This window comes from Lissotriton helveticus, chromosome 3_1 (assembly GCF_964261635.1).
Source record: "Lissotriton helveticus chromosome 3_1, aLisHel1.1, whole genome shotgun sequence".
In the NCBI taxonomy this organism is placed as follows: domain Eukaryota; kingdom Metazoa; phylum Chordata; class Amphibia; order Caudata; family Salamandridae; genus Lissotriton; species Lissotriton helveticus.
This window is the reverse complement of record NC_136061.1, coordinates 2,109,595,548-2,109,883,905: the sequence shown is the minus strand read 5'-3', so window position 1 is coordinate 2,109,883,905 and position 288,358 is coordinate 2,109,595,548. Positions and strand designations below refer to the sequence as shown.

The 288,358-nt window shown below is 45.2% G+C and overlaps 1 protein-coding gene across 1 annotated transcript; it reads left to right on the top strand.

Annotated features, from left to right (window-relative positions):
* The first annotated feature begins 88,976 nt into the window (after positions 1 to 88,976).
* CKMT1A (creatine kinase, mitochondrial 1A) lies at positions 88,977 to 207,293 on the top strand. Its single transcript, XM_078683287.1, has 10 exons — positions 88,977 to 89,194; positions 129,871 to 130,094; positions 179,040 to 179,238; positions 183,444 to 183,539; positions 191,524 to 191,745; positions 196,292 to 196,377; positions 202,538 to 202,661; positions 205,299 to 205,433; positions 205,768 to 205,893; positions 207,025 to 207,293. The coding sequence occupies exons 2-10, from the start codon at positions 129,943 to 129,945 to the stop codon at positions 207,139 to 207,141; spliced, it is 1,257 nt and encodes a 418-aa protein (XP_078539413.1). The 5' UTR covers positions 88,977 to 89,194; positions 129,871 to 129,942; the 3' UTR covers positions 207,142 to 207,293.
* The last annotated feature ends 81,065 nt before the right edge of the window (positions 207,294 to 288,358 follow it).

The following is a 288,358-nucleotide window of genomic DNA, read 5'->3' as shown; positions in this document are numbered from 1 at the left end:
TGTAACTGAGGATAAGAATTTGAGTTGTGTAATTGATTACTTGACTAAAGGTTGGCCCGATGACAAGTCCTTGTCTTCAGATTTAGTACCTTTCAGGAGAGTTTGTGATGAATTGTCTTTAATTGATGGTGTTTTACGTAGGGGTGGTTTATTAGTAGTTCCAGAAGCTCTTTGCAAAAAGGTTTTGGAATTGGCTCACGTTGGTCACTTGGGTATTCGTGCAATGAAAAGAAGAGTACGTGAAGATTTTTGGTGGCCTGGAGTGGACAGGGAAATCGAACACTGTGTTCGTGATTGTAGTGCTTGTGTTCTTAGTGATAAGTCTCAAGTTACTAGTCCCTCTCCTGTGACTCCTGTACAGGTTGAGGAATTGCCTTGGCATAAATTGGCGTTTGATGTGGCCGGTCCATTTTATAATCTTGGAGTGACTCCGAAGTATGCACTAGTTTTGATTGACTACATGTCAAAATGGCCGGAGGTTAAATTTGTTGAGGGCATCAATTCTGCTACTGTTATTGATTTCTTCAAGGATATTTTCTTGCGAGAAGGTTTGCCAGAAGAGTTAGTGTCTGATAATGGCACTCAGTTGGTGTCGGGTGAAATGCAGAGTTTTTTAAAGTCTCTTGGCATCAAGCACATTCTCACCTCTTTGTATCACCCTTCAAGTAATGGATTAGTTGAGCGGTTGAACCGCGTGATCAAGGATCAGTTGCAGTTAGCCAACATCAATGGTTTAAATTGGAGGAAGGTCATTTCCGACATGTTGTGGGCATTGAGAGTTACCCCTCATTCTAGCACGGGTGTGTCACCTTTTACTTTACTCAGGGGTAGAGTAGCAGGTTCGGAATTGAACAAGGATTGGATGTCGAGGAAAGATATTGATATAGTCAAGCTAGGCAGGGTGGCTGATGTTAGAGCTTGTACTAAAGCCAACTATGCTCAGGGTAGTTTTAGATCATCACCTGTGCGCTCGGGGGACTGGGTGAGGATCAGGAAACCTGTACTTTTGCGCAAAGGATTGGCTCGATTTTCCCCTCCTGTTCAGGTTAAGGAAGTTAAAGACCATGTAGTAGTTCTGGAGAATGGTAAAATTTGGAACAAATCTCGTGTTTCTATTGTTCCTAAGCACAAAGTAGAGTTTGTGAAGAGCAAATTTGATTTGAAGTCTTGCGCTTTACCCACCTCTGACTCGAGTTTACTTCCTGCTAGTACCATTCCTCGGGTTTTGCCTACTTCTAACCCAAATTCTGTTCCTAATGATCCTAGTGATAAAATTACTAAACGATGTTCCACCAGGTGCAAAGTTGTTCCTGGGAAGTTTCGAGATTTTGTCACTTATTGAACAAATGCATTTATCTTGTTTTGTTTTTAGGGAGGGGGTGGGTTAATTATTATTATAAAATTTTGTTCAATGTTGGTTAATTGAGGGAAGGGGGATGTGTTGGGATGTACTGCCTCTTTAATGGCCACGAGCTTCCCCACGAGCGTGATTGTGCTCGTGGTTTCCTAGTCTGTGAAGTATGGAATTCCTGGGACGGCAGTTGCTGCCGGGAGAGCTGATGTCTGGACGTAATTAAAGGAAGCTCTTTCATACAGCCTACAATGTCTCTTCCTTTCAGACCTGTTGGTGGAGAACACGTAATTTAGCAATCAAGTCATGTAAGTAATCCACCAACATAGGGTACTCAATATCACAAAAATTTTTAGGACGAGGCACACCCCAAACATTAGCCGGGCGACCAAAAACTATTTCGTATGGGCTAAGTCCCACACGAGAATGTACTGTCGTCCTTGTTGACAAAAGAGCCAACGGCAAGGCATCTGGCCATGTAAGACCAGTGCTCGCTTGTATCTTAGCTAGCTTCAACTTTAGGGTGCCATTATAGCACTCGACAAGTCCAGCAGACTGGGGTGATTCTCAGCATGGAATTTCTGATTTATCCCCAAACCCGCACACACTTTCTTCATGATCTTCACAAATTCACTCCCATTGTCACTCCATACAGTTCTCGGCAAACCATTCCTAGTGAAATACTCTTTGAGCAAAACCTTGCCTGTAGACAAGGCAGTATTATCCTTTAGGGGTAGGCCTCTATCCATCTGGAAAAGGCACAAACAACCGCAAGGACATACTTCAGATTATTGCACCTCTCCATGTGAATGTAATCTAGCTGTATCACCTTAAACGGATACGTCGGAGGAGCAAAGTGACCAGCTGGAGTTGGAGTTCCCTTTCCAGGATTATACTTCAGACAAACCATACAATGCTTCACCACATTCTCAGCACATTTCGGAATTCCAGCATTCTGCCATACTGGAGCCAACAACTTGCATATTCCCTTCTAACTAATGTGAGCCATTCCATGAGCCATAGTAACCACTGGGAGCACATACGCATCAGGCAACAACCATCAGTGGTGTTCCGACAACTCAACCCAACAACCTGTCGGATCCAACATACCCGTAGTTTCTCTCCACACACTCACTTCCTTCTCTGTAGCTTCAGCCTGAATCGACTTCACTCTTTCTATTGTGTCTTCACACATTCCACCAGCCATAACCCAATTAGCAGGGCCTGCAACATACATTCGGCTCATCATGTCTTTCGCCGTTTCCTTCGCAACTTCATCCGCAAACGCATTTCCTCGGCCCACATCATCCACAACTTTCTTATGCGCACTACACTTCACAATTGCAATCTGCTTTGGGAGAGTAAGTGATTCCAGAAGTTCATTCACTAACTGCCCATGCTGAATTTTCGTACCATGGGAAGTAAGAAATCCTCTCTCTCTCCACAAACGTCCAAAACTGTGGGCAACACCAAATGCATACTGGCTATCAGTGTAAACATTCACTCGCTTTCCCTCTGACAACACACACGCTCTAGTCAATGCAATCAACTCTGCTGCTTGCGCAGAATTCTGTGCTATGCGTGCTGTTTCAACTACTGTATGTAAAGTTGTGACGGCATATGCTGCAGTCGTCTCACCATTCGGAAGCTTGAAACACGAACGATCTACCCATAAGGTACCATCAGCATTCGTAAGAGGAGTATCTTTTAAATCAACTCTAGCTTTTGTTTCCTCCTCTGTCTGGAGAAAGCAATCATGCTGTTCTTGAGCATCTGTCTCTACAGAAATCGGCAACAACGTAGCTGGGTTTAAAACATTGCATCTTTTGATGTGAACATGACTAGCCAACAGTGTCAACTCGTAACCTGACAAACGTGCACTATTAAGGTGCTGTGTCTTGGTCCTGTTCAATAAGGTATCCACTGCATGTGGGACCATCACAATCAACGTGTTATCCAATACCAAACCAGCAGACTGTCGGATAGGAACAGCCGCTGCCGCTGTAGCTCTCAAACAACTCGGCAACGCTCTAGCTACCGGATCTAACGTAGCTGAAAAATACACACATGGACGCTGCTTGTCTCCAAATCGTTGCGTCAATACTGACAATGCACAACCTTCTCTCTCGTGTACATACAATGTAAAAGGCTTATAGTCCAGAGTACCCAACACCGGAGCCAAACACAATGCATCACGTAACTCAGAAAAACTTTTCTGACATTCGTCAGACCAAGGGAGAGGATACGGAGTATCTTTAAGAGTCAATGCTAACAGAGGTTTCGCTAATAGTGAAAAATTCGGAATCCACTGTCTACAATTCGAAGTGATACCTAAAAAGGCACGCACTTCTCTCTGTGTGGATGGCACACTCATTTGCGCAATCGCTTGAATTCGTTCTGGGGTCAATCTTCTTCCCTCCTTCGACAAGAGATGACCTAAGTAGGTTACTTCTTGGCGGCAATACTGCAACTTCGAAGGTGACACTTTATGATGAAGGTCAGAAAAATATCGCAACAAGGAAAAAGTAGCCTCTTTACAAATCTCTTCATCATCAGCAGCGATCAGTAGATCATCAACATACTGAATAAGAGTAGCACCAGAAGGCAATACCAAGCCATCAAGCTGAGTTTTCAATGCCTGACTATAGATGGAGGGACTTTCACAATAACCTTGAGGTGCGCGCTTAAACCGGAAGCTTCGGCCTCCTAAAGAGAATCCAAAAATATCTCTACTCTCCTCAGCAATCGGAATACTGAAGAAAGCATTCTTCAAGTCAATAACTGAAAACCAAGCAGCTGAAGCAGGAATCAGAGTCAACAAAGCAGTAATATCAGGAACAACAGGAAACTGTGGCACAACAATTTTGTTGACCTCTCGAAGGTCGATCACAAACCGATACACAGGTGGCTGAGAAGCAGCAGTACGCTTAAGGACAGGCAAAACAGGACTGTTACACACATTACCTCTCGTTTCTTCAACTACACCCTTCTCAACCAAATCATAAACAATCGCTAAAAGAGCTCTCTCGCCATCGCTCGATATCTTATATTGCGGAATACGAGGTAGCCTAGCATTTGACTTGAGGGTAACAACATACGGTGGAATCTGCAAAAGGCCAACATCATTTGGACCTGTAGCCCAAAGCGTATCAGGAAGCGAACGCAATCCCAGTGGAAGGCAATCTTTAGACAAATACATCAGAGAAATCACTCTCTCACCCAAGGTAAGATGTACTCCCGAAGGAGAGCAATGTAATGTTGCATACAATCTTTTCAGCTAGTCCAAACCCAACAGATTCTCACCACAACCAGTCGTTAGAATAAGTGGAGCTTCCAATTCACAAGGGCCAATAGAAAGGGACAAAGGACTAGAAACCGGATTACGAACTGGGGCGCCTGAAAATCCTATTGAAACATTGGTCAAGCCAGACAAAGGTGCGCCAGGAATATTAGAGTGCATGATAGAACTCTTCGTCGCACCAGTATCCAAAAAAAAAGGTTCTACCACACCTGATGTAATCACCTCAACATAAGGTCCACTCTGGTCTACTGGAACTGACACTACTCCCTTACTTTGTCCATGGCTATCCTAGTTATCATTATAGCCAGCACTCTCACCTTCGACACAGTAATCCTCAACATAGTACTGGGCAGACTGACCACTCGGAACATTCTGTCTGTCAAAATAATTCGCAGAATTCTGAGGGGAAAAGGAACGCTCATTTTGTGGAGACACACCACGTCCCCTACCCCTAGGAGCTTGCTGGAAACCACCACGGCCTCTCTGACCAGATACACCATTCGCACGCTGTAACAAAGCCGGGCAACTATTCTTGAAATGACCTTCCTCTCTGCAATAAGCACACTGATTAGGTCCAGGAAAGAATCGCTGAGCGTAAGGCTCAGGCTTCTGTAACAATCTCTGAAACTGTGGAGGTTGCTGAAACTGAGGCTGATTCTGACGAGGCGGATAAGCTTGCTGCAAAAGAACTTTCGTCTTTAAATCTTTAGTTTTCTTCTCCGCTTTATCCTTCTCATCTTTATCCCTATTCTCGTAATATTGTGCAGTAGCCAATATCTGGGCCGACGAAGAAACAGCCCATGAACTCTGAGTCCTTCAACTTATTAGAAACCTCGGGAAGTGAATTAAAGACAAATTTGTCCACAAACAACCTTTGACCACCTTCCGTACTCATATCCTGACCACTATGATCAATAAACGTCTCCTCAAACCTAGTGAAGAAATCAGACACACTCTAGTCTTTCTTTTGTTTGCATGCTGCTAATTTATCCCAATTCACTCGTAAAGGAGGCATCATAGTTTTCATCAAATTAATAATCCTACCAGGTAATTCTGCAACTAAGGGTTCAGGTTTGGCACCTCCTACCTGTCGACCATCCGCAGCAGTAATATTCGCCCACGAATCTCCTAACTCTGGCGCATGATCCTCATGACGGATCTTTGCCCACAAAGGTTGCGGAACTACATTACCCATCAACATATCAATGTCAGTTAAATTCATAATACACGCATCAACTGTCTGGGACAACTCCTTATAATAATCAGCAGGATTCTTACGAGGAACAGGTAAGGTCTGCTTAAGAGCCAAGACCTCTGCTCTCTTCCAAGGGACATGTACCCATACTCGCTGAAAATGTGCCTCTGCAGCTGGAATACCCAAATTGACATTAGCCTGAACTGCGTCTCTCCATACAGGAGGAACCTCTCTCATAGGATACTGCTTCACTTTCCTCCTAACAGAGGGATCAGGTTCGTGCAATGTCTGAGGCGGTAACCTATATCTGAAAGTAGGTATCATCTCTACGGCATTTGTAACATCGGACTCCACTATCGTCCCTTTAGCAAATTCTGACTGAACATCGAGCACGTCCTGCGGAATCGGACCCAACTCATTATCTTCCCATTCCTGAAGCAGAAAAGTACACATTACATCAAAAACATACCTTTGCTTAGGCAGATCCCACTGAAAGAAAACATCCATAACCGCTGGTAAATCATATCTAGAAGCATTCAAAATCCATCTACAAGCCAATAGATCCAATACTGTCCGCTCCTCGGAACTAGGAAGCTGACTACGACTCTGCTTACGTTCCGAAACAGGGGTCATATTCAGTGACCCAAACAATGGAGACAACAGATTAGTAACAGTCTCAGTCATTCGTTTCCGAGCAGAAGGAGAAGAAGCAGACATAAGAACAGGAGAATGAATATTTTGAGATGACAAAGGCGTAGAAACAGAAGTAGCAGGACTAGGAGATACAGGAATGTAAGGTACAAGAGCTTGAAGCAAAGCTGGTAGCAAAGCTGGCAGCACTAGAGAGGGTTGCGCAGTAGAAGGGAGAACCATCTGTGAAGCATCGGGTGGCTGAACAACAGCAGGAGGTTGAACAACAAAGGGTGGAACAACCGGGGGTAATGGAGGCGCAGTAGCACCCTGCACATAAGGCGGTGGTAATCTCAGTAAATGAGACATCAAAGGATCTTTTTCAGGATCTTCAATCACTTTCGGAGGAGAAGGCGTATCTATGGCCATGCAACGCTGTCTATCTAAGACTTCACTCGCACGCTCTTCTCCATCTTCCCTAAACTGCCTAGCAGCTTGTAGTACTGACATATTCTTATCTTTCCTATCTCTTTTTGCTTGCTTAATTTCTCGCTGTTTGGCTTCCTTTCGCCAGAGGCGGAAAGAGTCAAACATCGCCGGCCAGGCTTTCTTCCTAAATAGCGCAACTTCCAAATTATCTAAAATATTTAATTCGAAACTACCATGTAGGGGCCATCGTAAAACACCATCTTTCTTCGTATAGCGGACCCACACTTCGTTATAAGTAATAGGACCCACTCCGTGTTTTGAATAGAGCTCATAAGTCGGAGTTCCAACCAGAGGTAACGGACACAAATCCTCCAATTGGGAATCCCTGTTGCAACCACAACTAAACCATTTCCTAATTTTGCTAAGACCAGGCATCTTATAGCTCACTAATCTAGCTTCAAACTTCAAGGGGTTATCAATTATCGATACACTCGTAAATATACGAGCCCCTCGGCTTCGATTTTTGCAAAAATCAGACCAAAACCAAGAACCAAAACAAAGTCGTTGGAGCGACCCACTTATACTTAACCAAAGTATCTGTCACGCCACCAGAAGACCGTCTAACGTCTCGCTCTACAAAGAATCAATCAAGGGTCCAAGATAGGGCGACAGTCAGGGCAGCAATCCTTCGTAGCCGTCGGAAAGCGGGAAGCCTCGCAGAAAACACCTTCGGTCCATGTCGACATGCAGGGGTCGATGAAGTGGCGGCATTCCTCCAGAATTTCCTCACGTGGCTCCTCACGATCCTCGGGCTTGGACCGGTACAGCTGAAGTCGCCCCACGTGGGGCGCCAACTGAAGAACTGGGTTTTCAGAACCCAGCGGCGTCAGAGACACGCCCAAAGTCTTCGGATTCCCCTGTCCTGGCAAACAGAGACACGGAATACTTCTAGGTGGCGTCAGAGATCGAATTTATTAGCTGCAGCTAGTAACAGTAAACCAAGCAATACAACACGGTGTACAACTCAGAAGACTGCTCAATCTTCGTAGAGCAAGACATCTCTTTTTATCCCCAATTCGCTCTATTACAAATGCACTCCCACTGCGACAAATTCTGACAAATGAAATACATTTTCCCACACGTTATTACATTCCAAAAGCTCATTTTACATTGTACCAACCCACAAGTTAATTATTAGGACTGTCCCAAATTCGATTACCAAAAGCCGGACAAACCCATAATTGAAAGCACTACCCATGTAATAAAAAGTCGTAAGGAAAGAAACAATTCAGATGCTGAGTAGGATAAGATATGTGCAAGAAACTAAAAGTTAACGATATCCTGAACATTGATTGGCAATTTCAGACAACGATCGGTTAGAGAAATTGGCTTCGTGGAAGGGTCAGTTTTAGGTGATGGGGTCAGCATCTTGCAGTTCCCTCGTAAGTCGAAAAGGCCTAGTTAATGCTTACATGAACAACGAAGCCCATGCAACTTTGTTCGTTCGTTTACCTCCACGGCCTACGTGAGGGAAAGACAAAATGGCGTCACGAACAACGCAAACAAAATGGAGTCCGGTCCCGGAAACCACGGAACCTCAGTTCCATCACATAGTATGCGTTTCCCAGCCGCGAAAGGCGCACCCCATCATCCCTGAACAGGCATGCCTCGTCCTCATTCAGCCCCACATGACCAGTCACCTTAATATCCTTCGACTGGCAGAACACCCTCATTGCCCTGTTCAATTTCTGACGGGCCTTATCAATTGCTGCATGCTTAACTGCCCCACTCCATACTCTACGCGGTACCACCTCAGTCCACACTACACATGTGCCTGGCACATTCCTCCGTATGGCTGCCAAGTCCCTCGGCATATCCAGAAGCAATAAAAGTCCAGATAGGCGTACCAGGTAATTTTCCCCAAGATGTATTAACAGTATGTCCGGACAGCCTCGCTGAGGCACCAACTTTGTCAACCAATGCAGTGATCACATTCCCCCTTTTCCCCACCAAGTAACCTTGTGGTGGCAGGTCCTCAATCCCAGGTTACGTGTGTACACATGTTGGTCCGCGTATTTCGCTGTCCATTGCACAAATGAGTGTCCCACGATCCAGGTAACCATCTTGGTTCCCGGTCCTCTGATGCATCCTGTGATAGAAAAAACTATTAGATCAGGCTCAGCTTCCCCTGTATACCCCCTATCCCTCCAGTCACCAACCCTTATCCTTATTTTTGCACATATAGTGCTCACAGCATCTCGAGCCCCCATCTCCCAATCTGCAGGATTCTACCCCAGGACCACCCCAAACGCGGTTCCGCCATTGCTGCCGTTGCCACCGCTGCCGCCCCTATTCTAAAAGAATGCGTACCAAAGTTAGCTGATTCCGACCTAGTTTTCCAATGCCATTCTTAAGACCGCCAGCAACTGATAAGCTGTCACCCTGCTACCCATGGCATGACAGAAAACCCCGGCTGCATACCTACCCGACAGTGCGATTAAATGGTGTCAAGTATGGACCGGGCAACCCTCGCTACAACCATTCTCTACCAACCATACCCAGCGGCCCTTCCCTGACTGATCCATCTTGGATCACTTCAACCATATCCCCAGACGCCTGTGATCCACATGCACTTCCTCATATTGCACCCCATGCTGGTGCGCTGTCCCTACCAACTCTGAGACTCAGAATGCCCCAAACAACTTCCACACCATACACAGTCTAAAAAACAATGCGACCTCAAACTGGTTATAACAGCACAATGGTATCACCCCCAACAACTCTTGTAACAACTCAAATATAACTGCCTCTTGCGCCGCCACCCCCTCTCCCTACCCCAACCCTTCAACATTTTGCTCAATATCTCATCCTTGGCAGGGTCAAAACCCAAGTACAGTTTGATATAACAGCCAGTTTTCCTGCTATAGTCGCGTGCAACAAGCCTTTATCAATGTATCCAAGCACAAAACGCAAAACTTCCTGCTCCGTGACTCACTAGTCTAGAGGCAGTCCAAAGACATACCCATTAAATCCCCAAACTTGCTTCATGCCAGCCAGTAACCTTTTCTGGACGACTAGACCAGGGATTTTTCACCAAACTAATCACTCTCATTCCCCCCCATGCCCAGATGTCCTCCGGAAGCTCTGTCTTGCATTCTTCTGCTCCTGGCGCCAGGCTCCGAAACTGGTGCCACTGCGAACGAGATAATGAATCAGCGAAATCATTGCTGGCTCTTGGCACATGTCTGGCCCTAAGGACCACATTGAGATGCAGACACACAACCATAAATCATTGCAAAAGTCGCAGCACCCTCAGGTCCCTTGCTCTATGCCTGTTCACTACCTCCACCACTGTTATGTTGTCTACATGAAACAACACCAATGTGTTCTGCAGCTCTTCTTCCGATACTAATCCCCCCTTTTCAGCCAATGCTCCTGCCATGTTTCCGCACACCATCGCCCATCCCAGAACAGCCTGAACCACTTTGCCCCTGCTGCATCTGAGACAATTTTAGCTCGCCAAACTGTGTTTTCCACCAGAAATTCCAAAGGTACCACATTGAAATTGTCCAGAAATGTCTGCCAAACCCCCAAATCCGCCCTGACACCCATCAACATTCGCACCCTTTGGTGTGGCAGCACCGCTCCAGACATGGCCATGCCGAGCCTCCTACAAAAAGTCCTCCCTACTCTGCCACTCTGCATTTAAAGTAAAAAAATGCCAAGTGCTTCTGTACTGTCCTCAATTCAATCTGTTGTTCCCCCATCACCCATAGCAGGAAATTCCGAATTTCTTCCACTTTTGCCTTGGGTACACAAGCTATCTAGCGCACCGAGTCCAGTTCAATGCCCAAAAAAGTCAACACACAGCTGGGCCCAGCTGTTTTCTACAGTGCCTAGGGCACCCGGAATTATTATCAACTCCTGAAATTGTCTCAGTGCCCGCCCGCAATCTCCAAACCTTTTGGTTCCCACAAAAAAGAAGTCATCCAGGTAGTGTGATACTCCCCAGTGACCAGAACTATTGGTAAACACCCATTGCATAAAGGTACTGAACAACTCAAATAAGGCACATGAGATGGCGTACCCCATAGGCAAGACTTTGTCAACATGGATGGCACCCCTAAACTACATCCCAAGTAGTGGGAATTCCACCGGGTGAACAGGCAGCAGCCAAAAAGACGATTTGACATCACACTTTGCCATCTCCGCTTCCCGCCAGCAGCCCGCACCAGGCAGATGGCATTGTCCACCGAGGCATACAACACCCTGAGTCTTCTTCAGTAATTAAGTCATTTACTGAGCCACCTTCGGGCCAGGTTAGGTGGTGTATCATCCTGTATTCTCCTAGCTCCTTCTTTGGCACCACCTCCAGGGGAGAGATGATTAGATCAGCCAAAGGCTACTCAAAAGATGGTCCTGCCGTCCTCCCCTCTGCTACCTCTGTCGCTAGTTTGGCATCTACTACCTGTGTGAACTGTTTTGTGGACTTCAATTTATCTGCCCATCTGCACCCCCCTCAGACCTTGATAGCCAATCCGGAAACCCTGTGTAACCCCCCACTGTAACAGCAACACAGGTTCCTTCTTTGAGTAAATCGAGAGCCATGGTCCCATGGCCTCAACTCTAACTGGCGTAGGGGCCCTTTGGACCAGACTGACCCCTCTCCTTGGATGCCTTCCACTGCTCTGCTGGGGTTGCCAGTGTGGAGCACTGGGTGATGGGATGATGCCTCCTGCATTTGGAGCATTCATGTTTGAATTTGCATGAGTGTCTGGCGCAATATCCCTATTGAAATTCCAGCAGGCCCCCTTAGTGGGTCCCGACGGTTTCTGCTGGTATCCTTTTCCGGTCGCCCCTTGATGTCCTGTTCCGCCCACCCCCTATGGGGCATAGCTGGGCTGAAAGGGCCGATAAGTCACCAGCAGTCCACTGGCCATATGTGTGGCTGCCGAGGATTGAGTGGACGACATCCACTGCATCCAGAGCTCCGCATCCACTTCCCCCATGGTTTGTCTGGGTTAATGCTAACCCTAGCCCAAAACTCCTCATCGCAGCTTAACCAGGCAAACCCTTCTGAAAAGCAGCTGCCACTTGCGGATGATGTCTATGTATTTAAACAAGGCTATTGCCCTGTCTAAGTGCTTTTTGCAGTATATGCTTGCGTAAATCAGGAAGGCTGACGTCCAGTTTTCCATATTAATGGGCACTCTTGGTCATCTTGTTAGCTCCTACTCCTCATCTTTGGACCCCTCCTTCGCCTGGATATCCCTGTGCGGTAGCTGTCCCCAGCCGTACCTGCTTTAGCTCATCCACCACCCCAGGGCCTACTTCCACTGACCTGCTGGCTTTCTTCTTCATCCCCAAATGCCCCCTTCCCATGCCTCCCACCAGTCATTCTTACCTGTCAGAACTCCGTCCCTGACAAAACGATCATGATGGCCGTGAGGCAGCCAACTTGCTCCCTTCTGTAGACTCAGACACTGCAGATGTTTTGATTCTACAAAATGCGCTTAGGTTTGACACCTCACAAGAGTTGGAAATTGAGTGCTCTTCAAGGGCAGCACCCCTAGAGTTGGGATCATTTATAAAAGTACTGAGGTTCTTCAGTTACCCCATCTCACTATGGAGGCCAAGCAGAAAATACTGACTGAAATTTTGCAACCCCCTTCAGTGGCTTTTGAACTGCTTCTCCTATTCAATGAAGCTCCAATGGAGTTCGTGAAAGTTACGCTGGCTGACATCTACCTTGGTGGCCAATAGACATTGCCCATCAGTATATAGGCTGTCACCAGGAGATTATGATTTTGCCTATGCCCACCTTACACCAGACATTTGGTCAAGCAAGCTCTTTCCGGCTCCAAGCATAACTCAAGAGTATTTTACACAGCACCTCCAGACAGTCTAAGAAGTGAGAGGCCATGGGAAAAACAGTGCTCCTGGCCAGGAGCCTGGTGATGCAGTAAATGAACACCCCATGCCTTATCACCAGGTACACCCATGCCCTCAGGGAGATGGCAGGCAGGCATGGCAACGCCCAGTTTCCCAGACCACCTGAAGAACAATTTTGCTGAGGTGGTCAGAGATTGTTAGAATGTCTTTAGACATATCCTTAAAGCAAGCCTGGACATAGTGGATTTGGTGGCCAGGGCCATAGACTGCTCCATGCCTGGTTATGTTCCGTGGGCTTCTCAAGTGTCGTTGAAGCCTGCCTGATGGGAATGTAATTTGATGGCTTTCCCCTATTTGGCAATATAGAAGATTTATTCTTGGTAAGGTTAAAGACTGGGGAGTGACTGCCTAGTCTTATGGCTCAGCATCTCCAGCCTGTGATTTCCACAAGCATTACAGCAAGTTTCGATGCTACTTCAATTTCTTAGGCAGTATAGAGGTTGATCCCAAAGACAGACACACTTAGAAACCCTCTTTCTTCCCTGCACTACATGGAAAGCCATTTTAATTTCTCCTTAAGGGAACATATGAAGCTGGTTGGAGGAAGGATATTATAATTTTTTCAGACCTAAATTACTATCACGATGGACTAGTGGGTCCAACAGATTATAGAAAGGGATTATACCCACCCCTTCCATCAGACCCCTCCACATCTCTCCTCCCCGGGAAACAGCTTTTACAACGCAGACGGAAACACAAGTGCCATTACTATGCAAACGTTACCATGCTTGTTTTTACCACGCACATCCCTTTACCATGCATATTCCTTTACCCCACATGCCATTACAATGATTTTCATTCTAAAGGAGGTAACGGCGTATGCTTGTAAAGTAGTTATCTCTCCAGATTCAGAGTGAATGTGAAGGGGTGGGGGGTGTTGAAAACTTGGAGGAACCTCTGCCAATGAATTCCTGAGAATGGAAGGAACAGGTAGGATCGGGATACGGCTTGGTGAGTAGGGCTGGGATTTAGGGCTCAGGGCAGGGGGTGGGTTAGTTTTTAGGGCTGGGGCAGTTTTAGGGCTCAGGGCGGAGGCTGGGGTGTTTTCAGGGACGGGGCCATTTTTAGGGCTGGGGTCGGGTTTAAGGGCAGGGCATCCAGTATCCTCACAAAGGTAATAGCAGTGGTTGTAGTCCATCTGCGCAGTTCAGGGATCTGCTGCAACAGGTGTCAGAAAGCATCAGAAAGCAATAGCTTCTCTAGTATTCATATTCGGCTTATCCATCATGTTGGCCAAGTCGCACCTACAGCCCTATCAGTACCTATGGGCAGTACTGGACACAATATCTTCAAGGGTGTGCATTCCTCCCCAGAGGATCAGGACATTATGGACTGTGTCTGATGCTTGAGGATCGAGCTCAAGTTCCAACCCTCATGGTTCTTCACCTGGTAGATGTGCTGGCTTCCTGCATCCTACTGGTCAGCCACACGCACTCATGTATCCTTGATTCCATGAGTACTGAGTATACTGCACAAGGACGGAGAATGGATCATGCTAACAACCCAAGACAGGCCAAGCAGAATGTGGTGCATGGACCTCCTGCAACTTTGTCTGTGTCCCCCGCTCTTTCTCACCCTATACCTTTCTCACCCTATACCTCTCTCAATATATCGCCTACCCCAACCCTCTGTCTCATCTCAAACTTCTTTCTACTACTCCTTCCAATGCACTACCCTATTTATCACCCTATACTTCTAACAATATATCCTCTACATCCACTCGCTCATTCATCCCAAACCCCATACCACTACTATAATCCCCAAAATAACCCTTTCTAGACTCTCCCCTACTCTACCCCTCCTTTCATCATCTGACACCTCATTTACTATACCAATCTCCCAAACCAAGCCTTTCTAAACTGTTCCCTCTGACTCTTCCCCACCACATCCCTTTTTACTCATCCCAAGCCTCCTCCTACTGCTATGACCTCCGAAACAAAAACAAAATACTTCACTCTTCTATCCCTCCACTATCCTTTTCAATCAAAGTGAGAGACTAACCTGTCCACTTCTCAAATTTCCAAATTTCCCTATACTAATTCACCACTAACCCTTTATGGGTTCCAGAGTAGCGTGCTACTCGACGAAAAAGCGATTCAACACCTCATCAGGGGTAGCAAGCACTATATAAATGCAAACCTTTTTCCTTCTTCTATCTCTCCGCCACACTTCTCTCTCCAAATAACTGAATAACATATCCGCCACTCAAATTACTTTCATATTTCACTATACTAATTTTCAACACACATCCTTTATGGGTTCCCGAGTAGCGTGCTACTCGCCAAAAAAGCGCTTCAACGCCCCATCAGGGATAACAAGCGTATACAAATGCAAACCCTTTTCCCTCTTCCATCCCTCCCCTACCCTTCTCAATCCAAATAACTTACTAACATATCCACCACTCAAATTACTTTCATATTTCACTATACTAATTCAACACTAATCCTTTATGGGTTCAGGAGTAGCGTGCTACTCGCCAAAAAAGCGCTTCAACACCCCATCAGGGTAAATCAGCGTTATATAATGCAAACCTTTTTCCCTCTGTCATCCCTCTGCTATCCTTCTCACTCCAAATAACTGACTAATATCCACCACTCAAATTACTCTCATATTTCACTATACTAATTCACCACTAATCCTTTATAGGTTCCGGAGTAGCATGCTACTCGCCAAAAAAGCGATTCAACACCCCATCAGGGGTAACACGCGCTATATAAAGATAAACTTTTTTTCCCTCTTCAATCCTTCCGCTAACCTTCTGAATCCAAATAACTGACTAACCTATCCACCACTCTAATTACTTTCATATTTCACTATACTAATTTAACACTAAGGGCCACATGTAGGAAGCCAAATACCGGTCGGTAACGGCCGAAAATCGGTAAATTTGCCGTTACCGACCAGTATTTAGCTTTTTCAATGTAGGTGGGTATAAATAAGGATTCGGTAATTTACCGATTCGGTAATTTAAGGAATCGGTAAATTACCGAATCCATAAGATACCGAATCAGTAAATTACTGAATCCTCAATGTAGGGAGCACTTAAGTGAGTGCATTTGTGATCAGAGGATTCGTTATTTACCACCAACTACAAGTTGGTAGTAAATATCGAAAACCATTCAAAAAGCAAATTTGTGCTTTTTGAAAAGTGCAATGTGGCTGACATACATGCCCTTAGGGCATGTATGTGTGCCACATGTGCACACATGCACGATTCACGGGTGCAACAGGGTGTCAATGTGACACCCTACCACCCTTGAATATGTTCCCCCTATGACCGATTCGGTATTTACCGAATCGGTAATAGCGAATGGCTTCCCATTCATTCCTATGGGCCTCCAGGTCCATAGGACTGAATGGGAATTACCCATTCGGTATTTACTGAATTGGTAATACCGAATATTACTGATTCGGTAAAATTTACCGAAATTTTATCTACATACTATTTATCGATTCTGAAATACCGAATCGGTAAAATTCGGTATTTTAGAATCGGTAAATATGGATTACCTACATATAGCCCAAATTCTGCGTGCTACTCGCCGAAAAAGCGATTTGACGCCTCGTCAGGGGTAATAAGCGCTATATAAACCCAATTACAATGCAATACAATACATACTCATGTTTAATCTAAGCTGTCTTCATCCCTGCTTCTAAAGACTTGGAAAAATGGACGAGGAGCTATCGTATGGACGCTGGGATGGTGCAATGTCGCTCCAGCGGCATCACATCCTTGCTGAACCTGACATGAGGGCTATTGCAAAAGGTCAAGATATAGTCTGGCACCTGGTGGTATTCAAGAGGCGAGGAATAAGCAGGTAGAGTATCCACAAGAAAGGTTGTTACCAAAGGTTATTAATCGTTTATCTTGTAAAGTTGCAAATATCAGTTATCTGAATTATTTCATATGCAGTGCCCTACAAAAAATAACATAAATGAAGCTCAGACGAGAGGCCTGTGACCATCTATCAATGTAAGCATGCTCTTCTTTACTGATATTATCTCTGTCTTTCTCAGCTGATTTGACACCTCTTTAAGGCATGCCAGTGGTCTGAGGGTGAGCAGTTTTGAGCAGGTCTGGATCAAACACCACAACCGAGCTACACAACTGCGAAGGTGATGTGTATATGGGGAACGCATATGTCCTCTGCCTGAATTGATTTGCACAATCTATTTGTGTTGGTGCCATGCATTCATTTCAATCTGTAAATTATGGGTAGAAATAAAAACTATGACATTCTTCTTGACCAGTCTTGTAATAACTAGCTGGGGAAATGAGCTCCTTGAATTTTGAGGTTGAGGGGCTGGGGCCAGTTGACACGACCAATTCACTGCACACCCTAAGAAGAGGCGATGCATGCTCGAGTGTGTCAGGATGATTGTGTTGAGTAGCACTTGTGCTGAGTGCTCAGCCTTCATCCTACGGATGTAGGGCCAATTTAGGAATAACTTTATCTACTTTTCGGGGAAATATGCAAACGAATCTGTGATGAACAATTTGTCCATCGCAGATTTGCGACTGTAGCTTTGTGAATCCTGAAAGCTCCTTATGAAAGCTGCCTTATATCAGGCCATACCATTAGTGAACACCAAATATGTGATCTGAGTATAAAACATGCCTGAGTGCACAGTGTGCGATCCGTCGGTGGCATCCTGGGTTACAGACTCTCAGCCCTCGGCTGGGCTCTGGAAACCCATCTCCGTGGAAGCAGTCATCCTCCTCGCCAGCCCCAGCTGCCCTGTAAAGCCTTGGCATTGCTCTGCAGCCTTTGCTGACGGGTATAAACTGCACCTTCTGTCGCCCGAGTAACAAGGCCAGGTGGCGGTGTTAAGCTCGCGCCACGCAGCCTGTTCCAAAGGTCACGAGCTACGTGAAGAGAATCACCTACGCGCACCGACGTGACACACCCAGGGGGGAAAGCAGAGGGCGTTTTATCTATACCTGGAAGATTACCAGGAAGCCGAGAAAAGCGGTTTATAAAAGCTGCTTGGGAGGTTCAGCGCCAAAGAAAAGGCCCACAGGCGGCACTGCCATGCAGCACCTGCAGCCAGAGCAAATTGCTGAAACGGGGCCGAGTATGAGAAGAAAAAGCATGTTGATGATAGTTGAATTCTACTAATTTTATTGATTAATAATCAAGGTACTAAATCCACTGAGCGCCTAGAAGCCCTCAATGAGCCCTTGTAGCAATGGGACTGAACTCCCACAGATGGTCACATTACCTGCTCAATTGCCTCAATGTGACTTGCTCATTCGCCTTTTTTTCCCCTGGTGCCCTTCTCCTCCATATATATATATACCCTGTGTTTTTCTTTTGACTCTATAATCATTGAGTGCTGTCATATCTTGTGACTTTTACATTGAGTTCCTTTTGTACCTCTAATAAATGTATTTGTGTATTCGCATAACCTGTAAAACACTCTGATACCCTCGGGTCTAGCAAACGCTATATAAAACTCAAATAAATAATAAATACATCTCAATCAGCTCCTGTAGGCATCCCAGTAGAGTTCCAACAGGGACCAAATAGAAATCCTACAGGCAACCTATTGAGCTCTTAGTGGAATCTCACTCAGCTCACAAAAGTACCTGTTAAGTTACTACAGGCACTTTGATGACCTCCTAAAGGCTACCCAAGCAAGCGTGGTCACCACTGAGATACTCCAGGGGCCCCTTTGGTAGCACTTCTCTGAGCAAAGTGTAGTAAACACTAAGGGCCTCAATTATGAGGAATTGTCGTAGGGCAGTCTTCTTGCTGCAGTGCTCTACGCCAATGTGAAAGGGCAGGAATCAACCGTATATATGGAATATGGTGCATTCCTGACCTTTTCCCCTGTGCTGGTGTACAATGTGCTGCCTAGCGCCAACATACCCTTGCACCATAGAGCAAGAGTGCCTCTATTGTATTGTTTTTGTGCACCTTCCTACACAAAAACAATCTAGAGAGGCATTTTCCTCTTTCCATGCCTGCTGAACAATGCAGCACACATGGAAAGATGAAAACATGAGGAGAAATAGAAATATTTGTACTTGTTATCCCTGCTCTGGGGAGGCGTAAGGTTTTGGCGCTGCCCCAGGTTTATGTGATTAAGTGAATCTGTGACAGTGTCAAAATCCATGGGTGTTGTTTGGGAGAACGCAACACCCCTGGAACACCTCCTTGACACAGAGTAAGGCAAGGCAGTGCTTTGCACTGTTTTATCTTACTTCCTATCTATGAGGTCATGCAGAGTGGCTTTGCATCGCCTCGTAGATATAATTGAGAGGCTTGCACCATCGGAGCGTAATAAGAAGTGCTCCTCCGGCTGCGCACGACTCTCATAAATAAGCCCCCTATGGGGTTTATTTACAAGTCCCTTGCACCCCCGGTGTGTCCCTTTTTATGATGCTCCAGTGGCACAGAGCGCAAACCCATAACTACAAGGCCATGCAAAGCCACTTTGTGTGGCTTTTCATGGCCTTGTAGATAAAGTGTAAGGCAAAACAGGACAAATTGCTGTGTTGCCTTACACCGAATCAGGGGGCGTTCCATGGGAGTTGTGATGGGTGTTCCCACGCAAAACCATGGGTTTTCATGCATTCCCAGAGTTACAAGCATCTGTAAACCTGGAATGCGTCCATACCTTATGCCTCCACAGAGCAGGCATAACGAGGAGAACATTTTTATTTCCCCTCGTTTTTTCCTCTTTCCATGTGTGCTGCATTCTGCAGCACACATAGAAAGAAGAAAATGCCTCCATGAGTTGGTTTTGTGCAGGAAGGTGCCCTACCAACAACTCAGACACCCTTTCACCATGGCGCAAGGATGCCTGCGTTGGCGCTAGGCTCCATATTGTGCACCGGCTAAAAGGACAGGATTGCACAGTATCTCGTATATATGGTGCATTCCTACACTTTCGGTTTAGCATAGGACAGCACAGCACAGCAAAAACACTTGCGGTGCTGCTCTACCTCAAATCGTTGTAAATGAGACCCTAAGCACTAAAATTAAATACTATAGCCATCCAGCCAAAAGCCTGCCGTGCCTCAGCTGAATGACTGTGAGCACCCACCGAGACCCTGGAGGCACTCCCATGAGCACTTTCACATACCCTGATCAGGACCTGTAGACACCCCACTTGTTAAGCGCATAGCCCATTGAGCTGCAGGCACTAATTGAACATCGCAAGACATTTAATGGAGCCCTGTAGGCAGAGCAGCGTGCTCCTGCAGGCATCCACATAGTTTAGGTAGACATCCAACTAGTAGTTTCTATACCAACACATTAATATGCTGAAGGTACCCCACTGATTCCAGTGAGTTGCTGTAGGTGCTCCACTCAGCTCCTGAACGGACCAATCAGTACACATGCAGGGGACAATCTCAGCTTCTGCGCGGATCTTACTGAGCTCCTGTAGGCACAGGACTGAGCTCCTGCATCTGCAAGCACATTACAGAGATATCTACAAGCACATTACAGAGATTCCTACAAGCACCTTACTGAGTTCCTTACTGGTACATCTGAGCTGCTGCCTTTGCAAGTATCTAGCTGAACTTAGCTTGGGACACATACATCTTCTGCAGCTTCCTTTCTCTTCTCATTTTCCCTTCTCTCCTGTCACGCCATTGTCTGTGGTCGCACTCTAATCTGCCTTTCTGTTTCGCGCAGTTTTCCTTCTCTTTTGGTTCTTTCTTCTTTTCTTTTCTCCTCTCTATCTTTTCTTTTCGCTTTTTCCATCTATGTATTTTATCCATTCATGATTTCAATTTTGTTTACTCTTTATTCTTCTCCATCTTTCTTTATCTCCCTGGTGCATTTATTTTTCTGTTTTGACTTCAGCTGCCAAAGGTAAAGCCATTCACGGTCCTTAACAAAAAATAAAAAATATAAATCCATTAAGAAATGCTAAATCTTCCCACCAGCAATTTCCTGAACAAACAAATAAATTGTCTCTGTATCTTTCAAAGATTGTAAAACCAAGCGGGCCAAGAGAAAGTCATATACAGAATTTGGCTTAGAACTTGAGTACTGCATCTATCTCCCCCCAGCTGATCTGCAACATGCAGATAACCTGTGACCCAAAATAACGCCACAACGAGGGAAATTGAATAAAGGACAGTGAAGTATTAGTAGTATTAATGTTGATGAGGCAGTTACATGGATACATCTCAGACAGACAAGTCAATTATTGGTCCAATACGCCTCGACACGTAGTTGAAGCCAGAGCGACACCCTTCAGTGTAGGGCTAAGCTCTCCCACAGGATGGAAGCATGTTGTTGAACTAGAGTGGAAACAATAGCATAGTATTTCTCTGGTACAAATATGAACATCCCTGACCAATTTCTGCTGTACACTCAGTCGGCTTTTTCATAACTTTTTTGCAGTCTTTATTTTAACATTTGTGTAGCATGCTTGCAAGGGAATGAGTGCTAAATAAAATGAACACGTTTTTTAAAATTTCATGGCTACTTTCAACCATCGCTCATTTTCCTCTAATCTCCTTAATCATAGTTTATATCTTTCCGCTCATCTCATACTTCATAACACTTCCTTTTCCCCTTATTGGTCTTTTGGCATCAACCACTCTATCAGCCTGATTCATCAAGCCGAAATCGGCTCGCAAAGGGCCAGATTCTGAGAATCTGGCCCTTTGCGAGCGCTATTTTTGCATTTGGCATTCATCATCCCAAATGCAAAAATCGGTAATAGCGATTTCGCTATTTTGCGAGGAATTACATTTAAGGAATCTCTATTTGAGATTCCTTAAATGCAATTCATCATCCATTTGAAAATTGCGAATTCGCAATTTCGGCCCGCTATTTACCGCGAGGTCAAACCTCGTGGTAAATAGCGAAAACTTAGAAAAATGCTTTTAAAAGCATTTTTCTAAGTTGCATGTTGCACACACACATGTCCTTTGGGCATGTGTGTGCGCAACACCTGTTTCAATTTGCATTTAAGGGGTGCTACAGGGTGTCCTTTGGACACCCCTGGCACCCTTTAAATCGCTATCTTATTTGCGATTAGCAAATTGCTAATCGCAAATAATGAATACTCCCCATTCATTCCTATGGGCCTTTTGGCCCATAGGAATGAATGGGGAGTTATTCCTTATTTGCGATTAGCAATTTGCTAATCGCAAATAAGGAATGTGTAGGAATCGCATTTCTTTATGCAATTTCTACATGAATCCCGTTTTGCAAGTCCTTAATAGCGATTCGTTATGAATCGCTATTAGGGGCTCGCAAAACGGGAGAATGATGAATCAGGCTGTATGTTTCTTGGCACCCCTTTCTTTCTTTCTTCATTCTTTCTTCCTTATTCTTCTCTTTGTACGTTCCTTTTCTCTCTCCATTTCTTGTTTATTTCTTCCTTTATCTCCTCTAATACGCCATCAGAACTCTGTCCCTCATTCTCCCAATCAGTCCTACAACTCCTTTTACAAATCTTCATTCTCCCATTATTTCGATCCCTTCCCTCAGTTCGCCTTTCTCTCAGCCTCTACGTTAAACTTCAATCATACAAGCCCTTCATCCACCCCCTGTCATGCGTCAATCTTCCACTCTGTCGCCTTTCACTTTCTTTCTTTCTGTCCGTTTATGCGTTTTCCTGTGTTTCTTTCTCATGCTTTCCTTCGCTAGCCCATGTTTCTCTGTGATTCTCTCGGCTCCCCTCACATTTTCATGCTCTCTCCTTTTCTCTCTCTCTCTCTTGCTTTATCCCACTCTCTCTCTCTTTCTAGTATACCTCACCTATTTTTTTCTTGTCTCTGCAACTTGCTGTCTTTATGTCACATCCCCGCCCACAGGCTTGTCTTTCACTGTGCTTGTATTGGTCCTTCTGAGTCGCCCCTCTTTAGTTCCCCCTTAGTCTCTGCTGTGCTACCGATGATAAATCTAGAGACGGGACGCGCCTGGCCCAGGGCCTCGAGGAGGGGCTTCTGAAAGAGGAGAGCTGCTGTTGTCTGTCCTGGTGCTTGAGCGTCTGTGCATCAAGGACCCCTCCAGGCCTTTCTGCACCCGGTTGTGGTTGTAAGAAGACTTAACATCTGTTGTTGCTGCACTCATTACCCCATGCGTCAACGCGGTCCTCTAAAATAATTTTGAGGGACCCTAGTGAATGGATAATTTATCACATTAACTGTCAGGTACTTCAGGACAACATTATCCGCCATTAACGAGGAAATGCGGTATCAGAAATCTGAGCAAGAAAACGTCCTCTGTGGCTTAATTCTCCATATGCACCTATAAATGATGTGACCGCAGTACGAACATTAACAAAATGCCCTCCACATGCCTCAGACGTCTATGAGCGCCCTTCTGCAGAGCAGAAGCAGTGGGGTTTCCAAAGGCCTACAGAACCCGCAGTCTTAGGTTAATAGATAGAGGCCTGAGAGAAAGCGTCCATGGAGTGTCCCTCGGTTAAGGAGTGGAATGCCTCAAAGGGCGCAGAAACATTCAGAACAACTGGAAATCAGTTTAAAGCTGGAAATAGAAGAATGGTCGAGGTGCATGCTTTATTTGAATGACTCCATCCCAAGAGAAGTACATGTCTGTTGGGAATCTTGGTTATGACAAGAGCTTACGGTCTACTCCCAGACTGAAGGCTGTAGTTAGCTCTAGTCTTGTTTCTAAGGGTTGTGTTCTTCAATGCCTTCTCTTACCTTCTAGATCACAGGCACAAATATGGTGACAATCACATAGAGATGCTGCAACATGCACTTCCAGACAACAAATGGCATCAGATTTCACGTGAAACATACAGACCAGTTCCGTAGTTCACGCTAGGATTGAACGGGCTTCTCGGCTTCGTGGCAATGGTGTGGACCGTGTCAATTGCCTTGCACATTTTAGGTCTGGCCATGGTCGACTGCACTGTTTCGCTATGTCGTCTTCTTGGCATTGCTCCTAATTGCCAGCTGGTGGTCTCTGTGTGGAATGCTTAGCCAGGGTTCAATCAGAAATTTTCTTAGTATTGTATAGACCAGTGGCGGATCCTCTGTTAAGGCGGAGGAGCGTCGCCTCACTGCTCATTAAGCAGTGGAAAATAAAAATAAAATGATAATAACAAGACATTATTATCATTTTATTTTCCTTTGTGACTACAGGCGGGACGGGGCTGGCTCACAACAGAGAGAGCAGGAGTGGTTTGCACTCCCTTTCTACATGCGCATGTTGCTTTGACCGGCCATTCTAGGGCCGGCCAAACAGTCATTCATAGTTGGCATGTTCTCCAATGGGCTCTGTCCAAGCAGGCTGCCCAGACCAATCATGATGGTGCACCTGCAGCGTCATGATTGGCTGAGCGTCATGAATGGCTGGCCTGCACCGGAAGCCTGTGTGCTTCCGGTGCAGGCTGCAGGCAGCAGCCGGGAAGAGGACAAGAAGATGGAGGAGAGGCGTGCAGCGGAGGCGCTGGCAAATCTGGTAAGTTTATTTTGATTTTTTTAAAATCTTTTCATCCCTCCCTCCCTCCATACCACCACCCCCGTTCAGAGGCAGCAGTGACTGGTATGGACAAGGCTTTATGTAGTTCTCTATCTGCTGAGATTCCAGACACTTTCCATTTTGTTTATCTGTCTTCTAGGACGTATATTCCCTTGTGAAGTTTGCTTAGTTTATCGTCTATTTCTAATGTGACCTTCCCAATCCATTATGGCGGGATGTTACCTTCTGTTCTTTCTCTGTTTCCTTTTCCAGGTCATTTCTATCTGAAATTCTAAAAGTGAACCATGTAGTCAGTTTTGTCTGTGTGCCTCAACTGCGCTCTTGACTCATTGCTCACACCAAAAGGCTTCCAGTTTTCTTCCCTCTACTGCTACTTGGATTTCAGATGCTATTCTTGATCTGCCTGTATTATTGGTCGTCTCTTGATATTTATTTTTACCTTTAAGTGCCACCATTTTCACATCCAGTAATCATTCTGGGCTCAGAAGTGGAACTAGGAGGCAACAGGCGTTATCTTTGTACTACAAGACATTAAGAAGAATGTGTCAGGCCTGCTTTTGGAACATCATAGCTTTGCAGCTTTGGAAAGGTTCTTGGTAACAGGCACCCCAGGTTTTTGTAGCATGTGTTTAGTCAAAACATACTAATACTCGTTTAGGCTCTGGATAACACAAATGTACTTTTATATAATATATTATGGTTCTTCAGCCTTGGCCTTTTTGAAGGCTTCAAATCTTTGTTTACAAGTCTAGGGCCCTGATTATGAGTTAGGTGTAGTGGTAATTACTGCATGAGAGGGTAAATAATGCATGCATTTAACAAATTCACTGAACACGAGTCCCTGGTAAGGACTCTGAGATCCAGATATAAACACTGTTTAAAAATTAGATCTGAAGAGCTATTAAGAGATCATTGGGACTCGCTTGTCCGCACAGCCGCTTTATGAGATGCTGCAGGGTTTTGGAGGGGCGTTAAGAATCTTAGATGATTGGGCTCTAATATCTCCCCCATCAATTGTAACATAACAGGGGATGTGTGGATTGACCATTTTTCTAAGATCTATGATGCCCCCGCGTCTGGTAACCCAATTGAAATCACCCCAGCAATCAAGTCTTTAAACATTTTGTTGTCGGAGGTGGAGGATGCTATTGCTGAAAGCGCTGGGAACAAAGCCCCTGGTCCAGATGGCCTATCTATTGACCAAATTAAATCTGAACCAGATCTCTGGGCCCCCCTGCTATGCAACATTTTCAATAATTTATCCCTCACCACTATCCCGGAAACATGGTCTTGCAGCACCATTGTCCCAATATTTTAAAAAGGCGATAGACTCGACCCTCGTTGCTATCGCCCCATATCATTAATTGACAACACACTAAAAGTCCTAGGCAGGGTCCTTTTTAACATAATTAGTACTTGGGCAGAAGAAAACACCATCTTACATCCCTGCCAGCTAGGCTTTAGAAGTAAAGTTCGCACGGTGGAGCAGTGCTTGAACCTAAACCTACTCATGGCCAAATATACGATTGCCAAAAAATCACCCTTATATTTTGGTTTCATGGATTTAAGTTCTGCTTTTGATTTTGTTAACCGTTCCCGCTTATGGTCTGTCCTGCTGAATTATGGCCTAGATGAATCTTTAGTTTATTTTCTGGCACATCTCCATAGCGACTTGAAAGCACGTGTCCGTATTAACAATGATGGTGAAGTTTCTAACGATATTTTAATCGGCAGGGGGGTCAGACAGGGTTGTGTCTTGGCCCCCCCTGCTTTTTATTTTGTATATAAATGATTTGAGTGTTTCCTTGGCTAAAATAACTAATGATGTTCCCCAGGTTAATGGCAAACCTGTCCCTGCACTTCTCTATGCGGATGATGCGGTCCTTATGGGCCGCACACCCAATGCTCTGCGAATATTAATCCTGGGTTTTGTTAAATATATGGCAGATTTGGGCCTTTGCACCAATTTAAAAAAATCTTTTATAATGTCTTGTGGCCCTAAAAGTTACAAAATAAGCCTTATCCAATCAGGGGATAACATCTTAAAAAGCACCTGCACTTTCCCCTATCTTGGTTTGTTATTTTCAAACACTGGCTCCTGGCAACCACATGTTGCTCAGGGAAGGAACAAAATGAGAAAGGCTATAAACTCTCTAATCTCCCTTCGCCAACCCAATCAGGCAGACGTGATCATGTCATTGCTACAAATCTATAGAACACAATGTCTTCCTGTAGGTACCTATGGTGCTGAGGTGTGGGGTTACTCTAACTGTACCCAACTACAGACTGAAGAAAATAGATTTTGCCGGAAGATTTTGGGGGGGGGGTCATTAGTGCACCAACTCACATTTGTCACAGGGAATTAAACCTCCATTATATAGAGGACTTCATAAGATCTCGACCTCCATTGTTTTGGATAAAAATCTGGTGTAACCCTGCTGCCTCCCTGTCACGTGATATTATTACGGACTGTTTAAATTGTGAGAGGGCTAATTTTATACCTTGGTTTAAGGCAGTGGAAAATAGTTTATCGAGTGTGGGGCTAGGTCATCTTCTTACATCCCCGCAACTGATTAACCACACGCATAAGAACCTAACAAAAAAGGCCCTTTACGATTCCTACCGTAAGGTGAGGCTAAGGCGTGATTTGGCCAAGCCAACCACAGTTAGATATACTTCCCTCACGGAGTCCAGTGATAAACCATTTGTTCTGCCCCAGGGCTACCTCCGCTTAAAGCTTGGCAGGTGGAACAGGAGTTTGCTATTCCGGTTCAGGGATGGAAGTATCATAAATCTTCTCAGCTTCCCGTTAGGATTTAACAAAAATGTGGAAAATCTAAGCTGTCCCTGTAATATAGGCGGCAAACAAAGTTTGCTTCATTTTATTTTCTTTTGTGGTTTTTATAGAATGCACACTTTGCACTTTCTAATGCAGTACTGTAGAAAAAACGCTCTGATGGATTTTAAATTAGCTTTTAAAGATTTGTTATTGTTAAAAACAGACGAGGCCATTTTTAGAGTGAGCTGCTTTCTTAAAGCAGCTGTACGGTCCCGTGCTTCTCTGTTAATTGACTGAAATACTGGCACTATGCATATTTTGCACTTTGCTCATTGCACATTGTATATTTTGCACTAACGATTGCATTTTTGCACATGGAAAAAGTTGCATCGCTATGGATTTGTAATCAAATGGGACGTAATTTGTGCTTTTATCTCTGCTGGATTTTATGTGTACTTTTATGGATGTTTTACAATCCGAATAAAGATCATTTGACTTGACTTGACTTGAGTGAAAAAATGCATGTGATATTTAGCACATGTGGTAAATACTGCTTGATTGTGGTCCACGCGCTCTATTTAACGCAAATGCTGTTTACAGCATATGATATTTACCACATGCGATAAATATCACATGTGGTAAATAACACCAAATTACAAGTAGGAGAGATAATTATTAACTAGTGGAAAATACCACTTTAAATACCTTTTAGTGGTAACAATTCCTGAAAGTGTAGGGAATAAAGAAAAGTTATAAAACAATACAAAAATCTAAGGCCAGCACAATAATGCAAAAACTGCACAGAGCATGCACTTTTTGATCTGAGAAAAATAAAATATCACACACACTTGCACACAAGGCCAGACCTATATAAACAGCTAAGGACAAGTGAAGCTCTCACAGGTTGAATGCATGAGCTCACACCTCCATTCAGAAGCACACCACAGCCTAGCCACTATATTGTTCTTTATCAATCCATGTTCTGCTACAACAAACCGCCCAGCATGAGGTTCGAAACTAGGCCACCAGCCAATTACCTAAAATGGCGCAGTAATGCTGGATAATATCCAGGATGGACAAAAAAAGGATGGAACTCAGAAATATGAGCCATCTTGAGACACAGAGGATACACAAGCTCAATAGGGGCACCATGCAAAACATATTTTCTTCATTATTGATACCCTGGAGCCCAACATAGCAATCTGCTGTCATCCCAATTTCCTGAAAATGTAAGCATCACTGGAAATCTTTGCAATAGGCACCACACAGCATACCGTAGGTTTGGTGCATAGTAGTTCTCGCTCAACCTTTAGCAAAATATTCTGCTAAGTGATGAACGCTTTCCAGAGAGTGAGTCAGCTGCATAAACAGTTCCTCTTGGATATCAACATAGCTAATACCAGGAAAGCAAACAACTATGATACAGCAGGATTTCCTAAATAGGATCATTTGACTATACTCATGTACACCTGGTGGCTTTCATAGACAGGAACAAGTGTATTGTAACCGTAAAATGAAGAATACTATTAATATGCAAATGCTATGTGATGTGGACCTGTGTATACTAAATAGCTGTGTTAGGTACTCTGGACGAAACCGCAATCTCATGATCAATCAATCAGGGGTTTTTTAAAGCGCGACTACTCACCCGTAAGGGTCTCAAGGCGCTAGGGGTGGTGGGGGTGCAGGTTCCATTCCATCAAGGAGGGGGTCTATCGAAGAGCCAGGTTTTGAGGTTTCTTGCGTAGATGGGGAGCGATGTTGTCTGTCTGAGGTGGAGCGGAAGGGCGTTCTATGCTTTGGTAGCGAGGAAGGAGAAGAAGCGGCCTCCCGATCTGGTCTTTCTGGTGCGGGGGACCACGGCGTAGGAGAGCTGGGCTGATCGTAGGGTCCTTTGGGGTGCGTGGAATTTGAGTCGGCTGTTCAGGTATGCTGGTCCGGTGCTGTGGAGGGCCTTGTGTGCGTGGGTGAGCATCTTAAAGGTGATTCTCGCCTCGATGGGGAGCCAGTGGAGTGTGCGCTGGTGCTGGGAGATGTGGCAGTGTTTTGGCAGGTTGAGTACCAGTCTTGCGGCGGCGTTCTGGATGTTCTGTAGCTTGCAGATGAGGTTTTTGTTTATTCCGGCGTAGAGTGCGTTGCCGTAGTCGAGTCTGCTGGTGACCAGGGCGTGAGTGACTGTCTTTCGGTGTTCGAGGAGGATCCATTTGAAGGTCTTACGAAGGAGGCGGAGGGTGTGGAAGCAGGAAGATGAGACAGAGTTGATCTGGCGGTCCATTTTGAGCTCGGAGTCCAGGATGATTCCCAGGTTGCGTGCGTGGTCTGTGGGGGTTGGCGGGTTTCCGAGGGCGGTGGGCCACCAGGTGTCGCTCCAGGCGTCGGGGTTTGGGCCCATGATGAGTACTTCTGTTTTGTTGGTGTTTAGTTGGAGGCAGCTGTTTTTCATCCATTTGGCGACGGCTTCCATGCCTTCTCGAAAGTTGCGTCTGGCGGTGTTGGGCTCGTTGGATAGGGAGAGGATGAGCTGGGTGTCGTCTGCGTATGACACGATGTTGAGTCCGTAGGTTCTGACGATGGGGGCAAGTGGAGCCATGTAGACGTTGAAGAGCGTCGGGCTGAGGGAGGAGCCCTGGGGGACTCCGCAGGTGGTAGGTGTGGGGTCCGAGAGGAAAGGGGGAGTCTGACCCGCTGCGTCCTGCTGGAGAGGAAGGAGCAGATCCAGTCGAGGGCCTTGTCCTGGATTCCTGCGTCATAGAGTCTGCGTATTAGTGGTGCGGTGGGAGACTGTGTCGAACGCCGCTGATAGGTCGAGGAGGATGAGGGCTACTGTTTCTCCTTTGTCCAGTAGGGTGCGGATGTCGTCTGTTGCGGCGAGGAGGGCGGTTTCCGTACTGTGGTTTTTTCTGAAGCCGGATTGGGAGGAGTCGAGGATGTTGTGTTCTTCAATGAATGTGGCGAGTTGGCTGTTGATGGCTTTCTCGATGACTTTTGCTGGGAACGGGAGCAGGGAGATGGGTCTGTAGTTTTTGAGGTCAGTGGGGTCCGCTGAGGGTTTCTTTAGAAGGGGGTTCACCTCGGCGTGTTTCCAGTCGTCGGGGAACGAGGCAGTCGCCAGGGAGCGGTTGTTGGTGTGGCGGAGCATGGGTGCGATGGTGTTGGCGGCTCTGTTGAAGATGTGGTGGGGGCAGGGGTCCGTGGGGGCCCCTGAGTGGATTGACTTCATTGTCTTCAGTGTGTCTTCGGTGGTGAGGGCTGTCCAGTCATCAATCGCTGGTTTCCGGGTGTCGGGGGTGGTTGGTGAGGGTTCAGTGTGTTGGTTGTCTTCGTCGAAGTTGTCGTAGATGCTCTTGATTTTGTGGTGGAAAAAGGTGCTGAGTTTGTCGCAGAGGTCTTGTGAAGGAGGGATGTCGGTAGACTCGCTGGTGGGTTGGGCAAACTCCTTGATGATGCTGAAGAGTTCCTTACTGTTGTGTGCGTGGGTGGAGATTCTGTCTTCAATCGCTTTTTTCCTCGTTTCTCTGATGAGTTGATGGTGGGCGTTGGTGGCGGCTCTGAAGTTGTTGTGAGCTTCTGTGGATTTGGTGTTTCTCCAGGCCTTTTCGAGGCGGCGGCATGTGCGCCTGGATTCTCGAAGTTCGGTGGTAAACATCTGGCTTTCTTGGCACGGGTATTGTTGTTTTTCTTGAGGGGGGCTATGGTGTTGGTGCTGTCCGAGATCCATCTATGCAGGGTTCGGGCTGCGGTGTTGGGGTCGTCGTTTTCCGCGATGGTTGGGGTGGAGTTGTTGAGTGAGGAGGTGAGCTGGTCGTCGGTGATTTTGGTCCAGTTTCTTTGTGGAAGCAGGTGCTGTTGTCTGTGGATGGTGGGTGTTCTGAAGGTGAAGTGGACGCAACGATGGTCGGTCCATGGGAGTTCGGTGGCGTGGCTGAAGGTGATGGAGTTTCCTGTAGTGAAGAGGGGGTCGAGGGTGTGTCCTGCTGAGTGCGTGGGCTCGGTCACGATCTGGCGGAGTCCAATGTTGTGGAGGTTGTCCAGGAGGCATGTGGTGTTGGGGTCCAGTTGATTGTCGAGGTGGAAGTTGAGGTCTCCCAGCAGGGTGTAGTTGGTGGATGCAATGGCCTGCGGGGAGATAATGTCCGTGATGGAGTTGGCGAAGGGTCCGCAGGGTCCAGGGGGTCGGTAGATGAGGGTTCCTCGGAGGGCGGCGGTGGGGCTGGCCAGTATCTTGAAGTGAAGGTGTTCCATCAGTTCTGTGGACTCGTCAGGGAGTGTGCTCAGGCGGAGGCTGGATTTGTGGACGATGGCGATTCCTCCTCCTGGGTGGGTGGGGTGGTCCTTCTTGGAGATCTTGTATCCTTGGGGGATGGCGATGGCGATGTCCGGTCCCGAGGTGGTGTTGGTCCAGGTTTCGGTGAAGAATGCTACGTCCGGGGTGGTGCTGTCAAGTAGGTCTCAGATTTCTGTGGCGTGTTTGTGGAGGGATCGGACGTTGAGGAGGATGCATTGCAGGGTCTTCGGTTCGGTTGTGTTCTTGTGGGCGGGTTGTGCTGGATCCGTGTTCTCGGCGGTGCTGCAGGTGTGCCGGCAGCGGTGACAGCTGAAGGGTCCATGGGTGTCGGCTGGTGATGCTAGCTTGCAGTTGTTGTTGCAGCCTGGGTTGAGTGCATGGAGTGCTGCTGGGTCGTAGCGTTGGCGGGGCGGAGGTCCCGGGTTCCTGGTGCTGGTCGTGGACGGGTCACAGACGGGTGCAGACGTGCTTGCCTTTGACGCGCCTTCGGCGCACCAGCGGCGCGCACGCAGCCCGCGGCCGCGCACCGGCCGTGCAGTGGCCGCCATTAAGTAGGGGTCGGGGAGGGCTGGACAGCTGGGAGGCGGGGAGGGGAGCTGGATTGGGCCGGTCGCGATGGGGGGGAGGGGCCAAGGGTGCAGCAGCGGCGGGGAAAGGTAAAGGGAGGAAAGAAGGGATAAAGAAAAAGGGAAAATAAGCAGAAATAAGGCACAAAAGAGCAGAGATGCAGAAAAGAGCAGAAAGGTGAAAGATAGAAAGGGTGGAAAAACGAGTGAAGGAGCAGAGGGAGAGAAAGGGAAAATGGGCAGAAATAAGGCACAAAAGAGCAGAGGTGCAGAAAGGTGAAAGATAGAAAGGGTAGAAAAACGAGAGAAAACGAGTGAAGGAGCAGAGGGAGAGAAAGGGAAAATGGGCAGAAATAAGGCACAAAAGAGCAGAGATGCAGAAAGGTGAACGATAGAAAGAGTAGAAAACCGAGTGAAGGAGCAGAGTGAGAGAAAGGAAACAGAGGTCCACTGGACCACCAGGGATGAGGCGCAGGGAAACCTGCGGGTGGAGGAGGGCCTCGATCACCAACACTCAAGAGTGCAGGGGCAGGGGCACCTCACTTAATGGTGGAGCTGCGAGGGTGGGAGAGCAATTTCACTGACAATGAGTCAGTGGTCTTGCTCAAAGCAACATTAGTCATACTGTGGTAACACATCACCCTTAAAGTGTTGGGCGGACCCTTCATCATCAACATTACAGTGCATTATGATTGTTGTAGTCCAATCTCAATACATGTCAGCAGTATTATTAGAGTTTTATTAACCCATATAAAATCACAAACATGGATCAATATGAATATTTGCAAGATATTACATCAGTCTCTCTTCACAGTGATGATGATTCTCAGCCAAGTCCACTGTTTAACAACCACATGTACTTCCATTAAAACTCTCATGTCTCTTACCTTGAATTCCTCTGACCTTCAGACCTTTTTTTTGCCTTTCACTCCAGACATGTTTATGATGATCATAATTGTTTTCTCTCAGAGCTTGACATAAAGCTGAGGTGGAGAACTGCCACCAATTGCTTTACTTTAGTGCTTGTTCATGTTGATAAGTTGATTTATTATTGATTGTGTCCAATATTTCCTTCCACAGGCATGTTTTGTTTGTTTTTGGTGGCACTTTCAGCATGAGATGGCACATTGAATAGCATCTAACCACATCCATGGCCACTGCCTCCAGCTCAGGGTCCGTAAATGTGTGCTTGTTTTCCCTACCTGGGTCCATGATGGAAGAGCTTAGCAGGTTGCTGCTTCTGTTGACTCAGTGATATCTGAGGATAGCACTTGATACTGTTTGTTTTGTTTCAACGTGCTTTAGCCACACAAAATGAATGCCGGCACACTTCAACACTGGTAGGAGTTGTTAGTGTAATTTCAGGGCATCCCGATGTCTGCTTGTGTATTGCTCTGGCTGTTTATGTTCTCTAGGGATTCATTTTCTAACTCAAGAAACTTCCAATGACTGAAAATGAGCACTTCATGAGGTTTTGTGCATTTTATCGGGTGTGGTATTTGCTACATACACTAAATAACACACTTCAGTATTTAACCATTACGCTAAATAATGATTCTTCAGTACACAGTAAAAACTCCTCATCTCGAATAAGGAAGATAACCCCCAAATTGCCGAATGGCTAAAGGCCATTGACGCACTCAGTGGGAATCTCACCCTAGCGGACTCTGTCAAATCGCTAGGCATCACTCTAGACCCAAAACTGAACATGACAAGACACATTAAGAACTCGGCCAAAAGTGCGTTCCTTAACCTCAGACTACTGAACAAAATAAAACCCTACATTCCGCCTAACGATCTCAAACAGGCCACCCTATCTCCGGTATTGTCAAGACTGGATTATGGAAATGCAGTCCTCTCAGGAATCTCAAAATCACATCTGGCTCCCATCAAAACAACGCTACATGCGGTGGCCAGAATGATCACCGGTATCAAGAAATTCAATCATATTTCTCCTGCACTCAAGGAACTTAAGTGGCTTCCAGGGGAAATGCGGATTAGCTTCAGAACAGCCTGACTCACCCACAAAGCCCTTCACACCGGCAAACCTGAGTACTTGGTGAAAAAACTCATAAAAGCCGGCCAGTCCAGGAACCTGAGGAGCTCAAACTCCCTTCTACTCGTCCCACCTAAAACTAGAAGAAAAAAAACTGCAGATCGATTTTTCACAGGAGGCGCTCCCAAAATTTGGAACTCCATTCCCCCTCACATCAGAACCATTACCTCTTTTGTAGAATTGAAAAGCCAACTTAAAACCCTGTTCCTCAACCGCTCCCTAGGTAATGGATAACGTGGGGCTAATACCAAACATCGACATGTGCTCGAGCTCTAAGACTCCGAAGAACCTGGAAAGCAAAAATGTCCTAAACTACAATGTGCTGCTCTTTTACACGCCCGCCTCTGTTAATATGTTTCTACTCTATCTTGTATCTGATGATTATCGGTTCTGTACCTACTGTAAAGCGCTCCGATACCCCTGGCTCTGGCCAGCGTTATAGAAAACTTCTTAAATAAATAAATAAAATAAATACATTTAACACGTAGTATTTACCGAATTCCATGAAATTGGTATTTACCCCATATGGAATTTGGTGGCTTTCACCACCAAAGTCGTACTTAAGGCTTAAAGGGGTTAATTAGCATTTAGCGACAGGGTACAATGCCACAAGTGTGGTAGAGCAGTCTATATGTCAAGCTTACTGTCTTCCTACTCTTCTATAAGTCGGTCAAACTGTTGTCTTTCTGCCGCCAGAGCCCCTCGGACTTTATCAGTGGGAACCTTAAACCAGCGGCCCCTCTGACATTGGGTCATTGGTCTATTTACATCAGACCATCAGCGCTATTTAGAGCAGATGTTCCAATGTACTGTTTTACCTGATCATACCACCAGGAAAAGCATGGTGGTCCCGTACAAAAAAATAAAAATACCATCACAACCTGAGAGTAAACACCCAGGGTTTCATGGCCATTCATTTTTTGTTTTTCTAAAAAACCCTGGTGGCCACTCAGCAAACTTACAGTGCCTTCACAGGACCTGCTATGGATGTGGCTCCTCTTAAGACACAAAGTTGTCTGCCAGGCAGGGGAGATCTCTAAATACGATGGTGGTCATTTGCGAGAATGGTGAAGGCTATGACCTAGGCCACCCTGGTGGGACTGCAGGCCACCTGCTATACCCTAAATAACCCCCTAAGTATTCAGAAAATTAAAAACATAAACTTGATCTAAATGTTTTATGATCAAACGTGAAAATACATGAACAATCACAACAAGCAAGAGGAACAAGCAGGCAAGCTGTTTATTGTGATAAGGGGTGTAAAATGCTAAAAGAAATACAATAGCAAGACAGTATTATAAATTAAATCCAGGCATAATTTGAATGTGCACCTAAACGTATTGTTTAACATGATAGAAAATTACCGAAATTAGATTTCTGCTTGATTTTTAGGATTACAATTTCATTTGCAAACATTGGTTCTGTTACTTTTAGTTTGCAAGTTCAGATTATTGTGTCAGTGACAGGAATGACAGCCATCAAGGGCACTGCAAATGTATGGGGTCAGGCCACTGAGAACACCAGGTTAGGACATTTAGCTGAGTTCATAAAAGGTGAAGAATACAGCAAAGTAGTTTTTGCCAACATCTTTGTTATAACGGAGACAACAGATAAGTAAAATGCACTTTCTTAAGAATAAAGTAAGCATGCAACTATCAACAACATCAGGGAGGAAATCAACTGTCTTCCTAAAAGTCAGTTCACCCGTTCTACATCCAAAAGTACCTGGAGCCCACAAAGACTTCACATTCCATGACAAAGCAAAGGATACATTTACGGGACATGAAACAGGATATAACATGCCTCCCCTCTCAACAATAATACAATACATTGCACAGAAATATATTAACAAAATAAGGATATTAACAGCCATTAATATATCATGAACAAAAGACAATAATCCTGTTTAATAGAAATTTTTAATAAGCAAAACATAAGTTAATCTTCCCTCTACAAAATCTCTAAACTTCTTAAAGTAACTTACATTCGCCCTCTGCAACTGGTCTTTCCAGCACACATCTATCTGAGACAGCAAACAGCTGGAGAGGAGATGGCACGCCAGCAGGGACACTGTCGACAGGGCAGCCGTCAAGACCTCCCTCAACCTCTACCACCGCCTGCTAAGGGCAACAAAGAAGACAGCCCTAGCCACATGTATCAAAACTAGCACCAACAACACCAAGAAACTTTTCAACATCGTTAAAGAATTCTCCAACCCAGCCGCTAGTGAAAACAACATCACACCCTCATAGGAGCTGTGCGACAACCTCACCAACTTCTTCCACAACACGATCGCAACCATATACAGAAACTTCGAACCCCAACCCACACCTACGGACTTCCTTGACAGATATGCAACCACTGCAAACGTCACGAACCACAGACTGACCACCTGAAACCTCTCCAACCAAGACACAACCTCCACCATGAAATCCATCCACTCGGGAGCTTCAACAGAGTCATGCCTGCACCACATTTCACCCGTAGAAACCAAAGGATCTGCCAGGAACTCACTACCCTGCTTAATACCCTGTCACTATCGCAACATTTCCTGGTACCTGGAAACATGCCAAAGTCTGACCACTACTCAAAAATCCCTACGCCGACCCCAGCAAACTCAAAAACTACCAGCCAATCTCCCTACTCCCATTCCCAGTGAAGTCACTGGAAAAGATCATCAACAAACAACTCATGACACATCTGAAGCAGAACCAGCTACTAGGCACCTCCGAAACTGCCCTGATCGCAGCCACCGATGTCATCCGAATCATCCTCGACCGAGGAGAAACAGCAGCTCTGATCCTCCTCAACCTCTCGGCAGCCTTTGACACTGTATCCCACCGCACGCTGATCAAAAGATTCCACAACATTAGCCTCCAAGAGGACGTGATCAGATGGATCACCTCCTAACTCACTGGAAGAACCCAGAGGATCCACCTCCCACCTTTCACCTCTGAACCCTAGAAGATCTAGAAGATTATCTGCGGTGTCCCCCTGGGTTCATCCCTCAGCCCCACGCTCTTCAAGGCATATATGACTCTGCTGGCCAACACCATCAGAGCTCATGGTCTCAGCATAATTTCCCATGCAAATAACACCCAACTGATCCTCTCTCTCACCGATGACACCACCATCACCAGACCAACTTCCACAGATTCATGACAAGCGTTGCTGACTGAACAACTGTCTGTAGTGGAACATAGACAAGATGGAAGTACTGATCTTCGGCAAGAGCAGCAACACATTGAACAACTCCTGGTGGCCATCAGGCCTAGGACCTGCACCCACTCCCCCCAACCGCTCCAGAAACCTTGCAATCATCATTGACAACAAGCTCACCATGAAATCACAAATCAACGATGTCTCCTCCGCCTGCTTCCTCACTCTGCACATGCTATGTAAGATCTTCAGGTGGCTAACACTACACACGAGGTGCACTGTGACACAGGCCTTCATCACCAGCCGACTGGACTATGGCAAAGTCCTCTTGTAAGAATCACTGCACACCTCCTACAGAGACTTCAGACCATACAGAACGCCGCAGCCAGACTCATTTGTGGCCTTCCCAGATGAACCCACATAACACCCCACCTCAAGAAACACAACTGGCTCCCTGTACAGAAGAGATGCCATTTCAAGCTGCTGACCCATGCACACAAGGCTCTACACAACCAAGAACCCGCCTACATTAACCACTGTGTGAATTTCCACCAACCATCAAGAAAGAAGCCTACGCTCTGCCTCCCTCTCACTTGCCCATACTCCCAGCATATACCGAAGCAGAAGTGGAGGGTGCTTCTTCTCCAACATCGCAGCAATGACCTGGAACAGCCTCACCACGCAACTCTGGACCATATCCTCACTTCTGGATTTCCGAATGGTCCTCAAGACCGGGCTGTTTGAATAAGCATCTGGGACCTGCAAGTGCCTGGGTACCCTTTCTGGTGATTAGCCGCACTAATCCTGATTGATTGATTAATTGATTGACAACCTTATTATTTGGAAGTCTGACAAACACCTAATATCCTTTTTTCAAAAACAAAGATTTCATTACTATCTTCAAAACATATCTGATTTTGCTATTCATCTGACTTTGGGGGAGGTTCAAGCGCATTTTACTGATATTTTGATAAACATCAACAGGAATATTTGTTCTGACTAGTTTTCTCAGCAAAGCAGGTTTACAAAAATCCTGAGGAGATCGAGCTCTCAATGCTTGCGAAGGAAAACCTCCTGTCGCTCTCTGAGGAATATTTTACTCAGCGTTTATTCATAAATGATACTAGCCTAATTGTAATATTTAGCATAACGTATTTATGTCTATGCATCGTGCTTTCAGTGATGTTTCATCCTCTCCTGGGCTATAGAGGTCTCATCAGGATTGACAAGATAAGAGACACCTCTTACAAAAGCATAAGAGCCAATGATATGAATCACTATCAGAAAAGAAGGCTAGACTGAGCTATGGAATATACACCTTTATTGAGGCCGACCAATCACAGTCCTATGATGGTCACATAGACATGTAGTCTTCGGTTCCCAAAATAGAATGCGTCTTTCAGCTAAGGGAGGCTGGATGTATGCTCACCCAGACTGGATGATTTTTAAAGAAATAGTGCACTAAAATGGTATAAACAACATCAGTCTCCCCACTCAGTGGGCCAGAACAACCTGCTATAAAAAAAAACACATGAGATTCAAAATAAGTATTGCAAAGCAACAATCTATATTAATCAATCTCTTGTGCCGAGAAAGTTTACTCACACTCTGAATAGACAAAGCGGTCTTTCTTTGAGAGTTATTCACAGGAGAGCAGACTATAAAATTCAGACCAGGCCCCACAGAGAACAACGATGTACTCCTAATAAAGGGCCACTTACCTGGTAGGGTGCTGATGAGGGCAAGCATGGAAATGTCTCCTATAAGTGCATTCTGCAGTGAGCCTGGAACATGGATAAAGACAGCAAAAGGCATCATTGATATTTTTCCAAAGGAATGGAAATCTGAAGAGAGGATTTACTCGAACCCACACAATCAATTTGCAGGTAAGTTTATTCGTTAAGCAACAGAAAAGGACGACGCGTTTCGACCAAGTCCATCGTCTTGGTCACATGACCTCCGCCTCCATTACAAGTCAATTTAAAAGTAGCCACACATTTAAAATCATAGACTTAGAGAAAATAAATGTTTACGGCACATAAATCATAATGGTGATAATATTTTTTTTAAACCAAGGAAGAAGCAGACATAGCAATTATTGAAATACTTTGCAGTGCTTTGGTTTTGTCATGGTGAGAATTCGTGAATGTGGCAAGTCTATGAGGTCAGTGTATTGCTTGCGACAACATCATAGTGATGTTTGCTTGGAGTCGTAAATGTTGTGTAAATACATTGCGTTCTATGAATGGAGTATCAGGTCTAGTGCCCAAAGTCATCACAGTTGCTAGGTCTTAATGAACAATGTGTGTGTCAGATGGATTGGACCAGTGGAACCAGATTGACATCAAGTACGAAGGCTATTCGTGAGTTCTTTGTAAATAGTGAAATTGAGGGTATACTACCCATGGCATGCATAGAAAAGTGACTTGGAGTAGGAGGGGAAGATCCGCTAGTGACTCCAGTGTGCATATTTCTAACACAAACGTGATGTTCACAGTTGTCTCTCTGCTACACTCCCCTGGAAAAATCAAAGAAACATAATGAGATTAGCAACATACTCGTTGTATATTCATACAAGCTATTATACTTAATCAGAAGAGACTTCCCACTAACCAAAGACATGCGTCATAATTGCATTGCATCTGCTGGTTCGATACTGAGAAATGAGTGGTCAAAAACTATGGGAGAAAGGAAGAGGTGAGGTACAAATAAACTTTCTTCGGAAACTGACGCTATATATATCAAAGGGGTGACCAATAAAAATGGAATTTCGTAAACTATCACTTAAACGTGGCCACACCCTCCTTGTTTGTGCTATAGTTGTAAAAGTGTTGCCCCATAATCTTCATAATATAAGAAGGCATGTGTTACTTTTAGATAATGTAGAAGAGAAGTGCTACAAGAAACACTCCCGCACTACATCATCTGGGGTCAGAAGAACAAGTCAAAAACAGTTAAACACAAATGACTTCATATTACATAGAAATGTACACATTATCATTTTTTTAAATTTGTATTCTGTAGAATTCGGGAACTTTCTGTCCTAGTGCTTAGAGGTCGCACACTGTTCCGCTAACAAATCACGTACTCTTTAAAGAATATATAGGACAGAACTATTATAATATACAGTAGTGGTAATATATATTCTATAGGGAGAAGGTGTATAGGAACCGCAACTGAGAAAAATAGAAATTAGAAAATAACATTTAGAAATGTAGGGTTTATCAAATGTTTAAAGTAAGAAAGTATGTATGAAAGCTATATTTTTTTAGACTGCAATTTCGTAAAATATGCTCACTGAAAAGTATCTGATCAAGTAAGTTATAAAGGTTAGTAAGCTGTATTTCAAATGGCGCCGACAAATCTCCAATTCCTCTTCTGTAACAATATGACACTTTATTACAATATAAAAAGTGACACTGTTGTTACACGAAAAGGGAGTTATGAATACAACACAACGACAATAACTAAATACTTTCGAGCAGTGAGTATTTTAGAGCTTCTTTTCTCCAGGACTCCGAAATGTTTCATGTTCGTGGCGACGGGTCATAAACTCCTCTGAGATCATAATGACTGTGAAAATTATAATATACATATTCACATTATATGATCCCAAGGGGGAAGCAGACTAACAACCAGAAGCTGGTGACGTTGTGTACAAATCTTTACTCTTGGCGCCGACGGGTCATGAACTCCTCTGAGATCACAATGACTGACAATATTATAATATACATATTGACAGTACATGATCCCCAGAGAAAAACAGACTAACAACCGGAAGCTGGTGACGTTAATTATAAATCTTTAGGGTTTGCCTTGATTGGTCACCAACACCTCTGAAGTGAAGTACAGTGTAAATATTATCATATACAAAGTCACAATATATAGGCTCAAAGGAGCCAGAAAAGGAGTAAATGCATGCTGTAATCTGTCTGTCTGTCAAATAGCTGAATAAAATAAATAACTACTATGCCATAATCAAACAACCTACAACTCCAGAACATGATGTGTTTCCCGCAAAAGAAGAATCCGACGCAAGAAAAGGGAACCTGCATCACAGAATGGACACAGGTAAATAACTTGCGAAAACTAAACTAATCGAACAACGGGTGTGGTTTATATACGGTTTGGTTATTGAGTAGTCTATGGAAGAAAGAAGCGGCTCCGCCCATTTAGATGTCACGTTTTACAGTAGACACGTCCTCACGTTTTAACTGTTTAACTTGTGCATGTGTTGGGAAAAGTTGCAAAATGTGAAGCTGTAAAGGTTTCAATTTCGATTGTAACACGTATAAGGTCCTTAATATGTACAGTCATGGAGAGCTTAAAAACTGTTACCCGGCAAACCGTGTCATTTCCATTCTCTTGACTAAAAGCATCTAAATAAAAGACATTAAAAAAAATATCGTTCAAAATAGAAGAAAAAAAATATGTGCTAATTTTTGTATTCACTATGCTGTTAAATTAAAAAAATGCCAGCATTTGTAAAGTGTACAGCTACCCCCGGAAAGGTGTGCCGGTGCTTGGGGCGTCGGGAAGATTAAGCAAGGTGTTGCCCACAGTGACATAGTGGTGGGCTAACATGCCGCTGGAGCTGGGAATCGAACTGGGAATGCTGTTGTTCGAAGTCAGGTATCATAGTTGCTGCGTCACACTTTTTCTACACTTATATGTTAAATTACTGCTAATTAAGTTATAAACATTGTTAAATTATAAGTAGGGCTCCCTGTTTTCTATTTTTACTGATTTTTACAGATAAATAGAGACAGAAAACGATTTATTTTCCTGTCTGTATTTATTTTAAAATGTGGATAAAAATAGAAATTGGGTTATTTTATTCTAAATGTTGCCAATCATGACTACCAGGCCAATACCTCTGTTGTTCTAAAATTAAGAGAATTAAAACAATAAAAGAATTTTAGTAAAGAGCCTTACACAGCAATATATATGCTCGTATAAGAAAACATGCACATTTTAATATCAAGGTTGTGCATATTTTATCATCTGAGTGTGTTTATATGACAGAAAACAGTCAGTCCTTCAGGCATGAGTGCATCTTTATAAGACAAATAAATGTGGAAATATACTCATTTCAGATTCATTTTTTCACAAAACCCAAAATATATATGGGTTAACACAGATACAATTATTTAAAAAATATATGGATAAATACAGACAGAAATGCCCAAAAAATAAATGCAATAAAACAGGGAGCCATAATTATAAGTTATAAAAGACTACTGTTACAGTTCGTTTTTCACTACAAAAAGTATAAACGTCTTTTTAAAATTTACTTAAAAAACATTATAGGTTTTAGGGACATTGTAGTTATAAATTAGTATTTAATAAACCTTTGAAATTCACTGAAAAAACATAGGTTTTACAGAAGTTATAGTTAGAAATTTGCATTTAAAAAACCTTAGAAATTCACTGAAAAAAACATATGTTTTAGGGGCGTTATAGTTAGCTGGAAATTTCACTTATACAAAACCATAGAAATTCCACTGTTATAGTTAGTTCAGCTAACTATAACCCGCTCCCCCACAATGCACTGCTCATGACGTCACATATTACATCATTCATTGCATGGTCAGTGACATCACTGATGACATCACGGATGACATCATTCACATGAAAATCTGACACACCTCCTCACAGTCTAATATAACCTTTGATACACCCACTGTAAAACAAAACTACCATTTTCGAAACCATCAAGACACCAATACAGTTACTAGATATGCACTCACTGGTTCCTATGTCTACACACACATCCACTCATTCACTCATACAATCACTTATACATGCAGTCGCTCATCAATACAACACTATCATATGTACTCATACACCTATTCAGACACTCACACACCACCACTCATCCATGGAGTTACTCACACACCTAGTCAGTCATGTAAAGAATCAATCACACTCTCATTTACTCACCTACACAGTTATACACACACAACCTCACTAATTCATACAGATAGTAACGCATACTTACTCTCTTATATAATCACTGATACAAGTACACACTCAGCCATACAGCCACTCTCACAATCACTCACTCTCACATATAGTTATTTATATACACCATCACTCACATATACTGCCTTTTACATATGTTGTTACTCACAAGTACTACTGAGATATCCATTCACTCACCAACACACCCATACACACACTCACCCACTCATAGAGCTGTTTCCACATGCACTCTTGAACCCATACACTGAGTGAATCAACTACTCATACATCTATGCACAGAGTCACACACCTCCAACCCAACCACAAATACACTCAGGCGCCCAGACAAATACTCAGGCAAACAATCAATAACCTATATAATCTGACATGTAGCTACTGACCAACCCATATACCAGCTTACACAACAACAGACACACTGATACAGACTTTCAAACAGTTTAGTTATGAACGTATGCATTTAATAAGACACGTTTAATTAGTCACTTATACAATCAATCATTACACCTTGACATATATATAAAACATTTAAACTTTACAGAAACACACAGCCACTGGATGATGTCATCAGTGATGTCATTTGAGATGTCATCAGTGATTTGATCAGTGATGTCACTGACCATGCCATGAATGATGTAATATGTGACGTCATGAGCAGTGCATTGCGGGGGCGCAAGTTATAGTTAGCTGAACTAACTATAACGGTGGATTTCTATGGTTTTGTACGAGTGAAATGCCCAGGTTGCTATAACTTCCCTGAAACCTATGTTTTTTTCAGTGAATATAGATATACCTATATATCACCTACTGGCAGTCACCAGTAGCTAGTTATAGTTAGGACCTAGTTTCCATAGCGCCGGTTGACGAATCTTCGCTAAAGTTTCAAAACTAGTGGCCTGCTCCGGTCAGCTCCTGTCCTGAAAGTTTCGGGGTGATTCGACAAACGGGGGCTGAGAAAAAAGGGGGTCCCAAAACGTGTTTTCCCCATGTAATTTTCCATAGGAAACTTTAGACACAGCTACAGCTCGAACTGCTGAACGGAATTACACAAAAAGGTAGCCCTTGGTTCTGAAAGAGACCTTTTTTGTTAAATGGTGTAAATCCGTTCATCAGTTCCTGAGAAATTAGGAAAAGAAAAAGTTTTGATATCTAGGGCAGCAGTGGGTTCGCGAACCCTCCCGAGCACGAGCTTCACTGTGATTGGCTGCCAACACTCCAAACCAGGTAGTGTTGGAAGCCATCTTGTGACTCACAAGAAAACAGTGAAACACAGTGAAAAAACAAGAAAAGGGGGCAGGGTAGAACACCCTGACCCACTAGGCCTGCTCAGGGGGTCTCACAAGGACCACCAGGGCCACAAAAAGCATTTTTCTTAAAACAAATCGGCCGAATTTCCACTGAGGTCCAGAATCCGGCTAAGAAAATTTAAAAAACGAAGCGCGGACTCCAGCGCTTTGTTGTATTTAAGCCCCCGGGTGGGTCAGTTCCCAGGGGCACTGAAAAAAATGCGTGGGGAGGCCCCAATCCCCCACCCATGCAGCCCTGGGGACCGCCACCTCCCTATGGGAAGATTTATGAGTTGTGGAGGGGCACGCAGCCCTGGGGACCGCTACCTCCCCGGAGCTCAGTTTAATCAAAAATAAAAAAAATGTGCGGGGTGCCACAATCCCCCCCATGCTGCCCCGGGGACCGCCACCTCACCGGGGCCAGATTTATGAGTTGCGGGGGGCACGCAGCCCCGGGGACTGTCACCTCCCCGGGGCTCAGTTAAATAATTAAAAATAAAAAAATGTGTGGGAAGGGCACGAGCCCCCCCACATGCACCCGGGACCACCACCTCCCCGGGGCTTTCCAAATGAGGGGAAGGGGGCCGTGCGGCGCCCTCCTGAAGCCCTTGTTAGCCCTGGGTACCCCCACCCCTGAGGGTGGCTCCTGCAATGTCCCGGGGTGCCCACCCCGGGACACTGCTGTTTGCTATGCAGGGCGCGAGCCGTGCGGCTCCAGCCCTGTCATAGCAAACACAGGTTTGGATTTTGTAAGCGAGAACAGGTTTCCTGCTCTCGCTTACAAAATCCAAACCAGATTGCTTTTCCACAAGGGGAGCTGCATGTCAGCAGCTTCCCATGTGGAAAAGCAATGCCAGCTCCCGCTGGAGGCGGAGAGCCGGCGGGACCGTGGCAGAATTGGGGTCCCCCCACGGTCCCCAGCGGAAAGGCCAGACCTCGGGAAATAAGGTCCCTGGGGCCATGAGTGGCCTGGGAGGGGGGCCAGACAGACCCCCTCACTCAATAACCAAAAAAAAGAGGCACAGCCCTGGGGGATGGGGTCCCCGGGGCTAATAGAGGCCTCAGGAGGGGGGGCATGCTGCCTCCCACCTAAAAAATTTTTTATATAAAAAAAATTCATTTTATGGCCATGCACCGGGGGATGGTGCCCCCGGGGCTGAAACTGGCCTCGGGAGGGGGGCCACACGGCCCCCTTTCCATTTATTTATTTTTTAAATAGGGGCCTGGGTAGGGGTCCTCAGGGCCTCAAAAATGGGAAAAGAAGGGGGGCCACACAGCCCCCTTCTGAAAAAAAAACTGGCATTGCGCTGGAGGCCCCGCCCCCTCCCTGCATCACTCGGCAAACCTGCCCCGTGGTGCATTGTAAGTTGGGAAATTATTACTCTTAAATACTGGGGGTCCCTGGGGGCCAATTAGCCCACCAGGTACCTCCAGTATGCGTCACAGAGCTGCGTTGCAGAGAGGTGGTCCGAGGCCCCGCCCCTTCTTACACCACTTTGCAACGCAGCTCTGTGGAGCTTACTGGAGGTACTTGGTGGGCAAGTTGGACCCCAGGGACCCTCAGGAAAAAAGGGGACTTAATCCCCCAACTTAAAACACGCAATGGGGCGCGTTTGCACTGTTAGCAAATTTAGCGGCACAAATATGGAAATTTAGCGGCATTTTTGCGGCACTTTATTTTACTCATAATCATTCATTTTCAGGCTGAATTCAATGGAAACTGTTTTAGCAGAGAATTCCACTTTGCAATAGGCATGTTTAAAGTGTCTGCAGCTCTATGGAAGCACAGCTCCATGTCCTAACCTAGTGGGACAGTGCTGTATTTCTCCCTGGGATGTTCTAGTGCCCATTAATGCATCCCTGTCGGAGCACCTTCGCCTCCCGGATCCGTGAGGGAGGACACCTCTTCCTCAGGCACCCAAGGGCGCAGGATCGTAGTGGCTGATCAAAATAAGTGAGACAGACTGCATAGGGAGGTCACCTCCTGCCTACTCACTGTTAAGACATGAGTAATCAGATATGGTAGAAAAAGGTGAGGAGTGAAGCCATTACTATTTGATGAATTGTGTTCAGAGTTTCATGGACCGCCCGTTGGGTAAGATTAAATACATAGCCTTGAATTATAGGGCCGATCAGATCCTCTCTTATGTTTCGAAAGCTGGTTTCAGTTCCCCCTTGAAAGTGGAGACGTAATCATTAGCTCATAAAGATTAAATTTGGATGCAGGCAGGAGGAGTTTTGTGATGGGGAGTAAAAAATGTAAGGATTCTGCCATGCATGGGTTGTTTCCCAGGAATCAGACTCACCAATTATCTCCCTCGATAACATTTCACCCAATCTCTCCTTCAGTAACACCTTACCCAATACCCCCTCAGTAATATCTTATCCAATACCTAACTCAGTAACATGTTACCCAATACCTATTTCAGTAACATCTACCCAATACCCCCTCAGTAACATCTTGCCCTAAACCCCCCCCCCAGTAACATATCACCCAATACCTATTTCAGTAACACCACCCCCCTAGGTAACACCTTACCTTCCTCCAGCATCAAGATGTCAAAGGGAAACTATCATAAAAATGCACACTGATCCTAAAAAGGACACAACGCAATATAAATGATTATTCTAACAATAGACCACCTGGAAGACAGAAAAGCTCCTTTTGTGGTGGGAGCCTCTGCTTATATTACTGCTGTGAGCAACATAAATAAAATATTATATGTGCTGGTTTGTGCACTTCAGATACACAACCTGCAGGTGTTTGCAAAGAGAAAAGAGACAGATCACAAAAAAACGAGACCAGCTCTATTCCAACTCCTTGGTGGTAAAGCAGTGCTTGGTGCTAGCAACTTTTACCACCGCATTAGCAAAGAAGATTTGTGGAGGTGGCAATGTGTGGAAAGAATATTTTTACATTTTGTAGTGCATTTTCATGTGGTGGTTATGTGTTTGATGATTTTATGCGTTGTTGTGGTTTTATGCTGCAACAACTTGGACAACAGGGCAGAAGGCCAGGGAAATACAAAACAAGCCCCCCCCAAAAAAAGACCTAAATACAAGCAGTGCTTGACCTGTGACAATAATAATTAACTTATGTGTCTATAATCTGTGATCGATTCTGATAAAACAAATTCCCTTGCTGGCACCTTCTTCTTAAAATTAGTTATTAGCCCGAGCCCGCATGGGTATATTGGGTAATCCACTCTCTTTGACTGTATGTACACACGTCATCACGCGGCAGTACAGCCATAATAGCTGCTCCCTGTTATATTACAGCCAATAGCAACAAAAAAATACAAGGATGTTGTCACTCAAAAAGAAGAGCCCAAAGGGAAGCTGAGGCGAAAGAAGGGGAAGAGTGGGCACTTATTAGGAAGAAAAATTATACAGGACACGTCTTCACTGTTCCGGTATTTCACAGGCAATGTCTTGGGCGCTGAAGAGTTTGAGACCTTTAAATAACAGGGTCAGCACGCTCGCGTTCGTCAGCTATCCCAGTCTGTGAGAATGTGGATGGGAGGGGGGCAGGGAGGAGGCCTTGAATCATCACGGACGAGCACTTACTTTTTCATATCACGTCCTACTTTTTTCACCTTTTTTTTTCACTTTTTCATATCACACCCCTTTTTTCACCTCTCTACAGCGCAACTCTGTTGTGCTTACTGAAGGTACCTGGTGGGCTAGTTGGCCCCTAGGGACCCTCTGGATTCAAGGGGACTTAATCCCCCAACTTAAACCGTGCCAAGGGGTGTGTTAGCACACGTCACTTCAGGCCCCGTCTCCTCCCTTCACCACTGTGCAGACCCTCCAGCATTTCGCGATTCGCGAAATTACCGTGAAATCAGCTAAAGAGCGCAATGACCGCTATATTTTCAACATAAGTTAATTATTATTGTCTATCCAACCCAAATGGTATCTGTTAACTGTTATTTGAGTCTTACTCTTTAGACAAAGGAACAAATCAAACAGAAGAAAAGAATTTGCTACACGGGAAATTGATTTTATGAAAAAATTGATTATTATTTATATATTTTTTGAAGGGTACAGCTAAAAAATTAAAATTCAATATACATGAAATTTCAAATGAACAGGAATTAAATCAATCACTCCATTAATTCATCTGAACTAGAGTCCAGTACAACGAAAAATATCATCAACAACTCCTTTGTTACAACATAAGGGATGATGTTGCATGAATTCAATCAAGATGAAAAGGATCTGGACAGTTCAGTTTTGTTGTACTGGACTCTAGTTCAGATGAATTAATGAAGTGATTGATTTAATTCCTGTTCATTTGAAATTTCATGTATATTGAATTTTAATTATTTAGCTGTACCCTTCAAAAAATATATAAATAATAATCAATTTTTTCATAAAATCAATTTCCTGTGTAGCAAATTCTTTTCTTCTGTTTGATTTGTTCCTTTGTCTAAAGAGTAAGACTCAAATAACAGTTAACAGATACCATTTGGGTTGGATAGACAATAATAATTAACTTATGTGTCTATAATCTGTGATCGATTCTGATAAAACAAATTCCCTTGCTAGTGTGTACATACAGCCAATAGGAACTCCCCATGTTTTACTATCTGCTGAGAGAGCATTTTTCTCTGCTATTAAGGAAAATATTGCGGTCATTGCGCTCTTTAGCTGATTCCACGGTAATTTCGCGAATCACGAAATGCTGGAGGGTCTGCACAGTGGTGAAGGGAGGAGACGGGCCTGAAGTGACGTGTGCTAACACACCCCTTGGCACGGTTTAAGTTGGGGGATTAAGTCCCCTTGAATCCAGAGGGTGCCTAGGGGCCAACTAGCCCACCAGGTACCTTCAGTAAGCACAACAGAGTTGCGCTGTAGAGAGGTGAAAAAAGGGGTGTGGCCTCGGACCACCTCTCTGCAACGCAGCTCTGTGGTTCTTACTGTAGGTGCCTGGTGGCTAGTTGTGCCCCAGGGTCCCTCAGGATTCAAGGGGACTTCATCCCCCAACTTAAAACGCACCACAGGGCACGACAGGCAGATTCGTCTTGTTACACAACAACGACAGAGATCGGAGCACTCTCTGGGTTTTGCATACTGATTTGATCTGAAAATGCATTTCGGTATTTCACCTTCGTCAGTGCTAAGAAACTCAGTCCTTCAAATCGCACAGCCACGCACCCTTTTAAACATTAGTTTACCTCATTGGCGGGGCTCACACCTATCAGAAAATGGCAGTAGTCTGTTCTCGTCGGCATCTGTAATAGATTTGAGACGGGCCTCGATGTTCCACAATGCAACTCATTAGTTAAAATCTTTATGCCACGGCCACCACTTCACTTGTACTTTGCCGTTTTCTGATGTAGCCACTATTTCCTCTCATGGTTTGGTTGTGCTTCTCTCCCATGCTAACACTGACAAGAGTCCTGCTGCTATCCCTCATATGGTTGGGGCACCACAGACTTGGATAGTCTGCGTACCTCTAGGACGTCAGGTTCCGGCAGTGGCGGTTCTTGTCTGCCAACTTCATCCCAAACACAGTTCCCCCTAGACAGCCGAACTCCCAGCGGGTGCCTCCATCGACGACAGGCGGATTCGTCTTGTTACACAGCAAAGACAGAGATCGGAGCACTCTTGGGGTTTTGCAAACTGATTTGATCTGCAAATGCATTTCGGTATTTCACCTTCTAAGCATTAGTTCACCTTTGCCGTTTTCTGATGTAGCCACTATTTCCTCTCACGGTCTGGTTGACGAACAGAGCAGGAACATTAAAAGACATGAGGGTTTTTTTCCCTGCGGAAAGTGTAGGGCTTGTAACAATAGTAAAAGAGTCCTATCTTACAGTATAGCAGGTTTTAGTAAACCAATGGTGATAGATACATTTCTCACCTGCCATACAACTCACGTCGCATACTGCCTGGTCTGCCCAGATACATAGGAAGTACTATCCACAATGTAAAAATGTGCATTCTTGAACACCTACGCGCTATCGCGAATAAGGATGTGAACTACACAGTGGCAAGGCATTTTGCCTTAAAGCACCAGAGCAACAGGGAGCTGTTGCAGTACTTTGGTGTAGACCATGTACCTATCAATCCGAGGGGAGGGGATAGGGTACAAAGATTGCGGAGGTTAGAATCCCGCTTTATCATTGACTTACAGACCAAAGTACCACATGGGCTTAACAGTGAGGTCGAGCTAGTGGTACATCTGGGCAGATAAACTCTAATATGAATGGTATGGAATGTCATGATGAGAACATAAGAATAATATGACAACAATGTTGGATCCCACACTGTAATTAGTGGTTGTCACTCTTGTAGTATTTTTTAACAAAGATTTTGTTTCCCTCGTTTGCAGGTCAAATTTGTATGTAATTATACACAAGAGAGTTCTGAGCTTCATATTTCGAACCAGATTAATAATGAATCTTGTGCCAGCTGATCTATGGCTAAATAAGTTTTGTCATCATGTACTTTATTATGGTACAAATTGTAGGAGTGGTTGGTCTACCCTAAATTGTGATACAGAGCATGTACACTAGGCAGACTTTGCCGATACACGGCGGGATTGTAATGCACTCTTACTTTGTATTAATTTGTCAATTATTAACAAATTAAGTTGTAGAAGTCATGAATTGGTTTCTACACAAAACAAAACTAATGTGGCACGATGTATGAAGTAACATAAATACTGTTCCAATATGGCCGCCAGTGGGAGTGTATTGAACGCTTTACACATTCCGTTTTCTATGTTGATGTACGAGTGACGTAAATGAATTTAAATGGCTCCTCGCAATGATCAAACTAAACACTGACAAAGGATTTTCCGAAACATGTCTGTTTGCTCATTAAAAGATAATGACACAATATTCCCCGTGAGTCCTGTACTCTGTTTGCTGAATTGCGGAGGTTGGGAAGCGCTGTATATAGGTAGATGGATAGATAGATAAATAGAAAGATAGATAGATGTTTGTGTGCAGTTAGATGATAGATTAGTCAGTGGATTTATTTATTTTCATAATGTACCTTTGGGAAGCATTTACTCTTGTACAGGCGAGAGCATTGTCCAGTTGCAGGAGTGAAGGAGTTCACTGATGACATCCTACAGTGAGTGTTAGTGTTTCATAAACGTTTATGAAGCTTAAAGATCTATACTAAGCTACTGCATAAGTTATACTTCTATTCTTTCTGTACTACTAATGAGTGATACTAATTGTAACAGTCTATAATCTATTTTTAAAAGCGGGTGTACCATTTATCAGTGAACCATTCTCTACATTAACAAATGTCCCCTGTTGGTGTATGTGTATGGTAGCTCTTTGTGACAGTCCAAGCTGTTCATTGAAACTTCACTCTGCAGTGATAGCTTAGGCTAGTTCTGTTTTATGACATACTGACCAGTTTTCTTGGACCTCTATCCTCTGTGATGAAAGACTGTAGTAGTAGATTACAATCAAATATTATGTTCACTAAGACCTTTCACCAGGGTGAAGGCTCAGTGTAGTAGACATTTACAACAGACTGACCTCTCTGCTCACAGTTTTCTCCAGGATGAAGAATAATTTTACTAGTGGCTTGTGACACAGTGACCTGTCCTTTAAGACCTCTCTGCTGGTCGTATGATATGGTGGTTTGTGTAAATCTGAAAATTGCACTTGAACTTCTTTCCAAGTTCATGAATGCAGTTGTTTTGGTTTCAAATAGCCTATATGGTTAGACCAGAGATCTCCAACTTTTTCTGTAGTGGGAGATACTTCTGGTCAATCAAAATCATCCTGAGCTACCACCTAATATAAGAGTGTTTGATAAGGATACATAAAGTAAGAGAAAGAAAGGTGAAAGAGAGGATTTTAGAATAAAAGAGAAAACAGAAGAGGATGAAAGATTGCAATTAAAACAAACATGAAGGAGAGAATAAGTGAAAAAAGACAGGCGAGCAGGTAGAATAACAAAGAGAAAGACTAAATATAAAAAGAAAAAGGAAGAAAAAAGAAACAAGCTAAACAAAGGAGAAAGAAGAAATAAAGGATAACAGGAAAAACGAAGCAAATAAACACTAGAAGTGGAAATATAGGAGGAAATAAAAAGAAGTCAAAATAGATAAGATCCAGTAGAGAGCACATAAGAAACAAAAAAGAGAGCAGGAAAGAGAAAAGGAGAGCAAGTAGAGTTCGAGGAGAGAAGAAAAAATTAAGAAAGAAATAGTTAAAGGAGAAGAAAGAAAATAAGAAAAAATTGAATGACCAGGAAAGGAAAAACAAAGAGTTACAGAGTGAAAGAAAGAGAACAACTGGAAAGAAGAGAATGAATTGAGAAATGCAAGAGGGGTAGAAAAAAGAGTAAAAAAGAAACAGGAAGGAGAAACAAAGGAAACAGGAACAAGGAGAGAATAAGTGAAAAAAGACAGGCTAGCAGGCAGAATAACAAAGCGAAAGAATAAGAATGAAAAAGAAAAATGAACAGAAGCTAAACAAAGGAGAAAGAAGAAAAATATGATAACATGAAAATAGAAGCAAACAAAGAAATACTAGAAGTTAAAGTGTAGGAGGAAAGGCAAAAGAGATTGAAATAGATAAGAACAAGTAGACAGCCTGTAAGAAACATAAAAGAGAGAAGGAAAGAGAAAAGGAGAGCAATTAGAGTTCGAGGTGAGAAGGAAAGACAGGAAGAAAAAAGTAAGAAAGAAACAGTCAAAGGAGAGAAAGAAAGAAAGAAGATAAGAAAAAACTATAATGACCAGGAAAGAAAAAATAAAGAGTTCTAGAGTGAAAGAAAGGGAAAAACTGGAAAGAAAAGTACGAATTGAGGACTCCAAGAGGGGAAGAAAAAAAGAGTAAAAAAGAAACAGAAAGGAGATACATGGGAGATAAGTACAAGAAGAAAGGAGAGAAGGAAGACAGCTAGAAATGGGAAAACAAAGACAGAAGAATATAGAAAAGAGACAAAGAAGAGAATAAAATAGTAAAAAAAGAAAAAGAAACAGCAGAATAATGAAAGAAGGACCCAAATAGCAGATGAAAGAAAGAAATGAAGAAAAGAAACAAAAAGGATAATTGTTCAGATGAGAGTGGACTACATGTTCCTACATTTTCAAATTCCTCAGCCCCACAGAAAGTGTGGCACTGTGTTTCAAAGTCCTGCTGTAGCATTTTGGACAGCTGAATATTGTCAAACCAGATGGCAGTTAATTATCATGTAGGAGACACTCATAGGCGGATACTGGTAGCTCACGATCAAGCTGTTGGAGACCCCTGGATTAGACATTTTACGTTGGGCATTAGTGTTTAGAGTAGTGCTTCAGAAGAGACAGGACTGTCTGCTGAGAACTGTTTCTTAGGTGAGATGTGAATGTAGTAGTCGATAGGATTACAGTGAGCTCTGTGCTGTACGTCTCTCACATGTCTTCATATTTTATTTATGGAATTTTATGAGGTATATTGAAGTTTACTTTACTGGATGATGTCTTCAGTGATGTCATTTGAGATGTCACAAGGGATATCATGAGTGATTTCACTGACCATGTCATAAGTGATGTTATATGCACGCCTGCAAGCAGTGCATTGTGGGGGCGAAAGTTATAGTTAGCTCAGGTAACTGTAACTGCTGAATTTCTATGGTTTTGTGTATGTTAAATCTGAGCCTAACTATAACATCCTTGTAACCTTGTTTTTTTCAGCGAATTTATGCAGTTTTTTAATGCTATTTTCTTACTATAACGTTCCTGTAACCTTTGGTTGTGTGAGTATGTAACTGGGTGTGTGAGTGTATGCTGGGTGTTTGAATGGATGTGTGAGTGGCTGTATGGGTGTGTGAGTGGGTTTTTGGGTCTCTGAATGTTTGTGTGACTGGCTGTATGGGTGTGTGAGTGGTTGAGTGTGTAAATGTGTGTGTGAGTATGTGCTGGGTGTGTGTGTGAGTGTGTAAGTGGCTGAGTGGGTCTGAGAGTGGGTGGGAGTGGTTTTATGTGTCTTTGTGGGTGTTTGAGTGTGTGTATAAGTGTGTTCATAGTTGTGTGGGTATGTAAGTGAGTATATGAGTGGTTATCTGGGTCTCTGAGTGGATGTATCAGTGACTGTCAGGTATGTGAGTGGGTGTGTAAGCAGCTGTATGGATGTGTATCTGGGTGTGTGAGTTGTTTTCTGGGTCTTTGAATGGGTGTTTGAGTGCCTGTGTGAGTCTGTGGCTGGGTGTGTGAGAGGTTCTCTGAGTGGCTATATCAGAGACTGTATGGGTATATGAGTGGCTGGATGGGTGTGTGAGTGTCTGTATGGGTGTGGGATTGGGTATGTGAGTTGTTTTCTGGGTCCCTGAGTGGCTGGTTGAGTGGCTAGGTATGTAAGTGGGCATGTGAGTGTGTGAAGGGTGGGTTTATGAGTGGGTGTGCCAGTGGTTATGCTGTATGGGTGTGTGAGTGGGTGTATAAGAGCAGTGTGAGTCTATGAGTGGGTGTGTAAGTGGCTGTATAGGTGTGTATGTGGAGGTTTGAGTGTGTGTGTGTGTGTGCCTTTGTGGGTTTGCGAGTGGTTCTTTGGGTTAGTGAGTTGTGGTAAATAAATAAATAATACCCTATTTTTGACTAGACATATATCATAACAGATAGCTCAATAAATAAGAGTCAAGATTCGAGGTAGTAGGAGTTTTGCAGGTTTAATACAGCATAAGGACAGGAACAGGACAACCTGCATAGGAATAGGATGACAGGGTGACAGGGCCCAGCAGCTGCTGGGGCTGGATCTGGGATGAGCGCGCTGGCTTTTAATAACAATACATGAGCATATATACATAACGCAAACACATAGCATTACATTGCAGTAGGCGTAGCAGTGGGTGGAGCAATAGGTGTGACGCGTAGCAGTCGCGAAAGATAAAGACAAAAGTAGGTGTAACTGGGCGTATACATAGACATGTGGTGCAGACGTAACAGAATATGTCATGAATGGGGCGGAAACCATGGAGGGGGCTACCTGAGGAGCCGGGACCTCTAACCTGGTGGTGCGCGCAAACTGGCAATGACGTATTACTAGGAGAAGCTGGGGGCTATGAACTCTGTGCTAGGAGCAGAGACTGAAGTCTGGAGGGTCGGAGCGACATGTACCTAAACAGTATCTAGTATCTGATGTTTAGAGAACATGTTGATATAAACTATAAGTCAAGAGAGGAAAGGCTAACTTGATTCTAAGACTGGACCATGCATTATTCTACATGTAGTGCGTGATGAAGAATATGAAGAATATGAAATGACCATTAAATGCAGTATTTCTCTAACGTGGAGACGTGAAGGCTAGACAATGACGGAAACTATTGATGCAGTTCAGTAGCTTAGGAATGCAGAGAAGGAGGACTGAACTGATAACTGGAACTATAACATATTCTTGGCAGACTCAGAGGCTGAGCCAGGCTGGGCCGGGCACTGCGAGGCAGGAAGTAAGTGAAGGGTCGAGGATACAGGTGGGGGCTGTATCGCTCCTCAGCGAGGCTTCAGGAGACAGGAGCTGAATCTGGTGTCCGGGCCCTTTTGAGGCCTAGAAACAGAGACTTTATAATAGAATAACGGGCACACTGAGAAACGTGGCAACGTAGCTTTACATAGGCCTAATATTCGTAGTATTCACGAGAACTGGGAACTGGCATACTAGAGGTGGACACAACTATAATTGCGTCTTGAATCGGACATGGGGAATACATATGCATATTTAATCATGCACACATAACATATGATGGATGACACGTAGGGACACAGAACATGGCAAAATTTACTTTTCCACATTCCCTCCTTGTCACTACGTTTCCATCAGGAAACATCAATATTCATGATACCATCTATCATTTCATACAGTATCATTTGCTCGTCTCGAATTATCCTGGAACGGGATTTAGAACGGGGCTTGGGACTAGGAATACAAGAGGTAGCACAAATGCCGCAAATCGCAGGGCCACATTGTATACAGAGGCAGCAGCTGAATATGATCGCTACTGCAATACCTAGAAAGGACAATATTTTCCATCCCCATGCGGAAATTATATTCCAGAACCAACCGGACCATGTCCAGGTGCCTGGATCTTGGTGTAACAGATGGGCAATTTTATGGAGTCTGGTTATAGCTGAATAAACAGACGGCGCGTTATTTGGAATGAAAATGCAGCAACTAGATCCGATGACTCTACAAGCCCCGCCCCTATCGGCCAGTATGACGTCAAGGACGAGACGATTCTGTAAAACGACAAATCTCATAGCAGATTGCTCTTCGGTTAGGTTACCTAGAGCAGAGGCAGTCTCATTTACTACAGCTTCAAGGGTTCTGGTTAGTCTACGGATTAACTTACTATTCTGGACAGGGCCTATAAAGAAGAAGAAACCTTTATTGAAATCGGTATATTGTTCTAGAGTAGTTTCAGTATAATCGACAATTGGGGACTCCCTTCTATGTCTAATGTGTACTAGATGTGTATTTCTATGATAATCAGATGGGGCTAGAAAAACTGGTGGCAGTAGGAAGGCAATGTAACAGGTTCCCTCCCAATCGAGGGGCAGACGAACATATGCGGTCTGACCACAAATAAAATAAGAATGACGTGAAGCTTTAAAAATAGATTTCCCACTGTCACTATACTTGACAATAGCAGTACAATCACTATGTCCTACATGTACGGAACCATTATTTCGGACACATAATTCGCCTTTGACTGGTAGTACTGAAATAGCAGGTAAGTCTGGAGTAGTATCAGACTGAACATTCAGGACCATGAAATTCGACGAATAATTACCTAAATTATACACTTCATTTTCTAGATCTAAACCTGTTCGGTGAGGGAGACCTTGCTTGTCTGGGAAACATGTACTGTTAAGAAAAGACATATCTGTTGAGGATGACGTTAACGTGGACCATGCTCCACACGAACCATTATGTGAAAAAGGATAAGGAAAGAGTGGCAGAACTCCCTTCGGTGTCTGGAAAGGGGGGAGTCGACCACACACCCAACAATTAGTGGCATTGCTGGTCTGGTGTGAGTAATGTAACATGCGGATAAATGAGTTATTACGCATAGCGAGGCGGTAAGAGAGTTCATGAGGGGGCAGATCACTAAACGTGTGCTCTACTGTAGCATTAGCAGACTTATTTACATGTGAAACTGGGAAACATAGGTAAAATGCATAACTGGTGCAGGAAATCATAAGGCTGGAAAACAATATGAAACATAGAAAAACGATACATCTCTCACTATGGGGGTCTATTTTATACATGTCAGAAACAGTCTAACCGTTTCACCTAGGGGAGGACTTAGACAATCAAACTGGCTGACTTAATTTACTAGACCGTAGTTTCTGTTTATACTCCTGCTGCGGAGTTTTCTCTAACAGGGGGGGTTTTGAATCAATGTCTTTTGCGGGACAGTCCTTGAGAACAATATTTTGGCAATCCTTTGAATCCTGGGAAATGTTCTTTAAGACGGGTTTCAGTCCATTAAAAAGTTTAACATGAGAAAGGTGCACCCAGCCCTTGCGTCCTTCCAACTTCACGGCTGTACGGGTGGTGAGGAGGACCTGTCGGGGCTCTTTCCAACGAGGCTCCAGCGGACTTGATCTGTCAAAGTTGCGGACCATCACCATGGATCCTGGAACGATTTCATGCGGTGCCACCTCGGTATTGTCTGGAAATGCGGCGGCAACCTGTGAACGACATGAGTTGAGGGCAGACATCAAGGAAGCTAGGTAATCTGTCAGCATATTACTTGAAACATCGGTAATACTTCGGGGTCTAGGAGTACCCCACATATTAGGGGGGCGGCCGAAAACGACCTCATACGGGGACAGACCTGATCTGGAATGTGCGACCATGCGCATATAAAATAAAGCGACTGGCAGGGCTACTAGCCAGTCCACACCTTTTTCTTTACATATTTTGGCAACTCGGACTTTCAGAGTCTGATTATGTCTCTCAACGAGACCGGCTGCTTCAGGATGGCGTACACAATGGAACTTCCACTGGTACCCTAACAAAAGGGAAACGTGCTTCATTAACTCTGAGGAGAATGGCTGGCCGTTATCAGAATATACGACTCTAGGGAGTCCATAACGAGGGAAGAACTCACGAACCAACTGCTTGGCAGTGGTCGCGGCTGTGTAATCTGGGACTGGATATGCTTCTGTCCACCTGGACAAAGCGCATACAACTACAAGGACATACTTGAAACCTCGACATCGCTCCATCTGAATATAATCCATCTGGAGGACTTCAAAAGGGTGGTCAGGGGGCTGGAATCCACCTTGTTCCACCGGGACACTTTTACCTGGATTAAACTGACAACATATCATACAGGTACGGACTTTCTGCTTAGCTGCAGCTCGTAAATGCTTGTTGAACCAAATGTTCTGGATACTGTCTAACATAGCTTTTTCTCCTAAATGTGCTGGACTATGTGCGGTATTAATAATGACTTGAACCATAGAGTCGGGGAGAAACCATGTGGCTCTACCCTTTTGTTAACCATCCTTGATCTGTCTGGACCCCTCCTTGTTCGGACCATTTCTTGATTTCTTCGGGAGTAGCATGTAACTGGATATCTATGACATCTTGAGTAGGGTCCTTTACTATGCATGTAATCGGATCTGGAGTATGTGTCTGTGTCGGATTAACTTGAATGTCTGGAGTCTGTGCTGTAAGCTTGGCTGTGCGATCTGCTAGATCGTTACCCTGGGAAATAATGTCAGTGACTTTCGTGTGTGCCTTGCATTTCATGATATTGATAGATGTCGGTAAATGTATGGCATCTAACAGAGCTTGAATAAGGAGACCATGCTGAATCTTGGTTCCATGAGAAGTCATGAAACCTCTCTCCTGCCAGAGCACTCCGAAGTCGTGTACGACTCCAAATGCGTAGCGTGAATCTGTGTAAACGTTAACTTTCAGGTTCTTGGCGTGTATGCAGGCTTGTGTCAGAGCAACTAGTTCTGCTGCTTGAGCGGACAGAGTATCAATACGGTGTGTTTCAATAACTTCAGTGTCAGTAGTCACTGCATACGCGGCGACTAGTTCTCCTGTACTTGTTCTCATACATGAACCATCCACATAAAGTGTCAGGTCGGGGTCTGGTAACGGAGTATCTGTCAGATCTTGTCTTGGCTTTGTCGTAATGTTAACTACTTCCACACAGTCATGTGGGTCAGGATTCGAAGTAACTGATGGTAACAGTGTAGCAGGGTTCAGGACGTTGCAGCGTCTGATTTCTATGTGTGGCTGGAACAGTGTCAATTCATAACCTGTTAAACGTGCAATTGTCAAGTGCTGAGTTTGTGTTCGGTTCAGAAGAACTTCCACGGAGTGTGGGACTTGTACTGTCAAGGTATGTCCTAAGACTATGGAATCACTTTGTCTGATAGCTAGGGCTGTGGCTGCAACTGACTTGAGGCACGCAGGCAAAGCCTGGGCGACTGGATCTAGTGTGCTAGAAAAATAAGCACAGGGCTTGTTTTGTCCTGCTTGATCTTGTGTGAGAACAGATAATGCTGTACCTTCACGTTCTGTGACGAAAAGTGTAAAAGGCTTACTGTAGTTCGGTGTAGCTAGAACTGGAGCTTGACATAAAGCTTTCTTTAACTCGTTGAAACTAAGTGTATGTTCAGATGTCCAAGGGAGGACAGTCGATGCGGCTGCCTCCTGTGTCGTTAACTGTATCAGTGGCTTGGCTAGAAATGCATACTGAGGAATCCATTGTCTACAATAAGAAGTAAGGCCGATAAAGGCACGTACCTCCTTCTGGGTCTTGGGCTGAGGAAGACTCGCTATTAACTGGATACGGTCTGGTGTCAACTGCCTACCCCTCTTGGACAGTAAGTGTCCTAAGTATACCACTTGCTGGACACAGAATTGAAGCTTCGAAGGGGACACCTTGTGCCCCATCTCGGCTAGGAAATACAGAACTGTAAGGGATGCTTGCTCGCAAGCACGTTCAGAACGGGCTGTGATCAGTAGATCATCGACATACTGGAGCAGGGCAGTGTCAGTTGGCATGTGAATGTTGTCTAGTTGTCTCTTAAGTGCTTGACTATAAATACTAGGACTTTCTGTGAAACCTTGAGGAGCGCGTGTGAACATATAGCTCCTTCCATTTAAACAGAATCCGAAAAGAAACTGGCTGTCTGGATGAATTGGAACACTAAAAAATGCGTTCTTGAGGTCGATTACTGTAAAGAACATGGCTTCGGAATCAATGGCTGTCAATAGGGAAGAGATGTCTGGGACAACTGGGTACTGCGGAATAATACATTTATTAAGCTCTCGTAAGTCAATCACTAATCGATATACTGGGGGTGCTTTTGGATCAGTACGTTTCATGACTGGAATGATCGGAGAATTACATACGTTGGAGTCAGTTTCTACAACCACTCCTTGAGCGATAAGCTCGTCAATAATTTTGGATAAGGCTGCTACAGCCTCAGGTGGCAATCTGTACTGTCTGATTCGTGGTAACACTACACCTGGTTTGAGAGTCACACGATAAGGTGTGATTTGCATATAACCTACATCAGTTGGACCTTGCGCCCATAAATGCTGTGGAACATTAGACAGTCTTGAATCAAAATCTCGTAATACATAGTGACCCTTAAAGTCACGTAGGAACAATCGTATTCCCTCTGGGGAACAGCATATAACTGCACCTAACTCTTTCAGTGTCCTAATGCCCAATAGGTTTTCTGGACATGACTTAGTAAGTAACAGATCAGTAGTACGGGACAATGGACCTACTTCTAGAGTAACTGGCTTTGAAATCTCATTTACGATAGGTTTTCCTGAAAATCCAAGGGAAACATTTCTTGAGCCTGAGAGCGGAGCCCCTGGAACTTCGGCGTGACTAATTGTGGTCCTACTTGCCCCTGTATCAATCAAAAACTTTCTGTCTTTCCCTAATACTTGACTGTGAACATAGGGACCTTCTTGATCTACAGGTATCTCGATGAGAGGCAAGCCTACCTCCCTCTCTAGGCTGTTTCATGAATACTGCTGGTACTCTGGATACTCAGACTGTGCATACTGGTACATCTGCGATGTAACATGCTGTGTTGCAGCGATAGGCTGCGGTGCGGTAACTATCTGTTGTGCATTCTGTGGCTGAGGAATCTGTGAAACTTGTTCTTGTCTAGGCGGACGTGGTCTTTCTTTAGTTTTACCAGTAGCTATGTTGTGTTTCAGAACTGCACACTCATTTATAAAATGACCTGGCTGTTTACAATAGTTGCAGTTCCCTTTAACGGGAGCTGCAGGATGACTGGCTTGATTCGGACCCCTCTTCTGACTGTCTTGAGGAACAGATTGTGCAACTAGTACTTTCATTTTCGTGTCTTTCATACGTTTTCTCTCGTGTTCTTGCTCTTCCCTGATTCTATTCTGGTGGTACTGGAGCATCTGGAGCATCTGGGACGGAGTATTAGCTTGCCAGGTGCTTTCAACTTTCAAAACTCGATTTTTAATTTGTGGACTTGAATTCTCGACTAATTTAGTAACAAAAAGGTGAGGGTATGACTCACTACTTGTCTTGAGGCCACTATTGATGCTAAAGCATTTTTCAAACCTAGAATAAAAATCACTAATATCTTCCTCTTGTTTCTGTTTACAGGCTGAGATTGCATCCCAGTCTTCTTTTCTAGTTGTCAATAATCTGGGTAGAACTTGTATTAATAATTCTGGTAATTCTTTACATTTGTCTCCAAGACCGGTACCTGGTACTCGTGCCTTGTCTTCAGCTTCTAGAACTGCCCAATCGATCTTTTTCTCTCCCACCTCCCATTCTTTTTCCTTTAGCTTTTCATACACCCCTGCGGGCAACAGGACCTTTAACATTTTAATGATATCTGGGTAAGTGTATTCTCCCATACGGAGCATGTCTTTTAATTCTCTATGGAACCCTGCTGGATCTTTGTCATGACAGGGAATTAATTTCTTCATTTCGAGGAGTTCCATCTTTGTAATCGGGGTGTAAACAAACACTCGTTGCATTTCACCGTCCTCTGTCTTAACTGGATGCACTTCTCGTAACGGGTTCTGTCTTTCCATGTAAAATGGTTTACTTTCTGGGGGTGAGACATGAACAAAATGCGGGTTCAGAAACGTTCTATATTTGTGACGCTGTTCTAGAATGACACTAATTAAGTCGGTACCTAGACCTCTCCATCTATACTGGAGTAACTCGTTCAGGACATCGTGTAACGGACCTGGATCAGAGTGCTGACCCTCATACAGAGTAATGAGGTGCTGGATCATATACATACCCACCAGTCGTTGTTCGGCTGGGGGCATTTTCAGAAACATTTGTGCCACTATTTCGTCTGGAAAAGTGGTAGAATCAGTAATCCATCGGACTGCTGATCGGGCTAGTTCTTGTTCATGCATGGTACTTAACTCACTGTAACCGATTCGTGATTTCAGAATGTGATCGGTAGCTTGGAATACTTGTTCTAGGGAACCTTGTTCTGGTACTGAATGATGGAAAATTGGCTTGTGTTCTAGGCGTAAATGGCGATCTGGAAATCTAGATTTTCCTACATACGCTATTCTGGCGGTATTCTCGTCGTCTTCCTCTTCAGGATCAGAGTTACTTTCTTTCTCGCTTACTTGTGCTGCTTTACGTTGTTCGTGTATCTTTATTATTTCTCTACGGATTTTCTTGTACATACTCTCCATGGCACTAATGGTATTGTGCTTACCCTCGGCTATATTATCACTCCACTTTGTCAGGGTTTTCATTTCGGCCTGATCTTTAGACGGGTAATCTTGTTCTCTTATTAGACAGTTAATTAAAAACTTTAATATCATACGCTGGATCTCAGCTTTCCTTTGAGACATGGCATCACTAATACTTTCTGGATCATCCCCTGTACGGATGAAACGATATATTCTGTCTAGATCTTCTTTCATATTGGGTAGGGTGACTAGATACTCGGTCACCCTCCTTACGCGTACTGAATATAAAACCATATTATTCTCGCCTGGGACTGGGTCATAGGCACATTCGCCAAGGGCTTGCCTGATTTCTGCAACAGACTTATTACTCTTGGGAGTACGCTGTGATGCTTGAGCATGTAATTCGAGTGCTGATAAACGCTTGCGTGGCGGCGGGGTTTGAGGAGGACCTCCTCCTGCGGCCCCTAGACTAGAATCGTCGACTGATATTCTTCGTGGCGGAGCGGGAAATTGAAATGCTGGCTGGACCGGGGGTACCGTAGCAGGTACGGCATGGGGTGCCCCGGTGTCTGGAGGAGCAGGATGTGCCTGATTTACAGGGACTGGCGGGGCGCGAACAGGATTTGCATATTCAGGGACTGTGTCGTCCAGATAGGACGAAATAAAAATATCAGCTGCGGTCTGTTTGTGACGTAGCTTGGTCGGAACTAATGGTGGCGGAAAATTACTGGATGCCTCCGGGGTCGCTTTTGGCAAGCCCTCGGCAAGAAGAGGATACATACCCTTAATAAGGGCATTCCTCTGTCTGTCTCTCTGTTCAATTTTGACTTGTTCACCTATCTCGATTAATTCTTTTTCTTGGGCTCGCTCTTGGGATTCTCTACTTAATTCTGATTTTCTGATTTCTTTTTCGGTTCTTTTATGAGCTTCTTTGCGCCATAACTCGATGGCATCTTTCTGTGACTGTCTGGCTTTCTTTTTCCATAATGCCTCTTCTACTCTCATGATGCACTCAGCATCCCATGTACCCGATACGGGCCATCTATACTTTTCTTCTAACTGTTTGGTATACTCTACCCATAAATCTAGATACAATATGGCGCTTATGCCATGCTTCTGATACATAAAGTGACCTGGACTGTCCCTGGGCGGGACGGGAACTGCTGCTTCCAGCAGACCCTTTCTAGTTTTTAACTGACGTAACTTGGAAAATATGGGCATGACTGAACTGTAATCTAGACACAATACAATACACAATGAACACGATACTTATACCCCATTCATACCACGACATTGAAATACATGAAAAACATTTAAAATAACAGTTCGAACAGAATACTACCTGGAATACGGAACACAGAATACATGAATTTTCTCGAGAACAGAACTGACTAGAACAGGAACTAGATGCACTGCTGAAACAGTACGAAACTTACCGGTCTCATAAAGAGACACGTCAGGACCCGCATCCACCGAAGTGGATACTTCGTTTGTGGGACTGTGTACCACCAACCCACAGACCAGAGTCAATGAAATTGACCCTGTCTAGATACCACCCCAGTAACGGTACTCACCGGGCAGCAAGAACGGAAAGCCTCAGACTGGACTGGACTGCTACGACGACGGACGACGAACTTCGGACTTCGGACTTCAGTTACGGGTGGACCTCCGGATACCTCGGACCTTGGACTCTTGGCTTGGGCTCTGGTCGGGACTCGCCGCGTTCCTCCACCGTCTCGTCTGGATGCTGGACCGCCTCCTCCGTCTCCTCCGTGGGCCTGAGGGATACTTGAGCAGAAATATCTGCCACTGCGCAGAAGAGTTCCGTCACGACTGCAGAGGGTCAGGGGGTCGGCGTGGCTTCACCGACGCGTGGGGAAAGGGCAAGTCCCTATTCGGGCGCCATTATGTGGTAAATAAATAAATAATACCCTATTTTTGACTAGACATATATCATAACAGATAGCTCAATAAATAAGAGTCAAGATTCGAGGTAGTAGGAGTTTTGCAGGTTTAATACAGCATAAGGACAGGAACAGGACAACCTGCATAGGAATAGGATGACAGGGTGACAGGGCCCAGCATCTGCTGGGGCTGGATCTGGGATGAGCGCGCTGGCTTTTAATAACAATACATGAGCATATATACATAACGCAAACACATAGCATTACATTGCAGTAGGCGTAGCAGTGGGTGGAGCAATAGGTGTGACGCGTAGCAGTCGCGAAAGATAAAGACAAAAGTAGGTGTAACTGGGCGTATACATAGACATGTGGTGCAGACGTAACAGAATATGTCATGAATGGGGCGGAAACCATGGAGGGGGCTACCTGAGGAGCCGGGACCTCTAACCTGGTGGTGCGCGCAAACTGGCAATGACGTATTACTAGGAGAAGCTGGGGGCTATGAACTCTGTGCTAGGAGCAGAGACTGAAGTCTGGAGGGTCGGAGCGACATGTACCTAAACAGTATCTAGTATCTGATGTTTAGAGAACATGTTGATATAAACTATAAGTCAAGAGAGGAAAGGCTAACTTGATTCTAAGACTGGACCATGCATTATTCTACATGTAGTGCGTGATGAAGAATATGAAGAATATGAAATGACCATTAAATGCAGTATTTCTCTAACGTGGAGACGTGAAGGCTAGACAATGACGGAAACTATTGATGCAGTTCAGTAGCTTAGGAATGCAGAGAAGGAGGACTGAACTGATAACTGGAACTATAACATATTCTTGGCAGACTCAGAGGCTGAGCCAGGCTGGGCCGGGCACTGCGAGGCAGGAAGTAAGTGAAGGGTCGAGGATACAGGTGGGGGCTGTATCGCTCCTCAGCGAGGCTTCAGGAGACAGGAGCTGAATCTGGTGTCCGGGCCCTTTTGAGGCCTAGAAACAGAGACTTTATAATAGAATAACGGGCACACTGAGAAACGTGGCAACGTAGCTTTACATAGGCCTAATATTCGTAGTATTCACGAGAACTGGGAACTGGCATACTAGAGGTGGACACAACTATAATTGCGTCTTGAATCGGACATGGGGAATACATATGCATATTTAATCATGCACACATAACATATGATGGATGACACGTAGGGACACAGAACATGGCAAAATTTACTTTTCCACAGAGTGGATATATCGGTGACTATGGGTGTGTAAGAGGGTATGTGTGTGACTGTATATGTGTGTGAATGGGTGTATGGATGTGTGAGTGTTGAGTGTTTGAGTGGCTGTGTGAGAGAGTGTGTGAGAGGTTTTGTCAGTGGGTGTATGTATTTTTTTTAATTGGGATCTAAATCCACCGCAGATTCACACTGGGCCATTGCTTCATAAATCTCGAATAATGCAAGGTAGTGCATATCGCTGCCTTGAGTTACTCTGCAGCAGGGAAGCATGCCATGAGTGAAGTGTGGGTGTTCCCATTCATCCACCCATGCTTTTTGACACATTCCCAGATTTAGCAACACTGGTAGACCTAGGAATGCATCAGAATTGTATGCCTCCCTTCCGGAGACGCAACAAGGAGAAATATCTTTATTTCCCCTTGTTGTTTCCTCTATCTAAGTGTGTTGCAGCACACTTAGAAAGAGGAAAATGCCTTTGAGGATTGTTGTTGTGCACGAATGTCCCCCTTCCTGCACAAAAACTATCCTGCCTACAATGCAGGCACCCTTGCACTCTAGTGAAAGGGTGCCTGCATTGGTGCAAGATAGCACAGACAGATAGCGGGAATACGTTGTATTGATAAGTATGAGCCTAAGTAGGTATCCTCAGATTGATTCATGGGAGAAGGTAAAAGGGCATCAAACAGGATATAGTATGGACAATGGGTGGCCTGAACTGGATTTAGAAAAGTTCCATCCTTCCCATTAAAATTAAAATCTTGTTTTTTTATTTGTGTTTATGAATTAAATAAAATAATTCATCATGTGTGTATTTGTTTGATGAATGCTTGTTTCTGTATGTGTGTGTATTGCTTTGTGGGTCAAATCATCGAAATTGCCTAGGCTAGCGTCCCTAAATTCCAGTATTAACTCAGTGGGGGTCCCTGGATTTTAATAATGATTCAGTTGTGGGGTGTTGCTGGATTCCAGTAATGATTAATTCTATGAAAGAGAACCCAAAGCCTTACTGGTTACACTGAGGTTGAGCCATTATGCTTCAATTTAAATTGTTTTTCTAAGAGATAACATTTTTTTCCTTATTTTTGACTCAACCTTCTGAAACACCCGAATATGTCTTACCAATGGGCACTTTAAGCCATAGACCGAATTGGAGGGATTTGTGTCACATATATCCTTTTCAACAGTACAATCAATTGTCTAACTGGTGTTGGAAAAAACGTTATAATCCATTCCCATGTGATAGTGCAGAAACTGCCATTTGGTGACTAACTCCATTTTATATTCATATACAAGTTCTAGTAAAAAGGCTCTTTCACTGTGTCTAATTTTTGCATATTGACGAACCAGGCTAACTTAATACTCAATTGTGATGTAGCATTTATCATTATTTTGTTTTGATTTGTGTCACTAAGTATACCCAAATGATTTTTTATAAATAATCCTCCAACGCACATAAATGTGTGCAACCCTCCTGAGGTCTGAGCTAGAAGGTATAGAGCTTCTGTATTCAAAGGTATAAGCCAGTTACACTGACCGATTTTAGATGCTAAATAAATCTCTTTTGACGCAATGTCTGGTAGGACAAATAGGTAAACTACAAAAGAGAAGAGAGCTAAACTCCATCCTTGGGACGCAGCCTGTAGATAAACCAGTAGAAGATCCCTTCAGCACCTTGACCCATATATCCATATGTATTTCTATAATTAAAAAGATTAAATCAACTGGGATGCCCAGTTCACCAGTTTTCTCCAGCGAATACGTTGATCAACACCGTTGAAAGCTGCAATGAAGTCAATAATTGTCTAAAGATTATTTGTCGCATTTGTATTGTCTATTTCTGGCAATCAAATGGATTCTTAAAATATTATAACATAACATGACGTGTATTTGTAAAGCGCTCGTTCACCCGGAGGCAGCTTGGCGGTGAATAACAGATGTTTATTGTTACCCAACTCAATGGTACTCAATATTATGTACTCCAGATTAATCAATTATTTATGTATATATTTATTTTTATGTATTAATTAAGTCTGTATGTTCTGAGGGGATTTTTTGTTGAACTTTGGCCCAAATAATGTAATATGTAGTTGCCCAATAACAATAACGTAGCACAAGCCTGTAAGAGGGCTATTTGCCTATACTTTCTTGTAAATCAATGACACATAATTGTGTACTTTCGGGAGAGCCAACATTAAGTGTTGTCTCACTGTCAGTGTGCTGTTGATACTGTGCACAAGGTTACCAGAGGTATGCTTTCCGATCAAGTTCAAAGATTGCAAAAGTGTACTAAACTTGTAATGTTCCCAAACGACCTCACGTTGGCATTCGTTAGGAATTCTATCATTGTATTCAATGAGTGATCCTCTTGCTGTCTATCATAATTTATTGTAATCCATTTACGTCCATTTGAAAACTTTAGCATTTTTAGTCTTCTTGAAAAAAAGCAGCAAATTACATTAGAGTTAAACAATTTAGCGTTTTGCTTTTTGTGTTTAATTCACTTGGAAATGTTAAATACACTTGTTTAAATTCCCCTTCTAGGGCTGTTTGTTCCCATTTAAACTTATCAGCTTTTTCACATATAAAACGCTATGGTTTCTGTATATAACAGATTTTACCATAGGTTTCTGCCTTCAATGTTCCGATCTGAATAGGCAAACCTCTTACTTCGGCAAGATGTGATTGCAGAATACAATACAAAGGCTAGTGGTCACTCAGCGTTTCACTTTTATTTCCAATTGTTCAAATTCATAAAACTATTCATAGCTAGAGATTATATATTCTATCCTATTACTTGTGTGGGACCCAGTTATTGTGAGGACAACAGGTACTTCTTTATAGGACAGCAGCATTTCTTGAGTTGTACCACCATGTTTGATTAGTTCGCTGGCACTTTTAACTGTGAGCAGTGGGAAAGTGTTATGCAGTTACCAAACGCATGTGCTCTGACAAAAAATATGATGAAATGTCTGCTAATTGACACATTTAACTTTTAAGTAAGGTAACAGTAATAGTAGCAAAAAGTGTCCCAGTGGTATTGAAGTTAATTGTCACATGTGCGCTGCAGTGTACATTTGAACCACCCTCACCAATGACTTTAAAAGCAGGCTTACCAGTGCACTCCTGCACTGCTGGTGGTGAAGCTGAAATATGTCCATATCAAAGGAAATCATTGCATAATGTGCATAATGTGCAAAAGTAAGGCATGCCTAATATTTATGTGGGTATATTCCTTGCAGAGATTTGATGCACTCTTCTTCACTACATAGGCTTTGGGCACCTCTGCCTATTTCCCCTGGACTCTTCCGTTGCTGCTTCAGCTCTGGATGCGAGTGGCACGTATAGGGAAATGTCAATTCAGCGTGACACCATGCTCCAACTCTTGTTTTTATTTTAACGTTTTGTTGTTTGGCTAATTGCTGCACACTTACCATATGCATGTTATCTTGGGTTAGCTAGATATTCCTCAAAGAATTCAGGTACTTTGAATTCAAGTTATGTTTCTGTTCATGTTGTTGCCTACATGGCACCTGACACCAGGGTAAAAATTGCCTGGGACAAGAGCATTAGCCATTTGTAACTGTTGCCACCCGCCCTTTCCCAAATTGATGTTGATAGATTTTTCTGTAATTACATCTGCTGCTGTATCATCAGGTCACGGTAAGTGTCAATGCTCAGTTATGATGTTCTTTCTCTCATAACACGTTTTGATGCACGTCATACCAAAGCTAACTTCTTGCTTGCACAGACTGCCCTCTCCATACATTACCGCCCTCCTGGCTTTGCCAGGAATGGGTGATTGATAATTCCTGATCAGCTCACTCCCTATATACTCAAGAGTGCCAACTTTACTCTGCGAGGAGACTTAAATATTCACCTAGAAGATCACACCTGCAAGGCGAGCCATCTTCTTGATGAAATCTTTTCTAACATTACAGATCTCCCCATGGACCCTCCCTTGCTATTACTATGGGCAGACCACTTTGCCTTTTTATATACCCCATCACTCCTCATCCTGCCTTGGTGGTATCCGGGACCCAAGGCATGTCCTGAAACTGGTCCATATTAGACATCCCCTCTCTTAACACCTGATTATTGAACTCACCACCAAATCTAGTACAGAGGGTTGATTCAGACCAACCCGTGGTTGATGACTGGATTCGAGACTCTTTGGATGCAATTCTGCCAGCCAAACTCACATCCTCATCTAGGTTTCACCCCCCTCCCCAGTAGTTTAACGAGGCCTTATGCAAAGAGAATTTTTTTTGGCAGAGACTCGAAAGGTCCTGGAGGAAGTTGTGTGATGGAAATATGAAACTCAAATATAAAACGGCTGTAAATCCCTATAATGAGCAATGCAGAAATGCCCAAGCCACCTTTTACTCTGACATTTCTGCGTAACAAAATTTCCCAAAAACGCTCTTTAAAGTGGAACTTTCAGACCTCAGTAATAAAGCTCCACCCCCTTCGTTGTCACAATCCCAATGCGCAAGGAGCTAGTGTGTTTTTTCATCAATAAGATCACAGACATCCAACATTCCCTAATGACAGCTCAGACAGGGAAATCCCAGCCGGTGGATAACAGCCAGAACACCAGCCTACAAACACAACCTCTAACCAGTAAAGCAAATCTTTTGTCCTGTCATAATAAAGTCACTGACCCATTTGGACTCTTCTCTCTTTCTTATCCTATTGCCGTCAATAAAGTCAGGCTCGCCTTGAGACCCTCTCCCCCGGCCAAGCTGAATACCTTGAGCCCATTCCTTATAAAACTTCTGGTTGGGCTCTTGAACTCTTCCTTACAAGAGGGACACTTGCCCCAATCAGGGGCGCAACTAGGTCTTAATTTCGTGGGGGGGGGCTAACATGGCAAATGAAGGGGCGTGGCTAATGTTAATCAATGGGGCGGGGCTAAAATGTCAGATAAACGGGATCGATTAATGCTCAGGTCAAGTGGAGAAAACATGCAACCCTAAAATTACCCCCTCGCACCCCAAAACCCATTACCACCCTGAACCCTGAAATCATCCACCTAGAACCCCAAACCCACACCGATCCCTAAAATTACACCCTTACCCCCCAAAACCCATACCCACCCTGAACCCTAAAATTACCTCTGGCACCCCAAAACCCATACCCGCACTGATCCCTAAAATTACACCCGTGCCCCCCCAAATCCATTACCACCCTGAACCCCAAAATTACCCCCCGGCACCCCAAAACCCATACCCACCCTGAACCCTAAAATTACCCCCTGGCACCCCAAAACCCATTACCACTCTGGACCCTAAAATCACCCCCTTGGAGCCCCAAAACTCATACCCGCGCTGATCCCTAAAATTACACCCTTGCCCCCCAAAACCCATACCCACACTGAACCTTAAAATTACCCCTGGCACCCTAAAACCCATACCCATGCTGAACATTAAATTCTCCCCTGGCACCCCAAAACCCATACCCACCCTGAACCCTAAAACTGGCCCCCTGCTCCCCTGACACTCGAAAACCCACACCCACCCTGAAACCTAAAATGTCCCCCCCTCACAAACCCAAAACCCATACCCGCACTGAACCCTAAAATGAACCCCATGGCACCCCAAAACCCATACCCACCCTGAATCCTAAAATTGCCCCCCTGACACCCGAAAACCCATACCCACCCTGAACCCTAAAATTAACTCCATAGCACCCCAAAACCCTTAACCACCCTAAACCTTAAAATTACACCCTGGCACCCCAAAACCCATACCCACCGTGAACCCTAAAATTGCCCCCTGACACCCGAAAACCACACCCACCCTAAACTCTAAAATGTCCAACCCCTCACACCCTAAAACCCATACCTGCCCTGAACCCTAACAACCCCATGGCCCCCTAAAACCCATTACCACCCTAAACCATAAAATTACCCCCTGGCACCCCAATTCCCATACCCACCCTGAACCCTAAAATTACCCCTGGAACCCCAAAACCCATGCCCTCCCTGAACACTAAAATTACATCTGGCACCCCAAAACCCATTACCACTCTGACCCCCAAAATTACCCCCGGAACCCTAAAATTACACCCTTGCCCAACAAAATCCATACCCAGCCTGAACCCTAAAATTACCCCTGGCACCCCAAAACCCATACCCACGCTGAACCCTAATATTACCCCTGGTTCCCCAAAACCCATACCCACCCTGAAGCCTAAAATTACCCCTGGCACCCCAAAACCCACACCCACCCTGAACCCCTAAATTACCCCCCTGGCCCCCATACCCGTCCTGAACCCTAAAATTGCCCCCTGGCACCCCAAAACCCATTACTACCCTGAACCCTAAAATTATCCCTGGCACCCTAAAACCCATACCCACTCAGAATCCTACAATTACCCCCTGGCACCCCAATCCGTAACCCACCCTGAACCCTAAAATTACCCACTAGCACCCCAAAAAATGAACACTACAAACTTACACTACATATTCATATTCGGAGGGGACTCTCCTCTTTAGAGAAAGATACATGGCCCTGTTCACCATTTATCTGGTGAGGTGCGCTGTGGATGTGAATTCCCTACAAGTGCATGGACAGCAGGGGGAATGGGATGTCCAGTGCAAGTCAAGCTTTTCCTTTGTAAATTAATTCCTTCTGGCGTCATAGCCCAGGGTTTGCTGTCTGTGCACTTGTATGGAATACACATCCATACAAGTGCACAGACAGCAAACCCTGGGCTATGACACCAGCAGAATTCCTTTACAAAGGAAAATCATCACCTGCACTGGCCAGCCCTTTCCCCCTGCTGTGTGCATCTTCCCACTCCCACCCCATGCTGAACACATCAAGTGCTTAGGTGAAATCCCTGCCTTCAGGCAAGGATATCACCTCGGCGCTAGTAAAGGAAAACAAGAGGGGGGGGCTGGGGGTTTACTTGATACTGTTCAGAGGCTGGCTGGCTCGGGCTGCCGGGCCTCTCAGAATGCATCAATAACAATGACATTCTCAGCTCCGATGCGCAGTCATCTCAGTGCGTGTCAATTAGCCCGGGCTGAAGAAGACGACGGGGGGGGCTGAAGCCCGGTGAGCCCAATGGGTGTTGCGCGCCTGGCCCCAATCATGGATCACGGCCTTGCCTTTTATAAAAGAAACTAACCTGGATCCCTCCAACTAGTACCATTTTAGACCAATTTCGATGTTGCGTATTCTCTCCAAGGTCTTAGAGAAACATGTCAACACTCAATTGACTGCATTCGTAGAGTTCCAAGATGCACTACATCCCTCACGGTCAGGCTTCAGAGCAGGAGACAGCACAGAATCCACCCTTCTAGGAGTCATGGAACATCTGAGATGTCTCCTGGATAAGGGCGGTATAGCTGTGCTGATTTTACTCAACCTCAGCGCCACTTTTAATCTTGTGTCACATGCCATCGTCTCTCAGAAAAGACTGCCATCTGGGTCTCCAAGGCACGGCTCTAGCATGGCTGGCCTCCTTTCTGGCAGCAGATTGCATCTTCCTGGTCTTCTCAGCTAGTGCGGCCTCCTGCCCATATGCTCTGAGTTTGGGTGTCCCGCAGGGATCTGCCATCAGCCCAATGTTACTTAACACAGAAGGCTGCCCTTTAGCAAACCTGGTGGAAAGTTGCAGCTTCACTATGTTCTCCTACGCAGACGACATTCAAATCATCTTTTCCCTGTCATCTGCTCAGTATTGCAACTCTGGGTATCTGAGCTCCTGCCTCGGTCTTGTCTCCCCTTGGATGAATACCAACTCTCTAAAAGTAAATGGTGATAACACCTATGTAATGGTGTTGGGCAAGAACCTCCTGCTCTGGGTACCTCAGCAGTTGCCTGCAACTTTAGGTGCTCTTCCTGAACCAGCCCATAAAGGTAAAGAAACTAGGTTTCTGGCTCTGTCAATGAAACTACAGGTGGCCAAAGTAGCCTCAACTTGTTTTGGCACCATGAAATGGCTAAAAGAGATCATGTGGATGCTCCCTTTCATGGCTCAAAGGACAGTAGTTATTCAGGCCCAGATCCTATCATAGCTGGCCATACTCTTTTCTCCACTCCCACGTATAAGGGTCATACAAATGGATCGTACATAGATCACATATTATTGTCAGCAGACCTTGCTAACACAGTCCTGGACTTTTCCATACAAATGAGCATATATAGCGATCACAACCCTATTTGTATTAAAATGGGTGGGGGAATCTTCCAACAGCGAAAACCACGTGTAGATCGTGGAACCATAAAATGCATAAACGGAAAACGTCGCTTAAAATGAACAATGGTGAATAGTGAAGACTTGTATACTTCTATTAATAAACAGTGTAGCTCTGAACTCTCTTTATGCATGCCATCAGTTTCAACATCACAACAAATCTTGACAGCTTTTGAGGGTGTTGTATCAACAGTAGGAGCATTGCTAATGGTGCCAGCTAAAGGGAACACCAGTAATAATCCAAAATGGTTTGATAACTCGTGCTCCAAGGCTAGCCGAGATCATAAGTTGGCACTGAAAACCAAACCCAGAGATCTGAATCTCATTAAGGCCATGCGTGGCAGGTACAAAAAGTCTCTTGCTACACGAAAGAAAGAGGTAAAGAAAAGTGTATGGGAGACTCTCTTAGACCCTAAAACTTTGAGTAATAGTGCTAAGTTTTGGGAAATTATAAATAAACCTTTATTTGATCTCCCAAACAACTCCACCATTGGTACAAATATCCCAGAGGAAGAGTGGGTTAATCACTTTGGCTCAATTTTTAAATGTAATGAGTCCCAAGCAGAATACAGTCCGGTTATATCTAGGGAAAACCCTTTGCTCTTCTCAGTAAGTGAGGTTGAAAAAGGAATTGAAGGGCTAACAAGTAATAAGGCCCCAGGCCCGGATGGTATCCCACCGGATCTTTTTAAATCTTGCATATCGCTATGGGCGCCTGTCCTCACAGCTGTACTTAATGCGACTGTGGCTTCTGGCTGCCCAAAGTCGTGGGGGGAGTCTACCATCGTACCCGTCTTTAAGAAGGGTGAACGTAATAGCCCCCTCTGCTCCAGACCAATATCTTTAATTAACTCGGTGGCCAAAGTAGTGGGGGGAGTAATTTTAAACAGGCTAATAGAATGGGCAGACGAAAATAAAGTAATATCCCCAATTCAATACGGCTTTAGGCCCGGTCACTCAACGATCACCCAGTGCTTGAATTTGTACATGATTATAGGGAAATATACCATGGCCCGACAAGGTACAATTCACATGGCGTTCATGGACCTATCGTCGGCTTTCGATTGTGTACGCCGAGGAAGGCTCTGGGGCGCCATGGCGAAAATGGGTGTAGAGCAGAATTTAATCAATTTATTAGCAGATATGCACTCTGACACGAGAGCAAACGTCCGGTACACACAAGACCTAAAAGTGACAAGAGATTTTGGTGTGCAGCGGGGTGTCAGACAAGGCTGTATTTTAGCCCCGTTCCTCTTCAACCTATATATAAATGATTTGGAAGAGCATCTTTTAAGTACAGGTGCAGATTATCCTTATGTTGGACGGAAGGGACTGCCGGTTCTGCTTTATGCGGATGACGCAGTCCTTTTATCCAGGACTGCAATTGGTCTTCAAACACTGTTAAACTCCTTCTTTGCTTTTATGAAATCTCGAGACTTGAGTATAAATAACTCCAAATGTTTTGTACTGAAGGTAGGCCAAGGTAATAAAAAGCCAAACCATCTAAATGTTAATGGGGAAACAATCCCAACAACAAAAACATTCTCTTACCTCGGAGTCCTGTTCGACCACCAACTGAACTGGGGCCCCGCGGTACAGAAGAAAAAGGGAGATGTAATTCGGACAAATGCAGCAATACTTGATTTTGCAAGAAAAATGGGTAATAGTCCAGTGGCTGCATTGCTCCAACTTTACCAGGCCAAGAGTGTTGCCATCGCATGTTATGGCAGCGAGTTATGGGGTTATGCTTCAATAGGTGCCCTGGAGGTGGTAGAAAACAACTTCTTAAAACAGATATTGAGGGTACCTAGGGGAACAGCCAACTTCTCTGTACACGAAGAGCTGGGTATGTCATATTTAAGCGATAAGATAGCAGTAAATCCCTTACTGTGTTGGCTAAACTGCTGGTTAAACAGTGATGTACCCCTTACTCAGCTCATATTGAGGGAAGCGCTAACGTGGGAAAACAAGCTAAAAGTACCATGGATAAAGTACCTAAGCACTTCCTTCAACGAATTAGGGAGCCCCGAACTCTTTTTAACTCCTGAATCCATTACGAAACTGGATGTTATCACAGTAAAGAAGGTTTTTATTTCCTCTAGGTATTCAGCCAGGGAGGATAGTGAATTAATGAAAGGAAGTGTACGGAAACATGTGCTATTAAAAACATCTATGCTCATGGAACCGTACCTGTCATGGCCTATGTCAAGCTACGATCGTTTCCTGTTGACAAGGTTCCGTATGGATTTATATCACTTACTACTGGCTGTGCCTAGGGGGATCTGCCGCAGTCAAGTGTTGCCGGCTTGCGGCTTCGACGAAAAGTCTCCGCAAGACCTGGCACACTTTCTTTTTATCTGCCCCTTTTATATTATACCACGGAGGCAATTTTTAAAACCTTGCCTCAAAAAACTGAACTTCACGCAAATTAGACCAGCACTTTACTACCTCCAGTTATTAAGTTGCGACTGCACTTTATTTGTATGTAGCTTCTTAAAATTAGCTCTCAAGTTCAGGAAAAGTATGGAGGGGTAATAGTGCTACTGATAGTCAGATATATTTTTAGCCAACTACAAAAACTTTTTTCATATTTTTTATAAAAACTGCTTAATATTCCGAGAATGTGTTCTGCTTGTAACTTTTTTGATTAATGTTGTCTTTTTTTTAAAAAAAATGTTTCCTGCAAATATGAATTGGTATACGTGTAACAATTTTGCTTCATGTTGTTTTTAATAAATTTTTCTGTAAATAAGAGTCAATGTATGTCTAATGTAATATGCTTTTATGGTTGTTATTTTTAATAACCGAATAAAGTTATTTGACCTTGACCTAGTACTGCTGTGGTACCCAATGAACAATCATTTTTAAAAAGTTTTATTGTTCATGTGACAAATGTATGTAAACACCCCTTATTCATGGCTAAGAGCAGTCAATCATCCATGCTGGTCATGGCAATATTCATATTGTATTGAGGTTCGACTCTAATTTGTAAGAAGTTAAACAACAACCTTTTCAAATTTTGGGGGGAAAATGGAAAGTTCATTATTAATTGATCTACCTCACCTCTTAGTCACTGTGACAAGAGATACAGACTGGGAGGGAGAACTTAAAAAAAGGGATTTATCTAGTTTGATACATTAAATCGGTGTTGTCCCTATTAAGATTCTGATGTGATCTCCACCGGAATTGAAAGAAGCCCTGACAAAAATGTACCAAGTAGCCCCCATTGCAGAACGCCATTATTAGAATGAGATCAAAGCGCCTAGGGATCATTACAGACTCTGAAAGCAGCCCCCTAACATGCCGGCTACCAGGATACGTCAAAGCGACATAATGACTATTCTGGGGGAAACAACCATAATAACGAAACTTTTTTAACGTGTGCTATTTCAATGCATGCCATCACAATGCAAGTGCCATCACAACGCATTGCACTACAACGCATGTGTGGTTTGGAGTTTTGGGTGGGAAGGGTGATTTTAGGGTTTAGGGTGGGTTTGGTTTTTTTGGGTGTGGCGGGTGATTTTAGGGTTTAGGTTTTTGGGTCGGAAGGGTCATTTCAGGGTTTAGGGTGTGTTCGAGCTTTTGGGTGTGAAGGGTAATTTTAAGGTTTAGGGTGCAATGGAATTTTTTGGGTGGGAAGGGTAATTTTAGGGTTAGGGCGGGGTTGGGTCTATGGGTGGGAAGAGTAATTTTAGTTTTAGGGTGCGTTTGCGTTTTCGGATGGGAAGGGTCATTTTATGGCTTTAGGGCAGGTTTGGGTTTTTGGGTGGGTAGGGCAATTTTAAGATTTATGGGGGTAAAGAAGTATATATAGAAATGTACCTACCTTCAACAGTTTTACCAAGTATATGCCTTTCCCACGCATGCTTTAGCGTTGTAAAGGCATGCATGGTCAAGGCATATACATGGTAAAAGTGCGTATTGTAATGGTAGGTCGTTGTAAATGCATTGGCGTAGTAATACCCACGTTGTAATTGCACACGTGGTATTAGTACCCGTTATAATGTCATACATTCCAATTCTGGCCCTGGTTGTGACTGATCATGCACTGAAAGATGCCTGCAGTGCTCTGTTTTAAAATCTGTATGCAAAGAGTTATGCACTTCGGAGAAACAGTCGACTCCTAACACCCACTCACACGTAGGTCAATGTCAATGTCAAACTTTGCAATTTAGTTAATAAAAATCATAACAACAATTTTACTGAAGGATGCAATTCATAATTCCAGGAAAAAAAATAGAAAAACACAGAATGCACGTCAGTCAACCAAGGATGGAAGCCGGTTGTAGAAAAAAACATTTAAAATTCGAGATAGCTAAAACAGGCAAACGAAATAACTTAAGACCGGGTGGGAAAAGTGCAGATATGCGGGTTGCTGGTCTGAGACATGGGTAGTAGTTAGTCAGAGCAGCATAAGACAGGTGGGCAGTTGTTCCTGCCATGCAACTGGATATTGCCAAGTTTCTTAGTGCAGTAAACAGTTATGAATTTTTGAAAATGGTTGGCAAACACCCAAGAAATTAAGTTGATTATAAAGAAATCATTTAAAATACTATAAGCTAAAACAGACAAATATCACCCAGGGAAAAGTAGTAAAAGTGCAATATTGCAGATTGACAGTTAAGGCATAGGCAATGGTTAGACAGAAGCAGCATGAGACAAGAAGGCTATTGTCCCCGCAGTAGGGTCAGGTGTTTCCGAGTTTCGTAATGCAATAATCCGTTTTGAGTTTTTGAAAGTGGTTAACACAGGGAGAGTTGGTGGGTCTATATAGAAGATGAACTTTGAGGATTTTAACGAATTCCCGCACCTCGATAAGGGTCTTGCATCAGAGTGAGAGAAACACATCGCAGAGGCCTCCAGGCATGTAGGGGCCCCTTTCAACAGGAAAATTGGTTTAAATAGGGCCCTCTTTGCAGCATCGAGGGAAGGGCAGCAGCACAGATGGTGTAGCCATGACTCCTGCATTGAAGTTGCATAGTCTGCATGCCCCGTTGGCTCCTGGATTGGCCCATGCTGGGTTGAAGTCTGCTACCGGTAAACCCAGCAGGCGCATGTACATGATGTCTTTGCACACTTGGCTGTTGATGGCCTTTGAAAGGTAAGACTGAGATCTCCTGACCAAGTATGAGGAGTTTAGAGGGTGTAGAATCTCTGAGGAATTTTAGAGGCAGAATCTTGCTGGAATGAGGCTAAACATAGCTGCCTGTTAAATACCTTTTTCCAGAAAGAAATGGAATCAAGAGATAATGCTGGGGCTTCAATTTGAAAATATGTAATTGCCTCCTGTAGTCAGCTGTGCCATGGGCTCCCTGGGCTATCGAATGTGGCTCTCAGACAGGCCTTATGTTAGTTCCTTGGTGCTTTCAGTATCCATACGTAATACTAAAGGGTGTCAGCCTGGCAGGTCAGCTTTTGATTTGGCAGGCCGAATTCCAGTCAAATTCTAGATCTATGGAGATGCGTTGTCAGTTGAAATATTTTCTTATAACCTGAGCACTGTGCATTCTCTAGACTGACGGAGCAAGTGCCGGGAAAGGCCTAATGTCCGTTTTATAGTGCTGGGAGAAGAGATGCCTTTATGACTTTGAGAACTGGACCGCAGAAGATCTATTTAGTTTCTTATTGAAGGAAGGTAGTCGATAAGTGATGGCGGTCAATTCTTTTTTATTGAACCTTTGTGGGCCCAGGGTTCGGAGGACTCAGAGAACCAGACCCCCAGGTAGTTATATTTCTGAGCCATATTAATGATCTTGGTCCCCTTGTGGCATGAAAGAAGTTTCGTGTTCTTATAGCGCCCAAAGATTACAATCTTTGTTTTGTCCTGATTGATCATGAGGAAGTTCTTTTTATTGTATGTATAGAGACTGGTCAGTGTAATCCATTATTACAAGGTCATCATCGTATTAAAGAGTGTGAAGAGTCATGGGACCTAGTGGAGGAGGGGCCAGACTGCAATACGCCAAAGCTTTGCCCAGATCTGCTGTATGTAGATTGAAAAGCAGGAGGTCGAGAATGCAGCCTTACTTCAAGCCGCCTTGGGTGGTACTTTTGGAGGTAACAGTTTGTGGGCCTGTTTTTACATAGACCCATTTGTCTGAGTAAAAGGAGATTATAGCCCATAAGAGATTTGATGAAATCCCACATTTTTAGTTTCCTCCGTAGCAAGGGTCAGTCCAATTTATCAAACTCTTGCCTGTAATCAATGAAGCAGCAATGAAGTGGTGGCTGTCTTCTTTGAGCTGCTTGATGGCTCAAGACAGCGAGTGCAGAGATGTTGTCTACGGTGGACTCTGCAGAAAAAAAACTATCTGGAAGAACAGGAGGACTTTGTAATCTACAGCCCAATACTCCAGCTTTTTGAGTAGGAGCTGAGCATAAGCTTTGGCCTCTAGGTCCAGAAGGGCTTTCAGGCGATAATTGGATTAAGTTGATGGGTCCCATTTTTAAATATAGGGCACAGGATTGAGCCTCTTCATGCATCTGGAACTTGATTTGAGAGGAAAGAATGATTAAATAGCAGGGAAAGCACCTTTGCCCAGTCCTCTGGAGCACATTTCAAGATTCCAACAGGAAGGCCATTAGGGCCTGGAGCCCCATCGTTTTTCATGCCCTTGATGAGAATGCACACATGGGCTGGGATGGTTAGGTCCTGTTGATTCAGTGCGGACTGGTCTATGGGCCCATGTTTATCCATGAACCTGGTCCAGCTGGATGACTGGAGAATAAAGCTGCTACATGGTTCACCCATGCTACTTCCGCAAGTCTATTTTCCAAAGTTGAATTGGGAGCTTTTAGTTGGTTGACATAGTCCTAGAAGTGGGCAAGACTTCTTTGTTAGAGCATTTGGTGTATCTTCAGCTAGTCCTTCTCTTCATAGGCTTTCTTCACCTTCCACACTGCTTTTTTTGTGCTTTACGTGATTCAGTTTTAGTGATGGGGTTGAGCTTATATTGCACAGGGATCTTCTTAGCTTCCTTTGTGTAATAACAATGGGCTTACTATATGGCTGGTTGATCTGCACCTTCCCTTTTGGTATTGGGGTTGCTATGGGCTTCAGTGGCAGATTAGTCCATAAGTTCTGTTGTCAGTTTGCCCCACTTGTTTTATAAGCCTCGCTTTGCAGTTTTATTATTAATAACCTTGCATAGCCAATTTGTCACTGTGAAGGTGTCTCTGGCCCCCCATTTGATCCTCCTGACTAGTTTTGTAGCTTCCATGTGTGTGGAAGAGCCAACTGCATGATATTTGGCCACCTTAGGAACTCCTAGGTCCAGACTTAGAGTCAGGGTCTTATGGTCACTTTCGCCCCTGTAGGGAATCTCAAAGATGGTAAGACAATTTGCAAGGGTTTTGGACACGAAAATGTAATCAATTGTTGAGATTCCTTTGAAGGTACTGTGGGACTGATATTGAGGGTCCTTGGCCTTGAACGCTTGTTTGGCAGAGATCAGTTTAAAGAACTTAGATCATTCATGTTTTCCTGTTCCTTGGACTTTCGAGTAGTTGTACTAGCATCTCCCAGTCCCCTGATGTCAAAGTCCTGTGTAAGCAGAACTTCATGAGACGGGTATTCCAGAAGGATGGCCTTTATGTGGTTACAAAGGTCGCTAGTTGTGCGCTGTTTTGGTGCGTTCTGTGCGTTATGATAGCAATTGATCAGGAGCAAAGGAAGGTTTTTATGATGGATTGTTAACCCTGAGATTGTTGCCACTTGCAAAGCTGAGGAGTTTTGGTTGTAGGTCACAATTTCAATCTTGCTGGCTTGCTTGATAAAGATTGAGTAACCACCCAATGGCTGGCCAAATAAATTAGTGCATTTAGTTTGTTTGAAAAGCTCATAGAAGCCGTGTAAGACTGTTGGGGTGAGTGCCCACGTTTCCTGTAAGCAGATTATATTGCTTTTATGTAGTAATGCCACTGCAGATATGGATTTCAGAATTGACCTCAGAGCAGCCGTGTTCCACAATGTAATTGTAAGCTTTCGCTCAGTTGTAGCTTTCCGAGTATGCAAGTGATCTGGTTGGGGGCGGCTAGGAATAGTCCTTTTGGATGCCCCACTAAGGGTTGACCAGCTGGTTTCACCTGTCATTGTTGTTGCTTCTTGTCATGTGTCTTACATTTCTTTGATTGTTCACTGTTGTAAATAATATACAGAAGCGGATAAGTATCTGGAAACAGGATTTATTCCATGAACCAAACTCCACCCGGCAGCGGAGCGTCTGACCAGCGGTAAGCCAACTGAATTAAGTCAACCGCAGATCAGTCAACGTCCGTGCACGAGTGTACACATATTCATATCATAACATGTTGTGAGCATGACTAACCCTATCGTCACACGTCGCGTGGTACTCTCCATGCGCGAGATGTTCCACGCGGCGTATGACTTTGTACTAGTTTACATTACTTTACACTACACCACCTTCCCCCTTATAACAATAAACAAAAGCAAGACAGTAACTTATCTAAAATTTCACAAATTCATTATACCTTTCTGGCATTTTAATACATCTACCAAAAGAAGAAAATTTCTGACCATCCACAGAATTTTGAACCTCTGTACTTTGTTCTCTAGAAAGAGGTTCATCAAAATGGCGTGGAACTACCACTTCATGTCTGAGTGTTTCAACAGGGCGAGTAGAATCTCCCAATAATTTGGGATTTTTAATCCAAAAGGACCAGTCTAAGTTCTCAGACATGTCGGAGTTCACTTTACCTTTGATAATTTCAGCTTGACGTTCCGAAATCTTCACTAACTGTCGTTTATTCCACCAACCTCTTTTATCTATAAAAGCAGATCCTTTACTAACTTTTAACACTTGAACAGGTGTTCCAAATTTCGAAAGACCTTTCGTTATTTTCCCAGGACTTTTAATCAGAACCCAATCACCCACAGTAACATCAGCAAAATTACTATTCAAACCTTTGTTAAAATTCAATTTCATTTGATTTTGCTTTGTGTGAACCATATTTCTGATTGATTGGGACTCCAATGGTTTCTTTACCGAATCTTTATGTAACCATGATGGAAACAACACAGAACGATTTTCTCTTCCTCTTAACAGGGAAAAAGGAGATACACCTGTTATGCAGTGAGGGGAGGTGTTATAGTGCCACACTTTCTGAGTAACAAATTCCCCCACTTTATAACCACAAGAGACTGCAGTCTGGACACCCTCTTTAATTACTCTATTTCCTCTCTCCACAAGACCATTTGAAGATGGTGAATATAAAGCAACTTTGAGCTGTTTGATATCTAAACCCTCTAAAAATGTTCGCATTTTATCAGACACAAAATGGGTACCGTTATCTGTAACTATGTACCTTGGAGTTCCTTCTAAATCAAAAACTTTTTTTTAGAAAAGCAATAGTGGAATTTGAATCTGGAGACTTGACAAAATCAAAGTATAACCATTTTGAAAAATAGTCAACTAAAAGGATCACATATTTATTCTCCTGTTGGAGGATAGAATATGGTCCCGAAAAATCTACGGCAACTTTCTCCCAAGGGGAATCTGGAAATTCTGTGGGATGTAATGGCATTTTCATTGTACGCCAATGCTTATCTGACAACAAGCACTCAGGACAAGAATCAATCAAATTCTTGACCTGAGTATCTAGAGATGGCCACCAATAGTTCTGTTTAATCCGCATAGCTGTTTTTGTTATCCCTAAATGCCCCTGGTGTGCTAGATTAATAATTGCTTCTCTTAATTTAAAAGGAGGAACAAATTTCTCACCTTTGCGGACAATATCATTCTCCACAAAAAGTTGATCTGCAACCTGAGCAAAATGACGTAATTCTCCACTCAAATTCCTTGACTCAGGCCAACGATGAGTTGAAAATTCTATAACTTTCAACAAAACGTTATCCTCTTTAGTACTATTCTTCCAGTCCTCTTCTGAAATAATAGTATTAATTTCCTTAACAGCGTCTATTAATGTAACACATTCTACATCTTCTTCAATAGAATCCTCTTCATCATCATTAGACATAGCCATCCTGGATAAGCAATCAGCACGGAAATTTTTTCCACCTACTATATGTCTAATCGTAAAGTTGAACTGCAATTTTGATACTAGTCTCATAAGACGAGCTGATAAAGATGGGCTAGACTTGGTAAAAATATAAATCAAAGGCTTGTGATCGGTCACTAGTTCGAATTTCCTTCCCCAAATATACATTCTAAATTTATGAACAGCCCAAGAACAAGCCAACGCTTCCCTTTCTATTGTACTGTATCTACGCTCAAATTCTTTTAATGCTCTTGAAGCGAATGCGACGGTTTGTTCCTGACCGTTTACTTTTTGGGTAAGAATTGCTCCTAAACCAGAAATGCTAGCATCTACTGTAATAGTTGAGATGGCATCTTCCCTAAATGCATGAATTGCTTTTGCAGAAACAATCATTTTCTTAACTTCACTAAAAACTTTATTCAGTTCCTCAGTCCAAATAAAAGTCGCCCCTTTTCTTAAAAGCTGTCTCAGTGGCTCTACCAGTTGTGAATAAGATTGCACAAACCTGGCGTAATATTCCGCCAGTCCCAGAAACGATCGCAGAGCGTCTTTATCCGGGGGAGGTTTTGCATCTTCAATAGCCCTAACCACTGAAACTTTTGGAGTAATACCTTTATCTGAGACTGTATGTCCTAAGTATTCAATTTCATTTACTGCAATTTTACACTTTTCTTTATTAACTGTCATATTTCTAGACATTAGAATTGATAAGACTTTTTTAAGTATTTTGTTATGTTCGTGTAAGGTTTCTGCAAAAATTAAAATGTCATCCAAGTAAGCCTGGACTCCTTCAATTCCTTGGAATAATTCATCCATCAACTTTTGAAACACACTACCTGCAGACGCCAATCCAAAAGGTAGGCGCATAAATTTGAACGCTCCAAAAGGGGTAATAAAAGAGGTGAGTTCTTGTGATTCTTTTGACAAAGCCACCTGGTGATACGCTGACCTCAAATCTATCAAAGAGAACCATTTTGCTCGACCAATATTAGCCATCAATTCGTGAATTCTCGGTAAAGGATGGCAATCAACAATAATGCTCTTATTTAAAGAGCGTAAATCCGCACACATCCTAATTTTATTTGTCTTTTTTCGAATGACCACGATGGGAGCGACCCATTGTGAAGAATTCACAAGGGAAATGACACCCTGTTTACATAAATCATCTAACATTGTTTTTAATTCTGTTCTAACACTTAATGGAACAGCCCTGACTTTGTGTGTGACTGGTTGAGCCCCTGGAATTAACCTGATTTTATGTTCGAATCCTTTTACACTTCCAATTTTCTCTTCAAATACAGGTTTAAATTCCGCAACAATGTCCTGGATATCCACATTAGAACTCTCTATGTGTGTTATAGTCGTGTTATTAGAACTTGTTTTAAACTTAGGTAAATCTCCAACTTTGATAGGATTTTCATCACCAGGGACTAAATAAAGACCCATCAGAGCTAAATCCTTCCATCCTACGATGTTCTTACCTTTTTCAGCTACGTAAATTTTTGTGGCTGTTTCTCTTCCTAAACATTGAACCAAACCTTCAAAATAACCCAACATGTTAATATCCTTTTCTCCGAACGCTCTTGGATTAACATCAGATTCTATTAATACAACTCTCTTATCCCATTTCTCATAAAAAGTGGAATCTCTGAGAATGGTATAAGGTGATCCTGAATCCGCCATCACTTGTAATTGAACATTATCAATAATGGCTGAACATAAAGGGCCCTTAATAGATTCCACATCACCATTAGCATCAAGAGTTACAATAATGTTTTTAAAAGAATTAGCACAATCATCTACCTCAATGCAATTAATATTAGAACTTTTCTTTGCAAATCTACAAACACCTTGAAAGTGTCCTATTTTTTTGCAAATTGAACAACGTTTTTTAACAGCTGGACAATTTATAGCATTTGCTAAATGGTCCCTTGAACCACATCTGTAACATAAAGTGCTTTTCTTCTTTTGAAAATTCTTGTTAAAACTCTTGTTTTTAGGATTAATAGCACAAACAGCGCCTTCCTGGTCTGAATCTGAGTAGTCTATGGCATTGATTCCTTGCTTAGATGGTTCCATTACTACCTTACTGGTTAAAGTAGATCGTTCAATGCTGAGAGCCAGGTCGATGACTTCATTTAACGATGGGTTTTTACAACCAAGGATCCTTTGTTTAATTTTCCTAGAATTACAATTAAATACAAACTGATCCCTTATAAATTTATCTGGAGAGGGTTCAAAATCGCAGGTAATAGCTAGAACCCTGAGAGCAGCGATATATTCCTCCACCTTCTCTTCCTCCTTCTGTTTCCTTGAATAAAAATTGTGTCTTTCTAGCATAACATTAGGTTCATCACAAAATTGTTTTTTAAGCCTGGCAATAGCTTCAATATATATATTCCATATATTGTCTCCACTTTCATCCTGAGAGACAGGAGGGGCAATGGGAACTACACTTTTAAAAATTCGTTGACCAGCTTGGCCCAAGCAACCAAACAGTAATGCAAATTTTCTTTGTGCAGAATAACCATTTGCGTCAATGGCCACCAAATGGTTCTCAAACAAGTCAAACCACTCTGACCAAATGATGTTAGGTGTGCCTGGTTTGCTCAGGAAAGGAGGTGGTTGTGTGATTTGATGCCACTGATTGTCTGACATGTCTTACAGTCTTGTAAATGCAGGGTCTAATTAATCCTGTAATGAATATTTTTATTTTGAAATGAATGATATGCAAACCTTTGTAATATAAGTTCTAAATGAATATTCTGCAGTTTAAAATTATTTTCTAAATGAGTCGTAGAATGTGTAGTAATGTCACGCAGCGTGCGTGTCACTGTGTGCAGTACTTGGAAAGTATGAGCGTGCGTATCGCTGTAGGGATACGCCGGTTAAGATGATCAATTATGCGTGATAGAAATTATCCATGTGCGCATTGCAACGGGTGTCCAGAATAACTTGTTCCCGTTTGAAGGATGCTGAAGTGCAGTAATAAATGTATTAATAGCGTGCGTATCGCTGGGAGGACACGCGCTTCAAACTTAAAGTAGCGTAGTTTTAAAATATAAACAGTACCTTGTTTCGCCGATCATACGTCTACCTCTAGATGAGCGCTTGTCCAATTAAATCGCGCCTTTGAGTTTAACCAATGGGTGAGGTTCGCTTTTTTAAAAACAAAGAAGAAGCAGCAAATCCACGGCGTCGTTTGAACCTCAGTAACCCTATTGGTGGATCATGCGCGTTGAGGGCTTATCATGCTGAAGGGCTCCGTCGCGTTATCCAATAGGAAGGCGAAGAATCTGAATAATTTGACGAAATTTTCTTTTTGCGTGGGAAAGGGGGTGGAGTTGAATCCCCAGCGTCGCCAAAATGTTGTAAATAATATACAGAAGCGGATAAGTATCTGGAAACAGGATTTATTCCATGAACCAAACTCCACCCGGCAGCGGAGCGTCTGACCAGCGGTAAGCCAACTGAATTAAGTCAACCGCAGATCAGTCAACGTCCGTGCACGAGTGTACACATATTCATATCATAACATGTTGTGAGCATGACTAACCCTATCGTCACACGTCGCGTGGTACTCTCCATGCGCGAGATGTTCCACGCGGCGTATGACTTTGTACTAGTTTACATTACTTTACACTACATTCACGCATAATACTTCTAGAGAGTTTGCTGAATTTGATGCGCTTGGAATCTGGTCGTGGGTGGTGCACCTCTCAGGACACATCTGTGTTGCATGCTGGGCTTTTGTGACAGTAGGACATAGCGGTATGTTGGTGGGTGGAGCTTTTACAGCTCGATGCCCTATTCCTGAAAGATGCACGCAGGATGGCATCTCTGAGGCCAGCTCTTTCCCATGTGGTGACTGTAGCATCCAAGGGAGGCATTTTATGGAATATGGGGGAACTTTACAGAAGTTACTTTAGCCAGAACAAGCGTAACAAATTGCTGCTGTGTAATGGGCGTCCTTGGGGGTGTAGTGTGAAATAAAGGTCAGTCCAAAAAAGTCTGTAGTCCCTGCATTTGTGACTTTCCCTAGTCTGGAAGGTTGAGTCTCCAGACCAGTTGCGGCTGGAGAGCTGTGGGGCAAGGTGCACCTGGGGGCGGGGGCACTGAGTTGGGTATGTAGGAGTCTGCTCATTGGGCCACTTGTCTCAAATCACGGGGCTGCTGGTCCAGATGTTGTATACGGCTGCATACCTAGGTGAGTGGTACAGTCTTCATGCACACTGGATACACACTCGGGTGAATAAAAGACATTGCAAACATCGTGTGCTTGTGAAGATCTCTGCTTTAATTGTGAATGCATCTTCTCTCTATCCTGTACATGAGGAGCATGGATATCTATACCTTACGGCTTCATTTCTGTGGCAGCTCAATGTGGAGCCTGTTAGAGAAGGGCAAAGGGAAGGGGTGAAACAAGGAATCAGACATGGAGGAAGAGAGAGAGAGGGAGAGGAGAGAGAGAGCGAGAGCGAGGGAGAGAGATAGAGAGATCATTAGTTATTACCTGCCTGGGCCAAAGTCAAAAGTCCAGAGCTCATTGATAGTGTGACAATGAGAAGGGTGATAAGGACTAACTGGGAACTCCTGTGGGAGGGGCTTTACAGGCAGCTCAGATTATGCCACAAAGATAGCAACGTAGGTGATAAAAAGGTCTAGTCAAGGCCCAGCCCTGCACTCCGGCGAACTTCAGAGGAGGGTGTGGAGCCTGCAGCCAGCACCGACAGCACTCCGCGGGCACTCCTCCAGCAGCACAGCAGGCTTCGAGCTCCAGGTACTGAGACGCCTACCGATACTATACCCCGAGTACACCCTGTGCACTGCACCGTCTGAGCCCCCCACCGCTGATTCAGGTACTGAGGGGCCTAGAGATCCTGTACCCCGAGTACACCCGCTGTCCTGTGCCCTTTGAGTCCCCTAACGCTAATTCAGGTCCTGAGTGGCAACCAATACTATACCCTGAGTACAGCTGCTGCCCTGCACTGTCCGAGTCCCCTACTACGATTCAGGTACTGAGGCACCTACCGATACTGTACCCCGAGTACACCCGCTGCACTGCACCATCTGAGCCCCCACCGCTGCCTCGGTACAAAGAGGGCCTGTCGATACTCTACCCTGAGTACAGCTGCTGCACTTCACCATCAGAGTCCCCTACTGCTGATTCAGGTACTGAGGCACCTACCGATACTGTGCCACGATACCTGCACTACTGCTGGTTCAAGTGCTGAGGGGCCAACGGATTCTGGGCCCCAAGTGCAGCCGCTGCCCTGGCACTGTGACAGTCCCCTGGCCCTCATTGATCCCCATCTTTCCAAAGTGCACTTCATGGGTGCGGCTCTGTCGCTGCATTTGTCCGCACTTCTGGGCTTTTTGCTTTCATAAACTAGTGTTTTATTTTAATATGAAAAACGTGCTTTTTATTTTCAGAATTGTCAATGATGTGTTCTGAAAGAAGCAGATACCATTTAAAAATATTCAAATACAGGATCCTTGGGCAGCCAAAGGCAAAAAGATCTACACATACCTGTCTGTGGCTTTATATAGTTAACTCTGACGATGACAAGAATGACAAGAACCCAGTCTTCAATCCCTTTTCAATATTCTAATTGTATTTATATAGCGCTTACTACCCCTGACAAGGCGTTGAAGCTCTTTTCAGTGAGTGGTATGCTACAGAACCCAAACTGGATTAGTGGTGGATTAGTATAGGGGTAATAAGTTCATTGGAGCTTTGGACATGTGACTCTTTTAGTTGGATCAAATAGAATAAAGGAGGGATAGAAGAGGAAGGAGTCTAGAAAGTGTTATTTGGAAAATCATGGTAGTAAGATGAGTTTTGGGATGATTCAAAGGAGGCATAGAAGAGGGAAGAGTCTAAAAAGGGTTATTTGGGAGATCAATGTGTGCGAGTACCGTCCCAAGAGGCATGAGTCAAGACTGGTACATGAGAATACTTGTTTCTATAATGTCTCCAGCTGTTTAATTCACTGTCGGGTGGGGTGGTAGGTAACGAGTTTTGGTTCAGGCGGCTAGTGGATGCCTGTACTACTAAACTCCCCACGGGGGGCCGTTGAAGCAGAAAATCAGGGTCCCTAGCAGCAGGCTATTTCGTCTTGCCACTTGCCTGTTCACTGGAGGGCAATATCCTGGCTTCACCCAGTTGCCCAACAGTGTATCAGTGAAGGCCTCATTAAAGGGCAAAAGAGGTTCCTGGCTAATCTGTACTGGATTCAGGAACTCCGTCAAGATATTTGTTTCAACTTCCTGCCGATGCAGGTTGAGATCCAGGACTTTCTTCGCCATCCTCATGACTTTGGCAAAGGAGGCGGAGTCTTTAGTGGCCATAGCCTGATTAGAGGATATTCCATTGACTGGCGAGGAGTACAGGCCACTGGCATCCTGAAGGTCTTCTGGTGTCTAGTTCCCATCATCATAATAATCCTCAGTATAGCCATCGTCATGCTGGGGTTATATTCTGGCTTGGAGTGGGCATAGGACTGCATTCTTGGTAGGGCTGAGCCTTCGAGTCAGAGAGAGCTCAAGTTTTACATTTAGAATGTGGCTTTGTATTGGAAGCACGGCAGTTTAACGCGATTTAATAAAGATGATCCTGTTATTTATACCGTATGTTGTATTTAAAACACACTTTTTGTTTAATAGCGTATTGCATGTCAAATATTTTGAATGGTATTGTTAAAATAATGTGGCGTTTCCAGGGTCTTGTATTTGTTGAAAAATGCAGTAAGTCGCCTGCACATAGACCAAATTCCAATGAAGAGGCCACGGCTGCTCAATGGTATTTGAAGAAACCAATTCTAATTATCATTGTTGATTTGTGGCAAAAACGAAAAGCTGTGTTCAGTGATCAGGCCTTTCTGGCTTGTAGTGGCGAAAACACCACCTACTTTCGGGGTTAATTTGTTCATCCATCATCTTGAGAGTGGCGAATCGTCTGCTCCCTGTAGGCCCAAATGTTTTTCTTGTACCGGCAGTTGCCATAGAAACTGTTGAAAACGGAACCCTCTTTTGATAAAAGCAAAAGTGGTTTCATTTTTGCCAAAGTTTTTCTACCAATGTAATTGAAAGGAATTTAGAGGTCACGCACCAAGGTCACCTACATTTCCTTCCGTGTGGTTTCTTTATCCCTTCCCATCCTCTGTAAATGTTGCTTTTTAGGCACAATTCTGCAGTTGGGGGGGACTCCGGCACCCACACCGACACCCGCTCCCTCCTTTACCCCGTTAAATCAGGATTTTTATGTTATTTCTCTTTTCACATTTTCCCTAGCTGCAATAGTAGAACCATTTTCCTTGCTTGCAGTAGGGCTTATAACGCCATTTACACCCCACTGGAATTGTGCTTGAACTACAAGTAGGTTTTCAGCTTTCTTCGAAACTATGGAAGGTCTTAGTCAGGTGTGGGTGAGTGTGGGAAGGGCGTTCCGCTGTGTGCATAAAGGGTGCGCTCACTGTGTGTGGGAAGTGCGTCTACATGCCAAGGGGCCACGCCTGCTAAGAGCTCTACCATTGCTCTACTGCAGTTAAGGTGTTTATAAGGCCAGAACGTCGCTTCTAGGAAATCTAGTGCATGTCCGTGACTGCGATTTTACACGTGTAATATACATTTTACTTATACACTGATTGCGACTTCCAGTGTGCTCCCTGAGCTATTTTTTTATTTCTTTCCCATTATGATTGTGTATTCTGTGGTCGGAAGATGCTGTAGGTATTTAACGACGATTTAATTTTTACTTGACCCATATTCCATTTTTGGCAGATTGTCATTGAGACATAATACCTGTATTTAAAATTGCTTACTCTAAACTCGTGTGTTCCTGCAGTTCGATATACTACAGTGAACTAAATCAAAATAACTGCATTTTGGAAATATTTCAAGCAAGCAACACTGCTTTGCAATGAAAGTTGGTTGGAGAAATTAATGTGTGTGGCACAATGCAGTGTCTGTTATTAAGTCTCGCCTGAGAAAGAGCTGCACTGTCGCACACAAGATCTTTTTAGCAAAAAAACGTAAAAGGGCTTAGCACACGCCCATTACTTACCACTGGTTGGCTTCATCGTCACTCTTATTTACATGCTTCTTATTGGTCAGTCAGTACCACTTTCACTAAATGTTAGTGTGTCTGTCCCTTCAACGGAGCATGGACGAAGTAATAATTAATATGTTTATTAGTGTCCTTCTGCTGCTTGTCCTTGGAATGAGGTACTATTTTTCTACTTTACTACTAACTGTCTTCCAGCTTGCTTACTTTTTTGCCTTGTTTCCCTCCCACTCTCCGAGGTGTTGGCTTCTCCCCTTCTGCTCTCCATGGTGGTGGTTGCCGCCTCCCTGTTGTCCGTTGGCTTGCTGCTCCCTTCAGCCATCCCTCATGTTGTTTGTCCTTCCCCTCCTCCTTCCCCTCTCCTTCAATTGATTTTAATGGTGTTGCTTACCCCAGCCTCTCCTCCACCCTCTGTTTCCTGTTTGTTTGCTCCACTCCCCTCCCTCCCACCCTCAATTGTCATTGCTGCCCCGACTCCACCTTACGCCCTATTGCAAGCCAGCCCCCTCTTACTTCATGATACATTTTTTTAAAGGGCTATGATACAGCCAGTGCTGGCCATTTCATAGTGCTTTTTCCCATCCCCTCCGTTGTCAATGTCGTCCCCAAACACACCCTCCATCCCTATGTGTAGCCTCCCCCCCACTCCCAAACATTTTAAAAAAGCTCTATGATTCGGCAAGCCTTAAGACAAGTGCTGCGATCCGGCTAGCGATGGCCATCTCATAGCACTTTTATTTTGGGATGAGAGACTAGGACGACCCAAACAGTTGGGTTTATTTATTTATTTATTTATTTATTCAAAGTTTTATATAGCGCGAACAGGATCCTTACAGATATCAGAGCGCTTTACAAAGACAGGGTAGGGGCAGTAGGAGTCAACAGAGATAATGGGAACAGCATAATAGTCAATAGCATGGTAATAACAAGGTTAATAAAAACATACATAAAACCAATCCATATACAGTCAGGTAAGGAAGTAATATAGGACAGCACAGGTCATTGATCCCACTACAGAGGTGTACAGGTGATTCAGTAAACCAACGTGTATCACATCTTGGTCGGTAGTAAGAGAGTAGCGTAGTGGTGCCCCCAACAAGTAGAGTATAGTGCCAGGGGATATTGCGCAGTGATACAAGCAATGAAGAGTCTCTGAACCAGCATCTATAACGATCAGGAGATCTTGGCCAGAAGGATGGTTTTCACCTCTTTCTTGAAGAGTGAAGTGGAGGGGATCAGCCTGATTTCAGGAGGGAGCGCATTCCAGATCCTGGGTGCCATTCCTGAGAAGGAGCGCTTGTAGGTTTTCACTTTCCGGAATCTACGAGGTTTCAGGAGTAGATTTTTTGTACTCCTATTGGATCTCGAACCTCCTGATATAGACAGCTTTTGAGCGAGGTAGTTGGGTGCCTTGTGGTGCACGGCCGCGTGCGTCATAACTGCAATTTTTAGATGTATTCTGGCCTGGGTTGAGGTGAGTAACTGATTTCCAAAGAAAACGCAGTCCTTAATGACTGACTTTGTTCCTTTGTAGTCTAGCCCCGCCCACCCCAGTTGACACGTTTACTTCCACACTTGAACTCTTACTGTCACCAGTCCACTAAGAGTGAACACTCTGACATTCCTTAGATGCCGTGATTACTCCAAGCTTAGATGTGTGCTTTTGTTATGAATAACAAGGCAAATCACACCTATTATTTGTTGCACAAAAGAACAGCGACACAGAATGCAAAAGTTAAAATAACCCTATGACGTGGCCAGTGGCATTGACCGCGTCCTAGCTTTATTTTAAAAATCATTTACTAATATTTGGCTTTGACAATGTTTTTTAATTAATGTTGTACAGCAACAACTCTGCTATGTGGTTCAAAGTAATAAAAAAAAAAAAGCCATGACGCTGCGAGCGTTGACTACGCCACGGCTCTTTTTTAATTTACTTTTTAAATTTATCAATGCTGCACTGCAGCTGCGCTGCTGTACATCATGGATAAAAAAATTGAGCAAGGATATAGATTTTGTATAGGCAAGAGTCAGACTTATTGGCTTTGCCAATTTTGCTTTCTGTGCGGCCCCATCTTGTCCTCCTTCGTCACTGGTTCAGTGTTGATTCTCTGTCCTGTGAAGCACTTGTCTTTGTTAGTGCCCTAATTAACAACACCTCTTTTTCGTAAGGGACCTTGTTGTGCACTGCAATTTCTTGTGTCTCACTGTAAGAGGGAAGGGTTTTCAAATAAATGCATAAACAAAACATGCCCTTCAGAAGACTTCTGTATATCTGGCCCGAGCGTTATCGCCCTTGGAGAGGCAGGCATGCTGCAAAATCTACTGACTTCCGAGCAGGCCCAAGAGCACTGTAAACATTGCAGGACAGAAGACTCCTCCCCCTGGAGCTGCGTCACTATGGGGAAATCGTCCATTGCGGAGTGCTGTCTAAGCACGTGCACGTTGTACCTCTGGCATATAGATCACCCCGTGAGCGGTGGGCCCGCCTCAAATGCATTTGCCCAGAGTCTGTTGTGGCAGCAGGTGCTAGCAGAGACAAAATCAGGCTCAGCAGTCCTTAAACTGACAGGCCGTGGTTACGGAATATGCCTCATTCTCACTTAATTTTATTCTGGTTGCACATATAGTAACACGCTAAAACAAACTTTCATTGACAGTTATAACAGTACTATTTACACTGGACAGCTGTGTTGCCATTACACATGAAACACGTCTTCTTTGTAAGGGAATTCTGTGGTGCGTGTACTACGCCCTCTTCCAAGGTTTGTCTGTGAGAGAGTAGGTAACAGTCTGCGAGTGCCTGCCTGTATGCACGCAGCATGTGTCTCTGGTTGGCAAATGCTTTTCAGCACGTGCAATGACATTAATTTTATTTATTTATTTGTTCACATTACTCCGGTTGGCCGTGAGCTGGAGTTTACTACCCCCTACCCTGCCCCTCCCCCGCCTCACCTCCCCCGGCACACCCTCCACGAGCCGCTACTGGTGTACTTGCTCCAGAGCTACTGAACTGCAACTGTGACCTATAAACTTCCCAACCACTTTACTACAACTAATACCCTCTAATCAATTAACCTTCCTAGAGTACCTTTAACTTCCTGGCTCGTCCCAGCGTGTCCTTAACTACCTGTTCCCTTTCAGCCCCCCCCCGTCCACTTAGATCTAATGGATGTTTAATACCTAGCCAAAACCAGCAACAGCAAATACAGCCCCATGCCCATGAAGGACAAATGTACCCTGCCAGCCGGAAAAATTTGATGTCCTTATAACGCCAATCAGTGTGTTCCACCCTAACTTCACCAACCTTCCTACAAAAGGATCTTTCTCCTGGCCTTGTCTATAGCTGAAGGGTGATGTGCCCCTCACCAAACTCTCCTAGGTACGAACTCCGCCCGAAGGACATGGCAGACTACCCAATGTCTGCCGATTTCCTTCAAGTCCTCCTTCATATCTTTCAGTAAAGCAAAACCTTTCCGTATCACCAAATCGTTCTCACCTAAATGTAACAGCAAAATGTCTGGGCACCTACCCCCAACCAACAGCCTGTTCAAACATGATATTAACTCTCTCCATCTCATGCCCCCTTTCCGTGCCAAGTGGTAGTGTAATTGCCCACATTAAAGCCCAAATTTGACCCGTGCCAACTGGACTAGGCCCGCCCCACTTTACCAAGGAGTGGCACACAATCCAGATATTCAAACTGACCACCAAGGGCCCGGAAACAGAACATGCAAAACAGAAACAAAATTTGACAACTTGAACGTCTCTCAGCAAATCCCCTACCCCCTCTAACTTTAACGTTGAAAACAGTTGGATGACCATCTTCCCAAACCCATTATCATTTCCTGGCTCCAGCCGTACACGGTTCTGTAACTATCCCGGTCCAAAAAGAATGTGTACCCAGACCCCTTGCATCCAGGCCAGTGAGCGCCAGAGCTTTGAGCAATATCGTCAACAGATGGAGAGCAGACCCTGGCTCACTAGCCTCGTCTTGAAAGACCCTCTCCTCCCATACAGATGGTGGTTTGAGAGCCAACCCCCATCGGACTGGGCAAAATTTGGTACCAGGGTAAACAGCTAGCAGAACACTCTTGGTCTGACCCCTTTGATCAGTTTTGGACTTGTAAAGCCAAAACCCTTAGCACTTCCTCACACACACTAAGCTCCTCCCAGAGGCTCACCCAGGTTCCCTTAGCTGGCAAAATCTCAGACACTCAAAACATGCCAAAAAACATCCACGTCATTTATGTGGAAACCAACACTGTCTCACTGTCCGTGCGACAAATTCCCAGCAGGACCGTAAGCACTTTGCATAAGATGCACAAAGTCAAGGCCTCCTCTTGGAACCCAACTGACCTCTCTTTCTGGACCACCCTTGCAAGATCCTCTTGCCAAGCTCGCCTGTGGAAGTGCCATAGCCCCACCACATTTTACCCATAAAGGCAACACCAACCACCTTCCCTGAAATTGACACCCTCGACTGTCCTTTTGTAATCAATCTCATGATGAATTTAACTACATCCTCCACTCTAGTCCATGAATCTGTCCTCCTCTGAGACCCCACCTCCACTAAGAACTCAGCCCAAGCCTGGGAATACGCGGTCCTCGTGAATACTGCTAGCGAATCCTCTACCAATTGAAGCATCCTTTTCCCCCTACTGTCCGTTAGTCTTGAGGCAATCTCGTCCTGACTCTGTCCGTCACCATGGCCAGTTTATGAAATCTCTCACACTGTGAACTAGACAAAGAATCCACAATTTCAATGTCCACACCGGGCACATGTCTGGCTCTGAATACAACATCAAGTTGTAGGCATTTCCACACAAAGACTCTCAACAACTTCAATAGTTGTGTATCCCTCGCTGACAGTCTGTTGACTACCTGTACCAGTGACATGTTATCTATCCACAAAAGAACCTTCCTGTATGCTAGCTGCTTCCCCACCAATGTCACCGCTACCACCAGGGGAAACAATTCTAAAAATGTAATGCTGCTGCCGCCCCGTTTACATGATTGCGGCCATTCCTCCAGGCACCAATAACCCTCCAAACAAAGGCCAAATGCAAAACCTCCTGAAGCATCTGAAAAAATCGTTACTCCTTAAGGGAAATGCGCTTGCCCGAGGCCACGCAGTGGCCATCAGGAGGGCGGGCTCCTAGTCGCGTAGGGCTGACCTCGCCCCTTGTGGCCAGCCACTCCTCGCCGGGCAGGAAGCGCCCAGTAGGAGGCGGGCTGCTGACGCACGTCCGGGGCGGCTAGGAGGAGCCTCAGGGGGGTATTTGACCCCTGGGCACCATCTTGGAACCCTCTTTGCTGCTCCGGACGTCGCGCTTCAACGTCGGGACACTCTTTCCCCACCCTACCTCAAACCCAGAGTGTCGGCTTGAGGGGGGCTCCATGGGGAGTTTTAATGTGTTCTTTTTTCGTTGCAGGCGGAGTTACTGGGCAATCCGGAAGAAGAGAGGTGCAAACACTGTACTTCAGCGGGCACATAGGGGTGCCAGAGCCTAACCTGTCACCTCATGGGAGGCGCAGGAACTCGTGTCGGCGCCCCAGTAGTCCTTCGGGCGGTTGTGGGCCTGTGCAGCCGGGGGTTTGCCTAGTCACGCCCTGCAAGGGGCGTGTGTAGTATAATTATAATTGTGCAGCAGTTGGGTGGTTCGCCACTATGCTGATTGGCTCAACAGGCGGGCAGGTGGCGAGAATGCGGCCTGCCCTTGGATCGCCCGTAAGATAACCCACCATCATTACATATGTTGTATGTAATAAACCTGCAGCAAATTTTCCCAAACTTAACACTTGTGTCTGTGTGTTATTTGCGGGTTTGGGCATCACGGGGGCGGGGGGGTTCTGTGGCCCTGAAGTGACTATTGGCCCAAACCTTTTAGCTTTTTCCTCCGTTGTCGACTCTCTCTTCATAACCTTAGGAACCTGGGCACCTTCACCCCGTGCGGCAGAGGGAAGGAGTGCACACTGGCCTCGCCCGCATTGGCTGGGTGTGTGTGTATGATGGATTGTGGGTGCCGTACCTATGTGCGCCCTGTAAACAGGTACACCACATACCCGGGGCGAGTATGGCATTGGCTAGGTGTGGGATGCAGCACTGAGTGTGCCGCCCACTGGATAGTTGTCAACCCTATATCGGGTCTGCCTGGACAGGCCTGTGGGGTGCCCATGCCTAAATTGGCATCACTTAAGCCTCAGCCAACCCTGAGTGGGTCGTACTATACCCTGGGGGCACTCCCCCAGAAAAGCTCTGACGGGCACCGGGGAGGGTGGTAGGCTGAAGGCTGGGCGGACACATATGGATGTTCCCTGCCCAGTTAGTGAGGAACCCCCCCCCCCAGAATAGGGCTTCTCCTGCCTTAGAGATCGGCTCTATCCATGGATACTCCGGGGGTGTTGACAATTCTCTGGAGTGGCCTCAGGGCTCTGCGCATCTTCTCACTGTCAAGGTCGTTTGGAAGTGCATGTACCTCTCTACACAGCTTAGGGAGAGGCACTGACAAGCTGTTCCGGAACATGGGCTGGTCTGCCAACACAGACAGAGGTGTGCGAACCGGCCCTGACGCTGTTTTGGAAATGTGTCCCAAGCAGGGTGGTGTGTGCGCCCCTGCACCAAAGATGCTAGGGCATGGGTAAGCCATGTGGCCAGCCTCTCCTTGCCGCGTGAAATTGTGCACGCCCTTCCTATCCATTTTGGGAAGTGGCGCTCATTCCATGTTCTGAAACACAGGCCAATCTTTCATTGCAGACCGGTGGGTGAGCCCTGGTATTTATCGTGGGTAAACGCATGGGCAGCATGCCATTGTAGGCCGCTGTGAATACGCAGCTGCACCTATGTTGCCTGTGATTGCGTGTGCCTTCTGCCTACACAGGCTGATGAGTGAGCACAGACACATGTATCACTTAAACCTGTATCCAGTCTGCTGTGCAGTCTAGCGCGGGCGCACTTGCACCACTGATGCTCGGAACTATGTGTCCCTCCTGCCATTGCAGAACGGTGTGCGCAATAGCGCACGTGCGCCTAGGTAGTGAGGAACATCTATGTGCGTTTGCACTACCTTCTCTTCCCATAGGTTAACATGGGGAATTGGTTGACATTACTTTGGACTGCAATAGTGGATTGCAGTGGAGCAGCCTCATGATGTTTCAGATCAATGGACTTTCAGTGTCAAACCCTTTCCATTGGTAAAGGGGTTTTTGGCATGACTCGCTTAGAAATGCCACTATGGACATTTCTATGCTCCAAGAGTCTCTGGACCATGGTGTCTGGCTTTAGTGGACACCAGGGTTCAGGGGAAGCACATATGTGCATTCCCCAATCGACAGCCTTAAACTATGGGCATCCCATAAGGATGGCAGATCTCTGCCATTTGAGGGCCTACTTAAATAGTTTGAAGATAGAGGTTGTGACACTTAGCCTTTCAGGGTCGGGTCATGGTCCCACTTAAGATTAAGATTTGCATTCCACTGTCTCAATGCAGACAGGCCTACAATTTAGGGGAGACATCTGTGGTTCAAAGGGGAAACCACTAACCCACCCCTAACTTCAAAGACACATGACAGTACACTACGGGTGCCATCCTTCAGCAAAGGGTGGGATACGCTTGTGAGGACGAGGGATCAGAGAACCCGAACTGTGTGGTGCACATTGTCAGAGAACTCTGTTGTGCACATGGAAAATAACTGTCCGAGTAGGGAGTGGCCTGGGTCGAGGACCTGCTGAGTGTGGCACCCTGAAGTGTGTGCTCAACCGTGGGCCTCCAGATCTCTCGGACATCTCAGGGACATTAAAGACCTCCCGCAATGGACCTACAGCATCTACCTGTGACATTTGGAGGGTGGTGCCCTACCAAGTGCCCACACTGCCCACTGAATGTCAACGGGTATCATGGTGTGAGCGTGGAACTAAGACTTGTGTCTGGAGACCGGATTGTCTAGTGCGGAGCCCAGAAACTTCACCAACATCTAAGACGTGGGTTTCTGCACTGCAAGGACCCCGACACTCATAAGCGTCTAGTTAGTGGTGAGCGGAGTCATTGATTGCGGAACCCTGAGCGGCCAGTTTCGTCTATCATGCCACATCTCATTCCTGTTACATGCCGACTGCATGGTCATTGCGTGCTCATTGCATGCGGTTTCCAAATTCCAGGGTGTGATCCTCAGAGTTGGGGGTGTACCTGAAGTAGTGCCTCATTCTATCTCTTGTGACTTTGCTGAACTTGTTCCTGTGTGTGTGACTGGACTGGTCTGGTGCAGCTGTATCATCATGCACTAGACGTGGTGCGTTCCAGTGTACATAATTGCATCTCTTTGCTGTTTCCGACCAGAATCACCTGGTGCAATCCAACTTAATGTGCACCGGTCATTGTGCCTCCTTTCCCAGGAGGCGTAGAATTTGCAACTCATCATGCAACTCATCATGTTCGAAATCTGAAGTGCTTGGTGCAACTGATACCAACATGCACCAAGAGCCTGGGCATGACCAGATCGTCGTGCACTGATCAGGCGCCTCCTCCTATTGAGAGGTGCCCCAGTGTTACTCCCCATTCATTGTTTATTCCCTTGTTTACCCTCATCGCGGCAGACCAACTGCCCTCTCCACATCTGGCCCCTTCCAAAGATGTCTTGGCGCCAGGTAGTAGCGAGAGAGATTGACTGGGTTGAAGAAACCCACCGTTTGGAAGCAGGTCAAGAGAATCTGTAACTCCTTGGTGTTCTGAGATCTGTGGGTAAACTTCCCAAGTGGCTTCTAACCTCTCCTTTGTTTATGTCTACCTCCTAATTAAAATTGTTACATATTCTCACCTGCTTCCTGAGGACCCAGACTAAGCGTGACTTTGGCTGCGTGTGGCCCTGTGTCTGGGAGGCGGGGTTGGTTATCTTTCATCCGGGGTTATAGGACAATCGGGGTGAACAAGAGGGTGGAGGGAAGCTTGGGGCCTGGAGTCTGCAGAGGGTGAGCCATTGACCTGCTGGCTACCGGTGGTATTGCATTAGAATGCTGAGTACGTATGTGTGTGGAAGAGCTTGCCATACGGACTGGCTGATACCGGGTGCACCGCATAGTGGTGCAGAGTGAGTGTGTGTGAGTGTGGGCAATTGTGTGTGGACCACCCGTGATCCACGACACTGGCTGTCATTGACACATTATGCATTGATTGTTGCCAAAGACACAATACCTTTTGACATTGTGTTTCCCGCGTGGCTCTGACTCGCAGTGCTGCTAAAAGTGATCTATTTTTGAGTATGTGTATCAATTTGATATCGTGGACCGCATAGGAGCACTTTCTCTCAATTGGGGAGGGGGGGTTACATTAGGAATTGTCCATGGTGTGCATAGTAGTGATAGCATACCAAATGCAAGTGGGCCTAGTACTGCTAGTAATCTTTCTGAATGTGTTCTATGCCCAAAAGTATATGATGGTCATGTTATAATGATTGAATCTGTGTGTTGAATATAAATGTTTTATACATACGTTCTGATTGAAGTCTCTTTTGTGACACTCAGAGTATTGATCGCGAGTAGCTGCTGTACCTTTGCTTTACACATTGCCTCTGTAGTAATCCTGACTGCTCAGTGGCAAGCTACCCAAGGGTGAGTATGGGTTATACAGCAAGGGTAATCACCTGCCCTTGATTGAAGCACTAGTTCTGCTTGACTGGGGGCATCCCTCAAACCAACCAGACACTCCCAGTTCCAACAGCATTCCAGTCCACCTCTGTCAAAGTTGCTAAGGGAATCCCTTTAAAAGATTGGAGAAAAACTCGCCTCATCCTCAAGTCTTCCTTAACCCCCGCTGACAACCTCACATGATGGTGTGGCAATGGCAGACCTGAAAGGGACAGCCCCAACCCCCTACAGAAAGTCTTTCCCATTCTCACTACCTTGCATGCAAAATTAAAATGTCTGAACTGGTATTGCACCTCATTCACAGTGAATTTTGCTTTTGACAACATCGTATCCAGCAGGCGCTGCGTGGTTCTTTTCTTATCCTCTGGCATCAATTACACCTGTATGAATTTCGATTCTGAGAAATGAGATAACCGTAGTGGGACTGCGTGTTTTTCTGGCATGAAGGGCACCCTAAGGTCCCCCATGAGTTCCTGGAAACTTGACAGAAGATGCTGACAGTCTGCGGAACAGGGGTTACCCATGAAAAGAAGTCATCAAAGTAATGCGTTGTGTGCTCATGACCCATGATGTATGTGAACAGCCATTGCTAATAGTTGCGGATGCACTCAAAAAGCGCACATGATATAGAGCAGCCCGTGGGGAGTGTCTTGTCTACATGCCATTTGCCCTCAAACTGAATGCCTAGCAGCTGAAAGTTAGCTGGGTGTACCGACAACAAACTGAAGACAGACTTAATGTCCCTCATTGCCATAAGCTCCCCCTGTCCTACTTTCTCCACCAAAGATAAAGCCACATCGACAGATGAATAATTGAGCGAAACCTGTTTCTCATGTATGAAACCATTCACAGACTGGCCCTTTGGCCATGAGTAGTGTTGAATCAGACTAACCTTCCCTGCTTCCTTCTTGAAGTTGCGAAGTGAGCCCACCCACATCTGTGACTAGGGGTGAGTGTCTGAAAAGTTTCAGCGCTCTGTCCATCATCTACTTGTGTTTGCTTTCATCGCCCTAAGTTGGCAGGGATATGCCCAAACATGGGTCCTTTGCTGACTTTGCCACTGGATTCAAGCTATCATGGCTGATGAGGGCTGTTAGCCCGAAACCGGTACCGGGATGCTTGTTTCTGGTCCAGGGAAAACATGGCTTGGCTGTTTGGGCTGGACTGTTCCCATGAGGCACAGGGTCAAGACTGATTTGCATATAGCTGTGTATGAACTTTGGTGACAAAGTGAGCAAAAGAACGATGATGGATTCAACCCAGATCTGTGACTGGGAGTGAGTGTCTGAAAAGTTTCAGCGCTATGTCCATCATCAACTTGTGTTTGCCTGCTTCCTTCTTGAGCACCACCCCATGGGGGACACAATCAAGTCATCCATTGGCCATTCATCAAAAGATCTTGCCATCCTACTCTTGTGAATTTATTTGAGCAGTTTATCCCTCACTACTTATCCGTGCTTGCTAACTGATTTCAAATAATCTACCCAGTGTCTCACCCATGAGCCCTCGTACCCAAGTCTGAAAGTCCAAGTAATATCTTGCAACAAAATCCTAGCGTCCTCCTTTCTATCTTAACGGGAAAGCCAAATTGGCAATCTGCACATTTTAATGAATGTACGAGACCTTCCCTGCATGTACCTGTCCATACCTCCCTGATCTGTAAACCCCTGCCTTTCCCTGCTGTGCCCCATTGTGGCCCTGCTAGTGTCCTTGACCTGTTTAATAACTGGTAGGACCTCCCCCGCCTGAAGCAGTTAACAAGTGCCTGTCAACCTGTGCACTTGAAATATTCATGTCGTAATTTACAATATTCCCTTGTGCAGCTCCCCTTATTCAAATCCCAACAAGCTCACAATTGGTTAGCCTTGCTTCTGCCTGCTCCTCTTACCCCGCCCCAGGCAGGGCGCTCTCAAAGGGCCGATACACAATCGGTAGCCTGCTAGCCGCAAAAATTATTTTATCAAATTTTGCAGGCCCTATTGTCTGCCGCCCTAGGTCCATATTAGTATCTCCCCATTGGGCCTTTGGGTCAAATGCCATACAGGCCCTGAACTCTTCATCATACTGGGCCTATGCATAGCCACTATAATTTAGTTGATATTTTTGAATGACAACCATGTATTTGAAAAGTGCGACCAACCTCTCTGGGTATTTTATGCATTATACGCTAGCACATATAAGGAATGCTGCTTTCCAATTCTCAATGGTGACCGCACCTATGGCCACTTGGATAGCTCAAATTCTTCTTCTTTAGACCCTTCTTTTGACCTTAGCTCCCTATGTAGTAGCTTCATCATTTCTACATATTCTCCTTTCCATATCCACTCCTTAGTGGTCGCCATGATGTGATCTCCCAAGAGTTTTGATGTCCCCATATCAGGCATTTCTTTATTTTTAGCTCTTTACTCTCCGGATTGTCTGACTTCTCTCAATCCTCTACCTGGCTATCCTATTTTGTGTCCTTTTTGGCTCCCCCTGACTTCTCTTTCTCTTTCACAGAAGACCAGAGATGTTCCATACGTGGTTCTGTCGATCTAGCACTCCATTCTACTCCCTGTTTGCTGTTCCCCCTTATGAACCACTTGCACTCATATTGTGTTTGTCTGTTCCTACGCTTGTGTCTTTAACGTAAAGACCTTTTCTCAAGTCGGACTCCCTGCTGACTAGAGGCTCCTTTGTCTCATCACCCTCTGATACCATTACAGTGGCGTTGCCTTACCTGGCATTAAAGTCGGTACCTGCTCTTGGGCCTGCTGTCTCACCACTTCATCTCTCCGCATGATTCCACCACTTCCACCTTGAGTGTGCTGGAAACCTGCACCCTGCAAAATACTACGGACAAATTAATTAGTAGCCCCCCCGATTGCTGCTGCCACCCTCCACATTCTATAACCTGCACCCCATTCTCTTTGTGCTATCCACCTTCCTCCAAGCACTCATCCTCGTAATCTAACATGCTTTAATCTTGTTGCACTGCCATATTTTGAACCCACTTATGCTAGGGGGGCACTGCCTGCCCTCCAGCCTGTTCGCGGATGCTGAACATCTCCTTCAGTAAACACGACTGCGGGGTGTTGCACTCCACCCTCCTGGTCGTTTCACAGCCGAGGCCGTACCAGATGATCTTTTTATCCACCACCGCAGACCAGCTAGCTGCACATGGCCACACCTTCCTTTCCCTTCTGGGGCAATGAGCTGTACTGAGCTGTCCCGAGTCCGCCACTGCTGGTGCCGTTACGACCTGTGGAGATAAAACAGACCTGGTGTGCTAGAACAACCCAAGACTGCAAACACCCTAATTCAACCCAGCACTGAACCTTTACTGTCACCCGGTGCCCCTTCTGCCTACACCACCTGAGGACTGGCTTCTGTACTAGAACTCATACAGGATTGTGCCCCAGAGCAGGGCCTTCTGTCTCACCTCTGCCCGACACCTGCCATGTTCCTCCGTGAACTGATCTACCGTAAACCTTCATAGGGGGCTGTAGTAATAATTCACTACTCAACGTGAGTTCCAGCAAGTAAGATTTATTAGTCAAAGCTTAACAGGTGCTCCCAGCTTGGCGGCTGCCTCTCACAGTGAACATTCTAACACGCACTCCTGAAGGCAGAGTGGGATGTACCAAAGGGGAAGGAGGGGAGAGGGGTGGAAGGAGGGAAGAGGGAAGTTACAACACACCTTTCCCCCTAGGGAGAACAACAGGAAAGGAAGTGCGGCGCCCCAGGCGGGGAAAAGACGAGAAAAAGTAGAGGAGAGTGAGGAGGGAAGAGAGAAGGGAGGAATGGGGAAGAGTGAACGTGGAGACAAGAAAAGAAAGGGAAGGGAAAAGGAGAGCTGGGGATGCAATAAGGAAACAATTGAACAGCAACAAATAAAACCATCACTTAGACTACAGAGTAGGACTGACTAAAAGGTTGTCCTGAGCATTAGGTTCCTTTGGTCCACTGGGACCCGTACAAAGTCCTAACCTTTCTCCCCACGGATGAACTCCCATGGTGCTACCATAAGTGTAGCCGGTTACTCCGATCCTTAGAAGTCCACTTCTGCCACTCCGCCATTGCGTTACTATTAACTGCGGGATAAGTCTCACGGCATGGGTGAACGGCAGAGAAGGGGTGCAAACTAACAGTTTAACCCTAGGATCCTCTAAATGTGAACATGCTATGCAGATTCTTCCCACCTGGAGTAGAGCACTCCTCTACTAGTCTTTCCATATCCCTCGGGGAGGGTGTATAGGCGGTAACGCTGTTTTCTTCCTTGGGCAGTAACTGGAGCCCGGACACACCCCGCCTGTTCCCTCTGACAAGGTAAGACTCTCCCTCAATGTCGTACACGATGACTGGTCTGGTCCCTCTTCTGCCCTCCTTGCCATGGCCATAAGCAGAGTCCAGACCTTTCCCAGACTCCATTTCAAACAGCTCCGGATCACTAGCATCAGTCTCTGCTGACCTCAGTCTGTCCTTCTGCTTCCTACCTTGATTCCCCTGGTAGGACTCCTTAGTGTATCCTGGGCCTTGACATTCCTGTTTACACCAATAATTATCAAAAGGAACCTTCTTCCCTGACAGGCCACTTGGTGGGAGACCTTTTAATATTTTCTGCATTTCCCTACTTTCACTCTCCATCTTACCACTGTAAGGCCTTTGATAGTATTTGGTTTTCTTCTCACCCTTATCCTCCGACAAACTTAAGTCCCTTTCTCTTTTCTGCCCACCATAGTCCACATATTCTTCCCTTGTTTCAGTCCCAAACTCAACCGGTGTGGTACTTTGCCTCGCCTCACTGCGATTTAAGAGGTTATTCCTACATTCCATTTTTTCTCGCTCATTACTAGCGTTTACAATGCGCTCCACCTTTCTCTCGAATTCTCCGTTTTTCGCAACTTCCCTTCCTCTGTATTTTTTTTTTTTACATTTCTTACGTAATTCTCTTTCGTCCACCAACCCTTGGTGCATTTCAAGTTTTTTCCTTAGTTTGTCCCTTGCTACTTCTTTTCCACGTCCTTTATTGCTTGTAGCTTCTTGAACAACAATCGAACCTTTTGACGGTAACGTGCGAGCGAACAGCGTTTCCCTTGTTTGCATCCGTGCCGGCCGCTCTCCCTTTAACTGCTTCCTCTCGTCCCGGTCTGTGGAGATCTGTATCTCTTTCCTGTTCATGTTTGTCTTCATACTCTTCCATCATTTCGGTCTTGGACTCAGACGATGTGGTACTTTGCCACGTCCCTTTGTAATTGCATTGGTTACTCTTACATTTTATCCTTCGCCGCTCTGTCTCTCGTTTTTTCTTTCGTTTGCCCTTAGCCACTTCCTTTCCACGCACTTCATTTCTTGCAGTTCCTTCCAAAGCTATCGAACCCTTTGATAGCGGCTCACGAGCCCCCTGTGCTTCACACTTTGTTCCATGCATGCTTCTGATCTGTGCCTGCTCACTCAAGTGTTCCTTTCTTACTCTATTACATGCAGTTCTCAATATCTTTTGTTCCTTTCCCCCTCGCCTGGTGGGTCCACCTTCCGTTATATGTATGATACTCCAAGTATTATTTCCCTTGTGCATTGAATACATATCTCTGTACCCGTTTACGTTGATGTCCTCCCCTGTATAAGTCATTAGGGATATTTTTGCCTCTTTGAGTTCTTCTCCATATTTTTTAGCCACTTCTCTATTCCATACACTCTTGCTCATCAAACTATGACGTGATCCTGAATCCGAGATCATATCTGTCTTTACCCCTCCTTGGAAGATGGTACCCACTGGGTTTTTTCCGTATTCATCCCTCACAATCAAAATGTCCTCATACAAATTTCTGAGTGACCCTTTTGTCAATATTTACTCCATTACGTGGCACCTTTACCGTCCTCAAGTTCCTAAACTGTATTCTGGGAATTCACGTGAAAATATTCTCCGCCTTAAAACATGAAGATAGCGGTACGAATGCGCTTGGTAGGACTCTCTTGCGCCTTTAAACTGGTTAAATGATATACGCAGGATGTTACCACTGGGACTCTTCCTTTGGAGGTCACTTCTCCAACTCCACTTATAATTATCCTGCAGGGCTCCCTGAATTCACTGAATATGCTTTGCACACTCAAGCGTGGCTCCTTGGGTTAGATGCCTACTCTGATCCTCACCAAGCTGCCTCAGAAAACTCAAAGCTCGGACCTAACGGTTCACTACAATCTTTGTTCCTCTGGTATTTCTTCATTCAGCTTCTGCGCACATTTTCAAAGCGCTGCCTCAGCTCCTTTTCACGCGTGGCAACAGGGATTGGCAGCCTTCCCTGATCCTCACAGTTACTTCATACCGCTCACGGTGCCGCCTCAGTCAACTTTCCAACACGGAAACAAAGGTTCGCTACACTCTTTGTTCCTCTGGTATTTTCTCACACAGCTGCTGCACACTGTTTCAAAGCGCTGCCTCAGTTCCTCTTCGCGCGTGGCAACAGGGATTGACAGCCTTCCCTGACCCTCACAGTTACTTCATACAGCTCACGGTGCTGCCTCAGTTAAATTTTAAACATGGAAACAGAGGTTCGCTTCACTCTTTGTTCCCCATTGATTTCCTCACATAGCCGCTGCACGCTGTTTCAAAGCGCTGCCTCAGTTCTTTTTTCTCGCGCGTGGCCACAGGGATGACAGCCTTCCCTGACCCTCACAGTCACTTCATACAGCTCGGTGTTGCCTCAATTATATTTCAAACACGGAATCAAAAATTCGCTGAGGGTTTCCTCAAGTTGCCACAACTTGCTGCTAAAATTCCGTTCATAACACGAAACCCTGTGGATTGTCACACTCCCTCTGTTCCACTGGAATCTCCACTCACCGCTTCTAGGCACCACCTCAGATCTGAAACTTCCTCACACTGCTCCAACACACTGCTGCGGTTTAGTTACTTGCACAAAACCCTGTAGTTTACCTCACTCCTGAAATCTCCACTCACCGCTTCAAAGCGCTGCCTCAGTCCTGAATCTTCCTCATGCTGCTTCTCCACGCTGATGAAGTTTAGTTTACCTCACCGAACCCTGGAGGTTAGCCACGCTCCCTCTGTTCCTTTGGGTTCTCCTCACGCCGCTTCCAACCACTCTACCTCAGTTCCAAGATTTCCTCACACTGCTTCTACGCGCAGCTTCGTTTTAGTTTTCCACACGGAACCCTGTTATTTTCCTATGCCATCTCCACACGCAGCTCCATTTCACTGCCTCAGATCTATATCTCACGTGGCTTCGAAGGTTCAACGCCTTCTCTGATCCTCTAAGACGTTTCAAACCACTAAAGACACTGCTTCAGTGGATATTTTTCCGTGGGAACCCAGGTTTGCTACCCCTTTGTTCCTCTGTTCTTTCCTCACGCAGTTTAAAAAGGCTCACCTCATGGAATGGTGTGAATCCTCCTGCATACGATGCAACACACAGGAACACCAGAGATCGCCTAAGTATTTCTTCACCTTTCTTCCTTTACTCCAGTATTCATACAGGAAGTAACTTGGGATGCGAAGTCCTATTTCTTCTTTCACGGTTGCCGAACAGGAATTTCCCGTCAACAACCCTGCGACTCCTCGGAGCAAGACCAGCTATTTCTCCCTCACGAGCGTCGACTGCTACTCCCGGCCCATACACCAGTCCTCACAAACCTCGGAGGGGACACAGTGAGGTGCAAAAGGGCGCTCAGTGCCAGGAATGAAATCGATTCCTCCGTTGTTTTACAGTGCTGACACTTCACACTGCTCCTGGCTAAGCTCCGATTCCTTCCTGTTGACTTGTGTTCTTCTTTTACACTTGGTGAATCTGCCCTCTAATTCACCACCGCCAGTCAGACCTCAAACGAAAAGGGAACGTTCCTCTTTTCTACACGGCACCAGATCTCCTTCACCGAGGACTCACACCCAACTTCCTTTTACGCTCAGGAATCGAGAATCTCACGTCCCCGCAAGGGAACACCTCGATGAATACAGCCTGGTGTGCCGATGTGTCCGCTGTCCGGTGAACTTCAATCATCAACTGGTGAGCTTACTTCATCAATTCAATTCTCCGCACAAGCATCATATATCCAGGGGGGAAGGCACCTAACTGACCCTGGCTCAGCTCCACGTCCTCGTCGCCAAAATGTAGTAATAATTCACTACTCAACGTGAGTTCCAGCAAGTAAGATTTATTAGTCAAAGCTTAACAGGTGCTCCCAGCTTGGCGGCTGCCTCTCACAGTGAACATTCTAACACGCACTCCTGAAGGCAGAGTGGGATGTACCAAAGGGGAAGGAGGGGAGAGGGGTGGAAGGAGGGAAGAGGGAAGTTACAACAGGGGCCTAACTTCTTCACTTACAACATGGCCACGTGCCTGGCGCCCAAATATATCCCGTACATCATCCTTTGTCATACTCCTCATCCTCATTCCAAATAACTTGGCTGCTGCCACTGCAGGTGGGATGTCCTTGCTTGGGTCCGCTCCCTCACCCCTGGATCCACTAATCCCCCCCCTGTTTCATGGCACCCGCTACAGAGTAATCTGGCTCTGGGTTGTCCCCCTGATCCTGCACCATGAGGGGCCACTGCTCCCTTCCCCTTGAGGGAGCCCTGCTCAACCAACTATCCCTGTCCTAATCTATGGGTTTCCATCCGCCCCGTAGTACCCCATTTGAACATAATCCATTATTCAATGTTGAAACCCGTACCTGGGTTTCACCACTCTCGTGTAGTAACTGGGCATACTGCTGCCTGAAATCCACTAAATCTGCCCAATCTCTCCTATTTTAGTAGGAGTTTCAATATCCAATGCCTGCTTTTATTTCCCAACCCCTCCCTGCTCACCCATGCTTTTCTGTTGCCCGGAACAGCCTCTCCAACCAACCAGTGCTGCTACCCCTTACCCTCTCCCCTTCTCAGAGGCCACAAGTACATCTGCGGTGGCCCCGCCCCTTGCCGTCACCAGCGAGGCCTCACCTGAAGATGAACAGGCCTCACGCATTTCACTCTTTGAATTCTAGCTCCCCAGCTGCTCCTGCTCCAGTTCCGCATGTCGCATAGGCCCGCCGAATGCCTCCCGCAATGCCCCCACATGGCTAGAGTCTGCTTTCTTAAAGAAAATTTTAAATTAACTTACCTGAGCAGCTGTCTCTTCCACATCGTCTCTCCGTCGCTACTCAACCAGGAAGCATTCAGGCTACCCTAAGACAATCCCACTGCTGCAATGCAGCGTTGTGATTGGTTCCCCTAAGCCAATCACAATGATGCAATGCAGCGTTGTGATTGGGCTGAATGCCATGGTTCGGCGCACCGAAGGGGAATGAGAGCCTGGGCATGTTCTCCGCCCAGGCTGTAAGGCGCGCTTTAGAATACAGCAACCACTCGTCCCCGACGTCACGGGAGCCAAGCCCTGCCCTGCCCTAATTTGGCGGACACTAAAAATAAAACAATAAGAACTTCTGTTATTAATTATCATTTTCTTTTTTCTTTTACACTGCTCCGAGACAATGGGGCGATGTTCCTCCGCCTTAGAGGAGGACCGTCACTGATCAGAACTGTGATTTTAAGTGCCATGGGCAGAAGTCACTCAGTGTGGTGGTTGGGTCAACTACCAGCTTACAAAGAACAAAATATTGAGTAGCTGATTTGATGTGTCTTTTTTACTTCACACTAACTGCATATAAAATAATGTACACACTAAAGATGAAAAATAAATAGAAATGAATCCGTGGGAAAGGCACTATTACAGGGTGAAATCTTAGCTGGTTAATGCAACCGCAGCAGATGTCTGTGTGTGTGACCTGAGACTCACAGAATTGAATCCTGCTTGGTGAAGTGGGACATAGTGACTTTTCTTTTTATAGTGCTGCAAGGTCCCTGCCCTTGGCAGAAACCACTGTGAATGTGTTATTATTTAAAATGTCATTACGCACAGCATAAGACAGGCTGCAGAAAAATGATTTAGGCCCAGATTTACAAAGACTTTGCATCAGGTATGTGTTACTTTTTTAACTTAGACCTGACACACAGTTTGTTGATATTTACAATCCAGCGCAAATCACGATTTGCACTGGATTGTACCCAAACGTAATGCAAGGCTGTGCAGTGCTGCACTATGAACCAGATTTACTAATGCTTTACAATAGATTTGTGTTACTTTTGTAATGCAAACCTGATGCAAAATGTTATGCTGGGATTTGCTATCCAAAGCAAGTAAGTATTTGCATTGGGTAGTTTCCCAAAGCAACGCAACGTTTTGCTATATGTTGTCTTGCATTACTTTGCATCAAGGGGGAATTCATGATTAGCACATGGACGCCTTCACAAAAGGGGTATAAGGGCTCATGTTCCTGGCTAGCTTTAGAACAGAGGGAACCCCTGCTGCAGAGGGGTCAACGTGTGGGATGTATTTTTTCTGAAATGAATAGAGAGCCCGTTTCAAGACTGGAGTGATAGCCAGGTATGGTGTGGAAGGGGTGAAAGAGGCACATGAAACAGACTGCTACTCAGGGATGCAGCTAGCATTACTGAAGCAGGTGGTGTTGCCTTGGGGCCCAGGTGAGTGAGGGGCTCAAAACTCCCCCAATTATGGGGAGCAGTGTTTGTTAATCAAATTTCAAATTCAAAATAGTCTTTATTTCGATATTTTTCAATCATAAAAGACATTTACATACTTGCCCCCCACACAACGTGGAGAAGCGTGGCTCAGTGGTTAGAGGCGGCAGACCCGGAAGCTGAGATCGGCCGTGGACCAGGGTTCGATTCCCCGCCTTGGCGGGTCTCGTGCTCAAAAATTCCACGGACTCGACAATTCTCTCGCCCCGGTGCCTACTCGACTCACGGGGTCACACTCTGCGACTCTGGGCAATAGCTTGCTTAATCTCCACTACGGCCCCTCGCGGCGGGATGCCTGGCTTTCACCTTGTGGATATCCAGCCGGGGTATCTCACAGGGGAATACCAGGACGGGTTCCCTAAGCAAGCGCTTAGATACCGTGTCGGTGATTTGCGCTATATAAATACATGTACAACAGATAGTAAAATCCACAATTAATCATTTCAACTTTATCTAAAAAGAAGAAACTAGCTCATCAATATGCTATTTTATATAAAAAAAAATCCATGATTGCAATCTTTAAATATATTATATTAAAAGGAATAAAACAGTATTAAAAAAGAAATTCATTCAATGCCAAATATATCAGTCTCATAGTACATTTTACAAAATCGAATGGCAACGTGTAACAGCGGGCCGGGGGGTTATTGCTAACTTATTTTGGGGGCCCGAATTATCCACATCCAGTGAAAGAATTTAGACATGGCTATAACAACTGGCTGAGAGGTATCAGTTTTTAAAATCCTAATGGCCTCACTAGCAGTTTTGAGGCCTAACTGAACACAAATCGGTTTTAGCCAGGATCTTCTGGGTGCGTTATATTCTGGGCACGCGAACAATACATGCCCAATGTCTTCCCTTTGTTCAGGACAAAAGGGACACACCGAACTTTGGTTCCCACGCCATTTCCCACCCTCATTTGATGGTACTTCTTCCGGTCCCCTGGAATGGTAATCCAATCCCAATAAGGTTCTAGGGCCGGTACATGCTTGAGTTCTAAGAAATCGGTTGTAAAAGATGGTTCGACGCAGCGACCAAAGCTCTTTGCCCCAACCATGTTCCAGTACAGATCGCGAAGTGTTTTCTTAGGTGGGAAAACATTCCTCACAGGGTCATCCCATAGTGGAGATAGACCCATAGCCATATAAATTGCTTTCACCTCCCTCATCCATGATATTTTATGAGCTTTGTCCGAGTCTCTAACCTCGAGGAAGCCCTGAGCATACTGGGAGAGTTCCGGGGTTACCCATAATCTCCTCCAGTAAGCAACCGATCTATATTTGGCCATATCCTCGAAGCTGTGAGACCCTAAGTCATAGTGGAGAGGTATTAGGGGAGTGGATACCGGTAAACCAGTGATGCTGCGCAAAAATTTATTTTGGGCAACCATCAACTTTGTAAGGTTACTGGGTCCCCAGAGTTCAGCCCCATAAAGGACCGCTGCTCCAAACTTGGCATTGTAAATCTTTAAAACCGGGCTAATTGGCCTAGTGTGTGATGAGTAAAATTCCTTGGTGAGTGCTCCTGTCAATTGTGCATGCCTCGTGACCAGCTTGTTGGTGTGCTGTTTCCAATCTAACTTGGATGACAGGGTAATACCCAGGTAGTTAAAGACTTGGGTCTGTTCCAGTTGTACCCCGTCCATAACCACCTTCCCTCTAACAAGTTTCTGTTTGTGTAAGACCATGAATTTTGTTTTGGCTGTATTAATAACAAGACCATGGTCTATGCAGAACACTTCAAAAACTCCAATGGCCTTCTGAAGACCCTGTTGTGTTTTCGAAATTAGTAGGGTATCATCCGCAAACATCAACAGGGGGATCAGCTTTTCGCCCAACTTGGGTGCGTCGGTCGGTTGTTGCTCAAAGTACCTGATCACCCTGTTGATGTATAACGAAAAGAGGGTTGGGGCTAATACACATCCTTGGCGTACTCCCCTTGCAATGGGGAATTTGTCAGTTTCGCTGCCCTGCTGATTCCATCGGACTTGAGCAAAATTATCCTCGTGCAATCTGATTAATAACGACAGGATATCTATTGGGATGCCCTGTTCTTGTAGGGCTTTCCACAACTTGGCACGAGGGACCAAGTCGAATGCTGATTTAAGATCAACGAAGGCTGCAAAAAGCATACCCCCCCCAAGTAGCACTACACGCCAATATAATAAAACAAATCTAAAAACTTGATAAATGGTACTCGTATGGCTGCGAAACCCTGCCTGTAGGGGCGACAGAATGTCATTTTCATCTATCCAACCATGGATATGCTGCAGCAGAAGCCTCACCACTACTTTTTGTATGCATGCGATAAGGCTAATAGGCCTATAATTGCCTGGATCAGAGCACTCCCCTTTTTTAAAGATTGGGATAATCTCGGCTCCCTTCCAGGACTCTGGAATAGGCGAACCCTTCGCAATGCCATTGGCTAGCAACTGGATGTAGGAAGCCTAGCGGTCCTTGTCATGCATAAATAGATCTGCAGGAACAGAATCCAAGCCTGGGGCCCTCGCTTTTGGGATGTTGTTCAGAGTTTTTAGAACATCGACTTTAGTAAAGGATAGGTAGCTAGCACTCACAGTTGTATTCAGAAGTGCCTCGCACCCATCTTCATCTCCATCCTCAGAAGCGAACTGGGACGCATAATGGGAAACCCAAGCGTCTGGTGACACATGGTTCGTGGGTTCGCCTCTTTTGACCCCCCTTCCCCACTTAACCGTATCCCAGAAGGAGGTCATGGATCTTTCTTTGCTGGCTCTCAAGAGATCCCTCCAGTATCCATCATCCCCTTCACCTTTTGCCCTGAGTTGTGTTTTTTTATACACGTCTCAGGCATCCTTTATCTTGGCTATGTCTTTAGTCTTTACTGCATCTGACAAGGACCTGTAGGCAACCCTGCAGGATTTATCGTACCATTGATCCTCCTTCCTTACAGGCCTACTCTGTCTTTTAATAACCTTTTTAACAAGGAAAAATCTCAGTTTATTAAAAAACACATCATGGATCCTACTAAGATTAGATACCGGAACCTCCGCAGTGGAGTTACTCCTTAGGTCTATAATGGCCTGGATGGTTAAATCCCTCATAGCTGCAACACTATCTTCATTTGTTACACAAATGGTCCATCTGATTTGTCTGTGGTCATTCGAGAGGGCAATTTCCACACTGTCCCTCGGTCCCTCACTTTTAGGTAGATCAAACAACCTAAATAACAAAATTAGTGGGTCATGGTCACTTTCAGCCCGTGGCTCTATCCACATATCATCAACACAGGACCAGTTCTCCTTGTTAGTGAGAATGTAATCAATACAACTATGTGATGTGCCATTGTTAAAGGTAGGGGCACCCTGTTTGTCAGAACCCGTTCTTCCGTTAGTGGCCCGTAGCCCGTGCTCCACACATAAGACTTTGAATTGCAATGTGGCCTCTGACCATCTTTTAATAGGTAATAGGGACAGCTGAGGGATTTCCCAAATATAGTCCTCTTCCACCGTAAGGTCTATATCATAGTTATCTAGGGGTTCAAAACAACAATTAAAATCACCAGCAACGATAACATTGCCGTTCAAACAATATTGTTTAAGAAGAATATCTAGCTGGTCAACTGCCTCAGTGGGTTTACCGCCTGGAAGCCCCCTTGAGTAAATATTAAAAATAAAGAGGTCCTTACAGTGTAATCGTTGGAATTTGACTAGCAGGATATCAGAGCTATTTGTAGCCAACTGGAGAACAGAGTACCCACTGTCCTGTTTTACCCATGTCACCAAGCCCCCCTTTGGCCTTCCCCGTAGACTCGGTGTGGCTGAGATATAGAAGTGTAAGTATCCTTGCTTTGGTTCTGGGGCTACCTGCCAAGTTTCCTGGAGGAGGATTATATCCTTGGTATCCAAGAAAGCTAGCCAGTCCAAGGATGTTGCTTTGCTTTTTAGGCCTGCGACATTCCATGACACCAAGGTAGATTGAGCAGAAACATTGCCATTGGGTAGTTCCATACTAGTGGGTTGACTAACCCTACACTCTTGGGATGAGATACTTTCACTCAAACTATTCTCTATTACCACCAAATTTAAAGTTATTTTTGCATTTGCGCTGTTGGTAGTATTGCAAACGGGTGGATCAATAAGGTCATTAGTTCCTTTTAAGACCACAAGAGTATTTTGTTTGCTCATTATTTTTATTTGAGGCATGAGAATATCACTTGCCGGGGTAGATGTCTGAGCTATAGGATCTCCCACTTGGTGATTACCAGGTGGTATGGAGCATGCAATCTTACGTCCCCTCTCAAGTCAGTCACAATCATTTAACCCCGATAAGATCCCAAATCTATTTCCCAAATCCATTCCCCATTCATTAGCTAGAGCCTTTGCTCCCCAACTGTTTCTCACAGTGTCTCACACTGGCCCCGGGGTCTTGGGGAATGTTACATTTTGCTGTTCACCGTAGAAAATTTTTAGAGTGAGGGGGACAACAGTCCCACTTCTTCTTTGGGGCGGAAGGATATTAGTCAAGACATTGGGTAGGACAGCCGGATGGGAAAAAGTCACCGCTACACAATCTCCTTTGAACCTTTTTGGTCGATTCCCAATCCAGGCAACCCTTTTCGCTGTCTTGATTTCACCCGCTAGCTGGTGTTTCCCTCCTGGCGCCATCTGCATGTTTCCTGTTAGCCAATGCCTTACTGGACAGTGATGCTGGGGATTCCAGTTGACCACTCGCCAGACGTGGTACATTGGCCAACACCAGTACCACTGGAGAGGCTTCCACTATAAATTGGAGGGAATCTATTTCTTGGCATAATACCGGCGGAGTATTTGGTGTTGCCAAACCACCATCTGTGGCCGCAGAGTGATTATTAGTGCTTATTGGAACCTGAGCCGGGCCGATAGATGGCGTCTGGCCGTCCCCCTCCTCTGTTGCACTCACAACATTCTCCCCAGTTGCTTCTACCAATTTTGTAACTAGTGTTGCTAGTTTGTCAACCTCACCCACAACTTTACTCTGAACCCCACCCATTTTTTTTATCTCAGCGTTTAGTTTATCAATTTTGGCGACCATATGCTTAATAATGGACTTAAGTTTACATTCGAACATTTCGGCTATCCTATGGAACAGCTCATCATCCATAATGCGTTTTACGCTATCGTCCCCATACTCCACACTTTTAGACTTGGTTTTCCCAGGGGGTGATGCCCTTTTCCTCCTTAGTCCTGATCGTAGACCAGCTCGTTTTGGCTGGGTCTTTCTGCATGTTCTAGCTGGTCGAGTTTCCTGTTCTGAAGAAGAGGGATCTTCATCTGTAGTTTGGACACGTGTCTCAGGATCAGGGTCGGCTTCATTTTCTGGGTCGGTCACGACGAAGATTTCTGAATCGGCCGCCGGGAGAGTATTTTGATCATAGTTATCACCTGCATGTATGTTAATATCTATCAGGTCAATGGGAGCATCCAACGATGGAATATCTACCTGTGAGGATGCTTGAGTTGGGCTCATGGGTTGGAGAACAGGTGACTGGCTTAATCCCAGTGACTGTCTCCTTTCGCTGTTTATTTTCGTAACCACCTGAACCAAGTACTTATCTAAAGTGTTGGAAGTAGTTGGGGCTGCTTTTTTAGGCATACTGAACACTTAGTAAGTAAGCACACTAAGAAGATATATATAAAGTCACAAGTTCAAACAGTACTAAGGGTGAGGAAGTAGAATGCTCAGCTTACATTCCCATATACAGTAGCGTAAAAGAGTAGTGGGTATTTTTCTTACTTCAGAGGCGTGGAATAGGGCCCAGTCCAGTCGCGGACAGTCTCGGACTGTCTAAGACTGTCCGCCCTTTGTCCGGGCTTCGTCCGGGCGTCCCGCTTGCGTCCCGCGAGGCGGGGCTGGTGATTGTTTTATGCGCCTCCTGGCGCTTGGTGGTGACGCGGCAAACCTCAAGGGCTGCTGGACAATGGAGTCCGCCCCTCGCCGGTCTCCTCACAGCGGCCCCGCTCTAGGTTGGAGAAGCGGCAGGGCAGCGGGAGGCAGGCGGAAGGTCCGCGGGCAGAAGGCTGAAGGCAAGTCCTCACGAGCGGCTAGCAGGCAAACAAAGGCAGTGATAGTCCCCCGCTCAGTGGGGCTGGTGATTGTTTTATGCGCCTCCTGGCGCTTGGTGGTGACGCGGCAAACCTCAAGGGCTGCTGGACAATGGAGTCCGCCCCTCGCCGGTCTCCTCACAGCGGCCCCGCTCTAGGTTGGAGAAGCGGCAGGGCAGCGGGAGGCAGGCGGAAGGTCCGCGGGCAGAAGGCTGAAGGCAAGTCCTCACGAGCGGCTAGCAGGCAAACAAAGGCAGTGATAGTCCCCCGCTCAGTGGGGATGGTGATTGTTTTATGCGCCTCCTGGCGCTTGGTGGTGACGCGGCAAACCTCAAGGGCTGCTGGACAATGGAGTCCGCCCCTCGCCGGTCTCCTCACAGCGGCACCGCTCTAGGTTGGAGAAGCGGCAGGGCAGCGGGAGGCAGGCGGAAGGTCCGCGGGCAGAAGGCTGAAGGCAAGTCCTCACGGGCGGCTAGCAGGCAAACAAAGGCAGTGATAGTTTGTTAATCAATTTCTGTTTTGTTTCAAGCATTTACTCTTTCATAAGTCTTACATTACTGTGGATTATGAGCTACAGAAAAGTTACCCCTGAAATGGCCTCACAAGGCTAAACCCCTGCCCTCAGCCCTGCCTATCCAGCCCCTCCAGCTCCTCCAGTCCTTGCCATAAAGTTTTGGAGGAGGGCGCAAATTCTAAATATTTAGAGGAGTGGCTCAGTGCAACAAAATTTGAAGACCTCTGCTATAGACTCATATTGAAACAAAGGCAATTTTAGTTCGGAAACACCTCAAATAGAGCCATTTTTTACTTTAAAAAAATCGATAGTTGTGCCTGAATCGGGTCAATTGGCTTGTATGGGATGGTGTGCAGAAGAAAGCTGCAAAACTAATATACGCCAGACCATGACAGTGTGTTTAATACATCTGCATGGTACCAAATGCCCAAAAAGTATATGCCATTTTCAAAGAAAATAACATCGCTGTCTTTCTGTTATTTCCTGGACTGTATCAGCTTTACTGTTTACCAGACAACACTCTACTCCACGGCCTGAATTTATTAACTTCTATTATTCCAGACTGCTTCAGTCAACTATCTTTGATTTATCCCCCAAAGTTAAGCGGGCCAGTAGATGTTTACTCTGATGCACTCTATTGTTGTATCGATTATTATTTCTTGATGATGAGAATAGATTAAACCGTAACATGATTAGGAATGGCCATATCATAACGAGCTTGTTTTGACTAACTGACAGTGTTGCATCATAACAATGTTAGTACCTTAACAAAATACCATACCTGCTGAATGGCTGCGTGTCCTTTTATACTGTCCACCTTTGATTGGCGGTAGTTGGAAACAGCCTTTTCTGGAGCCCAAGGTCGTAACATCACAAACATATATATTTCATAGAACATTCATGAGTTGAAGGGATGTTCCAGCATCAATTGCCCTTTGCGTAGAACAAACATTACCAACGATTTGGTAGTAGTTTAAGAAATCATAAACCGTAAAAGCTGTCTACTAATCAAATCACGTTTTGCTAAAATAGTTTATGTCACATTTCAATCCCTAAATACAACAGCTAAATAAATCTGTTACTTCTTCGCCTTTACGGAGAACCACTTAGATTCACTAGGGCGTCTACGATTAAACCTCAAGGCTGGAACCTTGCTCCCTCAATCTGAAGGTGCCCTTACACTCCAAAATGATACGTTTGCCAGTTTCCAATTGTATTAATTTTGAATGAACAAAATTATTTTTTTCAAGCTTGGATTGTTACATTTTGTGTGTGTACAGTGAAATATATTTTACATTTTCTCACACACATAACAAGCAAGTGAGTGTTGCTACTCGTGGTAATTGAATAACTGATTGCATTTGGGATCATGCCTGAAGTAAAGCATCAGCATGTTAGAGGTAATTGTAATAGTTGCAATACAGGGGCAGATGGAGACAGGCTTTATTGCCAGTGAGCAGATTACAGCCTATAGTTTTAATGTCCTTGGGCAGCAGAGGTAATAGTGGAACAATCATGGATGACTATATGTGCTTCTGAATAAATACATTTGAAGATTATTTCTGATTGCAAGCTGTCCCAGAGATCAGGGACAGGGAAAGTGAGTTAAACATTATCAGGCTGGGCTTGGAGAGTCTTTTTTTCATCTTAAACAAGGCATCCTCTACACTGAAGGAGCTCATAGGTAGAACAAAGATATCTGCCCGGTTTTTAATGGCATAGGCTGGAGCTCAGCTGACTAAGACTAGTATCAGTAAAAGTTTACTGGACGATAGATGCTGCTTTAGATGTGACCCACTAGAAGACTAGGTAACGGAGGCTGGAGATTGGCAGTGGCGAGCTCCCTGGCAGGCTGCCTGCAGAGAAGCCTGGTGGCAGACCTCTGTGCCCATGAGGCAAGCAGTTAACCTGACTGGAAGATTCAAGCAGTAGAAACTGTAGTAAACTTGTCTTCAGAAGAGGGTAGCATTCACGAGCCCTTTCAAGAAACAAAAATAAGCAATTCAAACTACATTCAGAGGTATTGGGGGTTTGAAAAGGCAAGCTTGAGGCTGCCTGTGGTCTGTGGTGCAATTGTGTAACTCATCCAGAGGACACAAGCCCAAAATGATTTTGAAACTGGTCCCTCGCAAAAAGGATTTGACTCACACACCTACAGATTGAGGTGTAAACCCCTCCTTTTCTTGGTTTCATTTAAATATTTTTTTTCTTCTTTTTTGGTGTTGTTACACTTTTGGTGAACTCACAGAAATACGCCACAAAGAGGAACTACGACTAGCGGGAGTGTATTCAAGCCAGATGTGGGCATTTCTGTGTGCAACCTACTGCAATGAAAGATTATTTGAAGTCCCAGAGAAGGTGATGCAACACCCATGAGTCATGGCACACAGGCACTAAGTAAACAAAAAAAGTATATTTGTTACTACCTTCTATCACTCGGAGATTCGTTGACCTTGTTCCATAAACTGACGCAGAACACTCAGAAACACGACACAGGATTTCTGAAGGGTTTCCAAGGAATGGAACCAGTCCCACCCAAGCATAGCAAAGACAATGCACCCCTAAAACAGTCTTCGGTTCCTTTGCACCGATAGAGCTTCCTCTGTTTCCATTGGCCGAGCTTCCTTGCCTTCAGGGTCTTAATCCTTCTGGAGGAAATTGATTATGGAGTGTATTACATCTGCGAGTAGGAGTATTTTCTGATAGCAGAGCACACATGGTCTTTTAGTAAAAAGAGTGCTCCAAACAGCCTTGAACTCTTGAAATCTAGTGTGACTAGTGTGTGGGTGACTCTTCCCCTGCCCTACTGCTTTTTCAGAGGTACACATCTGCTGAGAAATGTCTATAATGCCCAGCGTACCACTGTCTGATAACCATACTACCAACAAGACTAGACACAGAAAAGTCTTTTGAGGCAACTACAGAGCTGAGGATTGTCAAAGGAATTCTCCAATACAATGGATTCCTTTCCCGCCTTTGCTAACCGGGAAACTTGCTGATTCTTCACACTGTGGATGTTGTTTTTGAGAGCGATTTCTAGCAACAGCCCACGTTAATGTTTGAGGAAAGAATCTGCTATTTGTTCGAGTGTTCTACTCGCTGTGAATTCTTTTCTTATTGTATGCTCAGTGACACCGCGCTTTAGTTAGCCTTTTTGTTGAACCTTATGAAGTAAAAAAAAGCCCTTTTCCTTCCTTCTGCTCTTGTAACCACCTTTCATCCCCTACCCTCTTGTGCGCTAAAAGAGCACAGACCACACACATAGCATGTAAGCATATGCAAACTTCGAAGGCACACAAACACATGCATACAACAAACACAGTACACCCCCTCCACAAATTCACTTCCACTTCCTTTATTGAAACACGCGCCCTACACAGTCACACCAGCAGGACACACACAAACGGATCCCACTGCACTCAGAGTAGTTTCTAGGCAGGTTTCTGAGTCACAATAAGTCGGTGCGACATTCTGTCACAGCACACGCATAGAGGACATGTTTCTTTATGCCTCTCAGCACTGCGCAGTAGTAAACAAGCATTGGCAATTACAGTAGGGCTGGCTTATGAATGTACTGTCAAGCCAGACCAACAAATCCATGTAGGTTAATGACTCTCCCCTTCCTCCCATCTGTGGTGCCCGCAGAGGAAAACACCATAAAGTATCTAGTTATCTAAGACAATTTAATAGCATTACAATGGCATGTGTGTGCCAAATAGTCACAGCTGTGTGGAAGGTAAGCACGATTTTTGGAAGCAAACAACTTCTACACAATCAAAAAATGTACTCCTGGTCCTTAACATGTGGACGGAGCCAAAACCCCTCTCCTGTTGCTTCTCACATAAGAGTGTGGAACAGCTACACTGTCAAGCCAAACCATAAAAATGCAGCAGAAGCCGCTACACCCATCACTCACCAGCACTCGTACCAAGAAGATTAGGTTAAAAATAACCTTGTAATGTCAGCAGGCAATAATGTAATCAGCTGTAAGATTTGGGGAAACGTATTTTGCAATGCATATTTGCATTTATTTTTTTTAATCTAAAGTTGTGACCATAAATGGGTTTATACTGATTAATTTTATGTCAAAGGCATGTCTGCTTTTGCACAAGTAGAGAAGTGTACATCATCAAAGAGACACACAAGGAGGGTTGACCGGTCTACATTCTCTCCTCTTGGTCCAGAAACCTTGACTATGCTTGGTCAGCCTCTACTTTGTAAGTCACACAAACAATTCTCTCTTGATTCTCCTCGCTGCTTCTTTAGGGCCAATTGAGGCAGTCGGTAAAATACTGTGGAACAAGGAATTGTATAGGATGAAGGGCCTGCTTCGTCACCATCCATAAACACTTCCTTCAGCAAGATCCCTTTTATACAAATGGATATGCTGGACAATGTTTACTGACTGGGAAGCCAGGTAAGCTGCTTGGTACAGGGGTTTGGGTCACAATCACAACACATTAAAGCTTACAGAGGCACTTTGCCATTATCCCTGGTAACAGGATTACAGCACGAACACATGTCTGAGAATTTGTAGCTCAGACACATCATTGGAACATAATTCCATTACATACATGGGTTCCCTCAATAGACCACAAACACAACATATAACCAAACAAAGACACACATTCAGGCACAAGTGCTGGCTTTCCACAGAAAATCTTAATTTTTCTTTCATCGAGTTAGACATGATACACTCAAGGATTTTCCAATATCAGCTTCAGTCATAAGCTTCCTGCCTCTGAACTGCAGAGCCGAAGGGCGCCTTAATGCACCCCTACCGTGGCACCATATTGTCTCCATCTCATGTCTTCCCAAATCCAGCTTTCTCCATGACACTCTTCTTCTAATAATAGTGGCAGATAATGGCCACACCAGAGGCTCACAAGCTGCATACCATAACTCTGAAGGTATCTCACCTGTTCTTACATGCAAGCCTTAGTGTACTATATGATGTTTAAAGACATGCAACAATATTGCTATTGTTATTTAACCTGTGTACAGTGCACAGAAAAGAGGTTGCACAAGGGATACTAGCGAGCTGTGCTTGCAGCATATCACACAACCTGGCCACCTTGTATGGTACAACATGTAGGCAGAACCAGCAGGAGATGTGGAGCAGGAACCAAAATACTAATCAGATTGAGGCCAGAGGCCCAATCAGTGTAGAGATTGGTAGATCACAGTAGGGTGACTGGGCTACTATTAGCTGATCCAGCATAATTCATATGCTAAAGCTCAGGCAGGGGCGACCTGGCCGAGTTACATAACAAAACTGAGCAATGCCCAACACAACTGTAAGGCTAGGGTCCAAGGATGGAAGAGACTCCTATGTGAAAGGTATAACTTAGCTAATGAGATACACATCTAAGATTAGAACATAGCACATCAAGATTAAATGAGTCAAAGAAATCATTTGGTTGATTCTGTGGTTCTTTAATCAGTTGTTTCTACATCAAGTACAGATAGATACATCCAACGCGTTTCACCCAGTTACAGGCTTCCTCAGGGCACAATCATGTGCCTAGCCAGACACAGATTTCAAAGTAGATGCGTCATAACGAGTAATACACTAGTAGGGGGCAAAGAGACCTAGACGTTGGGTGGCAACATAGAATGGGGTGTTGAAAAGGACTGCCATAAATATTCTGAGGGTGAGGTTAGTAGGTGTTATTGGAAGTGAAGAATTTCCATTTTGGATTAGTTGACTTTCTTAGTTGAAGCCTCTGTTGCGCATTCATTTTCTAATAGGCAAAATTCTTGGACATGTTGTGGAGTCATCAGATGGGCCATGGAATTTCATGTGAATTTGTCATGTGTGTATGAGTGAAACAGGCATCAATAGTCGCTAGAAAGGTAATTTGTTGAAGAATACACATATGATGCAAGTGAGAGCCTGGTGGCTAGTGAGAACATACTCTTGTGTTACGTATTACAACTAATTGCTCAAGGAGGTGGAGTAGCAATGAAGAAAGTGACCTTCAGTTTTGGTGGCAGTTCATGAGTTGGAATGGGGGACTCTATCTGAGATATGAGGGAGAATGAGCAGCGTCAGGTCATTGCAGTCAGCTTGGGGCAGGATCGTGTCTGGAGAGCTATACTACATGTTTCCCAGCATGCATCTCTCCTCCTCAGCACTGCCATCCATGTAGTTTGTATCCACTATAAAGAGATTGGGGATCAAGTGATCACTCTCAGGAGGATTTGGAGCTTTATCAGAATTGAAGAAACTGAACTTGAGACAGGCATGGCCCATCTTCTTTAGTAAAACTTGAGCAGAATGTGGCATGCAAGCACACTCCCTTTTGATAAACACCTCACAAACATCAAGGACTTTTCTTTCCTGACCACCGTAGGTTTTAGGAACTGGTATTGGCTTTCCTCGATTGTAGCACGTGGACTGAATTCTTATAGGCGCGCTGATCTCATTTTCCTGCATACAAAAGATGCTAAATATAATTAGTCTGGGTACCATGTTACATGTCGCGTTGTGGGTCTCTGTGGCAACCAGATCTGAAACCAAAGGCCATCGGATAATTATCCGCATTCAAGTCTTGATTTGATGGGTGTGCTTTCCAGAGAATGAATTTGTATTAAAAAAAAGAATACACTAAAGAATAATAAATGATAAAGAAGAATGAGAAACAAAAATGTATAGCTGCTGCATGAGGTGAGGGTGTGTCCATATTCGATAGAGCGCACAGCGGCAACAAGCAGAGTTGCCCTATGATGTAAGAAGTGTAGTGGGTTGACTGCATTTCCGAAGGGGCTGATGGGGCCATCCCTCACCTTATGTTGTGCCCTGGAGAGAGCTGTGTTTGTGCAGCCTCTAGCTCCCTTCACATCTGGAGACAGGTTGGATGGGGCTGCCGCTCCAGGGCTGCGGTAAGGTGTTCCCACTACATTCATGCTGTGGTAACATAAGCTGTGCAGCGGGGTGCGAATGTCCACATAGGTTGTATCGTGATCACCATGGATTGGAGGGCATCTCTTGCTTCACATTTTAGATACACAGTAGCCAACCTTCTAAACATACTATGCAAGGAGGTGACAAAGGCACGCGCCACCCCGGTGACTGAAGTGCACAGAACAGATGCAATGACAAGATCCTGTGCAGTGACCGGTGGAGGCGAGGTTCTTGTTCTGCTGTCCCTGGACCAGTGAGGGGAAAGCTGTGCTTGCTGCACTCCACTGGTTTGCAGTATGATTACTTGTGCAGCTGTACTGAGCGTGGAGAGGGTACGGGTGTGCCGCTGCCTCCTGTGCTGCACAGTGGGCAGGTGTGTGTACTGAATATGGTTGTACTGCTGCCTCCTGTGCAGAGCAGTGCAGGCTATGCAGCTGCCTGTGCTTGTGCCGCTGTCCCCTTTGATGGACACTGGGGAGGGGAGTTGTAGGATTTGTTCTTCTCTGTCCGTCAGAATTGATCTGACAGTTGTGGTGAGGTGTTATGTATCAATCCTTCGCTTTATCACTCCCTATGCTCTGAATTATTTAGTCTCAGTTTTGTTTTCTTGTTGATCTGTGACACATTGTCACAGGAGAGCTAGTTCATAGGGTCAGCGAGGGTGTGGTACTGATGCTCGCTGTACTGAGTGAATACAAGTGTATGGTTGTGCTGCTGCCTCGTGTGCTGTGTGATGGAGAGGGCTGATACTGTGCTACTTCCCCCCTGTGCTGGGATCTGGAGGCGGCTGTCTGTGTTCACACGCTGCCCCTGTCCTGAGCACTGAGTAAGCCTGTTCTTTGCTTAATTTGTAAAAGAATAAGTACCGGGCCCAAAGTTAATCTCAGTAGCCTGCGGCCAACACTGTCAAAGTTCAGGGTGCCGAATACCAAGGCTGCATCTAGTCTTGATTCCACCTGATGCCTCTTTCATGCCCCACCAGACGCTTCCTGCCTCTTTTTCTCACTCTTGTAAGTTCTGTTCCATCCCTCCTGTCTCCCTTTGTCACTCTTTTTTACTCTCTCCCCTCCGTTGTCCTCTTTTGTCATTTTCTTATCTTGCTCTGGATCAAAGTCTGTGGAGAAAAAAAGTGTTGTCCCCAAAATGAGTTCTGGTGGGTCCCACCTGCAACCACCGGGTCAAACTTAGCACTAGCTGTGATTGGTTTTTCACCTTTTCTAAGTTGTAGCAACGAGTTTTATTACACTGATGCCCACTGAGCTGTTCTAAAAAGTGTGATGTACTGCTCTAGGCTGTCCACGGTACTACAAAGTGGCATTAATGTGCTAGCTGCCCCCTCGACACATACCTAAGCTTTATCCTAACCATTATTGAAAATCTACTGCCCTTTGCTGGTGTGTACTGCTCCTTACAGTTTAGTGCTAGAGGAGGGTGCGTGCTGTTAATTATAGTACTGAGCAGTGTGTGCTGCCCTGTGCAGTGCTAGAGTGAGGTGGGTGCTCGTCTTTGCCATATTGAGAGGTGTGTACTGCTCTGTGTAGGGCTAGAGTGCAGTGTGTGCTGTTCTGTGCTGTGCCAGAGAAGGGCGTGTGGTGCTCTTTGCAGTGTTGAGAGGTGCTTGCTGCTCAGTGCAGTGCTAGGGTGGAGTGTGTGCTGCTCTTTGCAATGCTGAGAAGTGTGCTATGCTCTTTGCAATGCTAGGAGGTGCGTGCTGCTCTTTGCAATGCTGAGAGGTGCGTGCTGCTCTTTGCAATGCTGAGAGGTGCGTGCTGCTCTTTGCAATGCTGAGAGGTGCGTGCTGCTCTTTGCAGTGCTGAGAGGTGTGTGCTGCTCTTTGCAATGCTGAGTGCTGCTCTTTGCAATGCTGAGAGGTGTGTGCTGCTCTTTGCAATGCTGAGAGGTGTGTGCTGCTCTTTGCAATGCTGAGAGGTGTGTGCTGCTCTTTGCAATGCTGAGAGGTGTGTGCAGCTCTTTGCAGGGCTGAGAGGTGCGTGCTGCTCTTTGCAGGGCTGAGAGGTGCGTGCTGCTCTGTACAATGTTGAGAGGTGTGTACTGCTCTTTGCAGTGCTGAGAGGTGTGTGCTGCTCTTTGCAGTGCTGAGAGGTGCGTGCTGCTCTTTGCAGGGCTGAGAGGTGCGTGCTGCTCTTTGCAATGCTGAGAGGTGTGTGCTGCTCTTTGCAGTGCTGAGAGGTGCGTGCTGCTCTTTGCAGGGCTGAGAGGTGTGTGCTGCTCTTTGCAATGCTGAGAGGTGTGTGCTGCTCTTTGCAATGCTGAGTGCTGCTCTTTGCAATGCTGAGAGGTGTGTGCTGCTCTTTGCAGTGCTGAGAGGTGCGTGCTGCTCTTTGCAGGGCTGAGAGGTGCGTGCTGCTCTTTGCAGTGCTGAGAGGTGTGTGCTGCTCTTTGCAATGCTGAGTGCTGCTCTTTGCAATGCTGAGAGGTGTGTGCTGCTCTTTGCAATGCTGAGAGGTGCCTGCTGCTCTTTGCAATGCTGAGAGGTGTGTGCTGCTCTTTGCAGTGCTGAGAGGTGTGTGCTGCTCTTTGCAATGCTGAGTGCTGCTCTTTGCAATGCTGAGAGGTGTGTGCTGCTCTTTGCAATGTGAGAGGTGTGTGCTGCTCTTTGCAATGCTGAGAGGTGTGTGCAGCTCTTTGCAGGGCTGAGAGGTGCGTGCTGCTCTTTGCAGGGCTGAGAGGTGCGTGCTGCTCTGTACAATGTTGAGAGGTGTGTGCTGCTCTTTGCAGTGCTGAGAGGTGTGTGCTGCTCTTTGCAGTGCTGAGAGGTGCGTGCTGCTCTTTGCAGGGCTGAGAGGTGCGTGCTGCTCTTTGCAATGCTGAGAGGTGTGTGCTGCTCTTTGCAGTGCTGAGAGGTGCGTGCTTCTCTTTGCAGGGCTGAGAGGTGTGTGCTGCTCTTTGCAGTGCTGAGAGGTGCGTGCTGCTCTTTGCAGGGCTGAGAGGTGTGTGCTGCTCTTTGCAATGCTGAGAGGTGCGTGCTGCTCTTTGCAATGCTGAGAGGTGTGTGCTGCTCTTTGCAATGCTGAGAGGTGCCTGCTGCTCTTTGCAATGCTGAGAGGTGTGTGCTGCTCTTTGCAGGGCTGAGAGGTGCGTGCTGCTCTGTACAATGTTGAGAGGTGTGTGCTGCTCTTTGCAGTGCTGAGGGGTGTGTGCTGCTCTTTGCAGTGCTGAGAGGTGCGTGCTGCTCTGTACAATGTTGAGAGGTGTGTGCTGCTCTTTGCAGTGCTGAGAGGGGCGTGCTGCTCAGTGCAGTGCTAGAGTGCAGTGTGTGCTGCTCTTTGCAATGCTGAGAGGTGTGTGCTGCTCTGTTTACTGCTGAGAGGTGCGTGCTGCTCTTTGCAATGCTGAGAGGTGTGTGCTGCTCTTTGCAGTGCTGAGAGGTGCGTGATGCTCTGTGTAGCGCCAGAGAGGGGCGTGTGATGCTCTTTGCAGGGCTGAAATGTGGGTGCCCTACTCTTTGCAGTGCTTAGAGGTGTTTGCTGCTCATCTCAGTGCTACATAGGGGCGTGCTCTGCCCGGTGCAGTGCTACAGAGGGATCGCTGCTCCACCCCGTGCAGATTAGGCCCCCACCCCCTCTCTGAGCTGTAATCCCCCTGGCAGAGCTCTTTCTATTCCTCTCACGTCCCCGCCCGCTCGGTGCTCTCGGCTCGCCCCCTCACTCTCTCTCTCTCTCTCTCCCACCGCAGGTCCCGTGTGTCTCCAGGCCTCGCCGTGCCCCGCGCCCTCTCGCCTGTGCCGCAGAGCCCACCGCAGCCAGCATGGCCAGCACCTTCTCCAGGGTCCTGAGCAGCAGGAGGTCCGCCGGCTTCCTGGCCATCGTGGGGGCCGGGACGGTGGCGACAGGCTACCTGCTGAGCAGGGACAAGGTGTCCGCCGAGAGTGAGCGGCTGAGGAGGCTCTACCCCCCGAGGTAAGGCGGCTGCCGAAGGATGCTGGTCCTGATGAGGGGGAGGCAGTAAATATCGGATGCTCTTCAGTATGTACCAGCCCTTTGACTTTGACCTCTGTGCTGAAACCGTAGACCATTGTGGGTGTAAATTGAAATGGTGCATTGGTTCAGGGGCTGTACTAGTTCTTAACATGTCCTGTTATTGCTTCTTAATGTGTTTCTGGGCACGCCTCTGTTGGATACTGGTTTACACCAAACCCTTTTCGCTGTCCCTGTGCTTCATGTGTGCGCAGGACTCGCCATGGCATTGAAGGTTCAAGAATGTTAATCTGTCTGCAGCCCTGTGCGCATCTGCTGCAACAGAAGGGGCGCTGCTGGTACCCTCCTCCGGGGTAATCGATGCCTCTGGCGGGAAATCCTCAGCTACCCTTTGTTAACACCAGCTCCTCTACTCTATGCTTTACATTGTTCTCTGCATGTTTTGGAAAAGACAACGGAAAATATTTCATAGTTAATGTTCGCTGTCCACCAGAGACAGACACGAATTCGATAAAGCGCCTCGAAGACGCGCGCGGTCACAGCCGCATGTGGCCGCAGTGCTGTAATGCAGCTGGAATGGCTCCGCGTTGTGTCTTTAATTCCTGTGTAATTCCGAAGAACAGGTGCCCCACGGCCCGTGCACGGATGCTGGGGGGCGGGGGGGGGGGGGGGGGGGGGCAGAGAAGGGGGGATGGGGGAAAGGGGAGGAAGGGGCGTGACCGTGTGTGTGTCACCCCTCCACCCCCCCCCCCCCCCCCCAAGGTCCTGGTGAGAGAGGGAGTGCAGGTTCTGTGGAGCTACTGCCTCCCCCTCCACCCCCGCCCCCATGCCCTGGTGGTAGAGTGCAGGTTCAGTAGAGTCTCTGCCCCGCCCCCCTTACCCCCGGCCCTGGTGGGAGTCAAAGGGCAGGTTCTGTAGAGCCTCTGCCCCCATGCCCTGGTGGGAGATGGCAGGTTCTGTAGAGTCTCTCCCCCCCCCATGCCCTGGTGGGCGAGTGCAGGGTCTGCAGAGCTATGGCCTCTCCCAGTAAAGCTCCCGGCGGAGGCAGGCTGGGGGCAGCCTCGAGCCCTGCGCACTGCATTAGCAGTCGGTGTCGGCGCCTGGGAGGTGATGGATGGCAGCTGTTACTTCATTAGCGCTGGGAGTCTGCTCTCTGCACTGCACACTGCGGCTAAGGAGGCCGGAGCGGCGTAGGAGACGCACCCGCCTCTGCTGAGCATCCGTGGGCACCGGCCGAGGCCACTGGTGGCATCTGTGCTGTACCGCGCTGTGTGCACTCCTTCACTCAATCTACCGTCTAACTGCACCCTGACACACACATATATATATATATATTCCATCCATCCATGTGCCTGTATCTGTGGTTGCGTATGTATTATATATCAGCCTGCCACTTCACGCGGGTGTCTGTGCATCTATTTATAGGCCTGTCGTGTATGTATATCTATTTATAAGTATCTTCGAAGTTTCTCTTTATATATGTCTTTGTGTCAGTGTGCCCGTTTGCCATCTATGAGACCATGCACTGCCGCGCTCAATGTGTCTCTAGAAATTCTGTTGCTGTGTATTTTATCCCTTCCAAAACGCTCTCCAGCCTTCTTTTCTTAATGTCTCATTCCCGTCCCACCCCTGCGCTTCCTCCTTTAAACCCCCTCGCGTTTCCCAGTGTCTCCTCTCCCTCTCTCCTGCATAACTCGTCTCGCCATCACGTGCTGCAGTTTTAACTGGTCTCAAATCTTCATCCCCTCCTCCCTCGCCACATTTATATCTATCCACCCTCTCCTCACCTTTTCCTCTTTCGTCACTCCGTCTCCCGCCCTGTCCTGATTTGACAAATCGTATTCTTATCTTGTCTCTCTCTCCTCACTCTTCTCCCTCGCAGGCTCGCACTGTTGCCCTCTCTATTCTTTGATTTTACCGAGGGTCCGATCCGTGTTATGCCTCTCCCATTCCAAAGTCACCCCTGCTTCACGCGCACTCTATATCCGCCGCTTCCGTCACTGCGCACTCTCTCACGCTTCTCCTCACGCTTCCCTCTCTCGGTCTCCTCTCTTGCTAACGCTACCATGATTGTCTGATTTCTACTTTCTTTAACGCTACCCCACCACTCTCCTCTTCACTGATCCTTTTAATCGTCACCACATCGCTAGCCTCTCCCTCTCCTCCGACTTCCAAACCCGCACTCCTTGTCCCTCCTCTCCCGCCCGGGCCCAGACGCCGCTCTTCAGACACTTTAAAATGAACCGTGGCCATGACCCGCTAATCTGGATTAAAATGACGTCAATGAGGATTAGTCCCAGAGTTTACTATCGGGAATCCCACAGAACGGCTTGAAAAAATAAATCCCGATTAACGGACTGAAGGTGCAGATGGTCAAACTAGAGAAGTAAAACGAAGGACCCTTCCAGTCACTAGTGGTATGACCTCTTTAACACAAGCATATATATATATATCAACCACTTGTAGTATAGTCTACTGCACATACCTTGTGGAGGGCCCAGGCTGTCACTTGTGGTACCTAGTCTCCAACACAAATCTTGTTGAGGGCCCAGCAGCCATTTGTGGTAAATAGTTTACAACACATATCTCGTTGAGGGCCCAGGCAGTTAATTATGGTACATAGTTACCAACAAATATACCACCCTCGTCAAGGGCCCAGGCAGTCACTTGTGGTACATAGTCTATGACACAAGTGTCGAGAGTCTAGGCAGTCACTTATGGTTCATGGTTTACGACACATTCCTCATCGAGGGCCCGGCAGTCAGATGTGGTACATAGTTTACGACACATACTTCATCTAGGGCCCTGGCAGTTGTTTGTGGGGTATATAGTTTGCAACACAAACCTCGTCAAGGGCCCTAGCAGTCACTTGTGGTACCTAATCTACATCACAAATCTTGTCGAGGGCCCAGCAGTAATTTGTGGTAAATAGTTTACAACACATATCTCGTTGAGGGCCCAGGCAGTTAATTATGGGACATAGTTAACAACAAATACACCATTGAGGGCCCAGGAAGTCACTTGTGGTACATAGTTCACTACAAATATACCATTGACGGTCCAGGCAGTCACTTGTGATACATAGTTTACAACACAACCCTCCTCAAGGGCCCAGGCAGTCACTTGTGGCACATAGTTTACAACACATACCTCGTTGAGGGCCCAGGCAGTCTGGTGTGTTACATAGTTTACAACACATACCTCTTCAAGGGGCCAGCAGTCACTTGTGATACATAGTTTCTGACACATACATTATCGAGGGCCCAGGCAGTCACTTGTGGTACATAGTTTACAACAAATATACCGTTGAGGGCCCAGGCAGTCACTTGTGGTACATAGTTTACAACAAATATACAGTTGAGGGCCCAGGCAGTCACTTGTGAACATAGTTTACAACACACACCTCATCGAAGGCCCAGACACTCACTTGTGACACATAGTTTCACAACACATACCACGTGAAGGCCCAGGCCGGCAGGTATGGTACATAGTTTACAACACATACCTTGTTGAGGGTCCAGGCAGTCACTTGTGGTACATAGTTTACAACACATCTCATTGAGAGCCCAGGCAGTCATTTGTGGTACATGGTCTCAGCATAGTAACCTACGCCGACGATACCCAGCTCATCCTCTCCCTCTTAAAGAATCCAGAAGACACCAGACTCTGCTTCCAGGAAGGAATGAAGGACGTTGCAGCCTGGATGAACAACAGCTGCCTGAAACTCAATTCGGAGAAGACAGAGGTTCTGGTCCTCAAACCCTCCTCCACTGCCTGGGACAACACCTGGTGGCCTTCCACCCTCGGAAACCCACCCACTCCATCAGATCACGCCCAAAACCTCAGAGTCATCCTAGACTCCTCCCTCACCATGACCCGCCAGATCAACACAGTTGCCTCCACCTGCTTCAACTCCCTCCGCATCCTCCGCAAGACTTTCAAGTGGATTCAACCCGAATGCAGGAAGACTGTCAGCCACACACTCATAACCAGCAGACTGGACTACGGCAACAACCTCTACGCTGGAATCAACAGAGCCCTGCTACACAAGCTCCAAACCATCTAGAACACCGCAGCCAGACTCGTCCTCAGAACCGCACGACACAAGCACATGACCCAAGACCTACAAAACCTCCACTGGCTCCCCGGTGACAAGAGAGTTAACTTCAAGCTACCCACACCTACAAATCCCTCCACAACATCGGACCGAAATACCTCAACGAGACAGTCTTCTTCCACGTACCCAGAAGGAACCTCCGCTCTGCCAACCTTGCCCTGGCAGAGACCCCATGCATCAGCAGAACCAGAGCAGGCGGAAGAGCCTTCTCCTACATCGCAGCAAAGACCTGGAACTAGCTCCCAGTTAACATCAGGCTCTCCCCAGCCCTGCACTCCTTCAGAGGGGGCTCTCCCCAGCCCTGCACTCCTTCAGAGGGAGCCTCAAGACCTGGCTCTTCGACTGATTCGGAGCTGCACCCCTCTTAGCTCCTTGAAACCCTCACGGGTGAGAAGCACACCTTACAAACTCCTGATTGAGTGATAGTTTATGGCCCATACCTCATCGAGGGCCCTGGCAGTCATTCGTGGCACATAGTTTATAACACTTACCTCGTCAAGGGCCCAGGCTGTCACTTGTGGCACATAGTTTACAACACATACCTCGTTGAGGGTCCAGGCAGTCGGGTGTGTTACATAGTTCACAACACATACCTCTTCTGGGGCCGAGCAGTCACTTGTGATACATAATTTCTGACACATACATTATCGAGGGCCCAGGCAGTCACTTGTGTAACATAGTTTACGACACATACCCCGTCGAGGGCCCAGGCAGTCACTTGTGGTACATAGTTTACAACAAATATACCGATGAGGGTCCAGGTAGTCACTTGTGAACAAAGTTCACAATACACACCTCATCGAAGGCCCAGACACTCACTTGTGACACATAGTTTCACAACACATACCAAGTGAGAGCCCCGTCTGGCAGGTGTGCTACATAGTTTACAACACATACCTCATTGAGGGCTCCAAACCATCCAGAACACCACAGCCAGACTCGTCCTCAGAACCCCACAACACTAGCACATGACCCAGCACCTACGAAACCTCCACTGGCTCCTGGCGAGAAGCGTGTTGCCTTCAAGCTACCCACGCCTACAAATCCCTCCACAACATTGGACTGAAATACCTCAACGAGATAGTCTTCTTCCACGTACCCAGAAGGAGCCTCCTCTCCGCAGACCTCGCACTGGCAGAGAACCCACGCATCCGCAGAACCAGAGCAGGCAGAAGAGCGTTCTCCTACTTTGCACCAAAGACCTGGAACAAGCTCCCAGTTAGCATCAGGCTCTCCCCCACCCTGCACGCCTTCAGGCGTAGCCTCAAGACCTGGCTCTTCTTCTGATTTGGAGCTGCACCTCCCCTAGCGCTTTGAGACCCTCACGGGTGAGTACCGCGCATTACAAACTCCTGAATGATTGATTGTTTATGGCATATACCTCATCGAGGGCCCAGGTAGTAATTTGTGGTACATAGTTCATAACACTTACCTCGTCAAGGGTCCAGGCTGTCACTTGTGGCACATAATTTACAACACATATCTCGTTGGGGGCCAAGGCAGTCGGGTGTGTTACATAGTTCAAAACACATACCTCGTCTAGGGCCCAGCAGTCACTTGTGAAACATAGTTTCTGACACATACATCATCGATAGCCCAGGCAGTCACTTATGGTACATAGTTTACAACACATACCTCATTGAGGGCCCAGGCAGTCATTTGTTGTACATGGTCTCAGCATAGTATCCTACGCCGACGATACCCAGCTCATCCTCTCCCTCACAAAGAATCCAGAAGACACCAGACTCTGCTTCCAGGAAGGAATGAAGGACGTTGCATCCTGGATGAACAACAGCTGCCTGAAACTCAACTCGGAGAAGACAGAGGTCCTGGACCTCAGACCCTCCTCCACCATCTGGGATAACACCTGATGGCCTTCCGCCTTCAGAAACCCACCCACTCCATCAGTTCACGCCCAAAAGCTCTGCATCATCCTAGACTCCTCCCTCTCCATGACCCACCAGATCAACGCCGTTGCCTCCTCCTGCTTCCACTCCCTCTGCATCCTCCGCTAGACCTTCAAGTGGATCCCACCTGAATGCAGGAAGACCGTCAGCCACGCACTCATAACCAACAGACTGGACCACTGCAACGACCTCTACGCCGGAATCAACAGAGCCCTGCTACGCTAGCTCCAAACCATCAAGAACACCGCAGCCAGACTCGTTCTCAGAACCCCACGACACTAGCACATGACCCAGCACCTACGAAACCTCCACTGGCTCCCGGTGAGAAGAGAGTTACCTTCAATCTACCCACGCCTACAAATCCTTCCACAACATCGGACCGAAATACCTCAACGAGATAGTCTTCTTCCACGTACCCAGAAGGAACCTCCACTCCGCCGACCTCGTCCTGGCAGAGACCCCACGTATCCGCAGAACCAGAGCAGGCGGAAGAGCCTTCTCCTACGTCGCAGCAAAGACCTGGAACAAGCTCCCCGTTAACATCAGGCTCTCCCCCACCCTGCACGCCTTCAGGTGGAGCCTCAAGACCTGGCTCTTCGTCTGAATCGGAGCTGCACTTCCCCATGCGCTTTGAGACCTCACGGGTGTGTAGCGCGTGTTACAAACTCCTGATTGATTGATAGTTTATGGCACATACCTCCTCGAGGGCCCAGGTAGTCATTTGTGGCACATAGTTCATAACACTTACCTCGTCATGGGTCCAGGCTGTCACTTGTGGCACATAATTTGCAACACATACCTCGTTGAGGGCCCAAGCAGTTGGGTGTGTTACATAGGTCACAACACATACCTCTTCTAGGGCCCAGCAGTCACTTGTGAAACATAGTTTCTGACAGATACATCATCGAGGGCCCAGGCAGTCACTTATGGTACATAGTTTATGACGTGGGGTCTAGGCAGTCAATTGTGAACATAGTTTACAACACACACCTCATAGAGGGCCCTGACACTCACTTGTGACAAATAGTTTCACAACACATACCTCTTTGAGGGCCCAGGCCGGCAGGTATGGTACATAGTTTACAACACATATCTCGTTGAGGGCCCAGGCAGTCACTTGTGGCACATAGTTTACAACACATATCTTGTTCAGGGCCCTCATAATCATGTTTGGTACATAGTTTACAGCACATACCTCGCCGAGGGCCATGCAGTCATTTGTGGCACATAGTTTACAACAGATACCTCATCGAGGGCCCAGGCAGTCAGGTGTGATACATAGTTTACAACACATATCTCGTTGACGGCCCAGGCAGTCACATGTGATAGATAGTTTACAACACATACCTCACCGAGCGCCCAGGCAGTCATGTTTGGTACATAGTTTACAACCAATACACCATCGAGGGTCCAGGCAGTCAATACTTTATAACACATACCTCCTTGAGGGCCCAGGCAGTGACTTTTGGTACATAGTTTACAACACGTATCTCGAGGGTGGCCCAGGCAGTCACGTTTGGTACAAAAGTATTAACATATACCTCGTCGAGGGGCCAGGCAGTTAATTGTGGTACCTAGTTTACAATAGATATACCATTGAGGGCCCAGTCAGACACTTGTAATACATAGTTTCCGACACAAACCTCATCGAGGGCCCAGGCAGTCACTTTTGGTACATAGTTTACAACACATACCTTGTCGTTGGCCCAGGCAGTGACTTGAGGTACATAGATTACAACAAATATACTGGTGCGGGCTGAGTCAGTCACTTGTGGTACATAGTTTACAACACACACCTTGTCGAGGGACTGGCAGTCACTTGTGGCACGTAGTTTACAACACATACCTCGTTGAGGGCCCATACAGTCAGGTGTAGTACATAGTTTACAACACATACCTCGCCGAGGGCCATGCAGTCAAGTGTGGTACATACTTAACAACCAATACACCAATGAGTGCCCAGGCAGTCACTTGTGGTGCATAGTTTACAGCAGATACCTCATCGATGGCCCAGGCAGTCGGTTGTGGTACATAAATTACAACACATTCCTCATCGAGGGCCCAGGCAGTCATGTGTAGTACCTAGGTTACAACATATACCTCGTCAAGTGCCCAGGCAGTCATGTGTAGTACATAGGTTACAACATATACCTCGTAGAGGGCACTGGCAGTTGTTTGTGGTACATAGTTTGAACACAAACCTCGTTGAGGGCCAAGGCAGTAACGTGTGGTACATAGTTTACAATTCATACCTCATTGAGGGCCCAGGCTGTAACCTGTGTTACATAGTCTATGAAACAAACAACATCGAGGACCCTGCCGGCCACTCTTGGTATAGTGTGTGAAACAACACAGAGGTCCCTGCCAGTTACTTGTGGTATAGTCCACAACACGTACAATATTCAAGGGACCTTCCAGCCACGTGTGGAACATCTACAAAACATACATCGTCAAAGGCCCTGGTAGGCACTTGTGGTACATAGTCTACATCACATACAACGTTGAGGGCCCAGCAGTCAAATGTGGAATAGTCAGCTCCTGAGTTGAGCACCAAATTATGAGGCAAGTTTCACTAAATTATTCGTCAAGAAAAGCCAAATTATGAACATTATCGCAAAATATTTGATAGTATTACCTCATTATGTTGTCATTTTTTCACATTGCATTTCCGTTTAGGCATAGATCTTACCTAATTAGTACCAGTTTAACAACCAAATACAGAAATAAGCAACTGAAAGATGATCAGTTAAAATATGGAACTGGTGTTCCACTGTGCAGGAACATTTGTTTGCAATGTTTTTAATAACTTCTGGTCCATTGAGCTTTAATTTAGTTTTTTGTTGGTGATGGATTAGGTGGCAAATAGGACAAATCCATCATTATGCGAAAAGCAGTGGCCGCATAATCGCATCATTCCAATGACCGTGGGTATGGTCTATGAAAAAACACCACCCAGGGCCCTGCCTGTCACGAGACATGGCCTGTAACCACTTGGAGATTGGAAAGACAGTTAACCATGGAAAGGTGGTTTTATCTTACGCTGTTTAAGGACGTTGAAAGGTAGGTTGCGTTAACATGTACATCATACGAGCCTCGGTAAGCATGCACATGTCCTCTGCTGGTTCCCAAACGGACAAATTGTGCTTAGAAGCTCTCTTCACAGCCTTTGTTCAACGCTCAATCAGGACCTCGAACACCCACCTTCCCACCAAGACCCATTAAGCCTCCCTCCATAGTGCCAATATCGGCCCCACTCACCAACCCTCCCGCAGCAACATACAGATAGCATAAATAAGCAGACAAGACAACTTTTTGGTTGGAGAACATTGCTGCAGGTTTATTAGCATACAAATATGCCAACATGGTGGGTTATCTTACAGGCGGTCCAAAGGCAAGCCGCCCCTCACGGCCTACCACCTGATGGGCCAAACTTGCATCGTAGCCTTAGTCAATCGGTGCTTAGCGGTTGTGGTGAGGGGATAGCCACTCCCACTTCCGGTGAACCATCGGTCCACCCTCTTGCTCATGCCCGTCCCTACGAGGGTCGGAGCGTTCCAGCGACCCCCGGTAGTACATGTTTCCAACCGCCCGTAGGACAGACAGGGCGCAGTCACACCCCAGGGTCCACCGCACAGACTTCCTGGGGATATTAGGCCTCAGCACCCTTTGTGCTCCTGAAGAGGGTACCCTTGAGTACCTTTCTGCCTCTGGATCACCCTGTAACTCTGCCTGCAACACAAATAATAAGATTAGAACAATATTTCCCCCCACCTTGAAAACGCCGGGTAAGCGGTAGGGAGGGAAACGGCGTCAGGGTGAGGGGAGAAAGAGGCCGCCAGGTGGGTGGGGGAGGAATATATACCTCCCCCCGCCCCCCACCCCAGCCGGAAGTGATGAGCGGGACCCTAAAGGGGTCTTAGAACACTGGGCTGCTCAGTGTGCCATCTTGTGGCACTAAGGGGGCCGCCCTCTGATGATGGTCCCCTGTGGGGACGAGTCGGTCAGCCCGTATAGTTCCAATATCGGCCCCACTCACCAGCCCTCCCACAGCAACATACAGATAGCATAAATAAGCAGACAAGACAACTTTTTGGTTGGAGAAAATTGCTGCAGGTTTATTAGCATACAAATATGCCAACATGGTGGGTTATCTTACAGGCGATCCACAGGCAAGCCGCCCCTCGCGACCTACCACCTTATGGGCCATACTTGCATCGTGGCCTTAGCCAATCGGTGCTTAGCGGTTGTGGTGAGGGGATAGCCACTCCCATTGAACCATCGGTCCACCCTCTTGCTCACACCCCCCCTATGAGGGGCGGAGCGTTCCAGCGACCCCCGGTTTCCAACCGCCCATAGGACAGAGGGGGCGCCGTCGCACCCCAGGGTCCTCCGCACAGACTTCCTGGGGATATTAGGCCTCAGCACCCTTTGTGCTTCTAAAGAGGGTACGCCTGAGTACCTTTCCGCCTCTGGATCGCCCCGTAACTCTGCCACGGCCCTGGGTGTGGCGACCATCGCAGTCAGGGCCCCCCCACCAAGGCCGGCATTCCTCCTTACTATTTATTACGTGCTATTTCTAGGGCCTCCCTCCTAACTAGCAATACACAGGTCCATGCATATACTGGACAGCTGTACCCCATCGTCCTGAAAATACCCTGTGAATTTGGCGTGTAGCACACATGTCTAATAAAGCCAAATCTCTTCTCACTAAATTTACGTTTCGCGCAGATGAACCTCCTGCGCGCCGGCTGCCTCACTTCCCCCTTCAGAGCTCCATGCCATGGGAGCAGGGGGTGAATTCAGACCACTAACGTTCACCTGCCCCCAACTGGTTGCCAATTGCACCTTGTGTTCTTCTTCTAGGGTGCATTACATTGCCCCATTGACCAGACAAGTTCCCAGTTCTTTTCGATTGATTCCTGGCGAACATAGCATGGTGTCACAACATGTTGGAGGTAATGAGTGTATGGTGTCTGTTTATTAGACACTGCAATCTTTCGTGAAGAGCCAACTTATGCAGCCTACCCTGCTTGCTGAACCTTCGACCGGTCACCGATGCCGGGTCCCTGCTATCCACCTGTGAGTGCCTTGATACTTCCACCAGAAATGGTGTCGGACTACCAGATTCTGTGTCATCTGTTTTGCTGTAGTCCCTTTGGTGGATCCGCTGGGACCCTTCTGTGTATCCCTGCAAATACTGCGTCACGCACTATGGCCCTTTAATGCCCTTCCCCGTCCCTATAAGACATCTGACAGACTGATGCCCCCTCGCAGCTTTGGTGAAAGGCTTTGGGCCCAGCACACCCAGTCAGTGTTTGTAACATTTATCTTCCTTAGAGTTGCCAACTATTGTGAGTGGCTATCCCTGTACTGGCAAGGCATGTCAATGGCCGGTCCCACCTTTTGGTGACTATCTTGCCATGGGATATGTGACACATGCATGGGTGTCCCTGTGTACCTGCCGTGTAAGAGGGGAGAAACATGAAAGAATACTTGTCCCTTCTTGAGCAGTGGGAACGCCAAAACAATCATTCTTCAATCGTAGCCAAAATATGCTCTGACCCCCTGTTCCCCTCACCTTATTGTCCCGCACCCCACAAAAGCCTGGCTATAGGGTGGGTCTCTTTGTCTGTCTTGGATGATCTCGAGGATCCATCTCTTGGTGCGTGCTTGCAACCCTTAACATATTACATTAGTTGGACAGCCCACTGCCTGGCCGCAAGCTTCTCCATCATGAGTATAAGGCCAGTTTGAGTTTTACTTAGGCAACATCCCTTCTAACACTGTGTAGAGTACCTCCTCATGTTTGTCACTTGTACAAGTCGTCCCCCTTTGCCTGGCACTGGTTGGACCCCATGAAACTTTTAACAAGCACCCTATACAACTGTATATACATGTTGGGCAACTAGGGGAACTATTACTTCCTCACTCGTACTTCCTGGCATGTGAAAACAGCAAAAGGAAGCCCTACTTTAGTACCTGAATAACCCTCAAATAAAATACTGTCTAGGTCAGGGGTACTCATAGTATGGCCCGCGGGCTGCTGGTGGCCCGCCTGGCCTTCCTTGGTGGCCCGCGGACCTTGTTGCCAGTTTACCAACATTTTCCCCAGGAAGTAAACCGAGAAGATGGCCGCAGGAACATATGTAGTGAATAAGTATACAATACCTATTCACTACGTTTGCTCCTGCGGCCGTCTCTGCTTACTGCTTACCTCTAATTGGCCTGCCTCTATGACGTCACATACGGCACCCGGCGCGAAGCACAGGGCCTTTAAAAGTCAGCTGTAACTAGCGCTTTTACAGCTGACTTTTAAAGGACCTTTGGGAAGCTTCCTGTATCGATGGTGACAACGTCCTTGCAGCCCGCAGCCCTGGAGAATCTTTACAGCAGCCTTCTACTCCGGAGAATATTCAGTGCTACTTTACCTGCAGGTACGTGTGCCTCAAAACAGACACCTCCATGCTCACAATTTGTTTTCCTAACCTGCAGGTACGTGTTCTCAGTCTTGCTTCCGTCCGCCATGCTTCTGACCACACATCTTCTGTGTTTCCCTCCTCGGTCCCCTTGTTGTTTCCACCTCCCCACCCACACCCACTATTATTAGCGGTGTTAGGAAAACAAATTGTGAGCATGGAGGTGTCTGTTTTGAGGCACGAGCCAGCCCTCGCCTGTGTGCAAGTTCTTTCTACAGAGGTCGCGTGGGCCTGGCTCGTACCCCAAAACAGACACCTCCATGCTCACAATTTGTTTTCCTAACACCCCTAATGATAGTGGGTGTGGGTGGGTAGGTGGAGCATAGGCTCTGTTTTTTTTATTGTCTTTCTGCTAACCACAAGACCCATACTCGAGGCGCAGCTTAACTGCAGAAGCTTTCCTAAATATTAGGAAATTACATGGGTATAAACTCTGATGCTTTATAAACGCTGCCTGGAGTGACTCCAACACTAATTAATCAGGATAAAGTTGCTCTGTGTTCAACATGACCGTAGCATTAATTTCTCGACAGCTTTCCGGCACATGTGGCTGACCAGGGGCAAGGCATTTACAGGGTGCTGTCTGGTTTTTTCTTGATCTTGCTTGCCTCCTAATTCCAACCTAATCAAGCATTTACGATTTTTATTTTGTTTTAATGGAAAAGTTTTAAATACAGAAATAGAATTATTTGCATTCAGTTCTTAAAACAGAAAATTGCAACATCTAATTTGCTGCACTTATTTGCTTTACCCTCTCACAAGACTTGAAGAAAAAAAAAGACCTTTATTTTTCCCATTTTACCTAGATATAGTTGTTATTTGTTACATTCCTACGCTGGAACTGCGTGCGTGCAATGGGCTCACTAGACTTGGCAAAACAAATTAAGGAACAATTTGTAGCTCAGTCAATGCCAAATGTTTAGTGCTTTTCCATTAAATTAAATCCAATGTGTGACTGAATGTTACACCTTCTGTAAACAATGCAGTCTGTTGAAGGCTGCAATCATTGCCCAACCTGCAACTTTTACTGTGTTTGACCTCTGACGAAATGTTATCCAGTTACTATGGGATGACAACTGATTTCATCACGGAAATTATATGTGTGCAAATTATTTCTAGCTCTCTCTCATCCCTCTCTCCTCCCTCCCTCTCTTATCCCTCTCTCCTCCCTCTCTCCTCCTTCTCTCCTCCTTCTCTCCTCCCTCTCTCCTCCCTCTCCCATCCCTCGCTCTCCTCCCTCTCCCCTCCCTCTCTCCTCCCTCCCCATCCCTCTCTCCTGTCCCCACCCTCAGTAGTCATCCCCGGACCAGAAGAATAGGGGAGTTTCCAAGGGGGTGGAGGTGGGTTCTTTTGGCTACAACTGGTGTTTTTTTTGGTTACTTTACCCATCTGGGAAAAAGACACTGCACCCTGGACACATGCCTCCTGCACAGGAGGGGGATGTGTTGCTCTGTTTTCCACACGGTCCCGTTGTATTCGTGCTTACATGAAATTCCGATTGCATTAATGCCTGGCAGTACATTTGTTGTAATGTGTTCCATCCTGTCAACACAACTTGGTTATAAAAATGCTGACCTTCAAAGACAGAGGTCAAAGTCTTAACATCTCATCCCTCCCTCTCCCTCTCCCCCTCCCTCTTTCCTTCCTCCCTCTCTCCCCCTCTCCCTCCCCAACCCTCTCTCCTCCCTCCCTCTCTCATACCTCTGTCTCCCCCCTCTCTCCCACTCTCTCTCTCCTCCCTCCATCTCTCCTCTCTCCATATATCTCTCCCTCCATCTCTCTCTCTCTCATCCCTCTCTCTCTCTCATCCCTCTCTCCTCCCTCCCTCCCTCTCCTCCCTCCCTCCCTCCCTCTCTCTCCTCCCTCCCTTCCCCCCTCTCATCTCTCTCTCTCTCTCGCTCTCTATATATATATTTATATGAGAGCGATAACTACTAAAGATCAAAGCTATCCTGTCGCCCAACATTTCGAAACTTCACATAAAAGCAACAGCAATCTATTGACATTTTTTGTCTTAGATCAGTTGATGAGAACAGAAAGGAGGAGGAGATTGGGTTAAGAAATTAAGAACCCTAGAATCCAGGTTCATTATAATGCTCCAGACGAAGTTCCCTGGGGGCCTCAATAATGAAGAGGAAATGTGGGCTCACATAGGCTAACCAAAAAATTCCAGTCCTCTAGTCACATCACACTGTCACCAGCAGAGTTCTTCCCGAAACTGTTCGATTACCTTTTGAAAACTGCAGAAATGCCATAAATAAAAATATGGCATAAAACTACGTAATACGACTTGAGTGCTCTTTGTTGCGAAACGACCCGAGAATTGGGATCGAGTGTTGTGGATATCTAAACGCACTCCACCGTGCGGTAAGAGGTACCCGTGGACAGGTGGAGCAGCGGTTGGTGGATGAGAGTAAAGGGATACATATATATATATATATATGTAGGCTAAGCTTTCTTATCGAATACTTGTCAGTGATTTCAAACCTCTTATTTCAAAGACAAGGGTCTAACTCTGTAATATTATTATTTCCCATAATTCACATTAAGCAGCAGATGATGTATTATGTGTCTCAACCATCCCCTCTCTACAGGCTTGACCATTCTATCTGAGCCTTTCAGATTCCTTTAGTTTGACAGCTACTCCACACCAAACAGCGTTGTCCTGATTAGCTCCTCCCACATGTTTCTACTCTGTATCCTTTTGCGCCTAGACACCCTAGGGTATTAGTTGCGCATTAAAAATCCCATAAATAAATACTGTGTTACACGGATCTGGTGGCTCAGTGGATTAATGCGTCCAGCAGGGGCCTGTGTTCTACCTCATGGTCACAGGTTCAAATCCCAGCAGGTCCTGCCTTTCATCTATCTGAGGTCGATGAAATGAGTTGGGTAGCAATAAACATCTGTTATTCAGTGCTAAGATACCTATGGGTGAACGTGCGCTGGTATATATGTGTGTGTGTGTGCATGCCATTTATTTCAAATCCCTATTGAGTGACACATTTCCTGCATAAACCACTGGCTTTAGGAAAGCTTCCTGTTTTTCATTTGCAGGTTTACCTATTACTTTGTATGTTTAAACAAAACATTCCTTTGGTGTTGCTCACTGATCTGTTGCGAGAAGTGGTATCGGTCCAGTGGTCGTGACGCGGTGTCGGTCCAGCGGTCGTGACGCAGTGTCGGTCCAGCGGTCGTGGGGTGCATCGGTCGTGGGGTGGCGTCGGGTGGAAAATCAGATTCCTGGTCCTTGTTACTGATTGCATAGTAACAAACTAGCTGGAGAGCTCCGCAATGGCCTACAGTCCAGTTTCTAAGGCTTGCAAACGACCCAGATCAATACACAGTGAACACAGAACCTTCCAGGAAGCGTGGGAAGAAGAGTACTTGTTTGTGGAATGCCCAAAAGTAAAAGCCACATGTATGCTTTGCAAAGAGAAAGTAAATGTTCTTAAGAGGTATAACCATGAACTGCACTACAGAACGCGGCACTCTGGATTCACTGCGAACTTCCCACTTAACTCAAAACTGCGTTCTGCAAAAGTGGCATCATTAAAGCAAGCACTTCTTTCCCAGCAGAAGATCTTCCTTTGCCAGATGAAATAATCTGAGGCTGCTACAGAAGTGTCTTTCAAAATATGCTACTTGCTTGCCAAACATAAGAAACCTTTAACAGATGCAGAGCTGGTGAAGAAATGTTTCCTTTCAGCTGCAGAAATTTTATTTGACAGCTACACTAATAAAGCCAGCATTTTAAAGGAAATTGGTGCATTGCAGCTATCAGATTCAACATGTGCACGCAGAATAGAGGCAATGGGACAAAACGTCCAGGAGCAGGTGATCCAAGCAGTCAGAGAGTCACGGTTCTTCAGCATTGCCATGGATGAGTCAACAGACATAGGCGATGTCGCCCAGTTATTAGTTTGGGTGAGGTATCTGGACCAATCGCTTCATCCCAAGGAAGAGCTCCTGTGCCTTCTACCACTGCAAGGGCACACAAGAGGAGGAGATGTACTGGACAGTATGTGCAACTACTTTAAAAAAAATGACATACCACTGAACACTCTTGTCAGCATAACAACGGATGGGGCTCCTGCCATGGTAGGCCATGACAGAGGCTTTGTATCTATGCTTAAAAAGAAGCTCATAGGACAGACTGTGATAGACTACCACTGCATTATTCACCAGGAAGTGTTGTGTGCAAAATTAAAGCATGGAGAAATGAATAATGTCCTAAAAGGTGCAGTGAAAATTGTTAATTTTATCCGTGCCAAAGCTCTGAACCATAGACTTTTTAAAGCAATGCTGCAGGAATCTGAAGCGGAACAAACCGACGTCTTGATGCACACTGACGTGCGTTGGCTAAGCAAAGGGAAGGTTCTGGAGCGGTTCATCGCATTGATTCCTGAAATTGTACTCTTTGTGAACAGTAGAGGTCAATTGTTCCCAGAACTAACAAATGTGAAATGGCTTGTTATGCTCCATTTTTTTTCAGATCTTTTCACACATTTTAATGCTCTCAATTTGACCCTGCAAGGTAAACAACACCTTGTGTGCTCCCTCGTGAATGGTATTTATGCTTTTGAAAGTAAGCTTGTGCTATTCAAAGAACAACTGGATGATAGTGACTTCACCCACTTTCCAAAACTGTTATCTGTAATGCAGAGGTTTCCAGATGCACAAGAAATTCTGGCAAACCTTGACCCTGGTGCATGTCTTGAGGAAATTTCATGGGAGATCAAACGACGATTTTCGCAATTCATAGCCATCACCCCTCTGTTCAGGCTGGTTGAAAACTCCTGGATGGTGAGTGCACGGAATCTTGATGTTGTTGCCCTTATTGGCATGGAAAGGGCTCAAGCAGAACTAGAGCTCATTGACATGCAGCACAATTCAGCCCTCGAAGCATCTTTTTTGGGGCAAGCACCAGAAGAATTCTGGAAAATTTTACCCCATGACACGTTTCCTCTTCTTTTTACAGTGGCCCAGAAGGTACTTTGTATGTTTGGGTCAACATATGCTTGCGAATGTTCATTTCCCACAGTGGGACTGTTGAAGAGCAAACTTAGAAATAAACTTACAGACATACATCTGGAGTAGCTCTTAAGGCTTGCCGTTTCCAACTTGGTACCAAATTACAGAAAACTAATTGGTGACATGAAATGTAAAATAAGTTTGTAGTGTATGTCTTTAACATATCTTTTTTTGGGACTCTGAAGCCTGTGCTGCACTGGGCATGTGCTGAATATCCGGTTGCTGCAAATTGCCATTCAATCACACTTAAGATTGCTCTTGTCTGCTAATAAAAAAATATTATAAACATGTGCTGCATGTAGTTACATCTGCTTTGGAAATACAGCATTGTCTAGTAATGTTTTGAAACGGCACAGATTTTTTTTACCCCCTCTAGCCCCACCCCCAATGACCCCGCCCACAAATGACCCCGCCCCCACGGGTGCGGCCCTCTGCCACAAACCACACTGTAAATTCGGCCCCCGAGAGAAAGTTTGTGAGTACCCATGGTCTAGGTAAAAGCTTACCAGTGGACTTAGCCAAGGGCCCTCCACTGCGTGTCAACCCTAGTTGTTGACTTTTTGACTGTCAAAAAATGTGCCTGCCAACATCCGGACCCTTCAAGTAAAATCAGCCAAAACAATCGCCACATGGCCATAAATGCACCAACATGTGTCCAGTGAGTCTAAAAAAGTTAGAGGCTTTATTGTATCAGCCAGACCCGAAGCGGAGCCAGACTTGAATGGTCTTAGTGGGGTCAGGCTGGAGGAGGTATGTGTGGCTAAAGCAGGCCCGAAATTCTGTGCAAATTGCTCACGCATCACTCTAGTGCCAATGGGCCTGAGTATAAGAAACTGGTGATGCTGTGATACAACTTATGTGAATGTCTCAGCGTGGGCCAGACTGTAGGAGGCATAATTGTGGCTTATGCAGGCCCAACTAATCCACCGGGCTACCCAGCATGCTCAGGCAATGTGCTGAAAATTGCCTGGTATTTCCCCACTATAACATTGCCTCCCTATAATTACTACAAGAGGAGCACTACATCTACAACCAGCCTGTCTGTTGGCTTAGTCCATGCTTCTTAGTTGCATAAAATAAATAAGCTACCATATAGCTTTCTTGCCTAGCCAACCGAGAGCTAGCCGCCCCCATCCATGGCTGCCAAGGTTTCAACTGCCATGTGTGACATTTCCATCCTTTTGGTGCACTATGAGTGCCATTTAAGACTATGAAGACACGTTATTTGCTAGCAATAAAACAATGAAGATGAGGGAGACCCGTTTCAGTAATTACTCCCATTTGACCAGCAAGAAACTCTAAGAAGACCATGGTTTAAGGCAGCTTTTGTGAGATATTCGCGATCTTGGAGTGTGCATGTGTGAGACAGACATATATACAATATTTTGGGAGTCAAAGTGCCTGGTATGGTATGAGACTGACGTAGCTCAGATGGAGCAGAGTATCACAAATATATACAGTCAGTCTGAACAGCCTGGCAACGTAAGTACAGGAGATAAGTGCATGCAAACTACTCCTTGTGCGATGCACAACCCTTCTCTAACGGGGGAGCTGTCTCGTTCCGGCTTCGCTTCATACTGAGCACGCCACTCACTGCCCCATGGTGTCATCAAAAGGTGCACCCCAAAGGCCCCCCAAGCAGCAGCTGCACCTAGAGAGAGGCCTGCCCTCCCCTACCCGTGGATGGGATGCCTGGAACTGCCCCTCTTGCGCACAGGACACCAGCCAGGCGAACAGCCCCAATATGGCTTTGGTGTAGTAGTAAACTCCAAACACAACGGAACTGGGGTGGTGGCACATCTGCTTGCGAAGAACCCAGTCCCTTATCAAATTGGCGCCCCCAGTCCAAGTCTCTATATATTCTTCTCAACCTGTGAGAGCAAAACTAACACCAATGGTTGCACTACCGACCCACAGCGGTCTGGTTACCGAGCCCAGTAGCCTCCCTGCACGCTTCACCCTGCGCCATGTGTTCCACCCTTACAACAGCACTAAAAGGGTTCTTCTAGATCAAAAGAGGACCTCCTATATGCTAGATGGTAGAGTCACCTACTAATTTCATTACTATTTGTGGGCTTCTGCTGTGTTACCGTATTGCAAACACGTCACCCTCTCCGAATATTGAATGGAAAATATTTTAGAAATTGGAAGCGATGACCGTCCACAGTCTGTAACTCTTCCCAAAGTGGGCATGAAAGAGTTGGACTGTATCAAATTGAAAGCTGTTCCAAACCAGGTCCCCCAAGTAAGTTCCTACCAAGGGAAACAGATATTACTAATGCATGTGCAGTAGTGCACGTAGTGTCAGTGACCGGCCACAAGCTTAGGCCCAAGATCCAAAAGTGGTGACAGCAAAGTCAGCGTGACTTCAAGTACACAAACACCAACAAACCACGCCACCGTCATAGGCGCGCGTGCCCATTGCCAAGCACTAAAAAACCATCGGCCCAACTTAAGCGATGTGAAAAACCGGCGAGGTAAAATTGGATCGCTGTCTATCGTGCTACAAAGCGGATTCAAGAGGGTCACTGACCACTGCTGGCCCCATGCCACCCCAATAGATTATGAGGGAAGGTCAAATGGCTGAGTCAGCAACAGGGACGGTCACTGCCGAATTCCACTGCAAACTCTGATCGGTTATGCACCCTTTGCATTTTCCTCGCCCTACGCGACCCGTAGTTATTACATTCCTGACTGTCAATCAGAATTGACACAAGTGGGTCACAAGGTGCTGACACCGTGCAGATGGAAATTGGTGGACATACACTGCTTGCCCTCAGCTGCTCACTGTTTACTAATATAGACCAATTGGGGGGCGCACCTGCGCTGTGCACCACCAAATCAAGTCACAAGCGATAGGACGAACTACCATTCCGGCCCAACGACGGTGCAGCTGCACTGTTCGCTATCAGCCGCTCGCCCCCTCGTCTCCCCAACTTCGTCCAATTAGGAGAGACTGTCACTTCCCCACAACAAGGAAGCCCCAGTGCCATAGGATAAACGCGGATTGCCCCACACATTGCTCCTGCCGTGCTTCCACTCCTAGTCACATTACAATTACTAACCCTGATACTTTTCCAAGTTTGACAATTCAGACTATTCCAGGCCCCTAAAGGTAACGAATGGCTTGGGCAGCAGGCAATAGTCATATTAATGTGATAAAATACCTCAATGCCTGTTGAAGTGGTCATCCCTATAACTAGCCAGACAGTGCCACTGGAGGCAGGTTGTAACAAGTGAGTGCCGGTGGTGCACAAATGAGTGACTGTGCCGCGCACCAGGAGCACCCAGTCACATTTGCTCAGATAAACTTGAAGCTGTAAATTTCATTGGTAGGACAATGCAGCACAGTTGGAAGTTCTGGGTTGCTTTACACCTTGTGGATTTCACCGAACCAGGCTGGAACTTAATGACAGGTTCAGATCTGTAAAGGGTGAATCCCCATGCTTACATTGGCTGGGGTGACAGTGATTAGAGTCCGTCCCCCTGCCATATACAAAACCAATTGATATTACTTATCTGATCTGTAAATAAATGAATGAAATAGTCATCATTGTACCTCACAATGTAATTAATTTCGGAGGCAGGCGACATAGTTGCACTATATACCTTTAATTACTATGAGTTTTGGGTCTCTTGTTTGGTTTTTGCTTCGTTACACGTACAGCATCCACATGCGTTCTAAGCTCTGGATTTTTGACCACCCCACTAGATGACCAAAGTCTATCACCAATTGACCTATTTGGTGAAACATTCTAAAGAATTCTTTATTGTTGGATGCCCAATAGAACATTCTAAGATGGGGAAATGTAGTAACAGCATGATGTATTTTCAGGATATTTGAAAATTCCCAATATCCTCTTTTGTGCTACTGCAGTGAAGAAACAAGTTCTTCCTCAGTACAAGTCATACTGCATGCGATACTCATTTTGTCATTAAGCACTGGCTAGGGCCACACATATAAAACGCATACCTTCACTGTGTGATGTTTAGGCACCACGCCGGGTCAGCATTACCCCCGCCATGTTATTTTTCACTTCATTGTCCAGAAGACCGACCTTGTCCTTCCAACAATCCTATTCATGCAAAAGGCACCGGACCTGATACACTGGCATCAAGTGGGGCAATACTTTCCTCACCTAACGTGCGCGGCTAAGATCTCAAGGAACAAGGTCGCACACAAGCCAGAGTTCTGCCGTTATGACGATGGGATAACCTTAAAAGATTGCAACATAATTTTCCCAAGACCGTGGTACTATATTGGAGATGACGAGGGAGGCATACTTGCAATGACCGAGCCTTGTAATATCCAACAAAGCTGTGCTGCGCAGCGACGATTATACTGTAAAGTTCAAAGCTGTGCTATTGAGTGGAAAACAGAGTTTAGAGCAAGAAGTACAAACCTTTTAACCCATAAAACACCTGAGGCGAAAGTAACAATACTGAATAGCCTAGGCGAACAAATTACATGTAGGCCAGATCTAAGTTTTATTACCGGTCCTGTGGCATCCTCAAGTACTTAATTTCTCATACCTTGGGCTGAAGACTTGGGCGAACAAAGGGTAGGTAAAAGGACACTGCCTCATCGCGATACAGGCTCTTTGGCCACCTCTGAACTCCCTTTCAAGGACCCTGTCGGTTGTGCTCTTCTTTTTATTTATTTATCCTATCTGGTCTGACCTATCGCCTGGCTGTCTGGGGGGCCCTCGAGGCTCGGAAATAACTCCTGCCCTCACCCCAAGCCCACACGGGCATTAGCCCCCTCGCCAGCAACAGTGGCGACCCTAGGGCCTGGTTACCGGCCGGCCTGCAACTCTTTCTGAGCCTGCCACTCAGAAACCCCACTACCTGGTCACCCCTAAGGCAAAAGCCCAATAGACGTATGTGGGCGTCTAAAGACCCAGCGTGGTGATCTGCGTACCAACGCGTCCCAACATAAGACAGACACCGCGCATCATGCCCCGGAAAACAGGGCCAACCCCCGCGACCCCACAACCTCCAATCCTACCCATGCACATGGGGATCTAAAAGGGTGCAGGGCAGGTGCTATGAGTATGCGAGCCTGACTTGCATGCGGTCTCCTAATCACATTGATTCGCTTGCGCGTGTACAGTTTTCTTAGCTACCAACAGAAACGATGTGGGCCTGTACAGGCCTCCTGCGGCCAGATCGACAACCACAAGCCCTAATCGACCCGAATCGGCAGTCGCCCAAAGCATTACAGGACCCGTAGTGCCCGATTAATGGAGTATGCTGAACAAGGGAATGGGCACCCACGTCTGCTGTCCCCACAGAACCGTCCGAAACATTTGGGGGCACTAGGAAGTAGCCGACACGCGCCACTACCTGCTGTAAGAATGAGCACGTTGCAGCCGAATGCGGCTAGGAGTTGGACCACCCCCCCCCCGCCCCAGGTGCCACAATACCGCCTCTAGAGAGAACCACTCCCGGCCCAGTAAAGCTGCCTCACCATAAACCCCTAGCAGAGGGGAGGGGGAAGAGCAGCGGGAGACACATGTGCACCTCGCCTCCCCTACACCCAACCACAGAGCCAGCAAGAGGGGTGCGCAGCCGTTGGAGGCCTTGCTGGCCCTTATTAGCACCGCGGAGGGGGGCTCTCGTATGCCACTCTAGGGAGGGTGGAGGGTCGCGATCACCGCTCAGTCCTCTGGGCCAAACTGGACAACCAGACCTGGGACTCTGACAGATGGCCTGGTCTCCGGCGGCTTCCCACTCGCGCCCCACACTCGGAGCCCTGCCCCCCCACTGCAGCACCCGTGCAGCCCACAGAATGCCCCCCTGCACGGGAGGAAACTGAAAGTAGCAGCAAAGTGCCACAGGCATCTGTAAACAGGGTGTGCAGCCGCCGTGTGCGGCCGGGAGATTGATCCCCCGCCGTCCCAGGTGCCAACTACAGCAGCCCCAGTTGATGCTCGCTGTGGGCCAATACTCCCCCCCCCCCCCCGGGACCCTAGCTCCGAGCCGTCCAACACATGCTACCCGCCACCAGCTCCCGCGGCTGGTGGACGTGGGGCGGGAAGGGAGGGGGTGTTGTGGTAGCGCTCTAGTGTTCCGCTACAGTAACAGGAAGTAGAGCACAGGAAACGGAAGGCGGCCATCTTGCAGATCGGCGCCGACCGTGGAAGAGTCAAGGGCATTTCTCCCGGCGCTCCGGAATAAAGAAGAGTTTTAAAATTTCATCAGCCTGCATGGACATTCCTCCTTATTATAATGGCGACGAGGGTCGGATTTTAGACCCCACGCACAACAACATTACTTGTGCAGCCTCGTGGGTCTGAAAAAAAACAACAACAAAAAACCCACGAAATTTTGTATTTCCATCCGGAGCGTGGCAGAGGAGCAACAGGGCCCCGGGGAAACCGGAACGGCCGTAAATCACCAGCCAGAGCGGCGAACCTTAAGCAGCAGGGTGCCTGCAGGCGTAAAAAGGGGTAAAGAATCGACCCACAAAGCTGGATTGCACCAGAGGCGCCCTAACACCATAATACCTCAATAGGGTGCTTACCCTTCATGACCAGCGCGACAGAGGGTCCGGCAACCTGGCGGAGCAGCGGTTGAGCGGAGAGGGGCCAAGCTCGACGAACCCGACCGGTAAGGAGAGTCTGCAGGGCACGCCAAACTCCTCGGCGGGAGACAAGGGAAGTGACAGCGGCAGTGATCACGGCGTAGGCGACACTACTGCACAGCACACACCGGGGAGTCCGCCTGGTCGAACGAGCCCTGATCCAGCGAACCGGAGAGGCGCAGCCAAGATGGCGGTCCACTCGTCTTCTCTCACCCAATTGGTGCCATTCCTGACCAAATGCGGAGAACCGGATATGAAGTGGGAGGACTGGAAAAGGTACTTCTTGAACTATCTCGAGGCCCTGGAAAAAGAGGGGGACACGCCATTCACGAGCAAGCGACGAAAAAAAATACTGTTGCACAACTTGGGCCCGGAAGGGATCAGAGTCTACGATACCATTGTTAAAGCCGAGAGAGGTGCCACGGACACAGATGTCTTCAGTCACGCCATCGCGGACCTCGACGCACACTACAGGCCTGTCGTGTGCATCGCGATAGACAGATTCAATTTCTTTCAAAGAAAGCAAAGGAATGGAGAGACGGTGGATGAGTACGTCGTCGCATTACAGAAATTGGCCCTTACATGTAAGTTTGACACGCTACATGACGACCTTATTAGGGACCAAATCATCATGCACACATCCAGTTCCCACATCCAGGAGAAACTATGGGTGAATGGAGACGCTCCCCTCAAAGAAATATGGGCGATGGTCAAGAAGGCAGAATTGTCGAGACGTTGTGCGCAAGCGGCCAAGAAGGAAGCAGGCGGCACCCAATCAGTATGCAAGATTATGACGCCGTCAAGGGATGAACGGCCAAGACAGAGAGACCAGCAAAGAAACCAAGACAGACGACGACCAAACAACAACAGCAACAACCAAATGGACAACAAGACGAATAAAAGTGGCAAGCCGAGCTGTTACAGGTGTGGCAGTACGTCGCATCTGGGAAATGACAAGGTGTGCCCAGCATTCAGAGCAAGATGTTCATACTGCAGTGTGTTCGGTCACTACGAGAAGGTGTGTCGCCGGAAACCCAAGGGAGCAATGGTCAGATATGTAGACCAAGGACAAGATGAGGATGCAGACGACCAAGAAGGCGCGGATGACCAGGAAGAGTTCCTGTATATCGACGCCCAAGTGTTGGAAATGGAAGGAGAAGGAATGGACAAACCCAGACTGAACATGCATATCGGCGGGATACCATTGGGAATGATAGCAGACAGTGGGGCACCCATCTCCATCATACAACGACAAGTATGGGAAGAAAAGTTTGCATCCAAGATCGAGGAAACACTGCCTCCTATGGATTTGAGGCCGGTCACGTACACGGGACAGAGAATTCCCATGTTGGGATATTGCCCCCTCTTATTCGAGTTCAGAGGTCGCCACGGCAACTGCAAGCTATACATAGCTGAGAAAGGCCCATCAGTTTTGAGCTGGAAGGACCAAGGAGCCCTAGGGATACAACTCAACCCAGGGGGCATTGAAAAGATATTGCTAATGGATATGGAAGCGAAAGACGAAGTGGAGTCATGGCGAAGAGCGTACCCCAAGGTATTTAATGGTCAAATAGGGGAACTGACGAAATACAAACACCTCATAAAGCTGAAAGAAGGAGCAAAACCAGTGGTACATAAGGTGAGGAACATCCCGTTCCGCAGCAGGGAAGCAGTACAATTGGAGTTGGACAGGCTGGAAAGAGAAGGAGTGATCAGAGCCATAGAGAGTGCTGAATGGCTTTCACCTCTGGTAGTGGCTCAGAAGCCAAATGGTAAGGTGAGGCTGTGTGTCGACTTAAGGGAACTGAACAAAAACATTGTGATCGACAAGTTTCCCTTGCCCCGAATCAATGAGATGCTAGCCAAGACTAAGGACATCAAATGGTTCTCCACCGTAGATTTGTCATCTGCCTACCACCAGGTACGTCTACATTCTTCGTGCTGCCATCTCACGTCTTTCATCACGCCCTTCGGCTGTTACGAATTCGTGAGAATGCCATTCGGACTAGCATCTGCAGCGGCGGTTTTCCAAAAGCTAATGCACAAGTTGCTGAAGAACGTGGAGGATGTACAGTTTTTCCAAGACGACATCCTGGTGATGGGGAAGACAAAACAGGACCACAATGAGAAGCTCCACAAAGTGTTGAAGACACTCCAGGAGAACGGTTTGACTGCAGAATGGACCAAATGCAAGCTAGGGGTACAGTCTGTCACGTACCTGGGCCACGAAGTGGGCGAAAACGGGATCAGGCCAAAAAGTGCGAATATGAAGGCCATTCAAGACGCCCCCACGCCCAGCAAGAAAGAAGACGTTCGGTCATTTCTGGGAATGGCCGAGTACTACAGTAAATTTGTCCCCCATTTTGCTACGAAAACGCATCTCCTACGCCAGCTCCTGAAGGAGAAGAACAAATTTGTGTGGAGCCAGGAAGAACAGACAGAGTTTGAGGTCCTAAAGCAAGAACTGAGTACCGCCATTCCCCTGAAAGGATTCGACCCGGGAGCGGAGTCCATCCTTACCACAGATGCCAGTGACCGGGGCCTAGGGGCGGTCCTAATGCAGAAGTCGGACAATGGAGAAACGGCGACGGTCAGCTTCGCTTCGAGGTCGCTCGCGTCCAACGAGGAGAAGTACAGCGTCATAGAGAAGGAGATGCTGGCAGTGGTATGGGCGATGGAGAGATTCAGGCAATACTTATGGGGAGCGAAGTTCTTAGTGAGAACGGACCACAAGCCCTTGGTCCGTGTACTGACATCAAGCGGTCACGCTCACGCGACCCCTAGAATTGCCAAGATGACCCTTAGACTGCTGGATTTTGTGTACGAGGTGGAACACATTCCGGGTCCGCAAAACAAAGTGGCGGACTTCCTGAGCAGAGCGGCAGCGATGGAAGGAACGGAAGGCAGCGAGAAACAAATGTGGGACGAGTACGTGGTTGCCACCATCCAAGATACTGAAGAGGTGATCAGTGCCCAAGAGTGGGAAGAAGCATACAAGGAAGACGCCGACCTCGAGGCTATCAAAGGATACGTAGTCCACGGGTGGCCTGAGAAACGACACCTTAAGGAGGAACTGAGAAAGTACTGGGAAGTAAGGGATGAACTGTCGCTTGCGGAGAACCCTACATTCCTACTTAGAGGCGACAAAGTGATCCCTCCACAAGGCATAATGGAGCACCTAATGAACCTACTGCACGAAGGACACCAAGGCATCACCAAGACCAAAGCTCGGGCCAGACAAGCGTACTGGTGGCCAGCTATTGATGCGCAGGTAGAACGACATGTGCGACAATGTGAGTCATGTGCCAAGGCGGATAAATCACAGAGCATGTTAAGGCCCCCGCTAGGAAGATTTCCGGTGCCGGATGGACCATGGCAAATGGTTTCAGTGGACATTATGGGCCCCGTCCTCAACAAAGAAGGGACACAGAAGAATATAGTGGTCCTCATTGACAAATATTCCAAGTGGCCGGAGGTGGAGATTATGGAGAATGTGGACACTGATGCGGTGGTACGATTTTTACATGCTACATTTGTCAGGGAAGGCATTCCGAGAATTATCACGTGTGATAATGGACCGCAGTTCACATCAACGAAGTGGATGGCCTTCACGACAAGGAATGGCATAGAAGTTAAACATACGCCCATCTACCATCCTGCCGGTAACGGTCAAGTGGAACGGTTCAACCGGGTGATCATGGGCACCATTCAGGCGGCCATTAACGACGGAATGGACTGGGAGAAGGAATTGGAAAAGATGATCTGGCCTATCGTATCACTCCAGGCAGCACGGGATACAGCCCATTTAAGGTGTTGAGAGGAAGAGAGGCTTTCACGAAGGACAACACGGCATGGAGGAAATTAGTGGTGCAAAGCAAATGGTCACCGGCCGTGGTCAGAAGGAATCTGGAGAGAGCGCAAGAAGTATACACGAAGCACTTCAACAAGAGACACAACGTTCAAGGAGTAGAGTTAGAAAAGGGAGACTGGGTTAGAGTGAAACTGGCCATCCTAAAGAAGAAAGGGGAAAGTAAATTTTCACCTCCCTTGCAAGTGCTGGAGGCATATGCCCGGTCCGCCCTGCTCAGCGACGGTAAAGTGTGGTCACAGGACCGCATGGCCAAATGTAGCAAGATATTGAAGTGGAGCAATGAAGAGGAAGAAGGTACGGAGCAAGTAGTAGCAGAAGGAGAGAGAGAATGTAGCGGATGGAGAAATGAGAATGTAAAAGAAGGAGTGCAGCAAGTGGAAGACAGAGAAGAAGAAGGTGAGATGAGAGAAGGCACAAGGGGCGGCGACAAGAAAGTGAACAGTGAGGAGGTGATGGACAGAGCAAGTGATAAGGTAGGAAAAGGTCCGGGCAGAGAAGAATTGGAAGGAGAAGGAAATGGTGAAGTGGTGAGAACCAGAGTCGGCAGAATGGTGAAAGTACCTGAGAGGTTCAAGGACTATGATATGGACTGGAAGTAAGGACTGTAAATTGTTATTATTGTTTAATTGTTTAAAGGGGGAGATATGTGGTAGCGCTCTAGTGTTCCGCTACAGGAACAGGAAGTAGAGCACAGGAAACGGAAGGCGGCCATCTTGCAGATCGGCGCCGACCGTGGAAGAGTCAAGGGCATTTCTCCCGGCGCTCCGGAATAAAGAAGAGTTTTAAAATTTCATCAGCCTGCGTGGACATTCCTCCTTATTACAGGTGTGCACGCTCGCCTTTACCCCCGGGTTAAAACTGTCCGAACCCGGCAGAGGAGTGCCTCCCGTGCCCCCGGCGCTTGCTCAGGGTTGTCGCGTGGGCCAAGGAACCACAAGTCTACGGTTGGCCCTAACACACCAGCACTTCATCTGGCGGCTCAGCCCGGTACCGGCAAGGGTAAAAGAGGAATGGGCTGAAACCCCGGGGGGACTACACGCTGACATGATCACCCCTTAGGCAAACAGCGCCCTGCACGGAATCATGGTCTCAGTTCGCCCTTAGCCCCCTCGACGGTCGGCCATAACTGACCTCGACCAGGGGAGTGGGTCGCTGCCCTGCGCACCCCGGGAGCTGCCTTACCTTCCACCCAGGCGGACCGCAGCCATGGCAATTGCCGGGATTTGCGATCATGCCTGAGAAACTATAGGGGGCTGGGGGGTTGGCAGTAGCACACTCACCGCGGCACAGCTACTGGGGATCCCGCAAATGGCGTCAGGGTGAGGGGACAAAGAGGCTGCCAGGTGGGCGGGGGAGGAATATATACCTCTCCCCGCCCCCCACCTCGGCCGGAAGTGACGAGCGGGACCCTAAAGGGGTCTTAGAACACTGGGCTGCTCCGTGTGCCATCTTGTGGCACTATGGGGGCCGCCCTCTTATGAGGGTCCCCTGCAGGGATGAGTCGGTTAGCCCGCATACTCAGATGTCAGATGCTGATGAATAAGACCGAATTTGTTGATTTAGCTTTATTGCTTTTTTCAGTAACAGCGCAGCACCCTCAGCATACATGTAATTGAAAACCAAGCAACCGCCGGCCTGATGCCTCGTTTAGAAAGAACCACTCCAGTGTGTCCTCGAGCCCTCACCTCAGACGGCATACGTGCTGGGGGGTTGAAGACTGTAGCCCGGTGAGCCTAATGGGTGTTGCGCGCCTGCCCTGCACACGCATCTCCAGATCCTAAGAATAGTCAAGTGTTACTGGATACTGTTAGCTATTGGGGTCAGTCTTATGCGTTCAAGCAAACCATGCCATGAAGTCATTGCAGTTTCTTCATGGTGGACTAAATTAAGAGGGATTCGTTGTGATTGCTGGTTATGGGTTATGTCATCTATCGAGCAGGGTTGGTGGGATTAATAGATAAATTAGAGGAGATTAAGAATTGTTAGGCTGCAGGGGGATTTTGAGAAGAAAGAGGTGAGGGGTTGACTGTGATCTTGTAAATGAGATGTGGGCAATTTGCAGAAATAGAAACTAGGGGCCTTATTTATGAAGGCCTTGCGCCGCCGTTGCGTCACTTTTTCCCATTTTAAAAGTGTCGCATCGGCGGCGCAAGGCCTTCATAAATAAGGCCCTAGAGATTTAGCCAAACATGCATGTGACAGAGTGGCTTGTGCTCAGAGAGAGGAAGACATATAGAGGATGGAAGGGAAGGACTGGGGCATTTGAAAGAGAAAAAAGGAGAGAGGGCAATCAGAAGTTTCAATCAAAAGGTCCGTTTTTAATGATGGATTTTGGGGATATAGAGAGCATGAAGTCAGAGGATGCAAGAATGTAAAGAAACAGTGTTTGCATGGGACGATTGTGCTGTATTTGGTCTTTTTGATAGGTGCTTGAATCATCCACTGGTAGGTTACTGCTAGGCATTCCCTCCAGCCAGGCCAACTGATCAGCTCAAGGAGTAGGAAGGGAAAAATAATACCAGTAAATGATTAACTGCTTTTAACCGTGGCTGGTATTTCAAAAGTATCGAAACTGGAATGTGTTCTTGTATTGGTGAAAGGAGGTAAACCATGAAACTATTTTCGACTGTGTACACTCATAAAAGTCCCCCTGGAGCCTCCAGCTTGATTTACCCCAAAGTACGTACCCCAGTCATGCCCACACTGTTGATGCCACACTCAAACCATTGGGATTGGAGGGGTTTTGCCCCATAGTCAACAGAACCTGTCTGTTTTTCTACCCAGGCAAGCACACAGAGACAAAGAGATAGACAGACAAGCATGGTCAAGAGTACAGTCTGAGAAGGAGAAGATAGGGACAGGAAGCTGATGGAGAGAGGGAGAGGAAGACACGGAAAGGAAGAGTGGTGAAACTATAAACAGGTGGGAACAGCAGGATGGATAAGTGGGATTTGAAGCAAAAGAGAAAGATTTGAGGCGAGGTAGAAAGATAAATAGATGGAAAGACAAATAGATCATTTTGGTGATATGTTAGGGAAGAAGCAAGAGATTGAGAAGAGCAACACAGCAAGAGACATGCAGACAGAGAAAAAGAGACACAAGGGAAGCAGTAATGGAGAGCGACAGGCAGAATGATACAGAAACAGACACTTGGATGCATGTGGAGGCAGGCAGATAGAGACTGGAAAAGACAAGAGATGGAGGATTGAAGAGAAACATACAAACAAACTGATAGAGAAAGACAGTTAAGTCGAGAGTGACAGCGGCACAAGGTAACAAACACAAGAGATGAGTGCACTGACGCACAGAGAGGTGAGTAACTCACTAATCACAGTTTTGTTAAATGAGTTGTAATTAACTCCAGGGGCTAGGGCAAGCTTCTGGAGAGCAATCTGTCATATCCGCAGATCCAAACTCCTCATAAGGGTGAGCTGAGTTAAGGTTTCATCCTTGAGGCCACTGCATTGGTGGAAGGAGTTGTATGTAGACTGTGGATTTGCTCTGAACATTCATTGATGTGTTTCTTTGTTTTCCACTAAATGCAAGTTACTACTACCCAGAGGTCACCATTTTAATGTGACTTTGGCAACCACTTTCTTTGTCGTCTGTCTTCAGAGCACGGCTTGTTTTTGAGATTTGCAGACTTTGTGGCTGCAAGAGTGTTTTGTATAAGGCCCAGTGTATCTTCATTGCATACTTAAGATAGGATGTTGATGCTCACTTCCCTGATGAGGTGTTGAGCGTTTTGTAACGAGTAGCACGCTACTCCGGAACCCAAGGTCAGTTGGTAATCCAGTGGATATTGGTTATTGTTGGGTATTGGGATTAATTTCGTACTCCAGAGAAAATCATACTATGTATTTGCTTCATTTACTTTGTAATATAGTAGATTAGTTGGTATTATGTGTGATCCTTAATGGGTGCTATGGGAGTTTTTGCAGACAGCTGATGGGATGAATAGATAGGGTACAGGGCGAAACCGATCTTGGTTTGCTTGTGTTCTGGTTCATGGAGGACCTGGTTTGGCAGTTCAGGTGGGGCTGTTCTTCTTGGAGCAAGATCAAGACTGATTTGCATACGGCTGGGTCCAAACTGAGGTGGCCTTGTGCGTAAAGGAGTGAGAAAATGAGATTTGGCCCTATGTATTACCAGCGGTTGAGACTAAACCATTCCACCCATCACTTTTTTGTACACTTTGCGATGATTTGATAGGTCAGAGGAGATTAGGTTGTGTTAGGTTTCATGGCTATTACTTAAAGAAAGGGAGGCTTTGGTCTATGAAATAAGGAGTAGGCAATAAGGGAGAGTAAGGTAGACAGGCATGTGTGTTAAGAATATTTTGGTATTTCTGAATGAAGATTTTTATGTATGAAAAGAAGGCTGGCCAGCCTAGCGCAGCCCCAACCCTAATTAAGCCTTGTTGTTACAGACAAATAATCTGTCTAGTCACTGCTCTTTTTCTGTAGAATTGCCCTCTTGCTGTGGTGAAGAAAGATGCATTGTGTAGAAATGAGGGCAATGCGGTGTCCGCCAGCAGAAGGGATGTTGATAAAAAAGATTAACATAAATCTGCCCAAGGGAGGTGGTTCCTAGGTCACTGGCTAGTGTGCAGTCCTATATCCTTTTGACATAATCCATGGTCCTTCCTATCATGCCCAGATGTCCACATCTTCTATTGAAGGGTAATGCTCCATCAGTGAATTGTTCAAGGATCTTTGCATACACATTTCTCTGGTATAAGCAGTAAACAAGTGCAGGAGGTCACACATGACTTTAATATGATACTATGCAATTCAATTTGAATTAACCAATTCAAATTCAGTTGTGCACTCTCCCCTCCTGTGGTAGACATTTTAATGTAGTGTGAGTTTGTAATGAGGGAAACATTGTGACTCCCTCTTGACTCCGTGGAACTGTTGTGTACGATTGGAGTGAAGTGAAGTGAATGCAGATTTAGAATGTTGAATACGCGGTTTCACGCAGACGAATAAAGACGTGTTAAACTAAACTCCATGTGTGGCGTAGTCATTGTTGAGTACTTGGGGTGGGTAGGATGCTGCAGCTGGCAACGAGATGGTGGATAAGTAACCTGAAGTTCAACAGTGCTATTCCAGACAATTTGCCGTGGTCCAGCAAATTGCTCGTGCATGTCATTTGTGCGTCCTTCGAAGTGTGGAATCTATGTTTGTTGTATGTAGAGTCAAAGCGCAGCCCCAGTTCTGTGTAAAGCATTTGAAGTTATTGAAAGCTTCACTGAAAAGGCTACATCTTGGTGGCGAGAACCTGCTGGGAAGGTCACACAAAGAGGTACTGCACTGCTACGCAACTCAGTCATACATTCATACGGTGTGAGGTGGAGATCAAATACGTGTCAGTCAGCACAAAGAGAAGCTTACAATCAAAGAAATTCACATACCCTAATAGTCAGTTTACCAGAATTGGGCGAAGAGAGACGTTTTCCCCCTGAGTTGGGGGAGGCAACCTCAGAACACGCAACCGGGTTTGAACTTGTGGAGCTGGCCATAGCCGAAGTGGCCCACCACCAAAGTTGCCGGGTGGTGGCTTAGAACAACTCCCAAGGAGCCCCCAAAAACAAAGGGCTGCCATGGAGACCAAGAGGGAGGTCAAGGTTTCAGGGGTTTCAGCAAGTCAAGATAGTGACATGCTGAAACTGAAAGACATCAGTACACATCAGTCTTGGTACCAGCAACCTCAACCTCTTCCTAGTGACCGTGAATATCAAAAGTTTAGGAATGGCAAAGATTAACTGTCAATTACTCAGGAAGGTATTATTCTAAGAGGTTCAAGAATTGTCATTCCAGAGAGTCTGCGACAACAGATAATTGAAGTGGCCATGAAGGACATCGTTAAATTGTTGTCACCAAACAAGGTCTCCGAGACAGAGCCTGGTTTCAACATCTCGGTGAGCGAGTTGAAAGAGAATTAAAGGCCTGTCATCTATGCAACTGTCTAACCTTGAAAACCACTCAAAACCCATTAAAAATACCAGGGTTGCTAAGGCGTGCATGGGAAAGAATTCTTTTGGCTCTCTTGACAACGAACATCACCTGATGGCGATCCTTGACGAATATTCCTGTTTTCCATTGATCGAAGATCTCTCATCTATCTCTCAAGAAAGTGTCATTGAGAGATTAGACAGCATCCTTGCAACTGGGGGTGTTCATGCAATATTAAAGTCTGACAATGACCCATATTTCAACAGTCGAGAACTCAGAGACTTTCTAAATCATTTAAATATGAAGCATCAGAAGAGGACCCCTCTTTGGCACAGGCCAATGGCCTTGTTGATCGGTTCATGAGTACTCTTAAGAAAGCCATCCAGCATGCTGTATTAGGAAACCTCAACCTTAAGACGGTCTTAAATTCCACTCTTTGTGCTTACCACTCGACCCCTCACTCGACTACTGGGGAAAGCTCTGCAACCTTGATGTTCGGGAGAGCCAGGACGACCAAGTTACCTCAATGGACCACAATGGACCAACAGAAGAGCAAATGCTGAGGAAGCGACACGCCTGAAACACTTGGAACATAAGCAGAAAACAAATCGTATGCAGGCAAGCGTCGACATGCAAAAGATGTTCAGTTCACTAGCCGAGATGGAGTGCTTGTTGTCCGAATGGAAAACTAACGTCTAAAGGTCCCTTCACTGCTGAGCCATTTCACCTTGTGACCTGTAATAGAAACATGGTGACTGCCTAACGTCCTGGGAAGTCCATTACGCAAGACTTGTCGCACTTCATACATCTGCTCATCAGGCACTGATGTCATTGTAGAGACTTGTTCTGAAAAGACAATTGAAGAACTCTTTACTGTTGCTGTTTCTCCGTCACTAAGGCCAGTCATGGACATTTCTACTGCCTGTCCCCAGTTTCCGAAGACATGGTCTGGAAGTGTGATCCAATCTCCACGAAGACTCACTGAAGGGCTCTAATTGTATATGTTTGTAAAAAAGGTAATTTTATTTAACAGAGGGGTAGATGTAGTGTTGCGTGAGTTTGTGATGATGGAACCATTGTAGGTCCTGATGGACTCCGTAGAACTATGATGTAAGTTTTAAGAGCATAGTGAAGTGAATGCAGATTTAGAATGTTGAGTACGTGGTTGCATGCAGACGAATAAAGATGTGTTATACTAAGCTCCGTGTGTGATGTAGTCTTTGGAGAGTACCCGGGCTGAGGAGGAAGCTACAGACATCTTTTTCTGTGATGTAGTTTCAAATCCTCTATTGTAATTATAGCTGACATGTTTTTATTTTTTATTAATATGTATATCGTAATCTGGAAGCTTAACTGTTTCAATGTTAGGTCAAGTGTTTTGCAAATTTTTATGTATATATTAATTCTGTTTCCTTTTGATGTATTTTTTTTCCACATTTTTATAGTGCGCTCTTATCAGAGCATCACTGCATGGTACATGTGAACAGAACCCAAACCAAACCTTAACATATGGTTAATAAAGGCATTCTAACACCAACTAGGAATTAGAAGTCTCCAAATGTCTGTAGGGTATTTGTAGAGGTAGACATCAAGGGAGTCTAAGGTGAAAAAGGAGAGGTACATAAAGACAGACAGAAAGAAAGTGAACAATGTAAAAAAGAACATTGGAAACATTCACTAGCAGGGAGAAGGAGAAGAAAGTGAGAGAGGGGAGAGTGAACAGAAGAGTGAAAATAATAAATCTGTGAACCTTCATAACAATGTAATCTTTAACAATACTACACAGAAACATGTCTGCCACAGGCAGGAGTGAGTGCATGGCTGTATCTTGCATAGGTTAATTCATATTGGTTTGTATATTCAGGTGGTGGTGTGTACCAGGACACCAAGTTATTTCACTGATTTATAACTAGAACTAGTTGAAGAGCAAGTTTAATTAACACATTCAGTAGCAGTGCTTCAAAGGGTAGGAGGATTCTCTGAAATATAATAGCACCATAATTTACTTAATGGTCATGGTACTTGCACTTAAATAGGCTCATAATCCATCATCACAAATTGCCAACCCTTCCACATTTACTGACCATGCAGAAGGAGAAAATTGCTCACCAAAAAGCAAGCAGCACAGCTCCTTGTGTCTTAGCAGTTTTTGCACTTGCCTTAAAAAGGAAAGTACAGGAATACCCCAATAAATCTAAAATTCTTTTTTTAACTTTCGTTTTCTACTTGATAATCTCTTATGCTACACCTGTATTAAAGTCACTTTAGCAGCCATCTCTGCTTAGATGATGGTGCACGTTATCAGTCAACATCATTGGCATCCTTGTTTGGCAAAGGGAGAAACCGGTTTATCCACTACATCATGCACCACTTCCTACTTGAAATTTAAACACTGTTTTAAATAGGTTCATATTACCTCATTTGTAACCAATACATAAAGCGTCTTGAAACATCTGTCTTAACACAACTTTTCTAGAAGTTGTTCTGACTTTAATCATGGTTAGTGAGATACAGACACCCACAGCTATTATAATGAGAACACATCAAGATATATGTAAGGTGTTTACATCTTTCCGTATCAAACAGTTCAGTTGCCTCCTTGCTTCTAGAACCCAGCTTGTGCTTTAGAAAGAACTCTAGTACTCTGCATGCATTAAGGTCAATAGTATATTATATGGATAAAACAAAGACTGTTAGTCAGACGCAACACATTTTTGTTTGTCATATGTTGTGTTTATTAGGCAAATCTGTGACCAGTTCGCTCATGTCATTTAAATGCAGTCCAATTATGTTACTCTTTGAGTAACATAATTACTCTTTGAGTTTGGGAGATCATAATCAGGAATCAAATCAAAGATAGTAGATCAAGAAGACAGTGAAGAGTGTTATAGTGTGTCAGTAGATGGAGAGGCGAGAGAGTGAGGCATATAAGTAGAGGGGAGGGAGGAGGTGAAATTATAAGTAAAAGGGGCCAATAGAAACAGTGAGCTTGCGGCCAGACAGTAAGTAAAATTAAGAATCCCAGTATTTATATAGTAAAATGTGGCTGTCACTACTGCTGTCCACTGTATCTAGTATAGATCATTATTGTAACTTCCCACTTCACCGTCAATGAGAAAAGAGAATAGAAAGATTTGGATCATGACATGAGATAGTGTTGGTTTACGATTAACATCATCGCTTGTCATACTGATTTCACGGATGGTTAATGCCCAAACTAAATTTTATATATTCAACATGTTTTTCCATTCCTATTCACTAGATGTCAGTAATTTATTGAAGAATAATTAAAATCACAATCCCAAATTTACACTAGTTAGACATACACAAAACACACAAAATATCTTAAAGTATTATTGGTCTATAGATATGAAATACTTAAGTTTTCTTAAAAAAATTAGAGCAAAGTGCAATTGAAACTAAATGCTATTTTTTTTTGCTTCAAATGTTTCCTGGTTTTACACAATGCATCATGGCTGGTGAGATCGCATTCATGGCAAGATCCAAAAATGTTATTAGGCATTTGATAAGTTGACTGTTCTTTAATACATTCTCTTAATGCTTGTTTTATGGTGCTTACCCGCCAAATGCCTGAAAACAGTGGGCACAACAACATTTTTCAATCCTTAGTCAATTGGAGGCAACTGTAGATCAAAAGATATATAGATTCTACTTTGGCTTCACAATGTCTGCAACACCTGCAGCCTGGATTAATCCCCTTGCTCTACCTGGATTTAAACTCTGCTATATGGAGGAGTCAAATTGGTGAATTTAGTTTAAGATGGTGTTGGATTTACGTTTGTGGTTCCAGAGTAGAAAAGTACTGCTACAAAATCACCCCATTTTTAGATTAAAAATTTGATCAATGTTTTCCGCAAAAGAGAAGCGTACTTTTTTCCTTAATTTTATTTTAAAAAATTGCAATCCAGAATTTGACACAATTCTTCAGTCGTTTCCAAATCTGTTAAAGTTTTCTGCAAATTGATAAGCCATGATGAGGATCTTGTTGAAGTTGAATTACTGAGTCCCTTCCAGACAAGAATTTGTAAGAATCCTCTTGTGCCTCTCTCAGATGATGACAATAGTTAATTAAGTTCCTGTTTACTATCTGGTCTATATTTATTAACTGTAATTATGTAACCTGTAACTTTCTGATCCTCATGTAAAGCGCTCTGATACCTCCGGGTCTAGCCAGCGCTATATAAAACTATGCAAATAAATAAATATATAAATAAATAAATGCCTCATCAAGCCTCTGCTGGTAGCTCCAGATTCATTGCCCTTGGACGGGCAATGTTCAAGCCTGTGAAAGAGTGGGGAACAGTGTTTTACACCTTCCGTGGCGGGGCCCTTTGCATGACTCCAGAGCTCTACATCAGCTTGGACCAGGGAAGGCCATATGTGGAAAGAGGAAGCTAAGTAGCTTACCCTGTTCCTAGAATCCATTTCTTCTGATCATAGATGGAGGGGTGTACTTGTTCGTTAATCTTCAAATAATCCCATAGAATCGACCGTTAGAATTTTGTGTTTTACCCCTGTGCCTCAGGCTCGCAATACATTTTGCTGAGAAAGATATTTGAGTCTTCCTTCTTTGAGGACTACATAGCACCTTGAGAGAGAGCATAGAATGGAGGCACTATAGCCCTTTACTAGGATTCTGTCAAACACGGTCCCTTTCTTGGAGAACTAAAAGGTGCATCTCATTCATTTCCAGCACTTCCAAATTCCTGCAAAAGTTAATAGGAACATAAGCTCATTATGTGTCTTTACTACCAGCAGATGAAGAATTTAGACACCAGTGAATGAAACATTTCTACCAGAAACTAGAACGCAATGTAGCCCCTGGTTACCATCAAGGCATGTACACAGCACCGCTCAGATCTGACATCTGACAATATGTTCAATAAAGTTCAATCAAGTTTCGAAGACGGTGTCAAGACACTGGTTAAAACAGAGGATTTCATCTACAAAAATTATAATTCTACTAAAATCATAGATTCATAAACTTTGCCTTCCCAAACACGTGTTAACATCCTGAATAGGTGATAACATACATTAAATCTTTGAGCTGAAAAAAGAAATAGCATTGTCTATGCAGTTCTAATGTTGCCCTAAAAAAACAAAGACCTAATGTACTTCTGGTGAGCTCAACATAGTGCTGGTCAGAATAATTAAATGCATTGGATATGTCTTGAGGTCTTGGATACCACGTTTACATCAGGAGCAAATTCAAGTAGTAAGGTCTAACCCTTTCCATGGCCCTATGTCGATTGCTTCATAAAATTCTTTCTGTTGCATTCTGGCAATGTTTCAGAGCGCCTCAAGACCCTTTGGCCGATATCTCGTCTTGTTAGCTGGTGGAGGACTAAAGAACTGAGAAGGGACAAGGAAAACAATGTACCTTTCTAATTCCACAAATGTTGAAAAATGTGTGCCTTCTAGTACCACATGAATCAAATGCCGGAGTGTGGCAATGGAGGCTCTGAATAGCTCATAAAGAATTTCAGACAGATTTTGGGCGTGACCTCTATAAACGATATCCAGCATCCCTGCATCAAGACGCTTAGCTTCAATACACATCCCCCAGAGTTTCCCTCCACTTGCCCTTCTTAGAGTTTGGTACTGTTCTCCATCCCTGAAAGTGCTCACCATACATCCTCTCTCACGCCACCCCTCCAGGCTCTCTCCTTTTTATAAAGTTTGGAGTAGTCCATCTCGGCTCCACTTAGTTGTACTCAGTGGTGCAGATCACATAATATTTAACAGGAACCCATCCTAAAAGCTATTGTAAAACAGAAAGTTGTTGTGTTTTGGGGTATGGAGAGGGCTCAGTCCAAATGACAAACGGAGATGCAAAAACCCTTACTCAACCTAAACCCTTAAACTACTATTGCCACCAAAAACTCAGACCCACACTAAACCCGTAAAATATCCTTGCTATCTAAAAACCCACACCCACTCTAAAGCTTAATATATAATACACTTACCTTCCAAATAATTACATTTTCATTGAGAAGACATTCCTGGTAAAGACATATGCGTGGTAAAAATGTGCATGGTAAAGGCATTCGTGGTAAAGGCATATACGTTGTAATGGATGTGTGGTAATGAAAATGCGTGGTAATGACTGCGTTGCAAATGCTGTTTCCAACTACATACATCCTCCTAATGGCAAAGACCCATGAGATTGGCCTGAGAGACCGTGCTCTCAGGTCGTATTGTTTGTTTTTTGTTTGTACCCAATGTGACTCTTCCCACTTATGCTCTAAAGGTACTTTCCCCGGTATTTAGACTGTTGGCAAACTTTTTTGACACCTAGGTAACACTGCTGGCTTCTTATGTTGATAACAGACAGATCCACTAACTTTTATCTTGTAGATGAGGGATCGGTGTTATCAGCTTTGAACAGAGCCTGCACTATTCCTTTTGTGTGTCAATAGAAGTTTGTGGGACTGTATGTACCTCCAATACTATAGCTTACATTTTAGGCACATTTTCTCATTGATTCTTCAGAAAGCAAAATTATAAAGTTATCATTTTTAGTGCTATTGGTAGGTAATTGAAGTAGATATTTTAAAATCAGAATGGGATCCAGTTGCTGTGATGCAAAATATTTTATTGATTTGTATATTGACTTGAACACAAACCTGTTACCTGTTAATAATGAATAAATTGTCAATTTAGGTTTACAATTTGGGACACATAACAACTGACTATTCATTTGTTTTTTACAAAATAAATACTTTGCAAGAATCAAATTGCTAAGCTACTGTCTTGTTGACACCTATGTCCACTTGTCTGTCCATTCTTGATACATTTCCATCCTCACATAGCCCATATTATTTAACTTACTCGTTGGAGAGTCAGAGAAAGTATAGCCCTTGACACTTAATGATGCCTTTTAAACCTGTCTTGGATTATAAATAAGTGTGCACAGAGCATATTTTCAATATGTAGCTGCTTTCACTCCAACAATCGTGCACATCGACATAATAATCCATATTTGCCAGTGGTCTTTCGGTGCAATATTAAACAACTGGGAGATATGTTTTCAATGATACTATCGACGTATAAGTACATGATTGTTCATTTCCCCAAGCAAATGGTATAGTGGCCTACATCATTTTAATGGATACTTTTTGTCGATTCGTCTTTCCATGGCAAGGGAGTTAATTCTGTGTTGTGTTCGGAAGTTCTACTGAGTCCTGTGTACAGATGGAATTGATCCAAAGAGGATTGTAAGTACCCAAGCATATACGTCTGCTGTTGAAGCATTGCTTGGCATTGCATCTCACGCCTGCTTATGCACCTCAATGGCTACAAGAAGTCAATTCCACTGCCTTTGGGTTTCTTCATAAGCTAAGCTTGTCCTTTATTAGTGTCCTGTATTGGGATGTTGATGTAATGAAAATTGACATTGTACTAGTCAAGGGTGATCTTTATTTCCATCACAAACGTTGGAGGTATCTGTTTGAAACTATCCAAAAGCACTCGTAGGGCAGATTTCCACAGGTAATAATAATGCAGCCAACTTACAGGTCATATTAGTTGTAGGAAATTACAGATCCCTGTACAATGGAAGATTGCTATAGGAAACAACACATTTAATTTAAGTTTTCTGAGAGTTTTTTGGCGAGCGTTTGAAGGGAACTAAAGCCTCATCACGTTGCTTTAGATGGAGTCTATTGGTCATACATTCTATCTTGGTCCTCTTTGGGTTTTTTGAGATTTCAAATGGGTTGGCATTTACTCCACAACATGCTTCAATTTCAGTTTTTGACTACTGACATTGTTAGTTAGGACTTCAGGGTAACATGTTAGAATCACCTTCCTGAGTTTCATCCTGCTCCTTGTGTTACATTTTATGTAAGAGATGGGTTTAAACCATTCATCTGCATGTGACAAGAGCATACAAGAGTTCCTGTAGTGGTGATGCCCACAAGACAGCAGAACAAAACAATTATCCATTCCAGTATGGTGATATGCTTTTGCAATTTTCTGTAAAGTACGGCTCAGTTTTAGATACCTGGATCCTCTGGTTAAGTACAGGCTCAGAGCCAATTTACCAACTTGAAACAAAGAACCTGATCTACTGTAATCCATGAACCACCTGAGCAGCATTACATGAGGAGAGTGTGCTCAGGGCAATGATCAGTCCTATGAGACTTACCGTATTGCTTGTTTGTTAGTGAGTCCTGAAATGTCTTTCACAATGGATGGATGAACACAGGAATCCACACTATAGATTCATTTTAAGACTTTATTAAATTTAACATTATAATTCAGTGCAGGTAATATGTATAGATGTAACTATGAAAAGATATAATAAAGTGGCAATGAAAGCAAGTAATAAGCAAATAATAAAAACGTTTTTTAATGTTGTGACGGTGTTTCAGATGTTCATTGCGTTGCATGATAGAACTAGTCTATGTTAACCAATATCTAACTTTTAGCCCGAAGCTAGGGCCCTTATGTACACCGATTCCATAAAGGAATAGCAAATTGAGACAAATAATCCACAATTTGTGATTCCTTTAATGGAATGTACAAAAATGAATTTGTTAGGAGTGGGTGCACTGACTTCTAACAAATCCATTGGTAAATTTAAGAACTGACCCATGTATTAATAGGTTAGTTGTCAAAATATCGGTTCATAGTGGGTTGCAATTCAACCTACGCCATCAATATGCCGGCTATCGCTAGAAATTATCGCCATGCTGGGGCTGTATTAACAACGCATAGCGCAATGGCGATAATTATTCCAGCGATAGCGGTGTTTTCCATGGAACATCGCTGGTTATCCAGCGATGTTCCATGGAAAACAGAGATAACCTTGCTGATACGACCCTGTGGTCGTATCAGCATAATCCACCCCAATGTAAAGTATAGGTAAGTCAGCATTTTAGCAGACGTTAATTTTCGCCAAAAACTAACATATGCTAAAATGCGCGGGCCTCCTTGTAAATATCGCAATGTGCACTTCAGTGATAATTTACAGGCAGTACTGCACAGTGATTCCCACTTTACATCTCATTAGAGATGCAAAGGCAGGCGTCGGGAAAACGGGTGCTAACATGCGCTAATGCATGTTAGCACCCACTTGTATATAGGGCGATAGTTTTATCTCCGCTGTTTTGGTTTTTAAAGCCAAAAAAGCAGAGATAAGGCCCTTGTTGATATGCCCCTCAGAAAGTTAAAGATTCCTCTCTACCTGTTTGCCCGTACCATGCTTAAATATACTTTTTTGATTGTTTTGAAAAGCGATGAATGATGTGAAATGAAAGAATTAAAATATTAATCTTATTGCACCTTCACTAAATTATTTCAAACATTATAAATTAAATGAATAAATAATTTATGAATTATCCAACTATAGTAAAGCAAATGTTATTCATTCTGCTTATGCAAACAATACTAAACGCAATACACGTTTATAAATGAAAAAATAAATGAATATATGAAATGCAGTGTGGGTCCATAAGCAAAAATACGCAAAGATGACTTCAATGGCTCTAACATTATTTAGTATTTTTTTGCTGGCATATCTTAGCAGTGAATGCATTATGGAAAATATTTTGGTACAGTGTGTCCCATCAATTACTTAAACAATCAAAGAAACCTGAATATAGAAGCAATATTTCCTACTAGGTTAAGACACGTGCTTTACAAATGATATGATTGATTTACAATGTTTTCATCAAAAAAAGGTTTTGATGGGGTGCTTTTTCTAGTTTTATTTTCTCTGCGTTTGTTATATTCTCAGTTACAATGAACACCTGGGATCCCTTATGCTCCACTAGGCAGTCAATTTAGCAGAAGACAATAGTATATCCCGTTAACACCATCTATTGTATTGAAACTGTAATCGGCCCTCTACGGCTGCAAATGATTGTGCTCAAAGTGAGCAAATAGTTTACGAAAGCCAACTGAAATAAGAGTTTACATAAAGCACATGTAACAGTTATTAGCAAAACCAAATAAGCAAATTTCGTATATCTCTTTGGATTGTGGCATCACCGCTGGAAACTCTCTCAGATCACTAGTGCGTAGACGTTAGTACCAGGCTATCTAGGCCAGTAGTGGTTACTCCATGGGGCATTTGGGCTCAATCAAGCGGAAGCCTCCCACAACTCACCATTTAGGACCCCTTGGGCTCCATCTTAATAGTGTTTGTTTACACATTAGTAGGGCGCCTTCTTTATTTGTGTTTTCACACCAGTGATTTTTCTTTTTTCTGTGGTTGACTGATAGTGATGGGCTCAAAATGTTGTATTTGTAAATAGTCAGCCCATCTATGCACATTATGTAGATCAACCTGAACGTGTTCACGTGACCCATCATCAGCATAAGTGAGCATAAGTATAGTCAAGCAGACTTAATGCCAGCTTTCAAATGTAATATACTATTAGACAGTTCGTTCTTCATAGCCCCTTTTGCATGCCAACTATCAGTGGAGGGAATGTGTTCTTTTTCAAAAGGAGTAGCAGGTGCACTCCAGAGGAAGTATCATTTTACTCCGAGTGTTTGTGCTGTGGGTGGAGCTTTGCTGTTAGCACATGTGGAAGGTATTTGCAGCTGCAACGGAGTGCACAGAATATAAGTGGAACGCTGTAGGGCACTGTGATTTGTGTGACTATACCTGGATTTACCACGTGAGTCAAGTTGATTTCCTAAATAGAACTGTGCTAAATATACATATCTACACATAGGGATCAGATCAGATTTTGTGTGACCTCTTTAGCTTGTTAATAGTCAATAAAACATTGCATCCTTGACCCATACAAACTGCAGGTTCAAGAAGACAAGGGTTGTTTCCTGTACACCGTGACTGGCTGAAGAGGTCATACATGACACCAGAACCCTAGACAGCTATGCCTGCATAAAACACAGCTCTATCTAAGCAATCAGCTTCAGATGATTTTCATAGCTAAAGCTATATCTTACAAATTCTTCACAGAAGGTTGGTAAGATATGGGTGGCCCAATTAGTTCACATAGGATGTGGCAGGTCAGTCAAAAGTACATGTTACATGGGAGCAATTGCCCATGCTTGCTAACTTCATCTTCTACCTGAACCCTTTGTGCTCTTAGGGACTTCTATGTTGCGTCCTCTTATACTACTACTTAAATTTAAATGTCCAGTATTTGTAAAGAGCGAACAAGTGCCCGAGGGCCTCAATGTGCTGGGGACCGGTGGGAAAAGTAAGCCAGCTATTGCCCCGAGTCATATGGTGCTGCGCTGATCTGCCGCCGGCGCCCGGCATCGAATCGTGAGCCCCTGGGTTCTGGAGTCAGCCGCCCTGGCTGTGGCACCACAACTCTTCCTTGCACACAACCGCTTACTAAAGCCATATAGCTGTTGCTTCAACTGGACAGCTCTATCCTCTGACACACGACGAGGACCTATTAAGAACAAACTCGCCAAACACCAAGCACTGCATGAAAGCTATATGTTTGGTAAAGAGACTGCTCAACAGAATAGTGTCTTTTTTCTGTGTAGAGATGCTTTATTTAAAAGAAAAAGCGTACTGATAGCATAGCTTGAGGGCAGAATAATGTAAATGAAATATAACAGAATTATGTAAAGGCAATATAAATAGACAAAATATATATTTGTATCGACTGGTTATTCAATAAAGCATAAGCAAGATAAAAAAGAGGAAACAGAAAGAGTAGGGAGAGAGAAAAGGAAGAAGGGGGAGGAAGAAAAAGGTATCTGGCTTGAATTAGGAATTAAATAAATGAGAAAAACACAACGTAATATATATCAATGTGAATGATAACAGTAAACTTTCAGAAAACTGCTAGCATTGAAACATTGTTACAGTATAGAATAAAAATAGTTTATAAGTACAAAAAATTTGAAAGTACGTATACAAGGAGGTTTAGGAACTTCTTCAGCAATCATATTAATTGATGTGCTTAGAGAGCTAGATTTATTAAGGAAGGTTGTTATGGATGACCATAGTTGCTCTCGCTTCATTGCTAATGAAATAGTATAGACATAAGCTCTGTCCAACCTGTGATAGAAACATACAGCACACCGCCATACTTTAAAGTAACATTCGAAGTGTTCTTCCAATGTGTAGTTATACGATGGAATGCTACAGCAAGCAAGAGATCCAATAACTTAGCTGTATCAGGTAAGGATGTCCACTCAGGGTAGACAAAACGGGTGGTGGAGGCGCACTGAGACACACCTACTGTAGACTGCTGAACTGAATGGTATATGCTGGAACATGTAGCCTGTAAATTCAACTAAACTAAGTGATTGCAATGTTGAATACTGAGCATGTTTAAAAAAAGGGTTTTAATAAAAATAATTCCATAGAAATCCTGAAAGAAGCAAATTTACTTTTTTGAAAAAGAAAACTATGATTCAGATTGGAATTATGGAAATGAAATACATTACCCAATGGAAGAGCATCATTTTTAATGAGTTTAATATGCCCACATAGATACAACTGGAGGATTCCATGAGGAACATACATTTTCTAATTTTTTTCACAATATCCTCAAGATTAACTTTTATAGTGTCTTTAATAGAATTGGTAAACCAGAGCCCCAGATTTTTATATTTTAGTGTGTTGCCATGCAAAACCTTAAAGTGGTAAAATTTCAGATCTATCAGAATTCAGTTTATAACCCGATACACAAGTAAAATCTTGAACTTCTTTTTGAAGAGCTGGAATGGATATAGCTGGGCTAGAAAGATGTAGAAGAATATCATCAGCATACACTGATAATTTAGACTTACCCTCACTATATGAAAAGCCAGTAATGTGCTCATATTGCCTGATTTTAGATAACAAAATAGTGTCTTCAGACTGGGCAATGAAGAACGTGCACCCAGTTGAATGAAATAGACAGTACGCCCAGCCATAGATGTAGGATACATTTATGCATCGACCTAATCAATAACAAAGTATTGCTAAATTATTAGTCCGACTACCCAAACACAGTGATACTAGGCAACCTTTACTTCAGTGGATGTGAATGTCAGACCATTATGGAAAAGGTGCCCAGGCTCCGAAAGCACTAAAACGCTATAAGATTGGTAGAAATATGATACAGAAACCCTGAAAAAATGTACACCATTACATATTAGGTAGGAAAATAAACACCTGAACATAGTTTACTCCACAGAGTTGGGCTTTAGTAATGTTAGTGAGCCAGTTTTGCATGTAACTATCCCTAGCACACTAAGCAGTCCCAATTTATTTGTCCAGCACCTAAACTATTCGATCAGTGTCCCTGACAAGCTAGCACATTGAAAATAAGAAATCAAGCATTGTTTACTCACCAGTGTTTGTACAAGGCACACAATGTTCTGATTGGCAAAGTCACAGACATGAGTTTTACTGAAGACGACCAAAATGAATTAAATATTTAGTGAGAGAATTGATCTTTGCAACTTTCTTTTACGTGTCTGATTTATAGCTAATTCCTTTGTGAAAACCTGATGAATGCATGGTTTGTGTTTTTGTGTTTGAATTGGCTTTTTCATCAATTTATGTGCAAAATTGCAGTGAAACGTACCATTTGGCACCATTGTTTTCAATAATGAGATCTATACTTGCTCACTTTACATGTTCTTTTCATGCAATCCGATGTTCATATTGATGCCTCTCTTGTTTGAAAGTTTCCATCCATCACTAGTCGCTGATTAAACAATGAATATTGATTGACGTGCCTTCAGTACAAGTAGAGGATTTTTTCGCAATAGTATTGAGTGCACCAGTAAAGAAGTGTAGAGAAGGTTACCCCTCCCCCCTCACACAAGGTTACATCTCATATGTTGGCATAGAGTGGCCAGCAGAGTTCAGTGTTCTGAATTTACACTGCGCTTGAATAATAAATACACAATTAAAATTCAGATGTGTGCCTTGTGGAGGTTCTGCTGACAATCTACCCATCAGTTGTGTGCAAGTACAGCAATATAGACATGTACTCATTCACACATTCGTTTGTTTGGTTACTGAATCACTTATTAATTCATAGGCTTTTAAAAAACCATAATGTTCTACAAATAAGATGCCTCTTTTTAGGAAATTCGTTTCATAGTCGTGAATTTTTGACAATTATTTTAACATGAGTGGTGGAATTCCTGACTGCCTGAGGAAAGTTTGACAAATTAATACCATTCTAAGCAATGACCGGAAGATCAGTGTAACTTCAAAACCCCAATCCAATACTGGACTGCAGACATGTTAATGTTGAAGACATGTGAGTAGTACATAGCTATTACAACATACATAATTAATGTTCTTGTTCAACACCAGGTGTCACCCTGAGATGCTCACCTCTCTGTCGCCTCCTTCTCTGTGAACTCACTATTTTTCAAAACCAGTTACTGAGATCTGCGACAATTGCGATAACCAACACTGTTTAATGATTGGCTATCAATAAGTTCCTCATGGTTGTGCCATTCAACCCCCTCTTCCCATCTCAACAAACATACCGAGTTTAGCTCTTTATGGAATTATATTTTTGTAAACGATATTTAGAACACAATATTTCTGTCAAATGATCTTTTTGCTAACAATATTTTGGACGCAATATTTCTTTCAGATGGTATTTTTGCTAATGGAATTCTGAAATACAACCCTGATAAACAATTTAATAGCGAATGTCCAGCACCAGAATGGCTTTCAATCTCTTCTTTAGCTATAAACCCCAGCACTTATGTCACATTACTAACAATCCATGCCTTGGAAAGAAGAATACAGATGTTGTTGCTTCTGCAAGAGTGCAGGGTATCTCTTATAATGTTATAACTATTCAATTATTCTGTAATTGGACAATGATGATATCAAAGGGAAATATATAAAGAAATTATGCTCAGTAGATTATATGTGTAGAATTTAACAATATTACTTTAAATGCATTCTCTGTATTCCATGCATAAAATATATATCTCAAAGATCCAAAGGGCAATCAAAAGACTCATCAAGATCCTTTTTTTGCCTTTCTTGTATAGTGCTGAATACCCTGACCTCCGGAAACACAACAACTGCATGGCAAGCAGTTTGACGCCCTCAATCTATGCAAAACTGTGTGACAAAAGCACCCCCACCGGATGGACCCTTGACCAGTGCATCCAGACAGGTGTGGATAACCCTGGACACCCCTTCATCAAGACAGTGGGTATGGTAGCAGGAGACGAGGAGACATATGAGGTGAGAACTAGGCACATGCATGTCCCAGTCTGTTGGGGAAGGCACATTCAATGGTGCATATCTTAGTTGTTTTGATGTGTTACTATAGGGTGTCTTTACTGCCCATATGTAGTAAGTCTTCATCCAAGTAAATCCAGGAACAAAGTTTCAAATTGAATAAATTAGTTTATTCATCAACAGGACCCACAACCAGTTGCTGTGAGTTTCACTGCCAGTCTTCAAAAGATGCGTATTAACATTCTACAACATAGAATTCTCAACATGGAACATTAGTATTTACAAAGTTTATACATACCTTAAAGTGGCATACTAATGAAAAACTTTTACTTTACCACATATTACACCATAGCAGATTAAGTGCACTTGAACAGGTGTTTGTGCTCATGTCCTTTATGAGTTGCTGACTTGGGAACTTGAAGGCTTGAACTGTAAACCGGCTGTGACACTTAAGAAAACAAGTGCGAGCAAAAACAAGAAAGTCGACCCTTATAGACCTATTTGCTATGCCAATGCTAAACAGCCTCAGCAGATAAAAAATAAAAAAGGTTCAATGATGCTGTTGGCTGCTTCATTCTGTAGACACACATGAGTTATGACATATATGGGTGCAGGCGTCACCACGCAGGTGCTCTTTTTATATTTTTATTGACCTATTTAAGATGGTGAATGCCACTTAGATTGGTGAATTAAAAAAAACAGAAAGAAACTTTAAGCCCACAAAAGTGTTTTTTGTGTAGTGAAGTCCCCTGCAGAAAATGGCAACTGCTGGCTCTTCAAAAAAATTCAAGCTTAGAAAACAAGTATAAGTCTGCAAGCGATGGGGGAGCAATGAGGTGATGGTGGGAGGGGGGTTTAGGAGAAGAAAAGGAGAGTAGTTGGGGGCAATCGCAGCTGCTACCTGGAAGCAGCAGTGGGGCTGGGGGGGAACGGATCAGGTAAAAAAAAAAAAATCTCCTCCCGGCCGCCACTGCCTCTCCTGCGTCCTCTTCCTGGCTTCTTGGGGGAAACAGGAAGTACCAGGGCTCCCACGCTCCCTACAGAAAATCACAATGCTGCAATGCAGCGTTGTGATTGGTCTAAGCACAGTGACACGGCGCTCTGCCAGGGGCTGAAGGGGTGGGCATTTTCTCCTTGCAGGCTGTAATGCAGCCTACATAGCAAACAGGAAAAGTGCGGATGACTGTTTTTGGCGGCCCGAGAGGGCCGGCCAGTCGTTGTGTACTTAGGAGTTTTATACCACTCCTCCCCTGTTCTGCAGCCCCGTCCCCTCACACAAAGCTGCCGCAGCAGGACATAATAACATGATAATAACATTACGTTATTATCATTTTACTTTTTCATTTCTTTTACTGCTTCAAGGCAGTGGGGCGATGCTCCTCCGCCACTGGTTTGGGAGCTAAGGAAGGAAAAGTAGCACTCAAGGGAGAAAAAGCGACATCGAGCATGGACACAGGAGGGTTTGGTGGAGGAGAACCACATGAGGGAAAGAGCTAGAAAACACATGGACTCTCAAGGAGTGCTTAACAAAAAAGAAAAAAGTAGTGCCCAAAAAGTGAGCAATGGAAGGATACGTCAGCTATTTAAACGGTTGGTGAAAAGGCAATGTTTCAGGAGAGGGACAAACGAAGACTAAGGAAGAGTAAGGAAAGTATTCGAATAAGAAGCAAGCAAGGAGATAGAGAATAGATGGATCAGTATGTGAGCTTTAGGCACATTAAAAGTCTTTGATATAGCCCTCAAAAAGTCTTTCTCAAGTTAGGCAGACTTAGAAATTGTGCGATTTTGGGCAAAACAAATTGTCATGCATATACATTTTTGTAAAGTGAATATATAAAAGAAAAACACATCTGCTGTCTAATTCTAGCATTTCCCCCATTAAATGTTATCATCGCATACCATCCTGGTTTCTTTAATTAATTTTCAACCAGATTCCACACGACATGTTCTTGCTGAAATAAAAACATTTTTTAAAGCACCCTGCTTTTTATTTGGGCTAGGCCCATGCATCTCTGGTATCTAAATTAATATTAATACAAATGCAATTTACTCTTACAGGTACTCTAACATTTCCTAGGAGACAGAACTATACTGAGCTGAAATATTAGAACATTGAATTTTTTTTCCATTTTATATGCCCATTGTATTTTGTTAGCCTCCCCTCATGTGTCTTATAGCGCGTTCTTCAACATCATAGTGTTTAAACCCCTCCAATCTGCACCACTTTTCCTAAATGATCAATTTTGGGACCTATTTGATGAGAGTTATCAGATATTTCATATCGAACTAATGCAAAGGTTGCCTGGTCATTGTGCAACACACTCAGAAAATACTGTATTCTTTTTTTCATTTAAAGATTACAAAATAAGCTTTGCAACCACTTACATTGCATTACACTTCTGACACAGCTTTCACTGTGTTGGTGAAAAGCCCTTTGTACTTCCAAGCAACTTTGGAATGCCATCTATGCAGGGATTTTAACGGTTGAGCATAATTTTTAAATCTGTTACAAAAAGTGCCGAATATTTGGATTTTTGAACAACTGCTAAATTCGTGCGAATGTTTTCCAGGCAGCGAAGAACTGTTGTCATCTTGGGATATTGCACTTAACAGTTGTGTTGAAGATGAATATGAGAATAGGTAACAGGGCGCAACTGCACAGTGTGCTCATAATCATCGGCCCACTGGTAAAGCACCATAGTCCAGCAAGTACTAACACTGACCGGTATGTCAAGCTATATCCACAATGCACTGGTACCTGCACCACACTTCAGCAACACCCCAGAACTTAAATCACCAGAACCAGGACAGTGTTCATACTAACCCAACAAGTAAGGCACCATTATCTATAATGCTGCAATATGTGAGCCATCACAGTGAGACCAATATACCCAATGTCCCAGTAGTATGGCTGTCCTGTGGCCGGTACTGGAGTGAGCCGCTCATCGTTGTGACAGCAACAGCTGGGTAGCCTAGCAGAGGGCGATATAGGCAGGTGTGAAAACTGAGCGCACCGCTCCACCAAGACTGCTTAGAGGTCAGAATGAACTGCCCAGACATCTCTCTGTGGGATCCTGTGGTGACCTAGTGATCTGGATTGGTTTGTGGGAAGGGTGGCTCTGGGCACAAATCAAGAACAGGAAGAGTGGATTAGGAGATGAGAAAATCAGGGTTCACAGAAGTCTCCACATGCTTCCTTTTTCCACAATAGATATGTGGTAGATTCATTTGCTGTAGCTCACAGATGTGAGGATTGACACTGTGAATTTCGCCACATAGTAATTAACCATTACAGTTGCTCATGCCAATACTCTCAAGGGCGTCTCTTGGGCATTAATCACGCTAGTTAAAATGCATTATAAGCAGGGCCACTACCATTATGCTGCAGGAGAAACCCAAATTATGTGGAAGGGTTGACTAAAATTAAGCGTCAGGGTTGAGTAAAATTATGTGGCAAGAAAAGGCAAATTATGTAGCTTAATGAGGCAGATTTTGTGATACTATTACTTGATTATTTTGTCTTTTTTACAATTGTTAAGTGTGTCTGCACATTGTTTACACCTCATTACTATCAGTTTAACACCCACATACAGCAATGAGCAACAGAAATGTGACCAGTCAACCTTTGCCAAAGGTCTTCCACTGTGTTACAGCACAAGTCGCTTTGTTTTTATTAACCTTTGAACCGTTTAAGCTAGAAGCAATTTTTTTCTGTTAAAATCTGCAAATTATGCAGCAGATGATGAAATATGTGGCAAATGCGGCAAATCTATAATTATCCGAAAATTCCTGTTGCAGCACAATCGCATAATTCCAGTTACACTGATTATAAGGGTATGCGGGGGTTTAAGGAGCAGTAGAAAGGGAGAGGAGTGCGGATTAGTAGGGGTACTTAAAACTCAAAATTGTGTAAAATAAACCATTTTAATGACCTTTAAAACAGATATGCATGTCTATGTGTGTGCAAAAATCCCAAGCAAAATTCAACACCTCACAATTCCCGACTTAAAGCACCCGTACCCAACTACGTACTATAGAATATGTTTATTTGGGTGGTATAACACCCCAAATACCCCCGAAAGCTACGTCCCTGAGTGCATTTTTAACTATGAGTTTAGTGGCGGTTGTTAAAACGTTGTAAATGTATAACAAACACATAGTTTCTACTTAAACAGTTCTCTATTACAAACTTTCCATTTGTGTTTTAGGTGTTTGCAGACATCTTTGACCCCGTGATTCAGGAAAGACACAATGGGTACAACCCACGAACCATGAAACATCCCACCGACCTTGATTCCAGTAAGGTCTGTATCAAATGTCCTTGTCTTTCTATATCCAGATCTTCTCTATATGAACCATTTGCTTACAGTAATGTAGTTATTATGGTGGCATATCTATTCCTAACACTTGAATGTAGAACACTGTAGCACTCTTATTTGGCCTTGTAAATTTACATAAGTCGGTGAAAACATGTCTAAAAACAGGGGCGGCCATAGGCATGTGCAAGCTGTGGACCTGCACAGGGCCACCAAACCCCAGGGGCCACCACGCCAACATATATTCTTTCAGTTCAAAATCAAGTTTATTAAAGAAAAGCATGGTGATAATACAAATCAGGGACAGTACTAATAAGGGAGCAATGGTGGAGAAATAATAAGAAGGGAGTGAGGGGGAGAGAAATAAAAACTTACAATGATGGAGTGATAAAAAGGAGAGCAATGCAATGCAACAAAATCAGTACAACATACAAAATATAAAAGTGAATCATTGTGGAGAAAGTACGAAAAATAAAAGGCATAATAAATAGGTAATGTAAAAGAATGCAAAGATGGCTATGCAGTAAAATAGAATGGTTAAATATAAGTAATGTGAAGGGTATCAAGGTGGTTTAGGTACTTCCTGCTGGGCAGGTCGAGGGCGAAAAGAACGGAGTGCACATTTATCTAAATATGATGTAATAGGAAGCCATAAGTCAGCACGTTTAGTTGCCAGCTGTGGAGGAAAAACAAAAGCAGTATCGAGTCTGTGGTTGTGAAGTACATTATACCACCAAGCTTTAAAAGTAATACTGGATGTAGACTTCCAATTAATCGTGATCTGTTGAAAGGCAACCGCTAATAATAAATCAACAATTCGAACATTAAGGTCATGACAGTCCCAACAAGGAGACAGGCTACCCAGGAAAACATGAGCATGTGAAAATGGAATAGCAGTGGAAAAAATGACATTAATTTGTGCCCAAACTTGTAACCAAAAGGCATGAACATCCTTGCAAATGAACAACATGTGAAACAAAGTAGCATGTGGGGAAGTACATGACCAACAAGTTTCGGGTGTGTTAGGGAAACGTTTGTGAAGGGTGTAAGGAGTGTGTAATAGACGGTTATAAATGAAGAATAGAGATTGCGTTAAGGAGGCAGCCCTGGAGGATTTACGAATCTTTAACCAGATCCTATCCCAAAGGGGAGTCGGCCAAGAGAGGGAAAGATCAGTCTCCCACTGCTCCTCAACTTTGCTCTTAAGTCTGGGAATAGTGTGTACATGAAGCTGTTTATAAAGAACAGAAGCTTTTGGGAGGGTGAGTAGAGTGGAATGAAGGTGAGCAATAGGGTCTGGAGTAGGTGTGGGAGGAGGAGTGGCAGGAAGTGTAACATACACGTCCATGACTGACGCCTTAAGGAGAAGATAGTGGGGAAGATAAGTGAGGGGTAAGTGAAAGGTGAGGCGAAGAGTGGAAAAGGGTAAGAAGGTGGACTGTGAAAACAATTGGGAAACCCAAAGCAGTCCTTTGGATCTCCAAGACTTCCATAGAATGGGTTTACCCCGGATCAGAAGGTACTTATTATGCCATATAGTAGAGGAGAGGAAGTCAGCAATGCAAGTAGGGGCCGGAGGGTGAGAGGAAAGGAGGAGTTTGAGGGTGAACTTATGAATAGGGGTAAGAAGTGAGGCAGGCTTGCGTGAAAAGGAGATGCATTCAGCAAAGGAAAAAGGTGAGAGAAAGAGGCGCTCTACCCTTGTCCATAAAGGGCATGGAGAATCAGGGTCTTGTAACCAGAAGGAAGACTGACGTAGTAAAAAGGACTTGTGATAAGCGGAGAAATTCGGAAAGTTGACCCCGCCCTCGGAGGTAGGGCGACTGAGTCTAGCTAAAGACATTCTAGGTTTGCTTTTATGCCAAAGAAAAGAAGATAAAACTGAATTTATTTTTGTGAGGAATTTAGCCGGAATGGGGACAGGAATATTGGATAAGGTGTAAAGAATAATAGGGGAGATCATCATCTTGATTGTATCAAGGCGGCCCCACCAAGACAAGTAAAGGGGATGCCATCGAGCTGTGAGATCAGATATTTTCTGGACGCACTTGGTTAAACAAAGGGAGACAGTATCACGAATGGAGGGGGTAATATGTAAACCTAGGTATTTAATATTGGAAGGACTCCAGGTGAAGTTGGAAGCAGTGAAATCAGTCTTAAAAGTAAACTTTGTTAAAGGTAAAATTTCGCATTTATCGTTATTAAGTTTATAACCAGAGACTGAGGAATAATGTTGTACTTCCGCTAAAAAGGCAGGGATGGAAACAGTAGGATTCGAAATAAATAATAAAATGTCATCCGCGTAAGCAGCTAGTTTGACGGAAAGCTCTTTGGTACTGAAACCAGTAATGTTAGGGTTTTGACGGAGTTTGGATAAAAAAGGTTCGAGGGCCAGGTTGAAAAGGAAGGGTGAGAGGGGACAACCTTGACGGACACCTCTACCGAGATTAAAATAAGGAGAAATGTGGCCATTAGCGAAAACTGCAGCCCGGGGATGAGAGTATAACAATGAGACTAGGGAGATAAATTTAGGACCAAATCCAAACCAATGAAGGGTGTGAAAAAGGTACGACCATTCGACTCTATCGAATGCCTTTTCAGCATCTAAAGCTATGGCTGCAAGGGGAGATTGGAGATGAGAAGATTTTGTTAAGATATTAAATAAGAGCCTCGTGTTATCTGTAATGTAACGGCCTTTAACAAAGCCTGATTGTTCATCTCCACGCAGGTCAGGGAGCAGATGATCTAATCTCATTGCCAACATTTTAGCGAAGATTTTGTAATCTATATTAACTAGTGAAATAGGTCTGTAATTCTTACAATATTGGACATCTTTTCCAGGTTTGGGAATTAGACAAATATGGGCATCCGAAAAAGTACCAGAAGAAGTGCCTAATTCAGTAAAAGAGGATATAAGGGAGTGGAGTTTTGGAATAAGAAGCTTCGAAAAGTGAAGATAAAACTCGACAGTAAACCCGTCAGGGCCGGGGGCTTTGTTCAGTTTCAAACGATGAAGAGCAGCAAACAATTCTGGCTGCGAAGCATCGGATTCTAAGGAGGACAAGTCAAGAGGGAAGGAAGGGGGGGTTTGAATGGTAGAGAAAAAGTGAGTGAGAGACTGAGGAGAAGTGGGTGTATCTGAAGTGTATAAGGACTCATAAAAATGTGAGAAGGTAGCAAGGATGTCAGCATCTTTATGTTGTAACTGGGCAGTATCATCATAAATTGATTCAATAGTGACTTTATTTTGTTTGATCTTTAAGTAATTAGCAAGAATCTTCCCGGCCTTGTTTCTACCACCATAGAACTTGGCACTAGATTTAAGCAAGTACAGAGAAGCATCTTCAGTTGACTGTTCATTAAATTTAATTTTGGCAGCAACCAGGGATGTCAGACTATCTGAGGAATGAGAAGTAAAGTAGGCGTGTTCCAATCTTTTAATGTCATGAAGAAGGGTTTTGGTAAATTGGCGTGCAGATTTACGTTTTTTAGCAACAAAAGTAATAATAAAGTCACGAGCAGCTGCTTTAAAGGTATCCCACAGGGTATGTTTCGAAATAGGTGGGATATCATTAAAGAGGAAAAACTCATCAAAAAAGGCAGAAAAAGAAGCAGAAAAGTTGGGATCTAAAAGAAGGGCATTGTTAAAACACCATCGTTTAGGACCTTCAGTTTTGGGTAAAACTTCGAGACTGACCAGTACAGGGGCATGGTCAGAAAGTAAAATCGGGCCAATTTCTGCTGCATGGAGGGATTGAGTAAGTGCGTGGGAGACAAAAATGTAATCAAGCCGTGATTGGGACCGATGATGAGGGGAGTAAAAAGTGAATTCTTGTAAAGTTGGATTACATAAACGCCAGGAGTCCACAAGCTTATGTTGCGAAATAGCTTGGGTGAACAATTTGTGCGATTTCGTAGGAATATAATTGGCATCGGACTTCCTGTCCAGAAAAGGATCAAAGGGGTGATTACAGTCTCCTGCAAGGATGAAGTTATCATCCATGAAGTTGGTGATGCGGGGAGAGAGTTCAGCCCAAAAAAGGGGTTCACCGGCCGTGGGGCCATAAACATTAAGGAGAGAGATTGGAACACCTCTAAGTGATAGTCTGACATGAATCCATCTGCCATTAGTATCCGATTCTTGAGATATAACCGTTAGAGGAAGTGACCTACGACATAAAATGGCAACACCATTACGTTTCCCATCACCCTGTGAGAAAAAGATGTCACCCACCCAACCTCTTTTGAGTTTGTCAGATTCTAGGTCTGAAAGGTGAGTTTCTTGAAGAAACGCAATGTCAACATTCAATCTAGCTAAGTGAGATAAAATGCGTTGACGTTTAATTGGGGAGTTAATACCCTTAACATTCCATGAAACCAAATTTAGAGACATAGTATGTACATGAAAGCCATAAATGACTTGATCAACGATTCAAAGAAATAATGAGGAATAGAAGAAAAGAAGGTATGAATAAAGGAAAGAACGAGGAAAAAGAGATGAAAAAAGAAGAAAGGAAACTGTGGAAGATGGGAAAAAGATACATGAAGAAGAAGATTATAAAGAGGAGAGAGATCAAAGGGTAACGAGTGATGAGTATGGAGCAGAAAAGGAGTACAGAAGAAAGGAGACAGGAGCAAGAAATAAAGAGGAAAGAAGGGAAGTAAAGGTGTAATAGAACTTGAGGAGAAAGAAATCATCATTGTAAAACAAAACATGAAGTTAGTGATAAAGGAAGGGGAATTAAAGAGGAACAAAAAACAAGGAAGGTACAAAAAACATGAAAATAACATACCTACTAAGGGAAGGTACGAGAAGAGGTGAAGGGGGGAAGGAGCCAGGTGGGAGAGGCAGCACAATCGAGGGCAGCCGGGCAAGGAACCAGGGAGATGACATCGTACGGTGAGGGGTTCCTGCGGGAAGAAAGACGGGGTATAACTGAGACAATAATACAAAGAGCAATAGCAAAAAATGAGGAGAAGGGAATGAAATTAAATAAAATACATTACATTAGGAAAAGGGAATAGAAGAAACAAGTGATCAGAAAGTTTCAAAAAGTGAAGAAAAAAAACACGTTAACTGAATATATAAGGAGAACAAGAACTTCGCCAACGTAACCAGACAGTCAGCCAAAAACATAAGGCAAACAACAGCATATCAATAAGAGAGCTGGAATCTGAAAACAAGCGTGTGGAGCAAAAAGTCAACCAGGAGAAGAGGAGGAAGGACCAGAGGTATCCATGGTAGAGGTACGGTGTGCATTAATGAAGCTCTGCAATCTCATAGGATCTTCATAGGTGATGGTCTTATTATTGTAGGTGACCTTAAACAGACATGGATGATACAGGCCATATCGGGCACCCATGGCACGGAGTGTCTCTCTCATGCTGAGGAAAGCTTTCCGACGGTTAGCAGTTGCTTTAGCATAGTCCTGGGCGAAGAACAGTGGAGAGTCAAGCCAAGACAGTTTGGGAATAGCCTTGGCAGCTGCTAGAACTTTCAGGAGGTCCGTGTATTCCAGGAAATAGATGATGACCCCTCTTGGCCTTTGTGACAGGGAGAGAGATGTAGGCAGACGACCTAGACGATGCGCCCGTTGAATGTTGAGAGAGGTATCCTGTGGTAAGCGTAGCAGTTTAGGAAGGAAAGACTTGAAGAAGGCAGGCGGGTCAGACCCTTCGAGATTTTCCGCCAGGCCGTAAATGCGAAGGTTATTACGCCTACCTCTATTTTCCAACTCCTCCACCTGCTTCTGAAGAGCTCCTACCTGTGAGGACAGGTGTGTAACTTTAGTTTGAGATTCTTGAAAAGATGCGACAGATTGCTCCACCGTAGAGACTCTCGTTTCAATTTGAGACCAATTGTCTGTCAGAACTTGGAGTTTGGTGTTAGTTTCCTCCATGAAGGGGCGTAAAGTCCCAATTTCCTCAAGGAAAGGACGAAAAGAGCGGATTTCCTCCAATAAAAGTTCCATGGAGACAGGTGACGATGATTTAGGTGGGGATGGAGGATGCTTCTTTAGCCGTTTGACAGTGACTTTTCCTGAGGAAGTAGGAGAGGGCGATTCCATGAGTGCCTCCGAGTCAGAGGGTGGAAGGGAGTCTTCCAGTTGGGACAAAGCCGAAAAAACTTTAGAGTTCTTGACAAAAGCCACCTTTGTAGGCGCCTTAGAAGAAAAGCGAGACATATGTTATTGTTTTCCCATGTGAAGGAGCCCTAACGAAGAGTGGCAAACACTCGGTGACAGCAAGCAAAAACACTAGTCACAACTCTGTAAAGGCACTAGAGAACCACCTCAGGTATGAGGAATAAGGCCTGAGGGAAGTAAAGAGGGAGCAATGACAGATATAGGCCACGCAAGTATTGATGAGATAAGTCAATGGAGAAAATACTGCATACAGGGAATGTGCACCCCTTGAGGACGGGAACACGCATTTAGTTGCATCACGGAGAAAAATGAAAACCTTTACTAAAAGTCATGAAACATTGAAATGTGTATGAAGAACCTCAGGAACGAAGAAAATGTCCAACTTGCATAACATATATTAAAAATGTATCATCATGACAGTGCCAAAAGTAGAAGCAGGCAAGTGAGGAATATCTGCATCTTGGAAATAAGTCTGAGACGAGTAAACTGCAATGGTGAATATGACTCAAGTAAAGAAAGTATCCTGTGGGGATAGTAAGTAATCTACCATCACTGCTTGAATGGGAACTTCAAATGAGGCATAAAAATCGTTGTACCAAGCATCTAATCATTAATAACACAGTGAGCCTTGAGGCGGTATGAAAGGAAGGGAAACATACCGCTGATGCAGGCAAAAAAAAACTCCAAAGCGCGCAAAATGGCGGCCGCGCTATGTGGAGAAATAGTAGATTGCCGGTATGGAGCTTCAGTGAGAGAAAACAGCAAGCGTGTACCTCATGAGGGCTGGAGAGGTAGTCCAAGCATGGTGCAGCATGAACGTTTGTACCGGACAGGTAAACCACTCTCGTCTCCGCCGAAGGACAGCTCCGTGACGGAACTCGAGAAATGGCGCCTGTGACACCGGAGCGTCTCTGCGAGCAAAGCGGCTGTTATCTCCGTTTCCGACGTCGGAAAAGATTCCTCAATGGCACCACCGCATACCGGAGGGAATCCGACGGCAGTACAGGAACCTATTACAGGAACTTCGTGTTAAAAGAAGTAGGTCTCCCAGTGCCTCGCCGGAGCCTCACGCCAGCGCCGCCATCTTCCACGGCGCCAAGCCACGCCCCCCCCAACATATATTCTTAATATAATAATCCTCTGAGGATGGATACATATTTGCGTGGCGTCCCCTTGCCGGGATTTGGCGGCCTCCGGGTCTGTTCCACTTCCAAACACCCTGACCCCCCCTCTTCACTGGCCTCCACGCTCCGCCCCGCCCGGACCCCCTCCTCCGGTGCCCCCTACTTACGCTCCCTGCCCAGCGCCGCCATGAGCCAGAGCCGCCCCTGCTAAAAATGTAATCAAATTATATCTAAAAAGATGTTTAAAACTTTGATTTAAGCTGCAGGGTTGTAGTGCATAAGCCCAAAAAGATTTTTTTTTAATGTTTGTGAATGTCCTGCTCTTAGAAAGTTTAGAAGAGAATACTTGTTCCTGGATTCCATCCTTTACCCTTAATCCATTTTTAAATGAATTCCTGTGGATGTGTGACCACTGCGTGAGTAGTAGCAGTTTGAGCAGCACCGCGCTGCTCCACTTGTAACTTCGGGTAATCATCTCAGGGGATGGCCAAGGAAGGAAGAAGGTACTCGACAAAACCAATACACTTGAAATCTTAGACCAAAGCCACTAAAGCGCTTTTCTTGTTCATTGATACCTCTACCATATGGCAAATAATTTTAGTTGTATAGGTTCAGAGTTAGCATCTGATTGGTGCTCATATGCTTTTGATATTCCACTAACCAATGATTGTGTGCGTGATTGTTACCCTTTTCGGTTTGCAGCTGAAGTCTGGACACTTCGATGAACGATATGTGCTATCATCTCGTGTCCGCACTGGAAGGAGTATCCGGGGTCTGAGTCTACCTCCTGCTTGTACCCGCGCTGAGAGGAGAGAGGTGGAGAAAGTCTCAGTGGATGCCCTCAACGGGCTCACGGGAGATCTGGCTGGACGATATTATCGACTCAGCGACATGACAGATGCAGAGCAGCAGAGGCTGATTGATGTAAGGCTCACACTCAATGATCTTGATGCTGTCTAGCATGTGACTAGCACTTGACATCACAGGATGTTGAGCTGACTCCTGGAAACAGACCTGGTTCCCCAGTTCCAAAGTCAGAGGCTCAGGTCTTAACACCACATCTTCTCTCCTTTGCACCCCCACACTCTTCCGGTGCCTCTTCTCTCTGTACCCATAATATCATTCCCCAAACAACCCCTGGAAACCCCTTGCACCCTTCTCCTCACCCTCATTGCCTCCCCACTCCATTCGCCGACTGCTGCCCTGCGCCCCTTAGGAATGGTGGTTGTGCGATGTCATAGAGAGCAGTTTCCAGTTTTAGATATGCACCCTGGGGGGAACAGCGTTTACTACGCAACTTTTACAACGCTGTGCCTTTACGACGCAACTTTTACAACGCAAGTCGTTACAACGACTTGCGCTGGGGGGCGCTCCAGGATAGGGAATAGTTTAATTTACTATCCAACTCCTTCCCTACTATCCACGGAGACTGGAGCTGGAATAGTAAATTAAACTATTCACTATACAGCGCCCCCCAACGCAAGTCGTTGTAACAACTTGCGTTGTAAAAGTTGCATCGTAAAGGCATGCGTTGTAAATGCATGCGTAGTAACGACATACATCCGCACTCTGGCATCACACACTCTCCTTAGACAGTGACTTGTCAGAGTCTTGTCAGAGTCTCCAGCAGTGAGAGACTAAGGACTGGACAATACTTTTGTGACAGGCACATGTCCTGCCTGTCACAAAAAGGCCGAACATTTGGAGGTTTGGGTTAGAAAATTTTTATTTTACTAAGGTCAACTCTGAGTTATCATAATGACCAAAGCTTCGCTGTTTGTATTGTTACTTTTTAAATATTATGCCATGTTTTTGCCACTTATCTTTGAGAAGTCCAATTCATGCCCCCGACAGAAACAGTATTTGTGCACTATTACTCGAAAGGTAAACATGCTTCCTGGGTCTTATGTTTTATTTTTGGCTCTGTGCTCAGTAATAAGCAACGAGATAACCAAATTAATTTTAACCAATCTAGCAGCATAGATCAGACGATAAATGAGACAGCCAGGCACACAGAACTCTCACCCTACACTCAAAACCCGTATTAACATGTGAGCAATCCAGTGAATGGGATAAAATAGTATTTTAAATGCTTTGCAGAACTAATCTTCTGCACCAAAGACACCATCAAACATGCAAACATTTTGGCGAAAAGTTGAGACAGTTTTGCCAGAACCTTTCCAATGGCTCAGTGAAATATGATCATCAATTGCTACAGTTGTCAAGCTCTTACAGCAATATTATATTCTTACCCTGTTCATCAAAAGTGTCAGCCTGCTTGTGAACCAGGCTAGTACCCAAGTACACCGCCATTTATTACAAAAAAAGTGTGAAGACTATTGCACTAGACTAATATTTCATTTGGAAAATTGTTTCTACTAACCCTTTAACCCTCTCTGGGACTGTGAAGTGGAAGCCCCTGAGTATTTAGATTGTTTCATTGTGTTGAAAGATGAAAAGAAAGCCTTGGTCGACCCTTTTCTATTGTCATCGCAAGCATCTTAGGTCACTCAGGCGTAAACCTTTGCTTCACAGAAGCCGGCCGAAGGACCAAAGTTCACCACATCAGTTCACTGCTGGGGAGGTGAGGAAGGGCTTTACTTTAGTCCGGATTTCTCTGCCTTGGTTTTCACAATTTTTTTATGAGACAAAGTGTGACAGTTGCACTCATGCATGCAGTCCCTCTGTGAGTCGCACACACAATGACATTTGTCAGACTCTTTATATTGTTCATGGCCACTTTCTTCAGAGCTTTTATGAAGTAAGATCTAACCCTCATTTAAAGAAAACTAAACAAAAAGGTGTTTCTTAGAACCCGGGACCGGTCCGTGAAAAGTGTATGCCCAACAATACCCATCTGCACTCATTGAATTCCAATTTAGTTTGTGTGTCATGTTATAGCTTCTTGCTAATCAGATTCCAGGATGTTCTCCAATATACTCCTGATCTTTATTCAAATGGAGAATATCCCCTACTCTGTTACGTCGATCACTGTGTCCACCTGTGTCACTTGTGAGAGTAACATCAGGCCTTAAGAGGTCAAACACAATTGTTGTAATGCAGCTTCTCTAAAATATCTAAAATAACTACCAGAGGGACTGATTACGACTGCGCAGCAGAATCCTACCATGTGCAATAATTTCTGTTACTCCATACATTAGAAATCTGAGTCATGCGTGAGGAATTTCCCACACAGGACATTTACCGGGGGCAATAAAAATCTCCCATGCCCAAATTTTCCCTCTAATTTTCTAAAGGTCAGTTTTAGCAGGTCAAAGTGGTTTAAATTCGCCTGGGGAAACTGAACGGTAATTACCAGTAAAAGCTGCATATAATTCTACAGTTTGTCGGAGAACTCATAATACACTGTATTTATCACACCCATACATTCCAAACCCTGGGATATCATATTCTGCCAGTATCAACCCCGAACTTGGGCCACTTGTATTCAGGCCCTTAATCGCTTAACACTTTTGTTTATTATTAGTACATTTGACAAGCTCTTAAACCCATTTAAAGAAAGCATTCACTTGTTCCTGCCTAGTCACAGATAATTTACTGAAATCTGACTACGGTAATTAAATTTTTTCTAATTTGAAAATTTGGCGTTTCATTAAATGAAATATGGGTTTTTATAGTCAGGAAAGTGGGCACCTAGATGGGCCCATTTAATGCCCATCAGAAGATTAGCAACAAAGTAAAGGAGCAGAGAGTAGGTGCAGATACAATAGCAAAAGGAAAATTGCAATTGCACCAGGTTGTGCAGGGACTGAAAGTGCACTCTTTAGTGCCAGCAAGGAATAGAGTGTGGCGCTGATCTTCTATTGGCTGCAAAACTGACTATGGGAGCAGTGTGCTACTCATTAGGAATCAAAGCCATCACATGGATGGTGGCCTAATGGGATCAGCAGACCACCATATCTGTGTTTGCTTTTTAATAAAAAAATCTTTTTTTAAATGCAGCCCATTTTCCTTAAAGGATTTTTTTTATTACAAAAGATTGCTTTATTAAAAAGCAATCACAGACTTGGTGGTCTGCTGAAATCAGCTAGCCACCATCCCTGTGTTGGCTGCGATTCTTACTGGTTCGCAAATTGCAACCTACCTCATTAACATTCATACGGTAGGCCGATTTGTATCCTACTAGTAATAACTATTTGGGAATAAAGCATTACATATATTACGAATACCGATTTCCCAATTGTGATTCGGAGTTAGTTGCAATTAGGAAATTGGTATTCCTAATGTTACTACATCTGGCCTTAAGTACTTTCAGTGAGCTAAATACACCTCAGTGTTCATAAAAATATTTTCAAATACATCCTGCCATTAAGACATTAAGGGCCATATGTATCAAGCTAATTAGCATTCGCAAAGGGCGAAATTCTGCGAATTTTGGCCTTTGCGAATGCTAATTAGACAAATGGTATGTATCAAACATGTTTGATGCAAAATAAGGAATAGCAAAATTTGCTATTCCTTATTTTGCGATTGCACTTAAGGAATTGCAAATTTTGCGATTCCTTAAATGCAATGTATCAAACAAAAAATATGCAAAAAATGCCATTAAGGATTAGCAAATTACCACCAACTTCTAGTTGGTGGTAATTTGCGAATTCTTTTCAAAAAGCTTTTTTCCAAAAAACAAAAGGTGCCATATGACGCCCATACATGCCCTTAGGGCATGTATGTGCGCCATATGCCCCCAAATGTCTTTTTCAGGGGTGCAGCAGGGTGTTCTTGAGACACCCCTGCACCCTTGGAAAAATTCCTAATTTGCGATTAGCAAATTGCTAATCGCAAATTGCACTTTCATTTCTATGGGCCTCCTGGCCCATGGAAATGAATGGCTAATTTGCGATTAGCAATTTGCTAATTGCAAATTAGGAATGCTAAGGAATCGCTATTGAAAAGCGATTTTGTACATACATACCGTTTTGCATTTCCTAAATAGCGATTCCTTAAAATTCGCTATTTAGGAAATGCAAAATAGTTTGATGATACTTATGGCCCTAAATCCTCAAAATAAATTCTAATAAAAAGTGTAAATAAATACATTATCTTGATGATCGCATGAAAAACAAATTCATTCGTCCCTCCTCCCTAATTTCACCACTGTAGCCAAATGTATGGAATCTCATTAAGGTTTTTTGGTGTCAGAGCCTTAACTTGATGAATGGACAATTTGTACTTTTTTGGTAGCCTCATTACACTAAACTGAATTTGATCTCCCCACTCCATTGTGTTCTCCTGGAAACCTGTAGCATTTTTGAGCTGCTGTTGTAATTACGGATGGACGTGTTTTTGAAAAAGTCATACAAGTAGAACCCAATGGTTTAAAAAGTAGCTTAGATCGACAGCTTACGCTTAACGAAATTGTCAACAACATATTGAATGAGTAATGGGTTACGTTGGCTGAAGTATGTTGGCTTCTCTAGTTATCACCATTGATCATTGTGTTCTTTTCAAGGATCACTTCCTGTTCGACAAGCCTGTGTCTCCTCTGCTGCTGTCTGCTGGAATGGCACGTGACTGGCCAGATGGCCGTGGAATTTGGTAAGTATTGTGTCTTGATACACTTGTACATTTAGTCAAAGTGCATTTTCACTGTACCTACATGTGCACTTTTGGAAAATCACCACAACGAAACTAGAGGCAGTTATAGGTTTCACACCTCCAATCCTTAAAATGTAAGAATGGGTATTTTGTATCCAACTAGCGAAATAATCTTGATCTTCTTATCAAAATTAGTTATATTATTACTTAGTTATATATTTAATTAGGACAAATCTGGTAAATAGTTAAAGATTAGTATTTTAATTTCTTCAAGCAGGCCCTCCATTCTAGGGAAAAATATTTATGAGATATGCAATTTTCCTGGGGCCGCCTTAAGCACATGGCCCAATGTAATTTGATTGAGTGATCTGGCAACCTTCAGTGCCCAGCAGTTTCAAATGAGGCTAGTGAGAAGATTTGCAATAAGTCCAATGAATTCATGTTGAGATTATCCATCATTTCCAAGTAACTATATGCTTATTAGGTTTGACCAAGAGACAGCTTTCCCTATCTTGCAAAGCCACATGCATAAACAAAATCCAGTCCTCTTCATGCATTGGTCTGTTCAACCATCATTCAAATTTTTTCCTGATCACATAAGCACATTTGCCTATAATTGTGGGCCAAAATGTCACTTTGGTAATGCTTTTTTTATTTTCATTTGTTACAATTTGTACATTTTGTTTAAATCATTCGTGAATGTTAAAACAAAGTTTTCAGGTCACAGTTACTGAAACCCAATAGTTACTTTCATTGCACCAATAAGAATCAGATGTACCTGTGAAGTGCCAATAAACCTCCATGGCTTTCTATTCCTGTTCTAGGTACACCTCCGTGCTAGGAAGCACAAGTGTCGTTGCCGCAAATTTATATGTGATGGCTATTTTTTAAAACATGAATTTGTATTGCAAGCATATTCCTGCATATGTAGTTGGTGGCATGTTTTTTTCTGTTTATTTTATTGTTGTGGTATATGGTGGCAATATTTATTTGTGTAACCATAGCACCAGCTTGCCAAGGTGATATCAATTGGATATGTCTTCTTTATCTTTTTTACTGCACTTGGCCATGTTGAGATGATGGGGGGAATCTCACCTGAAAACACAACAGCTGGAGAGTTTGTGCAGCATCATTGTCCTATTAACTTCTAACCCAAGAAAATGTCAGTACTCCATTCATCCTCTAACACTCAATAGCAAGTGGAACTATTCTGTTTGGTAATAATGCAGAAACAAAATTTGATTGCAAAGATAATTGGGAATTTAAAAAACGAATACAAGTTATCATAAGTAGCTAATTCATGTCTTGACTCATATTAGTTTACACAAATTAGCTATTTTCTAGAAATACTATCCAGGCACTGATTTTTATCCCACTTCGTAATCCTGTTTCGTTGCAAATATGTTTGTGCCCCAAAATGAGTTTACAATTTAGGTGCAAATTACAGGTCTTTGCTTTCACGATTTGCAGCAGGTCAAACCTACAGCAAATTGTGGAAGCAAATCGCTCACATGTACTATTTGTGTTGCTCAGTATGGGGAATTACATGCGTGTTATTTCCTATTACAAGGTGTCCACCTCATAATTAGGGACAAAATGTGCATCCAATAATTTGCACACCGTGTTTGATTGCACATTAGCATATAAGCCATGTGTAATCCTTGGGCAGGCACGCGCCCAATATCTATGAGCTCCTCGTATCAGAGAGGCCGCTATGTTTAATGTTGACTGAATCCTGGTTGGGGGTAACATCTAACCCAGATCTTGCAGCCGCCATCCCTTCCGATTATGTTATCTTACGTCAAGATAGAGTGAAAGGGAGAGGTGGTGGTGTGGCGATTGTGGTTAGGAGATCGGCCACTTGTGCTGTAGTCCCGATAGAGCCCCTTCCGGGTTGTGAGGCCTTAGCTTTCTCTATAACTCTCTCTGCCCACCAATCCTTTACAGGGCTTCTTGTTTATCGCCCCCCGGGGCCCCTTGGTTCTTTTCATGAGGTTCTACAGGCAAGGGCCATAGAGCTATGTTTGAAGGGTAAACATTGTCTGGTCTTGGGCGATCTAAACATTCATATGGACCAAGGAGATGAGGGTGACACGATTAAAATCTTGGAAGTCACCGCCCCTCTTGGCCTTATTCCCTATTTGGCTGTGCCAACCCACAATAGAGGTCATACTCTTGACCAGGTGTTTTCCACTTTGCCTCTCATCATGGCCCATCCGATCCCGGTGCTCTGGTCAGATCACTTTTTGATATCCTTTCAAATTGTCGCGTTCTGTAAGCCTGTGTGTGTCGCCACTTGTCCATCGGGGCAGCCCCGACGAGCCTATCATAAGATCTCCCTTGAAGATTTAGGACAGGCCTGCGTAGATTATCCTTGCCGGTTGTCGGGAGACCTGGAGTCCGACCTTGTCCAGCTGCCAATTTGGATCAGGGAGCGACTTAATGAACTTGCTCCCGAATCCTCTCCTCGTAAAACCCCTAGGCGGTCCTCTGCACCTTGGTTTACCGAGGCTCTGGCCTCTTCCAGACGCGCCTGTAAGAGTGCTGAAAGACGGTGGTGCCATATGTACGAGGATGCGGCCAAGACGGAATACAAGATGGCTATAAAAGCCTATCATGCTGACATTCTTCGGGAAAAACGGCACTACTTCACGGCCCGAATAGAGTCAGCCTCTAGCTCCTGTAAAGAGATCTTCGCCATTGTGAAGGAGTTTATGTCACCCAAAGCAATTGCATCTCAGCACGAGTTCTCTGAACCGTGGGTGACCGCATTGGCCAGCTTCTTCCATGATAAGATCAAGCTGATCCAGGACTCTTTCCCAGCCCCTGTCATCGGGACTAGGATGTGCCAGGAGATCCACGGGAATTTGGCGGAAGATTCTGAGCGTACATTGTCGGAATTTCCACCTTTATCGATCACTGCGTCGCTTGATTTGCTTTCTCAGCTTAAATCAGGTTCACCTGCTGACCCGTGTCCTGCCAGATTTTTGGCAAGGATGGCGGAGGTGGTCAATCCTCTTGTGAATCCTGTGCTGAATTGTTCCTTGACCAGCGGCGTTGTTCCTGGTGTTTGGAAAGAGGCGAGGGTGGTTCCGCTTCTCAAAAAACCGGGCCTCGATCCTGACCTTCATGCTAACTATCGCCCGATCTCTCTCCTACCTGCTTTTGCTAAAATCGTTGAGAAGCATGTCCATAAGGTCCTCTCTGCCTTTCTTGAGTCACATAGCCTGCTGCATGCCACCCAGTCTGGCTTCCGTACCAACTTTAGCACTGAAACTGTGCTTCTCGAAGTCAGTGAGGCTATCAAGGATGTGCTGGATTCAGGGGGTAGGGCCATGTTGGTCATGCTTGATCTGTCGGCGGCCTTCGACACCGTCCCTCATGAAGGTCTTCTCCGCAGACTGTATGAGATTGGTCTGCGTGGGACGGTGTTGAGGTGGTTTCAATCTTACCTGTCTGGTCGCCGGCAGGTGGTCTGGGCCCCCCCTTACTCAGCCGAAGTGCCGCCGCTGGAGGTTGGAGTACCGCAGGGCTCCGTGTTGAGCCCCACACTCTTTAATATCTTTCTGACCCCTTTGGCGGTGCTGGCTGAGTCCCTTGGGGCCCAGATAATATCATACGCCGACGACACCCAGCTCCTTTTCACATGTGCAAAGGGGGCTGAGTTCGATGGAGAGAGTATTCGTGGTTGCCTGGGAGCGGTATTTGAATGGTTTCAGGGTAATAGTCTTAAGTGTAACCCTGGAAAATCTGAGGTGCTCTTTTTTGGGTGCCAATCTGACCCGAGTTGGCAGGAATGGTGGCCGCATGACATGTTTCCACCGGTATCTTCCTCCACCGTGGCGAAAAATCTGGGGGTCAAAATTGATAATGGCCTGACGATGAAAGCCCAAATTCTTGACCTTGTGGGCGTTTGCTTTGGCCTGCTTAGGATGCTGCGGAGGTTTCTCCCTCTGCTCTCAATTGACCATCGCAAAATTACCGTCCATGCCCTCATTGGCTCGAGGCTGGACTACTCCAATGTTCTCTACCTGGGTTTGCCCGACTACCTGCTGCAGCGTCTTCAGGTAGTCCAGAACTCGGCGGCCCGCGCCATTTATGGTCTTCCCCGCCGTGCCAGTGCCTCTGACCTTTTATCCACCTTGCACTGGCTCCCTGTCAGAAAGCGCATTGCCTTTAAGACCCTTACTTTGGCCCACAAGGCGCTCTATTCTACGGGAGCAACCTATATTCGGAAAAGGCTAGCCTTTTACAAACCTACTAGGGCTCTGAGATCAGAAACTCTCTCTCTTGCGGTGGTGCCAGCGGTGAAGAAAGCCCGGACTGGTGGACGCTCCTTCAAACGGCTTGCTCCTCAGCTCTGGAACACTCTTCCCTTATCACTCCGCAGCACTGCCAATTTGCTTGCTTTTAGAAAGGGACTTAAAACCTGGTTGTTCTGTCTTTAGTTTTCTGTTTTCTTTTTGCCGGTCTTATTTCCTGTTGTGTTATGTGTTAGCTGCTGACCTGTTGGTCTGAAAGCGCCGGGACACTCCTTTGGAGTAGCTGAGCGCTATACAAAACCTCCCTATAACATAACATAACATAACATTGCCATCGTGATTGTGCCTTAGTCTGTTTCATAGGCAGACAACTGGTAATACACCAATAACCAAAATCAGGTCAGTGTTATAGGTGCCAGACACGTTTGTACAGATATCAAACGTGCTTTGAAGCACTTGCAAGTTTCTGCTGCTCATTTCAAAATCAGCCCTCTGTAAGCACCCAGTAAGGCTTGGAATGAGAAGAAATAGAAATGTGAAAGTTTTTTGTGAAAAAAAGAACATGATTGTAAACAGAGAAATCGCTGAGTAAACAGAGGTGTTTGCAGAGTGAGTTTGGTCACTTAAAAAGCATTTAGTGCCAGATGTACAAAGCATTTTCGGGGTCGCAAATGACCCAATTTGCAAAATCAAGCTGTCTGCGACTGGAGAAGTGCTTTTTCAAATGTACAAAATGCGATTTGGTAACTTGTCACTGAATCGCATTTTACATTTCCGATTTTATATTTGGAAGCGGCGTTTTTAGGGCGTCCCTTCTAAATACTGAATCGGTATGGTATGTATTACTGTTTCGAGACTGAATTCTGGTCGCAAAACAGTAATACTTTACAACCAGTTTAAAACTGGTGGTAACCCACTCACAAAGGTTGGGACCACTTCCAGCCGCGGTCGGTAGTGGGATGACCTGCAGGGCGGTGACGTGGGGAGGGGCAGGGTGGGGGGTAGTAATGTGTGGATTACGGAGTTTTACAGGTAAGTAAACATATAAATAAATAAAACGAATTTCGTTGTGCACACTGCATCGCATTTGGTGATGCAGTGCACGCAACGAAATTCGTTTTATTTATTTATAGGTTTAGTTACCTGTAAAACTCTGTAGTCCATACATTACCACCCCCCACCCTGTCCCTCCCCCTCCCCACGTCACCGCCCTGCAGGTCATCCCACTTCCGACTGCGGCTGACCACTTCCCCTTTGAGAATGAAACTAAAAATATGTTTTAAAGCTGGCAGTGGTCCCTGGGACCACTGCCTGCTTTTTAAAAATAAAACTTCAAGGGCCTGCTTTTCAAAAATAAAACTTCAAGGATTAATTTTTTTCTTTTAAATATATTCCATTTTCCTTTATGGAAAATGGGCCGCATTAAAAAAAATATTGGTTTATTAAAAAGCAATCACAGACATGGTGGTCTGCTGACTGCAGCAGGCCACCATTCCTGTGATGGCTGTGATTCCTATTGGTTTGCAAACTGCAACCTACCTCATTAATATTCGATTTGCGACTCACAAGGAATCCCAAAATGAAACTCAATGAGTTTCATACATTAGGAATATTGATTTCCTAATTATTATTATTCAGAGATAATCACAATTAGGAAATTAGCATTCATAATGTTTGTACATCTGGCCATAAATTCTAAGCTAATTTGACTTATGGTGATGATGTGCTTAAATCATAATATCCGTCAGTGCTGGCTGTTATAAGTCTCTTATTTATGTAGGACATCTAATACATAAATGATGACTGTATGTTCCTTATTTGTAAAGCAACAGAAACATATCAAATATCATAAAATAATTTTAATAGTATGCACTCTAAGTTCAGTTTTATTTTGCCAGGCACAATAATGAAAAGACCTTCCTGATCTGGATCAATGAGGAAGACCACACCCGGGTCATCTCGATGGAGAAAGGAGGGAACATGAAACGGGTCTTCGAGAGGTTCTGCCGGGGTCTCAAGGAGGTAAGTGTTTAGAGAGTCTTTCATAACCAGGATTCTGCTTTTTACTGACTAAAAGCAACTAACGAACATGCAACAGTGGACCATGTAAATTCTGCAAGGATCTCCGGGCTAAGGCCAACTCTACCATGCCGATGATGCACTACTTCTAATTTGATAGACAGCTCTACCATGTAAATGCTACAAGGATCTCCAAGTGCAGACCAACTCTACCCTACCAATGATTCCATGATATCTATGTGAAGTTCAAATGTAATGATGCACTGATCTTTGAGGAAGTGCTAACCATGCCCACAATGCAAGTATCTTTGAGCAAGAAAGTGCTTGGTTATTAAGAAAGAAAGTTCTACCCTTTTACTGAGGTCTGCGGTTCATCAGTACCCATGATGTGGAAAAGTATTTCTACCCAAGTCTGCATTGGAACATTCCAGAGGACAAATGCTATGAAACAATTAAATACCCATCTGTGTGTGAACATGTCCATTCAAGCGATCCAGATGATTGTTACATTCGGCCACAGATAAGAAGACTCTCTCCCAGGATCTGGCTTCAGACATCTCTACGGTCTCAAGCAGCCTAAGTGCACTATCACCTACTGAGTGATGGAAAGGCGTTTTAGAGGGTCACAATGTTCACTGGTTTGCAATGTACCAGGAAGGTGTTCCTAGGTACTAAACACTAGTCTATCACATAGTGACTGAGTTTGGACTCAAATATACTGAGACTAATTCTTGTGCAGTCTAACTTGACGAGTAGGCAGGCACCAGGCGCATCTATTTCACATTTTTCTCAAGCGCTCTAGCACCACAGAGTGGCTAAATGATTTCCAAGTAACAATACCTGTTACAAATAACATATCATAGAACTAGAAGAGGAATGGGAGTTATTGGTGAACAGAGAGTCTGTATTGGTTGCATTTCCTAGAGTTGTTGAGCTGCAAGATGGAAAGGGTGATAACATATGAGTCCAGTAATAGGCAGCGGGATGTGTCTTCGTTGCTTACTGATGGAAAACAGGGAGGGCTGGTTTCTGATTTGGAAGAGAGCTCCAGGCTGCACCGGGAGCCCCAGTGAAGGAACAATTTAGAGCAAAGGAGGCTCTGAGCCAGGACACCCCAGTACTTTGGCCGTTTCAGCTTAATAGGTTCCTTTGATTCCCAGAGACTGGTAGCAGGGAAGTTAGAAAGACTGTGTTGTGCTTGAGGTCCTTTTGCTTTTTGCTCTGCGATTTCTAGTTTTGCATGGAGATTCACCAGCCAGTTTCTGTGACAGAAAATCTCACTACAGTAACACAGAACAACACAAACAAAGGAGCCACGGTGTACTTACTGAAGGCAAAAACAGAGTCTTAAACACATTTTATTACACTTTAGATGTAGCAGCACCTGCACGGTTTTGGTCGGGAGTACAATTCATTTTAAGTCCTGAGTGGGAAATCAGAGAGGAAATAGTTAACCTTGGCAGACGTAATCCGATTTGGCAGTGGATCAGAGCTACAGATGAATTGTAGGTCATCTATTTATCCTGAGATACTTCAGCCCTCTGAAATTGACCAGAGATTAACCCATGGTTAACGACAACACAATTCATTACTGCTAGAACACATTACACACGGCCAAACAAGACTGCATTACAAATAAATGCTGCAGCTGACGTGTGCACACCATTTTCAGCTTGACAAACAATAATCGAATTGTGTGTCCCTTTTAATTTAAATTCTATACTTGAACCCGCGTCGAATGCAGGTTCTCCCACATAACATTTGACGGCATATTGCAGTTTCATGGTCGAATGCTTGTTGCAGGGTTTAAAGCAGATCAATTATGTATATGTAAGTGGACTAGAGAGATGTCTCCCAGGCACAGGCCTCTTAAAGGCCAGCATGGCTGTACCAAAGGCAGCCCTGCACCACGCAAGGCCGGCATCTACTGCATCCAACCCAATCTTACTGGTCAGACAGCATCACCGGCATCCTAACATAGTCACCTGTCCCAGAAGCTGTTTACTAAAAATCCGAATGAAGTACAATCAGTCTCTTAAATATTCGGTATGAAATGTTGTACAAGATTTTAAAAGTATGCTTCTGAATTTCAGGCATTTGTCGCTCTTCCAGAAAGCATATCCTCGAAACACAGAGGTCTTCTTTCTGGACAAACTATTTTATGAAAATTACAAGGGTATTCGCTACTGTTCTACTGCATGACGATAGTACAAAATACTTAGTATGCCCTACAGATTGATTTGTTTTTAGAAAGATAATGCCCAGTAACACCTGGGGTGGTTTCTACTTGACTTCATTTTGCCATATATCAGTCATTTGGTCACTTGACATTCAAAAGCAATGCAATGGATGATTTACTCTTTCCAGGCTCCATTCCACTGAAAATGATGAGTGGCGTAATAATATCATAACGTGTATGTGTAGAGCGCACATATCCCTGCAGTGTATGTTTGACCACGGAGCTATCAGAAATGGCTAAAGTGTAGTTGTGCCAAGAAAGTATTTAATCTAATTTAATTTAATATAGCCTGTCTGGCTATAGAAATGTATCCCACACTGACACAGCAGGCTGGTGGGTTCTGGAGAAAATATGACTTTTATTATCAAAGAGCTCAGTGGGTTTCTTTTTTGTTCTTTCAGGTGGAGAGACTTATCCAGGAGAAAGGATGGGAGTTCATGTGGAACGAAAGACTGGGGTATATCTTGACTTGTCCATCCAATCTGGGCACAGGATTGCGGGCTGGAGTACACGTAAAACTACCTATGTTGAGCAAGGTACAGTAATAGAGTGCAGATGGTGCACATGCGAAATGATATACCAGAAGTACCTATGGCAGCACTCTTTTACAAATAAACTACGCTAAAATAACAAGGATACCCAACCCTCATTCAAAGCTCTCACCCCTTCTCCTACTCCTTTGACCAGCTTTTGAGTGATAAAAATGAATAGTATACATAATAAAGATGATGAGATGACCTCATCAACCCAACCTACTAGATAATGTAGTCACTTCTTTGGCATATCCACAGTGGATTCATGGAAGAAATGTATGTACTGTGCTATTTCTTTGTGCTTCTTGTGTAAGTGTTGACTGTCTTCCCCGTGCAGGACCCGCGTTTCTCCAAGATCCTGGAGAACCTTCGGCTGCAGAAGAGAGGGACTGGTGGTGTGGACACAGCGGCTGTTGGCAGCACATTTGACATTTCTAATCTGGACCGCCTGGGAAAATCGGAGGTAAGTACCCAGACCCCGAGCATGCAGCATAGAAAGATGCTTTTCCATTTGAGCAATGCTATGCATCCAGATTCATTATAACTGGGCTTCTGCAGATCCTGGACCTTGGTGAAGATGAAAGACATAGGTGCCAGTACTGAAGTCTTAAGCATGTGTACAATGCCATGGTGGCACATGAAATATAGTTGCCATTTGGCCAGTATTTTACAAAAATGGCTGATATATTTAGTACAACACTGATTCAAAAATACTAAAACGCAATAAAAGGTGATATTGTTCTTCTTTGACATTTTAACTTAAATTGCAAATAGAAAAGTATTTTAGAGCTGACTAAAATATTCCTGAATTAATATTGAAGCAATCAGAAACAATACTGTAAAGTGAAACAAGGTTAGAGAGGATTTTGCCCTTATTCACATAAAGACCGCTGGTCCAAACTAGAATTTAAAAGAATGAATAAATGGCTCGCATTTTTACTGAAAAAGGTGACAACCTTAGATAATGTATTACAGAGTAGCACCAATACTTGTAATGTGTCTGCAGTTAGTCCACCGTACCATCTGAAGGACACTTTTTCGTTTTTTATTCTATTTTAAATACCATGAATTTTTTTAAGAAGCCTTATTTTTAAAACTCAGGTACTCTCTTATTTTCTGATTCCACATTCTCAGAGGTAGATTTCATAGAGATCACATCTCAATCTGGAAAACTGCCCTGCCACTGAACAGTACAAGTACAGAGAATCTGTTTTGGTTTTATTGGCAACTTGTTTGAGTTCAAGGCTCTGGACACCAAACGGTATAAGCGGTAAACCTAGTCACCTGGACCTTATACACACACAAAGATTTTTTTTTAAGCTCCTCTAAAAAGCATGGTAGGGCCAGGCAGAGTTAGCCAGGTACTTGACATGTAGCTCACTCGTCCTACTGTCCTTTAGAATCAGGTATATGCCATATGTTCCCAATTTCACCGATTTTCTCGGTCACAGAAGTAAAACTCAGGTGATAGATTAAGAAAAATACAGCAAGTCTTTATCTATCTAAATATTCAATCAAAATAAGAAGGGTTATATTACGATGACAAATGTCAAGAAATTGATGGGTGCCTTACTCTTTTTCTTCATTCCCACAGGTGGAGCTGGTGCAAGTGGTGGTGGATGGAGTGAACTATTTGATTGATTGTGAACGGCGACTGGAGAAGGGACAAGACATCCGCATCCCGACACCAATCTCTCAGTTCAAGCACTGACCCGGAGCTTCAAGCTGCTAATGTGAAAAAAAATGAACCTTACTCTTGTAGCTATTCCGTATGTGGACCATGCGGTTATCCTAGCATGCTGTAACAACCGTGTTTAGATCTGATTTAGTGTAACAACTTCATTAAAGTCTGTGCTGCTGGAATTCCACCCCTTCTCGCCTGTTTGTACCCTCTACCTTGACCATCTAGTTAGTTTCTCTCGCAGGTTCAGTGTGTCTCTAAGTTGCATATGTTTTTGCATTCTGAAGAAGATGTTAATACATTTAGTAACATTTAGCAATTTGCCTTCTTCTTCAATGATGCAAACAAACAACCCCAAACCAGATTTGGTGGATTATTGGGTTCTTGAAATGGGGGAGAAAGAATGGTGGTAGCATTTCCATTGGGAATACACACCAGTAATATGATCGACAATAATTAGTTTTTTATGTAGTGCTTCATACCACACTTCCATTTATAAGCTCTTTAAATAACCAATATTACTATTGCTCACTCATGATGCTCAGCTTACCTACCTTAGGAAGGACTGAAGGATGAGTCAGCCTTGACAGGACTCATACTCCTCACCTGCCAATAACTGACAACGACGCATGTTCAGCTTATTGAGCTATCAAAGTCAAAGTCAAAAGAAACTTCATTTCGATTGATTTTACAATCATAAAAGTACATTATAGAAAATATTTGCAACAATTTTATAAAAATTTTCATAAGTACAATATTAACTAATACATAAGGAAAACATTAAATTAAGCTTTAAAAAGAATCGTCTATACAATGATGCCATAATTGGCAGTTGGATAAAAGCTATATACATAGAAATTATGCACATAAAATTTACAATGCAGAGACCGCTAATTGAGATCGAATTTTCAGACATGCCTTTAAGAAGCAAGCTATACATTTTGCGACAAATTGGGTGTCTAAAAACTGTAGTGCCAAAAGAGCAGGTCTGCATCTTCTCAGTCCTGTTTGTCGGAGAAGTGGGACCAGCCAGCGTTTACGCGGGGTCTCGTAGAAACTACAGAATAAAATTACGTGCAATGTAGACTGAGGGGTACAGTCATCACAGGGACATCTAATTAATTCACGTTGCCAGTCTAAGGGCTCAGGAAACGAGACAAGACGATAAAAAGAATCAAAACGAAATCTTGTTAAAACGTATCTGTCATAATTTGACAAATAAAAAGTCAGATAAGGTTGTATGCCAGGGAAGGATTGAATCGCCATTAATTGGGTATTTGATTGTTTACCAATTTCTGAGCACATGCGACGGTCTCTTAAATGGGTGACACATAGATTCTTTCTAGGTCTTTCTGGGTATGTCCATTAGTGAGGGAGGATTGGTGAAAAAAGCTAGACAGTTCAAATCATTCAGAAAATTAAAAACATAAAATAGCCATGGAATCTTTTTCCAGTGGGTCAATGACAGACAGTCGGTTATTAGCGACCGGGAAAGATGACATTGCTCTTTGGTTCATATACGGTGCCAAAGGAGGATCGGTTGGTATCTAATGGTGTCAGATAGATAATCCAAACCGAGCTCGATATGACTGCCGTAATTAGGAGCACTTCGAGGGAGAGCTAATACATATTTCAAGAAGTCGTTTTCGGTTACTTGGAGCTCTCCAGCAGGAGCATAGCCCCATACGCCCGCTCCATAAGTAGCCACGCTTAAGCATTTGGCTTGGTAGATTTTAAGTATCTCAGCAGGAGCGGGCTTACCCAACTTCCTGGAAAAAGAAGTCAACGCTGCTGTTGTGCGCTGAAACTGCATTTTTTTACTGGTAATGGCAGGTTTCCAGGAGATCTGATCATCGATAAGGATTCCCAAGTAAGGGTATTTCCTGGCGTTTTCTAATCTAGTATTGTCGATGTAGAGAGGTTTGCATTTCTGAGCTTTCTTGCCGATATGCATAACGAAAGTCTTGGATTTATTTACTTTTAAGCCAAGAGAGAGCATATATTGACAATACTTGTCCAGTTGGAATTGGAGCTGATTTGGTGTTCTCGCTAGAATGACGGAATCGTCAGCATATAGTAGTGCTGGGATTGGTCGGGTGTTTATACAGGGGAGATCCTTGTTGCCTACCAGCATAGCTTGCTCCAGTCCATTTGTGTAGATGTTAAATAAGAATGGAGCAAGGACGCACCCCTGTCTGACGCCTTTTGCAATGCTGAATGAATCCGATAGCTCTCCATTAATGCCATACCTCACACATGCTTTGGCATCCGTGTAGAGCTCTCGAAGAAATTTCAAAAGTGGAGGATCTACTCCCAGATTGCTCAAAATCTCCCATAATTTGGAATGGATTACGCAGTCAAATGCGGAACTTAGGTCCACATAGACCAGATAAAGGTTTCCGCCTTTAGCCCTAGCATATTTACCCATAAGTAGTGTCAAATTAAGGGCCTGTTCTACAGTACCCAATCCCTCCTGGAACCCAAACTGGAGGTCGGTTATGATCTTCTTCTCTTTGGCCCAATCCTGGAGACGCTCCAGGATTAGCCTCCCGGCGACCTTACCCAGCGAGTCCAAGAGGGAGATGGGTCTGTAGCAGGCTGGGTTGTCGCGTTCTCCCTTTTTAAAAATGGGTAGAAGCACAGATGTAGACCAAGAGTCAATTAAGCCGGCCTGTGAAGCTGCGGACATAACTTGCGTAATAATTGGGGACCATAAGTCTAGGTTACTCACGAAGATGTCAAGTGGAACTCCGTCTGGGCCGGGAGCTTTTCCGGTCTTCGAGGAAGTCAGTGCAGCAATGACCTCTGTGAGGTCGAAGTGGAGGTCAATAGGATAGATATTATCCGTGGTAAGGACCTCCTCACCGGTTCGAGAGGCCAAAGTTGCAGAGGAGAAATCCCCGAAGATCTGTGAGTAGTGAGCGACCCATTTTTCAGCAGGTACAGCCACATCAAGGTGTCGAACAGCTGTAGCGTCCGCTAAAAAGGGGGACTTAACTGTTCGCCAAAATAGCGAGCTATCCTTACTTCTTGTGCTCTCATGGAGTTGGGCCCAGAGATTGCTTTTTATTTCCCTTTTACGGGTTTTTTGGGCCAGTTTGTAATTCCTTCTTAATGAGGCTATTAAGGCCGTGTCCCTATCTTGACTATGGAGTGCTCTTTTTAGCGCACTAAGGGCTTTGCGGCAACGGGAGTCGAACCATCCCCGGGAGTCCTTATCATGTGCCTTATGTTGGCGAGTGAGCTCCTGCCGGATAGCTTCTAAGATATTACCAAAAGTAGAAAGGATCATATGAGGAGGTGAGGTCTCCTCTAAACAGATGTATATTAGGGGAAGGATTTTTTGGATAATCTTATTGGTGACCTCCTTGGGGTTGATCTTTGACCATTTTACTGTATAGCCATTGATTTTATCCATCGCCAGAGATTGCTGGGTTAAAAGACTGGACTTACTGTTAGTTAAAGAAACTGTGTTAAATGTGATGGTAATACTATTAGAGTAGTGATCACTTGAAGGATCAGTACCTGTTATGAAGTGTTTTAAACGATTCTTTAGGGTTTGCGAACACAAGATGTAGTCAATGGTGGTGGAGAAGCCTCTACCATGAAAGGTCGGCTTGAACTCCACAACAGGACACACTGATTCGTTCGCAAACTCAAGTTCTAATGAAAAAAGACAGTCGTTTAAAAGACTCCCAGTGCTGGAGTGAATAAAGTGGGTGATAGGGGAATCATGTTCATCTTGGAGCCCGCAGATACCTTTTTTATAGTTGCTGCACAGATAGACATTAAAATCCCCACCCCACACAACATAGCATTGCAGCTGCGGATTCTTAGCTCTCTGTTCATGCAGATATAAAGTGATTTCTGTCAAAGACTTTGCACAATCGGCAGGTGAGAAATTGTTATACATATTGATAAAATAATAAATAGAACTTTTATCGGAGGCTAGCTTTAAGATTTGGATGGATGGAGACACTAAAGATACCTCTATAGTCATAAACGAAATTTGATTAGAAAGATAGATAGCTAAGCCACCCTTTGGTCTACCATGGATGGACGGACTGGCGGGGATGTGGAAAGTTTTGTATCCCTGAATGTGGATGGGGTCAATAGCCCAGGTTTCCTGGAGGCAAACTATATTGTGTTTGTTAATCACATCAATCCATGACTGAAGATGTATCTTAGATCTGAGGCCCGCCACATTCCAATAAATGACTGGAAGATCCCAGGTTGATGGTAGAATGGAATTAGAGTTCTGTGGATGCGCAAGAATTATTGAATCGTGGGTCTGTGTGATTGGGAAAGGGGTAGAAGAGGAAAGTTGTAAATCACAAGAGATTGAGGAGTTATGTTGTTGCCTCATGTATGGCTCTTCAGAGAGGGATGGGTGAACGTGACTAGGATCTTGAACCAGAGGAGTAGTCGGATAGAAGGATAAATCCGACAAAGGGGTATTAAGCTTGGTATGAGAGCCGGACGGGGATGACGGAATTTGGATGTTATTACTGACTTTGTCGTTAGTGAAGGGGACGGATGGTCAGTCAACCATATCCAGGCATTCGTATCTGTTGGTTAGAGGTGGGCCTCTCCAATTAGTAAAGTGACCAGGGTCTGGATTGCTAAATCCATAGCCTGCCCAGTGGCCTCGGTCTCTATTCCCACCCCAGTTCCCCACTTTTGTCCAGCTCCAAGGGGGACCGGCATTATGTCGTGGGGCCAGGGGGTAGAAATATGACAGACTATGAGTGGCTATCCCTTCAGTAGTTGTATGGTCTCCCCAGGAGCAAATGTGCTCTACTGTATTAGGATCGGCGAAGTTCACTATGACGCAATCACCCTGAATACTTTTAGGCTCAGTACCTAGCCAGGGGACTCTTCGCACAGTGGTGACTCTGTTGTCCAAATAAGTGGGTAGAGGTCTGTTGTTGGACAACCAGTATATTATTTTGTTTTTTAACGACCAGACCGGTTCGTCCTGGTTAGGTGAAAGTTCCGGGACACCTGTCATGATTACTACATAGGGAGATGCCTCAGGCGGAAGATGGATAGGATGGGCCCTCCTCTTTCTATTTCTCGGAATGGTGTTAAATCCAACAGGGTGATTAGGGAGGGTAGGGGCCGGGGTGGGTAAGGCAGGAGGAGGTTTTGATTGGGTGGACGTCTGTTTCTTGGAGTTGGTTGACGGTTGGTTCGATAAGGGATTGGGTGGTTTAGGTGGTGCTTGGGCCTTGGTTACAGTTGATAGTGGCTGTTTTTGTAATGATTCCTGTGGGACCTTCTGGTTCGTTTTAGAGGGATTCGGTGCGATCGGGTCTAACTTAGGTGTTTTTGGATTCTGATTAAGAAGCCTCCCTTGAGCTGAATTGGAGTCTATGGTGGGAGCTTTACTTGAATTCAGGGCTAGGGACAGTTGGGTTAGTTGGAATTCAACCTGTTGGAGTGACTTTTCTATAGGATTGAGCTATCTCTCCAGCTAACAAGACGCTCTTATCACCAGAAGGGTCTTAGCCATATGAGGTTCTCAACCATATTGTGAAAGGGGTCCTAATTGTATGGGGACAGAGGTGCTAGGCAGGGGAACACAAACGGTTTTGGATAGAATAAAAGCTTTTATAGAGGTAGCACACAATCACCCTTCCTGAACTCCCGCAGAAACAAAACCAATTTCTTATTACATAGGATCGGATCCTGGAGAGTGAGTACTCCTGAGGAGGTTTCCTTATTATTTTATAGAGTTTTGTATGATGCATCTGCTTTAGTGTCCTCCTCACTTGCAATCTGCTCTGTTGAATGGTGGGGAGGAGTATGTCTGTGCGTATCAATGATGATTCAATGGGTGCTTTGTGGACCCCCAGTGCCTGGCCCATTAAATCAAACCTTGACCTGCAGAAGTGTAAGAGTCACAGAGTGCCCTAGTTGCTGAGAGAATACAAGAGCAATGGGATTTGGAACTTAAAGAAAATGGTGGGGCAGTCCTGTCATGTTGAGAAAATGTTCAAAAGATGCTTTAAATAGGATTTTTTTTATTCTTGAATTGGTGGCACCTTTTTTGGAACCTTGGTTGCAGGTTGAGGCTATTCCAAAGTGTTGACTCAGGCATGCTGACTACTGTGCTATCGCACTTCTTACTTTTATGCTTCTTTTGTCATAGGAATGCGCGTGGCTGCCACACAGACCTATAGCGGTGCTCAAATAGGTACCAGCTTTTGCAAGTACTTTGGGATGATATTCCACAATGCATTATTGAGTGTGTAAGGAACCATGAATGTATTGCTATATTCAGAACCTTGATCGTGCCTTCAGCATTCATAATCAGGCAAAAGGGAGGTCTGTGTTTGAGTCATTGCTCACTCAACCTTGCTTTGTAGATCAATTAAGACATATACAGCGGTCCCACATCCATTGATTTACATAAATATCCATGCTCTATAAATTTACTGCCATTAGTTCGAATACTAGATCAAGCCTCCAGTCGATGGTGGATCTGGGCATCAACTGCATACATCTGATATTAACGTTGGTGTAACTTGAAGAAATGGGCTAGTATGAACATGCACACATTGAACAGCATTGCTACTAAATCTGTTACTATGGATCCCTATGTATAACTTTTGTTGTGCTTCACTGGCTGAATAAAGTGTGGAAAATGTGGTTGTAGAGGTAGCATTCTATACAACAGAGTGATTGCCAGTTAGGTCAGCCGAATCTTGCGGCAGATAGTTCCAGAAGGATAAGGACTGAGAAATAGCCCTCATCAAAAGTTATACGGATGTACTATTGGGTGTCATTTAATAATCTTTTCACTGCACTTTAGTCAGATGACGGATTTCTTGCTGTTGAGGATGCGCTGTGCTTTTATGTAATCTTGTAGTTGTTTGAAGCTTGGTAGGTAAGGACGGTTTGAAATAGGGTAGTACTTGATCATATTTTCAAAACTAGTGATTGCTTTAGGGATAGGTTACTTGACATATTTAAGGGACTCAGAGACCCTGCTCTGAATTAAGGAGTGATTAGGAAGTTAAGTGAAATCTGCAGAAAAGTACTGAGTTAAGTGCTTAATCAATTTAGCCATGTAAAGAGCCACCAGCTGACTTATTGCTTTGATTTGCATTGCTGATTGGACCCAGAATGCTGAAAGTGATGAAGGAGCTTGAATAGTAGGGGTATGATAGGTGTGATTTTGTGCAGTACGCTGGAACTCTATGTTGTGTTTATTAATTTCTTGAATCTACACCATTTTGTTGGCAATGAAGGCCACAAGATTTTTACCAGGGGTGTTTTTAATGGAAAATTAGTATATTAGTATATTTTGGTTCAATGACAATCTATAACCAGCTCCTTGATTGAAATAGTCTAAAACGTCTGTTGGAAAGTGGGTTTTATAGTCCTCTTCACAGTGTTGTGCTATCATCTCAAGAAGCTCTTGAAACCCGTTTAGTCTGTCCCTGACGTGGTTGCATGGAACATTCACTCTAGCTTGCAGACATCCATCTTCTGTGGGGTCAATTATTACAAAGAAATGAAGGTTAACAGTAGTAGATACCAACTGTGTCTATGAGTGACCCAGGTGAGTATGCAGTGTCAAACTTCAATTGTGTCACACCATTTAAGTCTCTATAAAGAACCAATATTGGTGTGCTCCTTTGATCTCATGGTTCGATTTCACTTAGGGAAATGTTAGTGGATGTCTACCTGGCAGTGATTGTCCCAATGTATCTGTATAGATTCCATACTGGGCAGCTGTGGCAGAAAGCTTAGTCGAACATGTGGCCTGATTTAATTGTGCAGTGGAACCAGAAGTTCTATTTTGTAATCAAAGTTGAGGCGTTTTTTACCCTGTCGTTATCAACCCATTTGTTGAGGTCTTCCATCTTGAGGACTATTTGAGCTTTCATTTGAACTTTGACTCACCAGACTGAGAATTGCCTCAAGCATGCACTCCAATATAGTCAGAGTGTGGGTATATGATGGGTAAAGAGAGAGATTTGTTAGGACTGGCAGTGAAATGGCAGGATAAGTACTCAAATGAGGTGCTTGGTACACCTTAAACCAATATTGGTGAAGTCTACTACTCCACCACCTATTTTATGTTATTCTTCAAGATAATGTTGTAATTCTGAAGTTCAAACTTTTTTGTTGACATTGGCGTTGTCAGAGATCGGAGACACATGTATGTATGAGGCCTATCAGGTTAAACCTGTGCTCATTAATTATGTTATTCTCTTAAAGCAATTTATTAATTACGGAAGTGACTGAAGTGGCTAAAGTCACTGCAAATGATGGTCACATCAGATGGGCCATCACTGTATGATGATATTGGTTGCTTTGATATGATATTTGTTTTATCACTTCTGTGGATCTTGGTCTGCTGCCATTTTAAGGAGGTGGTGATTTGGATTTGAGTGGCCAGATTCGTATTGTGATGTCACAAACCCAATATGGGTGGCAATGAATAGGATGGGTCGGTGTAGAAACTTGTTGCTGGTATTTTGAGCTTGAAAACAATTGTTTGACTTCTAGGCAGAGAACCTTTATCTAAATGGAAGAAAGTTCAAACAGAAATTATGACAGAGCAGACCTAATCAGAACAGGAATCAAAATGAGACGCAAAATGACCAGTAGAGCTTACTCTTGCAGACTGGCAGAGAGTAGCAAAAGGCATGTACTGACGTTGTTTTCCAACAAATTCTTTAGTAGGCAGTATGAGGTCATTAGCATTCACCCTGGCTGCATAGTGCTGCTGTTGTACTCTCCATGGTTCTTTGGTGCATACGTTTTAGTATGGACTCCATTCTGGTTACTGGTTCAGAAGGCTGCGATAAAAGGAATTAATAATTAATTAATGCCACATTGGCAGCAGGCTGAGTCCTGATTCTGTGCTGGTAGTTTCTGGTGCCATTTATTGAATGCCTTCACCGTTGGCCCATTCATTGTATTGTATTGTATTGTATATCATTTTTGTAGAGCGCGTGGTTACCATGAGGCATCCCAGCGCTGAGATAGAACAAGACTCTGTGGAGGGGCGGGGAGGGGGTGAAGGACAATTATGTGGGGAAAAGGAAGGTTTTTAATGATTTTCGAAAGCGGAGATGGACGGACTCCGCACGTAGTTGCAGTGGCAGCGAGTTCCAGTGAGAGGCCGCTTTCACAGAGAAGCGGTGACCTCCGGTGGAGATTTCTTGAATCTAGGCACCGTGGCTAGGCACCCGTTATCAGACCGCAAGGGTCTATTGGGTTTGTACGATGTGACTAGGCTTCTCATAATCGGGTGTCCTTTACCTTGCATGATTTTATAGGCAATGCATAGTGATTTGAACATGATCCTCTCTCGCACAGGTAGCCAGTGAAGCGCTCTGAGAGCAGGTTTGGCTGATGACCTGAGGGGGACGCCCATTAAGAGTCTAGCAGCCGCATTTTGGGTTTGTTGAAGCTTATTGATTGTGGCTTCCGGAGCACCCAGGAAGATTGCATTGCTGAAGTCTAGTCTAGAAAGAACTAGCCCCTGAATCAATAGCTTTTTCGAGTGTTGCGGGAGGAGAGGGAGGATTTTGCGAGCGGAGCGGAGAAGGCCGTAGCAAGTGCCTGCAGTCGTTTTCGCTTGAGTCTTGAGCGAAAGGTCCTGCTCAAGCCAAACCCCCAGGCTTTTGATTTCCTTTTTTGGGATGGGTGGGTCCCCTAAACAGGCCGGCCAGATGGAGGAGGGCAGAGAGGCCGACTTGTGACCTAACATCATAATCTCTGTTTTTGATCCGTTGAGCTTGAGTGAGGAATCACCCATTTAAGTATGGATCTTTGTCAGGCATTGGTGGAAATTATGAGGACATTGGCTAAGTTGAGACAATGAGACGACCAGTTGGGTATCATCGGCATAGCTCACTATTTTGATCCCAAAGGGAGTAACCACCTCCTCCAGGGGGGCCATGTACACATTGAACAATGTGGGGCTGAGGGATGAGCCCTGTGGCACCCCGCACTGGAGGGGGATTATGGTAGATTGAGAATTGCCTTCCCAGACTTGAAAGGTGCGGTTCGAGAGGTAGGATGAGAGCCACGTCAAAGCGGACCCTCGTATTCCCGCTTCGGCCAGGCGCTGGATGAGGATACGGTGGTTCACTGTATCGAAGGCCGCACTCAGGTCAAGGAGGATCACTGTCACTGATCCTCCTGAATCCAGAATGCGCCTGGCCTCCTCGATGACGGTGAGGAGGGCGGAGTCGGTGCCCTGGCCTGGGCGGAAACCAGTTTGGGAGACACGCAGCCGATCATTGGACTCCAAGAAGTGGGAGAGTTGGTGGTTCACCACTTTTTCTGCGATCTTGCTGAGTCCAGGGAGGAGGGAGATAGGTCTGAAGTTAGCCAGCTCAAGAGGGTCGAGATGGGGTTTCTTTAGAAGGGCCTTGACAATGGCCCCTTTCCAGCTGGGAGGCACAATGCCCTGGGAAAGGGAAAGGTGAGGAGCTCAGTTGCCGGGGTGGAAATAGAGGCCGCTATCTGTTTCAGGTAGCGCATCGGAACCGGGTCGCTGGGAGAGCCGCTTTTAATGCTGGATAGAGTTTTAAGGAACTCTGCCTCGGAGATTAAATTAAAGGCTTTCAGCTGAGGGATTAAGTCTAGGGGCAAAGTCTCGTGACGAGAGGGGCTCTTCGTTTGAGGAAGGGTGGAAATTATACTTTTTATTTTCTGATCGAAGAAGGTGGCTAGTTCGTTGCATTTAGAACCTGAAGGGTCTTGGGGTAGCGGGGGCTCAGGGATCCCCAGAAGTTCTTTCACAATTTTGAAGGTTTCTCTCGTTGAGTTGGAGGCATTTTTTATTCTGTGATCATAAAATGTAGTTTTGGCATTTCTGAGGGCTGCTTTGTACGCTCTGATAGCTTTGCGGTAAGTATCTTTGTTGGCCGTGTCCCAGTTTTTTCTCCAGATACGCTCAAGCCTCTTGCAGCCTTGCCTTTGGGTTCTGAGCTCAGGAGTGAACCAGGGTGCAGAGCCAGTTCTAACCTGCCTTTTTCTTAGAGTTTTTTTGGGTAAGACACAGGGTAAGACACAGTCCAGCGACTTGGAGAGCCTGTTTTTGAAATTGTTGTCAGCGACAACTGGATCCGACGCAGGGGGTGGGTGGAGCGTTCTAGGATGTCAGTCCATTTCTCCACTGATAGTTTAGGCCACCTTCGGTCCTGAGTGGGAGTGCTGAGCGTGTGTACAATTTTGAGCTCGACCTGCCAAGTGAAGGTCAGGAGAAAGTGGTCTGTCCAGGGGAGAGGGGACGGGGGACTGGTTAGAAGTGAATGTGTTCATGAGGAAAATCTCATAAGAGGCGAGATCGAGGAGCAAGTCAGTGGCTACTTTGTCTGAGGGATCGTTGAAATGGAGATTCAAATCCCCTAAAATGGTGAAGTTAGGTGCAGCGGAGGCTAGGACGGTGACTGTTGCTAAAAGAGAGCTGGTGAATTGACCAAGGCTCCCTGGGGGGCGATATACAAGGAGGCCTGATTTAAAAAACGGCGATTTTCCAAAGTGGCATTAAATTCAAATAATATTCACAACAGATAAAAATTAGTTCTATCTCCCGGCTTCCGCCTCAGGAGTGTGGTCTATCACTGACCTGCAGTCAGTTTGCGCTTCTTTTATCGTGCTCTGGCCCCAAATCGGCCTGAGCACTAGCGCGCTGTCCTCTCCCTCACCCAAGATGGCGGCCGCTGTCTGCGCCTGGGGAGGAGGGGAGTCTGTGACCTGCTGGCCCGTGTATCGGCCCGGGGAGGAGGTCAGAAGTCCCAGGAGGGGAATGATCCCTTGGTGAGTGAAATAGGGGGGCGGTTCTAAAAGCTCAGAAAGAGTGGTGTAAGTGATTTAAAAAACGGCGATTTTCCAAAGTGGCAATAAATTCAAATAATATTCACAACAGATAAAAATTAGTTCTATCTCCCGGCTTCCGCCTCAGGAGTGTGGTCTATCACTGACCTGCAGTCAGTTCGCGCTTCTTTTATCGTGCTCTGGCCCCAATTCGGCCTGAGCACTAGCGCGCTGTCCTCTCCCTCACCCATGATGGCGGCCGCTGTCTGCGCCTGGGGAGGAGGGGAGTCTGTGACCTGCTGGGCCCTATTCGGCCCAGGGAGGAGGTCAGAAGTCCCAGGAGGGGAATGATCCCTTGGTGAGTGAAATAGGGGGGGGTTCTAAAAGCTCAGAAAGAGTGGCGTAAGTGATTTAAAAAACGGTGATTTTCCAAAGTGGCAATAAATTCAAATAATATTCACAACAGATAAAAATTAGTTCTATCTCCCGGCTTCCGCCTCAGGAGTGTGGTCTATCACTGACCTGCAGTCAGTTTGCGCTTCTTTTATCGTGCTCTGGCCCCAAATCGGCCTGAGCACTAGCGCGCTGTCCTCTCCCTCACCCAAGATGGCGGCCGCTGTCTGCGCCTGGGGAGGAGGGGAGTCTGTGACCTGCTGGGCCCGTGAATCAGCCCGGGGAGGAGGTCAGAGGTCCCAGGAGGGGAATGATCCCTTGGTGAGTGAAATAGGGGGGGGGGTTCTAAAAGCTCAGAAAGAGTGGCGTAAGTGATTTAAAAAACGGCGATTTTCCAAAGTGGCAATAAATTCAAATAATATTCACAACAGATAAAAATTAGTTCTATCTCCCGGCTTCCGTCTCAGGAGTGTGGTCTATCACTGACCTGCAGTCAGTTTGCGCTTCTTTTATCGTGCTCTGGCCCCAAATCGGCCTGAGCACTAGCGCGCTGTCCTCTCCCTCACCCAAGATGGCGGCCGCTGTCTGCGCCTGGGGAGGAGGGGAGTCTGTGACCTGCTGGCCCCTGAATCGGCCCGGGGAGGAGGTCAGAAGTCCCAGGAGGGGAATGATCCCTTGGTGAGTGAAATAGGGGGGGGTTCTAAAAGCTCAGAAAGAGTGGCGTAAGTGATTTAAAAAACGGCGATTTTCCAAAGTGGCAATAAATTCAAATAATATTCACAACAGATAAAAATTAGTTCTATCTCCCGGCTTCCGCCTCAGGAGTGTGGTCTATCACTGACCTGCAGTCAGTTTGCGCTTCTTTTATCGTGCTCTGGCCCCAAATCGGCCTGAGCACTAGCGCGCTGTCCTCTCCCTCACCCAAGATGGCGGCCGCTGTCTGCGCCTGGGGAGGAGGGGAGTCTGTGACCTGCTGGGCCCGTGAATCGGCCCAGGGAGGAGGTCAGAAGTCCCAGGAGGGGAATGATCCCTTGGTGAGTGAAATAGGGGGGGGGGGGTTCTAAAAGCTCAGAAAGAGTGGCGTAAGTGATTTAAAAAAACGGCGATTTTCCAAAGTGGCAATAAATTCAAATAATATTCACAACAGATAAAAATTAGTTCTATCTCCCGGCTTCCGCCTCAGGAGTGTGGTCTATCACTGACCTGCAGTCAATTTGCGCTTCTTTTATCGTGCTCTGGCCCCAAATCGGCCTGAGCACTAGCGCGCTGTCCTCTCCCTCACCCAAGATGGCGGCCGCTGTCTGCGCCTGGGGAGGAGGGGAGTCTGTGACCTGCTGGCCCGTGAATCGGCCCGGGGAGGAGGTCAGAAGTCCCAGGAGGGGAATGATCCCTTGGTGAGTGAAATAGGGGGGGGGGTTCAAAAGCTCAGAAAGAGTGGCGTAAGTGATTTAAAAAACGGCCATTTTCCAAAGTGGCAATAAATTCAAATAATATTCACAACAGATAAAAATTAGTTCTATCTCCCGGCTTCCGCCTCAGGAGTGTGGTCTATCACTGACCTGCAGTCAGTTCGCGCTTCTTTTATCGTGCTCTGGCCCCAAATCGGCCTGAGCACTAGCGCGCTGTCCTCTCCCTCACCCAAGATGGCGGCCGCTGTCTGCGCCTGGGGAGGAGGGGAGTCTGTGACCTGCTGGGCCCGTGAATCGGCCCAGGGAGGAGGTCAGAAGTCCCAGGAGGGGAATGATCCCTTGGTGAGTGAAATAGGGGGGGGTTCTAAAAGCTCAGAAAGAGTGGCGTAAGTGATTTAAAAAAACGGCGATTTTCCAAAGTGGCAATAAATTCAAATAATATTCACAACAGCTAAAAATTAGTTCTATCTCCCGGCTTCCGCCTCAGGAGTGTGGTCTATCACTGACCTGCAGTCAATTTGCGCTTCTTTTATCGTGCTCTGGCCCCAAATCGGCCTGAGCACTAGCGCGCTGTCCTCTCCCTCACCCAAGATGGCGGCCGCTGTCTGCGCCTGGGGACGAGGGGAGTCTGTGACCTGCTGGCCCGTGAATCGGCCCGGGGAGGAGGTCAGAAGTCCCAGGAGGGGAATGATCCCTTGGTGAGTGAAATAGGGGGGGGGGGGTTCTAAAAGCTCAGAAAGAGTGGCGTAAGTGATTTAAAAAACGGCCATTTTCCAAAGTGGCAATAAATTCAAATAATATTCACAACAGATAAAAATTAGTTCTATCTCCCGGCTTCCGCCTCAGGAGTGTGGTCTATCACTGACCTGCAGTCAGTTTGCGCTTCTTTTATCGTGCTCTGGCCCCAAATCGGCCTGAGCACTAGCGCGCTGTCCTCTCCCTCACCCAAGATGGCGGCCGCTGTCTGCTCCTGGGGAGGAGGGGAGTCTGTGACCTGCTGGGCCCGTGAATCGGCCCAGGGAGGAGGTCAGAAGTCCCAGGAGGGGAATGATCCCTTGGTGAGTGAAATAGGGGGGGGTTCTAAAAGCTCAGAAAGAGTGGCGTAAGTGATTTAAAAAACGGCGATTTTCCAAAGTGGCAATAAATTCAAATAATATTCACAACAGATAAAAATTAGTTCTATCTCCCGGCTTCCGCCTCAGGAGTGTGGTCTATCACTGACCTGCAGTCAATTTGCGCTTCTTTTATCGTGCTCTGGCCCCAAATCGGCCTGAGCACTAGCGCGCTGTCCTCTCCCTCACCCAAGATGGCGGCCGCTGTCTGCGCCTGGGGAGGAGGGGAGTCTGTGACCTGCTGGGCCCGTGAATCAGCCCGGGGAGGAGGTCAGAAGTCCCAGGGGGGGAATGATCCCTTGGTGAGTGAAATAGGTGGGGGGGTTCTAAAAGCTCAGAAAGAGTGGCGTAAGTGATTTAAAAAACTGCGATTTTCCAAAGTGGCAATAAATTCAAATAATATTCACAACAGATAAAAATTAGTTCTATCTCCCGGCTTCCGCCTCAGGAGTGTGGTCTATCACACTCCTGAGGCTTTTATATTGAGGGGCAGCCTATATCACAGCAGAGAATACAATAATTTTGTTCAAAATTTTTTAATGTCTTTGATCAGTAACATCCTGCTAGGAATCAGTCCCTCAAGATTATGGAAACTATTGTTTGCTGACCAGCTAGGTGTTCAAGGTGTCTAACGCTGGAGAGTGGTACGGAAACCGTGCATGCATACTGATGGTACATAGCTGTATGTCAAGAATTTGGGAAGCCTGCAAAGGATAACGGTCTGCTGTGTCCTGTTAGTCATAGGCATGCACAATGATTATTTCCCGAAGAGAATTGGAAACCTTGTCTTTGACCAAGTAAGTGTTTGAAAGGCTGGGGTTTTGTGAGCTGCCAGGAGTTGTGGGTCACTTTGTCAAGGTTTGAGGAAGCATACCCAAGACAGATGGAATCTGTCTCTTTTTGTGTGCAGAGACCCTTATCTGCGGAGTCTCTCAAGGATCATCATTGAGCTCTACCCTCTTCAACGTCTACATCACGCCACTCGTGCATGTCATAAGGTCCCATGGAATTAACATTGACTCCGACACAGATGGCACTCAACTCATCCTCTCCCTCACAGACAACAACCACACCACCAGGAGCAACTCCACTACCTGCATGTCAATCGTAGAAAACTAGATGAAACAGAACTCTTAAACTCAACACAGATAAAACAGAGGTCCTGCTCTTCGGGAACAAGAGCTATCCATGGGAATCCTCCAGGTGGCCAACACACCTGTGACCCATGCCCTCCCCCACTGACCACACCATAAACCTTGGTGCCATTTTGGACGAGAGACTCATGATAACCAAACAGGTAAACACAGTCACCTCCTCCTGCTTCTTCATCATACGTATGTGCCACAAAATATTCTAATGGCTCCCCCCTGACACCAGACGCATGGTCACCCAGGCCCTTAATACCACCAGACTGGATTTAGGCAACTCACTCTACTCCGGCATTATGAATCCATACCTACAAAGCCTCCAGGCCACCCAGAATGCCACCGCCAGACATCCTCAACATCCTACCCAGCTCACAGAGCTACATTGGCTACCAATCCAGAAGCAATGCCAATTCAAACTGCTCACCCACACTTACAAAGCCCTCCACAACGTAGGACCTGCCTACCTCAACTGCTGCCTCAACTTCCACCAACGCACCAGGTACCAGGCCTCAATCCACCTTCCCACAAGGTGGACGCTCCTTCTCCTACATCACCTCCAGATCATGGAACGACCTTCCACACCACATCAGGACCTCCCCATCACTACTCGAGTATCGCAAGAAGCTGAAGGCCTGGCTATTCAACTCGGAGCCCGAGTGTCCTCCTCATCTTATCTAGTGTCTGGATACCCTCCAGGTGATAAGCGGCGCTATACAAATCCTCATAACATAACAGACAGGCGTTAGCCAGTGTAGTGGGCTTTGGCAGCTGTTTATACAGCATGGGCTGTGCCAGTGCCCTGTCCTTGTTGAGAGACTGTATTCTGCTACAGTTTGAGACTGCAATCATTACACCTTTTGTCGGTAATTATGGGACAAGAATACTGGTCGTGGTTGTAAAGCCTAGTGTTCATCCTCTTTTAGTCTAAAGGCCAGCTTATCTATATAGGGTGTTTATATCACTAGTTGGCCACTATTTCTCAATTTCAGCTTTTGAAAATAAAGCAACCGAGGTACAAGTAGGCAGCGGAATACTAGGGATCACCCTAGAGGCAGAGCACTGGTATAATTTTTATCACAGCTGACAACTTGACACCCATAGCGCATCGCTTTCCCTAAATCATTTGCAGAAATTGAAACTGATCTGGCTAAGACCATTCCAGGTCCATTTATTTGAGTGGTCACAACGTCCATCGTGATTTCTCTGTGTGATGCAGGATTTGTGTTGTGAGTGGCATCGCAAGAAGGCTGCTGGCTCGGACCGGAAGTCGCACATTGTTGCAGACTTGACAAGACAAGGCACATTTCTGCGCCTCAACCTTAAAGTGCCGGAACTTATCCAACTGCAACTAGAGGGTGGGCCCAACTCATTCCTTGACTAAACAAATGTGGGGCAATTAAGGCTGCTAATTCGAACCAATTAAAATGGAGAGTGTGGCCGTAAAGACACCTGTTCAATAGAAATGGTAACCCACCCACCGATTATACCTCAGACCCCATTGCCCCCGCACTATTGTGATTGTCTAGATTTAAATCAGAAAGCAGGAGCTGATAGGCTGCGCTGAGCTGGACGTGCGATCCGTCATGTCACTAATGTGATAAGCCCATGTCAGCAGCTCGTCGTCATGGGGGGCGCCCCATCTGCAGCTGCAAACTCATTAAATGCTCATTGTGCGGTGCAGCGGAGTTAAACAAAGGCACCCCGTCCGCGGCATCAGTAACGGGCGGCGATCGGACAGGCTGTTTCCCATGTGAATACATATGGGAACATTCTTCTACTTGCGACTCCCACAATGCAGTGGGGCCGCAGCGAGGGGTTTTGTTGAAAAAACAATGGTGCCCCATTTACACCCACTGCCGCCTTCAAGAAGGATTGCTATGGAAACAGAAGAAAAGAGACCCTCTGATTAAACGCAGAGAAGCTTGACAGTCATAGGTTACAGGCTGGCAGCAGCTGGTAATTAATACACTGACATGTCAGCCTACATGTATGTGACGGGAGTACCAACCAGCGAAGAAAGTGAGACAACATGGGGAACCGTGCAAAAGGGGAAAATAAATGAGAGATTGAGCCCGAGCAAACATGATGTATATTGAAGGAGGGAGACAGCGGGAGCAAGCCTAATACAGCTGAATAAGTGAAGAGGCGAGTCATAGGCAGGGATGAAAGCAAGATAGACAAGAAAAAAAGAAAAGAACGTAAAGCAAAGTAAAGAGAAGAGAAGGACATGGGGGTTGAAAGGGAAATAAGAAAGAAAGGAAAAGCGCAAATAAAAGGACATTATTGAAGTCTGAAAGGGAAATTGGAAACTAGAAAATGAGGTATAATTAAAGAACAGGTTCATAATATTGTTCCTTTTTATAATTACTTTTTCTGGTATTTAACGTTCTTTTTTAGTGAAAAGTATAATTTAGTTTAACATTCTTGATAGGTTTTGCCTTTTCACAACGTCTTCAATAAAGGAGTGAAAATCGAATCAACTTTAAATAAGACAAAAAGGAAGGAAACACTATTTATACTGCATATACTTTTTTGCAATACTACAAATAGAAAACTAATACGAGGAAAGAGGTGGAGATCTTCCCAAGCTACGTTTTACTGTATAAAATGCAATTATTCCGTTATTTAGTAACGCACACTGTAATTGCGTTTACATAGCGCTTATTAACTCTGGTAGCATGCTACTTCCTGGAAGTGCTATGGATGGAAGAAAGTATCATTTTGCCTTGGGGGTTAGAGGAGATGCTGTATCCGAGGACCACAGTTGTGCTCTTATATTCTTTTTGCCATGCACCTATGGATGACATTGAAGCACAATGGAGTGAGGGGTAGGACTCTTAAGCTCAAGAGACGAGGTCATGCATGCATGTCATCATACGAGCTGTCATACAAATGGTGATTCAAGTGGTCACGGAAGCGATCACCTACAATTTTTTAATGCAAGCTGAAATTGCGGTATTTCTATGTTCAGCAGAGGACATGGGCAGTTCAATTCCATTTCAATTCTAGGGGGGCTATCAGACCATACATAGAAAGAGTTGTACAGTTAGTTACACATTTCCGAGTGGCTGGGCTCATGCAAGCATTTTAATTATGTTTTAGCGCTTCTCAGCAGGGTAGGCCGAGTAAGAGAAGTACAGTAAATTACAAAAGAGAGAATGTACAATTTGGTCTAGGCATTAACATTCTAGTCTGCCTATCAGATTAGACATAGAAAGAGTTGTGCAGTGAGTTACACATTTCTCAATGGTTGGGTTTATTCAAACTCTTTAATTACATTACAGATCTAGTTGGTGTTAGCAGAGCAGAACATTCACAAATGAACCCAAATAATGGTTGTGCTTTACTACCAGCTAGAGGACATGGGGGGGTCAATTTAACTTTCTTACACCATGGTCCATGGCCTCTCTCCTACACCACTGCTTAGAAGTCCACCACTGAGCATTCAAGGAGAAATTCATAGCAATGAGCATTATACAACTAGCCATGTTGTATCCTCAGAAAGAGCAGAGACCAGCCTTATGCAGCCAGCCATAATCTATGCTCTAAGGAGCCAACCACGTGCCATCAAGTAGCAAGCCCTTAGCAATGGGCAATGCAGCCACCCATGGCATATTATCTGGGGAGTCCACCCAAGAGTGGCAAAGAGCAACTCATAGGAATGGACTTTCTTTAACCAACCATAGAATGTGATCTAAGGGGTCCAGTCATGTGGGGCAGTAGTGCAACCCACAAGAAAGAGTCATGAACACCTAGTTAAGGGTTATGGCCTCAGAGTCCATCCAGGAGTGGAAGGGAGCAAACCATTTTGAATGGTGAATACAACCAGGCATGGTATGTGTTACAAATCACTCAAAGTCTATGGTATCAATCTACTGGCATCAGAGGAGCATTCCATTGGAAGGAGCAGTTTCTAATCCCTCAGTCGAGCATATGAGGAGGTCACTGAGGGCCACACGCCACTGAGTACCTGGTATGCCTTGGAGTGTAGGTGTCAGTTAGCTAAAAATGCTAGGAGAAAAAAAAAGTTGTGGTTGAATGAGAGTGTAGAGGCCCTCTCTACACCCACCTGAGAGGTGCAAGGACTGATGTGAGTGTGTGTGTGGTGATTAATGCTATGGAAAAATCAGGTATGGAGAGGAGGGTCCTATGAGGAGGGGATTGAGGAAAGGCATAACAGAAAACACAGCTTGAGGTCCGGCTCTAGGCCCTAACAGGCCATAGCAGGGAAGTCGTCTATAGTACATAGGAAAGTCACAAGTGGCTTACCAGGGGCCGTATTACAGAAGGTGCCCAGGGGGCGCAACAGGTGTTTGCGCCCGCTTTGGGTGCCCCCGGGGCACTTTGGTATTATAAAAGGGGGCGCGGACGGATGTGTGTCCCCTTCTATAATACCGATAGTGCTGGCGCACTTAATGCACCAGCGCTACCTTCAAAGGGTGTGCCTTCAATTTGATAGGGATGTGGCCTATGCAAATGAGGGAATCCCTTTGAATCTGCACCCGCACCATATTACAGACAGCAGCGCAGAGGCAAAGAAGCACGCAGGAGGTTTACTGAAAAGTGCACCATCTAGAAAAGGTGGGGCATTGTCAGTGCGCCCCCTGAGAGCAGCCATCTGCAGGAGGCAAAGGGGGTCGCATGGACCCCCAGACATCCCCTGGCAGGCGGGTGCAGTCACTGACTGCACCCGCCTGCAAGGGATTCCCTAATCCTCTTCGAAAGTGCAGGCGGGTGCCGTGCACAGTGAAAACACGGAGCAGCTGCTCCGTGTTTACACATGAATGTGCTGCCCCCAGGGCAGCGTGAGTTCGCAGCTTCCCGGGGGCAGCGCGTTCAACATAAAAGGGGACATAATCATTGTTTGCGCTGGGTGCACCTTTTAAAGGTGCACTGGTCGCAAACAATGATTGTTGGACCCGGCCTCATGGCGTGGCCTTATTCCCCCCGCATGGCAGGCCCAGAATGACATCGGCCCTCCGCCAAGCCCCGGGCGGCTCCTTTGCCTGATCCTGCACACCCCATCCCTGCCGGTCCGGCTACTATCCCGGACCCCCATCCCGAACCATGGCCTGAACACGAGGCCGCGCCCGACGCCATCTTGGACACACCACGTCACGACCACGTGGCCTCGGCCCTGGCCCAGGCCCCAGCAAGGCCCCGACATCGAGGCACCAAGATCCACCCAGGTGGTCGAGTGGCCACTCAACCGATCCAAGAGGAGGGGAGTTTCGATGGCCCTCCAGCCGTCCCCGGACGCCTGGTATCGATCACCCTCCGGCCTCCCTGGGCGCTGGCTCCACCCCCCTGCTGGGTGTCTGGACACCATCATCCCGGCCCCTCTGGCCCCCAGGCGCGAGGGTCCGGACATCAAAGGACTCCAGTCCTATATCTGGGCCAGCCCCGGGGTAGGACGCCAGTTGTATCTGGGATCGAAGCCCTGCTGACCTCGTCACGGCTGACCCTGTTAAGAACTCTGGAACCTGGAACCTCTGAGCCCTGCTGACGCTGTCGCGGCCTGACCAAGCTGAACCACCTGCCGAGCCCTGCTGACGCTGTCGCGGCTCTACCAAGCTGAACCATCTTCTGAGGCCCTGCTGACGCTGTCGCGGCCTGACCGAGCTGAACCATCTACCGAGCCCTGCTGACGCTGTCGCGGCTCTATCTGAAACATCTTCGAGGGCCCTGCTGACGCTGTCGCGGCCTGACCACACTGAACTATCCGCCGAGCCCTGCTGACGCTGTCGGGGCTCCCGGCACCCCCCAGCTCGAGGATTGAGAGCTGTGCGCAGGGTTCCCTAGTACCAGCTGATACCAAGTCTACCCCGCTACCCCCTTCCCCGGACATAGAGACACTGTTGGGATCCCTCGATCCCCCTTTATATATTGCTGCTAAGCCTTGCCTTTATTCTTTTATAAAAAGACTCGTAAACCCACTCTCGTGTGGTGTCTCTCTGTGGTGGTGTGGTTGTTCGGCTGTTACGATCATAGGAGAGGAGCCTCGCCAAGGAGGCCTCTCGACGGCGCTCGGCCAATTCCATACAGAAAGGCGGGTTCCGGGGCGGCAGTCAGACATCTTCTGTCTTCCCTGGGATCGCCCTTCTAACATTGGTGGCAGGCGACGGGATCCGAGCCGACGCATATCGTACAGCGAACAACTCTCCCACTACTAACAGAGACCACAGCAATCATGAGCGATAAAGAAGCCGGAACGACCGCAGAGTTACAGAAGGAACTAATGGAGGAGTATACCCATAAAGAACTCAAACAGTTCTGTAGAAACTTAGGTATCGCTACCACCGGACTAAGTACAAAGGAAGATTTTAAAGAAGCGCTGCAAACCTGGGTGGAGGCCCGAGAGACGCCACCCCCGACCGGAGATGAACCAGTCCCAGACGAGAACCCAGGGACATCAGCAGCCCCCGTGGAAGAACAAAACCCCAACAAAAATCCGGGCCTCTCCCACGAAGAGGCCCGAGAACGAGAGAGAAGCCGGCTCCACGAGTTGGAGCTCGCCCGACTCCGACTAAACGGAGAACTCCAGCTAGCAGAAAAGAAAATCGCCCTTGAGCAACTACGACTGCAAGGAGACCTGGAGGAAAGACGGAGACAGAGCGAACTAGAGGAAAAAAACTTATGCTCGAGCACGAGCGTGGCCTCAAAGAACTGGAGATCAAGGCCAAGAGCGAAGAAGCTGGCGCCACGGTGCTCCGAAACCCCCCGCCTCCGGCCGACACAAAGGTCCACATTCCCAAGGATGTCGTCAAGGAGTACTTTAAGAACAACGACATCCAACAGTGGTTCAAAGCGTATGAGGTCGCCATGACCGCCCATCGAGTACCCCTCAAGGACTGGGGCCTTGTCTATGGGGGAAGTTCGTCAACGAGGGGAGAGACGCCCTGCTAGAGCTTCCCGATGCCGAGATGACCTCGTATGAGCATATGAAAACCGCTCTCCTCACTCGCTACGGACTCACCCCCGAAATGTACCGGCAGCGATTCAAAGACTGTAAAAAAATCCCCGGTACCACTTGGGTGGAATACGTGAACTTTTACAGCAGAGCCTTCGAGGGGTGGGTCAAAGGCAGCCAGGTCACCACCTATCAGCAGTTGGTCGACCTCATTATATGGGAACATCTTTCCAACAACTGCTTCATCGAGCTCCGGCAGCATCTCCTCGACAGCAAATTGACAGAGCCACGAAAACTCGCTGTTGAGGCTGATAGATGGGAGAGCACCCGAGTCCCCCAGAGCCCGAGGGGAGACTACGGCCGGGGATCTCCGGGGAACTACCGACCACGAGGCGGCGGAGGAGGCCTGAGCAGGGGACGGGACGCCCCCACGGGGTCCTCCCCTACCTCCACCTCGCCCTCCCTGGGCAGAAGGGGGGTTCCCCTAGCCCGACCCGGGCCCCGCCCGAATGTTACGTGCCACAGATGCCAGTGACAGGGTCATTATGCTAACAACCCCCTATGCCCGATGAACCAGCGCCCCGGCACCACCGGCCCGCTGAACTGCCAGATCGCGGCCTCCGCCCTGGGAACCGAAGGCGGCGAAGAAGAAGCCCTCTACCCCGAGCAGGCCGAGTGGGAGCCCGCCTCTATGATGTTGGCATGCCTGGGTGATCGAGACATGATCCCCCGAGACCCGATCCCAAGCAATACCCAGAAGTACCGCCAATGGGTCACCATCAATGGACGCCGGGCCGAAGCCCTCCGTGACACTGGGGCCAGCGTGACGGCGGTCCGCTACCACTTAGTGACCCCAGAACAGATCCTCCCCAACGTCCTGTGCCCGGTCCGGTCAGCGGATAACTCCGAGACTTTGTGCCAAATGGCCCGTATCCCCTTCGAATGGGGAGGGGTGTCGGGTACGCTGAAAGTAACCGTCCGAGATGATGCCCCCGTGGACTGCCTCCTCGGGAACGATCTAGAAAGTTCCGCCTGGGCCCACATCGAGCGGAGAGAGCATCTGGGGATGTTAGGCTTTCCCGAGTGGGCCTGTGCGACCACTCGTTCCATAGCCGCCCGGGCCTCCGCCCCGGTCGAAGATGCCATACCGGGAGAACCAGAGTGGCCCGCACCACCACCGCCTGTCGTCCCTGAGGACGCCGAACCGGAACCCGACCCCCCGGGGCCCAGCCATGAAGACCTCGCCGAGCTCAGCCACCTTCCCGAACTAGCTCAATGGCGCCAAGAAGGAGGCCCCACCCGCGAACAGTTCCGTCAAGAACAGAAAACCTGTCCCTCCCTTGAGGGAATCCGACAACAAGCCGCCACTCAAGCCGCGGGGGACCCCTCTGGGTCCCACAGGGTCTATTGGGACCATGACCTTCTCTACAGCGAGCAGAAGATTGCCGAACTAGGGGCCAGCCGGGTGCTGGTCGTTCCCCTCCGATTCAGAGACTTCCTCTTGAACCTGGCACATGACGTGCCCCTCGCCGGGCACCTGGGGCAGGACAAAACTTACAGCCGCCTGGTGACCCATTTCTACTGGCCGAAAATGCGCAACGATGTGAGTAATCACTGCCGATCCTGTCCGACATGTCAAGCCAGCGGGAAGAGCGGGGGAAAAGTCAAAGCTCCGCTCCAGCCTTTTCCCGTGGTCACCACCCCCTTCGAGCGAGTGGGAATCGACATAGTGGGGCCCCTGGACCCCCGCACCTCTCAAGGGCACCGCTTCATCCTCGTCGTGGTGGACCATGCCACCCGCTACCCGGAAGCCATCCCTCTCCGAACTATCACGGCCCCAGTAGTCGGCCGAGCCCTAATGGGGATCTTCTCCAGAGTCGGCTTCCCCCGGGAAGTCGTGAGTGATCGGGGCACAAACTTTATATCCAAATATATGCGGTCCCTGTGGCAACAGAGCGGGGTCACATATAAGTTCACCACCCCGTATCACCCCCAAGGAAATGGACTTGTAGAGCGGTTTAACCGAACACTGAAGGGGATGATCAAGGGCCTCGAAGAGCCGCTACGACGCAAATGGGATGTCCTGCTGCCCTGCCTCCTGTTTGCATATCGCGAGGTACCCCAGAAGTCCCTGGGGTTCAGCCCCTTCGAACTATTGTATGGGCACCCGGTCCGAGGCCCCCTCAGCCTGGTCAAAGAAGGCTGGGAGACGGCTGTCCGAGGTTCTCCACCAGATGTCTACCAGTACCTCCTGACCCTCCGCAACCAGACTCGGAAGTTCCGGGCCCTTGCCGAGGCCAACCTGGAGGCCAGTCAGGAGGAGATGAAACGCTGGTATGACCAGAACGCCTCGTCCATCGAGTTCGAGCCGGGCCAACAGGTCTGGGTCATGTCCCCGGTCGAACCTTGTGCCCTCCAGGACAAATGGACGGGGCCCTTCAAAGTGGTGGAGCGCAAGAGCCCCGTCACCTATCTGGTGGACATGGAATCCCCCCGGAACCCCCTCCGGGTTCTCCACGCTAACCGGCTCAAGCCGCACTTTGCCCGCACTGAACTAAGTCTGCTGCTAGCGACCGATGACGGAGCTGAAGACGACTCCGAACCTCTACCAGATCTCCGGAGCACCACCGAGAAAGACGGCTCCGTCGAAGGGGTCACGCTCTCCTCGACCCTGACCCCTGAACAGCACCAAGACTGCCGGAAGCTGCTGGGGCAATTTGCAGATCTGTTCTCCCTCACTCCGGGGGTCACCCGGTGGTGTGTCCACGAGGTGGACACCGGAGACAGCCCGCCTGTGCGACACCGAGCCTACCGCGTGCCCGACCGAGTTCGGGCCTGCATCCAGACTGAGGTGGCCAAGATGTTGGCCCTAGGGGTAGTCGAACCCTCCGACAGTCCCTGGGCCAGTCCCGTTGTCCTGGTCCCTAAAGCCGCCGCCCCCGGCACACCCCCGGAGCTCCGGTTCTGTGTCGACTACCGGGGGTTTAATGCAGTCACCCGGACCGACGCCCATCCCATCCCCCGGGCGGATGAACTGATCGATCGCCTGGGGGCCGCGAGGTATCTCAGCACCTTCGACCTCACGGCCGGATACTGGCAGATCGGCCTCACCCCTGGAGCTCAAGAGCGATCGGCCTTCTCGACCCCTGATGGCCACTACCATTTCAAGGTGATGCCCTTCGGCATGAAGAACGCCCCGGCCACCTTCCAGAGACTCGTAAATAAGGTCCTGGCCGGGCTAGAAGAGTTCAGTGCCGCCTACCTAGACGACATTGCAGTATACAGCCTCCACTGGAATGAGCACCTGACCCACCTCTGGGAAGTCCTGACGGCCCTCCGACGGGCCGGACTGACAATAAAAGCCAGCAAGTGCCAGATAGGCCAAGGGTCCGTGACCTATCTGGGACACCAGGTAGGGAGCGGCCAGGTGGCTCCCCTCCAGCCAAAGATTGACGCCATCCGGGCCTGGGAGCCCCCGGACACCCAAACAGCAGTCCGAGCCTTCCTGGGGCTCACCGGATATTATCGGCGCTTCATAAAAGACTATGGGAGCATCGTGGGGCCCCTCACGGAACTGACCTCCAAGAGACTACCACAAAAGGTGCACTGGACCCCCGAGTGCCAGGTCGCCTTCGACACCCTAAAGACCGCCATGTGCACCGCCCCTGTGCTCCAAGCCCCCGACTACAGCCGAAAGTTTGTGGTCCAAACCGACGCCTCGGAGCACGGCATTGGGGCGGTCCTATTGCAAGTTAACCCCGAGGGGGTTGACCATCCTGTGGCCTTCATCAGCCGGCGGCTGCTGGCTAGAGAACAACGATGGAGCACCATCGAGAGGGAAGCCTTCGCTGTCGTATGGGCCCTAAAGAAGCTCCGGCCCTACCTCTTCGGAACCCACTTCAGGGTCCAGACCGATCACCGGCCCCTACGGTGGTTAATGCAGATGCGGGGAGAAAACCCGAAACTATTGCGATGGTCCATCTCCCTCCAAGGGATGGACTTCACTGTGGAGCATCGCCCCGGCAACGACCACACCAATGCTGACGGCCTGTCCAGATTCTTCCGCCTCGGCGAGGAGAACCCCCAAGGAGATGGGTGACTCTCCCCTGCCTTCAGCTGGGGGGGACGCGTGTTGGACCCGGCCTCATGGCGTGGCCTTATTCCCCCCGCATGGCAGGCCCAGAATGACATCGGCCCTCCGCCGAGCCCCGGGCGGCCCCTTTGCCCGATCCTGCACGCCCCATCCCTGCCGGTCCGGCTACTATCCCGGACCCCCATCCCGAACCATGGCCTGAACACGAGGCCGCGCCCAACGCCATCTTGGACACACCACGTCACGACCACGTGGCCTCGGCCCCGGCCCAGGCCCCAGCAAGGCCCCGACATCGAGGCACCAAGATCCACCCAGGTGGTCGAGTGGCCACTCAACCGATCCAAGAGGAGGGGAGTTTCGATGGCCCTCCAGCCGTCCCCGGACGCCTGGTATCGATCACCCTCCGGCCTCCCTGGGCGCTGGCTCCACCCCCCTGCTGGGTGTCTGGACACCATCATCCCGGCCCCTCTGGCCCCCAGGCGCGAGGGTCCGGACATCAAAGGACTCCAGTCCTATATCTGGGCCAGCCCCGGGGTAGGACGCCAGTTGTATCTGGGATCGAAGCCCTGCTGACCTCGTCACGGCTGACCCTGGTATCGGTCACCCTCCGGCCTCCCTGGGCTCTGGCTCCACCCCCCTGCTGGGTGTCTGGACACCATCATCCCGGCCCCTCTGGCCCCCAGGCGCGAGGGTCCGGACATCAAAGGACTCCAGTCCTATATCTGGGCCAGCCCCGGGGTAGGACGCCAGTTGTATCTGGGATCGAAGCCCTGCTGACCTTGTCACGGCTGACCCTGCTAAGAACTCTGGAACCTGGAACCTCTGAGCCCTGCTGACGCTGTCGCGGCCTGACCAAGCTGAACCACCTGCCGAGCCCTGCTGACGCTGTCGCGGCTCTACCAAGCTGAACCATCTTCTGAGGCCCTGCTGACGCTGACGCGGCCTGACCGAGCTGAACCATCTACCGAGCCCTGCTGACGCTGTCGCGGCTCTATCTGAAACATCTTCGAGGGCCCTGCTGATGCTGTCGCGGCCTGACCACACTGAACTATCCGCCGAGCCCTGCTGACGCTGTCGCGGCTCCCGGCACCCCCCAGCTCGAGGATTGAGAGCTGTGCGCAGGGTTCCCTAGTACCAGCTGATACCAAGTCTACCCCGCTACCCCCTTCCCCGGACATTGAGACACTGTTGGGATCCCTCGATCCCCCTTTATATATTGCTGCTAAGCCTTGCCTTTATTCTTTTATATAAAGACTCGTAAACCCACTCTCGTGTGGTGTCTCTCTGTAGTGGTGTGGTTGTTCGGCTGTTACGATCATAGGAGAGGAGCCTCGCCAAGGAGGCCTCTCGACGGCGCTCGGTCAATTCCATACAGAAAGGCGGGTTCCGGGGCGGCAGTCAGACATCTTCTGTCTTCCCTGGGATCGCCCTTCTAACAATGATAATATGTAATACGGCCCCAGAATGTCTAGTTTGTTCAAAAAAGTGACTCAACTATATTCTATAAATTGTAATGACATCCTACCTATTTAGAAAAAAAATCACATTTAAGCTAACACTCTTAATGAACCACCATGTCTAATTACTCTCACTATGTACACAAAAATATTTTAATTGCATAGACACACAACTAAGCTTAATAAACCCTTCCTAAACAAGGAAACATGCTACTCCCACCTTGCGGAAGACTTCATCAGAATCAGCCTACAAATTAAATGGAAATTAAAATGCACCAATATATTCCTCTTTTTCAAAATGTCACCCCATACTGCACTAATCAGGACGTAGGCCAATGCCAAGAATCTGGTATGCCAAAAACTACAGTTACCCAGAGCTCAATGAATCAATAGTGTTTATTAAATTGTTTTGTTTTTGTTTTAGGCTTTCTTTTCAATTGTAATTGTTTCCAGTGCCTGGAACACCTTGACTGGTTGCACTGGCAAACCACTACTGGGCCTACAATCTCTCTAAGCCATATGAGTGATTTGTTGCAAAGGCCCTCCCAAGGTTCCTCACTATTGGCTCTGGGCACCTTTATGATCACAATATCCCTATTGCCTCCCAGTAGAGCATTTATTTTCCTTTTCAACTGGCATTTCTTCCTTTGATTGTTGTAAATATTGCCTTTGCCCTTGTTAGTCTGTGGAATGAAAACATGTGACGTCATATGTAGAGTCCTCTTGTTTCCAGGAGGTACTCTTGTGAAGACAGGTACTGTTGTGATAACCTGACGGAAAAAAATAGTACATTCACATTTGAAAATTGTTTTTTGGGACATGCTCTATCGAGAAAGGCAACATTGCATCGGAGATGAAAACAGCTCTGTTACCTCAGGATTAAGAGATTGGTTTGCAAAGTCTTTCAGCCTCTTCCTCTGTGAAGTGAGGTTTTATTTTCCTCCCATCACTGCCTTCTGATCATGAACATGCAGTGCCACGTTGGTGTTGTGCAATGCAACATTCTGATGTTGGCAAAACCCAAAACAGCAGCTATTGGCATTCCCTTGCCCAACACGTCTCTTAACAAATACTACACTACCTCTTCTTTCGCATAGCTCTCCATGATTACTAGACTGCCACAATATGTTTCAGCCAGCTAGCCCGGACTACATGGACACAACTACAAAGTGATGGAGCCAGTGAAGACTCAAGTGTTTGTCACATGGGAATAGATTTTTCCAGTAGAACCAACACAGCATATGAAAATGACTTTACAAAACATGCAACACATATTTTGTTTACCTTTGTTTGTCTAAGCCCATTCTCTATGAGTGTCTTGGCACTACGTCAGCGATTAAGCACTAAATCATACATTTTAAAATTAGGAAAACAGGGTGTCCAGCATCTCAATATAATTTTTGCATAAAGAGCCTGTTTTTAAGCCTCTTTCTAAATGTAATATGGTGCTTGTCGATCGCTCTTCCATTGGAATACTATTCTACAGCCTCACTGCCAGAACGCTAAAAGCTCTGCCTTCCAATGTTGAAGTCGTGCCTAGAGTCAGGGCGCAAGTGCTGCTCTAGGGAAGATCTGTAGTAGTTCAGTACGTGAGGGAAGCACCACCCACTCCGCCCATATTTTTCATTGGCTTGTGTCTTTGTCCTTCCTAAATGCTGCCTTCCGATTGGTTTGTATGCTTGATAGTCCCTCCTTATGACGCCATGTCATCATATGTATCCTTCCATGGCTACTGGCCCCTTTACTTTGAGTATTGCATGGTATGTTTTATTTAGCTTGTGAGCACTATTTTCTTTAATAAGGTTCTCTTACTGCCCGTGCCTTCCCCCCGCACTCCTGTTGTCCATGCCTTCTCCCCCACACTCCTGTTGTCCATGCCTTATCGCCCACCTGCCCCCGCCCGCTCTTACTCCAGTTTGCAGTGCAATAGGTCTCGCGTAAATGTGAGCCCTATTGCATTGCAAATGCTTGTTTTCTGCTGTAGTTGTATTTCTTCAAAATGGGACTGCAGTAGTTTATGTTGATGACTTACAGTCACGTGCAGTTGGCCCGCACCACTAGCGACTGCTTATATAAAATTATCTGTTAAGAACTTGAACTTTTGGCTAATTTGTGCTTGTAGTCATTCTACTTCGCTTTGTATTGTCTGTCTTCTAGTTTTATCCACGCTGTTTGGGTACGGCATTTTGTCCTTCTCTGGAGACGTATGCATCATCCAGCTGATTCTTGTTTCTGACTGGTGCTGCAGGACAGCTGTGCTGTTCTTCCTGAAGGCGCTGCTGCTTCCTGTGTGAGCCCAGCAGAGCCAGATCATGCGAGCAGCAGCGGCAGAATAATAGGCCTTGACCGTGCACGAGGGATAGGATTTCTCAGGGGAGTGTTTCTACCCTATGAATTATAGGCTTTCCAGGGGTTATGGGAGAGCTAAACATACATTGGATAATAACTGGTCAGGTCTTGGCCTGCAAGGCTAGCATGGGTGGGGGATGTAGCTAGCGCCTGTCACATGATCTGAGCATTCATGTTATTCCAGAACAGTTTCATAAACTCTGATTGTGCAAGGGCTCGGCCTGCTGAGAAGCATAGGATAGGTATGTGCAAATGGGCACTGTCTGTCCGGTATATTGTCTGACTTTGACCCTGTAATTGCACAGTGTGTGTGCTGCAGTTGTACCAGATTCAAGACATATAGGAAAGAATGGTGTAGATAGGCGCAAGCTATCGCGTGTGATGATCCACTCTGCAAACACGGAACAATCCAATCAGCATCTAATGTGCAAGATTCCATTGACTGGCTTGCATGAGAGCATGTGGTGGGTATAAAGAAGCGTTGGCTGTCAAACCATCCTACACTGACTGCAGTGTGATCCCAAGCAGTGCTCGCTCGCTCCAACAGTGCAGAGACCAGTTTTCGCCTGCGGGATAGCGTGTAACAGGAGCCAGGAGACCCTACTTGTCACGTAATACTAGGAAATGTTAATTAGCAGCACCTACATACATGCAGGGAACCAGAAGAAGGATAGTACCTAAGCTGTCAGGAGGGATTATTTTGATCGTTCTGCCCAGGAATGTTCATACCATTTAACGTGCTGAATCAAATTCCAATATAGGATGTTAGCCATACAGGAAATATACGTTTTGTATAATAGTACTAAGATGTGACTGCAAGAACAAGTGATTGATAGAATTCCTGAATTAATTAGAAAACTCGTAATTGCTCTATGCCACATTCCAGTCCGTTGTATTTTTGCTCTTTGTTCCACTACAGACCGGGAGCAAACCATATGCTAATCAATCTTGGCCATACTTTTACAGTCCTTCCCAAAGTTGTTGATCTTGCTGTGGTACCATTAGTCTAGCACAAACTGCCAGGTCATGTCCCTTCTGGACGGGAACACAAACAAACCCAACTAAGATGTTTGCACTTGATTACTCCCTGTCTGAAGTAGCACAGTGGACAAAAAATGATTTCTACTGGCTGAGACTTTATCTTAAATAATATTAGTATAACAGGGCAGAGAGTACACAGCTTCAGAAGGGCTAACACAGATACAAATCTACCACCACCCATCATTTTTAGGTCAAGCCTATGCGAGGCATGCTGTATTGGAGTATGGACTTGAAGCCCTGCTGACTCTCCCCCCATATTTGTCATTGGCTTGGGTCATTGTCCTTCATAAATGCTGGCTTCTGATTCGTTAATAGGCTTGTTAGTCCTTCCTGAGTACCGCCTTGTCTTCATTTGTAACCTCCCATGAGGACTGGTACTTTTAATTCGGTTGTTACATGGTAGGTCTTATTTAGTCTGGAAACACTATTTTTTTTAATGAGTTTCTCCTACTGCAGGCACAACATGCTTTCCTGCAACATTCAGCGCATCATGCGCTTTGACGGAGCGCTTTTACAAAAAAAAGCATTTGTGTGTCAACTTGACAAACAAATGCTTTTTTTGGTAAAAGCGCCGCATACAGCGCTTTTACTTTAATAGCGACCGCAGACCTTTCTTCAGACATGGCTCTTCCAAAGAACGGGGCATGGCCTCTATTTACTTGGAAACGCAGCATGGGGCGCTTGTAAACAACAAGCATTTGCAATGCAATTGGTCTTGCATTTTAGTAAGTTTGACCTATTGGTATTGTAAATTACCATGCCTTTCCTTATTTCAGGTTTTTAAAAGACATATTTATGTGCAAAGTTTTATATAGCGCTGGCTAGACCCAGAGGCATCAGAGCGCTTTACATGAGGATCAGCGAGTTACAGGTTACATAATTACCAGGGGCATAACACAGGCCCCCACAGCCCACGCGGTGCGGGAGGGGCCCCTAGCTCCAAGGGGCCCCCTCAGCACTGAAATCTGTCCGGGAGAGCTCCTGACTGAGCCCGGAGGGGCCCCCCTAAGTACCGTGCAGGGAGGCCCCTTCACTTTTCGTTACGCCAGTGATAATTACATACTCAAGTATGGACATAGGAGAAAAACATCAGATTACACAATAATATGAGTTATTAGTGCATGCACACGTCTTAAGGGGAGTGAAAGGTAGAGGGGTTATGGTAAACAGGGGGATGGAATGCCGTGATAGGAAACACAACTGGTAGACGAAGAAAAACAATGTCCAATGTCCGGCTGGGTAGGTGACGGCCGAGGGGTAAACCAGAGCCAAACTCCTCTATAGCTGCATAGGACAGCTCCACCGGGCATCAGCCAAGGTTGCTCGGGAACCACGGTAAGTACAGACAGTTATGGTTTCCGCCCAGGGGGCATCATCAAAGTTCCATCGAGAGCACCGGTCACAATTTTTCTGGGAAGCACAGTCCGCCTCAACCTCCAGCTCACCCCCAGGTCAAGAGTGGTGAGAGGAGAGGTGGAGGGGAGAGTTGGAAGTCTGCAGATCTACCCCATTCCCAGCAGCAGTAGTGAGTGTTGGGCATTTGAGCAGGATCCCAGTGGTAGGGGGACCCTGGGCGCCTCAGGATCAAAAAATGATGTCCCAACCCGGAAAGAGGTAGGCCACCGATAAAGCCTCCTTGCCTCCATCTGAAACTGGGGTCTGAGAGCTCCCGAGGTCGAAGGAAGGGATCGCTGGCGGCGGCATCGGAAAAGTTCCCTGGTGGTGGATGGTTTGGGGTCATCACACTCAGAGGGGAGTTTTGCAAGCAGAGGAACGGTACTCAGCTGCTGCAAATGTCAACGTACCTCACAGCTATAGGCTCAGTCCTCGATGTTGGCCCTGTCCCTGGGGACAACGCAGGTCAGACCCGCTGGCCCTCCACCTCCAGCCGCACCCAACCTCAGAAACGGCACAGGTAAACGAATTTCACGATGCAGAGTTATATGGGGGACGTGTTGATCATCGAGGGAACTCCTGCTGCATCCGAAGAGAACTAAGAATTGCTTGTGAGAGAACGTTTTATGCTCTTTTCTAGTAGCGCTGCTGGTTACAAAAGTTGGTGGATGGCAGGGTTTCGGCGGGATAATTAAAGCTTAATGATGCCGACACTTGGAGCTTCTTTGTCCAGCTCCAGCTCGGCAGCCATCTTAGTACTGGGTAACCCAGGCACTGGGTTACCTGCTTGGTCTCCAATAGACCATCTCTAAATCAGGCGCTGCACAACAGTTAACTTTAGGCGATGATCCCCAGGGCAAGGACCGTCGTATGTTTGCCCTATGGATGCCCTCCGATCATTGCCGCCTTGATATCCTGGTGAAAGTCGTGACAGCCACCATTTTGTATGCTGTAACACCATTTTGAGGTAAGGCCGTCACCCCGCGCCTGTCTATAATACCTCAAAATTGCCCCAATGCTTGCATAGGCTGCATCCCGGGACCCCTGGCTCTCAGTGTAACAGGCATTGTCATTTAAAATGCCAATAGCGCAAAATCTTGCAAATGCAAGACCAATTGCATTGCAAATGCTTGTTTACTCCCGTAACTTGGATCCACAAATAAGGATTGCTTTTGAGACCTCAAAGAATCGGGGTAGCATACGTTTTCAAATTTCTTGGTGAGAAAAAAAAGGCGAATTTTGTAAAAATACATCTAGTAGGCCATATGCACTACTTTAAATCTAATAAGTTTGTGGACTGGTATCCAGTGAAGTTGCTACAGATAGGTAGAGACTCCTTTAAATTTGCCCAAGCTCTAACTCAATCTGATCAGCCTATAGTTTGGAGATGATTTTCTTGGGGCGTTCTAAAAAATGTAATTGCGAAAATCAAGCTCTGAGTGTATGAACACATTAGCAACAGTAATTTTTAATGAGAAAAGGAGGACAAGAGATTTGTTTCAGACCCAGAAGGCTGTGAACTTGCGTTCACCACTGAAAGGATGTGCTTATAAAACTCCATGACTCCTTACCCCCTCTACTGGGAGGGGAAAAGCACACCCAGAGAAGACCAAAGGTTATTTCCCCAGAGGTTGATTTTAACAATCGATGTCAGGATTTCAGATTTGCCTGGGTTCAGTTGCAAACAAGAATCGGCAAAGCCGATAGGTATCACCTTTGGGACCTATTTGCTTCGCCAAGTCCTGGTGGAACTACTATACAACTTTGGCAAGATGCTGTGCAGCATTGCCAGAAGAAAAAAATAGAGTGTGAGGATGAGGCCACAGTGGGCGTGTCATTTTGTAGGTGTTCACTGGTGTGAGGTGTGCCTCTGCATGTGTCATTACTCATGTGCACCCATACAAAATGATGCATGCATATTTGTTTTTGTATTTGTATTTACTGACCAGAGGCCCAATTTGCTGCCTGGTCCTGTCCAACAGTTTTTTTTAAAGAATTCTTTTTTGTGGCACAAAAAGGGCTGTGGGGGGGGGGGAGTGGGAGCAACAGGTAGAAAGGGGGACAGCAGCACATGAGCGAGAAAGAAACATTGAGAGCAATGGTGTGTGGATTTCGGCAGGGGGAGATGCACATGAGAGTGAGGTTGCAGCACAAGGGAGATAGCAACTCTGTGTGCTGGGCGGATAGTTGGTGGTGGAGGCATAAATGAGGGAGTAAGCAGGGAAAACATGTGCACTCTCATGAGCTGCCTAAGGGAAAAAAAGTTGTTTCCTAAAAGTGAGCATTGGAAGGATACAAATCAGCCAAGCCAAAGGATGGTAAAGAAGAAATTCTCCAGGGAAGGGACAAACACAAGATGGACAAGGAAAACCATTGCATTAGAAGTAAGCACATGAGATTGACAATAACGCCAAACAATGGTAAGCAATAGTTGGGCAGTAAGCAAATCTAAGTTCTTGATAAGCCCACAATCTGTCTTTCTGAACTAGACAGCTTGCGCTATCTGATAAGCGAGACTTAAAGACATATCCCCATTGAAGCCATAATTAACTCGAAAGCCCTTGAGAGACTAGGTCCTGCAGGCACTGGCTGGTTTTAAAATTGATCACTAATTATGTATTATCTGTTTACAAATAAGTGATTATTTTGATATTCCCACAGCAACGCCTTCAACTATCGAACATAAAGCTTAAAAAGAAGAAGGGTGGGAGTGAGGAACACTGAGGAACACCCTGTCCTAGTTTTTTGTCTCCTATTGATTAGTTACTCAAGCAATATTCTGTCTCAGGTGCTCAGTTCATTTTCCATGCAACATCATTACCTACCTATAGGATGGATAATTAACTTTTAGTCACAAACTGATAGGCACTTGCCAGTCCATAACATTTGAGCATTGATTTTAAGCAAGCAATGGACTCTTCACTAGCCAAGCAATTTGCTGCGATCTGATGTTGCTAGACTACTGTCCACTCAAAAGCTCAAATACACACTTTGAGTATGTCACACCTCTTCTACCTAAGCTTCTAAGCTCTGCAAATTCTTCAACAAGATTCAGAATGATAGAGAATCAGGATTCAAAGTGGGAAGATTATCTGAAATGGCAGTAGACAAAATTTGAGAAGACTTGATCATCTTACCAACACAAGAGCCAATTGTAAATTCTGATCTCTTGACTGGGTGAGAGTATTCTGCTTAATTCAGAGACTCTGTCCCTCACTACCCCTTGTTGTAAATCTTTTTGTCCACCCTTGCTCATTGCACCATCAGGATTCAAGCAAGCCGGGCCGAAGACGGCTGTAATGCCAGAAACCGGTCCCCGGAAGCTTGTTTCCTTCCCAGTGTAAGAATTGGCTTTTGTAGTTTGGCTTGCCCTGTTCCCATCATGCACTGGGACAGGAACAGACTAATTTGCATACAGCCAGGTTCTGAAACTGGGATGGTGCAGGGAGCTAAAAAACGGTGTTGGATCTAGCCCTGATCTCTTGACTGGGTGAGAGTATTCTGCTTAATTCAGAGACTCTGTCCCTCACCACCCCTTGTTGTAAATATGCTGAATCTAAATGGCCGTATACATTTAACATATTTAACATAAAATATTGAATTGAAAAGATACGAAACTTACTATTCTGAAAAACGCCTTCGGTAAATCTCGGGAATTTGTTCAAAGAGTTCATGTGATGATTTCAATGAATGAGAACTCTTGTTTTATATGCGATATCCATTGGTTTGGATTACAGTGTGAGATTGGTTTAACCGGAGTCACATGATCGCGACTAGCGCACGTTCGGTTAAATAACGCGCGTTCAGTAAATAACGCAAGTTAAATAAGTTGGGATGATGTTATATGAAGGATTTTAAACACGCGTGTTAAATAGTCGAATTACTACTAATGTAATGAAATTTGTAAAGTTGAAAAATGGAATTAAAAAATAATAAATGGAGTGTCGAGAGGTGTCGGCCATCTTGGATCAGGTTAGATAACTATTAGCGTCTCTAAGCTATCATGTTGAGGTTGAAATGGGGAAAGCATCGTGTGATGGGCAATCTACATGGAGATAGTCAAACCTAAAGTTATATTAATGGTTATACAAAATGTAGAAAGGATACATATATTTACATGAAATATCCATTCACCAAATTACATAGCTGACACTGATTGACAGACCATATTAATGTATTGCAGGAACGAGAAGGCAGTTCTGGACTAGTCCATCATAAGAAACAGGATAATTCTATCCTGTCATTCATCCCTTGAGGGTACATGCTGTTAAGTTTTCTTATCCAAAAATATTCTGATCAAAGACGATGTTTGAGAGGATCTGTATCACATTGTATCGCTATTGCTTCCAGTATTGTAAATCTTAATTGAGATATATTGTGTCCACTTTCAATCCAGTGTGCGGCTTCTGTTGATTTCAAATTCTTTTGACGTATAATGTTTTTGTGTTCTGTCATCCTTATTTTTACTTTTCGTTCTGACTGACCACATACGTTTTTCCACACGGGCATTTAATTGCATAGATGATGTTTTTTGTATCACATGTGCTTGAATGGGATTTTTGTCCCGTCAGGGGGTGAGTGAATATGTTGCCTGGAATAACATTATTGCAATTAATGCAATTTTCACATCTTTGCATCCCTTTGTCTGATGTTTTATGTGGTTTATCCTTAGTTTTTCGGCTGATTAATAATTCCTTGAGATTTCTTGATCTGCTGAATGCAAAAGTTATTTTTTCTGAAACCAGTGGTTGCAGGTCTGGTTCTTGTGTAATGAGTGACCAGTGTTTACTCAGGATTTTTAAAAGTTTTTCTGCTTGCACGGAGTATTTCAATACGCAAACTGTTTTCTTAGTGTCAGATTTGATATTCGTTTCTAGTAGTAGTAGTAGTGTTCTGTTCATATTCATTACTTTCTTTTATTAATCTTCTAGGATTTGCCGTGGGTAACCTCTTTTTAAATATTTACAGATCTGTCTGTCGATCGTGGTGGAAGCATCTTGGGGATCTGATGTAATTCTTTTTAGTCTTATGAATTGAGGCGTGGATAGGTGTTTTTTTAAGGCATTCTGATGAAAACTTTTAAAGTGTAGACAGCTATTCCGGTCTGTTTTTTTAGTGTGGACGTTGCTTTTTATTTTGTTGTTCTCGATGGTAATCAAGACGTTTAGAAAGGCTAGTTGATGATCATCTATTTGGTGGGTGAATTTTATGCGTTCATGGCATGTATTGAGTTGCTCTATGTTCTCTAGTAGCTTTTCTCTTTTTCCTCTCCATAGGATAAAGATATCATCGATGTATCTTTTAAATAGTATCAGACCTTGTGACCAGTTGGGATTCAGTAGAATATGTTAAAGGTCAAATTTGGCCATGTAGATATTCGCGTAAGAAGGTGCCCCCGCGAATCCCATGGATGTTCCGCTACATTGTTCAAAGTATATGTATTTCCATTGTAGATAGCTATGAAACAATGCGAAATGTAAAAGTTCCCTCAAAAATCCTTTTTCTGAATTTTTCACTTCATTTTGCAGAAAGCACCATTCCATGGCTTCCAACCCCTCGTTGTGTGGGATTGAGGTGAAAAGTGCTGTTACGTCTATTGAACACAGTCATATTTCTTCTTCTTCTATAAGAGTGATGGTGTTTAACATCTTCAGAAATGCAGTGGTGTCTTTTATGTGTGTCTGCCAGCTTTGAACTATAGGTTGTAAAAACCAATCCAGGTATTGACCTAGGGGTTCTGATAGTGATCCGCAAGCTGAAACGATTGGTCTGAATGGTGGAGTGATAGGGTTTTAATGCATTTTAGGCAGCATATAAAATTGTGGTCGTTGTGGGTATTTTATGTTCAGGAATCTGTGGGGTTTTTCTGTGATCCATTCTTTTTGTAGTGCTTGGTCCAGGAATATTTTTAATGTCTTTTGGAATGCATTAGCAGGGTCTGTATATAGTCTTCGATAGGTGTTAGTATCTTGCAAGTGAGTCTACACATTTTGTTCATTTTGTGAACTCTCCATAGGAGTCCTAAAGTTAGGAGTCCTAACTTTACTACTCCTAAACTGAGAAAAATCCTAATTTTAAGACTTTCCGTATTCACAGAAGGCATTTAGGAGTCCTAAAGTTAGTTACCGAAATGAGTAATTGCCTTCTGTGAATACCAAAATGAGTAAGTGCCTTCTGTGAATACCAAAATGATAGTAAGTTTAGGATTTTGTCTTAAGTTAGTTCTGTGAATCGGGCCCCAACAGATTTCAGATCTTGCTCTAGAATGTAATGGCGGATTCCCCACAGAAGACATAGTTAAAAGGGCACGTTTCTGGCCATGGTCAAGATTTGAGAATGTGGGTTGAGTATTTTGCTTTTGACGGTTTCTGCTGATTCCATAGGGTCTTCTCCATTTCTCAGAGGCTAACATGTGACAGCCCAGCAGTACCAATGCAGGACTCCTCTATAGATTAGAATCTGCCCATAGACGGAGAAGGAAGGCTCTAAGGACGGATAAATGCAGATACTGGATTGATCGAGCCACAGGAGAGAAAATCAATCATATTTTGTTGGTGTATCGGCTCCAGCGCGCCCAAAATGAGGCAATGATTTGGTACGTATGGAGAGAATGGAACATGGAAGTGTGTTGCATGCAACCACCACATAATTGTGAAGGTGTAAAAAAAGCAAGAGTAGACTATTGAGTTTTAACTGTGAAGTCTGGTAGAATGTGATCCTGTTCATATATGTCTGCCTGGGGTGGGAGGGTGTAAGATTCAAAGCCACTAATTCAAATATTTGGCACTGTTTAGCAAATTTGTAACTTAACGGAGTGCTGAATTTGAATGTTGTATTTTCGCCTAAGATATGTTTTAAGCGCCACTCTCATTGAAAAGTGTTTAAGTGCAGAACATAGAGGCTTGAATTTGACCATGTCTTAGTGAGTAAAAATGTAGAATTTAAGGACTTTAAAGACGTGCTTTGGAGGCTTTAGATCAAAGATGTTCTTTGCAACTTATCGAGGATATACTGGAACATGGTACTGGCATAGAGGGGACATATGTGTAGTGGCTCATGCTTCTCTTTCCACGAGCTCAGCTCATGAACACTTGCATGGAATCCTCATCGGTGGAGAACCTTGATGTATGAATGTTCTGCTACAGGGGTTTGAAAGGACAGTTAAACTGTGAGCTGCACTGTCACTGCTCTGCCTGATGGTCCAGCCTAATAAACCTATTTCAACTTTAAAAAAAAATAGAAGAAAATATACAAAATATCACAAAACTACAACTTTAACCTGAGAAGTAACAGTATAGGAAACTCCTGTAATACAAAAGCTAACAATACAAACCAGGAGTATAACTGTAATCAAACCATATTGACAAACCTGTCAAGAAAAAGAACAAATGAAAAATGCCATTATGTCTTGAATCTCAAAGGAATATTTTTTGTTCTAAAACTGCGTCTCACATCATTTTGTCCAACATTAAAATAACTAGAATGTTGCTGTAAAAACAACAGTTGATGGACGGAATGCAGAACAATGTCATACATTAACCCCAGTACAGAGATCTGGGCCTAAATCCATTGTTTTTTTGATCACCATGCCATTCCAGTTTGAACCCAGCCATATGCAAATAGTCTTGACCCTGTGCTCCATGGGAACAATCCAGCCCGAACTGCCAAGCCAAGATGCTGTTGGCAGATGTGAGGTGGTTGCTTTTAACTGCTTTTTGAGCAGTCTATTACAACTCCCCTTATATTAAATGTGAGTATACTATTAGTTTGCAGATCTGCCTGGCAGTCTGCAGACATCCAGGGAACAATGAGTAACACTGCAGCATTCTAAGTGGGGCAGGTCCCTCTGAGACCCGGATGTAATTAAAAACGGACTTTGAAACGGGCCCTATATCATGTCCTCAACTTTACCATTGATCCAATTTCTGAAGAATGAATGTAAAACACTTTAATACGTGTCAGTGGATTACTTCCTGATTAAAGTTCACGTTTTACTAGATCTTGCGTTATCTAAGAGGGTTAATCATTTGTAGGTTGTTGAGTTTCTTTTTTTTTGGGTGTACCATATTACTCTTGTACAGTGTATACTTCAAACTGAGAAGCCTCTAAGTGTTTATAACAGGCCACAATTGAGCGCTCTGCATTTAAGGCTGAAAGAAGTGCAAGTTTCTCACAGTGCTTGTCAGTGGGTCAACAGAGTGTTCAGAATACATGGTCAACCAAACTTTGCCCCCCTGCAGAGCACACAGAGCAAATGTCATGTATTCAGTTTCAATTGTGATTCTGTGCAAATGTATTTGAAGGATGCACTCAGCTGTTTTGACAGGGCAAAACTAAATGAAAATGCAGTGCTCGCAGGTGAGTGGGTGCGCTCTGTGTTTGAAGGGCGGTGAAGGGGAGGAGACTCAAGGAAGTGCATCCAGAAGAGAGTGAAAAAAGAGTGCTGACAAGGAGAGAGATGAGATTTAAAGTAGGCAGATGGTTGAGATCTGGAGAGAAAAAAGGCATACATGTATATCAGTGGTTCCCAAACTCTTGACTCCTGAGGACCCCCATTGAGTCACCACTGGAAGCCAGGGACCCCCAAGCAATATGTATGATTTAAATTTCAAATATTAAAACAGTAATCCGAAAACAAAAACACGTATGCACACAAAACAAATACTCAAATTACTAAGGATTTTGGGGCCAGATGTAGGACCATTTCATTTAGCGCCTCGCAATTGGCAACACATTGTGAGTGGCAAATTGCAAGTCGCTAAATGAAATGTTCAACAGTGTGTTTAACACTGTTTGGGATTCCCAATGGGGTCACAAATTGCGACGCTCATTAATATTAATTTGCGAGCCCATTGGAAATGCCAGCCCTCCCAGGGATGGTTCCCTGCTGGGCTCAGCAGACCACCATGTCTGGGACTGCTTTTAAATAAAGCATTTTTTTTTTAAAATGCAGCGCGTTTACATGCATTTAAAAAAAAAAGAAAATGAAAAGTTTTTGGTTAATTTTTTAAGGGCGGGCAGGGGTCTTGGGACCACTGCCTGCCCTTAAAAGATAATTTCCCATGCATTTAGAAAGGGAAAGGGGTACCCTGGGGACTTGAATTTACCATCTACTTGAAGTAGGTGGTAATTGCGAGTATTTTGCGACGGCAATTGCGGTTGCAAAACATTTGTACTTGGTTTTGAGACTCACAATTTGGAAAGGAATGCCCCTTCCAAATAGCAAGTCGCAAAACCTATTTAGCGAGTCATAAAAAAATTGCGACTCGCGAAATAGGCTATGTACATGGCCCAATAAGTTTTTGCATGCGCAAACGAGTTTGCGACCCCGTTTGCGCATATGAAAACAGGTCGTACATCAGGCCCTTAGTATTTTATATTGAAGGAATTTGCAAAAAAGGAAAACATTTAATGGGAAGGTTGTTGCCACATCTCCGTTACTAACTTTTAAATTGTTGGATTTATTTCGCAGTACGAGGCTTTTTAACAGCATCAGGTTAATGAATGACTGGGAAAACACATAAGTAACTAACTGGTACCAATCAGTTTGCAAGCAGCTCTTTGATGACAGTTTATAGGTCTCTGTGCTAGATTACGATTGTCACTTATGAAGTACAAAGTAACAAAAGAATCTCTGTGACAAAAGCAGTAACTATGGACCTATGCACATAAAATACTGCTTTATAAAATGCATGTTACAGGTTCTTTGCAGTAGGCATATTAACCCTCTGTGCTACTTTAGTTAAGTCGAAGCTGCCACTGAGCAAAACTCTCATCTCTCTCCAGCAGGTACATTAATCACTGGCATTATCTTGACATTTTGTTTGTTGTTCGAAAGCTGCTAATTATACAGGAAACTTTGCTGTGCTTTTAAAACTGCTGCCTACGGACCCCCTGGGAATGTGTAAAGGACCCCTGGGGGTCCGCAGACCCGAGTTTGGGAAACACTGATGTATATCATAAACTGATCATATCGGGAGTGATTGAGACACTGAAGACCACCACCCCTTCTGTAGTGTAATTCCTATATTCCCAATAGGCTCTGCGCATTGGATTAATATATCCTATAGATTAGACGTAGGAGTGAGGTCGACTAGGTCTCTATCGCATATACTAAACTTAATAGTGAGTGCCAGCTAGCTCAGAGGTCACTAGAAACTTTCTCGAATTCACAAGAAGGGATTAGTTTCTGACAACCGCATAAACATGACAACTTTGTTTCCCAGGAATAAGAAATATATCTCTAGAGTCGCGGAAACAATAGATAAGTATTTCACTCAGTCAATCGTACATGCTTCGTTTCCACAGAGTTTGTAGAGAAATAGAGAGACGGGCGTTTTCAATAAAAAGGTTTATTGAACAGTCTTCTTTCTCATACAAGAGAAGTGAACTGCTACAATCGTTAAGCAGACTGCAAAGTATAATGCGTACTGCAAGAATAGTATTATAAAATAAATAATACTGTAAAAGCATTGTATGGTTTCTAAGTCATATACAAATACATACATAAATAGCATTGACTAAAAATACTCAACTGGTTCTTCTAAATATACCTACCCCAATGTACCTAACCTAAGACTAGTACGAGGGAAGAAGTAAGTATTGTGTAGCATAGGTTTAGTTGTTTTTGCCAAGAATCTACCAAAGGTTTCTCTAGGTTCTAATCAGCTCCTTACCTTAGTTTAGAATGAAGGAGGTCTGGTATCTCTGTCTCAGGACTCGATTTCCCAACACCCCGCAAGAGGAGTTTGGAAACACTGGAGCTGGATTCTCGGCGAGAGAAAGGCAGCCTCTTGATTAGCGCGTCAGCAAGAGGGTCGGCTTCCTTCTGCACTTCCTGTAGCGAGCTGCATCGGGCAAGTAGATAGTCGAACTGCTCCGAACCACCGTAGATTGCTATAGCAAGTGAAGGTATATTTATACCTTGAAGGTGTTTAGGAATGCCATAGATTGACGACCGCATAATACCGTCAGGAAAGAACCCCTAGGGAATAGTTGTTCTTTGCAAAGTACATGAGTTCTTGGACAAATCAATATTCCAGCAAGGGGAAGTTCCCTAACTGCTTAAGCCGATTTCCCCAAAAAACTTTGTGACGTTTGGTACGGGTTGAAGTATGATGTGGGATTAAACACTAACTCACTAGGGATGTGTTTGATATGCTAACCATATCTACGTGTATGGTGGAGGGGGGCAACACTAGTTGTTTTTAGTTACCCTCACACACCCTAGTGGTGTCATGCTTCATCATCGGGTCCCTTATTTTATATTTTTTTAACAACCCAATCAGACCCATGAATAAAGGGATACCGGGGATCTGATTGAGGTATTTTATATACACCCCATTGTCTTCACTATCATAAGAGCTTCCCAACACTGTGGTTGAGCCCACCCCGACCTATAGGAGTCGGGGTGACCCGATGATGAAGCATGACACCACTAGGGTGTGTGAGGGTAACTAAAAACAACTAGTGTTGCCCCCCTCCACCATACACGTAGATATGGTTAGCATATCAAACACATCCCTAGTGAGTTAGTGTTTAATCCCACATCATACGTAGGTCCACTTCCTTTCCTATGTGTACCACCTACATTGAACTATCTGTTCTTTTAGTAGGTTGATTTTGGAGTATTTTTTGTTGTAGAGTATTCGCTGGGAGGATGTACTCCATATACCCTCTCAAAACCCCCCAGGACCCCTGGATTAACTTACAGTGGCCCCTTGTCTTACAGATATTTGAGCAGCGTACAGCTGTGTTTTTTTTTCAATATTGACTAGCACAGTATTAAAAAACTCCGTAAGGAGAGGTATTATCGGTATTAGAGGTTTCTTGCAGTCATTAGTTGCACTCAACACATACAATTAATCAGTGCCATGGCCGATCTAATGGGCATAGGATATACGAATGATGATGCCTCAGCCATTTTGGCGGGCCCGTCCTTAATATCAGACACGAATATCAACCAGAGTCTGACCCAAGCTCAGAATTGGGATGAATTGAAGGAGTTGAAGCGTAATCAAATGCGTATCCTTCTTCATGGAGCAATCATGACGGAATATTTAAGGGGGAATGCTGCACCAACAGGCTTGTTGGTCTCCAATGCCCGAGGATCTTCTTGGATGACCCTCTATTCAAAAAGGAGTGGTCATTAATAGCTTGGCGTTGTTCGCGAGATTGGCTCATTCTAATCATCAATACAGCCAAGCGCCTATCGGAAGCCATGCTAATTAAAATCAAGACAAGTGAAGATCACTTACTCACAGAAATAAAACTAACCATCTACAAAAAGAAATTAGAGGAAGTCAATAAAGAGATAACAGAACATAAAGACTTCCTGATGCAAAGCAAAATTTCTAAATTACAAAAAGACTTGAAAAAATTCAGCCATGAAAAGGTTTATCCGTATATCAAAGATGATTACCAGGGTGAAGAAGTATCGGATACAGGATCCACTAGAAGTAGCAATTCAGGTTCCACTGACTTGGACCAAAGCGGCTACTCAAGTGACAATACCAGAAAGAACTGGAATCAGAAACAAAGACGTCCTCGTAGAGGTGGGTACAATCAGAGTTATGGCCCACCACAAATGTATCAATGGCCAGTACCTTTCGCCCCGGGTCCATTTAATGTACCACCACAATACCCGATGGGGCCGTTTTTTCAACCCAACTACAACCATTTTTTAGCCCAGGGCGGAAGAAGAGGCAAACGGGGCAGAGGTGGGGAACAACAACAACAACAGGAGGGTCCAATGGGACCAAACAGAGAAAACCATCCCCAACACAAGGAGCACGACGAAAGGGCAACCTCAACCAGGACCGAGTGGAATGAGGGAGTAGTTGTGAACCTCTCTAAAAATGCTTTGACAGAAGACGAAGTCAAAGTATTGGAGAAAGGCCTAGGCTTCGTTCCCACGACATCCCATGACAAATTTAATTTAAGATGCGAATTGGGAGAATTCTTCCGCAAAATTAGACTAAAAACCTTCTTCAAGGATAAAGATGAAGCTAACACTGAAGGCAATTATACAGACTTAAAGAACAAGTCAACTTTTGTACCTCCTACGAACCTTATGCCACCTGAAGTTCTAGCCTTTGAGGAAGCAGTAGTGAAGGAAATTGAGTCACTACCACAAAATACGACTATATACAACAATCTGAGTAGAAGAGAAAGAATGGCACTGGAAAGCCTGAGGAAAAATACGGCTATAATTATTAAGCCGGCAGATAAAGGTGGAGCCACAGTGATACAGGATACAGAAGCGTACAAAACTGCATGCCTCACACTATTACAAGATGGTAAATTCTATCAAAAAATAAAGAGGGACCCAACTGAAAGGCTAAGAAAGACTATCCGCGCAGCTACATTGGATGCATTGGAGAGAGGGTGGATTTCTAAGAAAGAACACAAATTCCTCAACCAACAAGAACCTAGGATTTCGTTGTTCTATACAATCCCCAAGATCCATAAAGGTAAAGTACCACCACCGGGTAGACCCATAGTATCCGGCTGTGGATCAATTTTGGAGCCACTTTCACAGTACACTGACTGGTTCTTACGCCCGTTGGTCAAACGTATCAGATCTTATGTACAAGACACAAAGCATCTGCTAAACCTGATTATGGACATCGAATACGACCCTGACCAACACATTTTGGTGTGCCTTGACGTGGAGGCATTATACTCTAATATCCCACAAATTGAAAGTATAGAAGTGGTCCAGGATTTACTTCAGAATGAGGAATGGGAATGGTCAGCCCCCGTCGAATGGATTGTTTACCTCATAAGACTCGCATTGACAGAAAACTTCTTCAAATTTGAGGATCAGATGTACCTGCAAACCCATGGTACTTCTATGGGCAGTACTTTTGCCCCCAGCTTGCTTAACTGTACATGAGTGATTTTGAAAACCATAAAATCTGGGCTCCCATCCCCTACACAAGTAACATCTGTAGGTGGTACAGGTATATAGATGATGTGTTGTTGATATGGAAGGGAGACGAGATATCTCTGCAGAACTTTGAACAATGGATAAACAATCTTAACCCCTACCTTCGGTTCTCAATGAACCACAACAAGAAAACAGTACCGTTTTTGGACATAAATATTCTTGCCCAGGATGGGAGTTTATCCAGTTCTCTTTACACCAAGCCCACCGATAAGAATAGCCTCTTAAGGTTTGACAGTGCACATCCAAGAAGCCTAAGAGCGAATTTACCTGTGGGTCAATTCTTGAGAATTCGCAGAAACTGTTCCGATATCAAGGTCTTTAAAAAGGAGGCAGACATTTTGACAAACAAATTAAAACAGAAGAAGTACCCATCAAGAATAATTGAAAGTGCCACGAAACGAGCACGAAACACTCCAAGGGAATCCTTACTCGAAACAAAAGAAAAAGTAGCATCACAACAATTAATATGTGTAACCACATTTAATTCCTCGTCAAATCAGATTAAAAAAATCATAAACAAAAAATGGAATATTCTGACGTCCAACAATCTGGAATATGAAAAACCGATGTTTTCTTTTAAGAGGAGTAAGAGTCTAAAAGACTCACTTGTGCATCCTAACAGTTTCAAACCAGCGACGAATACACAAATAACACTTTGGAATACCACTCCAGTGATGGGACACTACCCATGTGGCACATGTGTGGCGTGGGAATTCACTGAACACACCACACATCTAGTTCTTGGCCTCAACACACCTTGGGAACAAAGAAGCCACACAAATTGCAACTCGGAGGCAGTAATTTATTTGATAAAGTGCCTGTGTCAATTGTCCTATGTGGGAATGACTTCCCGCAAGATAAAAATACGTATCAGCGAACACCGCAGTACAATACGAAGAGCGGTTACTGCTACTAAACTCACAGCACACTATGGTGAAAAAAATCACAAGGACACTGATATAAAATGGACAGTAATTGAAAAAGTCAAACCAGGCAATAATCTACAAAAAATACTATTGAGAAAGAACAGAGATGGGTCTACCGTCTTAAGACTCACATATCAGGCCTTAATGACTCAATACCATGGGCTCAATTGAGAAAATGACATGATGAGATGTTGGGTCATGAACCGTTAAGAAATGTTGCTAAAACATTCTGGAACATCTAAATATCTGAATAATACTAAACTGAGATACCTAATTATGTATAGAAGTGAGTACTTGTTTACATTCAGCACACAAGATTATGTTTCAATCTTGCATGCACAATTCACATGTGACACCTTCTGTTTGTGATTGTACCCTACCATTACCATACATGAGTATTTGAATGCCCATTAACAATGTAGGTTACTAGATGCTGTGGCTACTTGAAGTTTAATTTGACCTAAACATAAGACACGAGGCGTCCCGTAGTGGTAGTGGTGGTGGTCATTTCAAATGAGCCAACTCCGGCATTAGATATGCATTAACGTACTTCAATACAATTCACAAAGGGGTTTGTACAATATTGCGTTATTGCCCTGGCCTAGAACTATCCGAGGTGTCCAGTACCTTACACCTTTCTTCAAGAATTCTTTTTTTTGAATATTCCTTGAAAAACCAGATCGTTATTTCTGCCTACCAACAAGTGATGTTGAGACAGGCAGACAAGGAGAGAGATGTATTTGTAACTGATCATATATATATATATGAACCGATATGTATCAGCTTGTGTAAATACTTTGTTTATATAAACCAATCCTTCCCGGTGGCTATATGGCAATTCCGGTTAGAAACACGGAGAATTAGGCAGAGTACTACAACTCCCATGATCCTTTTAGGATAGGGACGAGCTCACTTCCGGTTATGCGTCATACTCCTGACGCGCAACACGGAAATAAACAGAACTCTTGCGCGCACCGGCTGGAACAGCAGCGACAAGCCGGCGAGCGGGTCTATCCATTTCGGTAGGGAGCATCCTCTAAACAAGTAAGTGGTGATTTCATGTAACAAACAGCGGACTTCTACGAGCTATACTTAGCCCCGCTGGAGCCTGCTTTGCAACGCTAGACCCACTTAGGCAAAAGATCGATACCTGACATTGAACCACACTTTAATTAGGAGAGAATGCCCTAACGTCCCGTTCACTGAGATGCCCACGCCCAACAAAATTTGGGTAAGTGACAATACGAATCACTAACTGTTGCATGGAATTGTGTTTACAGAGTGCGATATACGAATGCAGCACATGTATGTTTGTCTGTCTTGTGTGATTTTTACTGCAATTGAGACCTCGACTATTATTTTAATATCTCACTTCACACTGTCACATCATTTGAGTCAAACAGAGTGTGACGGTTTGACACTAACTATTGGGTGTCATATGATGAGAATGCCACTATATTGAGTGACATAGTATGAGAGCACTCGTGTTCTCCACCAATTGAGCATGTTCACTGTGAATTCCGCATGCCACATGAAGGGATTTTACACAAAAATACGGATAATGTCTGTTTTTGATAAGATTTCATATGCAAAAATGTTTTCCACAGATGGAGCCTGGCATTTCTTACTAATAGTACTACACATACATGAGGAGAAGCTACTCTTCCCTCTTCACATTGATAGAGTAGGGTATTCCCCTTGGTATCATCCCCACATATATGGGGGTTTTCTGAATCTTGCCCTGAAGAAAGTCCGGGACCTTTATGGCCTCACAAGGACTAAAACATGTTGGCACTTCACTAGGGTCATAGGACCATAAAAAACCTAATATACCCTTATTTTATATATTTTTTAAAACCCAATCAGACCCATGAATAAAGGGATACCGGGGATCTGATTGAGGTATTTTATATACACCCCATTGTCTTCACTATCATAAGAGCTTCCCAACACTGTGGTTGAGCCCACCCCGACCTATAGGAGTCGGGGTGACCCGATGATGAAGCATGACACCACTAGGGTGTGTGAGGGTAACTAAAAACAACTAGTGTTGCCCCCCTCCACCATACACGTAGATATGGTTAGCATATCAAACACATCCCTAGTGAGTTAGTGTTTAATCCCACATCATACGTAGGTCCCCTTCCTTTCCTACGTGTACCACCTACATTGAACTATCTGTTCTTTTAGTAGGTTGATTTTGGAGTATTTTTTGTTGTAGAGTATTCGCTGGGAGGACGTACTCCATATACCCTCTCAAAACCCCCCAGGACCCCTGGATTAACTTACAGAGGCCCCTTGTCTTACAGATACGGGTTGAAGTAGCCATGCCTGTATTTGGTCTACATGGGTTATGTCTAAATAAGGGATAAATATAGGCGATGCCTATATATAAGGGTAATGTGAATTGTACCTATATAAGGGCATGAATCGGGAAAATTCACTCGGAGCTCTAAACACCACACAACACCCACTCTACTTTATTATGTACGACATTGCTAAGTTCTAAACACATTAAAACATATCTAAACATGATGTGTTAAAACCCACCCAAAAATACATAAAAAATGCATTCAAATTGGTTGTATACGAAAAGCATTTGTGCTGTACGCATTTAAAGCAATGTTTCATTGAAAAAGAATATAGTTTGACATTTAGAACTGCTATCCGAATGAATCACGAGAATACATTATGAAATGGCTCTTATTTACAGAAGAAAAAAGTCGAGACCATTCCATGGCAGACTATAACACTGTATGGACAAGGTCAAATATTGTCTCTTGGAAGCTTTTCAAAGAATTACAGTTCTCTATGAATAGTTCTACTATGACCAGATTACTTTGTGCCAAAAAAATAAAAATACTAATTTGGAAAAACAAAAAGGCTTGATCATAGAAAAAATACAGTTCCAAAGTTAGAAACCTTGTTTTGAAAAATTGAAGGCCGAATTCAGCGTCTCTCAGAACACTTTGTGCAAATTCAAAAGTCAGTGTTATTGTTTGGAGAAAACATCAAATCTTCTAAGTCTGAAAGAATTAGTCTACCATTGTAAGTGAAAGTTGGATTACCTCGTTAAGAAGATTAATTGCATAAAGATGAGAAGCATTGCCTTCAGCGTTGGTCACATTAGCAATGTTCAAGTTGGATACCTGTGTGCCGTTCTCCACTCGTTCCTCACTATCAGCATTTAGCGTCTGTGAGATCTCAATGAATGCCGTCATCAGAATTGGTAGCCGCTGGGGACAACACTGCGCATGGGCCTTTACGGGTCCAGCAAAGCATCAACATCCGTTGGCATGACTGATGGGAGTGTGAGACAGATGTCTAACACGCATTCTTCATATGTGAAAAACAAGGGCCCCCTGAATAGAAATAACGATTCCTAGGACAGGGAAATAAACAGGTGTGTGAAAACTTCCTAGGCAATCATAAACAAGGAAACTAATGCAAGGAGGGACGGACAACTAAATAAATGCATATACATACATGTACTATTTATTTATCAAAAAACATATATTGTACACAAAGTTGTTTAAAAAACAAAAAGACAATTCATAAATCACAATGACACAATAAATTATTAAAAACAATAATAAAGCATAAATATCAAAATAGAACAACAATTAATAATAAAACCAAGGGTGGCAAATTTATTTCGACGCGCGTTTCGGCGTGCAAGACAACGCCTTCTTCAGGAGCCACACAATTTTCTGCAATGTAACAGAAAAACATATATTATAACAACCCTATTTATTGATTAAAATCATTAGTTAATGCATTTCTACTTTAGTCAAAAAAGTTTGTCCTCCACTCCTTAGCTATTAGACCCTATTGGTATAACACAAGATTATATACAGAACAGCACAATCAAAAACAGCATGATTAACATAACAATAACATAATAAAAACTAGCTGTTAATACATAACCATTTCCTACAGAGAAATTATTCAGAACCAATCATTTATACAAAAAGAACATGGATTCATGCAATCATCATATTGGATCTACCGAATATACAAAAATGTCTATGTCCTATTATATTTAGAAAAGACATTCCTTATTGTGTCAGAAACCCAATACATAGAGTACATGTAACTGGACTTACTAAAATCAAGGATGTGGTATGATTATCTTCGTGCCCTTTCTTAATATGGCTACGATTCCTAACGTGTACCGCAGAGAGTCCAAAGGGAATAGGGTATTTCTTACATCAATGGTGAGTTTACCTATTTATTCAAGGATAGGAAGTACCAATGAGAAAAATACGAAGCATATTCCTTTAGAACTAACTAACCAAAGAGGGCCTGAATTATCTCACCTTTTTAGTAAACATATCCAAAGTTCTTTGATTAAGGACGTCTGGCTTGCAATATAAGGTGCAGCACGATAAGTAGAAGATTAAAAAACAATGGTTTTATCTGTGTTAAAAGGGAAAGACACGATTGGACTAATTAAAATTTAGTACATGTAAGTGCATAATGCAAGCACATGTCTTGTTATTCAGTGAAGCCTCTATATACACGCATTCTTCTCCACATAGCATGCATCATAGAACAGGTAAGATGCAATCTTGCCAGATTGGTCTGAATGACATAAACCATGTGGTATTTAATTCTCTTAAACGAGTTAATCCCAAAATTTTGACTATGCGCTCACGACACTTCATCGCCAGAAGAGTGTTTTCCACGGTGATCTGGGTATCGCTGGTGATTTGCTGTGCCATATCGGAGCAAAAGGAGCAAAAATAGTATCCCTGCTGTGAGTCCCAAAATGAGAGGCAGTCCGCCAAACACAGAGTGCACAAAGTTTTGAAAAATCCCTAGGACTGCTTCAAAGGGTGCTAACAGTCCAGAAAAAATCGTCTTAAATACATGTACAATACCACTTGTATCAGACATGTTTAAGATACGACCTAACATTTCTGAGAAATGTACAGAGCAGTTTGTAGTTAATAGGGTGTGTATGTCTGCAGAAGTCCTTGCGACTTGCAGATCAAAGGTTTCTTTGGCCGAGGTCAATGACACAGTTTTTTGTAAAAGAATGGCTTTCATTCTGCTCAAAGTATCAATTTGTATAGAAGTGTTGTTCAATGAAGGCCATAATGCCTACTCCCGTGCTGTCTTAGTTTTTGGAAACAATACTTGCATACAGCAAGAGACCCTGGCTGACACAGTTACGAGATAGGCTAAACCTGGCAACATGCCACAGCAGCTGTGATCATTCAACATAATGTAACTTCCATTAGAAAGCTGCCTAATAATTGTATCAATCCCTGCAGCTGGAGAACCTTGCAGGTGGCAGGATAAATTGTTAGAGGAACCATCGCAGGCCCTGTGTAAGTTTATACCCTGACATAGGAGAGAACCGCTTAGTGCGTTCTCACAATTATTACCACTGAGAAACACTTCTTTCCCCCACTCCAACATCTGTGTGTATAAGGTAATTCCCAGGATGTCTTGATGTATTCTTTATCCAACCTTTCATATAGGCCTGCTAGTATACGTTTTAAGCAATACTGAAAGTGGAACATTGTAACAGGCAGAGTGATTGTACCGTGTATTATTCATTCAATAGCTGTTTTTTAGCGACTGTAAATGGCAATCTTTCCAGTTTTTCAATGCTTAGCACTGTATAGTCTGCTCCCCTCTGCGGCAATTTGATTTGTTTATCTGTGAGATTAAATTCAGAAAACAATGACGTTGTGTTGATTAAACGCCAAGGCACATAGCTTTGAACAAAGTTTTGTAACGTCCAGCCTAATAGCATTATAGAACACAATTGTGACTGACCATGGGGCAACATGGCTAAGTCCTGTTCCATTATGTCTATGGCAGAGGATACTATGCTGTCGAAAGAATATATTCTGGATGACAGAGTCGTTAACCCATTGTCAACCACAGAGAGAGATTTCTCTAAATTAATACAATCAATTTCTCGTATACGTTCTGCAATCTCTGCTAGTGTAATCTTCCACGCTTCATTATAAAGAGCATATATACCGGCGTATATAAAACATTTATGACGCGGCTTCTTTGGTCCTTTTAAGAAGTCCCTCAGGTCGGAGCCATCTTTAAGTAAAGATAAGTGTTGTTTCACTTCCTTCAGTGTGGACTTGTGTAGTCACTCAAGGCACAGTTTCCCTACATGATGTTACTATCCCTGGATGCTGTCTCTGAACATGTCTTGGATCTAGCCTAGTGTATGTGAACCATTCTGTCTTGTTCAGGAATCTATCTTGACAGAGGTTTGTGTCTGTGGGCCAGATTAACCATTTTTTCCAATTAGGATCTGTTCTGTTGTGAAGCAAAATAGTATGTACGTCAACCACCCCCTCTGAAGTGTTACTGCTATCAGGTGTAGGTGTAGGTATTGACGATTTGTTTAAATCTTTTATGTTGGCTAACCCAAGACAAGATATCTGTTGAACAGTGTCATTCAAAAACATTATTTGCTCTGGGATGATGCACGCTCTGAATAAAGCTTCTAATCCCTGCACTTGCCAGTCTTTTGTGCCCCAGATAGTTTTTGTCTCAATGGTGTCTTTCCAAAAGTCAAAACCTATTGTAGATAGCTGAGCATAAAAGGCCGCAGAATACATTTGTTTTGTATTTGTCAACATACTTTTCATTCCTGTCCTATTAACAGTGTTAAAGAAAATTAACCAGGATTTGAAACATTATACCCTGAAAAGTATGGAAATTTGCTAAAAAATGTTTTTGAGTTACCCTTTGGTGGCGTAGGACAATGTTCCCATTGGTTATAAGTAAATACATTTCTGGGATTTGCAGATTTATGCAAAAAATGATAACCATAGTGATTATAACAATACATTTGTTCATAATCTGATGAACCTTCTAAGTATTCATGATTTGTAAACTTTGCAGACATTTCTAAGTCTGACATCATATTATTAACAGTCTCGAAGTCCTAATCAACAGAAAAGGTACTAGATGAAACAAAGTCACTCAAGGAAATCTTGAATTGGTGTGGAATCTTCAACAGCTCAGCTGGACCAAGAATGTCATATTCAGATCTGCCCCAAGCTATACCACCTGGTATAGGAACGGCTGTGATGTTCACTGATGACAAGTCTCTTTGTTCATGATGAGATGATTTGTGTGGCTTGAGGAGTAGGTTGATGTTCTTACTTTGTGTGTCCTTTTTAACATATCTTCCATTTATCAGCATTCCCAAAGTAAATACAAGAGTCAACCAAAGTAGAAGAAAAAGTACACCCAACACAATCCAAAGTTGAATCCATGGTGCAACCAGATAAGTCTTTTCCAATTGATAAAAAATTTCTGTCGCTTGTTCTTTGAAAATTCTTTTTACTGGCGTTGGTTCAGGTTCGGTGAAATCCTCGGAAAACGTATCAAAGTTAATGAAATAGCCAGAGGCAGCACTGTCAATTGTAGGGATTGCATCAGGATTTGGTGAAATCGCTGGAACCACTTTATCACTTGTTACAATTATATAGTCAGTTGCTATTTCATTGTAGACCCACGTTGCTTGACGAACTGTTATTTGGGTCTCAAGAGGTACAAGTTCCATGGCTTTGTTGCATAGTCCTTCTTTTTGCATCACAGATTATTCAAAGGTGATGAGTCTCTATGTTTGAACCTCCTGGATAGTAGCCAGATTCGGGCGTCTGCTACATCTTTGGAGTCCACTTGGCCTACTACTTATGATCGGCCACATGGTGTGGTTTGACCAGGTTGATGGACACAAACCTGTTCTCCTTTCTTCCAGCAAGGGGCGGCGTAACACTGTTCTTGATCCGTGGATTGCTAAGACAGGTACTGGTTGTCTGTAAGTAGGCCCAAATTCCTTCTTGTCCGCGATCTTTTCTCTGACTAGATCCCCAATCTTTGGAATCCAGACAGGTCTTGCTGGGATGGATGGTTTCTCTTCAGTGGTTGTTGGCTTCTGGAGTACATTACTTTGTCTGGATCTTATTTCATTTAAGTCCTGCAAAACAGCCAAACGATCTTTGACAGTTTGAGCGTCAGCCGAGCGCTGAGGCCACATCCAACTGAATCGTGTCCTACTATTTGTGGGACCGCATCTGTCAATAGGGACGTCTGCGTGTAGAAAATCTAATGCTGCCTAACAACGGTGTCTGTACTGGGCTGCCTACACTGTAGTCAGGTATCTGGCGGCATTCTCTGCTGCAATCTGTTGCAGTCATGGCAATTAATTGCAAATATGTGAATGTGACCGTTCACCCCTGGGCACCAGCACGTCTCTTTTAATTCTAGTATAGATTTAGAGATCCCCTGATGTATCAGACCCTCTCCCAAATGTGCTTTGTGTATCAAAGCTACTCTACGTTTCCTGTTTGGAATTACTGTATCCCCCGCTCCAGAGATTCGAGTAAAAGGATCATAGTTTGCGTCAATTATGTATGAATATTTGAGTGGATAGTTTTGAGGTAACGCTGCACCACTGCCTTTGCTTGTCGCATTGACAGCTAGCATTATTTCGCCATCTATTTTCATTTTTGAACGAGTGATTGCAGCTACGGAAGCCGTTTGCACAGCTGCCTTCGCGGCTTCATCGGTCAATGAATTCCCTGCAACGTGAACGCCATCATGTTGATGACTCAGTGTATGGATCACGTGAGTTTTTTGTAGTTTGTGTCGTAACTGAACTACTTGTTCCCATAGCAACTTATGCTTGATTGTGCCACCTTTTGTATCTTTGAAACCGTTTTCAATCCAGTTCTGCAAATATTCATTATAAGATTGAACTCAATAATATGAATCGCACACTATAAGTGTGGGGAATTCGTGATAAGTATTTTCATGCACCATCTTGAATGCTTGTAGTTCGGCTCGCTGAGCTGTACAATCTCCTAGAGATTGAGTTTTAGTGACCATTGGTCGGATTTTGCCATCTGGCCAGCGACCTCTAACGATTGCGCACGCAGCACTATAAGCTTGTTTACCCCCAATCGCGAGCTGTGCTGATTCGTCAGTATAAATGATACATTCATACTGCTCTAGAGGCAGAATTTCAGTAGGCAGAGGACATTCATGTTCATATTATAGAAATTCTTGTGTTTTCAAATAAGGGTCAAAAACGTATTCACCGTCTGTTGCAGCAAGAGAATTAACCCATTGTATCCATCTCGGATGTAAAGCCTTTGCGTTCGGAATGCTCGCTTTTGTCACTGCCTCTAAGGCAGATACAGGAGTAACGCCCATTATGCGCTTACCCTTTGCGATTGCTCTCTCTTTTGCTAATGCAGTTTGAACCACTGTCAGAATTTTTTCTGTAGAGGTGAATTTCATTTCTGTTTGTGTATACTATAAGCTATTGGAACCTTTTCTCCTTCATTAAAGGTTAAGTATGTGAATCCCCATTTTCCTGGAATGATTCGGATTACTAAGTTGCGTACGTTTACACTTGTTTGCAAATGTTTTGTTGCCAATATATCCGTTTGGACTGAACGCAAAATTTCTGTGTGTTTTTGAGTCCAATTAATTTGTTTGAAATCTGGTTTGATTAATTCGTAGAGAGGTTTTACCCTTTCTGCATAGTTTAGAATGTAAGTTCTTCCAAAATTTAGGAAACCTAGAATTAACTAGATATTGCCTTTTTGCAGTTGGTTGACTTTTTAACTGGATTTTATGTTGAGGAGAATACTCATCCCATCCTACATGATTTTTATATAATGCAGGAGCCTGGGCTACTGTCCCTTTCCTGGCATAGGTATATTTTTTATTAATTGGAATTTGGTTGGAGAAAGCTGGCATAATAATGTCTTTGCCAAATTCAGTTGGCCATTCCTGTTCAGCTAAAAGTATGTCATAACCCTGAGAGAGCTTCTCCCAAAAGAGTGCTCTTATTTTTCCAGTTATGTCCCCCTCCATCCGGAGTGTTACTTCATATAACGTATGGGGGACACTTACCCTGGTATCTGCAGTTTCAACTTGAATGTACTCATTCAAGTCCACTGTCTCCAGATGATCCTTCAAGTTCTTGTGAGCTATGGTGACTTCTGCTGCGCTGTCCAACATCATCTGAGCCCATTCCCCGTTCTTGAGTTGTGTCCTCAAGATCCTCGGCATATCTGATTTTTAGACCTGCTACCTTCTTTTTGGTGAATTGAGTTTTCTTATTTTTGGGAATGTGTTGATCGTCTTTGGACTTCACGCGGTCTTCTTTTTGTTCTGATCGTCCTCTTCTTTCCGATTTCTGTGAGGAAGTCTGAAAGGTACGAGAGGAACGTGTATCAGTATCTTGATATCTATCAGGTTTTCTCAAATTATCCCTATTCCTGAGGTTGTACCTCTTTTCAGAGGGTTCCTTTTGCTTTTGAGGTGACCTACATCTGGATTGAAAACGTGTCTCTTTAGAAGTTTGTTTAGTATTTTCCCACTTCTTTTTGGGAGTGTTTTTAATAAAGAACATTTCAAAACTTTCAGTCAGTTGGGGTTTCGTTGGTTTACCACCCAAACTGTCTCTTCCTAATTCTTCATAGGATTATTCTAGCCAGTTCATATGGTTGCTCAGTTACATCAAATTCTCTTAACTTTTGGCGGATCGCCATGGATGCTGCTTCACCTTTAATATTAGCTAATATTATTGTTGAGACCTGTTTGAAATCTTTCCGGTATTTCATACCTAGATTTAAAGCAGGCTCTGCCCCATATTCATTTTGAATCTGTTTCAGGACGTCTGGTATTACCGCCATAGACAGAACACAATTTGTTTTGGTGTAGATTGCAGCAAAGACTGTACCCCAAATGTCGCAGTCCTCCAGGTGTGGTGCGATCCCCATTGGTAAACAGGTTGTTAGAATCCTGTGTTTCTCATGAGGGGTAGTATCAGGAAATACTGCCTCGATATGAGGATTTTTTTGAGCTATCCAGAATGGAATTTGTTTCCGTTTTGCGGGTAATTTACCAATGACTGATTGTATAGTCTGTGGTCTAATTTTATTTATGTTCCCCTGGTAAGCGGTGTGTTGCGGAATCCTTATTTGTGTTTGGACAGTAAAGGTCCACATGACATATTGAACCAATTGTCTGTGGATTTTAATTAGCTCTTTTAAATTAACTAGTAGTTCCTCATCTGACATCTTTCCTATAGCAGGATGAGGTGCATAGCTGGCTAATAACGGCCATGTTGCTCCTGGTCTACCTAGTGGACCGAGCCTGGTAATATGCAGTGTATGTTTTAGGGCACCTTTAAACCAGAGCGCATGCTCTTGGTATGTCAGTGGAATTTCAACATCCTCGAAAAGAATGTATTCCTCTGGAGCATCATCTTCTTTGTAGAAGTGAAACACTTTTGATACTGGATTTGCTTCAGGGAAGATTATCCATGAATAGAATACCTGATGATATTCATGTACCTCTATCACAAAAACGACCCTACCACCTCTTGAGTTACTTTAGTATCTAGCGTTAAATTAGTGCCTTACCAAATGTTAAGCGCCATGTAGTATAGTTCCTATATTCCCAATGGGCTCTGCACATTGGAATAATATATCCTATAGATTAGACGTAGGACTGAGGTCGACTAGGTCTCTATCGAATATACTAAACTTAATAGTGAGTGCCAGTTAGCTCAGAGGTCACTAGAAACTGTCTCGAATTCACAAGAAGGGATTAGTTTCTGACAACTTCATAAACATGACAACTTTGTTTCCCAAGAATAAGAAATATATCTCTAGAGTCGCAGAAACAATAGATAAATATTTCACTCCGTCAATCGTGCATGCTTCGTTTCCACAGAGTTTGTAGAGAAATAGAGAGACGGGAGTTTTCAACAAAAAGGTTTATTGAACAGTCTTCTTTCTCATAAAGAGAAGTGAACTGCTACAATTGTTAAGCAGACTGCAAAGTATAATGCGTACAGCGAGAATAGTATTATAAAATAATACTGTAAAAGCATTGGATGGTTTCTAAGCAATATACAAATACATACATAAATAACATTGACTAAAATACTCAACTGGGGCTTCTAAATACGCCTACCTCAATGTACCTAACCTAAGTATAGTACGCGGGAAGAAGTAAGTATTGTGTAGCATAGGTTTAGTTATTTTTGCAAAGAACCTACCAAAGGTTTCTCTAGGTTCTAATCAGCTCCATACCTTGGTTTAGAATGAAGGAGGTCTTGTATCTCTGTCTCAGGACTCGATTTCCCAACATCCCGCAAGGGGAGCTTGGAAACACTGGAGCTGGATTCTCAGCAAGAGAAAGGCAGCCTCTTGATCAGTGCGTCAGCTGGAGGGTCGGCTTCCTTCTGCACTTGCTGTAGCAAGCTGTGTAGGGCAAGTAGATAGTCGAACTGCTCTGAAGCACCGTAGTTTGGTATAGCAAGTGAAGGTATATTTATAACTTGAGGGTGTTTAGGAATGCCATAGATTGACATAAAGTCGGGCATAATAACGTCAGGAAAGAACCCCTAGGGAATAGTTGTTCTTTGCAAAGAACATGAGTTCTTGGACAAATCAATATTCATGCAAGGGGAGGTTCCCTAACTGCTCAAGCCGATTTCCCCAAAAAACGTTGTGACGTTTGGTACCGGTGGAAGTAGCCATGCCTGTATTTGGTCTACATGGGCTATGTCTAAATAAGGGATTGATTTCTATGTCTATATAAGGGTAATGGGAATTGTACCTATATAAGAGTATGAATCGGGAAAATTCACTCGGAGCTCTAAACGCCACATAACACTTCAACAGGCGTTGGTAATATTTAATTGACAGTCTCCAATTCCAGATCTGAAACATTTTCAGTACTATTTAGAATTAAATAGTTGTTTTTTCTCATTTATCTTGAACAGCTAACAATCATTGACAAAGCCAATAATCCTGGATGATTTTAGGTTTATGTCAGCGGTATTATATATCAGGATGCCATAACAGAAGGCTCAGAGAGGAACCAAAATACTGGTCTGGTGGCCAGCAATGCGTATCACAGAAATTTAGTTTACTTGTTTAAGCCACACCCTTAATTACACAGGGCATTTCCCTTTTACAACCCCCCTCCCCTTTTCATCCCACTTAAGACCCTGATTAACAGGTAACAGTAATATACATGTCCATGTTTGCACAGGGCTGCAAAGACTCAAAAGCAGCTCTCACTGGTGCTGTAATGATTTTCAAAGTGGGGGTTCTTGCCAGTAGAGTCAGCTAGCTAAAATCAGAGAGCCTTGAAAATTGATGATGGTATCCAAAACCTATATGCTTAGTGGGAGAGTGGTGAAGTCTGCACAAGTGAATTATGTGAGAAATGGCAACTATGGTAGTCAAATATTGTTTAATGGCCATCAAAACTAATGTATTCTGAAAAAAATAAAAACACAAAGCACACTACTTTGAAAGTCACCACCATCATAATTAAATTGTCACTATTAAAAATAATGCCCAAATAAATAAGCTATAATGGCCACACTAATACTATGCACTAAAATAATACTGTCTCCAAGAGTAATTAAAATGCAACAATATTTCTCAACATATTTGTTTCAAATCATACTCCTAGAAATTATTGGTTCACATGATATGCTCTTGAAATATTTTAAAATAACGTTTGGTATCATATTGAACTCACTAAAGATATAATCTTAGAGATTTAGGGCAGTATCTGCAACATTCATTTTAAATTGCTGCCTGGAAGCATTTCGACTAATAATAAAGACTGTTGTATTCTGTGAAAGCTTAAGGAGGGGCAATTATTTTGATAACTTTTTCTAAGAAGGTTCTGATTAAATATCTCTGCAATGGTCTGCCCCACCCACACCCTTGGTCAGCCCACCTACCAGATTACGAGTGTTTCTCGTGTCTCTGGTTTGCTTTGTGTTACTTTCCCATGACAGTGTCTCAGAAAATTGCACAGCCATGGAAACGCCAAAAACAGTTCCTGCACGGCATGGACTGTAAATTCCATGCTGTGCAGGAACTGGGGTTCACGCACACAGGAGGGAACATATTGTGCCCCCTCCATGCATCCCAGGGCCCAGGTTTCATGGAAAAGGAACCACCATGAAAACCGTGACAGAGAGGAAATTTGTATATGGTTGGTGGGACCGCAGCAGTCCTGTCAGGCATATTGCTGCCTCTACAGCGCTGCACCACCACCAGGGAACAGCGGTTCCCAGTCTTCTGCGGTGAGCCAATGGTTGTCCAACCACCCAAATTGTAATAGGGCAGTTGGAAGTCCACCACCGCCGCCCCTCACGTAATTGAGCCAGATGTGTGTAATATGCTTATTCTACTTTTGATATAATATTCTTGAATTACTTTATTTATTTTTACTTTTATTTCTACACAGAATAACTCACATCAATCAGGATCACCAAGAAGTAGTAGCTACTGTCTCAGGTTTTTCATTTAAAACATCTGGCAATCCCCCTAGCATGTCTTTGATATCACTTTTCTGAAGTATCACATAGGCTTATGCAGGATGTCAAAGAGCCCTGTTTATAGCATGTAGTTGAACCTTTTTCCAACCTCTAGTTCTCAGCAACAGATTGGAATCAACACATTGGAGGCAATAAAGAGTTATGGGTGGAATGATGGGTCAGTCTTGTGATGCCATTAGTCGTTACAGTGTGTGTGATCTCATTTCCACTACTTTATAAAAGGGGTATTCAGTTCCTATTGAAAACAAGTGAGAAGGTTGCTACTACAGACAGAACATGTCCTAAGGTGTCAGAAGGGTGCACGACCCCTTATTGGCATATGCCCTTACACACCCAGATGGGTGTCAGGCTTCATCATCGGGATTTTGCAACCCGTCGGCCCTGCACTTCAATTCCCGACGGGCCCTAACAAGGGGGCATGAACGAAGGTAGAATCCTTCTGCATGGTTACCCCTACTTTTTTCCTGGTGCTAAGCTATATTTTGACTAGTCTGACTGGGATCCTGCTAATCAGGACCCAGTCTATCTGCTTTCTCCCTAAACAGTTGTGTTCAGTACTTAGGTACATCCTAGATTGGATATTGGTGAACCCTTATACATCTCTAGTATATCGTACTTAGGTACCTAGGGCATAGGTACCCCAGAAGTCTCCCATGGGCTGAAGCATGTATTATGTCACCCATGAGAGACCATTCAAAATGGATCGACAGGCCTGCCATTGCAGCCTGTGTAAGCTGGTGCTAGCACCACTTACTAAAGATATTGATTTCCTATATCTAGGGTAACTTCACTTAAAACCTATAAGTCACCCCTATAGCAGCCCTTTGCAATCCTGAAGGCAGGGTGCTTAGTTCTTAGTGAGAGGGTGCCCCTACATGAGCAGGACACCCCTGCAGCCTACGGAGTCTATTCTCCTGGGGTTGTCAGAGAAGCAGCCTTATACTATATTGAGGGGCACCATGGAATTAAGCAAAGACCATCTCGAAAACGGCTGCACCTAATCCCATCATGTTTGGTATCAAACACAGTGGAATCATGCCTCCATGTAAACGGTGTGGAGGCATGATTCCAAGCACTGGAAGAGCCCTCCGTTAGGCTCTCAGTGTTCCCGGTACCAGCATTCTTGACCCGGGCATCACAAAATGGTTGCTGCCGCCCAAGACATGATACTGTTCGCCTGTGGCTGAGGCAAGTTCTAGCAGGGGAAGGCAGAACAATAGGCATTCTGTCACAGGTAGGTGTGAGCACCTCCCAGACAAGATTTAGTTTATTGGGATGGGGTGGGTGCACCACCCAGTCCGCATGAGGGGCACATTTGGTGTCCCTGTGCATAGTCCAGTTCAAACCAGTCATGGGAGACATTGGCTCCCGCTCTGACGTGAAACTGGACAAAGGACATGGGAGAACCCGCCCCCTGTCCATTGAATCTTCCCAACCTTTTTCCTAGGGTACTTAAAGGCTTACCTGGGTGTAGGTCCCTAGATTCATCTTGGGATAAGATTCAGATCAGACACCATTACTCTTCTACTGTCTAAGCACTCTGGACTTCGCTGGACTTCGTTTGGGCCTGACTTCGTCTCCCGTCCAGTCTGCTGCATCGTCTGTGCCACTGCATCATACAAGAACCTTCCAAGGCCTGTGAAGCATCAAAGACACTTGAAAGAATCTCCCTTGGAGTGAAGGAGTTACTCCACTGCATTCGCAGACACTGCAACTAAATCGACTGGTCTGCACATCCTGAGCTCCTCTGGACTCCACGGGCTCTGCAACACAGGTGGTGGTTTTCCACCATTCCTGAGGCCTGCTCTGCCATCTCATCAAGTTTGAGGCCAGTATCCCTCGTGGGGATTACAATAACTGAACTCCTATGCCCCACGTCTAACTTGCAGTTGGAAAAGCTTGTTGGCTTCTTTCCAAGAAGATCTTTGGGCTCCAAGAAGCCCCAATCTCAAGCATCTTCAGTGACCAGAATCTTCAGCCACACTGCATTGTGAGAATCGTGGCCTGCATCTTTTGGTGAGTTGCTAGAGGTCCTCTCGCGACTCTAGTGCCTCTGACCTGTGGGTCCACTTGAGGGTCACGCTTGCTTCTTTTGGGCTTCCCTGATTGCTCGGAGCCCACCCTGACTCTCCTGCTTTTGGTGAGTCCCCAGGACCTTTCTGGTCCCGACGTTGCTCCTTCTTTGATTTCTGTGCTGCTTGCCTTTTCCAAGGCTTGTTGGTGCTCCTTCCGGACACCGACCCCTCAGCACTCAATATGCTTTGTGGGACAGCTCATGCACAGCTCCTTGTCATTTTCAGCATCTTCTGGTCCTCACAGCTGCAGAGCCAAGGTCATCGTCATCAATTCTCCAACACCCGACATCGGAGGGCATTCGTCTTCCCAGTCCCCGGGTCACCCCTGAGTGACTCTGTCCCCTCTGCTTGCAGGTACCTCTCATCAAAAATCTATCCTTGGATTCCACCTAACACTTTCTCCTTCTTCAACAGCGGCACTTTCCTGAAGTCCTCCATTGGGTTTGACTACAGTTTCTGACACCCATTCACACGTATGCACCCAGCTTCCCTGGTATAGGTAATGTAGGTACTAGGGTATCCACGGGTGGTGGCTCTCCAACATTCTGTCTTTCACAGGGTTTCTTCAGGGTCCACCAGGAAGAGTCCTTAATCTTCAAACATCCAACTGCGATTAAACTTGTAGAATTGTACGGAGCACACAGTTGTGTTCCCATACTGCAAACGCTCTCTGGGGGGTCCCAATCTACTCACCTTGGGTGGTTCCTTGGGGTCCCGGCACTTCTACGTCCTCTCAACACTGTCTTGACCCGAGTCGTGGTTCTTATACCACTTTCTTAGTATATGGTTTGGTTCTTTCCCTGGGGCCACTGTGTATTTTGTGCTATTTACTGTGTTTCTTTGCTGAAGTATTGTGTGCATTGTGCATATCTCTGGGTAGGAGAAGTTGCTATGTGTTAGAGAGTATTATATAATAAATACATATTTTTATGAATACTTTGTATGGTTCTTTTACACTTAAGCTATATACTAAGCAAGCTGCTTTACACTCCTTCTGGACTAAGCCTGAAGGCTGCTCTTCACAGCTACCACTAAGATAGCTTTTTAAGGTTGTCTAAGACCTCTTAAATCACCATAAGGGTTGTCTGGACTGGTGCAAGATGGAAATCATATATGCGCACCAGCTTCTCACAGGGCACTTTACCGGAGAGCTTTTATCATGCCGTCCTTGAAGGCTGGGTGTGTGGTTAGTATTGTAGATTGGTGTGAATTAGCCTGTAAGTGTTAGTGCAATCTGAAAATAGAACAAGGGTCTTCTCAAAAAAGACTAGCCAATGTTAAAAACAATGACGCTGTCCACTAGAAATAATCATCTAAGACAGCTACTGAGTCAACACGTTTCAAGCCTGTCAGAGCAAAAAATTATCTAGCGGCTATTCTTCAGGGCCTATGTAACCTAACCTACACAGTGATTGAAATATTCCTATGTGAGGTCTGGATAAATTCACAATCACATGTTACATCTCTGGGTGTTGTATAGGTTGTTCTCAAATAGTTCAGAAAAACGACCTGCAGGGTAGAAATCAGCATCAAATCTCATCAGACCCATATTAACTAGATCTGCAAGTAAACTGTGTCGAGTGAAATGCATAGCACTGCAAACTAATCCAATTGTGAGATAAAAGCCAATGATTAAAATGTGAAAGGACATACACCAGACACAAGACGAGACACACATAATTTCAAGGTTCCGCTAAGGGTTAACTCGCCATATTCGAGTATCATTCATCCGGGAAAAGGAAGCGGCACGCCAATCTGCGTTCTAAAAATGTAAACACAAAGTAAACTAAATCAAGAACGATTTTGTACAGCTGTTTTTAAGAGATTTCGACTCCCAAACTCATTTCCAGGCTTCGAACACCCTCACATGACGTTCTTATACTCACAGACTTCAGTGTCAATTTCCACGAGACGACCTACCTTCACTCGGCTTTTTCGGAAATGCTGAGGGGGCCACGACCAGGCCATATCTGTAAGGCCCCATTTAGCAAATAGAAATCAGGTGCTGCGCCGGCCTCATGCAGGAGGGCGCAACGACTAGACCAAGTGCGGTCAGTTTCCTGGGGTGTCCAGTGTGGAAGTTACTAGTTCCCACTACCAACATACGGATGTCAATATGGGCTCTAGGTGCCTCATCCAAGGATCGGGGTATGCATGGTCAACGATGGCCAGAAGGCCCGTCAGTGGTGGTCAAATGTCAGACGCCCACCATCATAGGTTAGTGTTTTACGGCTGAACCGATGCAGCAAGGACAGAGGAAGCTGCTCTCATAATGAAAAGTTAAAACACATCTGTATCATCATCATGTGGACGACGATGGCCAAACGGACCATCAATGGTGGTAAATTAACATACGATCACCATCAATGGTGGTGAATTACCATACGATCACGATCACAAGCAGGCCCGGTTCTATAGGGTGGGCCGGGTGGGCCAGGCCCACCCAAACATGAGCCTTGGCCCTGGTAGTGCTGGCACGAAGGCCAGTAGAAAATGACCACTTTCATTGAAAACGTTCCTCGGAACGCTGTTTCCTTTCCTGTTCTGAGAGTTGAGTGATTGGGCCTGGAATCTCTCTCACAGGCACGCCCAATCACGCATCTCCTTTTAGAAAGGTGGGCTGTGTCTCCACCCACTCGTGGAGGTACAATAGGGGCATGAGAAGGGGACAAATCCTTTCTTTGGCACCGGGTAACCTTAACCTTCCTGCTGCGTGGATATTTCCTTTTCTATTCCACGCTGGAGAAAAAAGGTTTGATTAACCTGATTCACCTTTCATGGCCCTGCAGCTGCTTATCAGATCGGCTGTGAGGTGGGACTGAGCAGGTAAGAGAATATGTGGCTATTAGTTCTTTTTCAAATCAGGGAATGCCCAGCAAGACACATACTTCGTGTATGCTTCATTAACAACAAATTACCAGATAACTCTGGTGATTTATGATCCTGCTGGAGAGCAATCATTTGCCTGTTGGTAGTTTTGAAATGCAGATAAACTGTATTTTCTGTGGACCCTCCACTGATATGAGTAGCGCTATACAACAAATGAAATGCATATGAGAGAGTGGCTACAGAGAGATGAGGGGTGCTGGTGGAGGGTGGTAGTGAGGGAGTCCGAGAGGGAGGTCAATGGGGGAGGGGGAGATACGGAGAGATAAATGGCATTGAAGGAGGGTGGTAGTGACGGAATCCGAGGAGGAGGTAAATGGGGTAGAGCCAAGCAGTGTCACTTGCATGCTACTCCCACCTCAGAAACCACCTCTTCCCATCAAGGGGACATTACATGGAAAAAACACTTTTTGAGGATGATGGCATTTAGAAAGAGATTTGCAAGGAAAAGAGTGCGTTTTACAAGGCCTTGTAAGAGTAAGGAGAGATAAAGGAGGGCCCTGAAACAGGCCTGGCTAGACATATAAGTGACAAATCAGGCCCGCAGTGACCCACCCGAATGCATCCTCGGCCCATCCAAATAAAAATTCCTGGAGCCGGGCCTGATCACAAGCAACAATTATGGCTAAACCGATGTCATTAGGTCAGAGAGAATCTCCACTTCTTAGTGGGAAGTTAAAACAAGTATTCGCCATCTTGTGGGGGAGATAAAAAGTGATTTAAGGCATCTCTGCTCGGCCTCAGCTCAGTGGACCAGTAATGCTCATCGTTATTTCCACTGTGGGAGTTCATAGCCTGTATGTATAGTCGCATCTATGTCAACCTTGCAGGACCATACAATAGGAATTGAGGGCAGTGTGTGCTATAAGTGTCTCCAGTGTACAGACAAACTGAAGAAGAGAAGGGCACCTCACCACCCTCTGCTGTCTCTTAGACTTGCATCTCATTCCATGGTATCGCGTTGAGTCCATCAATATGGGAAGACAGATGAAATATCCACTGCTGTTCCCTTCTGAAAAAGGTGTTTTTATTCATGTGTGGAAGTGCTTCTAGTACCTGCACCGTATATCACTAGGAATGTGTCCTCAGTCACAAAGTGCTTGCTCATTTTGGTGCTGTTTTTTATGCAGCGTAAATTGCTGCAGTATTCATTAATTCTTATCTTAACTGGTCGTGTGGTCATCCCCATATATTGTTTGCAACATGGGCACGTGGTCAAGTCGACACTGCTCTTGGGGTTACAATTAGTGTGCATACTTTGGGGCAGATTTACAAGCCCCTTGCGCCACTTTTGTATCATTTTTAACATGGGAAAAGTGACGCAAAAGTGGTGCAAGGGGCTTGTATATCTGCCCCTGTGTCCACACGAAGTCAGTGTTCAATCATACCTCTTTAGTGCTGTCAGTATAAGCGCAGACCACACATGAGCCACTAGGGAAGTGCCCCTTTACCCAGGGTAGATCCCATAAGGGCCTTTGGTCTGATTCTTTCGCCACCTGTGGTCGAGTGTGTATTAACATCTCTTTCAAATTTGCGGACCATTTGAATGCGAACCTGGGAATTGAAAAGGATAGATGTCCAGTCTAGTTTGTAAGAAAAAACAATGTTTTCTAATATCATTACAAATCTTGTTTCCACTACCCCTGGAATTTTGGTGAATCATTGTCCATGGTTACTAATAGACTAGCGCTTGATAAAACATAGTGGCACAGAGAACTCGGCTCATATATACCCACACCACCTGACTGGTCTCCATATAATGTCAAGAGTTACAAAGAACACTTACGCTGACACCAAAACGCACTGAGAACACTGCCTTTGATCATACCCACTAGCCAGTTTTGTGACTGTCTTGGTGACTCTATAGAGTAGTGGCAGGTCAACCCACATTCGCAATAACAGTTGAGCCTCAAGTGTCCCTTACCTGCCCAGGGAACCTCACACCTTTCACACTTTCTACAAAATTAAATATAATTGAGTTGGGATAAATGGATATTTGAGGTAGTGCTATGGAACATCTATAATAACACTGGTTATTTGTGGTCACCAAATACTTGAGATAGAGCATGTTCAAGAGTGCTTTTAAGGGCCAGATATACAACCCTAAATTGCGGTCACAAACGGGCAATCGGCCCGTTTGCGAACTGCACTTTACGGCATGGCCATGTACAAACCTCATTTTGCGAATCAGTAAATTTTACTGATTCACAAATTGAGGTTTGCGACTCGATATTAGGAAGGGGCGTGCCAAAGGCGTCCCTTCCTAATAGCGAATCGCATTGGTATGTATGAATGTTTTGTGACCGCAATTGCGGTTACAAAACACTTGCAGTTTACTACCTACATCAAGTAGGTGGATGCTCTGCCAGGAAGAAGGACTGCTGTGCTGCTAAAAGAAAGGACTGCCACTCTCCTGGACTGCTGCCCTGCTATTCTGACCTGCTGCCTGCTGCTCTTTGGCCTGAGAGAGAAGGAATAGATAAGCATCTGTAGGTGGTAAACCATTCGCATGTGAATGGGTACAAAAAATGTTTTTAAGGGCAGGCAGTGATCCCAGGTACCACTGCCTGCCCTTAAAAAATGAAACTCAAAGTACTAAAGTGATTGCGCTGTTAAAATCTGGTTTGCGATGTCAACATTATCGGCGCCATCTTGTCCCCTTTCAGACTCACGCACACTTGCAGCAGCAGCCATTTTTTTGAAAACCTTGGTCTCTCTGCCCACTGCCAATAGCCAGCGCGTCTCTCCCCCTCACCCCCCGGTCTCGCAAGCATCCCCCGCGCACCGACAGCCCCCGGTCTCTCCTGCCTGGGCCATAAACGCACCTCCAGCGCGACCCTGCCTCCGAGCCACATCCCACGCTGAACCCTCCCACTCTTTCATCTCATTCATAGAACAGGCCCTTTTTGATAACCTCTTCCTCCCTGCCCGATTGTCCGGCCTGATCCCAGGCCATCACCTAGCCCAACAGATACAGTTTATTGCCCCCTACAGTAGGACCTCGCCTCACATCAAAGGAGCGGGGATTAATCAATGCCTTCACACCCCTAGATCTGACCGATCGCCCGCATTCCTGTTCCCAGCGGAATGTCCAGCTGCACGATAGCCATCATGCTGAGAGTTGGGTGGGGACCCCTACTGTAGATATGTGTGAGAACGGGCCTGAACCAGGGGATTCCAAAGATGCCTTTTTCGTACTTCAAAGCAATACCACGGATGTCATAAATGTAATAAATGTAAATGTAAATGTGGGATACTTGTAAAGCGCACTGTTACTCTACCCGAGTGTCCTGGCACTGTAGACCGCTGGGGAACCCGTCCTGGTTTTACCTGTGAGATGGTCCCTTTCTGGGTATCTCCAGGGTGAAACCAGGCATCCCTGGCATCCGTGGGGGGCCGTTGTAGAGATGAGGCAAGCTTAATGCCCAGAGTTACCGAGTGTGTTCCCTGTTTAGAGTAGGCACTGAGGCGAGAATTATCGAGTCCGTTGACCCTGGTTCAAGACCCTGCCGCATCGGGAATTGAACCCTGGTCCCGGGCCGTTCTCTGCTTACAGGTCTGCCGCCTCTAACCAGTGAGCCACACCTCTCCACAATATAAAGCCATAAAACTTGTGTATAAGAGGCCAGGCCTCAGAGATGCGGTTAGAGCACCTCGAGAAGATACCCTGTTGTCTGATTTGACGTGTTCTGCTCCGTCGGAATAAACTCCTGTTTCCCGCCTTCCAGTCTCCAGCGGCTGCCTCTTCATTTGGTAACCTTGAGTTGGGTGAGAGGCGGCTATTGCCGGGCAAACGTTGAAAAGGGGTAATCGATCTGACCTGCTTGCGCCCTTTTTCCACAATTGGCGTCCCAAACGTGGGGCCCATCAGTGACACGTGGATCCAGTGGGAGAGGTCCCAACGACAGTGTGAACGACTGCAACGATCGGGAAAGAGCTCCTGCCCGATAGACCCTCGTCTGGCAGCCGATCATCCGAACTTCACCGGTTCCGAGCAGACCTCTCTCGAGTGATCTACGGTCCTGACTGGGAACCATCAGGAGTGCCACAGCAATTACGGAGAATAGAGGATGATCAGGCGCTGGAAGCGGAAGACGAGAAACTATCCATGCGGTCCGGGTAAGGTCGTGTAACACGACGAATTGCGAATTGATTGTTTGATTGTCTTGGAAAATACTAGTATTACGCATTTGATTGTTTGGTTCTGAGAGATTCTCTGTCTACAAACGGGGAAGGATAGGAGTATTCTCCCTTTGCAGATAGTGAAGGGTAGGTAGCGCAGGCTTTTGCCCCCGTTGTAAACCGTCGCGCCTACTTCCCTCTCCATTGATTGATTGTTTGTTCGAGCATTAACTGTTCGAAATTGGTTCTTTGAAAGGATCTTCTCTGCCTACAAACGGGGAGGAACAGGAATTTCCCTCTCTCTTTGCAGATAGTGAAGGGTAGGTAGCGCAGGCTTTTGCCCCCGTTGTAACCCGTCGCGCCTATTTTATTCCTCATTTGATTGATTGATTGTTTGTCCGAACATTGACTGTTTGGAATTAGTTCTCTCTTTGGGTATTCCCTATTTGCGAATACTGTAGAATAGAAATATTCTGCCTAGTCTTCGCAAAGTAGTGAAGGATAGGTAGTGCAGACTTTTGTCCCCATTGTAACCCGTCATGCCTATCTTCTCCCCATTGTTCAGTAGTTGGTTCAGCCCGGACCGCTTATTAGAGGTGGATCATCCGGCTCCTCTGGAGGGCACCCCTAATAAGGATATGTTTTTAAAGTATGGACTAGTCGCCGTAGCTTATAGTAAGTTATGGCATAAATATACTAAAAAGGATCAGGAAAGTCAGTGGCCACTGATAGGATCCTTCGATGATACTAAAATAAGCGTGCTGGAAACAGCCCTTTGTAATCATAAAACAACGCCCACTATGCTTGATAGTTTTGGCATGTGGCGCAAAGAAACAGAACAGCGAAAGAAAAGAAATGAAGTCAGACTAGAAAAAGAATTACGAAAAGCAGCTCATTTAGCCGCGTACAAGTTGAAAGAAGACATAAAAGAAAGAGAGGAAGCTAAACTAAAACAAGAATTTGAAACATCAAGCCAGTGTCCCGTTAGAACGCCCGCCACGCTTTACCCTGAGCTACCTTCGAAGCAGCGAGCGAACGATGATCTACTGCTAGGTCCCCCGATCATCTACATGCCCCCTCCATACGCCCTTCCCAACCCCTAGTGCAACGCACGCAACCCCCAAGCACAGATGAGAGCGGTACCAGAGCCTCGGTCCTCACGGCCTCCGCACCGGCCGAGCCCCTTGTACTCAGCGCAGCGCAAGCAGCAACAGTAGATGACCCCGACACTGAGAAGAAAGACTCCGCTAGATTAAATCGATTGAGTAAGAATGAACGAGCAGGGATTGGTAAAATCGTAAAGACGCTAGTGGAAAGGAAAGAAAGCGAAGATTACGTAACAGATATATGCAATTCGTATGCCAATAACCACAAACGACACTTTGTTACACGTTTCTGCTATCACACCCTTAATGCTTATGAAGATCGGTACCAAGCCAAAGGTCCTGAAAGCCTAACGACTCTGTATAGAAAAGTCGACATTGGAGACGGAGGTGAGTGTGATGTGACGGACCTCTTCATGCGCACGCTTGAAGTCTCCCGCCACCTCACTGAACGAAGATTAGAAGCTAGCACCACGACCCCTGTAGCAACTGTACCTCAAACCGAGGGAACTAACACCATGATGCCGATAAGAGAAGCAGCTCCTTATTGGGTCCCTTCACGAGGACAGGGAACACACAACGATATTAACCACCAAGATGCAAGGGGGAGGGTAATGTACAACTGGGTCTACCAACCCTGGGATCGGCAAGACATCCTGACTTTTCGAAAGTCCTTGCCTGATCTACAAAAGAACCCCACTGCCTTCTACACAGAATTAGGTACCGCCTTGGGGTCGACGATTATGACCCTAGCGGACATCGACTTATTTTTCGGGCTGTGTCTACCAGCTGATGTGTGGAAGCTAATCCGGAAAGTCGACCACCTTGAGCTGTTCGGACATACCTAGGTACAACTCGATGGCATAGACAAGCAACGAGAGCCCGGACAGAAACCTTTGAAATCAATTCTAGACCTGCCAGACAAAATCGTACAAAAACTCAAAACCATAGTCCCAGAAAAGAAGGTGGACTGGTCGATAGTAACGGCCTGCTGCCAGAAACCCCAGGAAGATGTATCAGAATACTTTTCCAGGTTCGAAACGGTGTTCTCCGATTACAGTGGCCAGGACATGACCTCTGCAACCGGACATCACTTATTCGTCCAGAATTACGTAAAGGGTCTGACTCCAGAAGTCTCGCAGAAACTGCAGACTAGTGAAAGTAGTTGGGCTGCCTCCAAACCCGCGGATATCCTTCAGATGGCTCAATACTACGAACGACAAAAGAATGAGAACGACAAAGCGACTGAGAGAAAGAAAAAGGACTTGAAAGAACGAGTAATGATCGCCCAATTGCAAGGAGCGACGATAGGTAGGGAACCGTACAAAGGACACTACCAGTCGACTGCCCCTAGAAATCCACCCCCTAAAGACCGTACCCCCGCACCCTATGCTGGACGGACAGACATTGACGACAACCAGTGTGCGTTCTGCAAGGGATTTGGGCACTGGAAGTCCCAGTGTCCGGTCCTGTTAGATATGTACAAAAATAGAGACACAAAAGACGTAGCGGATGGGCCAAAAAATAGAGGACAGGGACGAGGGCACACAAACGACGCTAGCAATGACAGACCAGGCAGACCGAACACTTTTGACCGCCCCCGACAGAACCAATGCCAGCAGGCTGACTGTGACGATGCCCGCGACTTCGCATAGGACTGCCAAGGGCAAGGGAGGGATCCAGTCATGCTCCATGTTGACCAGCAAGGTCCTTATGTCACCGCTAAGGTCCTAGGTACGAAGTCTCCATTTCTGGTAGACACTGGCGCGACACGTAGTGCGTTATCTAAACGACTGATTCCAAGGGCACCCTTGTCTGGCTCACACATAACATCAATAGGTTTTGATGGAACGCCCTCCACTAATCCCTTGTCCGCGCCGATCTCCTTCGACTTGGACAGTAACCCCACTGACACGACGTTTCTGCTTTCCTCCAACACCCCCGATGCCATTATGGGACTTGACTTACTGAAGCATTTCCGAGCTACTATTAGGTGTTCACAGGACGGTGTTCGAGTCATTCTGTACGATAACCCGACTCTGCTCAGACCTTATCCCTTACGACACATGTTCTCCATCTCTGACGCTGACTCATCCTTACTCGACTCTCTACCTCTGTATCTGTGGGCCAAAACTGACACTGACGTAGGACGCATGATGATTGACCCTGTGCACATAACTGTTCGCCAAGATGCGATACTCCCAAAACTCCCACAGTATCGGATATCGCCCGAAGGTGAGAAGGCATTGGTAAAGATAATTCAGTCCTTGGTAGAAGCAGGAGTGGTAGAGGAAGTAGTCAGCAATATTTGCAACAGCCCTATCCTACCCATTGTAAAGAAGCAGGGTGAGGGAGATGAGAAAGCGTACCGCTTCATCATCGACCGTCGAGAGGTCAACAAAGTGGTTGTACCTCAGTACCCCGTAGTCTCGGATATCACCACCATTCTGACCCTGATTCCTTCCACAGCCACCACCTTCACTGTAATCGATCTCAAGAATGCATTCTTCTCCATCCCCATCCACCCAGACAGGCGCTACCTTTTCGGCTTCACGTTCAAATCCCGCTCATATAGATTTTGTAGAGCTCCCCAAGGTTACACTGAAAGTCCCAGCATCTATAGCCAGGCCTTCAAGAGACAGCTGGACGCCGTTCAGCTGCCGGATGGAGTGGTGTTGATACAATACGTCGATGATATCCTTTTGGCGGCCGACACCACCCCACTTGCAGTCACTACCACTGTCCAACTCCTGCACTTCCTTGCGGAAAATGGCCACAAGGTCTCCAAGAAGAAGTTGCAATTCTGCCAACCCCAGGTCACCTACCTAGGCCACCTCTTGTCCAAAGACGGGAGAATGCTTACACCCGATCGAATTCAGGCCATTCTAGACACCCCTGTCCCAAAGACCCAGAAACAAGTCCGCTCCCTGGTAGGCCTCACCTCCTTCTGCCGGCAGTGGTTGCCAAACTTCAGCCTCATTGTAAAGCCACTGCTTTCTCTACTAGCTAAAGATGTCCCCTTCCCGCTCCCTTGGACCCCCGAATGCCAATCATCCTTCAAAGAACTTCAAGACGCCCTTTGTTCTGCACCAGTCCTAGGAACCCCTGATTATACCAAACCCTTCTCTCTCTACACTCACGAAAGGGAGGAATGCGCTTTGTCTGTCCTGACTCAAACCATCGGCCCCAAGCAACGACCATGTGCCTATTTCTCTGCCACTCTTGATCCCGTAGCGAGAGCCTTGCCTGCCTGCCTTCGAGCCGTAGCTGCCGCTGCTGTCTCTATCCGACAAAGTGAGGGGATCGTACTCTCGAATTCCCTCACGGTATTAGTGCCCCATGCTGTTGACACCCTCCTGAACCAGACTAAGACGCAACACCTGACTAGCGCATGACTGACTGGATACGAACTGACTCTGCTTGCACCCCACATCACGCTGAAAAGATGCACCACGCTGAACCCAGCCACCTTGTCCCCCCTATACATGACTGTGTGACCCTCACGGACGAACAGACTAGGAGTAGAGTTGACCTCCGAGACACTGCCTTCCCAAACCCTGACGGAGAGCTATGAGTAGACGGCTCTTGCATTAAACTCCCCGACGGCACCACCTCAGCTGCCTATGCAGTTACCACAGCCTGAACTGTAGTCGAAACCACCCGCATCACGCAACGATCCACACAGGCGGCAGAACTGATTGCCCTCACGCGAGCATGTATCCTAGCAAAGGGGACGACAGCAAACATTTACACGGACAGCCAGTATGCCTTCGGGGTGGTTCATCATTTTGGGCTCTTATGGAAGGAGAGGGGATTTCTGACATCTCATGGCACACCCATCCTGCACCGAGATCTAGTCTCCGCTCTGACTGAAGCGGTTCTCCTCCTCAAACGACTTGCCGTAATCAAATGCCAAGCACACAAAAAGGTGACAGACATCATTGGACAGGGAAATGCACTGGCCGACATCACTGCCCGAACCACAGCTGAGAATAGGACGACGACTCACATGTACGTGACTAGGTCACAAGCAGAAAAATGGACGGACGCTAGGGAAACTATTAGGGACATCCAAATGGCCAGCTGACCACATGAATTGACTGAATGGGCACGGGTGGGATTAAAAGACGATGAAGGCTGCTGGCGGACAAAAGACACGAACAAATGGTTGCTACCCAACTCGTATCTGATCCCCATACTGACTATGGCCCATTCCCCTGCACACATAGGATCTGCCCCTATGACCGAACTTGTCTCCCGAGTTTGGCATAACAATAGAATTGCAGACTCAGCCAAACGATTAGTCCAGCAATGTCTAGTCTGCCTGCAACACAACCCTGGGAAAGGAACTGTCGTACCCCGGGGAGGGTTTGGGGTCCCCAACCATCCATTTGAAGTCCTACAGATGGACTTTATCCAATTAGAGAGATGTCAAGGACTGAAGTACGTACTTGTTGTTGTATGCGCTTTTAGCAAATGGGTGGAAGCCTACCCGACGCGTGACAACACAGCCATTGCCACTGCAAAAGTACTACTGAAAGAGTTCTTCCCTCGCTACAGCCTTTGTCGTATTTTATGGAGTGACAATGGCCCCCATTTCATAGCCGAGGTTATCCAGCTTATCCTGAAGGGGCTGGGGGTACGACAGAAATTCCACGCAGTTTTTCACCCCCAATCAGCTGGACTGGTCGAGCGACACAACGCCACATTGAAACTAAAACTGGCAAAAATAGTGGCTACCACAGGACTAAAATGGCCAGACGCTCTTCCTCTGGCATTGCTGTCAATGCGTTCCACCCCCACCAAACACCACTTGACCCCCTACGAGGTCGTTTTTGGCTGACCCATGAGTATCTGGTCTGCACCCAAACCGACATCTATTCACGACGTCCCGGACGTCCTAATGTCTGACTATCTGTATAACCTAACTAAAACGCTGTCTGTTATTCATCATCAGGGGCTGCAGGCCATCCCCGATGCTTCCAGGGGCCCCGGACATACCATCCAGCCTGGAGATTTCGTCCTAATTCGGAACTTCCAGCGGGAGAAGAGTCTGGAACCCCGCTGGACGGGCCCCTGGCAAGTTTTGATCACCACCCGAACAGCTCTTCGAGTGGAGGGAAAGCGCAATTGGCTGCACGCACACCACTGCAAGAAGGTCTCGTCGAATCTGACAACAACCGAAGGCGTGACCACACAAGAAGAGCTCCTGAACAAAGATCGACCATCCCTGAGCTGCTACCCGGAAACAGACGCGCTAGAACTGGCAACATATCCCGACCCCACTGTGCCATCCAGAGAAGGGTACAACCTGCGACAAAAGGAGGGAGCTTCGGCTAAATAGACCACTGACTAAGTTTATATTCTCAGAGCGGTGGCCTAACGCTACTAAGGTCGCCAGGATAGAAGCCAAACGAAGTTTGTGGTTCTGCCCACTACCGAGCCCCCTTGAAGATGATGGAAGCACCCGATACGAAGATGATGGAAGCACCCGACTTGAAGATGGTGGAAGCGACCGGATATCCAAAGACCCACTACAGAAACCCAAAGACTGACAAAATGCACAGTTCAAAGACCATTGCCTTCTTCGTTACCCTTCTCTTCTGTCTCCTCCTCATGACCACCCTCTGGATCTTGGAAGAAACCTCACCAGCACAAGAGACACTTCTAGCCACTGTACTACCTGTCACCGTGAAGGAACACCACCTGATCTCTCTCTCACCTCAACTCCGAGAAAGACGTAAGGAGTTTTGGAATAACTCCTTCATACAACTTTTGCACCAGCACAACCTTGCCGCCAATGCCACCAACTGCTGGATCTGCGGGTTGCTTCCGCATGCCACTGGTCATTCCATCCCTTTCATCCCCTCACCATTCTCTGTTCATGGCTCCTGCCTCGCCTGGTTGATTCTCCTGCAAGAGAGCTACAGAGATAAGACAATCTCCAGCGAAACCATGTCGCACTTTTATCAAGGGGTCTGGCTGAACGAAACAAAAAAAACCACCGCACACTTTTGCCCACTGACGTCCAACGCCTCTGTTCACTTGGACATCCCAGCCAAAGAGCGTGTCGAAATGCAGGTGTTCAACAACCCGGCCAGACCTACCTTCTCCTACCTCCGGAAACGAACAGCAGCCACCCTGACTGTGGCCCTATCTGTTGTCAATATCTCGGGCCTTGTATGCATCAAAGGCCTCGGGACACAATTTGTAGGTCCCAGCGCCTGCAACATCACCAGAACCTTGGACACTACTGACCCACCCTCTTTTGTCACTTCTCCAAACATGTACTTTGTCTGCGGTACGAAAGCCTACACCTGGCTCCCAAAAGGCTGGGGATGTACCTGCTATATTGCCTTCATCCTTCCTCCGACCTATGTGGCATCTGCAACCCACCACCGACAAAAACGAGAGAGAGACATTGAACAAGCCGACTCTGCCGGAGCACAGTTCCTGGATGCAATGAAGGGACTTGTTCCACTCTGGGGTCCAATGGCAAACAGCCGTGCCATCCGACATTTGACCCAGGCAGTTGAAACAACCATGAACATCACAGCTGGCATCCTCACAAATAACACAGCCGAGCTCCAAGCGGTCCGCTTGGTGGCCCTTCAGAACCGCCTTGTTCTAGATGTGGTTCTAGCAGATCGTGGAGGGGCATGCCGCATCATAGGGTCTAGCTGCTGCACCTATATACCGGACAATCCACCCTCAGTGTACAAAGCCATTGAACATCTCCACCAACTTTCCTCAGAAGTCCACCAGGAACAAGAAGAATGGTCGCTTGGCGGATGGTTCTGGAGTACTGTAAAGAACTGGGGGTGGAGGTTGTTTACAATTATACTGATACCCGTTGTTGTGTTATGTGGGTTCTGCCTAGGAATTCAATGCCTGCCGCCTTTGTGCTCACTATGTGCAAACTGTATCTGCCCAAAGACTCTGGACTTTGACAAGGAACGCATGAGAGCATTGTACGATGTCGAGGTTAAGGATTTAATGAAGATCGATATCCACTAGACAAAATGGCTAGATATGTTGAAAAGGGAGGACTGTTAAAATCTGGTTTGCGATGTCAACATTATCGGCGCCATCTTGTCCCCTTTCAGACTCACGCACACTTGCAGCAGCAGCCATTTTTTTGAAAACCATGGTCTCTCTGCCCACTGCCAATAGCCAGCGCGTCTCTACCCCTCACCCCCCGGTCTCGCAAGCATCCCCCGCGCACCGACAGGCCCCGGTCTCTCCTGCCTGGGCCATAAACGCACCTCCAGCGCGACCCTGCCTCCGAGCCACATCCCGCGCTGAACCCTCCCACTCTTTCATCTCATTCATAGAACAGGCCCTTTTTGATAACCTCTTCCTCCCTGCCCGATTGTCCGGCCTGATCCCAGGCCATCACCTAGCCCAACAGATACAGTTTATTGCCCCCTACAGTAGGACCTCGCCTCACATCAAAGGAGCGGGGATTAATCAATGCCTTCACACCCCTAGATCCGACCGATCGCCCGCATTCCTGTTCCCAGCGGAATGTCCCGCTGCGCGATAGCCATCATGCTGAGAGTTGGGTGGGGACCCCTACTGTAGATATGTGTGAGAACGGGCCTGAACCAGGGGATTCCAAAGATGCCTTTTTCGTACTTCAAAGCAATACCACGGATGTCATAAATGTAATAAAGCCATAAAACTTGTGTATAAGAGGCCAGGCCTCAGAGATGCGGTTAGAGCACCTCGAGAAGATACCCTGTTGTCTGATTTGACGTGTTCTGCTCCGTCGGAATAAACTCCTGTTTCCCGCCTTCCAGTCTCCAGCGCCTGCCTCTTCATCTCTTCATTTGGTAACCTTGAGTTGGGTGAGAGGCGGCTATCGCCGGGCAAACGTTGAAAAGGGGTAATCGATCTGACCTGCTTGCGCCCTTTTTCCACAGCGCTCTCTTTTCAAAACATTATAAAATAGGCTTGTTCTCAAATGGCACATTTAATTTACTTATAAGTGCCTAGTAATGTGGTACTACATGCACCCAGGGCCTATAAATTAAATGTTACCAGTGTTGCTGCAGCACTGGATGTGCAACCCACTCAAGTAGCCTTGCAAACATGTCTCAGGCCTGCAATTGCAGCCTGTTTGTGCAGTTTTAACTGCCATTTTGACTTGTTAAGATAAACATATTGCCAGACCCAAACCTTCCTTTTTAATACATATTAGTTACACCTATGGTAGACCCTGGAAAGCCACAGGGGAGGTTACGGTGTATTTAATAAGTAGAAAATGAAAAAATTGAACAAAGTCCCTAATACCCCAATATTTTGGGTTTTAGTAGAAAACAGGGGCACACAATTTCTAGGTTTTTAAAAACCTAAATTGTGTGCCCTTGTTTTCTACTAATACCCAAAATATTGGGGTATTAGGGACTTTGTTCAATTTTTTCACTTGACGTACCCTGTCCCTATTTTCACAAAAAGTAGGGTTCCTCCCTCTCTGTTTAATATATTTAATAAGTAGGACATATATTTTAAGTCTTATATGTCCTAGTAGTGAAAAACGCTTACATTCGTTTTTCACTACTGCAAGGCCTACCTCTCCCATAGGATAACATTGGAGTTGCATTATTACATTTAATAAGCTGAAACGTCCAAATGGGACCAGGGGGCCGAGTCAAGTTTGGTGTCTTAAGAATTGTTATTAAAATCCCTCTTTAATGTTAGC

Excerpts from the sequence above, each read along its gene's own strand:
- CKMT1A (XM_078683287.1), top strand. The coding sequence starts at position 129,943 with ATGGCCAGCACCTTCTCCAGGGTCCTGAGCAGCAGGAGGTCCGCCGGC. Across the intron at positions 196,378-202,537 it reads CCAGATGGCCGTGGAATTTG|GCACAATAATGAAAAGACCT; the intron begins GTAAGTATTGTG and ends TTATTTTGCCAG. Across the intron at positions 202,662-205,298 it reads TCTGCCGGGGTCTCAAGGAG|GTGGAGAGACTTATCCAGGA; the intron begins GTAAGTGTTTAG and ends TTGTTCTTTCAG.